This window comes from Podarcis erhardii (assembly GCF_964252035.2).
Source record: "Podarcis erhardii genome assembly, chromosome: 9".
In the NCBI taxonomy this organism is placed as follows: Eukaryota; Metazoa; Chordata; class Lepidosauria; order Squamata; family Lacertidae; genus Podarcis; species Podarcis erhardii.
This window is the reverse complement of record NC_138512.1, coordinates 42,355,586-42,643,943: the sequence shown is the minus strand read 5'-3', so window position 1 is coordinate 42,643,943 and position 288,358 is coordinate 42,355,586. Positions and strand designations below refer to the sequence as shown.

Below are 288,358 nucleotides of genomic sequence, written 5' to 3'. Positions count from 1 at the left end.
GTGCCTCTGGTCCAAGTACAGTGGTACCTTGGGTTAAGTACTTGATTTGTTCTCGAGGTCCGTTCTTAACCTGAAACTGTTCTTAACCTGAAGCACCACTTTAGCTAATGGGGCCTCCTGCTGCCGCTGCGCTGCTGGAGCATGATTTCTGTTCTCATCCTGAGGTAAAGTTCTTAACCTGAGGTTACTATTTCTGGGTTAGCGGAGTCTGTAACCTGAAGCGTATGTAACCTGAAGCATATGTAACCCGAGGTACCACTGTATCTATTTTATTTTTATTTATTTAAACATTTATAAACCACACTTTCACAGGAAAGATAACAAGACGGTATACAACTGAAAAAAACACACAATGGTTTGTCACAGAGAAACAATTCCCCAGCACATTTAACGGACTACAGTTCCCAGGATTCTTTGGGAAAGCCAAAGATGCTAAAGTGGAATAAGAGTGCTTTAACTGTATCGTGTGGATGTAACTGAAGCCTGAGTCCAACCTACTCCCTTTATAAAAGAAAACCTAGTTTGAGAAACAGAGCGTTGAAAACCCATCCAATGCTATGGCTCTTTTGAAGAAAACATTTCCGATTTCCCATACTATGTAACTTGGGATCACGTACTACTAAATTATTATACTAAACTATAATAAGTAACACTGCCAAGTGACCCAACTTTTGCCCTTGTCCCAGCACATTTACAAAATACAGTACCTACTGTAACTCACACTCCGTTGAAAAGGTTTAACCCATGGATTCCTTTCTTACCTACTTTCGGAAACTCACAACATTATTCTTGTTGCGTGTACTACCGACTTTTTTTATCCACTAGTATGGCACTTTGAATCCTAGTCTTTGGGGAGTGCTGGGAGATATTTTAGCATCTAATTCTTCAAGTCACTCATTAGGGTGATGAAAAGCGCATGATGAAGGGGCAGTGCGATGTTCGAAGAGCTGGGGGTTCCTGTTGCCTTGAATTATTCACGAGTCAATATTCCAGTGGCCTGCTCCTGCCTGCCTGCCTACAGCAGGTGGTACCTCGCCGCCTTTCACTTGGAAAAGCATCTGCTTGCTCGGAGCCTCCCAAGAGCCCGCTAGAGTCATTTGTTCGATTTAAGACAGACACTGTCATTATTCTGTGCAACACTTCACAGAAATAGTTCCTACTAAATGCCTGAACCATCTGAGCAGCACCAGGCGAGCTGCAGGCCTCATAAATAATGCATCCATGCTTATCAATAGATTTAGACAACTGGTATTTAGAAGCTTCTTCAGAAGGAGTGGTTTTTTCACACCAGTTAGCTTCATTCTGTCAGTTCCTTGATGTAGACATTACATCCAACTGAGTTCTGAAAGCCAGAGGTGCAAAAATTGTGTTTGAGCTACTCCTTTCCTTTGGAGCACTGTTTGACTGATGCAACTCTTAAGATCCTTCCTTCTGTTACACTTCTTTTTCTTCTATTTTCCTTTTTGTGTGTGTGTCGGGTAGGGTGTGCGTGGAATGATAGAGATTTTTTTCCTTCTGTTTATTCTTTAAAAAGGGGAACTTGGCTCTTCATTTACTCTGAAGCTGTTGCAAGTGGGTCTCCTTTCGTAAAGTTCCTGGACACATTTTAGAAGGTATACATTAAAAAGGAGGCTACGTTGCAGCTTCACTAAGTTCATCCACAGATGAGAATTCATGCCAACCCTGCCATGACAGTAAAAATAATAATGTAGAGGTACAATTATCTGGAGTAAAAACACAAGCCTCCATCCTGTGGCAATTATACATGGGTAGGCCTTGGCAGGCAATGGGCCTTCGATCTAAGGAGAAGGGCTTTCATTGGCTAGTGTGGTAATAGGACTAGCCAATGACAATGATCTCCCTATTCTCACAATTAGATGCCTGGGACATTTGGATAATTCCCACCTATGTATATAGGGTCAATATGAAGTTCTTGAAGAGAGAGCTTCCTGTAGCAGTTAGTGAAGGGAGGAAATCAGTGTGAGCCTTAGAGGCCTAGGAGTAAGCATGTCTGTTTGTGTTTGAGTTTACCTGAAATGCCTAGGAAAGACAGCCCTGCTGGGCAACAACAGCCCATCCTCAAAGCAAAACATACCTGTCTTGCTGAGGAGGTGAGAGCAGTTTCCCAGCAAGCAAAATGCAGTGGAATTGAAACCCTCCCATGATAGGCCTGACTGCAGAATAATAACTAACTGGATGTCACACAGCAACACAATGTCCTGCAGGAAAGCTATTATTTAGGGAAGACCCTTGAATGCTGCCTTGAATTCCATGGTGGAAGAAACGCATGTGCTATGAAACAATAATTGGCAAACTACACAGAAGGCTAGAAAGGGGCATGTATTCAGTGGGTGCACCGTGATATTTGTGTGCAATTGACCCCCAAAGATGCTGACATTTACCCCTCTTTTTAAAGTCTCATCCAATCCAAGACGCACACAACAACATGGCACCTGCTTCATCGATTCATTGTGCAGAATTTGGCCTCAGCGGATAGCTCAATCTTCAAACATCTTCTGTGAGAGTAAATACCTGTAGGTGGAGACTGGAGACATAGCTGCTACTATGTCTATGCACACAGTAGAGCTTTCCTTTTCAAGTATCTGCCAGAAGCACTACACTCAGAATAACTGCAATGCCCCAAGGACAGAATTCTAACATGGGAAAGACATCTATTATTTCTGATTTTGTTAGAAAGATAAAATATTCTCTCTCAATTGTTGTATGCAAATGTATGGCATAGGTGGAAATGGCATGAAATAGTTTCATCTATGGCTTTATCCATTTTATTTTATTTTATTTTTAAAAATAGAGAAATGAATGTTCTCACAATCAGAGTTGCAATATAAACAAAACGCTTTGCAAAGGCATGAATTGATGGTATTGGCCTTCTTTGTATTCTTAAGAAGTAGGCTCCAAAGCAAGTGTAGCACATCTCCTGTACTCAAAAGCATTTTATGGATGCATAAGCCAAGTATCTGACTTTAAAAGATCAGAGGGGTTAGAACAGTAGTCTTCAGCATTTTGAGACCCAGGACCCCAACCTACAGCCCCACTGTACTACATGGGACCCATTTAAAATTCCTTAAAATACATGTCACTCATCTTCTTCCCTCTGTTTATATCAGGGCAAACCTAATTCCTTCTCCTCAGGGAACCCTGGGAACTGCAGTCTGCAGGGAGGGAGAGCTTTCTTTAACAGAAAGTTATAACTGCATAATAATGCATACGTTACTGAAAATACCACATAAAATTGCATTACATCAGGAACAATTCTTGAATACATCTCTGCACAGAAAAATGTGTGTATATGGCCCCTAAAAGGCTGAGGAAGTTTCACAAGGATTTTCTTAAAAAAAGAAATCTCAAATTGATGCAGAAATGGTGTGAACGTAATATTGCGAAAATGAGAAACTGAGACAAACCAGAATTGACAGATTCATCTATCGCTATTTACAGATTGATCTGTGCAAATAAGTTCTCAGTAACCAAACACTGCTGTTCTGAGCCAAATAAGGAGATCTTCCCTTGCTAGATCAGAAATTGTAGGCAGAAACTAGATGCATGAAGGCATGTCCAAATGTTTCTGCTGTCTATGCACATGACATTACTTTCTTCTGTGGGTGCACACTGGAATAGACACCACCATCCACATTTGCTGCTACAAGTTGCAATATTTTTAAGCACAGTGGGGGGTGCATAGTTGGCAAAATAAAATCTACATGTAATACTACAGTGCACACAAATCATCTGGGGAATAACTTTTTCAGAAATGCTTTCCTTTATCCTCTTAGGTCCTGACTTGCTTGTCATAGCTCGTGAGTCTTCTACTTGATGTGCTTTTGCACATAAGGGTGGAAGTTTGCTGACCACAATAGGCCATGCATTAGTGGGAAGCAGCGTCTCTGACTTCACATTCCCCAGTGTGAAGAGCAAAGGTTAGAATCATCCGTATTGGCTAATAAGAAGCTAAGTATATCAGGTGGTTTGATTGGTAAGCTTTTCTCTCTTTTTTTTGGTCATGCTGCAGCTCACCATATCCTGGGCATTTCCCAGCTTTTAATTCTTTATTGGATGCAAAAGAGGAACAGGCTTGATCCCTTGGGGTAAAGACAGACGGAATCCTGGAAGTAGTTTGAACAGACATTCTCTGCTCTGAAAGGTCAGTGAATGTGTTTTCCTTCCAACCACTTTCAACACACATTATAATGCATATGTCTTTCTCCATGCTTAGAGTCTTACATCCGCCTTCACCCATAGTACAAGAAGCAGCTCCCATAAATACCTTCCAAACCTGGTTTCCTCTTGAGCTTGCCACTGAAATGTGTATCAGCAAATGTTGGTTCACATGTCAGTCTCATCACTCTACTATGCATCAGGCAGCCTGTCCTCCCTCTCTCCCCTCTCTCTTTAAAAATAAACAAGAAATGGTCCTGTGGCACCTTGATGGCTAGCATATTTTTAACATGATAAATCTGTTTCTTATGCCAGCTCCAGTTTTGAGGGGATCCTCAGCAAAGTAGCCTTATGTGAAGCCTCTCCAAGGTTGGTGAGCCCTGGCTGTAGGGTTACCTGTGTTGGAGACAGAGGTTTGGAAGAGAGATTCCTAGTCTTCAGTAGTAGAGTTAAGCACAATGGTGATTGCTCCAAGAACATTAAAACTCCGTTAAAATTCCATCTGTCCTCATCTATCTGTCCTCATCTACAAACGTTCATCTGTCCTCATCTACAAACATTCCCCACACAAATATTTAAGCTAGGATAAATCATAGACACTTAGTTTTCCAAATATGTGAAGATTTTGCTCACAGCGTTTCCAGGAGTTACAATTTACAAGTCTCCAGCTGCTGGCAGTAAAACAAAGACTGAAGAAAGGTCCCAAACAACTTAAAAGAAAAAGTACTTGGTTTCCTACCAAAGGCTGAAAAAGCTCTCTTTTTGAAAGATTCAGTCCACTTGAAGCATTTTTCTGAGCTGGGAGCCAAGCCGCATGGCTCCTTCTTCACTTGTTCCAGGAAGCACAAAAAGAAAAAGACTGAGAAGGGGGTGGGGCAGAGCCTGCTGAGAGTCTGCTAAGCCTCACCCACTTGCAGCCTGAGCTCTGGGCTCAGGTTAACTCTTTTTATGTACAAAAGTGTGAGTCAGTAACACACAATTACAACAACCTGGTAAGAGAAGCAGATAGCTATGGTGCAGGCACAACCTCAGTGTGGTGCAGGCACTGCAGATTGGCTCTGCTGCTGTACTCTGCAATGCGTTGACCTCCCAGCCAGCTCATCCCTTTCCTCTTAGTAAGTCAGTGACCCTGTGTGGCGTTTGCCCTCCTAGGTGGGTCATAAGGAAAGGGTTAAATGAGTGTGAAGTGATTGGTCAGTGGGAACCCAAGGGGAGGAGTTAGAGTTAGAGTTGGAGTTGTTGGGAAGTCAGTTGGGAGTTGGAGAAGAAAGAGGGAGGATAAGTCTGTGGGTTGGTCTGGTTTTGATGTGAGAGAGTGAGAGAATCTGTTAGGAGGAGTCAGATAGACAGTTGGGATAATCAGGTAGAAGTTATTAGGAAAGTAGAGGTCAGTAAAGAAACTAAGATTAAGAAACTGAGAAGAAAAATTATCCAAAACCATAAACTTGTTAATGCTTATAAAATAGACTTGCTTATTTGATTTAATGTTAACAACTGTCTGGACTCTGTGTGTACCCGAGAGAAACGTGTTGATGGCAGCGGGGAAGCAATCACAGTGGTGGCACAAGGATCAATAGACTGTCAAACATCCGGGGACCCTGTGTGATCGCCACACCCTGCCATTGAGAAACCTGTTAAGCAGTACCACCCTACCCTACCTTGATGACTGCAACTGTGTCAAAATACTACTTTTTGCATTTCCTCTAAAAGCTAGCCAGTCTTGGCCCTAACATGAGACACATAGAAGCACTTGTCTCAGGTGACAGATTGGGTTGAAGGGATGAAATGAGTAGATACACCTGTGACTACTTGATAATCTGTTAGAGAAGGAAGAAGGAAGGAGTAAAAGGGCAGAACTATATATGTGAAAAACTATTGTGGTATAACTGATAGCTAAGTGGGAGAATCCAACTGTGAGAGAAGACTGGATGCAAGAAGGAGCCAGAGATGGAGAGGAAGGGCTATAGCTCAGTGTTAAAGCATCTGCCGGCAGAAGGTCCCTAATTCAGTTCCCGGTTTCTCCAGGTAGGACTGGGAGAAAGCCCTGTTTGAAATCCTGGAAAGCTGCTGCCAGTCAGGGTGGACAATATTGAGGTAGATGGACCAATGGTTGACTTAATATAAGGCAGCTTCCTATGTTCCTAACAAAGCCAGATTTGGAGACTCTCTAGAGGAAAATTTGGAGAGTACTGGACAAAACAGAAGCAAAATATCATAATGATTTTCAGAAAGCTAGGATATTCACTGGCCCTGTGAGATTCACCTCTCCAGTCTAGATATAGTGTGAAGATTCTGTCTTGGTGAAATACTTTCTTTGAATACTTCATTTTACTTTCATTGTAGTCATTGCCATTCCATATTCCAAGTTTCCCTCCTTATTCAATGCAGAGCTGTGAAAACACTCTGACAAAATAAAACCAGGCTAATCATTTCAAATTATTTTACAGGACATACATCTAATCGTATCTGATTAAATTAGCAGTGGTGTCAGCGGCCAACACATTTGGTAATCAATGCAATAGTTTAGTAAAATATCATTCTCAGCAATGAAACGGGGTGGGGGTGGGGGATACACTCTCTTGGAAATAATACTAGCGTAATTCATTTCTGAAAACTATGGAGACCTCCTGGATGAGGAATGTAGTTATTAAAGGTAAAAGTGCACGATATGCTGTAATGAAATGTTTGTGCTGTACACTTCATTAAATGGTTTGCAGGCCACCTGGGAAATTCCATCTCTCACACACAAAGCAACAATGTTTATACATCGTTATCACTAGAGGGAGTGCATTGAGCAACCCTAAAAAAAGAGCACGGATTGCTTCATAAGTTAAATCTGAAGAGGAAAGAACAGCTGCAAGCAAAAATCTGTTTAAGGCTCCATTCCAGGAGAGAGGAAGCGGTGTTTATTCTGCCACAAGAGGTGTGGCTCTTTATTCATGACTGAGCAGTTAATGCAAACAGGAATAAGATAAATTAGGAGCTCTGAAGTTACTTTGGAATGATGGAAATTTAAAAAGCTGACATTCTGCCTGCAAGCTTATGTCCAGGTTTTTTTATTATTATTATAAAAAAGTGTCTGTCATACAAGATACCAAACAGGTTAAAAATTCAGAGAGCTCGGTAGGGGGTCTTCCTGAAGAATTCAAAGATCTGATCTGATGACTGTTTTGATTTACAATATTTAAAGGTAGAAAATATAGGGAATAAAACAAAACAGAATTTCACATGAACTTCAGAGGGGGGTCCTGGACTGTGGGCACGTTACCTAGAATAAATACTCGTGACATTTCCATGAACATTTCATGAGCTCATCATTTGCGTAAGGAAATCTGCTTTAATATTTGAGGAAGTATCTTGAAATGGTATTGCTTGCTGTACATGTTTTACAGTTTTAATTTGCTCTCAGCTATTCTTTATGTCAGAGTTTCAGCCCGTTGCACACACTACTTTGAAGACAAAAGAATTCACCAAAGACTCAGACTGTCTCACATCCTGAGAAGTTCTCTCCACACCTAATCCTTGATGTTTGCTAAGAAGCCATGCTTTCTCAAAACGAAGATGCTAGCAGGCTGTAGGTGTTATGCAGTAATGAGTATTTATAAGGGAAGATGAACATAGTTCTGTAGAAAATTAATATGTAAAATATATGAATTGCAGGAAATCTTTCATTCTGTAGAGAGAGAAAATATGTTTATCACACAATGGAGCTTATTAACTTTAATACTTTTTTCTCCAGGCACAATACTTTCAATGAACATTTATGAATAACATCGTATGAAATAAAGTTTTGAACTCAGTTATTATCTGCCAAATAACCACTTTACCTGTTCGTTTTTAAAAAATACAGTAAGAGGTAATTGTTTTAATCCAGTTCCTTAAAGCCTTATTCTAGATAGTTATTCATTCCTTAATAATAAAATTACTGATGTCAACAATCATTTGCTTAAGGAACACTCTCTTACGAGTGATGAACTTATACTGCAACATTATTTGTGCCTACTCAGAAATGTCTCACTGAGTTTAGAAGGGAAGGGCTTGCTTCAAGGAGAATAGGATTGTAGTCAAACAGTGGTCTTGGGATCTGTGTGGACATGAGACCTGTTTGGGTTGGTAGCAGGTCTGTGGAATTATTCCACTGACATTTTAAGAAGGCTTCGAACAACTATTTTTTCCACCAAAGGGAACTTTCTGTAGGAAGTGCAGTGTCAAGTGATATGGAGGAAAAATTTAATTCAATATACATTTAAAGCCAAATCTATCAAATCTACACTTTCCAACCAATGTTTATAAAAAATACATTATATTATGAGGAATTGCTTGCAAAGAGGTATACATTGGTCAAAACTGCATATATTTTGTTTATTAGCAGAAATTGATCATGAGTATTTTTATTTGATTGGCAGTTGCTGCAAAATGTGAACTAAATATTGAAAAAAAAACTAGAAACTGGGAGAACTGACATTGACAGATCTATATGCCCAGACTTTTGATATAAAAATGAATCAACGCTTCCAGTCAGGTCAGAAGCAGGTTTGAGATGAGTGTGCACATTGGAAGATAAAGTCACATTATGCTAGACCTTTTAAAAGGCCTCAAAAGCACTAAAAATCACCAATGACATCATTGGCAGAGAAGCCTCTGTGGTGAATGTGGTCTACGAGAGAGGGAGCAATCCTTCCAAGCACTGTTGGCTGCTCAGGTTCCATAATGACAACATGTAGGTATGGACTTGGCTGCTTCTACCTTATCCTAGCCTTTTCTTAGAGCAGGTTCACCATCTCAATTCAAGTGACTTTTTAAAACAACAAAACCAACCCCACATTCTTTTATTTCGTATCATTTAAAAGGGAGCTCAAGAGCTCTGGATGCTAAAAAATATTAATGGGCAATTGAGCTAGACCCAAAGTGAACATAAAGGGAAATTGATTTCATTGAGGTAATGTTTTATTTTTGCAATTAAAGGTGTGCATGAGGGGATAGGAAGAGAGAAAGGTCATTTTGGGCAATTTTGGAATTATCTTTTTCATTTTATTTTTATGGGTGTTGGCTTTCTCTGGAGATAAGCTTGCTTGAGTCATACTGGGGCACTGCATGGGTTCAAAGAGCTGGCTATATAAATCAGAACACACAACGACAGGCCTATCCTTAATGAAGATATGTCTTTATTTTCAGTTCCTATAAAGTTCCTCCATTTTGTGCACATTTAACATCTTTAGGCAAAGTATGCATGTCAGGTAACTTTCAGTAATACTAAGCCCATGGGTTGTATCTAATGTTAGTCCTACTCAAAGTAGACTAACTGAAAACAATGGACATAATTAAGCTAGGTCCATTAACTTCACTGAGTCTGTTCTGTTTATAGCTTAGTTGGATAAAACTCCATGAGACTATCCTCCACTGGGAAATGTGTAGCAGGAAGAGTCAACATAATGCCCTCTAGATATTGCTGGATTAAACTCCCATCATCCCTGATCATTGACCATGGTGGCTGGAGCTGATTGTAGTTGAAGTCCAACAACCTCTGGAAGGCTCCATGTTTGCAACCCTTGGAGTATAGCACCTTACCTAGTTTCAGCCATCCTTTTTGGTGCCAGAGAGGCACCATAAAATCAGCTTGCACAAATGCCCTTTTTGGCCCAAATAAATATATATTGTTGCACTTCAGTCTAATCTCTGAGCAGTGCAAGATTCCAGGGGTTCCAGGGTCTGTGCTCCTTTTGGGGAATGAAACATAGTGGAGACTGTGGTGTCTTTATGCTATCTGGTTTATTTACACTAATATAAACCCTGAGCCTATGGTAGAGAAGTCCATAGCATTAAAACCCCAAGAGGGTCTTGTTTCTCTCATAGCTACAGCCCTGGATTCAAACAGACATCAACCAATGTGCTTTGGCTCTGACCCTCTCATCACCCTGCAACTTTTTATCCCCCGGTTCACATCATAGCTAAACTCAACTCTAAACTCTGGCTTTGTCTTCTAACTTACTCAGAGATGGAAGAGGGGCCCCACCCAATTACTGTCTGGCACAGAGCCCCTTATCCTTGGCTTTCTTAATGCCCCATTCACTTTCCTTTGATATCTTAATGGCTCCTCTCCCAGGTGATTACCTCATCAGGAAACTGGTTTGGCTTATATTTGAACTCCTGGCATTTAGGGGAGTTTGGCACCCACAAACCTATAACAATATGTATATGATTAAAATGAGAAGCATGACTACTGCAGTGTGCGAAGAAAAAAGTTGGTCATTTTGGAAAGACAGTCCATAGAAATGTTGCTATGTGATTTGAAGAACTCATTGAAATCATGTTTTCTGTTCCTGTGAACAGCTTTGGTGTTTTAATATGTGAGCATTGCTGCTTGCTAATCATCATTCTTGTTTCATAGAAACTCATCTGGTCTCTCCTTTTGCAGACACATCTTCTCTCATGCCAAAAATAATAAAACATTAAAACCAGTGGATTAAAGTATTAACATTTTAACATGCATTAGAACACAGGTTGGTATGATGTCATCATGCAGAGACTGAAAATACATAAAATTAAGTGTTTCTCATGTAAGTGTTATTCTTGTACTATGATGCGCATACACTGCAATGATTTGTCCAATTTATTGCTGCTCAGCAGTGATCTAAGTACTCAGGAAGGGAACTTCTCCAAGAGAAATAAAGAAATCCTGCATGTATCTCACAGGCAGATTACCGTCTCAGACACAGATGTCTGCTGCTACTGTAGCCCATATGTATAATCAACAGGCCTCCTCACCAAGGGGCAGCCATGGGAAATGCTGAAAGCTATTGAAAATTGTAAGCTTTCAGATTGTATTAGGACTTCCATTCACCAAGGGCCTTGCTACACGTACCAGACATAATAGAAAATCCATTTTAATAGTCCTAAGGCTCACATTTCCACCTGTCAGATTAGACAATGCAATGCTGTTGGAAGAGACTGTCAAGTAATCCTATCATAATATACAAAATTTTTACAGAAATGGTAGGTTCTTTGTGATCCCACAATACTCTTTATTCAGAGTCCATAACAGAGATGCTGGTAGCAAAGCTGTTGTCTGAACACCCTTTACAACAGTCAGTTTGAGAGTGCTGTTCACAGAGAGCAGGGATGCCAAGAGCATCTCTCCCTGTCTCTCCCTCCCCCCTCCCAATTTACTGACAAGAACTGCTTCTTATGCACATATATTAACTTAACCTAGCCTACCACACTGGGCTGTTACCTTATAAACTCCAAGCCATGATCAGGGTTTCTGCCTCCATCGCCATCTTCTGGTATTTATCCACTGGGCTGTTGAAAATACGAAAGGGGGAAGGGTAGGAAAACATCCACAATCTTGAGCTCCTGGGTGGAGAATCAAAATACAAATCTATGCCACACAGTTAAACTGTGGGATACACTCCCACGGGAGGCAGTGATGACCACAGACTTGGATGACTTTAAAAGAGGATTAGACCAATTCATGGAGGAAAAGGCTATTAGCCACAATGGCTGTGCTCTGCCTCTGTGGTTGGAGGCAGTATGCTTCTGAATAATAGCTTCTTGAAACCAGGAGCGCCAACTATAGGGGGCTCTGGGTGCCTGAGCAGCCACAAAAAGTTTGTTGTGGGTGCTCAGCACCCATACTTCAGGGCCCCTGATGCAACTTCCGAAGTCTCACAAGGTCTCGCAGCCTGACTTCTGGTGCCACTGGAAGTCAGGTTCCAGCGAGGTGGGGACATGACATTGTCACGCTGCACATGACATCATGATGTCACACACACTGGGCACCCATAACCGGGGCCCGTTGGCTCCCCTGCTTGAAACCATAGGCAGGGAGAGTCCTGCTTTCAAGCTTATCATAGGCATTTGATTGGCCACTGTGAGAAACAGGATGCTGGACTAGATGGGCTACTGGCCTGATCCAACAAGGATATCCTTATGCTCTTATGCAATGTCATTCACTGAGCCTGTGGCAAAGGCCATAAAAAGTAGTCTTCTTGCTTTAATTGTAGTGTTTCAGCAAATACACAAACAAGCAAGCGAAAAGTTTGCCATCTGAGTCTCTGAGAGACTCTGAGAGAGTTCATGGGTTCCTCCGCTAACCCAGGTTTGATTTCCTTGGAATGAAGGTCAGCGAAGGGTGTAATGTCTTTAGGATATGTGGTTTTATTTACACATATGCAACCTGAGCATAGGATGGAGGGGTTCATAGCATTATCACCACACCTCAAAAAATTTTGTTTCTTCATTGGGTTCCAGAGGAGCCCCAAAGCCCTGCTTAGGTTCAGCACAGATGTGTCCCTCTGTCTGCAGCTTAGAGAATTCAGCATCCAGCTCTCTCACACAATAATGCTGGCCATTGTTCTTCTATCTACCAGCCAAGTGAGGGGAAAGGCCCAGCCATTTGTTCTATGGTACAGAGCAACTTGTTTGGATATGCTAAATCATGTTTTTTAACTAGCCACCCTAAGCCATTACCTTGACAAAGGAAATGGTTTGGCAAACTTCTCCTTACGCATTCTACCATTGGAAATAGACAATCACAGTTTTGGAAGGGGACCCAGGGTTTCATACAGACTGACACCCCCCCCCCATAACAGTATCTAGGGAAACTGTAACACTGAAAGACAGTTCTGTGTCACTTCCATGTACACAACTGGAAGTGTCTCGAAATAACTCTTTCAGGCACGAAGTTGCATGCCGTTCTACCTTTCATAATGATGCTTGCCTTATTAAACCATTGTCTTTCACAAAGCACAGTACCTAACGTTGTTTCCCGATGTCAACAATTCATGTGATGCAACTTGTAATATTTATTATCTGCATCATATATTGAACAGGCCTCCTTCAGTCATCGAGACAAAGAAGGAACTCTGCTTCCCAGGTGCTTCTCTCTTTTGCTCTCACAACACACAGCAAACACGTTCTACAGAGCTCATCTATTCAGCCACCTCCCCAATCCAAATTTATGTGATTCTACCCAGAGGCCAAAGGCCAGAGGAACCTACAGGGATAGAGACAAAATAAAAATCACAGAGGGAATCAAGAGCTAAATTGTTTGGCAATGTGACATCCCCGTATCATTGTTCATTGCACAGGCCCATGGTGGACAGAGGCATGCTATCTTGGCAAAGCATTAAAAGCCAAGAGAGTAAATTGATTTAATCACATGAACATGAGATGAAACTGAATGACTTGTGAGAGCCCCAGGACAGAGGAGAAATACACCTGGTGAATCACAATTTAGATTTCAATGAACATGAACTGCCAAGTTCTATATTTATATACTGTCTCTAGTATCTACAGTCTATTACAGGAACAGAGCTCACCGTATGCTTCTTTTAAAAATATATATCAAGTTCCTGTTGAAAGCTGAAATAGCAAATCAGGTCTATAAAACTACTGAAACAGATCTGATGGTGAACATGACTTGCTCTGCTTGAATACACTCATAGTGACCTTTGGAATTTGAAGCTTTACTTAAAAAGCAGCTCTCCATGCGACTGCCTGGTTCTAATTAGTCAGCATTTCCCACCATGATTCTGTTTTTCCCAGAGTCCATTATTCAAATATTTTAGTGTTAATTAATTTGAATCTTGGTTAACTGTATAATTTAATTTCTCTCCAGCTGACTGGGTTGCATAAATCAGTTATTTTCATTACTGCCAAAATGAAATGTGATATATTGAGTCAGGCTTTGAAATAGTTTGCAATCCTCTCAAGAAGAGAACAACAACTTTTAAGTTCATGCTAGTTGGGTTCTTTATCCACATCACTTTCTGCTTGCTTTAGGTGTTTCAACAACAAATTAATAGCTCTGCTTAAAAATATGTTGTATTCTAACTAAAGTAACCCACAGTGCAATCCTATACACGCACCCAGAAGTAATTGCTATCAAGTTCAAAGGTGTTTACTCCCATGTAAATGGCTATAGGACTGTAGTGCAACCAGATGAATGCATAGAAGAACTGACAGCGTCTACAGAGAAGTAAGTGCCTGAATTCAGTGGGTGACTGAAGTTTGCTGCCAACATTTCACATAAAAAATTCTAGCAGCACTAATCATATCAGATAACAATGTTTGTGCTGCTATTTCATCACCATGTGAGCACATGGCTGCTGAATGGATAGCAGTGCCCAGCATGGACCACTGCCATCATTGCCTGATCCTGCACCAGGTGTTGCGATGTGCTCAGCAGCTATGTGCTTGCAAGATTTGGAGGGAGCAGCCTCCATGTCTCTACCCACACAATAAAAGTGTTAGGATTTACCTCCCATTCAGCAAACATGCAGCAAACCCCTGTTAGCTCTGCTTCTGAAATCAAGGTTTGTGAGTGCATACATGATGGAGCTGTCAGGGTCAAAGTCATATCCAATCACTTTGCCTTGACATTTATCAGTTCCCCATTGCTCATTGCTACTCTCTGAAACTCTTCAGCTTGTTCCTATATATCTGGGATTATGAACAGGGCTTCTAGTTCAACTAGAACAGGCTTGGATTGCGGAACAAAAACCCAACCACTATGTACTATAGCCATATATATGTCTGTTCAAATTATCATGTGATCATTTGGACATGTTATATAATCCGGCTTCCCTCCAAATGGTACTTTATTTGGTTAGATTCAAAATATTGCTCAGGAACTGCAGAACAGCTGTATTTTGTTAATTCTTGCTATCTCGGTTGTAAAGAATGAATCTGTTAAATCAAAGTAATATTTGGAAAGTTCTGAAACCATTTTTGGAAGTGTGTGTGCATGTTTTGTTGTGTTTTCCTAACGAAAGCTAATCTTGTTACATGGTATAATGTCATTATAGAGGAAACGAGATTGGGAGTGGGCAGAAAGATAGAGAAAATAACATTGAGTTAACCAATTTGACATCACGGTTTGTGCTGTCCATTCCCTGACAACCAAACAAAGGAAAATGAAAGCTGATATGGCTGTTCTGGTAATGTCAAAAGTTGGCATTCTTTAGTGCTCTTTAACATGAAAGGAATACTTGTTAGAATAATGATGAAGGCATGGTGGGAATGATGTTTTTAATCTGCCTGACATTTAAATCAATGATCCATACAGATACAGATACAAATCATATAAGTGTTTTCAAATATGCACACCAAATGGGCCAGTCTATAATTTTATTCGCTCCTGACAGTCAGGTACAACCTTCTACATGCACCCAACTCAAAGCTGAAACTTCTCTCTCAGCTGCTACAACACTGACCCCACTGAAAGGGCAGAGCTGAAGATGTTGTACAAATAAAACTATGAAATTGGTAGCCTCTCTCGGAGTGTGAGCTGACATAATGGGCCAATTTTCTTTCCCTTGGGAGCAACCACTCAGTTTGCTAGCAGGACAAGTGACCTGTAGGAGAGGAATCCAAGGCTAGATATTCCGCTTTGCTATAAATGCCAGCTCAGGTCGTAACTTCCTACTGCAAGTCATCCTGTTAATGACCACATTTTTCAATTTGAAAGGGACGGAGCACTAAATGAAGTGATGTACAGCATGTTGACAAGCATAATCTATCCTGCATGCCGCTTACTGTGATGCATGGATTGGCTTTGTGTGTTTTGAAGAACTGTGTGCAAGATGGGATATATGCCTCAAAGAGCTATGCAAGAATGGCTATTGAACCATTCATGTTATTTCAAAATGCACCACGGTCTAATTCTGTTGTCCCCCTGCCACAACCTGCTCTTGGTAAAGGGAAGAGAACCAAACACGTTAAATACAACCACACATTACATCACTACATCACAAATTATATTTTGTTGACGAATTTCCCTCTCCTCATGTGCTTTAGCTAGTTCCAGGTAGCACGTACGTTTTCAGCTTCTGAAGAGAAACACATCTCCCCTAGTGTATGCCTTTCATGTGTTTGGAATACATGCAAGAAGAGTTCTTAAGATGTCACTATTGGGTAATACACAAGAATTGTGCTGCTCTTGCAAATGGCTTGAGACTAGGAATAACTCACCTTCAGTTCAGCACAGAGCACATGCTTTGAATTCCAAAGGGACCAGGCTCAGTCCCTGGCATCTCCAGGCAGGGGTAGAAAAGACCTTGTCTGTAGGGAGCCACTGTAAGTCAATATAGACTGGGAGTCACCAATGTAGTGCCCACAGGTGCTGGTGTGCTAGTCAGTACCTGCTATGGCACCTATGAGAGGTCTCAGTAAATATTCCCTCAAACATCTGTAGTACACGAGAAACTGTTAGCACTTCTACTCAGTTCCTGTTTGCACTGGGTCGCCATCTCCTGCATTGAAGCCATGCCCCACGGCAGCCATTTTGTGTTATGCCACACTCCCACAGCAGCCATGATCTGTTGTGCTCACTCCACAGCAGCCATTTTGTGTCCTTCCATGCCACTTCAGCAGTCATTTTGTGATGGGCACTCTCTCAAAATTCCAAATGGGTCCATAGACTCAATAAGGTTGGCAAGCTCTGATGTAGACAGTGCTTAGCTAGGCAGTCCAATATTCTTACCCAGTATTACAATGGATCCCTACATTCCTATGCATCATTTACCTCATGACCATGGAGCCAGCTGTACATGTTGCTCTGTGTACCACAACAGATTAATAGGGTGCAGGGCTATATTCGGTTGCTTTCACGGTAAAACAGTATTTGATAAAATCCAAATCACCTTAATTCCGTACTTGATGGGTGATTATTTTCCTTACCCAAAACATTTGTTCACCCTGATACAGCTTTTTAAAGCACAGAATTCTCTCATTTCTTCTTTTAATAGACTCCGTTATATTGCATGTACTCTGAGTTGGTTGGTGAAGTAAAGAGCTGCAAAGGCACTTGGCCAAGAAAACTGTCTGTCTCCTTCCTGTGCCAAGGATATTAGTCTCCTATTTACTGTGCTTTTATCTATGTTTATCCTGTGAACAGAATGGATTTAAATATCTCTATTTGTTAGTACTTAGACTTCCTTAATTCTGTTTCATCCTATATGGCTTCCTAGAGAGGCCCATTTTCTTTTCAACAGGAGTGTCATAAATAATTGCAGATGGACAAAAATGCAACACTTGAAGTAATGTGGGCAATGCCTAATACACTGGAGTGGGAAAGGCATGGTATTTCCCAGCATGAGCAGTTATAAATTAAAATGAATATTTGTTTTCAGAAATCACTGACAACATTTTCTCACCACTTTGCCCGGCTGCACTCTACACTGTTTTTGGCAAACCAACCAAATGATCAGTTTAAAGCAGACAGATTTATCTGCCATAAGGGTTTAGGGAGACTGGTCAACAAAACAGATATCAAATGCTCCCTAAATATGAACGATTGCAGCTAGGGGTGAAAGGATCTGACAATTTCAGGCCAGTCAGATTTTTATTTTCCCCATCTTAAGTTCTTTACATTTCTGCAGCCATTTGCAGTTGTTGTTTTTTTAAACCAACCAAATCCTCGTGAAAATTTGCCTAAGAAACACATTTTTGTACGCAGTTTTGATAAATGATTTTGCAAGTAGATTACCCTAATACTGTGTATTTTCTCTATGTCATTTTCAGTAATATATATTAATTTTATTCACACATTCCCCTATTATATGAATCTTTGGAAACATGGTTTACAAATAAGTACAAATAATCTGGTTCAGATAAGTGCAAGTTTTGAAGGCTGTCTGTGTGTTCAGTTCTCACATTGTTTTGGAAAGTTGATAAATTTTCCTTAAAATGCAAAATCCCTAATTGCAACATTAGGCTATGTTCAGTTTGTAGAGCTGTGACTCCAAACTGTTCTGCTTAAAGCTGTCCCTCCTTCAGGCATGAGAATGTCTTTAAAAAGGAAATAGGTTCACATAGTACTCTAGGTTAGTTACCTTTCATTTCCAAAATGTAGCTCCCCTGGTATAGAACTCTCATGAAAATGAGACAATATATGAACTTTTGAGGAAAAGATGCTGAGTTTTAAAAGGAATATGCCTCTGGCAAATTAACGTCAAAATCTTGAAACAGGAATAAACACAAACCTATATGATATCTTCATCCAATGCAATTTATCATTGCCAGTCATTTGTTTTGCCTAGAGTGATAGTTTATTTTTTAAATAATATTTATAGACCACTTAATTAAAAAAAATCTATGCAGTTTACATAAAATAGTGTAACAAAAAAATTGTTTAACAAAATGTAACAATCACTTAATCAAAAAAACCACACACAACTAAGTGCTTTACATGAAATAGTATAAAATATTTAAGTCAACAACCTTTAAAAACAATTATCAAAATATAGATCCCATCAACAGAATTTAAAAGCAACTATGCATAATAAAAATACATGTTTTAAAATTCTTACTTGTATTATTTGTGGTATGCTGTGCCTACCTACTAAAATTCATCTTATGTTTGTTCGTTTTTAAATACAGCAACTATTTAGCTGTGCTAGGGAAAAAAAAGTCAGAATTTGGTGAGTGTCAGCTATAGGAAAGCCAGGGTAGGGAAAATAAACCATCTTTTCTGTCTCTCCCTGAGTGATGCATTTATTTCTAAGGCAGCTATGTTTTTCTGATAAAAGTTTCTTTTATTATAGTTGGTGAGAAAGTCGGACAGCACCATACCAGTTCATATGGAGTACTGTGTTTTTTGCTCTATAAGACTCACTTTTTCCCTCCTAAAAAGTAAGGGGAAATGAGTGTGCATCTTATGGAGCGAATGCAGGCTGCGCAGCTATCACAGAAGCCAGAACAGCAAAAGAAATTGCTGCTTTCACTGCGCAGAGATCCCTCTTGCTGTTCTGGCTTCTGAGATTCAGAATTATTATTTTTTCTTGTTTTCCTCCTCCAAAAACTAGGTGCGTCTTGTGGTCTGGTGCGTCTTATAGAGCGAAAAATACGGTAATTGCACAATACAGGCCTCAACTGAGTGCTGGATCACACAGCTAGTGGGGCAGTATGGAAAATGTCTTTTTCTCATGCCATTCCAAGCTAAAAAAATACAAATAAAAGGGAACTTCAGTAGGTGTCATTTGAGTATATTGTAAGTGACACCTGCTGAAATTCCCTTTCTACACATGTATTAAAGGTGCAGGTGCCCTGCTCTCTGTGTTGGATCTGGCCACTCTATGTCCAGTTCATAGAATCACAGAACTGTAGAGTGGGAAGGAGCACTGAGGTCTAGTCTAGTCTAACCCCCTGCAGTGCAGTTGTCCAATACAGTGGTACCTTGGGTTAAGAACTTAATTCGTTCTGGAGGTCCGTTCTTAACCTGAAACTGTTCTTAACCTGAGGTACCACTTTAGCTAATGGGGCCTCCCGCTGCCACCGCCGTGCAATTTCTGTTCTCATCCTGAAGCAAAGTTCTTAACCCGAGGTACTATTTCTGGGTTAGCGGAGTCTGTAACCTGAAGCGTCTATAACCCGAGGTACCACTGTATGGGGATCGAACCTGCAACCTTGGTGTTATCAGCACAACACTCTTAAGCAACTGAGCTATCCAGTACATATATATGACCCTTAAGATTTGCTGTGCCAAATATATAAAACGATTGGAAGGGCGTATACATCTATGCCAGAACAATGTCACAAAATGCATATATTAGTGTTACAGCCAAGTTACACTGGAATTGTAACGGTGTGTTAAGGCATGGGAATGTGGAATATTAAATAATTGAGGGTGGGGGTAGATAGGCAACGGAAGCCTAATGGAAGGAAAATGTAAGGATTCTCTCTTTCTATTTCTCTCTCTCTCTCTCTCTCTCTCTCTCTCTCTCTCTCTCACACACACACACACACACACACACAACTGTTACTTTTAAAAAATCAGGTGTAGTGGAATCAAGCATCACTGTAATTGCTCTTCTCCAGAGTCAGCGGAAGAGAGAGTCGACTTCTTAAGCTCCATGGAATATGGATCAGTCCTTGTTAGCTGTGCATTTTGCATGAGGGCAGTGTTAGAGAAAATGTGGGTGTGTAAATTCTCCAAATGATACAGAATGCGATCACCTCTACAGTATTTCCCCCCCAAAGCTCCCTGGCATCTTCTTCCAAGCATTAGGATGAATCAGTAGGTGCCACAACTTTTCCGGTAAAGTGTTCAAATGCTTCAGGTCTACCCAAGGCCAGAGTTTAGAAGTCATTAGGATTTAGAAGTAATGCATGGATGCAACTTAATTGCACTTTATTATTATTATTATTTTAAAAAGTTCAATAAGTAGTAGTTATAACACACATGGCATTTCTCATTAAACATGGTTAAAATATAAAAATAATTTCTCATGAACAGAAGAATCTACATTTGGGCTGTCAGGCTAAGCAGACATTCTTTTACAAGTAATTTTGACATGGAGTTTTATTATATGTATTTATTTTAAACCTGCTAATTTTATTTCTACTTAAATAATTTTAAGTGAACTTGCTTTTAACATTTATCTGTATTTTAATGAATATTTTGTATTGCTTTATGTAAACTGTTTAGAGGGTTTTATCGATTAAGTTTTATAAAAGATTGTGTTTTACAGTGCTTTTTTTAAAAAAAAGTGGTGGCATTCACCATGAAGTTGTCACAGTAAGTGCCACACTTTTAACCACCCCTTTTTTAAATGCAAGTGCTGCTTGTGTACCCCCAAGGAAAAAAGCCCTGCTGTTTTTTATGGTTTTGTGCTATTTTTTGTGATAGTACTGCTTTCGTATTGACTCTTTTAGCAGCTTGTTGCTTGTATTTGAATTTTTTTTATTTTAATTTGTGACCTGCCTAGAGGACATGGTTAATTGTGTGGCATATAAATGCCAAAAATAAGTAAATAACATCTTCCCCAAGACACAGAATGAAAGTGAGGATAACACACACACACACACTGAATACAATTTTGCTTGAGTGTGATCGGAGGCTGACAACGCCTTACTTGTTGCGAGAAGTTGAAATCTTACCCATTTTCCACCAAGCCACTGATGTAAAACTTTGTATTAAAACATGGGAAGCAGCTAACCCAACCTTTAGGCCAAATATCTATGCAAGATATCCAAACCCTTTGCTTCTTTAGAGTTCTTTAGAATCATGGGCGAAAATTAATGGCGGGCAAAGAACTAATGTGTACCGGAAAATGATTCATCCTCTCATCCTTAATAATGAAATAATAATAAAAAAGGGTAGTCAGTGCTGCGGAGTTGTTCCAGCAAGCAGGTCTCCAGGAACTTGGGTTCCCTACAGAATTCCCCTTGATCTTAAAGCTTAACTTGAAACATTTATATGCACAGAGCACCTGACCAAAAGATGTGGTGGAAAAATACTTTTATCGCATTGGCTGTATATCTTTCTTAAATAATACATCCCTGCTTTCTTCCCTACTGAGAAAATTGATTCTATTCTCTATAATTTGTGTGTGTGCGCGCGTGCACTTTTATAAAAGTTTTTAAACAGCAATACAGTTTTGGCTATCTTCTCCTACTGTGCCCTAATTCCTGGAAAGATGCTCAATCAGAACATGATAACTTTAGCCAGGGCAAAACCTTTAAAAGAAAGAAACAAAAGAAAAAGTATTACGGCTAGGCAAATGGCAATTTGTTCTTAAGATCATTTTGCCATCTTGACAGCATATAAACAGAAGCTGCTGCTTGTATACTGAACTAAGGGGAATCCAAATTGTTCAAGGAATCCCAAAACTGTGCTAAGAAAACCCAAATTCTATGGGCTGGCTAATTTATGCTGATTCAAAATGTTTCTTTGTGTTTACTTCTTTCAATAATTTCACGTCCAATGACCATTTCCTCAAGTAAGTCAAATTAGATGGGTGTCCAGCTATATCACTGGGACTAGACACATCACATCATCCCTCAAGAATGTCCCCCATCGCTCAGGAATAAGGCATATCTGGGTATTACATTACCTGTGTTAAAATCAACTAGTGTAGGAAGCAGGGGTGGGGTGGGTGTCTGCAACTAGTGTCCAGGTCATAGTCCCTCTGATTGGTGATGCTGTAAAGATGGTTTCTAAGTGCAGCTGGAGCCTCCCCATGACCACGAACCAGGCTTCTTTCTTATTACTTGGAGACATTCATTTGAATGCATTTAGAAGCTCTCTTCAGCCCTTTGCTCCTGAGAAGGTTAGAAGTGAAGCCAGTGGGAACAGGGACACTGGGAGTGGGTGAGGCAGTACACATGCCCTCATCCCAGGGCATTGATTTTAAAACAAATGATGCAACATGTGACTAGAGCTCTTCTAGGAATCTTCTGGGGGAGAGATCAAGCTAGGGTAATAGGTTATGACTCTGCTACCTTCCAATTTCCCTGGAGTTGATTGTAACCAAGACCAACAAGGCATTTAGATGCATTGAGCAAAGCCCATCAGAATCTATGTTGACCAGTTTAATTAATCAGAAGTTAGGTTTGTCGACAAACACAAGGAACTGAATTCAAGGAAACAGAGGTGTTTTCTTAAAAATTACAATGTTATTAACATAATTACAGTTATGAAAATACATACAAAAACCTTCCTATTAAATCATCCTATATTTAAACCCAATATGTATAGGATAGAAAATATGCAATAGTTGAAAATTTCAACTGTAGCAATGAGTCAGACTTATATCAATAAAAATAATATATACAGTTTAAAATTACATTCATATTTCAGATTCCAGTGATTTATGAACAAGCCTATCTGCTGTACATTGTCTTTTAAATCTCTTACAATATGTAAGATTTCTTTACAACGTCGCAATCCAAACTTGCTCATATCAGGATGATTTTTCAAATATAGAAAAGCTTCTAATATTTGCCTGAGTTGATAAAGAAGTACAAAGATAACTCAGATCTTACACAGTACTGGAAGATCAATAATACCAAACAATTGATTTGTGTTTTGAAATGAAAATTCTCTACCCTCCAGAAGATGCAGAATAAAAGCCCAATTGAACCCAGTTGAAGAGCCTTAACATAATAGTTAATTGCACATTTATAGCTCACTTGTAAAATTTATGCAATGGTGTGACTGCTTCAGGTCACAAGGTGGGGTGAAACAAAGATTAACCAATCGTAGCAGGACACACTTTCCCCCCTTAAAATGGAAGATAGATTAGGGTTTGGGTGAAAGAAAGGTTAACCAATCATAGCAAAATGTATTGCATAAGAAGGAAGCAGGGTTGGAAGAAACAAAGGTAACACAGAGCACTACAAATTATATATAATTTCTACACTTTAACTTCTTGCATTCCTGACCCTCCATGATATGGTCGCAGGCAGGGAAAAACTCATCTGCAGAATGCCAATGGAGAAGGCTAAGATTCTCTAGAAACCTGGGAGTCTGTGTGGGGTTTAAAAACAAACCTGTTGTTTATTTTGAAAAGCACTCATCCACTCTTAACAGGATTAACAATTAATTTTTACATAGCATTTTACAAAAAAAATATATCACTGCATCAAAATTTTCATACTATAAATGCTGGAAACTATTATGGATTCCCGTTCCTTTCAGCTGGGATCTGCATTCATTTGCTGTCTCTAATGCCTTTACTCTTGACCTTTTTCACTGCAGAGCAAAGAGCAAATTGCAAAATGAGGACATGGGGAGAGAGACAAACTGTGTTCCATTAAAGAGAGAAAGTGGGGGGAAAGGTTAACATTGGTTTGCTAAAAAAAGATCTAAAGCCTTGACTCTGAAAAATAGGTTAGGATCTGAGAGTGGAATCCATTTCACTCTTCCTTGGACAAACTCTGGTGTAATTCCTTCAAGGTAGCCCAAAGATGGGACCCAACTCCACACCCTAAGTGGAACCGCTCAAAGTAACAGTTGCTGGAGAGGGTATGGAGAGTTAGGTATGCTTATTTTTCCATATGTGGTAGACATGTCTAGTGATCAAAAAATATTTGGGAAAATATATTTCGTGAAATCCAGCCGAACCTTGGACAGAATTTAATGCCTGACCAACTCATGGCATTGCTCTCTAGATTTGTTGACGAGGGTAAGATTGTTGTTGGTTTGTTGTTGTTTTTTTAAAAAAGACCTGTTAAGCTCTTTCTTTGCAGCAACATGCATTGTGGTGGCTCATAATTGGAAGCAGATTAATGGAAACTTGACTGAGCTATGCCCAAGTTTGGCATGGATGGAAAAATTGACAAAGTTAAAATCCAACAGAGATACATTCCGTGCAGAATGGTTGTGACCTCCAGGTATATATCAAATAAAAAGAATGATGGGAGCCCTCCCTTAGCACATGCTTCTACCATATTGTCCTTTTCTTGTCTGATTACATAACATGCCCTTAATACAGCTATTTTTTGTTTATTCACCATAGCATACTGAAACATTTTTACTGAAAAAACACCCCTTCTTCCATTTTCTTAAATGAAAAGATTTTCTTGGTTTCGTTTTTACAAGTATATGTAAGCTCCATTTTCCTTTATTTATACATTTTCTTGTTATACCTTATATATATGCTTTATCTTGTCTTGATGTACTTATTTAATTTTGATGGCATGTTGCTGTATATGCCATTTCTTTCTGTATTGAAAATTCCAGTAAAAATATATATATTAAAAAAAATTAAAAGCATGGCGTAGAAACCTGTTTAACATGGCAAGGAAAACAAAATGTTTCAGCTTTATTTGATTTTTGTACATGAAATATTAATATTGAGTTAATAGTTATGAGCATCCCTTTCCAGAAAGGATCTATTAGAATTGTTAAAAAGTGCAGTGATGGGTAACAAAACTGGAAAAACTATTGTCAGAGCACTGAGGGCAACTGTCTTTATAGATTAAAGTGGCCATGTAGCCGTCATTGACAATCTACTGAGGTCTGATCAACAGGTACTGTTTGTTGTTTCTTCCGTGTGTCAGTTTAGATTGTGGCTGCTATTACCAGGAATTCACTGCACAGCTTCCTTAGTAGGAATAGCCCTAACATTAGGCAGAGTGGGGCATCTGCCTCAGGCGGCAGCTGATACAAAACAGCAGCAGTCCAGCCACCATTCTACCTGAGTTATCAAAGAAAGATTCAACAGCCAGTTGGGTCAGATTCTGTACAAGGGGAGAGAGAGAGAGAGAGAGAGAGAGAGAGAGAGAGAGAGAGAGAGAGAGAATCGTCTTTTCCTTCGCTTCAGGCAGAAAAAAATGTACGGTGTTCTTCCTTAAGTTCCAAAATGTCCTGTCAGACGAGGTTGAGAAGTCAACATCTCTGGATTTCAAAAAGGATGTAAACATGTTTATTATGTCAATAATTAGTGCTGTGATTTGTTGTTAACTGCTGCAACCTGTTAGGAAAAAAAGTGTGGTGTTTAATTCGTTTATACAACAAAAATACCTCAGATTGCTGTTAACAGTTCAGAGTTGAAATGAACTTGATCCTAAAGATGCTTCTCAAAAATCTCCTTTGTCATTATTTAAAATAAAAATACTATCCACAAGTCCACTGGGTGCTCAAATATTATCTGAATATTAAATGTCACTATTTTAGGCATCCAATGGTTTTTTAATTTCAGTGTTTGATATATGGCAGCTGATATTTTCTCCATACCTGGGAGTTTATCTATAACAACATAACATTTCGTATTCGTCAATCTTGACAGCAGACATGCAATGGTGTACCACAGTGGTTTTCAAACTTCTCCATTTCAGGAAAATGTTCCACACTGAAGATTGTCAAAATCAAAATAGTCAAGAAATGTCCAAACGAGTCCAAAGCAATAGAATGTATAATCCTGAGCTGAAAGCATCACATTCAAAATCCGTATTTGGCACTGAAATTTCTAATTCAAAGTTGTGAATAGCAAAATGGGAAAATGGATGAACTTCAAGTATTTGTGGATTCTTGTGTCAGTTCCACGTGAAATGATTACTAGGATAATACCATTCCATAGTCATTTGAATTCTAGTAAGTAGATTTCCCAGTATCCAGGTTACTTAAAAGGCTCCTCAGATGTGCTGGAACCTTCTGTGGGATCCCAAACCTCTTCCTTAGATGCCATCATGGTCTCTGTTAGACTGACTCCTGACACCCACAGTGATACCCAGTAAAGAAATCAGAACATGTTCCACATTTTAAATGCCAGAGTTATTGCTGGCACTATGACAGGCCAGCAGGAGCAGGCTGAAAATACCTCTTCAAGTATCAATTAAGAATCATTTCCCATATCAGAATTGTTATCATTGCTTTAATTTTGTACTGATTGGTTCCACTTGTTTTGTAGGGTTTTTTTTGTGATGCATGAAGAATAATCAGTTTATTTTCAGGTTTCATTATGGGTTTCAGGCACTCTTATTGACAATTTAATCCCAAGAAGACAACATTACAGGAAATATTACTAGCCTGTTACCTATGTGCATGAAGTCATGTACAATCAGTGGCGTAGCGTGGGTTGTGAGCACCCGGGGCAAGGCAAGTAATTTGCGCCCCCTAACCCGTGGATTTGCACCCCCTAACCCGTGGATTTGCGCCCCCTAACCCGTGGATTTGCCCTAACCCCAGATGTTGCGCCCGGTGCGGCCGGCCCCCCCTGCACCCCCCACGCTACGCCACTGTGTACAATATTTTTCTCAATTGCTTCACTGTTACATTAAATATAATCTAATATACTATTGTGTATTTCTCCACAGTTATTTACAAATACACATTTCGGAATATAATAACGATACTCACCGTAGTCAGGAAACCAGGAATAATCTTTGTTCTTCTACCATATTAAGATCTTCTGAAACTTTTACAGAATTACTTAGCAAAGACCAATAGTGACATCCAGTGGCCATTAGGAGCACATCTACAAACTGCAAACAAATGTTGTGCATTGTATTATAACTTGAAACAAAATAATTGCAGTGCTCAGGTGCAGAAAAAAGGGATATGAACACAATACCCTGTGAAAAGAGAAGGACACCCACAGTTTTGTTGCATTTGGCACAATATTTTTAAATAATCCCCAAGACACGCAGAATGGGTGCCTAAATGCTGGAAAGCAACAAAGTCACAATGAGGTTAAGAATCTTGAAATCAAAGAAATCTCCATGGGATCATGGCTTACAAGCCTTTTTAGACCAAGCAGCCCACAGATTGGGAACATTGGTAAAACATGAGAAGGAAGACAATTTTATAGATGTGATGAGAGGCAAATACTTAGGGTTGTATACCAGCTGAGGAGAGAAGCACCTGAAAAATCATTGCCTTCTGTTAAAAAAGTTTTACCTTTTCCCCTATGTTTAATTTGCTCTTCCAGTTTCCAGAGCCAGAGTTGGTATAGTCACATAAGGGTGTGGGAGACTATACATGAGAATAACCTTATTAATGTTTTACATTTTGTTCATTTGTACATGACTGAGAACCATAATAAACAGTTCAAAACAAAACAACTTCTATGACCTTGCTTGCACTAATAGGACTTTTAATGTGTGCTGTACTTGTTCTTTTTAAGGAGATGCAAACCATCTTGACTTATTCTGTGTTCAGTGTATCTTTGGACCAAACTACACATTGCCTTAATGATGTGGTTTACCCTTTAAAACAAAGAGGAGCTGTTGTTCCCAAGGCAAGTATGCAGACATGGAGGCCCTGATCCAGATCAGGACCACAACATGGAGCGAGAGGTTAAAGCCCACAGTTTCTAAGCCAGGGTCCCAACCTGTTTGTAAAAAGAAAATATTGCACTTAAATGATTAACAGAATGTGTGGTTTGGCCCTGTGCTGTTGGAAGCTCTTCTGGGGATGTTACCTATGAATTGAATCTCTCCTTAGGAGGACCAATGCTTCTATTGCACAGAGTGAGGCAGAACTACATAGCAGATCTCACACTAATACTTGACTTTTTGTGTGTGACAGCACTCACAGGTATGAAGTACCACCCCTTCTTTCCCTGCTTCTTATGGCAGTCATTTTGCACTAGCACCTATGACACTTTCTGCATATAGGAGTTCAGCATCTCATTTTTTGTACCAATCCACCCAACTACATGCGCGCGCGCGCGCACACACACACACACACACGACACAAACAGATAGACAGACTTTAGCAAAGTTTCACAATATGTACTTGGAATCTATGCTATCACAAAACAAACTCCAATAAGCTAAGAAGTTTTTCCTAACTTTATTTTACCTCTATTCTATGAAACTGAAGGTGATCTGCGTTCTTGTTGGCACTGCATTAAACAATGCAATTATTTTGCAAGTGTTCAACATCAATTACATTCTCTGTTTTGCACACAGCTTCCCCATTTTATTTTAAAAACAAAAGTATTAATGGGGGGGGGAGGCATGGGGTGTGTATAGCAGAGAAAGTAGAAATGCTTCTGGCATAAGTCAAGGTTTTAGCCTGCAGGCAAAACATGAAATAGCTGTTAAATGTGAGGGGACCAAAAGGAAAAAGAGAGTAAAAACAACCATCCCAGGAACCTCTGCTAATGACCACCATTTGTCCTCCTGTGACATGTTTTGTAACTAATAGCACATGACAAAGTGTGTGTTATGGGCTTTAAAACCGGAAATTGAGGGACATCCTTGTTGGAAGGCTAAGTGATTTTACTATATGAGTGAATTCACGATGAAATCATACAAGGGTCTAAATCAGAGATGGGGAACCTGTTTCATCACACGCAGCTCCCTAGAATACCAGGGGCATCATGGGCCCCACAGCACCAGAGACTGCGCTCAGGAGCCCTCTTCACCTCACCATTCCACAGCGAGGCAAGAGGATCACTGAAAGGATCACCTGCTAACGTGCTATTGATGTCCAGCACTTGGACTAAAATAAAATTATATTTGTCTCTGTGTCTTTTAAAATTACTTCTAAAACAGAGCTAGCTGTTTTCTCACTGCCTGAAATTTGGGGAGTGGGGGGGGGGGTCTGATTCCTTGGCAGGATGTAGTAGAATGCTCAAAAAGGCCAATTCCCAGGAAAACAGTGAGTCACAGAAGCAGAAAAGCAACTGAGATTTTCATTGGAATCGGTGGACGACAACAGATTGGAACAGCAAAACAAATGAAAAGCTAATACATGAAGCAAAATGAACCTGGTTTTTAAGAGCTAAAATATGAAGCAACTGAGGCTTAAAACGAATGGAAGAAACAAGTGTACTTTTTCCAGCATATGTATATCATCAATTTTCTATTGCCTCTGGAGACCAAAACCTAACTTGTTTACTCACATATATTCTTAGATCTATAGATCCTATCAGCAGTACTGGCTATAATTGTTTCTAGCATCTCAGGTTTTTTTATTATCAGCGTGATCACCCCAAATCCCATTTTGTCCTCCAGCCCATGCATATGAAATGCCGGGGGGTGGGGGTGGGGAACAACTGAGAATTTTTGGGAGTTTTACTTTGGGGGAGTTAGTCTCACAAACTACAAAACCCACCCTTCTCTCGCTCCCCCCCCTATCTTATAGAGGGGGAGTCACAAAGTTGTAGTTTACTGTTCAGTGTGCTTCCTGGCTTTGCCATAATATTACTTCTGTTTGGCTCAAAGAAATTTCACAAGATCCTATTACAGTCCAGTGAAAAATATTCAGTATAGTACCACATTTATCCCGATAATCTAAAACAGAGGTTCCCAACTGTGACCACCAGTTTTCCATGAGCTTCATCCAGGTGGTCCACGATGTGTCTGTGAAGAACGGCAGGAGCAGTGGCTGTGAATGGCTGGAGTAGCACATTAAATATTCACCTTGATTATTAATTTTATATTGTAATTTTTATTATTATGATTTATATATAAATTCAAGTTGTAAGACAATAGAATACAATGCAAGAAAGAAAAGAAGCAATAAAAATACAACGAAAAACCATGAAGCATTTAGCACTAAGTGGTCCATCATGAACATCAGGAATTTTTCAATGGTCCATAGGGAAAGAAAGTTTGGGAAACTGCTGGTCTAATATACAGGCAGTGACCAAATTGTGTGGAGTGGGAGGGTTATGTTCTGGAGGTTCTCCATGCAATCAAAGGGGCAGGAGGGAAGAGCTACTGCAGTTGCCATTCCTGAAATCACATAGCTTCACCCTGGCCCACCCTGACATCCAGGTCTGCTAACCAAAAACCTACACGTAGGCTCTTCTCAGAGTAGGAACATTCACATATAATGCATAAAGGCAGCTACTGACTTCATGCTATAGTTCATTTTGAATTCACTTCCTGTTGCATCCTCTTTATCAAGAGCATTTTAGGCTGATTGAGTGAAAGTGTCTCCCTTTTTAAAATGATTTGTTTACTACCATTTGCCAGGCAAGAGTTTCCCACAATCTCTCACTTTCTCTTCATGCAATTTCGCCATCATTCCAGATATAATATAAGGGGTTGACAAAAACAAACAGCCATACAAAAACTAGGCGCTTAGCCAGACATTTTAAACTTTGAACTCTGCTAAAAGGGTAAATGTTTCACACAGCACAGCCTCTCCCTTCTTCCTCTTTTCCTCAAGCTACACAGAGTTTTGTCAAGAAACGGACTAATTAATGTCCTGGATGGAACAATTTCAGCAATAAATAGTATTCCTGGAAAGCTCGGGTTAGAATAACTCTGATTAGTATCTTACTTCTAATTAAAACAACAACAACCCAAAGTTTCTACTCCAGGAGTAGCCAACACAGGCCACACTGTGTGTGTGTGTGTGTGTGTGTGTGTGTGTGTGTGATCAGAGGCATCCATTAAATTCTGAACCAGCCCCACTGCTGTCATGTGATGGCATCAAGGCAGGACCAAGGATGTGTCAATGGAACCACCACTTTGTTAAAGTCTTGTTGGGCAGTGGCTGGGGTCAGGATTGCATCCTAAACCTTGCCCTGCATGGATATTCCAGTCAAAATTTTCAGCCCCATTTTTCTTACTTTTGACATTTTAAATCTTTAATGAGCTTGCTTACCCAACTGGGAAAATCTGTAAGTCAAGTAAGTATTTTTCAAATGTAAAGGTAAAGGGTAAAGGGTAAAGGGACCCTGACCATTAGGTCCAGTCGTGGCCGACTCTGGGGTTGCGACACTCATCTCGCATTATTGGCCAAGGGAGCCTGGTCATGTGGCCAGCATGACTAAGCCGCTTTTGGCGAACCAGAGCAGCACATGGAAACGCTGTTTACCTTCCCGCCGGAGCGGTACTATTTATCTACTTGCACTTTGACGTGCTTTCGAACTGCTAGGTTGGCAGGAGCAGGGACCGAGCAACAGGAGCTCACCCTGTCACTGGGATTCGAACTGCTGACCTTCTGATCAGCAAGTCCTAGGCTCTGTGGTTTAACCCACAGCACCACCCATGTCCCTCTTTTTTCAGATGTATACGCAGCTATTTATTTAATGAATTTCTACCTGGCCTTTTTGAGAAAGCTTCTCAACAAAGAAGCTTACAACAACATTTAAAGCCACAACAATATTAGAATATATAGTAATGAAATACTAATTCCATTACTACTCTAATACAAAAACCAGCAGCCAGCATGAAGCAATATAAACCTTCAGATGGCAATTGACTTAGAATGTCAGTTGATAATATTTTACGTTATAATGGACAATAATGGCAAATTCTGTATGTCTGAGCCTCTGAATACAGTGGTACCTCAGGTTACATATGCTTCAGGTTACGTACACTTCAGGTTACAGACTCCCCTAACCCAGAAATAGTACCTCGGGTTAAGAACTTTGCTTCAGGATGAGAACAGAAATCATGCTCCGGCGGTGTGGCGGCAGCAGGAGGCCCCATTAGCTTTCTAAAGTGGTGCTTCAGGTGAAGAACAGTTTCAGGTTAAGAATAGACCTCCAGAACGAATTAAGTACTTAACCCGAGGTACCACTGTACTCAGCAACTACACTGAGACAGGTTAAATACATTGTGTAAATAGATACAAAGGGCATGTAACTCTTTATTACTGTTGCAACGGCGAAGTGGATTTGTGTCACTTTTTCAAAAAAAAAGAAGCACTTGGAATTGTAGACACAGATTGTTTCTTTTAGGAAGCACAAAAGAAGAAGCTTGTTTCAACAACATTCCTCCAGTAACTGAACATTCTAATGCCACGTTTTTGTAAAAGAACAAAGACGTTTGCCCTGTGCAAAGACACATGCCCCGAAGTGCTTCATTCTGCATTGTTTGGGCTGCATAAATGCTTGCTGTTTTTTTTCTAAAAGGCTTTACTGCCTGTTTGAATCTCATATGCTTCAAATGGGTTGTGGTTACCCTACAAAAATGCTGGAAGGCTGAGCAGTGGTGCTAAGGAGTGTCATTCAGCCAACTGACACTTTCCCTTCCTGGGTTCTCTACGAGAGCAAAACTGAGATCATGGAGGAAAAAGCAGACAGCCTGGAGTCCTGGACCACCCCTTGAAGTTGTTTTAAGTAAGAAGACAGGAGGGCTTGACAGAATCAAGCCAGGTTGGTGTCCTATTTGCCCACTGGACCAGCCCCCATTGGTTCTAGGCACCCCACAATATTATGTGTGTTTCCATCAGTATCTCCACAATCAGAGCCAGGTGATACAGGGATCAAAATAGGCAACACCAAGAATCTGCTCCGATTGAGTGAATCACATTTACAAAGTAAACAGCAGCCACAAACATAGACTTTCCTTCTAATGCAAATAGAAGACGGGGGGGGGGGGGAGCAATCCAGATTTATACCACGGGGGCGAAGGGTTAAAGTGCCCCTTTCATGTATCACACCAGGTCCCAATCCAAAGCAGGGCCTCTTGAGCCTGCTTTTAACTTTAAAAGGAGCCACTCAAATCTAGTTCAATCCTAGCTTGAGTGTTCTAGTGGGTTTTGTTTTGATGTCCTTCCAAGAGATAAAGACTCATAACTTTCACAGCCTTTCCTTCTGAAATATCAAAAGAGCCATCCAAGCTCAAAGCAGATCAAAGTTGTCTTGTCTTCCGATATAATCCAAAGGCATTTTCAACAGGAGGGATTCATCAAGTTTCCTTTATGTTTAAGGAAGACTGAACACAGGAAAAACAGAAATGGCATGATTACATGCTGATAGATCATATCCACCAACAAACAGGAGACACAAGAGTTGTGAGCCAGCTTTGCAGAGTTACATAGCTGTAGTAAGTACATAGAGTGGTGACAGCAGAACAACATGTGCTTAAAATCAGTCACATATATTCTTTCAGCAGGACCAGCCTGAAATATTTTGCTGACTGAGGATGAAGGGCAGAATCCTGTCCCCCCCCCCCATTCCAGATGAATCTTATTTCACCACTGGCAACAGACCAGCATCTTCTGCTCTGCACGAGGGTAGCAGATCACAGAGAACACCGTCCCGCATCCCATCTCCCAGCATCTACCACCTGAGATAGCTGCCTCACTCTGTCAAACAGTAGGGGTGGCCCTGTCTAAGTTTATGCCTGGGCAAGCCGTTTTTCACTTGATTTATGCCACTTATGTGCTTCACACTTTGAACACAATGTACCTTGCTCCTCTCCTCTGCCACAGGACAGTCTAGATCTGAATCAGGGGAGAGCATAGCTATTTTTTTTTAAAAAAATGTAAAGAGAAACAACAAGGAAGGGAAGTCAGATGCTGATTAAAGTTGCATCTGGTTTGGCAAAAAAATAAGCTTCCAAGGGGACATGGGTGGTGAATGGGACACGGGTGGTGCTGTGGGTTAAACCACAGAGCCTAGGACTTGCCAATCAGAAGGTCTGCAGTTCGAATCCCCACGACGGGGTGAGCTCCCATTGCTCGGTCTCTGCTCCTGCCAACCTAGCAGTTCAAAAGCACCTCATAGTGCAAGTAGATAAATAGGTACCGCTCCGGCAGGAAGGTAAACGGCATTTCCATGCGCTGCTCTGGTTCGCCAGAAGCAGCTTAGTCATTTTGGCCACATGACCTGGAAACTGTACACTGGCTCCCTCGGCCAGTGGCGTAGCGTGGGTTGTCAGCACCCGGGGCAAGGCAAGTAATTTGCGCCCCCTAACCCGTGGATTTGCGCCCCCTAACCCTAACCCCCAGATGTTGCGGCCGGTGCGGCCGGCCCCCCCTGCACCCCCCACGCTACACCACTGCCACAAAGTAGTGCGAGGCTTAATCACATGGCGGGGAAGAAGGCAGCAACTGGGTCCCGGGGGCGTCTCTGATGTGACTTTACGGGCACCATTTGCAAGCGGGGAGCGGCACCCCATCCGCGCGAGCACGCCCCCAGACGCAGGAGCCGCGCAGGCAGGGCTGGGGGCTGAGGCGCCAATGGAGGGGAGATGAAGGGCCTGCGAAGCCCTCGAGCACCAGAGAGCTGCTCCTGGTTTCGCGGGGGGGGGGGGGCTCGGCCGGGGGCGGCAGCCCTTTTGTCCGCAGGATGGCAGCGGCGCCACCGGCCAGCCCCATTACCGGCCCGGCCAGCCTCCCGGGGCGCCAGGGCTCCGCCGCAACTAACACCTTCCCTCCAAAACTGGGCTGGTCGGATGTAGTTCTCTCCTGCGCTCAGCTCTGCGCTGGGCGGCCGCTGCATTTTCCCTCCCCCAGATAGTCCCTCCCTCGCTCTCTCTCCGCTCCGCAATGCACACCTGGCACCCTCCCCCTCCACAGTGGGCGGCGACCCGGCAGCTCGGATCAGATTCGCACAGCCAGCACTGTGAGAGAGAGAGTGAGCCAGGACCAGGTAGGGGCAGAGAGCTCCGAGTGCGCCCCCAAAAATGTTGCGCCCGGTGCGGCTGGCACCCCTTGCACCCCCCACGCTACGCCACTGCCCTCGGCCAATAAAGCGAGATGTGCGCCGCAACCCCAGAGTTGGTCACGACTGGATCTAATGGTCAGGGGTCCATTTACCTTTACCTTCCAAGAGACAGGCATTGCATTTATAGGCAACTTCCCATTTACACACGTTTCAGGCATGCACCACCGCACATGTGCTCATTGCCACAAACCAAATAGTGGCATGAAAGGGGCAAAAACAGCCCTAAAAAATGTGAAATTAGCAAAAATGGCACCAAAATAGTGTCTAGCAATCCCACAAGCCTTTGCAAGTGCAATCCCAGGAACTTTTGCACTGACCTTTGAGGCCTGTGGACAATTGGAGTTTGAGCAAGGAGGTTTGGAGGGAGAGATTGTGGTGGAATTTGGTGGTTTTTTTAAAAGGGTTTTCCAAGGGTTTCCAGAGGTTTAGAGGGTGCTTGCAAGCATTTTCAAAGGTGTTCCCAAGATACGCAGTTTCATTTAAATGCTTGGTGCCTTGAAACATAACCCCTGCATAAATGGGAAGTTGCCTGTAAACTGCTAAGGAGGAGAATGAATGTCTGTGGGAGAATGAAGAAAGCTATCTATCACACAAGGAGGCACGCAGTTAAAATTCCAGTAAAGAACTCTGCCATGGTGTAGGATACATATATAACCTGATATACATAATCAGATGAACTGGCTGGGGCTGATGGGAGTTGTAGTCCAAAATATGTGAAGGGCACCAGGTTGTCAAAGACTGTTAGAGAGTGAAGTTCTATATGAAATGTTGCCATTTGTGTGAAACTGGAGATTATGTATATTTCCCACAAATGACTCTACTTAATATAGAACAGACAGCCTTCACCACCCTGGTGCCTTCAACATGCTTTGGAATACAACTCCCATGAGCCCCAGCCAGCTGGAGGATGGTGAAGGCTGAAGTATAAATACCTCAGAAATGTTCATTGTTTCTGTGCTGGATGTCATCTATAAAGCTCTGGAAAGCTTCACAGATCTGACATAAACACTTTGCGGGATGCCTAAGGATTTATCATGTTCTTTAAATTTTTATATTCCAGCCTTAAGGAGCAAACCAGTGACGAGCCTTGGCTAGGCTACATCACACTTTCCAATTAATATGGACCAGGTATGTGAAAGGTGAGCCACTTGGGATGCTACGATCCCTGAATAGCCCCAGGAAGTCTAGAATATGCCAGAGGGGAAAGATACCTATATACGGATGACCTAAGGAAACCTGTAGAGATGTCTTACTGAGAAATAGGTATGTACATTTCTTTTGGATTATAATATCTGACTGTATAAATGCACTTAAATCATGTGTTGACTCTTTCCTGTGCATCTATAAAGACCTTGTTGTTTTTGACCAGCTCACCACAAATTTCGGTTCTCTTGATGGTTCCTCTGCTATGCAGTTTCCTGGACAGGGAAAGCTGAGTCCAGCTATTTAAAGCCTAACTTTCTGTTTAACGTTCCAAGCATTGATTAATTCTCACTTTTATTAGACCCTGTAATTTAAGGAGATCTGCCCCATCCCAAATTAATAACATCATCATGGCTGATGCAGCTCAGTGATATACAGAGGCAGAGCTGTCCCTCTTGGTGTAAGTTGAAGGCTGGAAAACCTGTCTCTGCATTTTTGGTCAGTGTTTTTCCTCTTTCATTGCAGCATGTCATAATCCAGCGATTAGGCCATGATGAAATTCAGCAGCCATCAGACAAAATGATTCTGTGGGTAGCAGATCCTTTGGGGAGAACTGATTTTGGCTGATAAATCTAAAGAACTCCAGCTCAGTCTCTGGGCAAAATGAGATTGATAAATGAAACGTCTGTAGTGCACAGTGCTCACTTCCTGTCAGAGAAACACCACACTCCCCATTGCTTGTATTGTGATATGTCTGACTATGTTTAGCAGCGTTTGCCAGCAGGCTGCCTATCAGAAGGACCAAATCTGCCATTTAACACATTGGGTGTTCTGTCAGCACAAAATGCTGAAGCCGTTAATTGGCCTAGCCCAGACTGCTAATGTTCAAATCAAACATAAATCTAAGTAACTTAAATGAATTCAGACTGTCATGTCTACTAGACTTGCAAAAAAAAGTGGTTATTTTTTAAAAAATAAAAAGGAGTTCAAATGACTCCAAACTAAACCACCACATGTATAACCCTCTTCTTAGAGTTTTCTTTCATGATGTGTATTTACCATATATTGAGTTTCATTTCTAAAACATATCAAACTGAAAGCAGATTTCATTATGATATAGTTATGAAGTCCACTGATGAACCAGATAAACCAAATTTTGCTCACATTTTGAAAATACTGCATTTTTACAAAAATTAGCAAAAGATGACCAGCTAATGATAATAGGATCCCCCTTTTGTCTTTTGTCTTATATAATTTGTTGATTTGAAGTCCTATTCTTTTTTAACCAATCTTTCATTTGGGAGATGACACTTTCTCCAATAGCATTGTTATTTTAAACCCTTTTGGGATTTGCAGACAGTATATGAATGTATGTCAAGGGTCTCCCTCCCCCCCACTCTGTTGTTTTTGGACTCAGAATCAGTTCAACAGGGTAAAACTAAGCAAAACAGAGCACCACATAACTTAATGAGCCTTTAAGATATATCCACATATACATACTACACCACATAATTTAGAATGTTGTACTAATTATCCATCCTGTTCAAGTCTTCTGAGGACAATCTACCCATTATCTAAGAGAAGGGAAACATTTCAATGAAAAGTTTCTACATCTAAGCTGACACAAATGATCTGGCATGGCACTGATCAGGATCACCAATAAATTATTTCAGTGGTTGAAAGGAACTCTTTAGTCATTGGTGAAGCTATAACAAATAGACAGACAATGTGGCACCATTTGTATAAAGGGCAGAAGTTAGGACTTCATTCATAGCTACAGTGATAAAACTCCCACAATCCTTTATAGTATCTTTCCCCTCCTGCTACAAAAATGTGTGTGTAGCTAATGCTAATTGAATCTTGGTGAATGCAAGCTAATTGAGAAGAATGAGCTTTTAACTATATTTGGACAGTACTTTTTTGAGTTATTATTTGCATGTGCTATTTATTAAGTTTGCATACCACCCTTCACCCAAAGATCACAGGGCACTTCACAGGGAAAAAAATGCAAAATGACAACACAAAATGCACAATAAAACAAAAATAAACTTATAACCTCACTCCTACAAACACATTTAAAGGGCCATAGAATGTTTAATCAGCCCAAGGCCTGGGAACAGAGAAACGTTTTTGCCTGGCACCTAAAGATATGTAATGAAGGTACTAGGCAGGCCTCCCTGGGCAAAGCATTCCACAAATGGGGAGCCACCACAGAAAAGGCCTAGTCTGGTGTTACCACCCTCCAGGTCTCTTGTGCAGAGGGCACACAAAGGACCTCAGATTATGAGAGCTGGATTCAGGTTGGTTCATATGGGGAGGGGCAGTCCTTGAGTTAAAAAGCAATGCATCTTTACTTGTGTAAAGTTCCTTCCCACTTAGAAGTCTTCTTTTGATCAGGAAGCCTGCCTTATCAAACTTCCTGATCCCAAGGAGGCTGAATGGCTTTAGAAGTCCTCTTCAGATCTTCCTTCTTAATGCAAAAGACTTTGCTTCAGACAGCCACACTTCTACTCACAGAGAATGATGGGCCCTTCTTAAAGCTTGCTTGCATGAGCAGCACCAAGTCCACCATAAGCTGCTGTGTAGAAGAATCCACAGACATGGCCACGGTGCATATAATATGCAGAATAATGATAGTGAATTGTGTTCTTAAGCCTCTAGTAATATTTCATTAAACTTCCTTTTTCAGAGGTCGTGCCGAGAATGCTATAGTGTAGTGCTGAAGAAGGGCCATAGCTCAGTGGTACAGAATCTGCACTGCATTCAAAAGGTTGCGGGTTCAATTCCCAGCATCTCCAGACTCCCACCTAAAGCCCCGGACAGCTGCAGCCAATCAGGGTACACAATACTGAGCTAGATGGATCAATGGTCTGACTCAGTATAAGGCCACTTCCTATGTCCATCCTAAAATTTACCTTACATTTCTTATATTAATAGGGAAAGAGAACACCACATTTCAGAGATTCTCTAAGACTACAAATGACCAGAAAATTATACCAGCAAATGGAACACTGAAGAGTACTTCTTCAAAGCATGCAGGGTCAACTAAATACATTTTGCTGTCTGAGGCAGCGCAACAAGTTATGCCCTGTCCCTTTTCCAAGTCAAGGGTGCATAAAACCTAAGGCTAGCCAAGTTTTTTTGCACCAAAGGCAGAAAATTCCACAAGTGTCTGTCCCCATTTCCTGGCAGTAGCAATATAACAACAACAAATTAAACCATTAGCAATTTTTTGCCCTTCCCTGATGCCCAAAATCTGTTGTCTGAGGCCACTGTTTCACTCTGTCTGATGGCAGGGCTGGCCCCGAAAAAGTGCATTCTTAGCTAGTTAGGGAAATCTGGGTGCATTTTTTCAGAAAGCGTCCGTTCACAATTTCTTTTGTTATTATTACTGTTTTCATTTAAACTGCAGTGGATTCATTTCCACAGTGTGATGATTGCAGAAGACAAATAGAAGTGGAACTGTAAGCAGGTTAAGTTACTGGCTTCAGATTACTGAAATAGCAAGCAAGTTTACTGCAAAAGAGACATCACCGCCTCATTTAAAAGGAAAAGAAGAAGAAAACCCAGATGGCTCCCTGTCCCATATTTAAAGTTTTGAAAGAGCTTGGCAGATGCTTCCTGAGGCTGTAGATTCCTTATTTGGAAATAAAATGGTTCACAGAAAGCAAAGGGGGGAAGGGGGAGGGAACATCTTCTGAGAAGACGCAGACCTTGATAAGTTTGAGTTGTCCAGTGTCCTAGCTAGAGGGGAACATGGTGATATGAGAGTTGATGCTACAGTGAAGAAGTCAGAAGTTATTGAATGTTTGGTACTGGGTGTTTGCTTCTTATGAAGTTAAGAGGACTTGCCATTTTATAAGTGCCTGCAGCTCCCCAGTCCCACTTACTGGCACTGCATGGAGCAGGTGAAAATTGTAACGGGAGCAATTTTTCATAGTTTTCTCAGTAACAAACTATTAAACAATGACCCTGTATTTTGTTCTTTCAAGGTAGTTTTTAGTTCTACAAAAATGGGGACTTGCAAGTTAAGTCATGGCAGCCAGGGAAGGTACGATCTGCGTTGGAGTGCTGATAAGGAAGAGCAATAAGCCACACAAACACGGCTCAGGCTGCTAGACATGCTTGTTCATTGAGATAATTCATGAAGATTCCATAGCTGGTGGATCATCCAGAAGACTTACTGCTGGCTTGCTGCAACTTTGGGGGTGTTTTTAAAATATAGGGCAAATACCAATTCTCAATAGCCTTATATCAAGCATAGCACATGCAACATTGCATCATAATTAACTTACTAATTTGCCTAGACCCACACAGATAATAGTGGCACGAAAGCTACATATTTAGAATTGTGTCCAGTTAGATTTGGAGGTGGCCAGGGACCCTTTCTTCCCATCCAGTTAGATGTTATGATAGGCATCCCTATAGGATGGCTGTGACTCCTGTTTTGGCAATAAAAGGGATTTGTAATGTTTGCGCATTAATCAAGGTACCACCTGCTCGTCCAAGTGCTTGCCCATTCAAACAAACACACTAGCCCTATTCAGATGACAGTTAGGTAAAACCAATGGGGGAAAGTGGCAAACGTGTCTTACAATTTGTATGCATGTAACACTCTTTACAATTTGTATGCATGTAACATCATCTTGCCAACAAAGGTCCGTATAGTTAAAGCCATGGTTTTCCCAGTAGTGATGTATGGAAGTGAGAGCTGGACCCACTGGCGTAGCATGGGTTGTCAGCACCCGGGGCAAGGCAAGTAATTTGCACCCCCTAACCCTAACCCCCAGATGTTGCGCCCGGTGCAGCCGGCCCCCCCTGCACTCCCCATGCTACGCCACTGGCTGGACCATAAAGAAGGCTGATTGCCAAAGAATTGATGCTTTTGAATTATGGTGCTGGAGGAGACTCTTGAGAGTCCCATGGACTGCAAGAAGATCAAACCTATCCATTCTTAAGGAAATCAGCCCTGAGTGCTCACTGGAAGGACAGATCGTGAAGCTGAGGTTCCAATACTTTGGCCACCTCCCTGGAAAAGACCCTGATGTTAGGAAAGATGGAGGGCACAAGGAGAAGGGGACGACAGAGGACGAGATGGTTGGACAGTGTTCTCGAAGCTACAAACATGAGTCTGACCAAACTGCAGGAGGCAGTGGAAGACAGGAGTGCCTGGTGTGCTCTGGTCCATGGGGTCACGAAGAGTCGGACACGACTAAACAACAACAACAACAATTTCAAGACTCTTTACAGACTGGGGACCAACACCTGAAGACCAAGGGACTGGAGCCAGTGGTGTAATCCCATATCCTTCCCCATACAGTGGTAGCTCGGGTTACAGACACTTCAGGTTACAGACTCCGCTAACCCAGAAATAGTACCTTGGGTTAAGAACTTTGCTTCAAGGTGAGTACAGAAATAGCAGCAGGAGGAGGAGGAGGCCCCATTAGCTAAAGTGGTACCTCAGGTTAAGAACAGTTTCAGGTTAAGAATGGACCTCCAGAACGAATTAAGTTCTTAACCAGAGGTACCACTGTACCCATCTTGCTTTTATCTGAACTGCTGTCTAAAATAAGACTAATAAGCAATCAGGAAGCTTCATGAACTTTGCTCAGTGTTTTTCATTAGACACTTTTGTTATACAGTAGTGTGATTTAGTGGAAGTAAAGACCAGTGAAGAAGCTAACATTATTACTAAACTAGCCTGGCAGTTGAGTCATACCCCAACACTGGTTGACACGGCAGCTTCCTCCACTGTATCTGAGGGAAACAGGTTAATCTAGGGGGCACAGGGCAGGCCATACTGCAGATATAGTCCTGTTCTCCAACACCAGGCTGCCATTCCTCAATACTCCAACATCTGCCACCCGAGGCAGCTGTCTCACTCTACCCAGTGGTAGGGCCAGCCCTGTTGAAATTTGAGTAAGGGCAAATCTAGAACCCCGGTAGTTGTTCATTGAGTTATTCTAAATAAACGATCTTTTGCAATGAGGCTATACAATGTTTTCTAGGATTGGGTCATTAAACCAAACAGGCGTTAATCCAAAATACTATGAAAGAATGCAATAAAAACAAACTAATTGCATCATATGTTGCTCGTTGTTGTTTGTGATCTCAAATGGTGTCTAAAAAAGGACAGCCTCTTTCCCATTCTGCCCAGGGTTATTCTGGGTTATTATTATTAATCACTGCATAGGATAAAATAGCAACTATAAAAGCAAAATAAATCACAAAAGACAAGTGCAAGGAGTCCACACAAGAAGATATGAGGCTCTAGTCCTCTCAAACTGCGGAGTTGTAATTAAATCCCTAGATACACCGAAAAGAGTAAGAAATGTGGACTTTAATTGCAGAGGCTTTTAAAGCAGAGTTTTTACTTTTAGAAAGTCACAGCATGGTACAGCTGAAGATCTTAATAGAAGGAAAGATGAAAGGTAGAGGAGTTTCAGTTTTATAACTTCTGCTTTATAAGATGCTGTGCATTAACTGTCAGCCTCCACAATTGTGCCTTTTTTTTGTTCTGTTTTTCTTTTTGGATTAGGGTTTTTTTTAAAAAAAGAAAGATGGACATACCACAGTTATGCTAATCATGAGTGGAAAATATGCAGTGAAATGACAGGATAGGATTAATTTCATTTCTTTATTATATTTCAGACCCTGCCCCATGTTATCGTCACCACAACCTGAGGTAGGTTAGGCTGAAAAATGGCACCTGACCTATAGTCACCCAGAGAGCATCATCATCATCATTAATTAAATTTATATACCGCTCTTCATCTGTAGATCTCTGGGTGGTTCACAACATAAAAGTACAAGATAAAAACACTACTGCAACTTGTAATCCATTGGCCCAACTGTGGCAACAAGAAATGGATGGAATGCTTTGTTGTTTGTAACAGATTCAGTTATAAAAAGGGAAAGTCTCCTCTTCGCAAATTAACACCACACAGAGCAGCTAACACAAGTTGTAAACTGTCTTACTTAAGTGGTCACAATGAAATATATCAGAAGTTTGTATGTTAGAAACATAAAGGGGGGGGGGAGCAATGACTAAATCGTTGAAGGAGTTAAGTATTCCAGCACTTTGCAGGAAAATGAACACCCATAAGAAACCCAGATCAAAATGTGCTGCCTGTCTGCTAAAAGTATTGTGTAAAAAAAGTCTCCCAAAATATAAGAGAACCATAGAAACATGGATCTCCAGTTCCACTAGGCATGACATCAGTTTCTTCCCGAAAACAACAGAATCCTTTCCATATTCTTTCTCATTGAAACAATATGCCAGCATAAAGGGGCCTCTTCTCACCAAAGCCATCGCTTGGAGCAAAATGCTAATTAAAAGCAAGCCTACCTTTCTTCTCCATCTGCCCAGCTTTGCTCTTGAAACAAACCACTTATATTTACTTGTTGTGTAAAGTGTTTTGTTTATACTGTTCAGTGTGGTTGTGTGGTGCTTTTTATCCTCTTTCTTTTACTTTGAAAGCTTAGGTAATGTTTTGGGGAAATATGTATCAAAATGGTTAAGACGCGAGTCCAAATGCCAAAAAGAAAAATATTTAGCTGCATATGAAAATCAGAAAGTTATGTTTTTCATCTCTTCCAGAGACAGGAAAAAAGAAGTCTGGCTTCACTCACTGACAGTAAGTGGGTGCAAATCCCAAAAAAAGTTAGACTCGCTTGAAATCCTACTAAGCAGAAATCTGGCATTGAGAAAGTCGTATGTGATTTCAAATATGAAATGGAAATGCACCTAACTTTCTATCCACAGGGGGCCCTGATCCAAAAGTTTCTTGGGTTCCATATTCCATATTCCAAGCCATGACTGTTACGAGTGCTTTAAATGTAGTGTCAATGAATACTCTCCATGCCTAACCCCATTGTGTAAGATAAGCATTCCTCACCTGTGAGGTTCAGGAGGAAGTTGCTGCTCAACATGGTGTCCGGATCAGGAAGGAATTCAGCCCACTTCATCAAAGGCATGAAATGTTCTCCTGAATTAGAGGTTTGCAATGCAGGATAACCCTTGAATGTTCTGATGAAGTAGACTGTAGTTCACAAAAGGTTTATGTCGTAATAAATTTGTTAGATTTTAAGGTCTACAAGACTGTTTGTCGTATTTCCTTGTCGAACCTCCTTCTTGATTACCCCCTGGAAATGGTTGTATATGGTTTTTATCATTTTTGAAAATGTAAAACATAACAAAATAGGTTCATTCTCTTTTCACATTATATAAAGTACCAGCAGCCTCATTCCTTGGGTTACTAAGAAGCCTCCAAATCAGTGCAGTTTTGAAATGTGGCTAAAATCAGTGCAATCTGAAATGTCCAATTTGACATCTGGATCCAAAATAGCATTCAATTGCATCTATACATAAATGAAAACCTGCTCCAAGCATAGATGAGAACCTGCTCCTTCATCTCAGGAGCCATCATACAAAATGGGAACAAACAACCAAGTTTCCAAAATATATAATAGATGGAGTTTTGGCTGGCTTTCTCTCTTTTATTTCCAGTTAAGAGAAATCTTATACAGCCAGGAGTGGAAATCCGAGTCACACCACGGAAACATTTTCTTTCTGTGGCCTAAATTACTTTGTCCTTCCTTCATTTTCCAAACAGATAAATTCTGACCACCAAAAAATTGGCAGCACAGCAAATTACGAACGGGAAACAATCCACTTTCACAGAGAAACGAAGGAAAACTGAACTGTTGCCCTTTTGCAGTATATTTAATCTTTACTAGATATTACAAATATTTAGTCAGAGAATCCTGGTGTTTAGCTGAACTGCCCATCCAAGAAAAATTAGGAGACAGTAATAGCTATGTGGTTTAATCCCACTCTATGTACTTAGCACTTAAAAAGAATTTAAAGTATTCATCATTGCACAGGAGGGGAAGGCAAGCAGGTGGGTATCTATCCATGTGTGTGTGTTTGTGTGTTCACAAAAAGGCATCTCCGAGCCATATAAAACTGCTTGTTTGATTGCAGTTACTCTGGAGTTGAAAAAGAAAGAGTGCTAGGACTGAGGGAAAGAAGTGGGGGACATACACATGCAACTTGCTGCAATGCCAGTTCCCAGGAAAGTTTTGCTGAGCTATTGGATTCCCAGGTGCTACCCTAAAACCAGACAGCATGAAGACTGATTGTTATGGACTTGTGTTGGCAAGCAGGCACCGCTCATTTATAAATAAGAACATGGTGGTCCCTCTGGCAGAACAAAACTAAAGGGAATGACAGGATGTTACTAAGGGAAAGTGGCTGGAAATAGCTACATTTTGTGAGGTTCTTGGAGCTGCTGTTTATATTTTGTAAGGGGCCTTTTTTTAAAAGCCAAAAGATAGGAAGCATGTACATCATATACACAGCATGGTGAAAACTCCTCCTGTCTAGAGTAAGAGATTAAGAGACACCCAACATCTAGCTTAGGTGTGGGCCACATTTGCACCATACATTTAAAGCGCTAATTCACCACTCTAGTCATGGCTGCCTGTATTCCCCTCACACCCTATTCACTTTCCCTGAGTGGTTTAACAACCAATCCCTCTTGGAATAGTAACTCTGTGAGGGGAATAGGGATCTGCTAACATTTCTCAGCATCCTTAGCCAACTCCGGTTCCCAGGATCCTTTGGGGGAAGTTATGACTAAAGTGATATCATAGTGCTTTAAATGTATAGTGCAGATGGGGACCACACCTAGTCTAGATGCTGGGTGAGATGGGGGTGGCTCCTATGTTTGAATGTTAAAATGATGTTGGATATAAAGATAATATGGCATCAGTGACATAGTTAAAAGGAATATGCAAAAATGTTTTAAAATGGAAAGGGTGAAAAGACCAGAGTAATATTATGTCAAATTCAAACAAAATGATACAAGGGATTAAGTTATAAAGAACATGTAAAAATGGATTTAAAAAGAAAGGAAAAACCGGAGACATAATAGGGTGAAATGTACAATATTGAATAAGATTTGAAAGAGGGTAAGGAATTGCTGTATTTGATTGTGTAAAGGGGAACACAGAAAAGGGAGATGTGAGGAAGTCAGGTAAGAGGGTTATGAAGATAAATAACTAAAAAACTAGATTTTGTTTTTTGTTTTTGCTCTTTCCTTACTTTTTTATGTTTTTTATTGTATCTTTCTGTTTTGTTTGATTGTGATGTTTTTTATTGTCTTTTTTTCCGTTTGATTGTGATCCTTGTTTTATTATACAAAATTTTAATAAATATCTTTAAAAATAAAAGAGATGGGGGTGGCTCCTCACCTCTAATACAGCCATGGGCTGTGTTGGAATTCACAGTGCCCTGAAGGCTGACAACATTGCGCAGGAAGTGGAACAGAAAGATTCAAGTGACACCATTTTCAGCTCCCCCCTCTGCAAATTGTGGTGACAAAGTGTGTCCATTGTATACTATAAGAAATGGGCTCACATCATCGGCTATTGCAACACCAACAAAAGCAATGGTGACTTTCATTTCTATCTTTTTTTCTTTTTCTTTTTTTAAAAACACCTTCACATTGTGATATCTTGAATCCCCTTTCCCTTGATAAACTGGTGGCAGGAACTTGGCCAGCCCAGATTCTTCAGAGATGCCAACAGAGCAGCCATTTCTCAGGAGTGGGTGCTTTCGAACCCTGAACTTTTGCGGATGGGGAGGAGGCATGGGAGGGTGGATGCTGATGTTCTGGCCCAAATTCAGACTTACGATACCAACATACTGTGTCTACAACACTGGCCTGAAACGGCATCTTGTAAAATAATTCAATAGCTTCTAAATCAGACCGATGCATATCCTGTACATATGTACCCTACAGACACTGTTCTTTAAAAGTGTGTTTGTGCTGGATGTTGTGGGAGCTCCAAAGTCCACTTCTAAGCCACCAGGCCTATTGCCAATCCCAATGGATTCTTCATCCATAAACAGCACTCTTGAGCTACTGGGATATTTTCTTCTTCATAAAAGTGTTCAAGTTTGTGAACAGATTGTGTCCTGCAATTCAGGCCTATGTAGCCTTGGGCTACATAGCGTGAGGTAATGGCTTTTTCTACCTGCCTTGCTCCACCGTCCAGCCCTAGGAGCCTTCATAAGGGAGCTGTTTCCAGAGGAAGAACTGTGAGGAGAGGGAGACTCTGTTTGCCATCAGCGGCTGGTTGGTTCCATCTTTGCTGCCGCACCTCCAGCCAGAGGTACCTTCAGAAGGGAGTTGCTGTCATTGGCATTATGTGGATGTGTATTTCAATAAGCTGAATAGAGTGAAGGTTATAAGGCATGGGGTGTGGAGAGAGTTTATGTATGAACTTAAAAGTGCTTAGTTTATTTTTGGGTTTCTATTTTGTTAATGTTGTTAATATTGTTTTATAGATTGCAAATTGATTTGTTAATCACATGATATGACTTTTGCTTTAACTGTGATGTTTAGCTTATTGTTTAGTTGCTGCTTTGTTAACAGTGTTTAAAGACTGTAATTGTTTCACTGATTGTTAATTATTCAATATGTTTTATGCTGTATTTGTGATGTTCTATTATGTTCTATCATGTTATTGTTTGTAAGCTGCTTTGGGAGTCATTTGAATGAAAAGCAGCATAGAAATATAAAAAACCAAATCAATAGTGAGCCTCACGGCTGAGGAGGAGATATAAATCTGGATCCCGCACTGGCAAATTACAGGGCCCTGGTCCCCAAGTACTGGACACACAGCAACAGTAATTTTGTACACATAGAGTTAGGCCATTTTTAAAAGCTGGATCATTGTAAACTAATTAGAATTCCTACAATTATTTTTAAAGGTAGTGTTTTTAAAGGACTTAAAAAAATTAAACTCAGCTACCTGGCATATAGTTATTTTTTGCTACCATTTCCTAAAGAGCCACGATATTTTATAAAGTTGTACATCAGTGCTATAGACAATTGTCCTTCATTGCTTTGAGAAAGGTCTGTGGTACTTTTAATCATCTAATATGCTCCACTGCAGGAGAACACCCTGGAAATGGGGAAATGCATATATATATATATATATATATATATATATATATATATATATGCCTTTCCCCATTTGCAGGGTGTGTGTGTGTGTGTGTGTGTATGTATGTATATATATATGTGTGTGTGTGTGTGTGTGTGTGTGTGTGTGTTGCTGCATGTGCTGTGTGGGTATGCATTGGGTGTCAACTGAGTTACATTTCTCCCCAAGGTGTCATGGGTACTTGTCTTACTAAATTTGATAGAACTGACAAGTGTTTTCATGTAAGAGTGGGAAAAGGGGAGGGCAATGTATAACTCCCCATCACCTTGTCAAGCTGAGTGAAGGCAAACTCCAGCGTATTCCTTCACAAGTGATGAGGTGTTCCGGAGTCATTAAAAGTCATAAAGTTAGACTGCAACTATGCGCCATGCATACGAGATGAAGTCAGCCAGGGCTGTCCTCCTTGTAACAGGTGAAGGCTCCTCTTCCATACCCTTTAAACTCTCAGACTGAACCACAGGATCCGGCTGAGTTGGAGCACTTTCTTTGCAATGCACTTAGGAGTTTTCATGAGAGCTGTAAGTGTAACTTTGGCCTGGCTTTCTGCCACCTGTCTCATTAGGCAGGTATCTAAGGGCCTTTTCACACACACACACACAGTCATTCCCCAAATATCTGACACTGCTAGCCTACTGTCATTTATTCCTGCTGCTTCTCCCTTCATAATAACATTAAGTTTCTAACTGGAGAAAAACTGGTTTCCTCTTGCTTGTGATGGCCTTCTCTTCTCATTTCTCCAAGGTAAGGAGCATAGTTTTATTTTTGCAGTGATGAAAGGGCCTAACAAAGGCAAAGCAAAACTTTCAGAGTGCTCAGGCATTAGTGGGCCATACTAATGTAGACTTATATGAAGAACAATGCAATCCTGCTCATGTCTGTTCAGAAGTAATAATAATAATAATAATAATAATAATAATAATAATAATAATAATAAAATTTATTATTTGTACCCCGCCCATCTGGCTGGGTTTCCCCAGCCACTCTGGGTGGCTTCCAACAAAGATTAAGAATACATCAAAATAAGTAAGTTCAGTGGGATTTCCTCTCAGTTAAGCAGGTGTAGGGTTGCAGTCAAAATGCATCTAGAGTTTGACTTCATTGACTTCACACTGCATGCTTAAAGGCTACGCCTATTTAACTGATAGCTTCCTATCCCGTATTGCTTGGGAATTCTAGGAAACAAACAAACAAAATCAGTGCAGTTTTGAAAAATCAGGGAAGTTTTGAAAGGTTTATTCTGCCATCTTGTTTTAAAACAGTGTCCGGTTGCATCCAAACACAGGAAAACCTGTTCCTTGATCTCAAGAACCATCATGAAAAGTCTAGTTACAGTATCTTAAAAGGTTTCCAAATGCCAAACAAACAGGTAAACAACTTTCCTAAAATATATATTAGATTTTTGTACAATGTATTTTTGGCCCTTTCTTCACAAACTGATTTAGCCACAGCAATGATGAAGGTGATATAGCCATGGATTCAAGAGTATGCAACCCACTGATGTACTAAGGGACATAAGAGGCGCGTCCTGTTTTCACTGCGTGAGGTGAGATAGGAAGTGGAACCCTGCTCTATTATGCCATCTGCTGTGCTGTCACCACCACTGGCACTGCTGCCACATCTCTTGCCATGCAACGTCCGCTGCTGGGGGAGAAGCAGCACAGGCATCAGTGTCAATTTATGATCTTGCTGAAATCGAGTGAAATCTCTTGCGCTCTGGGATGTTTCTCTGGAAATTGGTGGCAGAAGTGGCAAGGCACCCACAGGGGCACCACCTCGGGGGCTTCCACCAACTGAGATGGCTGCTTCACTCTGCTTCTTGAATGGGCTGGCCCTGCTAAGGACTGTTTCTCGTGACATTTGCAATTGCAAGAGACTAATGACTTCTAACTTGTGGCTACCAAGTCGCATGCGTTTAGAGCTGATGTAGAGAGAAAGCAGTGCACTGCTTTAGAAATCACAAATTGTTTATCTGTCTGCCTGCTTAATTTGCATTAGTAGGGTTTTTTAAGCCCTCTTTGTTTAGTTTTACAAATTATTACCATAGGACGCACCAGACCACAAGACGCACCTAGTTTTTGGAGGAGAAAAACAAGAAAAAAAAATATTCTGAATCTCAGAAGCCAGAACAGCAAGAGGGATCACTGCGCAGTGAAAGCAGCGATCCCTATTCCTGTTCTGGCTTCTGTGATAGCTGCGCAGCCTGCATTCACTCCATAAGACGCACACACATTTCCCCTTACTTTTTAGGAGGGGAAAAGTGAGTCTTATAGAGCAAAAACTACGGTAATTTTGTGTCATGTTAAGGCTGAAAGCAGCAATTCACTGAGTAGATTAAATCAGTGTGGTGGTATTTTGTGCAGCAGTCTTAACATTTGAAATCAATAAACCACACCATTTGGCACAGTCCTCGGGGCTTTTGGTGCCAGTGTGGAGATTTTCCCTGCATTTGGGAGCAACCATGCAATTCCAGCTGTTCTCCATCACCTCAGTCATATGGAAGTTATTTGTAGCAGGTTCCCTGTGGCTGCAGAATTGCATGGAGCCTTTAGTCCTTGGAACAAGAAGAAACCTGCTGGATCAAATAGAAGACAAATATAGCCCTACATCCTCTTCTCGGAGTGGCCAAGCAGATGCCCATGGGAAGGTTTCAAGCTGGACTTCAGCACAAACTGCATTCTCCCCCCTTCTGATTCCCAGGGTCTGGTATTCAGAAGCATACTTCTTTTGACAGTGGAGGTGTAACACAGCTACGTATATTATGGATAGTATCCACTGATAGCTTTCTCTTCCATGAATTTGTCTAATCCTCTTTTAAAGCCATCCAAGTTAGTGGTCATTATGCTATCCCAAGGGAGCAAATTATTCCGTAGTTTAACTACGTGCTATTTGAAGTACTTTCCTTTGTCTGTACTGAGTCATCCGACATTCAGCTTCATTGGACGACCCTGAGAATGAGAGCATAATGAATGATGGTTATTTAATTGAATGTCTGTCTCTTGTAGCTTATCCTGCATCATCATCATGCCTGGGTGAGTTTCCAACCTCTTGATGATATCTTAGATCACAGAAAAACATGCGACAAGCATTGACAAAAAAAACCTTGGCTATGATGGATTGAAAATGCTGTGTGAAAAATTGTGTGAAATGTGTGATAGACAACATTGGCACTCTTCTAGAAAAATAGCTTCATTCCCACTGCTGCCTTTTGAGGCATATGGCACATGTGCATGGTGTCATCATGCATCAACAGGAAATTAAAATAGTAATGCCAGCACAAGTTGTGAATAAGTCAGAACACATTTAAAAGAAAGTCCCATTTATTCCAGCATGTCTTCCTCCAGTAAGTGTGATTGGGATCATGGTTCGAATCCATTTGAAATCTTGATTCAAAATCAATAGCACGTATAGTTCCATTGGCAGGGGGACCAACATCACTGCAAGCTACTTTGTGTTTGCACAAAGTCGGTCCTTGGTCCCCATATCTAGCGTGAGGAGGGAGGTACATGTTGTGTTTCTTGGCAGTCCTCACTCCTGAGACAGAGCTGCTTTTATTTATAGGAGGTGCAAAGCCACGGCTTCCCTTGATGCTCTGTTGAAAAATCCAGCAGCCATTTATTTTAAGCCACATCCAAGATAACAAAGTGACATTATCAACAGTGCCACCACAGGGCAGCTGCATTTATTTATTTATTCAATGGGCGAAAGTGTTACAGAGATGCAGTGAACCCTCTTGAAAAGCTAGCAGTGCATAAGTGGCCCAATAATAGAATTACATGCAACTGTCTTCTTTGCACACTCTTGGCCCATGGAAGTGCTGTGGACAATACTTTAGTCTCACAGATCTTGACATAACTGCACCAGTGTATATGTCTCTGCTTACTATAGTTGGTGTTCTATCTGTTTATATAGTATCAACAGGGGACCGTAGTGCCATTGCAGAGCACATCCACCAAGTGCAGAAGATTCCTTCAGCTGAAGGTCAGAGACCTCCAGGTCCTGGACTACTGTTGCCCGTTAGACAGAAAAGTTCTGGGCCAGAAAAACCAAACATCTGATTCAGTCTAAGGCAATTTCACATACTCAATTTGCACATTTAGAAAGTCATTCCTTCATCAGTTCTGCTGCTGCCATGCTAAAGGTAAAGGTAAAGGTAAAGGTACCCCTGACCGTTACGTCCAGTCGCAAATGACTCTGGGTTGCACGCTCACCTCGCTCTATAGGCCGAGGGAGCTAGCATTTGTCCGCAAACAGCTTCTGGGTCATGTGGCCAGCATGACTAAGCTGCTTCTGGTGAACCAGAGCAGTGCACGAAACACTGTTTACCTTCCCGCCAGAGCGGTACCTATTTATCTACTTGCACTTGATGTGCTTTTGAACTGCTAGGTGGGCAGGAGCTGGGACCAAGCAACGGGAGCTCACTCCTTCGTGGGGATTCGAACTGCCGATCTTCCGATCGGCAAGTCCTAGGCTCTGTGGTAACGGGAGCTCACTCCGTTGTGGGGATTCAAACTGCCGACCTTCCGATTGGCAAGCCCTAGGCTCTGTGGTTTAGACCACAGCGCCACCCACGTCTCTGCCATGCTACCAGGGCCTAAATCAAGCTTTGACTAATTACATGTGAACCCAGGTTTGTGGTTTGTCTCACTCCAAACAAACCACAAACTCACTGTTACCAAGTTTTGCTTCCATTCGTGCTTTGTGCAAAATTTTACCCTTGTGCACTAGGCTAATTTCTACACCCTTGTGCGAATTAATTGAAACAAATCATGTTTTCTATCTTACTCGTAATTCTGCCCTCAAAGCAAACACAAAAAGTCAGTTTGATCATTTTTTATGTTTTAATGATGAAATCATTATGTCAGCAGCTACTGTATTGCATCAGATTGTAGAATACTGTCTGACCGCCGTAGTGTATGTTGCAATCATTACATCAGCAGTTACAGTATTTCATCAGCTTTTGATTCGACCGCCATTCGAGATGGATGTGACACCTAGGAAATGTACGAAGATTGTAACTCTGCACAAACACACAGCTAAGACGTATCGAGAGATTGCTTCAGTGGTTGGTGTGAGTTTAGCAACTGTCAGCCGTGTTACCAAGCTGAAGCAGGAAACTGGATCGGTTTCTCCTAAACGTAAAGGAAAATGTGGTCGTAAGAAGAAAACAACTCCCAGAGATGACGCTTTCTTGCTTTGACAAAGCAAAAAGGATCCCCACAAGATGAGTGATGCATTGAATACAGATTTGAAGGAGAAAGGAATCCAAATCAGTTCCTTTACAGTTTGCAGGCTCCTTACTGCGGTCAGACGAAAAGCCAGAAGACCTGTCAATAAACAGCTTTTAACCAAAAAAAGAAAGAAAAGTGGTATAAATGGGCAAAAAAGTACAAGGAATGGACAAAAGACCAGTGAAGAAAAGAAAGAAGAGTGGTATAAATGGGCAAAAAAGTACAAGGAATGGACAAAAGACCAGTGAAGAAAAGAATTTGTGGGCTACATGCAAAGGTTGCCTCTGTGCTGTAGACTATACAACTATGGAGAAGCTTATTCAGGCGCTGATTCAAGTGTGGTACAGGGATCCAAAAATCAACAGTGAATGTTTGAAACTAGTAGACTCCATGCCAAACCATGTTCAAATACTGCTTAAAAATAGTGGAGGTCATATCCGTTACTAATGTACGTATATGTGAGATTTGTACATGTCCATGTTAGTTTTGTACAATAAACTACTAAATTCATTGTTTGTTTCAATTAATTTGCACAAGGCTGTATATGCACCTCTTTCTGTCCTCCATCCAGACAAGCAGAGTTCAAGGACACATTCCAGCCAGGCAAAAATATTTGAGGTGTGAGGCAGGACCAGTGAAAAGTGTAGCTTGGGAACTCTACTGACCAGATACAGAGGCCTGGAAGGCCATATTTAGCCCCTGAGTTTGAGGTTACCTAGTCTCATTTTAAATAAATAATATTTAGACATACTGTGGTACCAATTTGGAATTTTAGGTCACTTTAAGCAGCAGTGATGTACTGCATATTTCCAAAGCTGTCTTCTACCATTCTGTGGGACATTGCAAGAGTTCCTAGTCTTACACCTAAAAAGAGATTGCATTCTACTCCTATAGCACCCCTAAAAATATTAGTACTCCATGAGGCAACTTCATTGATGTGTATTAGGCCACCCACATTGGTATTAATGCAAATATTTGCTTCTGGTGATTCACTTACCTTCATCCAATATTTACCCCTAAGGAATGTTTTCCAGCTTAGACTATGAGCCTTTGCTGTTGATTTAGGAACCAGATTCAATTAGGAGCCCTGCTTAAAAAGCAGTCAAGCGGCAGCAGCAAAGCAATAAAGGGGGGAAAGGCTGTAAAGAACGCTTCTCAGAAAAGTGTAAAAAAATACTGTAGAATCACAAGAACAGAATGTACGACATGTAGGCAAGTTGGATGTGAAAGTTTAAAAGCCACCCAAAGTCCTTTCTCTTCATGACACTTAAATTGCAAAAGCCATCTGGTCTTGAATTACACTGACCACATAAGGACAGAAGAACCACATAAGGACAGTTTATTTATTTTTGCTGCAGACTAATTGTACAACTGAGGGCTCATCCACACTTCTATTTGTTCCATGATTCTAAGCACAGGTCTGTGATTGCTAGGCATGGGTCTGAAAGTGGGGTGGGGGGTTTTTTGGTCCCACCACCTTCCCCAGGAAAAACTGCTGTATAATCCTGATCCAATTCATCAAAATGGGAAAGAAAATGGTATTTTAAACGGCTGTATCCATTTGTCTGTGGTGGCCCAGGATCTATATCCTACCAAGGAAAATTCATGGTTCTCATGAAAACATACCTCCAACATTTCTCCGATGAAAAAATAGGGATGTCCTACCATACCTTCCAACAGTTCTCTGATGAAAATAGAGACGGCCAAAGGAAAAGTGGGACATTCCATTTGAGAACCAGCCTCTCTTTACCTTTCAAACTTTTTTTGGATAATGTACATATTCTCGTCGCTCCCATCCAGGAATACCAGCAAGATTTCCTGGGCCCAGAACACTGTATGTGAGTTGACATCCAGCAGCATCAAGACAGCCTCAGGTCTCCCATCCATGGCTTACAGTGTCTGTAACTGTTGTGATTTCACCCAGTTTGAACACTAAAGAATATATGAACTGAAATGATTAAGTGGAGAGCTCATCTCTACTCTATTTCTTACTCATTTAAATAGAAGACTGTTTTCCTCCACCACCATTTCCCCATTTTCCAGAAGTTTGGTAAAAGGAGCCTGAAGAAGCATCATTTCGCGAGTTGCACTCTTCAACAGCGGTGAATGGCAAATTATATCTGAAAACAAAGTTTATCATAATTGGGGCACTTGCAAAGTCTTTTGCTGCTGCTGAATGCTATATGGGCCCAAGGGGTATTGCATGTAGTACAAGAGTAGCAACTCGTAGTCATTAGCAGTGTTGGAGGGGGCTGATAGCTATCCTGTCATTAAAAGAATTATTGTAATTTTAGCTGCGGCGTGACAGTCTTTTTAATTTTTTTAAAAAACCCTTGTCACTGAATGATGAGCAAATCCCATCATGTTTCATTACTGTAAGGGCTGGTGTTCAAAACACTGGACCTTACTGTAGTCTAGTTCATCCTTATCACAGAAGATAGCCAATCCAGGCAACCTATCAAACCCTGCCATAGATTATTGGATTGGTTCCTTTGTTCTTCAAGGTTTTCCTTTAATCCCTGCAATCTGAAGACTCTGTGGTTTTCTTTTCCTTTTTTTTTTTTTTTGGAACATGGTCTTTTGGAAACTTCACCTGTGTTCAGTAAGTAGCTTCCTAAAGACCTTGAGGCTATCTACCCTTTCCCTCTTTCAAGGATCTCTTCAGCCAACTAGCCCTCATGCAGGACCGACCCAAGACCTTTTGCTGCCTGTGGCAAACCAGAAAATGGCGTCTCCTGCCGTGCCCTGCCATGTCTCACTCCTACAAAAGAGCAACAACAGACATTTGCCTAGCTGGAAGCTGGGGAGGCCCTTTCATAGCTCTTTGCAGAAGCCTGAGAGGTTTTGGAAGATGGAGATGCTGAGCAACTTCCAAGAAGGTGGCTACTTCAATGCTCCCCTCTAGTTTTCCACAGAATCTGAACAAGGGGAACAGCATTGTACCCCCCTCCCCCTCCACAATAATAATAGATAAAGGGCTGGTAGGTGGCTGGACTTCACAGCTCAGATAAAAAATGTTCCACTCTATTACAAACTGAACAGTGCCTATGCCCGCAGGGAAGAAGGAGAAGCAGCCATGAGAGAGGTGGCTGATGGGTTTGCATGCCTGTTCAGTGGGCTGCAGCTCCCTCTTTGGTGCATCATGGGTGTTTTTTTAAACAATTTCATGTAATTGCTTAATAGATAATTTCACTTGAATGTTTTAACTTAAAACTTCTAGTGAATCTTATAGTCTTTTTAAAAAACAAAACAAAACAAAACCTTAAAGTTAAATAAGTATCAGCAGGAACGAATCTGGCATTTCCATCAAGCAAGGAAGCCAGCCAGCCAAATTCTTTTAAAAACACAGTGGCAAGAATAGATGTTGATACCTCTTTGAAGTGGGGATAGTCATTATTCTTCTTCCCCATTGTTCATCAGCGCTGACCAGATTTCAAGCTGTTTGGGATGTTAAATGGTTTCAATATATGGGTCTGTATCACCTGTAAAGTTGAACACAAGAAAAACGCTTGACAGATATTCATAATGATTGCAATTAAAAGGAAAGCAACCCAGTTTCTGATTAATTTGGAAACCAGGAAAAAGCTCGAAAAGATCTGCATATCATGATAAAAAGGTCATAGCAGGAAGGATTGCGGTGACTGGGTTGAAATGCTTAGTTTAATCTACAGTTGGTAGCAGATTTTAGAAAGAACAGAATGTCCCTTGAAAAGGTTTGTGTAGCAAATGGTGTTCTGTTCTGAAGTTCAAGGTACAGCAAACTAAAATGGCCTCTGTAAGAATAGTTTCCTTTGGAGGACAGAGAAAACATCAGAGATGTATTGTGTTTTTACAAAAGAAAAAGAAGAAGAAGAAGAAGAAGAAGAAGAAGAAGAAGAAGAAGAAGAAGGCTGTACATGAACTCAAGTTATCTTCATGTTGATCCCAACCTAAACAAGTATCTATGCATACAAGAATCCAATACTGCTCCAACAAATCTCTTACTTATCATTGCAGCTACTGAGTCAGAAGAACCAAATATCTTCACTTCCCATCCTTTCAGCTGAAGGCAGGTGTGAGTTTAAGCCTCCTAATTGATTTTCAGCATTTGTATGCCATCCCATAACACAAAGTTTTCTGGGTGGCTTCCAACACATGGATATATATGGCTCCAGACTGAAGAAATTCCATTGAATAGTCTGGGAGGAATCTTGGAGTTTCTGGGGATCCCAGCAACACCCCCCCCATACTTTTGCTTCCTCTCAGGACAATAATGCCTGAATACAACTGTTGGCCTGAATCCCCGGAGGTCTCCTACTGTATATCAATTTGAATTTCTTCAATCCTAGGTGCTCAAAAGTTCAACAAGAAAATGCTATCTACTTAAGCTCTCCCCCCCCCCTTTAAATAATTTTGAAATGATCAGCAAGTGTTGTATTCATGATTACAGAAAATAACACAGGGAATGCTTGCTATGTAACAAGCATGGCAGCATCTTATCTACCAGTCTTTTTACAACTAGTTAAAAGAAAAATGGACATTTCATCCATTTTCCTTATTCTATATTAGCTTTCTTCCCCTCCCCTCCAATGTCCTACTTCTCAGTCATCTGTGTCTCCTCTGTTGTTGTTGGGAGCAAGAAAAGCACAAGGTGGCCAATTTTCCAGTTCAGGAAGGATCATAATTGGTGTCTTGTGCAACTTGTTAGACAACCAGTGCTTTGACATAACAGCTGCTTCTATGGAAGACAATTCTCTGCTTGTGTGAGAGAGATGTTTGTAGTTGTTTTCCAGGAAACCAACCAGCAGTTTTCACAGCCTGTTTTAAAGTGTTCTATATTCACATTTCTTAATACTTTTTCTTTTCTACAAAGTTCTCGTAGAATCTTATTTTCATAGCAAGTTTCCAGCTTAACCAGTTCCTAAGTAGCAGAACAACTGACCCAGAGACTCCACTATACAATCCCATGGGCTGGAAACCGCCATCACAAACAAACAACAGCAGCAACAACAATTTCATTTACATGCCACTTAAATCCCAAAATAGGCTTTTTGACTTCCAGGAAATGAAATCATGTTACTGATGCACAGTTGTTAAATTCAAAAGCCTTTCAAGATGCTTCCATTCTGTTTGCTTGTACAATAATACTTTGCATCATCTTACACTGTATTTTAATTGTATGTATATGGTGAGCTACCCAGAGAACTTATATTATGGGGCAGCTATATAGATTCAGAAAATAAAGCAAGAATTGAAATGAACAAGAATCTCAGGCCCTTCTGCAAAAAGTGACATGTGTTAAGAAAGAATGAGAGGCAACTTAATATTAAGAAAGGTGAGCTGATACAGAAATTTCTAAAGCTGTTTAGGGTTTTATGTAGGATAAAAGATGACCTGGATAATTATATATTAGTAGTAACCTACTGTTATTTTCAGTTCACCTATATTGTGGCTATTTGAAACAACCTACATGTGATATTAAATGTTTTGTGTTATGCTAAATGCTGAAAGCTCTGCTTGCCCTTGTATACCTGTTTTACTTTTTAATTTTAGCTCTAAAATTGCACCACCCAAAGGTGCCAACGGCAACTTCCCTCTCATGCCTCACAGCCACATCCAGTTGAGGAATGTGGCAAGTGATTGACTTTTGTTGCAATACAATCAAATTGCAGCCTGTTCATCCTACTGTAGAATAAAATGGCCTTTGTGAAGGATCTTCTGGTTTAATTTTTGAAACGGTGGGGCATATTAGACGCACTCTTTCTTGGAATATTATACAACAAATATTGTACAGCAGAGCTGCTGTTGGAATATTTTTCAATACTGAAAGTTAATGATGGATTTCCTCCCCCTATTATTGGTACAGTATAATTAGTAACTGGAGTCAGAGAGAAGAAAAGGGATTTAATGTCAAGAATGCTGGTGCCAACTGATTTATAATAGTCCAGAGCCTGGCATGTTGCATTAGTTTCTACTTTTAATGATGCCCAGCAAAGTTTGTAGAACTATTGAGTAGGTTCTTATAAGCACCCAAAACAGGCTCCCCCCCCAACCCTTCCCCACCCTCAAAGAACAATTGAAATTGTTGCAACATGAGAAAAGCCATAACGGATTTAAATGATGTCTCGAGGCAATTGTACCATACAACTTTAAAAGAGGAATTGGCTAATTTGCCTATTAGTTCCAATGAAGAATGTCCTTTATGAGTACCTGTCTCTGTACGTCTTGTTCTTTCTCAAGCCCTTGCTGGCAAATTTGATCGGGTGTCTATGCCCACAGACTTTAAATTAAAGGACTTCTGGATCTGCCTCTGCAGCTGTTGCAGCGGTTCCTTTCATTGCCAATGGAAACTGCTGAATTCCTCGAAGGAGCACAGAGAGCAACCCCAGAGTGACCACACACATTTCTTGACCAAAAATGGTCACTGCAGGAATGTTCTTCGTTCATTGATTGTTTTCACTCTCTGTGTGTTGCAACAGGCATTCTGATAGGAACACCATGTGTAGGGTAAGTGGGATACAACATAATAAAATGCTGAGGTCCGATATACATATAGAGGTTCCTGCCATGTCAGTGGCACAGACATTTAGATCACTACAAAACAAATTCCTTCCAGTAGCACCTTAAAGACCAACTAAGTCAGTTCTTGGTATGAGCTTTCGTGTGCATGCACACTTCTTCAGATACACTGAAACAGAAGTTTCCAGACCATGGTCTGGAAACTTCTGTTTCAGTGTATCTGAAGAAGTGTGCATGCACACGAAAGCTCATACCAAGAACTGACTTAGTTGGTCTTTAAGGTGCTACTGGAAGGAATTTGTTTTGTTTTGACTATGGCAGACCAACACGGCTACCTATCTGTAATTTAGATCACTGTCAGCCTTGCAGATCTGCAATAGAAGTGGGGTACCCTTCTCAGCTTTAGGACAACATTTCCTTCTGGCCAACCTTCCAGGGTTCAGATGCCAGTGGTGGGAGCGGCCAGGAACAAAAGTGGGTGGAGCAATGAATGTCAAGTTTATCTTCGTACAGTAGGCTAGTTTCAACACAGACACACACACACCTCTGCATGCTCCATCCAGGGAAGTAAGATGCAACCTTGCCAGGTGAAATATACTCAGAGTCGAGTGTGGATTTCATGCTCTTTATTCAGCTCATAGTAGTGAGGAATGAAAGTTCCCCCAAAATATCTGCTTTATATACATTATTTACACAATGGGCCGCACGTGATTGGCTAATTCTGGGATTCTCCTGTAGGCCAATCAGGTTGCGGATTCACTTCCACCTGGAGCTGGAGTGGGTGGCTCCTGTGGATCAATCATACTGCTGCATTGTTCTAGGACCAATCAGACTGCTGTATTCTGAATCCTATTGTTCTAGGACCAATCAGACTGCTGCATTTTGGATCCTATTCAACTCAGTACATAACACCAGGCAAAAGTACCCAAGGTTATTGTGATGCAGGGCCAATACGGGGTTTGGCTGGGAAGGAGGTGTGACCAGGGGAAGGTCCCAAGGGCCAAAATGAGAGGCTTAGAAGGTCACCTTTGGCCCCTAATCCTGAGGTTCCCCACCCTTGGTCTATGAATCAATGCATGTTGAAGCACACCACATGTCTGGAATGTGGAGGGCAACACCATAATCACATTCAGTTGATCATATTGGCTTGAAAAGCCAAGATATGTGCAGGTCTTTTGACAATAGATGCAACTTTTCTTCTCTTCTCCATTCACATGAGCAAACCAAACCAAGAAATATCCCATTCAGTCCAGTTTCCTGTTTTGTCCAAACCAGGAAACTATTCTTAATGACTCCAGAACAAGCCAGAATATGAAGTCATGTTTTTGTACACATTTCATGGCTCGAGAACTGCATTGCAAAATTCAGAGACGTGCAAATTTCAAAGGATGGCTGTGTTTCGGTTTGTGTATTATTTCAGAAAGTGCAAAGTAAGTAGGTTTGCTTTCTAATATGAGCTGAATCGAATTTCTGCCCCATTCCTATGAGGCAGTGTAAGACTAATCTGCCACCAAATTTTTATTTATTTTTTAAAACACTCCACACAAACCCTTTGACAAGACTTAGTCCGTGATATTTATTGTTCTTTTTCTGCAGCACCATCCTTCCCTGACTGTTTGGAATAATATTAAAAGTTGTGTGATTCCTGCCCTAACACTTACAGGCACCAACAACTTAATTATTTAACAATTCCTGGATTGCTAATATTTCCAGCATGCGGACAGACATGGCTGCAAGTTCCAACCTGGGGAGTCGTATTACTGAGAACAGATTATTAAATAATGAAATACAAGCTCTGAAGAGCCTCCAAGATGTTTACCTTTAGGAATAAGACCAGCATTAAGAGATTTCTAATGAAATATTGAATGAATTAAGGGACTTCCTGTTTCTGTACACCGAGGTTACATTTAAATCCCCTTGCTGCATTGCAGCCTTAGGCAACACAACTTTCCTTGACGTTCTGTTGCCTTGAAAATATAAAGTGAGTTGGGCTCGCTTTTTTCTTTTTTACATGAAAGAAAAGCAGGTCTCTTCTTTCCCCTCCTAACTCTTTCTCTGGGCTCCCTTGTTGAGTTCAGCTGTGATGATTGAACTGAGAGCCCTGGGAAGGTATTTGCTTGACTTCTCTTGCTTTGTGTTCAGGCACTTGTTTCCCTCGATTGATGCTGAAGTGAACTTTTGTTTGTGTAGCCCACACCGGATGCAGCCCAAAGCAGAATCGGGTCAGGGAGAGCTTCGGGAATGCCAAAGGTCCTGACCACAAGGAAGCACAAAGAAAGCCTTGAAGCCTGGGAAGGATGATTGAGCAAGTCAGACAACATTGAGAAAAATCGGAGGCGGGTGGGAGAATATGCCATGGGACAGTATGGATGTGTGTACACACACACACACACACACACACACACACGGTTGGAATATGGGAAGAATTGTGAAATTTATTATCCCCCCAAAAACAACTGAAAACTTTCAAAAATATGAAAGCTTGCAGAGGTAAGGTCAACATGATAAAATGAGTGTTAAGTGGAAAATGACTATTCTGCTCATGTTACAGATATTCTGCTCATGTGTCTAAAAGAGTTCATCTGTAGTACTGCAGACTGGGTAATTTTTAATAACTGAAGAAAATACCCCACTGTGTAGTAGATGTTTACACAATTATTTGAATTGGTTTTGAGTGGAGCAGTTTGATTTCACAAACTTCTGGCACATTCATAAGGAACTGTGTTCTGTAGTGGTTAGAGCAGGGGTTTCCCAAAATGTGGCTTGCAGACCAGTGCTTCATTCAGTTCAAAATCGTATAGCATCTAACACAGCACATTGCAATTACTACAACAGTAATAATAATAATAATAATAATCCATCAGTATCTTTAGTAATTTTCAAATGGTCCATAAGGGGAAAGGTTTGGGAGCCACTGAGTTGAGAGTACTAGACAAGGACCTGGAAGATTTGGGTTCAAATCCCCCTTCAGCCACAAGGCTCTCTGGATTACCTTGGGCCAATCACTATCTCACATGGGTTATTATGAGGATCAAATTATGAGGATGATGGAAGACACTGCCTTGAGTTACTTGGAGAAACGGCAAAATATAAGTGGAAAATGGATAAAACCAGTAGCAGTTTATGCTTATAGCAACTCATTCATGCTATCCACCATACTATTTTCCAAGATGAGAAATAATGGGCAAATTCATTAATCAGAACAGAATGGCTTCATACATCCAAGATGTGCCCTCTTCTATCACCACTTTATGGCCACATCATTATTACATAAATCATTCTTACGGTTAAGAACAGCCCTGCTAGATCAGACCGAAGGCTTATCCAATTCCGTGTCACATTTCCCACAGTGGTTAATCAGATGCCTCTGGGAAGCCTGCAAGCAGGACATCAGGGCAATAACCCTCTTTTACTGTTGTTGCCTGGTTACTGCTTGGTATTCAGAGGCATGTTGCCTCTTATTCTGTAGGTAATATGAAGTCATCACAATTAGTTATCATTGTTTCCCCCTGGTTTGGGTTTCTTTTAGGGGAGTCACAAAATGTGATAACCCACTTAATCATATTATTTATCTATAACTCAGATACAGATTTTATTATACAATATATATGTGGGAAATCTGCATTTTGTCCTCATAATATATGTTTATTATTATGTTGCATTTTATTAATTAAAAAAATGCATGCCCTATTTTTCTTTCACATTTCCTAAGATGCCCTTTTCAGATAATTTGCGTGCGGATCAAACTCTCCATAGCCCCAATATGCAAGGCAACTTTTAAAGCAGTAAGACAGACATTGATTTATTAGGGATACTTTTAGTCTACCTACCAAGGGATTGCAGGGTAGTGTACATAATAATAATATACAGTGGTACCTCGGGTTAAGTACTTAATTCGTTCCGGAGGTCTGTACTTAACCTGAAACTGTTCTTAACCTGAAGCCCCACTTTAGCTAATGGGGCCTCCTGCTGCTGCCGCGCCGCTGAGGATGATTTCTGTTCTCATCCTGAAGCAAAGTTCTTAACCGGAAGCACTATTTCTGGGTTAGCGGAGTCTGTAGCCTGAAGCGTATGTAACCTGAAGCATATGTAACCCGAGGTACCACTGTATACAGTATTATAAAACCCCATTAAAACTATGAGAGGAATTCAAGGTTGTACTAAGGCAAAACATTCCATCTCTGGGCCCAGTGATTGGGAGTGCCTTTTACCAGCTTTGGTTGGTTGTGCAATTTTTTTTGTCGTTTTCTTTTTATCGTGAAACTGTTATGAGATATTTTATGGGAAGCAATTCATAAATGGAATTGAATGGATAGAAAGATTGATACGTTCTGTAAAATGAACACCGTTGCAGATAAGCCTGTCTCTCTCTCTCTCTCTCTCCTCTGGTCACCATTTAACTATTCTTCTCTTGAAAGTGGTACCCAGAAGCGAAGAGCCTCCTTGGAAGATCTCAGAGCACAGGCAGACTGTGACAATGAGAGAAGCTCTTCTTCAGGCATTTGGGTCACAAGCCCTTTCAGGCTTTAAAAGTTCAACACATTTTCAACAGTGTCCCCTTTAGAGTTCAGGAAATCCATTTTTTAATACAGTTCCATGCTTCTTAACATCACTTTCCCCCTACGAGTATAAAAATAATGTCACATTTCCTCCCTAATGATTGGTGGCTTAGGATTTATTAATATTTTATTCATTAAATAGGCGGCTGCTTTGTGAATTAGGTTTGAGTAATAGCTTCCATTTCATCCACACAAATGTTTTTTGATGTGAGCTTCCCTGCCCCTTTTCAAGTTCTTAAGGGTGACTAATGAATCATGCTTGGAAAACAGGAGTTGGAGCAGAATGATAATTTTCTGTAGCCAGCCTCCCTCTAATTTCATTCTGTGCAGTCCATTCATTCCCATCCCTACATACAAACCCGGGTTACAGCTCTTGGTTAATCTGGGGATAGCTAAACCATGAGCCCAGGTCCAGGCAGCCCCTCAAGCCAAGTCATGGGTCAACTCAGCGGAAGCATCCTCTTTCCAGGCCTCTGTGGGGCAGTGTGAGGAAGCATCTCTCTTTGGGGCAGTGGCGGCAGCTTAGAGACAACTCTGCAGGCAAGGGGTGACATAACTGGGTTCATGAGCCCCACAAGGGTGCCGCAGAAAGAATGTAGATGGTCAAGGGAGCCGTGGACTCAGAAAGGTTGAAAACCTCTGTATTAGGTGATTCACAGTGTTACCACAACCCCCCGAAGCCCTATCCTGATAGTCCTTTTCCTTCTCTTCTTCCAAACTTACCTGGTGTCAGGGCCAGGGTAGCAACTGTGGCAGCAAACTCTCTCATTATAGGCCTCTGTCTCTTTGTTGCTCTTTCCCTCTCTCTACAGTGCTTAGAATGCCACAACAGCAACGCTCCAAGGACAAGGAACCATGGGAAATGTAGTTTTTCAGGGTCATAAGACTTGGGCTGGATCTAGACACACCAAAGAAGTGGTTCAGTTAAACACTTTGCAAACTTTGTACGATAAATCGGGTTGGCAAAAATGGAACTCCACAGCACCATCTGGTGTCACAGTGTTAGAATGCATAAACTATGCATATAAAGTGCTTTTTCTTTGCCGATGTAGCCGAGTCCCTGGTGAATGGTATGTTAGGTTAGACCAGAACATCTATGTCCATGACTCCACCATACATGGCTAATTTCTGGAATGCATGATCTTCTCAAACATGAGGAAGCTGAATGCATTTTATAAGTGCTTCAAATGGAGCATGATTATGTGACTGCAACATAATGAATGCTCACTGATCAAGATCATTATCATTACACAATATGAAGAGCTGGTAACGTTATTCTGGGATCATCCAACACAAATGTCTACCCAGGATAAGATAAAGGCAGGACAGGAATGGCAATGAGAATCACTACCTGATCCTCACCAATCGCTACCTGAGAGTACATTAAGGCCCTGGAGTGTATGACACATGGCACAATCTGTTATAATTGCATTGAACCTGGCATGAAACATAGAAGGAAAAACTGGCACAATTTGCTAGAAATACGTTGATTTGTGCCCCCTTTGTATATCACTGAAACTATATAAATATTTAAGGACAAAGTGCCCTTAAATTATTTTTCTTATTAATTAAGCCAGGTAAATAGGACCCCCCCCCCCAAGTCTTTGCATGGATTTGGATGAATGCTATAGTATAGAATTTAGAAGTATAGCTCCTGCTAAAATGACAGGAATAAGGTCTCTTCCTTCTCTTTTTTCTATAGATATAGAGACGTGTTGATTTATCAGAATAATTGTCCCCATGCTTTCATAGTCAACAGTGGTCTAAGATGGCTCTTCTGTTCACTCATTACTGAAGTCAGAGCTCATGAGTGAATTTATTGGGGCTTGGAAGATAACTCATTTATCCATAGTTAATAATTTTTAAAAATATTCTGTGGGGAAAAAGAGCTTATGATTAAATGATTTGTAACCAAAGTTATTGAATAGGCATGCCAGTCAACACAAACAATTTATCTTCTATCATAAAACATGTTAGGTCTACTCAGGAGTCATCCCACTGAAATCCATAGTATGATGAAACCAGAGTCAAAATTCACTGGATATCTGTCAACACTTACTCATCATAGGCACGTAATGCAATTTTAATATTTTGCTGGAAGCCACCCTTAGTGGCTGGGGAAACCCAGCCAGATGGGAGGGGTATAAATAAATTATTATTATTATTATTATTATTATTATTATTATTATTATTAACACAAAGGAATACAATGCACACATTACTTTTTTATTCTTGATTGTGGTCTTACTTCTCACACTAGGTTAAAACTCAAGTAACAATAAGAGCTCCAGTTTCACTTCCATGATTTGATTTCTCAACCACCCTGTGGTTTGCCATAGTACAGATGGAGTAGTTATCTTCCACCTAGCCTGTCTAGTTCACAAATCACTGCAAAATAATCTTTTCACACACTATCGCTGACTCTGAGTCTTAACTATAAATGCAAAAGTTTTGGCAGAAAACCTAGCCTGGCCCTAAAGTCCTTGGTGAATTATGTTGTCAAAACAACCTCTAGTTTAGAGGAGATTTGTTCTTCCAATAAAACTATTTACTATTGGACAAAGTCCAGAAAATACAAAAAAAGGCCATCTATTTCCACAGAATAAAATAATGAACTGTTTCAATGAATTTATTGAAGTACTCCAGTCATAAAGACCTTTGCAAACATAGTCAAGGGCACTAGCTATAGGAGTTGTATATAGCCATAAAAACTATTGCCATGTTTTACTTACTTTACACCAGCGTATCTTTGGCTGGAACAGCGTTGGTGACTTAACACTATCTGAGCCTGCCTGAGCCTGGAATAAGCTGGCTGAGCCAGAGATCTGCTGCATACTGAACTGCTCATCACAGCAGATCTTGCCATAGGATTTCCCCCTTTATCATGTAAATAGCCTTGCATGACTTGGCAGAAAGATGGTGTACGAATGCAATAATCAGTCAAAGCAGACCATAGCCCAGACTCTTAATAACCAAGCTGTCCTCTGTCTACAAAACCAACAGGGACATTGGCAATGTTATTTTGACAACAATGGTCAATTCAGTTAGCAACTAACAGTTTCCCACATATTTAGGCATTAGACATCATTCGGAGAAGAACTGGGGTAAAATTAGACTGCATAAATGGACCTGATCAAAAGTCTTTTTAAAAGCAAACAAATATCCCAAATGCAAACTAAACTGAAATAAAGAACAACCACATAGGAAGCAGCTGTGTCAGCCACCTCAACAAGGCCCTGCTTTTTTGTGTGTTTTTGTCAATTATTTTCTTTGTGAGAAGCTGCCCTGGGAAACCAGCTCACAGAATGATGAACATCAGAACCCATACATCAGGTTCAGCCAAGTTGGAAGGGGAAGAGGTAGATCAGAGACAGACTAATTCTTTCTCTATTTTGAATGGGAAGAGGGATGGCCAAGGGGAAAGGGATACTTTTTGGATTGAAAGAGACCTCAAGTTCATGCCATTCAACTGACACCGAAGAGTCTGCCAAATGTAGGCAAGGACAAAAAAACCACAGCATCTACAGACGTATCTCTCACTAGCCCAAATTCTGGTCCCCAGCTATTACAGAATTGCCAGCCCAATTGTGGAGGATACCAACTTGGGGAGAAAATGTTAGGCAAGATGCTGGCGTAGATGAGACACTGCTGTCCCTCCTCACCACCTCCTGCAATGTAAAGTTGAGTGAATCTGTCAATTTCAGTTTCTCTCATTTTCACAATCTTAAGTTCAGTTTCTCCACATTTTTCTATCAGTTTGTGAATTCTTTTTGAAGTCCTCAGGAAAACTCACCAGCATTCTTAACTACATTTCTCCTAAAATACAGATTTTTAATGCAAATCTGGCTAATACACCTTTTTTTTTTTGCAAGTCAATTTCCCCTAATATAAAAATATTTTTTGTATGTCACTTCCACTAAAATATGCATTTTATGCACACTTCCCTGTGTATATTCATTTTTGTACAGAACACTGAGCTGGACAACTGCATTGCAAAATTCAAAGAAATTTCAAAAGATGGCTTTGTTTTGGTTTTGTGTCTTGTTTTAGGAAATGTGAATTAAGTAGATCCAATTTAAATGCAGACTGAATCTAATCTCCCCCCTCCCTGCAAGTGTAGTTTTCTGCTCTCCCCATTTCTTGGGAAGCAGAGGGGGGGTGCTTTGTTGCTTGTGAGGCTTCTTAAGGGGTGCAGTAACGCTGAAGTGTGTGTGTGTGTGTGTGTGTGTGTGTGTGTGTGTGTGTCTGTGTGTGTGTTGGGTTTTCCATCATGTGGAAAGGCACTTAATTGAGGAACAATATGAGACAAACCTTAGATGGATGCAGTAAATTGGCATATATAAGGAAGCACATATGGTTTTAATACACCAATGCAATGTAAGATTAAACTAGTGATAAAGAATCTAACATTCAGCAATTTTGTATCTGCCACAGACCTGCTTATAGAGAAATTTCTTCTGTTTCAGACATAACTATAAACAGATGCCTGGTGATGGATGGAGGGGAAGAAAGACTAGCCTTTAACCCTTCACTACTACATTTTTTTACAGGAGCTGAAGAAAGAGGCAGATGGGGGGGGGAGTGCAACAGAAGATAAAAGCAAGCAAAAAAAATGTATAGGTTTTTGAGGGGTTTGTGATTCAGGAAGAGAGTATAAGTACAAAGATACACATTGAAACTCTCTAACTGGAAATCCTGTATGATTCAATGAGAACATTGTTAGGTAAATTAGATTTCTACTGTATGTTATTCTGTGATCTTAGATGTGGGGTCTAAGAACATAAAGTCTGAAGCATAGAAGGTCTTTAAGGGGTGACAACTAGCGTTCTACCAATGATGGAATCAACTAAATAATCCAAGAAACAACCCAGACGGAACAAGTGTGATTTGTGTTAGGCCAGAAGAATAAATCCACAAAGGCAAAAAAATAAAAATAAAATCCTGATGGGAAGAGGATAAGGGCAGGAGTTGGGCTAGATCAGGTGTGGGGAACCTCTAGGGGTTGCTAAACTACAACTACCATCAGCCCAGCAAAGGTGGCCAATGACACATTCCTGCCAGGCCAAAACACTTGAGGGGATCTTGGAGCAAGACAGGTGAAGTGTGTGGCTTGAGAAGGCAGGGTATGACCTAGGGAGGGCCCGATGCAGCCCTTCAAGCCTCCCCATTTGGCCCATGGCATTGTCCCCACACTGCATCCCCTCCACAACCCCCCATCTCTCTCTAGGCCACACCCTTTACCGGCCATGTTTGCACTCACCTTGAGTCCAGGTTGTGATGTGTCCTTGAGCTCTGATAATGCTCACCTAGATGGAAGACAGAGGGAGAGAGAGAGAGAGAGAGAGAGAGAGAGAGAGAGAGAGAGAGAGAACTAGCCTATTGCATCAGGAGTGGAGGATCTCAATCCTGGGGGCCAAATGTGCCCACCCCAAACCTGTCTGCAGGCCATACCTCTCCCCAGTCACACACCTTGCTAGCCCTGCCTCACACTACCCTTGATTGATTGTCCCTGGCTGTCCTTGAACTCTGACAATGCTGCTTACTTCCCTGGATGGAGAAAACACAGATGGAGGTGTATGGCTACTAACCTGTGGTACAAAGGTAAACTTTACAGCCCACTTTTGCCTCTGGGCACACCCAAAGTGGGTCCTGAAAAAGATTCCTCGCCCCTTTAAAATAGCTGCCATCAATAACCAACCTGACTTTAAATATCCCCCACAACTGTCTATGAGTCAAGAATATCTATTTGTCTTGTGGTCAAGTTCTCAGAATCACCATTTGGCTTTTGTCTGCACTTTTCCTTCTCAGTTACTACCACAGAACAATATTCCATTGTTTTACTGACCAGGAATTCAGAGACCTGGACCTACCACCAACATTTGATTTCAACTACATTTATTGGGAAAGTTCTTTAATGAAAGCAATGCGAGGGGGGAGCAGGGAGGAAAAGTAAACAAGAATACGGCCTCTCACCAGATGATAGGCATAGAGTAAATTAAAACCAACCTTAACCCAAAAGGATCCAGTTACATCAGCAGTAACATTGAAAAACCAAAAGGCAGTATACATTTTCCTAGGTGTGTGCGTGTGTGTGTGTGTGTGTTTTCTAGGGGAAAGGTTATATCTGAAATGAACCTCAGATGAGGTTGCCTAAACTATAAATTATTTGCAGCAAAATAAATTTCTCAAAGTGGACTGTGATTTTTGTTGTAAGTAAATCAGATAGGAAAAGATTACTCTTTTGCTCCACCATGCAGCTCAAAATATGCTTATGTGCCATGCAGTAGGTCTGTGGCATCTTAAAGCAGAACAACATAGTACTTCTAGTTTCTTGATTCTTTCTGTTCCTTATACAAATTGCTGAACCTGCAATTTGAAGTGACAGATTAGGGGAAGAGGGACTTCTTGTCCACTTTCTTCTCATGCCACTTTTCTACTTCTAATCTAGCTCACAGAGGAAGAGATGTTAAGTAGCAACTTATTCTGATGACAACTTCTACAGTAAAGTGCTTCATTTCTGTACAGTCTACACTGCTCAACTTCCTTTGCTCTGAGTTTGCAGTGCCAAGAAAACAGTGATGGAGAACTTTGGTACAGTCATACCTTGGTTCTTGAATGCCCCAGAACTCATACGTTTCAGCTCCCGAACAATAAAAAACCGGAGTGTGTGTTCCGGTTTTCAAACGATTTTCGAAACCTGAACATCTGGTGCAGCTTCTGATTGGCTGCAGGATGTTCCTGCAGCCAATTGGAAGTCGTGTCTTGGTTTTCAAACAGTTCTGGAAGTCAAACAGACTCCTGGAACGCATTCTGTTCGAGAACCAAAGTGTGACTGTACTAGAAAAGACTACTGTTGTTTGATAGTGTATGTGCAAACATGAGGCTACCCCAAGTGTGGGAAAGTTTCAGATTGTAAAATGCAAGGTGAGACAAGCACGGGAGAGATATCTCAATCATATGGAGCAAAGCAAAATACACAAAGTGAATTTTTACTTAGGGAGATGTACATATTTGCTTTAAGGAGAAATGGTTATTGAGATGCTAGAATTATCACTTCCAGTGGGCTTCCACCATTATGCAATAGGCAAAGTGATAAGAGATTGTATATTCTTACTCATCACATGATAACTGATAGCTGCAACTATCATATGGACATTTTGGGAAGTCACTTTGGCCTCTTCATTACATCACTTTGTTTACATGAATTTTTACATAAATATTTATCTAGTCATTCTTATGCACTGGTCACAAAGTCAGAAAGCAATTTCCCCAAAGCCATATTTTGCTTCCCTGGAGCCCAGTTGTGTTCCTTAGTAGCAAGGACATGTTGGGGCAGGGGACGGCATATGTTGTTTAGTACCAAATCACAGAACCTTTGACAATCAACCAGAGTGTTTAAAAATTATCTATTTCAATTATTCTACTTTCAACTTTTATTTTACTTTCAGGCAGTTGCCAGAAATACAAAGATCAAGGTGTTCTCTCTCTCTCTCTCTCTCTCTCTCTCTCTCTCTCTCTCACACACACACACACACACACACCCGCGCGCACACACCCAAACCCACAGAAACTTCTCTTCTTCTTTTAGATCAACATCTTAGATGAACATACAGATTTTACTGTGCACTTTCCCCATGCACCCACCAAATATTCCTGAGTTCCAACAACAGACCTCATCTCAGTACCCAAATTCTGGATTTTGACAACTTTCTTTCAGCCTGGTAGGGATGGATGAATCTGTTCAATATTGGTTTCTCTTGGTTTCTCATTTTCCAAGTTTTCAATTCAGCATGCCACATTTCCACATTGCTTTCAAAAAGCAATTCCAGCATGTGCACACTTTGCACACTTTCCCCTTGTATTGCCACTTTTGCACTACTTGTTTTGGTCAGAAAACTGCATGACAAAGTTTGGAGAAGTGTGAATTTCAACTGGCAGGTGTGTATCTGTTCAAGAAGAATGAATGAGGCAGTTTCTTATTTAAATGCATATAAATTTAATTCTTCCCCTGTTCCTAGCTTCAGAGACTTACTGACTTTTAGCAATGCTAGAATTTCACATTCTGAGGTTGTGTTGTGTGAAATGCCAGCAAATCAGAGCAGCTAATGTTTTCACTCTCAACTACAACAGCAGCCTTTAAGGCTGAAATACAGTGTCTCAAGCCAATCCATACTGAGTTCAGCACATTTTCAGCTGTCACATGAATGGCTCAGTCTCTAACAATGAAGCAAAATATTACCCTGAGCTCATGAAAACAAACACCACAGAAGGTATAACTCAATGAGTTGTGAGTAGGCTCATGGGAGAATAACAGCCAATGCAAAATAATTAATGTTATTATTTCCAGGTTTATCTTGTTTTACAGGATTATTTTATTACTTCCATATTTCAGTAAGTGTATAAAAATTATTTGACCTTGTCTTATACCAAATTTGGCTTCAGGGAATGATTTATTTATTTTTTTAAATCCAGGAAATGAAGGTCCTCCGTAATGATGAGAGAGTGCAAGAAGCCATTGACGGTCAGTGATAGCTTTGGGTTAAATCCACATCTCACTGTGTCCAGATGTGATTTCAATTATGAATATTTATCTAAGCTCAGATAGAATGACCATGTGATAATGGATAGATAAATATGTTCCTAAATCAGTTCTGAGAAGAGTTCTGGGATGTTTACTAAAAAAGCAATTGTTCTGTGGCTTTACAACCCCAGATTCTTTTCTAAAGGGATTATTCCCCTGAACTCTGGTTTATTAAGAAAACTTATATAATTATTTAGCATCTAAATCTGTGATAATGCATTAGTGCATTGTACAAGTTTTCTTGGTTCCATATCTAGCATGTGAACTACAGGAGCATAATCTTACCTGTGCCTTCTAGAATTGGTGCTTAATGTCACTTCACCACAAGTGTACCGGCAGCCAACACTTTGGGCAAAGTTCTTTTGTCAAAAAGTCATTGCAGTGCACTGTGGAGAAGATCCTGTGGTTCCCAGAGTGCTGATAGGACAATGGTGGGCGTGGGAAGACAAGCACTAGCTTACGTGTGGATTCATGTTGTTGAAATATCTGAAAGCGGGATTTTGCAACCACAGTTTGTTTGTGTTTTCTTAAATCCTCTCTTGAGATGTATTGGTTAAGGAATGGTTATTGTACAGAGGTCACAGAGCTCTCTCTGTATTGCCTTTTAAATCACACTGAATCAGGCTGCCACCAGCGGCCCCCATAGCAGAGCTGGTCTGGGGATTCACAATGTTTCTGACTTGGGTAATAACCTCACTGGTTTAAGGGGCGGAAACAGTTTGGGGTCACAAGAGGGGTACAAGTGCATTACTGTGGCAAACAGGGCAGTGACTGAGAATCTGGGTGCCTCCATCTCTTTTTTTTAAGAGGCCCATTTTTCAGAATCCCATGACCCTTGACAGTGAGAGAGGCAAGCAAAATATATCAAATATAATTAGGACAACAGTTGATTAGTAAACATATTGCACGCTTCCTCTGTAGGCTTTATGCAAATACATACACAGAAACTTTATAGGGCCTACTGCAAGATTCTGTGAAATACAAAATTTCAGCATCAGCAAAAAAAAAAAAAATCCTTTGATATATTTGTGGCTATAGAATTTGTTATTGTATGCAATCTTACTTTGGGACTAGGTTCCATTGAACCAACTGGATCTTACTGGGTAGAGACATATTGTAGGGATTCCTAAAGATCCTTAGTCATGGCTGAAATGTTTTGTCTTGATAACGAATCTTGGAAGATGGGCATTACAAAATATTGCAGCAAAGACTATGTCTGTCTTTTGACATAAGTAATGAAAACCACAAAGTAGGAGTTTACACGCAACCCTGCTTATTGCAAAACTACAAAAGCCTGGGACTTTTGTTTCTGTGTTGAATTACGGTGCTTAACTAGCTCCAAATGTGTAGGAGTCATGACTCAGTTCTCACTAATGTTTCACACACACACAAACCAAAGGAAAACAGTATGAATCCTGAAAGCTAAAAAGTGAAGGAGAGGCTAGTGTAAAGCAGATGTATTTGACATTATACCTTGAGGTTCTATTCTTTATCAGTGATAAAAGAAGCATGAAGGTTTTACAGATCTCATCAAAGACTGTACTTTTGATTACTATGCATGGAAGTATGGCGAAGCATAGTGTAGTGTTATGTTGTTGGCGTCCGTCTGTCTCAAGAGACAATGGAGTATTAGAACACACTTTTTAAACATAGAAATCTCTGCAGGATGAATCCGTTCTTGGGAAGTCAGACTGGAACAAAGACTTAGGTCGTAACTAAAGTTCATGTAGCATTAAAGAACTGAAAGGAAGCCTGAGTCATCTATATAAAAATCCCATTGAAAGGAAGGATCATCTTACCATAGGCAGTCTCACAGATTAGGTTTCTCTATCTAGACCACAAGTGTGGCATATGTGGCAATCCAATGTGCGACAGACAGATATTGGCAGAGTAAGGAATTTGAGTTGACATGAGCATGAGGGTTATGAATGAAGATACACTCATTCAGGAAAGCAAACCATCTAAGTCCAATTCTACCTAAGGGGTGGTGGTGGTATTCCATCAAGCTATCTGTCAGGACCTCATAATGAGTAAAATCTGCCCTCCCCATCAATACAAGGAATATTATACTGCGTGCAACTGCATGCTTTCTAAAAGTCCCTTATGTTGTAGAAAGGAAGGGAGCGGAAATGGGAAAGTGTGTGTGTGTACTTTTGCATGCATACACAAGCAGCAGAGTCACGGTTGCTGAGAAGCTTGGTAGGTTTCTGGAGGAAACATCGGCTTTAGATCCATTTCAGTCTGGTTTCCGTCCTGGTTTTGGGACCAAAACGGCTCTGGTTGCCCTAATAGATGATCTCCATAGACAACTGGATCAAGGTGGGTCAGGACTGCTGATCCTTTTAGATTCGTCAGCAGCTTTTGATATGGTCGATCATGATCTTCTGGACCACCGCCTTGCAGACGTGGGGATACAGGGCATAGCCCGTAACTGGTTGTGCTCTTTTATCTCTGGTCGGGGACAGAGGGTGGCACTAGGGAGGGAAATGTCGTTGCATCACTCCTTGGTGTGTGGAGTGCCGCAGGGCACAATTCTCTCCCCGATGCTTTTTAACATCTTTATGCGCCCCCTTGCCCAGATTATCCAGAGCTTTGGGCTGGGCTGTCACTAATATGCTGATGACACTCAGCTCTATCTGCTGATGGATGGCCACACCGACTCGGCCCCGAACACACTGACCAGATGCTTGGAAGCTGTGGCTGGATGGTTTCATGGGAGTTGATTGAAACTAAATCCTTCGAAGACAGAGGTCCTATGGCTGGGTCGAGATGGCATGGGGATAAATGACCAACTCCCTTCTCTTGCGGGGGCCCAGTTAGTGCCATTGCCTTCCGTTAAGAGTTTGGGTGTAATCCTTGACGCCTCCCTTTCCATGGAGGCGCAGGTTACAGCAACAGCCAAAGCGACATTTTTCCACCTTCGCCGCATCAAGCAGTTGGTCCCTTACCTTTCCCGCCCTGACCTGGCTACAGTGATCCATGCAACAGTCACCTCCAGGCTTGACTACTGTAATTCGCTCTACATGGGGCTGCCCTTGAAGCTGTCCCAGAAACTCCAGCGGGTGCAGACTGCTGCAGCGAGGCTCCTCATGGGGTCTCTGCCATGGGAGCATATTCACCCAGTGCTTTTCAAGCTACACTGGCTTCCGGTGGAGTACAGGGTCAGATTTAAGGTGCTGCTTTTGACCTTTAAAGCCCTTCACAGCCTAGGACCCTCGTACCTACAGGACCGCCTCTCCCGGTATGTCCCACGGAGAGCCTCAAGGTCCATAAATAGCAACACCCTAGTGGTCCAGGCCCTAAGGAAGTTAGATTGGCTTCAACCAGAGCCAGGGCCTTTTCAACTCTGGCTCTGGCCTGGTGGAACGCTCTGCCTCATGAGACCAGGGCCCTGCAGGATCTGATTTCTTTCCACAGGGCCTGTAAGACAGAGTTGTTCCACCTGGCCTTTGGCTTGGAGCCAATTTGATTCCCTCCCTCTCTTTTTTCTTTTCCTTCTCCTGCGATGAGGCTACATTTTAATATTTTAATGTCTCAATATTTTAATGTTGTATTTTAATTTTGTTTTTAAGTTGTAATCATTCAACTTGTTTTTATTATTGCTTGTAAGCCGCCCTGAGCCCGGCCTTGGCTGGGTAGGGCGGGGTATAAATAAAAATTATTATTATTATTATTATTATTATTATTATTATTATTCCTGTAATCCAGATTCTACCAGAAGTACAAATCCTTCTGGAAGATTGTCACAAACCATGACCTTATACCTGCATTACAGGAGCATGATAACATTATTATAACTGGAAATACCAATGCAGCTGATTAGGATTAAGGTGCAAGGGTGAACTGGCCCTTCTTCACATTCATTTTAAGCACTGCTTATATAATAAGGTTTACTAAAAGGATCAGAATAGTTATAAACATTTGACATTTTATTAGATAAGCATCCTAATCAGGACGTTTTGTGCTCACCCTATTAACGTTCATTGAAAGTTTCCATTTCATCAGGACTTTGCTTTCTATTACCTTAGTTGATTTTTTTTTACTTTGCATTTTTATGTAGACTTTTAACCAATATCTAACTTTTCAACTAAAAATGATATTGAGGAAATGCATTTTGCCATTACGTGGTATGTTGAGAGGTAGTTTTCACATTTCAGTTAATTTCCATTAGAATGAATATGGCCAATTAATTCTCATGATCCCTGCTTAAATCAAATAACCATTGCACCTTATAAAATTAGTAACACATGACTTACCAATATTGGGGTTGTACTGGGGGGGGGGCTTTAGATAAAGTCCCAAATCCTGCAGTCTCCCTGAGAGAGCCTTGCTTAGTGAACAAAATCTTAGCATTGCAATATTGAGGGAAGGATCATTAACATCCAGAGATAAATCTCTCAAAGCTAAAGTCTGAAAGGAAATTAGGCAGGAAGCTCCTAAGGAAAGATCAAGAAATGAGGGTTGTATGTTCCCAGGACCTAGGGTGACTCTGAAATCAGACAGCTAAATTGTAAATAACTATGTTAAATGTGAACAGAGTGGCTATAGAAGAACAGGAGACAGATAGTGCAGTTACTCTGGCAAGAAAGAGAAAAGCACTGTTTCAGTGCCATTATAAAGAAGAGCTAAACTGGCTATCTTCAAGTTAAAAAGAAGACTGTTTATGAACACAGACAAGAAATTATGGTCTGAGATCCATATCAACAGTACTCCCCATTTTTCACTGATTGATGAGTTAATGTTACAGACTCCCATCATTTCTCTTCTCTATGGACTTTTAGATGTGTATTCCATCTTTCCAATCCCATCAGAAATATGGTATGCAAGTACAAAGGGTAGATCAAAAGGGATTTATGGAAGCTTTGCCATGCCTGGAAACCTCATTAGTGCCCTGTGTGAGAATCGTTTATAAATGGTCATAAACCTTTGAAGACACCTTCCATTCTTCATCAAGATGGGAAGATCAGACCACTGCCTGTCCATGTCACTTTTGCATGTGCCCATTCTTAAGATCTTACATCCTGTTCTGCATTAATCTGCAAAAATAAATCTATAACAGTTAATCTACACACAAAAATAGCATTTAAATACATATTAAGTGTATTTTATTCAAAAAGAGACATTTTAAAACACATTTTGATATGTTTTTTGAGCCAAGAAGTTCATTGCAAAGTTCAAAAGTAGTAAGAAATCAAAGGAATAACTACATTCCAATCTGCACATTGGTTTGGAAAATATAGCTTAGTACATATTGGAATACACAAATTCCAAATTCCTCAGGCATCCTAATAATGTTGAACTTATGTATCTGTGTGTGGAATTATGATGATGATGATGATGATGATGATGATGATGATGATGATGATGATGAAATGTGTTTTTTTACCTTCACAGAGTGCTCTCAGGTGTACTTTACATAAAATATTAACAGTATTTCCTGCTCTTCTTCCCATAAGAGCCTAGCACAGGCTTCCTCAACCTCAGCCCTCCAGATGTTTTGAGACTACAATTCCCATCATCCCTGACCACTGGTCCTGCTAGCTAGGGATCATGGGAATTGTAAGCCAAAAACATCTGGAGGGCCGAGGTTGAGGAAGCCTGGCCTAGGGCATCTAACAATAGCCAAATATAAAATCTACATAAGACAGTTATTAAAACCAATATAATAGTAAAAAATAATAATACAGGGACGCGGGTGGCACTGGGGGTAAAACCTCAGTGTCTAGGGCTTGCCGATCGCATGGTCGGCGGTTCGAATCCCCGCGGCGGGGTGAGCTCCCATCTTTCGGTCCCAGCTCCTGCCCACCTAGCAGTTCGAAAGCACCCCTAAGTGCAAGTAGATTAATAGGTACCGCTTTATAGCGGGAAGGTAAACGGCGTTTCCGTGTGTTGCGCTGGTGCTGGCTCGTCAGAGCAGCTTCGTCACGCTGGCCACGTGACCTGGAAGTGTCTCCGGACAGCACTGGCCCCCGGCCTCTAGAGTGAGATGGGTGCACAACCCTAGAGTCGGACACGACTGGCCCGTACGGGCAGGGGTACCTTTACCTTTTTTAATAGTAAAAATGTAGTTGAGCAGATAGCAGGAGAAGGATCTATTTTGCATGCATAAAGTTTTGAGAGAGAACTTCATGTGAAGGCAGCCCTGTTTAGGGAAGTTTTTAATGATTGATGTTTTAATGTATTTTAAATCTTTTATTGGAAGCTGTCCAGAATGGCTGGGGAAACCCAGCCAGATGGGCAGGGTAGAAATAATAAATTAGTAGTAGTAGTAGTGGTAGTAGTAGTAGTACAGTGGTACCTCAGGTTACATAGGCTTCAGGTTACATAGGCTTCAGGTTACATACGCTTCAGGTTACATACGCTTCAGGTTACATACTCTGCTAACCTAGAAATAGTACCTCGGGTTAAGAACTATGCTTCAGGATGAGAACAGAAATTGTAGAGCCTAAGATCAAGGTACTTTCAAGAATGTATAACTTGCTGTTAAAATGGAATACACAAGATGAAACGGTAAAATCAGCTATGATAAAGTGGGCTCAGGACATTGGGTATAATATCATGTTTGAGGACTGGGAAAGGTTGTGGACCAATGGGCTGAATTTCACTGCATGTAATGCTCTGAAAGAAAATGTTATGAAAATGATATATAGATGGTACATGACCCCAGTTAAACTTGCAAAAATATACCATTTGTCTGATAACAAATGTTGGAAATGTAAAGAAAATGAAGGAACATTCTTTCACCTCTGGTGGACCTGCCCTAGAGTGAAGGCTTTCTGGGAAATGATATATAATGAGCTGAAAAAGATATTTAAGTATACCTTCACCAAGAAACCAGAGGCCTTCCTTCTGGGTATTGTCGGCCAGAAGGTGTTAAAGAAGGACCGAACATTTTTTATGTATGCAACAACAGCAGCAAGGACACTCGTCGCTAAGCAATGGAAAACCCAAGATTTACCCACACTGGAAGAATGGCAGACGAAACTGATAGACTATATGGAACTGGCCGAGATGACTGGCAGAATCCGAGACCAGGGAGAGGAGACGGTAGAAGAAGACTGGAAGAAATTTAAGATTTATCTGCAAAAATATTGTAAATTGTATGAATGTTAAGCAGGATGCTAGATTATAAAGAATTCGGCACCATTAAAACAGATGAGGTGAATTATGAAGATAAGTTAAATTCAATTAGACAATGATTAGGCTAAACCAAATTTTTCAAGATATCAAACAAATTTATTTAAAATATGTGATGTAATATTGGAAAATTAGTTAGTAAGAATGTAAACAAGGTGATAAATTGCTGGATTAAATTTTTTATAACTAGGAACGCAGGAACGGGAGATGCGAGGAAGTCCAAAGATGATAAGAAAATGTGTTATGATATATATTATTGTGTTTTATTTATTTGTATTGTAATTAAAAACTCTTAATAAATATCTTTTTTTTAAAAAAAAAGAGAACAGAAATTGTGCTCCGTTGAAGTTTTGGTCTTCTTGGTTCCTGAGCCTTCAGGTCAGTTTTGTCATTTCAGCATAGTCCAACAGCTTGGTTTGTCATTCCTCTCTGGTAGGGACTTTGTCTTCTTTCCATCTCTGGGCTAGTAGCATGTGCATTGCTGTTGTCACATACATCAAAAGTCTTTTCTGTTCCTTTGGAATGTTGGTACCTACATCTCCTAATAAAAGGCTTCTGGTTTTGTTTGTTTTTACAAAAGTTATTTTAAACAGTTTTTCAATTCATTATACAGTAAACTTAAAGGGCTATCAGAATTGGGTAAGATCTCAATTTACACCTGATAGGGAACAGCTTTTGAGGCCCCTAGCCGTAGTAAAAATTAAACACAATGAGACATGAAAACAAAGCAAGGCACCACAAAAGGAGAGTCAGTAAGTGAGTGAATCTTTATTGGTAAATACAGAAAAAATGCTAACCTATGTAGATTACAGGATTATGGTAAGAATTACTGAGATGGTACCCACAGAATAGGGAGGGGGAGTAAGTTCTAGAAATGCTACACATTATTACACATGCTCAACCCTTTGAGGAAAATATTGGGAGAGCTAGTACATCTTTTGTTTATCTTTATGTTAGTCGTATATTTATATTAGAAAATGTCTTTCGTGAAGTTCTCAGACTAAAGTGCCAGTTGGAAACCTGAAAAGCAGTGAATGGGGGGAAATATAAATGGGCCATTTCCCACATAGCACTAGAATTTCCCAAAGGAGTCTTAAACATGTGTTGGCTATAGTAAATTATGTGTCAAGTTACAGGCCAGAGATTTTCACAAAGTGTTCCTATGGACCACCAGCTGCAAAAATTACTGTGTTCATCGGATTCACAATTAACTAATAAAAGCACTGGTCATTCCCAGAAATCCAATAAGAGAAAATTACTTTGGTTGTTGTTTTTAAAGTAAAAAACCTGAACATCAAAATCTAAGGAACCATTTGCAAAATGTGTTTTAAGGCACATAGCAAGCAGACTTGCACTGAGTCAAACCATTCTCCCCTCTAGCTCAGTCGTACCTGTCACTCTCAAGGATTTCAGATGGGACCCTTTCAGGGGCGCCGACTTATAAAAAATATTGGGGGGGCGGGGGCCCATACCGACTTATAAAAAATATTGGGGGGGCCCAAGACCTCCAAACCGCTGCTGCTGGGGGAACGAAAGGGGCGAGCCCCGGGCTGCCCCGACCTTAAGTGAACCTGTGAGGGCCCGCCCTTTGCGGCAGCCGATTGGCTGCCGCCATGGGCGGTGAATATTAATGAGCTAGGGGGAATCCCCGCTTCTCGCGGGGCTGACGCCAGCCCCGCGAGATTGTTGATGGGTCAAGAGCCCGCAACCCCACCCCCTCTCTAGATCGGGAGTGGCTTTGTTTTAACTCATTACTGAATGTATTTTAAAAGGTAACTATCGTCAAACAAGGAAAATAAAAAATACCAACATAATTTTGTGATTTTACAAAGCATAATATAACTAATAATTTTCTTAAATTATTGGGGGGCAGAGCCCCCCCAAACGAATTTTTGAGGGGGCTCGGGCCCCCTCAGGCCCCATGGAGTCGGCGCCTATGGACCCTTTCCCAGAGCTTCATGGCGATGCCAGATTGGGATCTTTTGCATGCAATGAGTTACAGCTCTTCCCACAGTGTTCTATGTGCTGTGTATTTACATTGAGGAATGGAGAAAATAGAATCTATCGTGCCTCATCAGCCCCCAAACCACCCTGCAAGCAGTCTGACTTTCTGAGATCGCCCCTCATGCCTTCCCAGAGGATGCAGGAGTCAGCAGAAAGGGAAGGGAAACTGTTGAGATGGAAATCTTCGTAATCTGCTTCCTTGCAAAATTGTGCAAAATTGTGCTTTGCACATGCTCTTATATCATGGAAGTTGTTTGTCACATAGTATAAAAAGTGGCTCTGCTCTGAAATGAGGGAAGGGATGCATATTATCTATCAGCCCCAACAACCCACCCACCCCAGAGAGCTGTGGAAAGTGCATCACAAGCCACCGATACCCATGACAGATAGACATCAGAAACGGACTGCATGACTTATCAGAAGTACAGAAGTCAGCCGTTTGGAGGGGGGGCAGTTGGAGGAAGGAGGAGCGAATTATCAGAAGAAGTGCAGAAGATAGCGGGGGTGGTGGTGGAGGATGCCTAAGAGGGAAGTTTTTGCTGGTGTAAATCACGTTTCTCCATATGCCTTTGCAATGTGAGGTTGTTTATCACGCATTATAAAAGTGAAGCCCCAAACGGCACTCAGGGCTCAGCCTTTGAGAGCTATCTCGCTGAGACACTGTGCAGTTTAAAAAAAAAACAAATTCTGACTTTCCTTGGAAGAACCCCTGTCTGCCAGTGGTGTTGCAATGGGGGGGCAGTGCACCCCATGTGCCATGTCTGGGGGGGTGACAAGAAGGATCCCTGCGGGGGTTCTCCCTGCTGCAGCAGCACAAGCAGCCATCGCGCCGCCGCAGCTGCATGTGGAGAATCCTCTGTTCACAGCTGCTGCTGTGAGTAGAGGATCCTGGCGCCGGCGGCAAACCACTATGTACAGCGCATGTGCGGCGTCGCTATGTACAGCACATGCATCATACATAGCAATGCTGGACATGTGCCCTACATAGTGACACTCCGCCCTGGGTGTCACGATGCCTTTGTTCACCCCTGTGTGTCATTATTGACTGGGGAAAATCTGCAACAACATAATCCTAATGCTATTGAGCACAAACTGAGGTAACTTTCAGGACTCAAAATATCCAGGAAGAGGCAGAACTTCCAGGTATCCGTGGAACCTTGGAAGAATATAGTATATAGGAAAAGGTCAGACTTCAGTGATGGCAGCAAAGCAGTGGCTTTTAGTCTGAAGATAGACAGTAGTTGTTCAAGAGGTGGCATGAGCCATCATTTCCTGGGGTGTACGCATTATATTAGAAGGATGCTGGTGGCGCTGTGGTCTAAACCACTGAGCCTAGGGTTTGCTGATCAGAAGGTCTTCGGTTTGAATCCCCGCAATGGGGTAAGCTCCCATTGCTTGGTCCCAGCTCCTGTCAACCTAGCAGTTTGAAAGCATACCAATACGAGTAGATAAATAGGTACCACTCATGCGGGAAGGTAAACAGTGTTTCCGTGTGCTGCTCTGGTTCGCCAGAAGCGGCTTAGTCATGCTGGCCACATGACCCGGAAGCTGTCTGCGGACAAAACGCAGGCTCCCTCTGCCAGTAAAGCAAGATGAGCGCCGCAATCCCAGAGTCACCCGCAACTGGACTTAACGGTCAGGGTCCCTTTGCCTTATACATTGTATTATAAACCTTCAGCCTGTAATATTTTTCTAGAAAAAGTGGTGCCTGAATTCACCATGAATATCTCCCTCGTTCTCTTAGAATGGCAATCTCTTAGAATCGCGCCCACTTGAGAGGTGCCAGAACTGAGTTCCAGAGAGTTCTGGCTGAAAAAAGCCCTGCCTTCAGCTCTCTGAAAAAAACATGCTCTCTCTCCAGCTGCAGTTATCCGTCTTCAGTGCTTATTTGCCCACTAGTCTTTCTTTACAATCAGTCAAATCACGCCCTGGTCCTATTTTAGCTTTTATGATAATTGCGTAAGTTTATTTTTAAATGGAATGGCACACTATCCCAACTCCATATATAAAAAGTTGTGGTTGTAATGTGTGACTGTACTTTAAGAAGACCACTCTCCCTCCTGAATCTTTCTGGCTTTGTTTCTCTCCTTGTTGACTTGTTGGCTTTCAACTTTCAACCATGTTCTGATATTGCCTCCAGACTGTCAGCATTTTGCAGCAGAGATTCAAGTGCATAGCAGAAATTCAGGCTTCTGTAATTAGGGTGGGTCAAATAACTCTCTTGTCCTGGTGGAACAAATCCACTTAAAAAGAAAAAGGACTTATGGTTAGGAAAGTGGAGGGGAAATGTGTGGGAAGAATGAATGATTAAGAGGAATATGAATAAACACCTCAGAAGAAATTAAAATGAATTAGGGATGAATTCTCATTGTTTTATAACTTCCCTGCAAACAAATCAGAAAAAATGTCCAGTAAAGACCACACAGAGTCAAACCTGTGATGTTATCAGAATCTGCTACTTCCACCCCAGTTCCTCCGATCTAACTCTCCAAGCTCTTCCCACTTCTCATCTGAGTCTAGCCTCCACCCATGACTCCTGTCAAAAACTCATAACAGGAGGTGATGATCGAGTGTGCACAAGATGTCGGATACCCCATCCATATGGATGAATGGGAAAAATTGTGGGGAAAGGATATAAGGTTCACAGCTTGCTACACAATAAGGGAAAACTTAATGAAGATGATGTATAGGTGGTACATGACCCCAAGTAAGCTATCTAAAATCTATAAATTAAAATCTAATACTTGCTGGAGATGCAACATAGGGGAAGGAACAATGTTTCACATGTGGTGGGGATGTGAGAAAATAAAAAAGATTTGGAACACCGTATATGACGAACTCAAAAAGATGCTTAAGATCACATTTGAGAAAAAACCAGAAACATTCTTATTAGGAATATTGTCAATTGATGTTCCTAATGATAAGAAAAAAGGTGTTACTTTATGCCACAGCTGCTGCCAGATCAGGAATTGGAAACAGGACATAGTCCCCTCTAAGGCAGGCTGGCAAAACAAGGTATGTGAGCACGCTGAACTGGCTAAGATGACAGCGGTAATTAGAAAACAATCAAACCAGAAACTTAGAAAAGAATGGGAAAATGTAGAATATATGATAAAACATTTTTCCAAATTTAAACCTTTGGTATGTATTGACTAAACTTCGCAAAGTAAGTTATTTATTTGGTACAAAAATGATAACAAGATCAGAAAAAGCTCAATATGGAGGCCAAATGGCCGAAATATTGGGAAATTCTGGAACAAGAGGGAGATAGATTAAAACTACAGAGTTTTGAAAAACTAAAAAATAGAGTGCGGGATTGGCTCCATTATTATCAAATAATGGAGGCATATAATCTGGACAAAAAAAATGGCTTCCAGGTGGAAAAATCAAAATTGGAAATAGAGCTGTTAGATCCTAAAAGTAAGAACTTGTCAAGAATGTATAACTTGCTGTTGAAATGGAACACTCAGGATGAAACGGTGAAATCAGCTATGATTAAATGGGCACAAGATGTTGGACATAATATTATGATGGCTGACTGGGAACAGTTATGGATCACAGATATGAAATTTACAGCATGTAATGCCTTAAGAGAGAATATAATGAAAATGATTTACAGGTGGTACATGACACCAGTCAAGCTTGCAAAAATTTACCATTTGCCCGATAATAAATGTTGGAAATGTAAAGAGACTGAAGGCACATTCTTTCACCTTTGGTGGACATGCCCAAGGATTAAGACTTTCTGGGAAATGATCTACAATGAAATGAAAAAGGTATTTAAATATACTTTTCTGAAGAAACCAGAGGCCTTTCTCCTGGGCATGGTCGGCCAATTGGTGCCATAGAAGGATAGAACTTTATGTATGCTACAACAGCAGCAAGAATACTTATTGCAAAGTACTGGAAGACACAAGATCTACCCACCTGGGAAGAATGGCAGATGAAGGTGATGGACTTCATGGAACTGGCGGAAATGACTGGCAGAATCCAAGACCAGGGAGAAGAGTCGGTGGAAGAAGATTGGAAGAAATTTAAAGTTTATTTACAGAAACATTGTAAAATTAAGGAATGTTAGAAGGAGGCTGGAATGAAGTTATGTGGTTTTAGCAGAAATATTATAAAGTAAAAATAGATTGTTAATGGATGAAAGGAGGAAAGGTAAAGTTACATTATATTAAGATAAATTATAGGATAAAAATTGGGAAAGATGGAAGGGTTTTGCTGAAATAGCTAACCGAACTAGAATACAAAAAAGGGAGGTGCGAGGAGGTCAAGGAAACAAGTAAATGAAATATAAGTTATGGGAAGGTTCGTTGTGTTTTTTAATTGTTTCTATTTTTCTGTTTTTCTGTTTTTTATAAAAAAAATTTCTTCTCTATTCTCTTCTTTCTTTATTGTGATGTGTTATTAAGTTTTTGTTTAACTTGGAATTATCTCTTTCTCTTTTTGTAACATTTGAAACTTTAATAAATATTATTTAAAAGGAAAAAAAGAAAAAACAACAAAAATGATAACAAGATATACAACACAATAGAAAACGAAATGTAAATACAAGAAGCTGCAATGTGGTGGTGGGAAGTCACTGGGGAAGAAAAGGTAAACAGGATATGGATTGTTATACATTAAATATAAGTGAAAATATGGATGTGAATTTGTAATTGTATAATGAAAGAAAACTTAGTTAAAAAATAAAATAAAATAAAACTCCTAACAGACAGTCCCATTTAAACTTTCTGTCTGCAGGTGTGTTTTGGATTCAATCTGTCGCTCTGCATCAATGAGGCCCTTACTGCTTTCATAATTTCCATAACATAGACCCCAAGGAACATTAGCTGTGGGGTCATCTGCTCCCAAGTGGGAGGTCTTCAACTTGCTGTAGCAATGGGCAAGCTGAAGTCCTCCTTCTCATTAATAGATCAGTGGGGGGGGGGGGATGTCTCTCAGCAACCATGTAGCAATACGGGGTCATAATTATTTTGACCCTAATGAGACAACAACAAAGGCCTCTTTAATGATAGACATGTTTGTTTTTTGTCTTTTAAAAAACCTCTTTGAAATAAGGGATACTCCCCTTCCAGCTGTGTAAAATTCTGTGTGCATCTGTACAGGAAACCTTTGAAATATTAAAATATTACCGCATGGACTAAATAATGCTTGTTTCTTTGCCAGTGTCTAAATATTTGTCTTCTATCTCTCAGAAAATTTAGGGAGGATTGTCTTCTGAATGCTTAGGTAATTCTAACAGTGTCTTACTTAATTCCATGTTTCCTTGATTCATCTTAATACAGCGACTACTACTACTAACAATAGTAGTAATATTAACCACATTTTAAACCCTCTAAACTGAAGAGGTTATCTGCATGGTTCAAGCCTCACAGTTCAATCAACTATTACAAATTATAAAAGTGGAGGAATTGCTATATAATTAAGATGGCTGTTTATGGTTGCTGCTGCTTGGTTTTTTGTTTGTTTTCTTCCATTATGAAGATTAAAAATTCAGATCTTCCTAAATCAAGAAGATCTGTATTGTTGGTATAAAATCTGGGCAGGAGACTGTGCTTCGTGCGAAGTATGATCTGGCCAAATTTCAGAAAAATCTGATAAAGAATGCTTGAGAACCATGAAGAAGCGATGTATGAATTTTTTGCTATGAGGTGCTGAAGTCTCTTATTGTAATCCACTGTGTGCCTACTTTTTAAGATTATGTTTAAAAATAAATAAATCAAGGATATTGCAGAAGTCTAAAAGCCAGCCAGCTAGCCAATCTTAATTGTTTCAACCATGAGTCACAAATGAGAGCAAGGAAATCAAATATTAAATGGCTAGTAATAATTGCAAAACAAAATATTCAAAATAGCAATACGATCTAATTAATTTTTCATACTACTACTGCTGAAATGGGTGGCTAAGAAATTAAGGGGGGGCACTTTAATTTTCATGCTTTTTTGTGCATGAGTGAACAAGCAAGCTGCTTCGGCCTTCACTTAACCCCAAGGGGTTTTGACCATTGAATATTTGTTTTAAGAGCTTTTACATGCACACCCCACCCCCACTCATGTTGTTCTCTCAGAGATTTATTTTCTGTTTGAAAGCCAGACAAATTAAATTGTACCGAGTCCAAAGCACAATAAATTGTGGGAGAGTACAGGATACACATGGGTGAGCACTGCACATTTACCCACCATTAATGGTCACTGTCAGGCCCATGCCCCTTCACAGGCCCTCTACAGCGCACTGACAGTGTGAGTTTTATTTTGCTTGACTGTCTGCCAGAATAACAAAAATAGCAGTGCGCAAAATGTTTTTACTGCTGTCAAGAAGACAGGGTTGGGGAGGTGATGAAGCCAAAGAATAAGCTTGTCCAAAACAGATATTTGTCCTGAATCTTGATCAGAGGATTGAAGGAACAAAGAGTCAACAGGCAAATACAATGGTACCTCTGGTTAAGAACTTAATTCGTTCTGGAGGTCCGTTCTTAACCTGAAACTGTTATTAACCTGAGGCACCACTTTAACTAATGGGGCCTCCTGCTGCTGCCGCGCCGTCATGGTGTGATTTCTGTTCTCATCCTGAAGCAAAGTTCTTAACCCGAGGTACTATTTCTGGGTTAGCGGAGTCTGTAACCTGAAGTGTCTTTAACCTGAAGCGTATGTAACCTGAGGTTAGGGTTGCCTGTATACAGTTGCCTCTTGATGGCTTTTCTTTCCCAGCTTCACCAAAGCATCTCTAGGAAACCTGGCATCATGTCAGGCCCCCTCAATCAACAAGAGAAGATGGTGCCTCTGGTTGCCAGTCAAAGCAGACCATGCTGAGCTGTATGGAGCAAGAGTGCAATTTAGCACAAAGCAATGTCATAATGAGGGATGCAGGTGGCACTGTGGGTTAAACCACAGAGCCTAGGACTTGCCGATCAGAAGGTCGGCGGTTCGAATCCCCACAACTGGGTGAGCTCCCGTTGTTCGGTCCCAGCTCCTGCCAACCTAGAAGTTCAAAAGCACAAAATGCAAGTAGATAAATAGGTACCGCTCCAGCGGGAAGGTAAACGGCGTTTCTGTGTGCTGCTCTGGTTCGCCAGAAGCGGCTTAGTCATGCTGGCCACATGACCCAGAAGCTGTCTGCAGACAAATGCCATCTCCCTCGGCCAATAAAGCGAGATGAGCGCCACAACCCCAGAGTCGGTCACGACTGGACCTAACGGTCAGGGGTCCCTTTACCTTTACCTAATGTCATAATGTGTCAGCTTCTGTTTCTCTCATGATTGGCGGTGGGGTGTGCTTCTTATATCAAACTACAGTATGGTCATACCCAGGTGGGTCACATTGGGCAGACAAGTATCTATAGTCAGGGCTTTTATCCCCAGCCAGAACCTCTCAGGTGGGCACCATTGCCATTATGAGAGAACAAGGGAGGCGTTTATGGTGAGTTCCAGCACTTCTTTTTCTAGAAAAACAGCACTGCAGCCAAGTATGTACAGTAAGGAGTTACCCCAGAGACAATTTCAGAGTTGGCTATCTTCTCCTTCTTTGGCGATCACTTGTAGCTGAGTAAGATTGTCTTCCACAAACATGGTTTTAACAATGAGTCCGTAAGTGACTGTGGAGGCCAATTCTGGATCCACATGTCCTTCCACATTGGGGACATTGGTTTCCGGGCAGGAATTGATCATGGTGTGGATTTGCCAAGCATGCCTTCCTCTTAGCATGTTTCTCCCTTGTGTCCTGAGTTAGAGTGTCTTCAAAGCCCATGACACCTTTGGTAAAGGCTGTTCTCCAGTTGGAGCGCTTGCAGGCAAGTGTTTCCCAATTGTTGGTGTTTATACTACATTTTTAAAAAATTGCCTTCAGACAGTCTTTAAATCTCTTTACGCTTTCCATTTTTAAGTTCAGAATAGAGTAGTTGCTTTGGAAGACAATAATCAGGCATCTGCACAACATGACCAGTCCAACAAAGTTGAAGTCGAGGAATCATTGCTTCAGCACTGGTGATCTTTGCTTCTCCCAGTACACTGCTATTAATTTGCCTCTCTTCCCAAGTGATGTATAAAATTTTTTTGGGAGACATTGTTGGTGAAATCTTTCGAGGAGTTGGAGATGGTGTTTATAAGTAGTCTCTGTTTCACAAGCATACAGTAAGGTTGGTAGTACAATAGCTTTGTAAACAAGCATTTTGGCTTCCCTGCAAACGTCCCGGTCCTCAAACACTCTGCACTTCAGTTGGGAGAAAGCTCCACTCGCAGAGCTCAGGCGGTGCTGGATTTCTGCATCAATGTCGGTCCTTATGCAAAGATAACTGCCACATCATAAGGACAGTGCATAAGGGACAAGATAAGATTTATAGCAGGCTGTGGTCAAGAATTCTTGGGACATCCTTTAAAGTACAAATGCTCTGTAAAAAAAGAGAAGATACTCTGTTAATGTCGAAGATGGCAGAACTTTTAGCCTCTCTGAACCAAAGCTGGACTTCCTCATCCTCCAACTGAGTCTGCATGTATGTCTGTTGGTGGGATATCGCAGGTGACTAATAACACAAAACCACAGACAACCTTCTTTATTTAAAGCAGCCTGACTAAGATTAAATGAGCCTGCTGAAGGATATCATAAGCCCCAACCACTTAGTCACTTTGGGTGGATTGTCTCAACATGTATGACAAAAAGCAGAGTATATCCATTGTAGTCAAAATTTAATGGGGACATTAACAGTAGTAATAATTTCTGGCCACTCAAAGCTATATACTTCCCAGAAGTGTGTTCACATCCTGAATGATAACATTATTTGTTGTTACTCTTTATTTGTCTTTTAAAAAATACTTGTCCTATTAAAGTCTAGCTCTCTTAATACAGGCACAAGGGAAAGGGTCATGAGCCAGTATAGAGGAGGGTAAAAGCATGTTTATTCTCATTCCAGACCATCATATGTACAGTTTACACGTGTAAAGGAGAGAAAGCTTCATTTGACATGAGTTTGAACTGCAGCCTGTAGCTGGGCAAAGCAAATCAAACTTCCTATTTTGAAATAAAGGTGGATTGTTCACACTGACACCAGTAGTCTGTTCATTATAGAACATTATTGAACCCATTTATGCATATGAGAGTTCATAAACTTATGATCAAGTTAATCCATGCAAACTATTCTGAATAAAATAACGCCCCCCCCGACCTATGCTTGGTTTTTAAAACTAAAGGAGCTGTGAAATGGCTAGGAAAGTGTCCAGGGTCGGGTCATGGTTGGGCTCAAAACAGTGTGGGAAAACACGTCTGGATTCAAATAAATATACAAATACAAATTGCAAAGCTTGAGAGCTTCCCCCATGAGAAGGAAATCCAGGTCAATGTCAAGTAAAATGAATGACTGAATGTGCTTAGGAGAAGTATCGAAATCCTGAAATGCATTTAAATCCATTCCAATGTTGTTCTACTGATCTAATGTAAGGAAACATGTAAAATAAGAATGAAGACAAGACATGGTGACAATAGAACGATTCTTCCCAAGCTTACTATGTGTATGTGTGTGAGGAGGTGAATTTTGGAGGGTTGAAGAGCATTATTATTACAGTATTATTATTCCACCTTTTTGCCAGATTGGGAATCAAGACTGCTTACAGATAAATATACAAAAGCACAGATAAAATAGAAAAAGCTAAAAACATAGGAAAGATAACCATTAAAAAGTAATTAAGCACCAATAGAATTTAAACAATATTTTTTAAAATTATTAAAAATACAGGTCATAACAATAAAACTTAACAATACCAGCCTTTTCCTTTAAAAAGTTAGTTTCTAAAGGCCTGTTGGAATAAAAAGGTCTTCACCTGCCAGCAGAAAGACACGAAGGACGGACCAGCCCAACTTCTCTAGGAAGGGAGTTCTGAAGTCTGGGAACAGCCACTTGAGAAGGCCATTTTCCACATCGCCACCAAGCGTACCTGTGAGGGATGGAGAACCAAGATCTTCCCCGAAGATCTCAAAGCCTGGTCAGGTTTGTATGAGTGAATGCAGTCTTTCATATAGCCTGGACCTAAGCCATATAGGGCTTTATAGATTATAACCAGCACTTTGAATTGTGCCTGGAAACAAAATGGTAGCCAATGGAGCTGTTGTAACAAGGAAGTTGTATGCTCCCTATAACCAGCCCCATTCAACAGTCTGGCTGCAGCTCTTTGAGCCAGTTGAATTTTCTGAGAACTTTTCATAGGCAGCCCCACGTAGAGTATGTTATCGTAATCCAAATAGCATTCGTCTCACAGAGACAAGCACCACCTGACTTACTGGAATATTTCATTCCAAGTAAACATAGATAGGTTTACGGAGCCTAGGATAAAAAACAGAACTAAAGGTGGCAGATTTTGCAATCGAAAAATGCAACTTATCTGGGATGTAAGTTTTGAATTCTGGGTACTATGACAGCTATGGCAAGTCTATCTAGGTAAGAAATTAACAAAATCAGTGAGAAATGCAAAGGTCTGTGTAGAGTTATGACTTTGTTCATTTAACACATATACGTGCCTGCTGGATGAAAAAGTAAAAAAAAGAATTAATCAGAGCACAATTCAGCCAAGAAGACTGGAACGCTTATGTTTTGTCTGAGAATTTAAGGATATAGATATTGCACTACTCATGCCATACATCTGTAGCAATAAGCAGACCCAAAGGTCAAACAACACAGCCAACTTTTAATATGTATTATATTCATCAGAGTTTGGTCTGTTTTGTATTTCTCTAGCACACCAATCCAAAATGTTGAACTATATATCACAATGCAGATACGTAAACACTTTTCTTTCATTTTAATTTACCCAATCAAAAAACAGTTAATGTAAGAGAGGACAATCAGGACTGAGATCACAGCAGAGGGATAGAGTTAACCTTTTTCTCTGTATCTTTATCCCAATAAAAATTGTGTATGTGTTGCTTTTATTTTTCCCAGCAAGAAAATGAACATTCATATACTTTTGCTGCGCTGGGGTGTGTGTGTTTGATTTTAACCAGGAAAATAGTGTGGGGGTGGCTGCTGCTCACTGTTCATTATGGTCCTGATCAGGGCTCCCAGTGGATATTGTATTTTTGAGAGAGAGATACGTTTAAACGTATTTGTTTTGTGTTATTTGGCTCTAAGGACAACTACTTTGAAATAAGTTCCATGAGAACTTCCTTCAACTAAATGTGTTTTGGATGAGGGCGTAAAATTGGAAGTCTGAAGACAGATACAGTTTCAGACCTGCTTAAGTGTTAATCTTAAAAGCAAGTTACATAACCCTTAAGACTGCGAGTCTTTCTTGAAACTTGGTTGGTCCTGTGGGACACGCTGCTTTTTACAAAAACCACAAGCTTGAACTGGTAACGAATGACAAGAAAATGCAATGATAATCTCCAGGGAGAGTGTGACTGTTATCCTCCTTCTCCAGGTTCCTGGAATATGCAATTCTCTCCACCAGTCCAGACACATGAAATCAGACAGAAATTGCACAATTAATGTGAAATTTAACAGGAAGAGGCAAACTTTTCTGATACAGGATTGGAAAGCTTGAATCAAAATGTAACACGCCTCTATTGCCATTGCTTTAAACCTTATAAAGTGAAACCACATAGGTAATTCAGGCTGGTTATATGACATCTGTTGTGTGCATTACTAAAAAGGCTACTCAGTCCTGGACAATGGAGTCCCAAACATAAGTTTTTATTCTCCAAGCTATATGGCCACTATCTTAAATCACATTATGAAGCCATGTGCTTCATATTGGTTTCTGTAGGGCTGTACAAATTTCATTTTCTCGATTTTCCAGTTTCCATTTACACATCAAATAATATACATGTTATACAATATCAGGAAAGCTGCTGATGAAAATTTAATGGAGCTAGAGTCCACTATCCCCACCACCTGAGGAAAGTCTGTTCCACTGTCTAACAGCTTGGTACCATCAGGAAGTTATTCCAACTGCGAAGTGGAAATCCCCTTTCTGGGAATTTGAGTCAATTTGTTTGGATTCTGCCATCTGGAGCAGTAGAAAACAATTTGTTCTGTTATCTGTTTTGAAATGTTTAAATTAATTTAAATGGCTGCAATTAATTTTTTAAAAATTAATTACACTGCCTGAAGAGCTTTAGGATTTAGTTTAAGAAAGCCTGTGCTGGTTGGGTCTTGGAGCTATGCTGCTGCCAAGATCTTGACACTGAGATCAGAGATACCCTGACGGAATGTTTTGTCAGTGAATTCCTGCTACTGTCCCATTTCACCAGCACAAGAGTGGTAGAAATGGGCATGATCAAGAGTGTATCAGGGGAAGAGCAGGGTTAGTCTGAATCCTGTACTCTCTTGGACTTGCCTCCTGACACTTCTGCTGATGTAACATTATTCTGGAAAAAGAGGTGGTGTAAGTTACACTCAATAGGGAGTCAAAACATGCTGTGAAGCAGGAAGAGTCTAGCTAACTCTGTACCCAACAACACCATTCCCCCCCCTCCACAGACTATAAACCCATGCCAGGAAGCCCTTTATGTATATGACAGGTAGGCCTGGATTTAGGTTTGATGAGGCCCACAGCTACTGAAGGTAATGGAGCCCTTTATATGTCCAGCTGTCCTTTGTCAACAACAAATTGTCACTGTTTTTTGTGTTGAATATATGCTATATGGTAATTTATGGACCTAATAGGTATCTAAAGTCATTTGCATATAAAAAAATATGTACACCATAGGAGCCTACACAACACAAAACACTCGCTGTATGGAGGTTTTATTTTGTTTATTTTTTATCTTATATTTTGGAAATGTACATCCAGTTGTTTTTTCCTTTAATTTTTGGGGGCCCCCAAGAAAGTGGGGTCCTAAGCTATAGCTTGTTTAGCTTATACGTAAATCCGGCACTAATGACAGGGTGCATGGCATGAGGCTATTTCTCTTTTGTCTCATGCCACAGAAAGTACTTACATGGTGCAAATTGTGGAGAAACGACACTTTGCATAAGAAGAGGGCACTTTGCATGGACAGCCCGGCCTCAAAACATGTTCATAACAGCCATCTTCTCAGAACTTTCCCAGTCACTCTTTCTCTGACTCCACATGCATGCTTGCGCACAAAGCTTTCTGCTTTTGCTTCTGTTGCAGCATGCCTCCCTGTAAAAACCAATGGAGGAGAGCACACAATCCAGGGGTTGCAGAGCAATGCATTTCCTACATGAGAAAATGCCTCATTTAAGGCAGCACCCACCAGGAGAGGGTCCTTCACTAATCTTAATGTGCAGGCAGGTTGATACTTTAAAAAGACTACTTCTGTTCACCCAACAGTCTTCAGTTATAGCCAGGCATGAGTTGATCAAGCTTGGAAGAAAGGAAGACAAGCTTTTATAGAGAAATTACTGGAGGATAAGACTAATGGTGACCATTAGTCATTCTAGTGTGCCCCTGAATACTAACTGCTGAGCATCCTGAGGAGGAGAATGTTATTTCATTCAGGTCCTGCTTGCCTCTGCCCTTTGGCATCTGGTTCACAGTGTGAGAACAGGATGCTGCAGGCCTTTGGTCTGGTACAGGAAGGCTCTTTTTATGCATCTTGAAAAACCCACATTGGAATAATTGGTTTGGAAAAGACCTTTTCTTCTCTTCAAATGTTTGCTTTTTCTCAAGACGACCAGCTCACTATTGAATAAAGAGGTTTTGACTTTTTCCATCAGTTCATGCCAGGAGCCAGTTGTAGAACATATCCTAATAATAGCAATCGTAAGGCTGTTGGTGTGTGTGTGTGTGTGTGTGTGTGTGTGTGGTCATTTTGCATTTCTGAGAAAACAAAGCTATTTTCCCAATGTTATAAATATTTGATGTCAATTCAGTATATCTATATTTTGGGCAATGTTCTGCGAAGCATGCCAACCCTGGTCATGAAAGATGAAAATCCTTATGATGAGGGGGAGGAGAAGAAGAGGAAAACCCATCAAGACAACATCGAGGAGAGAGGGGCCTGTTCCAGCATGTGATACAAAATGTTTCTTACCATTTTATAATTCATTTCCCCCAAGGTTTCTTTGTTTTTGTTTTTTTAAGAGATTCTTCCCATTCCCCACTTTTCATTTTAAAATGTGGTTGGTTAAAATAACTTTTTGTTTTGTAGACATCAGGGGTTGGCGTCTCCTGTTAATATTTGGTTTAGTTCATACTGTACTTCCTCCAAGGACTTCAGGATAGTATATACGATTCTCTTCTTCCCGCCCACAACCCTGTAGGATATGATAGGCTGAGAGATAATGGCTGAGTGGTTCAAGGTTACTAACTCATGGCTAGAGGAGATTATTTGCCTTGTGTGTGTATGGGACAACAGGAGGAAAGCAACCCTTGTAAACCCATATGATGGGTTCCACGTGACTTGGATTTCAGAATGTATTTGGAAGTGTGGGGGGCAGTTACTTCCCCTTGTGTGTCTGAAAGGGGACTCCTCTGCAAGGTGACAGACACACATAAGCAGCTTTGATTTTACTTTTCTTCGGCTTTATTTGAATCTATCAAACACACGTTTTCTGAAACAATAGGTGAACTAAAACTCCAGCTGTCCTTCAACTATTGCAGCTTATCTGAATTTTTGCAATGTAGTTCCCCAACCACCTTTGTTTGCAAAATGCACATATTAGGGGAAAGTGTGCATAAAAATGAAGATATTAGTGAAAATAGCATACCAAAATGCATTCTAAGGGGAAATTGCTTGCAACAATGCACATGTTGCTCAAAACTCCATATTAAAAAATTTGCTTAAGATAAATTTGAGTTAAAAATTGTAAATTGCTGTAAAATGAGGAGAACTGAATTTAAGTTTGCGAAAATAAGAAACCGAGAGAACCAAAATGGACAGGTCCTTTCTTGCCTAGTGACCACATATGCATGTCCAAAAGAGAGATTTGTAACTAGCATCTCACAGGTAGTAATGGGACAGTTCAACCTGGAGAGCTGCTACCAGTCAGTTTAAACAATACTGAGCTAGATGGACCATAGATTGTCTTATGTTAGCTCATAAGACAAAGAAGAGACTTTAAGATATAAGTACTTGTGTGGGTTACCTTAACAATTGGCTACATGGAAATGAGCGGTAACAAGAATCAGAATCAGATTTCTACACTCCAGTCTTTGATCGCTGAAAATAAAAAGTGTATACCACATGGAATTCACTTTAAAACCCATGCCAGAATATAAACCATGATCTGCCAACAAAAACTGAGTGGGGGGAAAAAATATGTAGAGGAAGCAATAAAAATAACAGCGTCTTCTGCCCAGATGGTTGCTCCCCCACCCCACCAACTCTTTGACACAAAGGAATTAAGATGTTATTAAATGAAGCAAATTTTATCTCCCTGTCTCATAGATAGTGAAAGCATGCTTTCAAGTTTCAACAAACCGTTATGGTCAGAGGCAGGGAACCTGTGGCCCTCCAGATGCTGTTAGACTACAACTCCCATCATCCCCAGCCATTAGCCATGGTGGCTGTGGTTGATGGCAGTTCTGGTCCAACAACACCTGAAGGGGCACAGGTTCCCCATCCCTTCTTTAGACGATATCCTGGGGCCTTCAGGTGAATGAGAAGTTTAAGGAAAATATATGTGGAGCTTCAGCACAACCAGCAGCAAAAATGACAGCAGTTAAAAAGTATCAGCAGCACTTATAGCACCATGTCAGCAACAGATGGTTGGAGCTGAAGCCAGATATGGCAACTGCTGGTCCATCTTAATGGTAATCAGACTAGTACCATCACTTGGCACATGTGAAATTCTGCGATGTATTTTGCCCAAGCTTCTGTTTGCTGCCCCCTCATATCAGTTAAAGTGAAGGCTAAAATATAGCCCCCTCTTTCCTTTCTCTCCTGCTGCAATCCACAAGCCACATGCTTCTAGGCAATTCGATTAAAGCCCCAATTAAATTCATAAGGCAATTGTAAAATGACTTTTGTGTGGTTCGTGACTCACTTCTTCTCTGACACAGCACAAACTATGAAAATGTTTTATAATATCCTTTTTTAAAAAAAAATCAGGCACAAACCATGGAAAATGTTTTACAATACCTTTTTTATTTCTTTATTTCAGGCTGCCTGTTTTTAACCAGTTGAAGGACAGTGCTAATGTGGAAAATTGCTTAACAAGCTATTCCATCCACATACTGCTATCCTCACTTTATATTTAATCACAACTGTCCTTTTGTTGCTGTGAAACAGTGTTTTAAGACCATACGATTAGCTGTGCAAGATCAAGCCAGTGATCCAGTCTAGCATCCAGTTCTCATAATGGCCAAGCGGATGCCTATGGGAAGCCTTGGAGAACCAGTCTATAAATATTTTGAATAAATGAATAGAATTTCAAAAGGCATTTATTGTGTGTGAAAACTATTAACATCAATCACTCGCAAATATTGTGTTGTTTACACAACTCTTGATGGGTGACATGTCTGGTCACATTTTAACAGCTCAGAATTAACGTATGTCACTAAATTGTTGGAAAATTCCAATTCATAGCTTGGAAAAAAGTCGCGTTTTGTTTTTGAACTAAACTACATTACTCATCTCTGAGCATTCCACGTGGACAAAAAGACAACATACATTTCAGGCACCACAGACAGGCCTTATGCAGAGAGGCTGTACACTTTCCCTTGCTTTCCTAATTCTACATTTAATATTTGCACTCTATAGAAGTTCCAAGATGATAGCATTAATGGCTCGGGGGAAATCTATCCCTTGGAAGAAAGAAGGACAGCTCAAATTTTATCGTGAGAAAAATATTAGAATACATCTATCCTTCAGCAGGTTTGTAACGTAATTTACACTGCAACCCCAACCAACAGAAACAGGGTCGTTAACTTTCCATGTTATGCATGACCTACTGAAGATTTATTTTCATTTAGAGATGGATTAAGGAAGTGGTTTATGAGAAACTTGAAATGTCCCCCCTCCCCCCATTTCTCTTTAAGGAAGTACAATGTGATGTATAAACCAAGTCCTTCAAAGAACATATACCCATTCTTATTTATGGAGCATCTAGTGCAGGCACCCCCAGACTCAGCCCTCCAGATGTTTTGGGACTACAACTCCCATCATCCCTAGCTAACAGGACCAGTGGTCAGGGATGATGGGAATTGTAGTCCCAAAACATCTGGAGGGCCGAGTCTGGGGGTGCCTGATCTAGTGCATACCCATCCTCAGTACTGCCTCAGAGAACAAATGGCCTCTGGACATTTCCTGAAAACGCTGAGGTTGCTGACTGAGCACCATCTGCCATTATGATGCCTGACAATGTAAGAAGTTGAAAGAAGTGAACAATCAACAGAGGTGGTGGTGGAGGGTGCCATTCCTCTCCCAACTCATTTTAGTGAAAACGTTTCTGAGAGCTCTTCAGATTAGAAAATGGATGCAGAAGATTCTGCAGGATCATTCTTACGAAGGGTGACTCAGGCACCAAAAACATGCAAACAAAACATCGTTCTACTTCCAGGGTCATCCTTCCAGTTTCTCAAGGTCTTGTATTGCTATTCCCCATCACTTGTTGTCCCTGTTAATGTGGTCTATCTCTTTTAGATCACAGTATTGCTTTTTGTATTCATAGGCAGTGCCTGGATCAGGTAAATTCATGTTGGCTGGTACGGATTCTGATTGGCTGGAGAGTCTAGTCACTGGGCAGTCAACTGTGTTAGAATAATGTCACTTGGGAAAACCGGTGATACAGGAGCCAACTAGGGACTTCACTCCCTCCCCCCCATAAAATACTTGAGGGGACCCCTGCCCGGTTGATGAGCATTGTCATTCAAATGGCGTACTTGCACTGTGTCATGTAATCAATTACATGGTGCAGGGCTTACCTGCCCCCTCCCAATATTTTATTCAAGTTGGTACCCCTGATCCTTGGTGTGACAACTTTAATTCCTGGTGAAGTCAGAAGAAGGAAGCTGGCGACTGTGTTCGGCGAGGAGGCTGCCCTATGTAAAAGTCTTACAGCAAGGTAACATGAGCAAGTTTTTAAAATCATCTTAGTACAACTGGGAGAGCTTTGGCATCAAAGGCAGATTCTACGGAGTAGCTGGACCACATTGTAGCGTGAATAAATTTGGTCGGGGTGGCAGTTTAGGGAATTTGGCCTGAGGTAAAAACCACTTAGTGGTTGGTGTCAGAGGCTCTTGAGTCCTTAGAAAGGGTTTGTCAAGCACATGTTGGACCCCAAAGTAAATTTCAGTGTTCCCTTAATCAACAAAACGTAACCGTTAATGAACAGTCTTTGTTAATAGTTCCTGCTGTCCCTCCGGTGTGGGTGTCAATCTGATACCTAAGTCTTATTACTGAAAGCTACAGTACTAGGCTTTAAAAGCATTCTTGGGGAATGGGGGGCTGCGAAGGAAGGTCACATTGCAGAACTGCTGTGGCAGGGAGCCCCACAGACCTTGAAACATAACTAAAGAAGTACAACTATGAACACTTGTATTTATAAAAAGTTGGTTGGAGGGAACCATTCCCCTCTATTTCCTGGTACTTATCCCTTTCCCACTCAGGATCCACTCCTTGCTTTTTATTTTTAGGCATTTGCGGCCCACTTTTGTTTCAGTGAAGCCCACCCTTGGGAGCATTCACAGCTCCCAAGCTTTCCTCATGGGCAGATCCCTAAAGTGGTGGGATGCCTCATCCTGGTTTCTCAAGAGAAGCAGCCCCAGCCCCTCCTCCTGTCCAGGGAGGAACTGCTTAAAAAAAACACCACCCTTCGCGTCCCCCCCCCTCATTTTTTTCCTTTTATTTTGCTGGGGGCGGAGGAGGCTGTCTTTGAGGTTGCATGCTCTTCTTCTGAACATTGCAAGCGTCTGGCTTGGGGGGGGGAGAGAGAGAGAGAGAGAGAGAGCGAGAGAGAGAGAGAGAGAGTGTGTCGTTCCCCCTCCTCGGAAACGGGGGGTTGGGTAAAGAAGGGGGCTGATCCGACTTCCCTCTGCCCGGAGGTGGAGAGTCGGAATCCCACCCAACCAGACGGAGCCTGGAGGATTTAGGAAGCCTTCGCTAGGAAAGGGATCCCAGAGAGGGAAAGCGGCCAGGGAGCAGCTTCCTTCCAACTTTCGCTGCGCGGCTCTTCCAAAGAGCTTCCCATGCGCCCCGCTGGACTCGCGGCGGCGGCGTCTTCCTCGCCTCGTCCTTCTTCTCCCGGGCGGGAGCCACGCCAGACGTCGCGGGCGCGCAGATTCCGCGGGACAAAACGGTGGGTGGACCGACGCCGCGTGGCTGATCGTCGGGGAAACTGTACTTTTTTGTTGTCTCTCTCTGCGAGGGAAGAAGGGAGTTTGGCAAACCCGGCGTCCGGGGACGGGGAGGAGGGATGAGAGTTGGCCTCTGGTTCTTGGGTGTAGGAAGCAAGCGGTGCTCGTCTATTCCGCTCCCTCCTTTCTCGTGTGCGCGCCCTCTCTCTTTCATTATTTGTAGGGGAAAGCTCCCCTACACAAGCAAGTGCTGGGTCTTTGCCCGAAATAAGGCAGGGAACCAGCCGTAATGTGAAGCTGCTGCTTTGCTGGAGGAACAGACACGGAAAAGGGGAGGGGGCTGCTGCTGCTGAACCCTTCTCCCTTCTCCCTCCTGCCGCTTTTCTTTTTTAAACATCGCTCCCTGCCAAGGGTGCCAACTGGAATAAAATAGGGGGGGGGGCAGGTAAGCCCCGCTCCGCATAGTCGATCACATGATCACACTATTTGAATGCTAGTGCTCATCAACTTCTTTGGGAGGGGATCCAGTTCCCTCAAATATTTGGGGGGGGGGCCCAAGGGACCTCAACCCCTAGGAGTTGGCTCCTACGCTCCCTGCTGCTTTCTCACCTGCAGGTGTGCGATCCCGGGTCCCGTCTGCTATCGGCGGACACCGCCATCGCTTGGAAGAATCTCCACGTAAATCCTTCCAAGTAAACCCAAGTTTAGCACGCGTAGATCATAAAATCTCGTGTGTGTGTGTGTGTGTGTATTCCATTCAGGGCACATGCTGTGGCAGAAACTTCCGTTCCTTTGAACTCAATGGCCCATGTTGGATGTGTTTAGGCTTGGTTGTATCACTGATGTCAGTGTTAGTCATGTCAAAAGTAAGGCTGTGATCCTAACACACTTAATAACAATAGCAATACTGAATTCTGTTAATAGGGTTTGTTGCTGATTTGCAGAAAGCTTACAAGGGGGTTATATAATGTCAGCTACTTGTTGAGCTTTAATTCTAATATGTTTGCTAGGAAGTTGGTGTTATTGTTATCTTACACGTTTCAGCACATTTTCCTATCACTTTCCTTATTGCAAAAGTTTTTTAAAAGAAGATAAAGGAATCAAGTTTGTTGTGCGAGAGCACCAAATCCAGTTTAATCGCACAACCTGCATTTGCTGATATGTGATTGAATCTCACCCTCAAAATAGCAACAATCTAAAGTGCTCTTTGCCATAATATACCCAGACCTGTAGTGCTATCCATTTTTACTTAGAAGTGAGTTTCATTCAGCTTACAGGTACAGTGGTACCTCGGGTTAAGTACTTAATTTGTTCCGGAGGTCTGCACTTAACCGGAAACTGTTCTTAACCTGAAGCACCACTTTAGCTAATGGGGCCTGCTGCCGCTGCCGCGCCGCCGGAGCACAATTTCTGTTGTCATCCTAAAGCAAAGTTCTTAACCCGAGGTAATATTTCTGGGTTAGCGGAGTCTGTAACCTGAAGCGTATGTAACCTGAAGTGTATGTACCGGTAACCCGAGGTACCACTGTCCTCCACCTCACTGCCTGCTTTGTGTACAGTCTGCCTGGTGAAGAGTTCTGCAGAACTTGAAAACTTGCCCGACTTTTGGGACGTTCCAGTTGGTCCCAATAAAAGTATTGCCTAACTGTAAATTTGGGGAAGTCTTTTTTTTAAAAAAATGAGTCAATAGATGTAGTTTCACCTTGAGCTAATTGAAATCCTAAAACTTTCATAAAATCACAGAATTGAAAGGGGCCTTGGAGGTATCCAGTCCCACCACCTGCTCTGTGTGAGTATGCAGTGCAGAATGCAACTACACGATCTCTGAGAAGCGGCTATCCAGACTCGTATCCATCAAGTGAATGAGAGATCATCACCTCCCAAGGCAGCCTTTTCCATTGCCAAACAGCTGTTAACAATTAGGAAGTTTATCTCCATGTTGAGATGAAATCTGCCTCCTCGCCATTTCCAGCAATTTCAGCTATGACCCTGGTCTGGATTGGGGTCCTACACTGGCTGTTTGTGAAAGAAAAACACAATTAGTGCAAAGTGTAGTCTTGAGCCACAGTCTAGCCGAAATTTAGCACTTAACGTCCCCCAGCTTCTTAATATTTTTTTTTTAAAGGTAATTAAAAGACTATTGAAATGAAGGCCAAGTGGAGAGTGAACCTATGCATGTTTACATGTTAGTAAGCCCTGCTAAATTCAGTGGGACTCAATTTCAACTAAATGTGGGTGACCTGGTTGGATTGTACACTGAGCTTCTCCTCTCCATATTATATTCTGTGTTAGTTACAGAGGCAGTTATAGTTCTACTGGTAGATCGTACGCACTGGTGGCAGTGGCAGCCATATTTGAAGTAGACTAGCAAAGATTTTGGTTCCCAGTTTTTTAACAATGGCAGCAAGAAATTGCCGCCACCACCCCGCTGAATATGTTGCCACTGCTGTTGTTATTCATACTCATACTCCCTTCCTTCATCATATAGTTTCTGGATGGGCTATAGAAGTATCAGAGTAATAATAAAAATCCATTAAAGTCATAAAATTAAAACCACAATGCCCATCAATAATAACATTAACAGAACAGCAGTACTGTACAGAGAAAATGAAGAAAGTGGGTGTGAATGTGAGGGGGTGGGTAAAACCAGGAGTGGTTTTTTTGTGTTGGAGGACTGTGAGTTCAGTTCAGTTCTGGTTCTCGGGGGCAGGGGGGAAATCCTGGGCTCCAAAGTCTTTAATTTGAAGACTATATCAATTGCACCATTCTCCAGCTGGTAGATCTTGGTGTTCTATTAACAAACAAAGTCATTCCTAGAAGCCTAAATTCCCAGAGGCTGGAGAGTCCTGTCACTACTTCCCCCAGATGAGGCATCATGACACATAGGATGGGAATTACTTGGTTTACGTGCTTCTGATCAGGACTTTGCAGCAGCCTTTATGGCTTGCAGTAGCTTTATTGCTTTGGTGATTGTTGACCCTGTAGAAAAGAGACTTGGGTATTTCTGATAATAATAAAAAAGTAGTAGTAGTAATTTAAAATTTTAAGGAAAGTAGTCTTGCTTATGTTCCAACAACCAAACATTTTTCAGCATCCAGTATGCACACTATTAATTTTATAGCTGTAAGTTCTCTTAGAATCTCTAATCATACATGTTTGGATTTTCCTTACTGATATCAAAGCAATTTATTTCCAAAGAAATATGCTTAGGGAAAGATGGGGCGGGTTTAACAAAAGCAAATGGAAGTTGTGTAAATAAACAGAGACTGATTTTAAAGGAACGGAATTTACCTTCACAAACATTTGTTTAAAATCAACCATTTAAATAATAAACAACCCCTTAGTTCTGAATGTATTGAGCTGGATCCAAAGGTGGTACGATTAAGATAGATCTGTCTGCTTCTGCTTTTTATTTTTTAATACCTTTCAATACTATTTTACATGATTGTATTTTATTGTACATTTGTTGCCCTTGCTCCTTCTTTGCTGCTTTGCTTATAGTTTTATAGAATGGCTGGATATAAGTTTACAAATGAATGAATGAATTTAAAAGTTTAATTTGGATTTCTGTCTAGAATTAAAAGTTCGTGAGGCTCTTAATCTCAGGGTTGTGGGTTTCGAGCCCCATCTTGGGCAAAAGATTCCTGCATTGCAAAAGGTTGGACTAGACGACGCTTGTGGTTTCTTCCAGCTCTGCAATTCTATGAAAATATACAAATAAATGTTTCAGTTTGCCAATATTGCAACATAAATATTACCTTCTTTTTTACTGTAGGTGAAATAAGTCCATCAGCTACTATTGAAATACAGAAGATTTCCCAATACAGAAGATTTGAAGATGGAAGCGTTTCATTTTGAGATGGTCTTGGTGCTTCTCATAACTGGATTTGTCATCATTGATGGTTCTGACATCTACCAGTCAAACCTGACTAACCCTGTCACAACTTCCTCTGAAACAGAATCTAAGCTGTTCTTCCCTACCCATAAACCCAACCGCACCTATATCTATTGTTCACAACGTCCTAAAATTATGGACACTTTCAAATACATCAATACAGCAATATCCTGTGCAGTGTTCATCATTGGGCTTGTTGGGAATGCAACCCTGCTGCGGATTATCTACCAGAACAAGTGTATGAGGAATGGCCCCAATGCACTGATAGCTAGCCTGGCCCTTGGAGACCTCATCTATATAATCATTGACATCCCTATCAACATATATAAGGTAAAGCACCACAATGTTTACAGTTTGTGCACTCATTTTACAGTATGCAGAAGCTGACTTGTGGAGGGCAGCTGAAACACTGATGCGAAGGAAGGGGTGGGCCAGACAGATGATGCCCCTCACTCCTTTCAGCATATAAATATGTTCTTCTTGTTGTTGTAATCCATTAACTGTAATGGCTTGGGGAGGACAGGTGAGCATTGACAGCTAAGCTCCAGGCATTCATAGATAATAAAAATTACCCAAAACTAGACAGTGCTAGACAGTGGAAGCATGTTTCTCCTGGATCTCTGTGGTTGATCATCTGTACACATTAGGGGATGGAGGCATTGTTTAATGGTCAGCCCATTCCCCCTGCCCCAACTTGGCAATCAGATTCTAGAAGGTGTTGCTGAGGGGCTGCTATTGTCATGCCATTTGTGTCACAGTATTCACTGGCTGTTGTATTTCTCCCTTGTGCTATTTAAAAGCCTTTGTGAGATGGCATCTATAGTGTTGAAGTTGAGTGCTGTCTTTATGTGGATGACTTTCAGCTCTATCTTACCAGATCCAGATGCAGTTGTGGACATCACAAACCAGTGCTTAAAATCAGTGATGGACTAGCTAAGGGAGGCCATGCTACTCTCTTTCTCTCACACAAGGCACACAACCCCTCTATTCAGCTGATCTTCCCAGAGTAGCTGAAGAGGGTTATTGCCCAGCTTTAATTTTGTTTTCCTCTTTGCTGTCACTGTCAAAGCTGGTCTTGGGCCAGAACAGTGCTGTTTTTCTAGAAAAAGAGGTGCCGGAGCTCACCATAAACACCTCCCTCTTTCTCTTAGAATGGCAATGGCGCCCACCTGAGAAGGGCTGGAACTCACCTGAGAGGTGCTGGACTGAGTTCTAGCAAGTTCCGGCTGAAAAAAAGGCCTGGGCCAGAACAAAATGGCTGCCAAACTGAAGGCTAGCTGCTTCTGCTCTACAGAATTTGAGGTGGAGGTCTTCCACATCAGATGTTCCCTGACCCTTTTAACTAGAGATGTTAAAATATCTAGAGATGTTTTAGCCAGAATCTGGGATCTTATGCTATTTGCCCTCACACTTCCCTTGCCATCTCTGCTGGCATTTAGGCACTTTGTGAATTCTGTCCTGTTCTCCTGAGTGTTTAATGGCTCTTTACTTCCGCATTTTATCTGCTATTTTTATGGGGGGGGGTTGCCTTTTTATCTTTTTGATTGGAATTGTATTTAGTATATTTAATTATTGTAAGCTGCCTCCTTGATCTTTTATGGTGAAAACCGGGGAAGAAATGCCACCAACAAATAAATAAAATTCCTGCATGGTGCCTATTTAAGAAACATCACATCTATGTGGAGAGCAAACCTGCTTTGTTTTCGATGCTGGGCTATTATGAGATCCCACACTAAATGAGAACATAGTGACTGCACCTTTATCATAACACAGGGGGAAAACCAGCATACTCCCACTTGTGTAAAGAGTATAAAAGCAATGTAAAAACTGGGATAAGGAGAAGATTTAGCCTCTCGCTATACTGGGCCAAATTTTCGAGATGGGGATCAATTGTATTTCTGCGGATAAGGGAGACTATATAGTGTTCCACTGAGGTTGAAAAGACCATGATGGTCAAAACAACAACAATAAATGAAGAGTGGTTTAGAAATAATAATAATAATAATAATAATAATAATAATAATAATAATACCACCACCACCACCACTGGGAGATTCATTTCATGGTATCTTTTTCAGAGACTTGGCCAAGTAAACTATAGTGATGCATGATGAGAATATTCTCTACAAGACAAAGTAACACTTCCAGACTGTCAGAATGAATGTGTTGGAGTTCTGATTTATGATGTGGTGTTGGCCATGACTCAAGTTTAAAACTGTAGGGAGTGCTGGGATCAGTCTTAGTCACTTTGGATTATGTGACAGAATAATAAACCCGAATAAACCACTTTCCCCGCTCCTTTTAGTCTTCACTGAAGTTCATGAGCCTAATGGTTTTCCTACCACCCTTCCTAGTATCGCAAAATGATGGTTATATCTGTGTGTAATATGGCGTCTGTTCTTGGTGAGCTTTTAGTTGTAATGAAACTACAGTTTCTATACATGGTGTGCAGATGCCTGGCAATAATCAATCTCTGGGCTTTTTTAACTTTGTTATGAGTGTGACATCTTGAACTGCTTTAAAGGCATGTTACAGTTATGGCACTGTATACCATTGTTTAAGTTTCTTTTGCCCCATATGCAGAACATCAGAGGTAGTAGCCTCAGGGCCCTGCTCATACACACATGCTGACAAGTAGATAATTGAATGTGTGAATTGACTCCACTGAAAAACAGTGTGCGCTTGGGTAATGTGTGATGCCACGTTCAAACATGCCAATTGTCTCTCGACAGTGTGGTCAGCATGCTTGTATGAACCAGCCTGTGGGACGAAAATAGATGTGATAGGGGGAGCCACATGTGCTTTATGCATGTGTCTGATCCATTCATATATGAGTGGGAGGGTGGCAATCTTTAAGAGAACAACACACACACACACACACACACACACACACACACTTTCCTTGCCTTATCTCACTGCACTCCATTGCTTTAAGCAATTTCCTCCCTGCCTGGCTTATGTCCAGTTATCAGAGATGGGCTGAGAGAAAGCTGCTGAAAGCAGCAGAGTGCAATAAAGTAAAGCAGGGGTGGAGGGGTGGAGTGGGGTTCAATTCTCTCCTACCCATGTTCCTGCCCATAGAAAAAGGAACCTTTCATACCCTTGCTCTAAATGTCCCATGTGTCATGCAGGGATGAGGGAACTGAAAATAAAACTGCCAGTATAATAATGCAATTATACAATGCTATTGTAGAGTTGGAAAAAAAGTTCAGAAAAGGGCAACCAAAATTATCAAAGGGATGGAGCAACTCCCCTGTGAAGAAAGATGCACGCAGAAGAGGCCCAGGTTCAGTTCTTGGCTTTCCTAGTAGGGCTTTGAAAGCCCCTGCCTGAATTCATGGAGCAGCCCCGCTGCTAAGTGCCATATTGAGCTTGATGAACCAATGGTCTGACTGGTACAGGCAACTTCCCCTGTTTCCCTAATTTACCACAGTATCATATACATGTTTATTTGGAAGTAAGTCTCACTGTGTTCAGTGAGACTTTCTCCCTAGCAAGTGTGTTTTGAAGCCTTTTCTCCTTAAAGCATTCAAGTTTTAGAGGCTGGTGTATGCATTTTATGAACTGCTTTGCAAGTTGTCCAGCAATAGAAAGATTGACACGTTAGCGAGGAACAACCAGCCCATGCGTGATGCTGCCTTATATATCTTCCCTATTTAGCCCAGTATTGACTACTCTCATCAGCAACACCTCTTGAAAGATTCAGATAAAAAAAATATTTCTAGCCCAGCAGACTTTTTTGTTTTTAAGTGGAGTTGTGAAGAATTAAATCTAGGAGCTTCAGCAGGAGAAGCATGTTCTCTATCACTGTCCTCTTGCCTCTTAAACGTAGGACTCTTTGGGTGGTGGAAGCATTTTTTAAAAAACAAAAAAACTATGAACTTTCACATTTTAGTTGAGATTTTATGTTGGAAAAACAGACTTGCCTTTCCTAAAAACTGAATTAAAATCTTTCTGTCATTATTCCAGAATTGTTTCTCTCTTCAGTCCAATGGATCTGGTTATAAAACCATTTTTTTGCTTAGCGTTCTTTGAAGATGAATTGAGTCCTAACAGACAGATGCTCTGGCATTAGTACAAAGTTTTGGTTTTGTTTTGAATAAAATTTAGCTGTAAATGGTTTGGGCCAGACTTCCTCCCACACGGTCTCAACCACAAGCCATGCCGATCGCTCACAGATCACTCCCTGTCACTTTCTCTCAAGTTGTGAGAGACAGAGATTGTCTGCATGTACATACACATAGTGCCCATGTATGTCCAAGCCTTAATTTTCTCTAGTTGTTGAGTTGAGTTGAGTATGTGTGTACATATACACATTTTAAAAAAAATAAATAAACAGGAATCTAAGAAAACAAATTGTGGGCCCTATTTACCGGTATCTTCTAAAGAAATAAGGCACAGAACAGAGCTCTGCAAGTGGAACCTGAGACAAAATTTTGTTCAGCCAATTTTGTTCATGCCCTTTTCCAGGATACTTCATTCTGTGTCCCACTTCTATGGTTTTCCATTTTTTCATACTCAGCATTCTACAACCACTGAGTATTCTTGTGCCTCAATGGGGTTTTTGGAGGTATTTTCTTTCCCCCCTCCATACAGTATTTTCCTCCTAAAGCTTGCTTGTACTTTTGCAAACCTTGGAGGTTCTCCAAGCTTACTGAAACCCCCTCTTTGGAAGTTGTATGTAGATGATGTTGTTTTGGCTACATAAAGATCAGCACTTGATTAATCTGCTATTAGTATATAGGAAGACCACTATCAGTCAAGCATCAGCCATTATGCATCACTATTAGTATACAGGGTTGCTGCTATCAATCAGCTTGTTCTTTCAATGTAACATTTGCACGTTCCTTTAATCCAGCCAGTATGTGAGCTACTATGAATGTATAATTCATTAATCAGCATTTCTGCTTCCATGCAAGGGTTATATAGCCCGTTCGTAGTTACACAGTGCTGTTCAACTGGGGTGGGATGGGAAACTGGATAAATGCAAGAATGTTTATTGCTTGGCCTCTACTACAAAATGCAGGTGGGGACAGAAGCTGTGCCAAGACAGCCATAGCTAGTAGAACTGCAGAGTCTGCAATATACACTTTTAGGATGTTTACATTTCCTGTTGAAACGTTCCTCTGATCACTTCCTCCAGCTCTCAAATTGTTGGTCAGCCAGAAATTCCACTTGGGAATATTTTAACTGATTCCAAGAACGAGATACAGTCCACCTTTTACACCAGCTGATAAGCATATCAGGAAGAAGGATGGATTTGCTATCATTCTAAATACGTGTGTGTGTGCGCGCGCGCAAGTGTAATGTTGCATGAACAGAATCATTAGTCAATGGGGTAGAGTAGACATATGGATCCCAGCCCAAAAACATTTACATGGAAACAATACAAATCCAGTTGAATTCCTTGGTTGAATGTGCCTGTTTCCATTGCCACATGGCTAGAAATGTGCTCCCTGGTCCACACCATGTACCGCCAATTTGGTTTGTGCATTCGAAATGTACACTGTTATTATGCCTTCCACGCAAATCACCCATGTTGGATCATTGCCAGTAACTACCTCATATAAAAGCCTCCTGAATGGGTCGGTGCATAGTTGTTACATTTTTTGTGATATATTCCAAGGGAATCGAGATTGCCATTATTGGGAACTGAATCCAGGACTAAGTGGTTCAGTCCAGAAAGAGAACTCCTATGTTCCTTAAATCCATACCATCTTAATACCAGCACAGTTTGGAAGGTGGCTGTGTTCCAAAGCCAGAAGCTTTAACTGACCATGTTCAAAAGTAGCATGCACCTTCCAAAGCATGGTTGGAAATTGATTTCCCTCCTCTGGATCTTACGGTCCATTTTTAATCAGCATGCTTGCGTAGATGTTAAAAGTATCTTCCACAGAAGCATCTTCTATACAGCAGTGCAAGAACGGTGCCAAAAAAAATTATAAATACCACCAAGTAAACTGAAGCCCACTTGGTGACATTTAGAAATCATCCAAATGGAATGTTCTGTCTTGTTTATTACGGCTTCACAGGATTGAGCATGGAAAACGCAAGATTAGAGGGAGGGGATATTCAGGAAGTTGTGGCTGTCTGGTTAGTTTTCTTGAATTACAGCAGCAGAGTATTGAAATCTTTCAAAAGTTTCTGACTTTAGCATACAAATATGTGGACAGAATTCCACTCTTGTCAGACATTGTGCTGCAGATTTGCCTTGAAAGACAATAGCTTTGAAATCACAGTAAGGCTGGACAGTACTGAACAGTAAACCTTCCTCCCTTGTGAAGCTTTTAAGAGACCAGGCCCCAAGGAGCTGTTCACAAGAGAACTCTGCATCCATTTGGCACACACATGGAGTGTACAGCTGAACTGGCCCTGTATCTGCCATCTGCACAAGGAATATTTGGGAAGAAGAAGAGCGTATACATGTACAGCTGTAAGCACAGAGCTCCTTGCCCTGTTGTGAATCCTACACATTCACAGAATCACAGAGTTGGAAGGGACCCTAAGGATCACCTAGTCCAGACCCCTGCAACGTTGGAATATTCAGCTGTCCCACATGGGGATCGAACCTACAACCTTGGCATTATCAGCACCACGCTCTAACCAACTGAGCTATCCAGTGAGCTCAGTTAAGGCTTCCCTTCCCAAGGTTCCACTCAGTGAGTGAACAAAGCAGGTTGAGCCAGAAGGTGCAGTCATATAAATAGCTGGGAGCCTGGCATAAATATACTGTACTGCCTCATACACATGGGCAATGTCTTCTATACCGGGGTTTAGGATTACTGAAACCACACAGACTGCGGAATGTATCATCTGTAAAATGTATTTGATACATCTAACCATTCAAATGTGACATCTGCATGGATCTAGAAAGCCAACAGAGTTTGAAGGCATAGGATCTGACATCTGTTTGCAGACTAAATCAGATGTTATCCTTGAATGAATGGAAAAGCAGACTACAGAAATGTATTTGCTCTCTGGTGTCAAAAAGGGCCAAATCAGATGTTTCTTTAATAGTGAGATTAGTAACCCTATCTGTATTTTATAAAAATTAAATTCCAGGACTGAGAGGGCCCATTTTTCATTAGAACTGCAGCCTACAAGCGTCTTTCAAATTACGGTATTTCTCTGTGCCAGTCGTGGTGCCCATATTGTTCCAGCAGGGGCCCCTTTGCGGCAGATCTATCTATGGTGGGATTGCAGTCAAATTTAAGATTGCCTCCCAGCATAGTATGTCACTCTGCAAATCAATGCAGTGTGTGTGTGTGTGTGTGTGTGTGTGTGATTTTTAACATTTTAGCCACAAATGTATGTTGCCCCACATTGGAGCGTTATATTGAGGCCAAGGTGCACTGTTTGAGCTTCATCCCAAAGTACTGGAAGTTCAAGAGAAAGAGGACATGTGCTGCCTTCTTTGTCACTGCTCTGTGTAATATGCCATCTCCGTTTTCTAATGATATTGGATCCTTTTAGCCTGCATAAGCATATCTATTGGCATCTGGGAGCAATTCTTCCCACCTTTTGATTAAGAAACTGATCATATCCTCCCCATCAACAGATTTTTTTCCAGACCTCTTATGCAAATATTCCTTCTTTGCCTGTCTTTCCAAATAATAAAACTTAAGCTCCTTTATTTTGTAAGCTTTGATCACTGTTTACACTTATCTCTAAGGATACAATAACTTTAGAATCCACTTCCCCCACTTCATTATTGAAGGTGCTGATGTGAGCTTCTATTTTTTTAAGCCCCCTGCCTTTTTTTAACAGCAGAGCCCTCGATGACTGTTTACGTGTGTGTGTGGGAGGGGGTCATTTCCTTCAGTTTGTCTATGGTGAAGCATGCAGCATCAAACCTGGCACCTTTGAGTGTGTTTGCGGAGGCCAGCTTTAAAACTGTTTCCTTGCTGACTGAAAGTAATCAGTGAGGTTGTGTTCCTTAGCTGGCTGCACTCCCTCCATCATTCCCTGTCTACCAACTCCTGAACACCTGATTGGTGGTACAGGGTTTCAGTAGCTAAGACTTAATAGAGTGAAAGACAGAGCAGCTAGATTATTCAACCGTTCTCTGTTGCACACACTTGTGTGTGCCCCAGTTTTACATGATTTTAGACTGTTTCTCTTAAAGCGGTTAAGCTGTTTTTAATGTCACTTTTTATATGATGAATTCTTAATGTTAAATAGAAAAGAAGTATATACACATTTCAAATCAATAAATGTAGGTGAATCCCCCTCTTCATTGGGACAACCTGGGATCACCTGATGATTTTGGAAAAACATACACTTTGATATGGAGAATGTTAATTGGTTGCGAGGACAGGCAAGGTGAGATTCAGGTATGTGTTCATTTTTTCTTACACTGCCATTTAACATTTCCCATTATTTTTCTTATCCATCCTTTAGCTTCATGGTCAGTGGCCCTTTGGGATGTCTCCTTTTGGGCAGTTTCTTTGCAGCTGTTTTCCTTTTCTTCAGAAAGCATCAGTGGGAATCACAGTCCTTAACCTCTGTGCTCTAAGCGTGGACAGGTAAATAGTTCTACAATTTCATTCTAGAACAATTTCTCCTAGAACAAGAATGAAGAGAGTCAAAAAGTAGTGTAATTACTCTGGATTTTGAAAGCTACAGAACTAATGGCTGTTTATGATATTAAGGCTGGATTGCTAATCCCATGTACCTGGGCGAAAGCTCCATTGAATTCAGTAGGACTTACTTCTGAGTAGACAGGATTGCACTGTGACTGCTTGGTTTTATTTTAAGGTTAAAGCTTTCATCCTGTGTTGTAATCCCATGTGATAATTTTCTTAATAGCTTCTAGACAAAGTAAAATTGTGGAAATGATCAGGTCCTCTTAATTGAGTGAAGCATTTTTAAGATGACATGATATCTAGACTTCTTAATCCAAGCGTCAAGGATGACCTGCCTGAAGGCAGCATGCACCAGAGGCTCAAATGCCCGTAACAATCCTATGTATGGTCTCTCCCTTGATTGGACCCCAATGGGCTGATTAACTCCAGCCTCTTGCCATATGATCTTTGGATGAAGGGCAGAGTATACATTTAATAAATAATAATGATGTTTGGCAAAGGAATGGAGCAAAGCCATTAGCCAAGGCCTGCACCAGCATGGTTGGGCACCTGTCAAGACCCCTGCCCCGTGAGGATGCCCCAATGGTTCTGCTCCTCCTTTTCTTCTTTTCATTGCTGCCTGCTTGCCTGGTGTCTCCCTTTTGCTTCTTTGGGGTCCCCCATACCTTCTGAAATTAGACATCTGAGGGAGATGTGGCACCTCAGCTGCAGAACACTCTCTACAGAACACTCTCATCTGATCTACTAACACTTCTGCCTTTTGTATCCCAGACACAAGCTCTTTAAAAAAAATCCTTAGGACTGAAAAACATCCTTTGAGTTATTTTCAAACAGCATTGATTTTTATTATTATTATTATTCTGATGCAGCTGCTGGTTTCTTGTTCTATCGTTTTATCGAATTGCTTAATTTTATTGTTAAATTGCTTTGTTTTGTTTTTAAAATGTTTGTAATTGCTCCCCTGGGAAAACTGTGCTATAAACAAACAAACAAATTAACCCACATTATGTGAATTAAGTCCTCTTGTTTATCTTGCTGTGGTGTGGGATTATGTCCACAATTGTCTGTATATTATAGAAAGTTGTTTGTCTATTCACTATGCATTTGGACACCTTAAGATATTGTAACCAAACATTGATTGCATAATGGTCATGAGATCAAGTAGCAGTTTTTTCAATATGATTGGATTCCATTTTGAATCAAGATGCACTGATTCAAAGCTGCACTGATTTTTATTATGAGACCCCAAATAATGCTGTTAAGCGAAGACCATTCAAATCTAATGATTAGATGGAGGCCCTTTCTTCCACACACTTGCATGGTGATAATACCAAGATTACAAAAGACGAATCCACTCATTTATTGCCAGATTATGGGTAATTAAGTATCTCATATTGTAAAGAATCATGAAATGCGCCAATCATGTTAAGCTTTCCTTTAAAACTCCACCTTTTAATGAAGAATTGAAGCTTGCAATTAATGCCTCTGTGTTTTATTTAGGTACCGGGCGGTTGCCTCCTGGAGTCGTGTTCAAGGAATTGGAGTCCCCTTGATCACCGCTATTGAAATCATTACAATTTGGATTCTTTCATTTGTCCTGGCTATCCCAGAAGCAATTGGTTTTACCACTGTTGAATTTGAATACAACGGCAACTTCTACGTTTCCTGTATGCTCCTAACTAATACCACATTTTTGTCCGTATGTATCAAAATACAGCCACAGTTGTTATCTTTCCATTTGCAGTGGGGCAGTCTGGAGTGGTGGGATAAAAGGACTAAGAATGGGAGAAGAGGCAAGAGCTGAGTGAGTGGAGAGAAAGGTTGGCTCATATGGAGATGGAAATATGGGAAAGGTTAGGACAACACCCCAGGTGCCCAAGCATAGCACAGTGGGAGAAATCCAAAATGTTCCCATCTTTTTTTTATAAAATTATTCAAAACCCTTTAAATATTAGCTGGTTTGTATCAGCATTGTTTAGCCACTAGAGATGTCCTTCCAGCTCATAGACAGCCATGAAAGGTTATAGCGGCCTCACTCTGTTTACCTCTTTCTACTAAAATCATGTTAATAACACCATTCTCTTTCCTGAACACTTTTCCCTGGTTCCTGAAAATGTTCACATCTAGGGACTGCAAGTTTCAGTGGAAGGAAGGGCTGTTTATAACTTTGTTTTCTTACCTTTCCCCTCCCTCAATCCTGTTTGTTTCTACAAGGATCCAGTATCTTTTTCCCTGCAGAAGGAAGAACATTGTGTGTGGCGGGGAGGGGGAAAGGTTTTGAGTGGGGGCAAATGTTGGTAGGGAAAGTGTTAAATAGCCTCTTCCTCTGTTATCCCTCTGCTGAAACTCATGGCCAGTGAAACTCAGAGGCTGCTATTGTTTAGCCCAATAAAACACTGTGCAAAAGACATGTGCAACTGCTTATAATCTGTTTTTATTAAATACATAAGGAAATCCCACCCCACCCCATTTCTCCCTAAGAAAAATAGTCTGCCATTCTGCCTTCCCAAAACATTATAAAAGCAAACTTTCAATTGCAACAGGGTTCCTCCCCCTTATATTTTGGTGACGTCCAATTCCAGAATGTTAATTTTTGTGTAGCTGAAGAAGAGAATGTAGAGCAGAGAGAAGACATAGTCACGTAAGCTCCAAATAAATGAATGGAGGATTAAAAGGGAAAGCCTCTCCTTAAGTCTAGTAGCAAATGTTACAATAAATCATGTCAGCTGACTTTAGTAGAACTTTATGGTTATCTCATTTTCAGTGGTCTTAGAAACCTCTTAGCTATTATTGTTTTTGATAGCCCTTCTTTCAAATATTTGTGCTAGGATGTAAATCCCAAAAGGCCAAGTGCTTTAGGGAACATGTGAAAGAGCACGTTTCCTGTAGAAGACTAGTTCCATGTGTACTCGTACGGCAAACAAAAGAATGCCTGTGTCACTTACATCAAAGTACAAAACTTGATGGAAGATCCGTGTAAGCTTAATTGCCATAATTAATCATTTGCAGACATCTTAGTTTAGCTTTTACAGCTTTAAAATGCCCAAAGTGTCACTCCTTTAAAATTCTAAATTGGTTGGATGCAGCCTTTGGTATTCTTTCAAGCATTGCTCCCCCCCCCCACAGCAATTTAGCATTAGTGGGAGAAGATAGATTTGTTGTATCTACATGTGGTGTACTGTTTTGATAGAACCAAGGAAAATTCCTTCTTCCTGTGAATTTTCATGTTTGTATGATGACGAAGGTCCCGGGTCCAATTCCCTGCTGGCTTCTCCTGTTTAGAGGGCTAGGAAAGTAAATGTAAGCAGTTGTGGTTTGGAAAGACCAATTGCCTGATTTATTGTAAAGCATTTTCATGTGTTCATATGAAGTCAAGTAGGAAAGGATCCAACAGCATAAAAATATGGAGGGTGGAGCTATTGATGGCTACTAGACAAAATGTCTGTGTTCTACTTCCATTGTTGGATGCAGTAAGCTTCTGAACACCAGTTTCTGGGAAGCCCATGTGAAGAGATTGCTGTTGCCCTCAGGTCCTGCTTGCTGGCTTCATGTTTTTCTTTTATTCACTGGAACACAGGAAGAAGCCGCCTTATATCCAGTTAGGCCACTGGTCCATCTAGCTCAGTATTGTCCACTTTGACTGGCAACAGCTCTCTAGAGTCCCTGACTTCTTCTCAGCTTGCAAGCTAGCATTGAATATGGCATGTACTAGGCACTTGCCAACAAAGGTCCGTATAGTTAAAGCTATGGTTTTCCCCAGTAGTAATGTATGGAAGTGAGAGCTGGACCATAAAGAAGGCTGATCGCCAAAGAATGGATGCTTTTGAATTATGGTGCTGGAGGAGACTCTTGAGAGTCCCATAGATTGCAGGAAGATCAAACCTATCCGTTCTTAAGGAAATCAGCCCTGAGTGCTCACTGAAAGGACAGATCATGAAGCTGAGGCTCTCATGAGGCTCATGAGAAGAGAAGAGTCCCTGGAAAAGACCCTGATGTTGGAAAAGATGGAGGGCACAAGGAGAAGGGGACGACAGAGGACGAGATGGTTGGACAGTGTTCTCGAAGCTACCAGCATGAGTTTCACCAAACTGCAGGAGGCAGTGGAAGACAGGAGTGCCTGGTGTGCTCTGGTCCATGGGGTCACGAAGAGTCGGACATGACTAAACGACTAAACAACAACAACAAAAGGCACTTGTAGATGATTGCATGGGCAGATGTTTTATACATGGTTGCTGTATTATCGGTGGCTGTGTGAAGAGGCCTTGAAACATGCAAAAGAGCCAGAAGGATTGAAGTTTTTTTGTTGCATAGAGAAATAGTGACCAAGCCAACAAACTCAGACCAGTTCCTAGAGCCCTCTCAAGAGTAATAAAAAGATCTGGTGTAGGAATCCACAAAAGCACAGTAGCCACTTTCCTGCTTTGTAGTGCAGAAATACATTTAATCCTGGCCCTGCAGGGTGCTTATCACCTCCAACTTCTTCAAGCACCTTATGACAGCATTCCATGAAACAACATGAAAGCAAGAGGAGGACAGTTGTAAGGAAGGAGTTGTCTGGACAATAGAGGTCTAAACTGAGGCAATTCCCTCTTCTCTGAGGCTAAATTTGACCTGACAATCTTTCGGTGTTATTGTTTCTAATATGCTATTTTTATTGTTTTGATTCCATCTAAATAGCTGAAAGAAGCAAACAGATAAGAATCCATTTTGGTCTAAACTTTGCCCTACTTTAACGTGAAATATCTCAAGGGAAGCATTTCCTTCAGTTCCATGGCTGCCAACAGTTAGCTAACTAGCACTTTCTCACAGCATTGCCATTGATTCAGTGGCATCATCTGTGAAAGATCTTTGAAATGAGAAAGTTTTACATTCAGGCCCCAGGCTAAAGGGCCTGAAGTAAATTGCTCTCCTGTGCAACTCCCTCCTTCCTTCACCCCCCCCTCTTTTTCTCTCCTCCCCTCTCCATATAGCCAAAGCCTGCAATTATAAAATGGCTAAAAATATTGCTTCATTAAGAATATATTAATTTGTGGTAAAAGCTTTAATCTTCCTCTTCCAAACCTAGCTCTGCTGTTGAAATATGCATAAACAGAACAGCAGACTTCTGACTCCTTTGAACAGTAGCAAAGAACCACATGTAATCCTCAGCTATTAACATCATCATATTCCAGTGTGGGAACAAGGAAAATGACATCTGCTAAGAATTAACAACCGATGGGAAAATATTGTGAGAAAACAAGGATTCCCCTTTATACACATACCTTCCAGTGACCAATAATCAAGAGATAGGATTATGTTTGTGCATGTGTGTTATCTCTAGAAATGGCAAAGAAATGTTTAAGGTTATTAGCAAAACTGTGAAGTGTTTTGTGAAAGATACTCGCCCCAAATCTCCAGCAGCCTTTAACTTTAATTGGGAAATGTACTGGGATATCCCAGCCACCTGCTGCTTCTTGTCACATAGTAAACATACCATGTAAAGGGTTACATTCTGGCCGGGGGGGGGGGGTTTAAAGAAACCATACATTGAAAGTCACTGGAAACAGCAATCTGGGCTCCACATTTTCCAGACTAGTGCATGCTTAAGTGGCCTCTTTCTGCCTGGTGCATGAGCAAGACAGTTAATCTTGCTACTGATAGCAGAGCACGATTACACTTACAAGACATTCTTAACCTGGACCTTTTGGAATCAAAGCCATTCACAAAAGCCTTAAAAGGTAACAAAGCAGAGTTTTCACTGGGACAAGCTATTTAGCAAGACTTCTATTGCCCTTTGATTTTAGCACAAATGTTAGTAACCATGTCACGGATCCCTGGGATTCGAAAGTTGAGATTTGGGTCAGTTTTGCCTGGTTGCTTTCTTTCTGCACATGCTTTCACGTCTACAAAGGGTCACAAGTCCCAAGCCAAAACAGATTGGAAGGTGCCTTGACCTGAGTAAACAAGGCTGCCTCTAGTCTTAGGCAGACCACTTCAGGGGACAGATGTTAGGGAGCAAAAGTAGCTTTCCTAAGCCCCCCTCTAGCTATTCTTTTCTGGGGCCACATGGCCTATTCTAGAGGACCTAATCTTGTCTGTTGCCTCAGGTAGGGTAGAAGACACTATCTTGTCACAACTGGCAGTTGTATTTGTGTGTACCCACATACATGCGAGTGTAAACAGGGCAGTCAAACGGTAATGAAACGGAACGTACTCCTACTGCTTGATTTCTGAATGTTGCCTGTGGCGGGTGTCAATGCAAGAAGGCATTGCATTGAACAATAAGTTGTTCCATTTTGGTTCTCTCCTCTGCAGTTTTATGCCAAAGCAAAGGACTGGTGGCTCTTTGGTTTCTACTTTTGCATGCCGCTTGCGTGCACCGCCTTCTTCTACACCCTCATGACCTGTGAAATGCTGAACAGGAGAAAAAGCAATCTGAGAATAGCTCTCAGTGAACATCTGAAGCAGGTAAGGAAGGGAGGGAAATGCCTAGGAAACATTTTCTGACGTGTATTTTCCGTGCGTTATCTTTCCGAACTTTTTAGAGCGAGCTGTAATCAAAGGCATTCCCAAAATAGAAGCTATGGCGAAAGATGAGTTTTGACCCAAAGGTATTCAGGCAAACTCAGAACATAAGGGTAATCTCAAGTGCAAGCAGCTGATGCAGACGCAATGCTTCAGAGGCCAGACAGGGTTGCTTGCTTTTTTATAACAAGTGTGACAGCTTTGCTCACTCACTTTCTAACCTTAAAATCCTACTTTCTGGATTCCTTGAACTCTAGTTAACAATGTGCCAAAGATACATTCCTACATTTTTGCTTCTCAACATATTATCATTTCTATTTTAGCCAAGTCTGAATAACAATATATTTCTAGCAGTGATAGGGGATGATTAATGTAGTTATGAACGTTTTGCAAATCCTGTTTGGAACTTTTTTTAATGTTCACCTGAGATTGATGTACCGTATTTTTTGCCCTATAGGATGCACTTTCTCCCCTCCAAAAATGAAGGGGAAATCTGTGTGCGTCCTATGTGGCGAATACAGGCTTTCACTGAAGCTTGGAGAGCGAGAGGGGTCGGTGCGCACCGACCCCTCTCGCTCTCCAGGCTTCTGGAAGCTATCCGCAGCCTGGGGAGCCCTGCGGGAGTTCCCGCAGGTCTCCCTAGGCTGCGGATAGCAGCCTGCTGCCCGGCGCGCGGGGCGCCCTGAAGCAGAGTGCCCCGCGCACCGAGCAGACATCGGGCAGCCCCACAAGCTCGGGGGACAGCGGGGAGGCGCAGCGCCACCATCCTGCTGTTCCTCGGCCTGGTTTGAAGGCTGGCGCTGGGGAGAAGTGCGCTTCTCCCCAGCGCCAGCCCCACAAGCTTGGGGGACAGCGGGGAGGCGCAGCGCTGCCATCCCGCTGTTCCCCGACCTGGTTTGGATTCCCCGACCTGGTTTTGGGGGGGATATAAAGGAAAAAAATATTTCCTTTATTTCCCCCCCCCCAAAAAAAAACTAGGTGCGTCCTATGGGCCGGTGCGTCCTATGGGACAAAAAATACGGTACATCAGAAATCCACTGATGACTGTTCTGCAGCTGTACATGATAAGAAGAGTTGGTGAGAAGGCTGCAGCAGCTGGCCATTAGAATGAGAGTGTTTCCAAACAGTTTATTGTGGACTCAGGTTTGGTCAAGAGTGCAAGATCACAATAACCCTGCAAGGCAGGTTAAGTTGAAAGACAGTCGCTGGCCCAATGTTGCTCAGGGAGTTTCATGACCTGAATGGGGATATGAACTTGGGTACTAAGCCCAGCTTGGATGAGGATGACATCCTACATGCATGAGCTGCACCAAGTCCACAGTAATCTGTGGCGTGGAAGGGCCCTGGGTGAAAACTCCCCATGAATATGGCTGCTTCCCCTAAGTAATCATTACGATATCATCAGTCACTAGCTGCATGCCTTCATAGCCATAAGCTTTTCTTACATTTGGACAGCTTCCATTTTATTCCCAGTAGTTTTGCACTTTGCTTGGCCCACATCTGCGAATTCATACATGTCCTTTCGTCCTCCAGAGACGAGAAGTTGCAAAGACGGTTTTCTGCTTAGTTGTCATCTTTGCCCTTTGCTGGTTTCCTCTCCATTTGAGCCGGATTTTGAAGCAAATGTTGTATTCCGAAAAAGACCCTAAAAGATGTGAATTGCTCAGGTATGGTTTTAAATTTGGGTTGTATATAATGTGCCGAGGGGGCAGGTGAACAGCGTAGCCAGAGAAGCCAATTGGCATCAGCGCATGCGCAACTGTGGAAATGGGTATTTGAAAGCTACTTGTTTTACATTTTATGCAAGATGGCTGGTGGGGCATTATTGGTTCTGCTCCATATTGCTTTGCCCAGTTGTCTCTACTTCTTTATTGCTTCTAGTCAAACAATTGAATTGATTCCTCCCTGATTAGCTATGTCAGCAGGATTTAGTGCAGACTGTAAAAAAGCAGACATCTCTTTTCCATAGATCATTATCCAGGTCACACAGAAGCATTTCTTATTATTCCTAGTATTATTTATAGAGCCATCAGTGTACATCGCGCTTCGTAATGTGGCACATTTGGATGTCGAAACGCCGCTGTGTGTAGCCGAACCTGAAGCTCATCATATCCAGGAAAAAATGTGGAAAGCGCTCCATCTATGAAGTGCTTGAAGACACGCACAATATTGTGGCTCTAGACACACATTTCGTGAAAGGAAACATAAAAGCACATAATAATATTACATCGCAATTGGCCTTCAACTACTTGCAGTCAGACACTGAAAAATAAAGGCACACCCAAGGGATCACTGTGTTCCTTTGCAGTCGCCAGCATGCTTGCATGAACTTGTCCTGTTCAAATAGTTTATTTTAAAATACCCTCTTTTTATCTTATAATAATGGCGATTAAAAGGCTAGGTCAGGTTTTCACATCCCAGAACATACTTTATCTGGCCCTGTTTTATTTCTTAATTATTTCACCTATTTATGTACAACTCGATATTCAGGATTTCTAAGTGGTGTACAGATTTATATTTTAAAAACCCAACCCCAAACTCTGAGCTCTTGCTGTTGCCGATGCTCTCCATCTTTCTCTTCTAACCCCTTACTGTGGTTAGCACAGGGTTATTTATCTAATGAGGGTTGTAGCCAATGGTTATGCACACAAAAGGCAACTTGCACAAGCTTTCCCTTCTCTTCCCCTCTTGTAGCCCTGAAAAGCCTCTCCAGGGTGTTGGGTTACCTGCTGAAGAGCATGGACTGTTTCGCATGGCGCTGTGGACCGGGGACATGCCTGAGTGGGCTCCACTAGCGCATGATCCCTATACTTGGTTTTGTACAAGACCTGCCTGTTTGTTTGTTTGTTTGTTTGTTTATTTATTTATTTATTTATTTATCTATCTGACTTATTTGTCACTTGCTACGAAAACATCTCTGAGTGACTTTTAAAAGATCATAACATAACATAACAACATAACATAACATAACAACATAACATAACATAACATAACATAACATAACATAACATAACGACATTACATAAGACATTAAGTACCCCATAACAGGCCCAGAAAAACTGCAAAAAAAACTTTCATAGCACATTGCATTTCACCAATACACAGCAACCTTTACAGTGGTACCTCAGCTTAAGTACTTAATTCGTTCCAGAGGTCCGTTCTTAACCTGAAACTGTTTTTAACCTGAAGCACCACTTTAGCTAATGTGGCCTCCTTCTGCCACCGCGCCACTAGAGCACAATTTCTGTTCTCATCCTGAAGCAAAGTTCTTAACCCGAGGTACTATTTCTGGGTTAGCGGAGTCTGTAACCTGAAGCGTATGTAACCTGAAGCATATGTAACCCAAAGTACCACTGTATTATAGTCCACCAAATGCCTGGTAAAAGAAATATGCTTTTACCTAGCACTGAAAGGTTTTAAATGCTGGCACCAAGCTCTGCAAGTTCTCCACAGCTGACAGACACTTCTTAATACTAATTTATGCATGTGTCACAGTCTAACTTCAAACAGGACACATATTCTGTATGATCATATTTTTTGCTAGGTAGGTACCCAAGAAGGGATTTCACAAAGCTATATGTAATACGCTCCCAGAATGAAAAAGGTTGTAATGTTTTGCTTTCTTTTTTAACCCTAGCTTTTTGTTGACACTCGATTATATCGGCATGAATTTAGCGACCATAAATTCCTGCATAAACCCTATAGCACTCTATTTTGTCAGCAAGAAGTTCAAAAACTGTTTCCAGGTAAGGATTGTGATGTATTATAAAGAAGGAAATTAAGCTGTCAAAATATGCGTCTAAGGGAGAAAATGTGAAAGAGTAGCATTATTTCTTCCCACCCACTGATTGGTCACATAACCAATGGGAGACCCATGAGAATCTTTTAGTCATAATGCATGAAATGATCCACTCATGCAACATTCAGCAACATTTGCCTGAACTTGTTATTGTTTGCCTATATGTTGTTCCTGAAAGGCATTTAGCAAAATTTAGAATACCGTGCCTCCCTTTTAGGCATTTGATTGGGGAGGGGAGTGTATTGAGGGATTTATTCCACAGGGCAATAGAATTCTGCAGTATTATGAATTCTGTGGTCACTTCATAGATTATTACTTCTGGTGCAGAAATTTATGGTAAAAAAAGTTGTAGCATGGCTCTCAGTTGGCTCTTCAGTAAATGAGCAGGTATTAAGAACTTGAGCTTCTTGATTCCACACTACAGATTTTGACCTCAACTTTACACTGGAGGGTTGTAAATTCACCCACATCCTTTCCTTTGTAAGATACAGCTTCCCATAGAGAAAACCCACTCCCAAGCTTTTCATAAAGAACTAAAGTGAAGGAGACCCCAGGAATGTTGCACTATCATGTCCAGACTGTGCCCAATTTAATCAAGTCAGTCTTTGCCTATTTCTTCTGCAATTTAGTCCGCCTGATTCCTTCTGCTGTCAGATTTCATAACAAAGAGGATAATCCTCTTTTCACCAACCACTTACTTCTGTTCAAATAAGCCAGCCTCCTCAATCTTGAGGAACCTGTTTCATTTGGTGGGGGAGAGAATTAGCTGAAATGCTAATCACATTTGTGCATGTTGTTGTTTGTGAAAGTATCCCTTGTGCTCACAAGGGCCATATTTTCAAATCTTCCCACTACAACAAAGCCATAGCTGTAAACTTTTCCCTTTTTTTTAAGGGAAATTCTCTTATTCCGAATAGGATTCCTCGCAAGAAAAGGGAAAAGTTGACAGCTATGAACAAAGCTCTCCAGGATGAACAGCAACAGGGGTTGATATAGAAGTATAGGAAGGATGAGTAAATAACAGCATGCATGTTTTATATTGTAATCTATATGAATATGGTGAAACAGATAAGATACAAAGTTAGGTGGACTAAAGCTCACTGAAACCAGTGAGCTTAAATGTGGCCCAATCTCTATTCATCTTATGGCATTAATTCTTTGGTATGCTTATTTGGAGATCTTTTAATAGTAATCCAATAAATATTGGTCCAGCTGGTATGCAGGAATGTCTTGAACAGCTTACTCAGGAAAAGCTAATATTGAATTCAATACTTTGACCAAATTGGGACTGTAGAATCCAGGCCCTGATGTACTTACAGACTGACTCAATTCAGACATTGCACCAAACCATGACTAAGAAAGCTTACTTATGATATGATGTGATGTTTGTACTGACATACCATGGTCTATGGTTGACTAGCAAACCAGAAACAGACACCATATTCTGAAGTAGTTTTGCCAAACCATGGTTTGTGCCAACTGTGATTTGGTGTAATGTCTAAATGGGCAAATGGCGATTGCAGCTGCTGCTTTGCCTCCAGAGAATGCAATGTCATTAAGACAAGGGTGACCTTCTGACATTGTCTTCTAAGAAGATATAAAATGGAGGTACTTAATTAGACTTTTCTAACCTGTTGTTTTTGACTACAACACCCTGATTGTAATCCTTAACCTCTGGTCCTGTTGGCTTGGGCTGGTGGAGCTTTTGTCTAAAACATCTACAGAGCATGAGATTGGGGAAGGTTTCTCTAAACCATGGTTTGCATGCTGTACATTTAGAAGTTGAAGCCATGGTTTAGGTTCCAAACTATGGTTGGTGCAAACCATGGTTTAGCATGTTGTCTGAAATAAGCCTATATTTAGTATCATAAGAAAAAACAATCCAGTATTTTAGAAATCTAATTCTGCCCCTGCCCCGGAAACTTCTGCTCTCCACTGAAGACAGGGGATGATCCTTCATAAAGGAATGGAGTATTAACATAGTTTGAAATCTTTCTCTTGCCAGTCATGCTTTGGCTGTAAGTGCTACCAGACAGGGAGTCAAGTATCATCTGTTCCTATGAATGGAACAAGTATTCAGTGGAAAAACAACGAACTGAACAATCATTACACAGAACGGAGCATCCACAAAGACAGCTTAAACTGACGTTTGGTGGAGACTGCACTTTGTGATGGGCGAAAGCAAAAACGGTATACTGCAGCTTTATAAACAGAAAAACGATCTGGGATTCAATAAGCACATTTCATTTGAAGGCTCAGTGCCCTAGCACTTAAGTCCAAAGATGACCAAAGCATCCACAAGTGAAGCTCTGTACAGATTTCTAAATGGTAGCAAGAAAGCTTTACAAAGAAATTCATATTTTGGTGAAAACAAGAAGAATCTGCACAGCATTCTGCAAACTATCTGCAGACTCCAGGTGGACATTCTCAGTAAGTGTATTGTGCATGCTGCCCGTTTTGAAGAATTTCGTAAGTCACTGTGAGTTATGATGGAATTGTTTTGAAAGACTGACAAAATGTAGGACCTATAGATGCCCTGTGTTCCCATTCTCTTGACATGAGATAGTTTAGTAAGTGTATTCCACATTTTAAAGCATGTTCAGCCAGAAGCCTTTTTAATAGCAGGGGCCAGTGAGGCAAGGCAGGTGGACTTCCATTGTCCTCCTGGCTTTCCAACACAGCAGGTCACTGATGTTAACAAGAGGGGAGGAATGAGGCAAAAAGAGCTTGGTCAGTACAGTGCCTGGCAATGGGGGCATCAGATTGGCCCCACTGCCCCACACAACACTGCAGCAATCTCCCCATGCCTTTCCCATTCCCTCTCAGTAAGCCGGAAGAAATGACGCATTAACGGGATAATTGTCTTTTGTGTACATTGCTAGATGCATAGGACACAAACTGAGAGCCAAAAGGTATGGAAATAAAAGAGATATGCAGACTCCTTATGAACCAGGTATATTTGTATATATCAATCAGCATAAATGTGAAATCACATTTCAAGACCCATTTGCTAGCCATGTTTTCATTTTTCTTATTTGACTATGAGCCTTATACTCTAATCATTCCCAAACTTGGGTTTCCAGCTGCTGTTGGACCCAGTGGTCAGGGATGAGGGAATTGTAGTTGAAAAACAGCTGGAGACTCACGTTTGGTAAGCCCTGCTCTAATCTGATAGAATCTGTTATGGGGGCAAATCAAAATGGGAATGCCACAGTACTTATAATTTCTATCATGAAACAAGTGGAAGCGAGAGACCTTTGCTGAACGATTGCAAATCACCTCAGTCTGCTTTCTGTCCACCCCACCTAAAGAGTTCCAGAAGATTGCCTTCTGAGGCTGTGCTCTCTAGACTCTCATTAAATCAAATGTGCTTTGCTAGTGCCAGAGAAGGAACTTTTATTGTGGCAGCACCAATATGTGCTTTTAAGGTTGCAATCCTATGCACATTTGTGTTAAGAGTAAGTCTCCGTGGGACACCTCTGAGTAGGTATGCATAGGACTGTGTAGTAACCATTTGAAAACATTTTAATTCTGTGAATAGCATTATGAAAACATTTATTCAGGAGTTATTGTGTATGCTGCCCTGCTTACTTGTTTGAAACTGCTTTTTATCTTAATCTTTTTTCTGCTTTTATGGTTGTATTTTTAAGTTGCCTTGTAATTATTTTTTTTAAGACAGGGAATTAAAGTTTAAATAACTATATACACATGCACTTTCCCTACACTGTTTTTCCTATTTAAATTAACTGCTTAAGGCTGATCAGGCTGCTCTGGGGTTCCTGTACATTTCCCCCCATGGGTCAAAGAGCAGCATTGGAGCGTCTATTTAGATAGGGAAAACAGCTCAGGCAGGAAAGTTAAACCTCCCTTCTCCAAGACTGTGCTCCTATTCTAGTTTGGTGCTGCCTATGCCTGCTCTGAACTTAAAAATCTGGAGGCCCTGATAGCAGCCCCCCCCCCCAATTTCATTTAGTTGCACCCTAATCCACCAGTTCAGCCCAGCTCATATGAGTATTGTAACATGAATGGGGAACATGCATCCAAGCATGCCTTGGCAAAATATTGTTTTTGTCACCAAATCCCTCATGGTGGAAAACCAGGGTGAGTGATGGTGGGGTTGATTTAGACTATATTGAAATTTGCACAAGGCTTCTTAATAAAAAAAAACAAGAAAAAATCCCTAACAAATACAAGGAACTCCTGAAAGTAAGTCCATTGTAAAAGCATTTTCTATATCCTTCTTTGCTCCTGTTGTTTGTGCATCAAAATCCCCTTTTGAGTACAACAGTGATAGAAAAAAAATTGCTATCTCCACATTGCTTTAGACCATGCAGTATTTCAGTTTTGCTACAAACCATTCTGCTCCCCTCGGTTTTGCAGTACGTATCCAGCTCACAATGGCTCCAGATCTTATTGTCTGATATGTGAGTCCTATTAGCTTTAGTGGGATATACAAATAAGTAATGAAGGTTGCAGCCAATATGTTCGGAATTGCACAGGGAAATCCTGAAATCAGTCCCAACTGTTATTACCTCTTCTGCACATGAGTTGGCGGGGGGGGGGCTGGGGGGTTGGTCACTTCAGGCATATTCCATTGTTCGGAATTCATTTGCAACAATTATAAATCAGCCAGACCACTGCTGTTGGCAATGTAGCATTTTAAAGGTGTTAAATTTTGATATCTTATCAGTTTCCCACTTTGAATTGATGTATGTTGCCCTGAGCATCTCCTGAAGGAACCGGCAACTCAGAAATACAATAACAACAAAAAAAGTGATATTTGAATCCATGTAACTGCATAATAACATCCTCATCATTGTCATAACCTCCACCATGTGGCAGGGGTTCTTTTTGGCTGCTATTGCCATACAGGTAGCATTTTATTAGCCATCAAAATGTATTACATCTAGCAGTGTAGTATACAATATGCATGCTACAGGAAAACTGCCAGGAGATTCATAGCACCTGTGATGCCTAGCTGAGGAAAATAGCCACGTGAATCTGAACATTTAGCTGTATTTCAAGTGGAAGACACAATTCTGTGCATAATTTACTAAGTCAGATGCAAATCAATGGCTGGCCTAACTTTGTGTTGGGTTTAGGCCAAAGTGCCTGCAGTTAAATCTGCTAAACAATTCCGAAAAGCTTTACAGATAGAGTGTAATATTGTAATATGTATGTATATATATATATATATTTAACTATCCTGTGTAAATGTCTATGTATTTTTATGAGTGCTTATTTTCATGGCTTCTGTCTGTTTGTATACATATGTATATGTTCATGATTTCAAGCAAAATAGTAATGTGTAATTTTTAATAGGAACAAAAGTTTTTAAAAATTGTATTCTAAACAGCCTACGCATAACACTGTAGGAATATAAATATCCTTATATAGTGACATAAATAACTTTTTCTGGTTCCGAGACAGTGGAGTCAACTTCAGTGTCAATATGACAAGACGTGCAATGTGCTAACAATTTGATTTCTCTAGAGAGCCATTTATACTCCTGATTTTACCACTTCACATTGCAGTGGTTTACTAGAGCCATGAGTAGAGTGAAATATTTGATTTTTCATTCCCCCCTCCTCCTTTCCTCAGCCCTTTGAAAGCCTGCATTTCCATTACAATTCAGGAAACCATATTTCTGTTACCACATTTCTAATTGTAATAAAAGGACTGTATATTCTTCGTGCTCCTTTCTCAGCAGCATAATTATTCTTATTATGAGCTGGCCCTGTCGCTGGGCAGAGAGAGGCAGCTGCCTCAATTGCGGAATGCTGGAGTGCTGTTCCTCCTAGCTGTTTGCTTGAGTTAGTCTACGCTGTGAGCCCTAAGCAAAGCAGATGCCCTCAGTGGAGGATCACCAGTGTTGAAGTAGGATTCAGCTGCTAGTCCGATTGTCTTCTGTGCTTGCAATGGGGATGGGACAACAACCCGTCCTTCAGTGGAAAACCGTCTTGGTTCTACCCTGTTAATATGCATTCCCTTTATTTCCAATATTCAAAGGTAAGTACTATCTAATATATAGCCAAAATGACAGTAGCCCCACACGAGAGTGGTAGCAGCAGGCTCAGGGAAACTTGAAGTACACAAAATATTTAATGAGCATGTTCATTAGCCATGGAATCTACTAGATACTTCCTAATCACGGTCTTGGGGCAGCAGCAGACAAAATGCAGGTTCATACAAGCACCATTGTAGTCTCCCACTAGCTTCTTCCCTGCCCTGCCCTGCCCTGCCCATTTTGCTGCACACATGGTACCTAGGAAGCAGGGCCACAAAAATCAAAGCTAAATGTGTCCAATTTGCAGCCACAGCTCAGCGGTAAATCACAAGTTCGGTATAGCATACACAAATAAACCTATATGAAGCCTTGACTCTGGTATCACAGTCGAAAGACACAAATCTCAGACAACACCACAATATATCCTTATTCAGATAACTGACACAATTATGCCCCAGAATGTTTACCATATTAGTTTGGCTTGATTGCCACCGCCTACTGGTTTTCTCCCACCTCATGGTACTACTGTTCTGCTTAATTTATCACATCAGAACCAATGAGGGATGAAGGGAAACAGAAAAACATTGACCTGTTAGGACCATCTTCCCTCACTTTTGTTTATGATCTTAGTTGCAGACTCTCCCCCATTATGAGCTATGTGGAGAACCCACTAGTCCCCTACACTGTGTGTGCTTGGCCCACCAGGAAAACAACTAAGGTGAGTAACAAAGTGTGGCTGTTCCATCTACCAACCATGAGAAGAAGACAGCTGAAAGAGTCAGAGCATTTACTGAACATGGACAGTGGAAGAGAGATTTCTGTAAGCAACAAAAACAAAAATGGGGTTGCCATTCTTTATGTATATGTAAGTACAGGTTCTGAAATGGCTTTATTTATATTAATATCCATTATTTATTGTAGTTATGTCCCACTTTTCAATCAAGGATGGGTCTCAAAGTGGCTTGCAAAAAGGTGCAAACATAAAGGAATGTGTGACACAGCCATACAATCTTCTCTAGTCCCTGGCAATGGAAGTCCAGCTTCCAGGCACCATATGCTGCTAGGCTTCAACTCCCATTAGCCTCAGCGAGCATGGCCAGTGGGCAGAGAAAAGGGAATTTTAATCCAAAAACATCTAGAGGGCCACAGATTCCCCATTCCTGCTTTGGAGGGAGAAGAAGAAGAAGAGTTTGGATTTGATATCCCGCTTTATCACTACCCGAAGGAGTCTCAAAGCAGCTAACATTCTCCTTTCCCTTCCTCCCCCACAACAAACACTCTGTAAGTCGAGTGGGGCTGAGAGACTTCAAAGAAGTGTGACTAGCCCAAGGTCACCCAGCAGCTGCATGTGGAGGAGCGGAGATGCAAACCCGGTTCCCCAGATTACGAGTCTATCGCTCTTAACCACTACACCACACTGGCTCTCAATGGAGGGAGAAGGCAGAAAGAATATGGGGCTGGCTGGTGGTAAAGGTACTATCCCATGGAAGCAAACCTTACATTGATCTATTTAGGCTATTTAGGATCTATTTAGGCTAAGATATCTTCAAAAATATATTTTAAACAGTTGGTCTTGTACAAAAGAAGACTCCTTCTACAATGTACTTTACCTAATGTACTTTGGGTAAGGACCATAGCTTAGTAATCCATGGGAAAGCTCCAAGTTCGGTCCCCGGCATCTCCAGTAGGGCTGGAGGGGACTCCAAAGCAAAACCTGGGAGAGCTACTGGCAGGCAGTGTGTATACAATACTGAGCTTGATGGTCCAATGGTCTGATTCAGCTTCCCTTTGTTCCTATGGTCTGACTCAGTAGTATAAGGCAGCTTCCCTTGTTCCTAACACTATTGGCATAAAAACAAAGACAGTCGAAGCATTAAAATCAAATATTATGGTATTATAGAAGTACAATTTTTTGTAAGGTCAAATAGAGTGATATCTCCCAAAATGACACCATCTGTTAAGTGTCTACTTGCATTGCCTCACATAATCCCACTAAGGAAACTGTACCATTGCAAACACAGATCAGCAGTTATCTCTTAATTTGCGCCTTTTGGGCCTATTAAAAAGGCTGGATATTTTTACAATTGGTGGGGCACACGTAAGACACCATAAAGAAGGGGCTTGACAAATCTTGATACAATACACAGACGCCATGTGTACCACTGAAGAAGCCGAAAGAGGGGGTGATCTAAAAATGTAGGTCAACTGCTTTTTCTCTAGAGAAAGATGAAAAGTGAACTGACCTCCGAAACCTCAGTCAACTGTCAGCAAGATTTCTCTCTCCCTCCATGTAGACATGATTGCTGTTGAAATCAATTGCTGCTTGATTCACACTTTCACAGCTTTATGCGTTGCAGCAGTCACTGTTAGTCTCCAGTGGCTGTTCTGTACAAAATATATCAAAATTCCACTTCCCACTGGAATTCTATGCACACTGCACAAATGCACTTGGCTATGCTGGAATTCCAAACCAACCTACTTTTTGAGGTTGCTGCTCCTTAAAGAGTTCATTAGCATTCTTTCAGGGGAAAAAATAGTTTCAGAAAATTGCTCCATTGGTTTTCCCGCCATTTTTGACTGTTTTCTGAAATCGTTTCAGAAAGTGCCTCAAACAGCTGGAAAAAGCATAACGTTTAACCAAAGTTTGGGAAATTGTTGAGAAGTGAGTCTTGAGAAGAATATATTAACTTATCCTCTTTCAAAAGAAATATATAATGGCCTCCAGTTTCATAGATAAAACATTTCTTGTCACTTATTTTACAATTTATACCCCCATGGTTGTAGACTGATACCTTTTCTTCTTATACCCTGTGTTGAGAAAGTAGTGAACTGTCCACACCCGGCTAGACATAACATCCTGCCAGCAAACATCTCACAATCACAAACATCTGTTATGTACCTATTTCACAATCCCCCTTCTTTTATGGTTTGCTTAACTACCAGAAGCAGTCTGCAGCTGCCCCTCATCTTTCCAAAGCAGGCCAAACAGACATTTACTAGCTAGATAAAGAAAAACTCACAACCCCCCCCCCCATGATGCATAATCCCTTCTTTTGCCTCAAATGAAAAGCAGTTCTATTCAGATATTTCTTTGTTTTAAGTCATTTTAAAAGCCCTACTCGATCTGCTTCCCTTTATTCACAATGGTGACTGTTCTGCAATAGATCAGCATGCACAATAATGCCTTAACAAAATGATGTAAAATAAGACAGAGAATACAACATGTAGCACATATATATCTAAAGTCAACATTTGACATCATTTTACTTTCTTTCCACTCTTCTCATACCACACCCTGTCCCTTAAAATGAAGGATCTAGTTTTTTGCCCTCTCTCTCAATCACATTACTCTCCTCTCAGTCACGCTGCTGAGAGATAATGGATACATCTGAAATAATCAGGTCTGTCTCCATTAAGCAGCTGCAGGCAGTTTCTTGACCTACAATCAACAGGACAGCACTTGTTATTGTCCTTCCCATAGAGTGAACACATGGGTTTGCATTCATTTGTTCTTCTTGCCTAGCATCATCTACAAAAGTTTTTTTTTCCTTTTAACTGCCTCAGTAATTTTATACTTGTTTATATTAATTCCCAGTTGGCATATTGCTGTCCCATTTATACAGCTAAGAGCAATCCTTTTGGAGTTCTGTGCTTGAACTTTTGCCATCCTGAATGTTTTGGTGTGGTGTCATCTGTAAACTTTGCCACCCCATTGCTCACCCCTGACTCCAGATCATTTAGGTCTGTTCTAGGGGACACTTGGCTGGCTGGCTGAAGTCATCTATTATGCTAATGGAGACAAAAGTAAATTGCACTATGCAAAGCAGGCAAGGATCAAGTTCCAAAAACAGAAACTGAAGATCAGAAGGGCCAGGAACAAGTTGTGTAGCCTAGACAGGCAAGTAGTGTGAGTAAAGGAAGCAACAGCAAGGCAAGCTACTAAGTGTGAAGGATGGATCTTAAGTTATTTTTTTATCTGTTTTCATGAACCAGGATTGGTTCTTTGGCTCAGCTGACTGCATGCAGCCTAGGTGGTCCCTTTTAAGAACATGGTTCAACCACCAGCTTGATAGCTCATACAGTAAAGCATTAGTGTTCCAGACACCCTAAATAGCATTGTTTCCACTACAGATCCTTGGAAAAACCTGTTGTTTACTTTTGTCCATTGTGAGAAATGACCATTTATTTTTCTCCATTGCTTCCTGTTCTTTAACCAGCTACTACTGCCCGTTAGCATATGTCCTTACTGTTTACCCAGGAGATTTTGGTAGTGGGACTTCATCAAAGGTTTTTGTGAAGTCCAAGAAGTTTGTTTTACTCTTGAATTTGTCTGCATTGATAACAATCCTGTACAGATCTTTCTGCTTTAAGCATAGCCATTAAAAAGAACCCCTTTTAAGAATTTTTACCTGAATCACACTACAGAAGAATTCTGGAAAGACAAGTTGTTGGAAAGACGGGGGAGAACAAAATGGCTAATGTGGACATGTATTTTATATTAGCTTTGCAAAGATGTGCAGATAATACCATGAAAACTTGTGCATTTGATTAACTGTAAGCACTCATTATGGAATAAAACGATGAAACAGACATTTTTTAACAGAAGCATAGGCAAACATGGAGCTATCTGATGGGGAAAATAGACTTTGATCCTTGTAAATGTAGAAACAGCACTGTGGCTGGAAGACATTCATCTTACTAAATATATCCCTAGAAGCTGCTTTTTCTGAGATTACTCACCGACTAAAAAATAGTTTTGAGCAATCAAGAAAAGAATTTTAAAAACCTTTCTCCAATAGCAGTGTTGATTCGCATACGAGGGTATTTGTGGGTGCCTGCATTGACTTATTTGCTTTTGTGCTGGAGACTAAAGACATCTATAAAAGACACTAAAACTGGGCCTCCGGAAAAATAAATGTCTTTAATATTTTAAAGTGGCCTGTTGGGCCTCCTGAGTCTTTCTGACACATCATTCTCAGACCAAATACTGACTGGAATGCTGCCAAATAGCTCTTTTCCCACAAAACTTTAATAAACTTTGAGTGAAAACTGGAATTCAGTCATGCCGTTCCCAGAAGAAATCCTGACCTTGTTTCTCACTGAGGTGGCAAGCTGTGCATGGCCTGTCCCATGTTAGGTATAGACTCCTATGACTGAATGTTGCTTCATACAAAAAGGTCCCTGTATGCAGGAAGCTGGCATGTTACAGAGCAGGCAAAGGGAGAACCCTTCGTTTTCCTGACATCTGGCTTTCTATGTGAAGGAGCATTCAGTTAAATGATAGGAGTCCCAACCTGTAATATGATATGGTGCACCCCAGACACAGATTAACATCTCAGTGAAAACTCTTCTGGAAGCCATTTTCTTGTGGGGACAAGAGATGGGGTAGAAGTTTTATAAAATAAAATCACAATAATAGTTGATATAGTTTTAAAACACCTCAGTTGAAAAAATTCCAGTTGAGCATCAGCATAAATAAGGAAGTATTCCAAGACACTTTAAGGTTTCCCATATCAGAAGAAAACCAAACTAGCAGCTTTCACTGATGCAGCATTTTACCATATTTTCTTTCTAATACTCAAAAAAAGTTCACTAGTTTTACATAATTGCTTTGCAAAGGTGTTAATGTAACTTCTATAGCTTCTTTATTTTAAAAGGTCATTAATCACATGAAAGACAGGATTTCCTTCAATACCTTTAGATTTTTATACGGCAAGCAAAAGACGTACTTTTCTTGTATTAAAACACTAGTAATGGCACTTGTATTAAAAATTGACCACAATTAAATATATCCAGCTTTAAAGTCTCACGGGCTTTTAAGTTTCTCTACAAGAGATAATTGAAGAACATTTTTTTCCTGAACTACTTTGATGTCAATTATTACAATCATCATTTACAGGTAATAAAAGTGAAAAAGGTATCATCCCCGTGTACCTGGTGACTCAGGACTAGCCCAAGACATTTTGCTGTCTGAGGTGGAGCGACAAATGGCGTGCTTCCCTTCCCCCCCTTACAAGCCAATGTCGTGTATGGTATCCAAAGCTAGTCCATTTATTTTGGCACCTGAAGTAGAACGTTCCACAAACACCTCTTCCACTCCCAAAGCAAGCCCAACTTCCTGAGCCAAACTGACAACCCTGTCATTTTATGTATAGAATGTTTCCAGACTGCTAGCTGAATATTGCTTCAACACCAGTGGTGGGATACTCCATGGCAAATGAGTGCAGCAAGCTAGCTTGGGGGTCTTAGAATAGGTCACGTGTAACACACACCTCTCATCCAAAACTGGGCTGCTGCAGCTGTACCTTCCACATCACCAGAGATGCCACCTTCTCTGGAGGACTGAGGGGGCCTGAAGCAATATCAAGATATCACGTGCATGACGTCAGTACATCTGAACATTGAGGGGGCCCCCACAGTGCCTCAGCCCCCAGGAGCTTGCGCCCTTGCACACCATCTAGCATCCACTGCCAGAGGTGGCTGCCTCACTGTCTAATACATGGGTACAAAAACAAAGGCCCGGGGGCTGGATCCGGCCCAATCACCTTCTAAATCTGGCCCACGGACGGTCTGGGAATCAGTGTGTTTTTACATGAGTAGAATGTGCCCTTTTATTTAAAATGCATCTCTGCGTTATTTATCTGGTGTTTTTACATGACACCTAATCCAGGATTAATAATTATGTAAAGCTTCCTTGGTTTCAATAGGCCATAAGTTGTCCCTGCAGATATTGTGGGACACCAGCTCCCATCAGTCCCAGCCAATAGCAATAGAGTTGGTGGTTCAACAACATCTGGGGGATCAGAGCTTATCCACTTAAGCTCTACTTGTATATTTGTAGTCTCTCATCCAAAGGAAACTTACCAACTCTATCTTGACCTAACATCAGTGTTTTCCACTACAAACATTAAGAGTAATCCCTGGAACTGGAACTGGAACTAATGCAATGAGAAATGTGACAATCAGAACTTGTTTTTAGAAAGAAGACGCTATAATTTTCTTTCATCTGTATACAATAATTTCAATGTAATGTTACTTTTTTATCTTGATCCTTTTGGATAAAGGACATGACATACATACTGTCTCATGGCAGAATAGGAATTACACAACATTTCAGTTCACATGCAATCTTTCAGTGGTGTAAGCTGCATTTCCCCAAAGCATCCAGGATACATCTTTTGAAAGTGCTAAACAGGTAATTGGTCAGAGGAGATGAAACTTCCCAATAGTGTTGTATGTGTTTACTAGAGAAACTGAAAAGATTGGTCCCAGAGGCTGGTTGGCTTCTGCTAGTGTGTAATAGCATTGAAAGAAATTTCACTTTCACCCAGCAAATTTTAAAAGTCCGTTAAACAGCATGCTCTCCACACCATTTAAACTAGAATTCTAGATTTACCCTAGAGGGTAAAATACAGAGAACATAAAGTACCAGTGGATGTGTTGAGTCATAAATTGGAGTTAAAAAAACAACATTCAGTTTATTTTACTAGTATACTTATTTAGATTTTGAGGCCACTCATCTCCAAATCCAATACAGGTGAAGGTGGAAACAGGGGTGAAAAGCAGGACTTGGGGTTGGGAAGGTGAAAAGCAAGCTTAGTGGTTGTACCGGGTAGGAAGAGGAGGGGTGGGGTTAATTACATAAGTAACACAAATGCCATCAATACAACAAAAGATAACAAGATCAAATATACTACATCCTTCAATATCAATGATACTTATCTGACCATATAAAACATTTTGTCCATAGAAGCAGCAACTGAGAAGCCTAGCCATCAAGAACATTAATCATGAATAGGCCACCTGAAAAAGAGGTGTTTTCAAGGCCTTCCAAAATGATTGTAGCATGGTAGCCTTCCTGAGACCAAGTGGCAGGGAGTTCCAAAGCCATGGGGTCACCATGGAAAAGGCCCTCTCCAGAAACATGGCTACCCATCTCAGCAATCTAGGTGACAGGCGCAATATCTTTTTGTTGTAGAGCTCAGCCTGTGGGCACATTGATATGCATGCATGCATTTTTTTCCCAGTAGCTTGGGCCCAAATTGTTTCAAGCTTTAAGGATCAAAATCAGCACCTTAAATTGGGTTCAGAAATACCCCCCACAACTTGTGCTGCTGGTACAATAATGATGTTACAGAGCCCAGCAGCTTAACCTCAATCAAAGACTCCGTTCTGAACCAGCTGAAGTTTCCAGGCCATCTTCAAAGGCAGCCCCACATAGAGCACATTACAGTAGTCAAGCCTGGATGTGACTAGATCAGGGATAGGCAACCTAAGGTCCGTGGGCCAAATCCGGCCCAATCGCCTTCTAAATCCAGCCTGCAGACGATCTGGGAATCAGTGTGTTTTTACATGAGTAGAATGTGTGCTTTTATTTAAAATGCATCTCTGGGTTATTTGTGGGGGATAGGAATTCGTTCCATTCCTCCCCCCCCCCCAAAAAAAAAATAGCCTGGCCCACCGCATGGTCTGAGGGATGGTGGCCCACGGCTGAAAAAGGTTGCTGACCCCTGGACTAGATCATGGATTACTGACATTTTCAGATAAGGCTGCAGTTGATACAGCAGCCCAAGCTGGTTAAACACACTCTTGCTATTAGCACCACCTATGCCTCCCCTGTTAGCATAGAGACCTGAAGAACTCCCAGACTGTGTCCTTGGCCTCTCAGGTAGAACTGCAGCCCATATAAGACCAGCTGTAAATCACCTTCTCTCAGACCACAGGACCTCAGTCATGTTTGGATTTAACCTCAGTTTGTTTTCCTCCGTCCATCTCCAAACCACCTCCAAGCACCAGTTACCACACAACGTATAGAGTGCTAGGGGATATCTGTGGAAACACAAATATACTTGGAGAGATAGGACTTGTTTATATATGCAAGCACTGTTCCCTACTAACATGTTTTGTGTGTGAGTTGGAGCTCTGATAGATGGGAGAATGGCGAGAGAGATGGCCAGAATTATCAGAGAGCAATGTCAAAGAAGGCCAAACACTGTTCCTCTATACTGTTGTGTTCCCAGTAATTTTCTCTTCTATTGTGACGTTATAACCGTGGAAAGCCTGAGCTTTGAGAATGCTTGAATTTGCAGCCTCCACTGAGGTTTACAGAATATCATGGTATCTGAAATGTTGTTATAAACATATGTACTTTCAGTTCTGATCTATCCCTAGATATAGTATAAACATAATGTATTTTGACTGCATGCATCGTTTGATATAAATATTTTTTTAAAAAAAAAATGCCCTCCTGCTAGTGATTTCCCATTTGTAAATTATTTTATTCAATGATGAATAAAACTATTCATGTAATTGAAACAGCCTATTTATCAAAGCTCAGAAACTGTTCTTTGTACAAAAAATAAAATGCACCCAGTGCTTCTTTTTAGGGAGAGCTGTAAAGGAACACAAGAATATTAATAGCTTGCTTGTATTCCTTGCTAATATGTTGAATAGTTTCTATTTTTAGAACTGTAGCACACCCTAGTGGTCAGTAGCAGCATTTATCTTACATACCACTGATAGAGGCCAGAGTTTGCAAATATAAATCGCTGCATTCTTTTATAGACCTACTTAAAGGTTCAAAAACATATGTATATAATAACAAGTGCTTAATATCTTGGAACAATCTCTTTAGGACAGTTTATATCAGTTATATCAGAAGACTGAGTTGGGTGGAATTAAGGAAGATACCACATGATTTAAGTCAGTAATATCAGATAGGTGCAGAGACCCTGAAAGCAGTGGCGTAGTGGGGGGGTACAGGGGGGCCCGGCCGCACCGGGCGCAACATCGGGGGGGCGCACTCGCACTCGCAGCACTCTGCCCCTACTAAAATCCACGGGTTAGGGGGCGCAAATTACTTGCCTTGCCCCGGGTGCTGAGAACCCATGCTACGCCACTGCCTGAAAGCAGCCATCAGCATGGGCGTAGCCATGATTTATGTTGGCGGGAGCCAGGGAGCAGGACCGAGCTACCTGTGACTGATCGGTCAGTTCATGGAATCCAGGTCTATCACTCAGTTGGGTTGTCAGTTGTGTCGCTAGAATGCGCCACAATATCATCCAAGTGACCTCAGTGAGCATTTCAGTTTCAAATATTATTTCTACTTTTAGTTAAGTATTTTTATTTATTTACTTGACTGGGGAGGCAACTGCCCCCCTGCCCCTCCTAGCCATCAGTCACAGCAAACTGTACTGAGTAAGATGGACCAGTAGTCTTGACTCAGTATACAGCAGCTTAATATCTTCACAAACACACACTATGGCGACTCTGGGGTTGTGGTGCTCATCTCTCTTTCAGGCCAAAGGAGCTGACGTTTGTCCACAGACAGCTTTCCAGGTCATGTGGCCAGCATGACTAAACCGCTTCTGGCGCAACAGAACACCGTGACGGAAACCAAAGCGCACAGAAATGTCGTTTACAAACACACACGACATAATGGAAAATCCTACACTGTTCACCTTTCCAAGCGAAAGACAGAACATGAATTCTACTGAGGCAGTGAGGTCACAGAGGCAACTCCACACCTCCCACTCCTCTGTCTGCATGTCTACATGTCATCTCTCACCTTGAGATGCCATAGGGGGCTTTCCACATAGTCAGATTACAAAGCAATCTAAAAGTTTACTAATCGTGACTGGCTATCTGCAACTTCCAGGAACAGTCAGATTATAAAGCCATCCAAAGGTTGACTAATCATGATTCACTATCTGCAATTTCCAGGATCAAAGGCAGCATGCCTCCGAATACCACTCATGGGGGGGGGGGACAAGAGCAGGTGGGAGCTTTTGCACTCATGTCCTGCTCTTGGGCTACCCAGAAGCCACTGTGGGGAACAGGATGCTGGACTAATAAGGTCTTTCATCAGATCCAGCAACAGAGCTCTTCATATGTTCTTAATATATAACTCCAGCATTTGTGAATTGGTTGTTGCAAGCAGTCCAGATGTCTTCACTCAAGGTTGCACTTCTGTTGCTGTGGTATTTTCTGAGCTATGATGAGCGCTGCCTTGGATGTGGTTGTGAAAGAGTTGCGGCTGTTTGTGCATATTTTCTGCAATGTGCAACATAACTCTTTAAACTCCACTCCGTATTTATGCTGCTTTGTATGTGTGTATGGGAGGGAATGACTTCAAAAAAGTATTGGACAAGTTAATGGAAGATTGGTTGGTCAGTAGGTAATTGCCATGATAGGTAAAAAGGGCTCCATGTGTGGAGGTAAATATACCTAGCAACAACAACAAAATGGAGTTATCATATCATCTGTGAGCATCCACAGGCCACTGTTAGGAACGTAATGCTAGACTGTATGGACTCTTCGTCTGATCCAAAGCTGGATGTGTTTATTATGGAACTAAATGAGAGTACTAGTGGTAGTGTGAGGGTGCAATCTCACCCCCTTCCCCTTGCATCAGTGCTAGTACCTAGATCTGAGAGTGGTACACCAGCACCCAATAGGAGCCAGAGAATTTGGAGCAACTTTGCTGAAAAAAAGTGGGAGGGATACAGGTTTATGGTTTCTTAGGAAGCAAAGCAGAGCCAAATGGCTCTCTTCTGTTCCACAGTCACCAGTGTGCATTTCAGAGTCAGTGTGGTATAGTGATTATTAGACTGTTGGACTTTGCCTCAGAGGTTCACTGGTTGACCTTGGGTAAGTCACAATCTTTCGTACTAACTTAACATGTCTGTTGTGAGGATAAAATGTGGGGCAAGGGGAGAATGAACCATGTATCCCACTTTGGGAGGAAATGTACTTCTAATGTAATTGTTGTTTCACTTTGCAAGCAATAGCCCAACACAGCTTCCCCCAGAAATATTTTCTTTGTCAGTTTAGAGGAGCACTGCGAGCATCTTCACAGAATCAAACAGAACAACTTTGACTGTAATTTAAATTCTGAAGGCTTTCAGAAAATGTCATTTCTCTTTGTGGTACATTTCCTAATGATGTTCTAAGTAACCACCTAGGTACCAGTAAACATTTACCTGTGTCACCGTGGGCAGGATTTCACTTTTTAAAAACATTACTTACAAACTTTTCCACAGTTCTTTCCAAAAAGAAAAGAACACACATATCCCGTCCAGCGTTCTATGAAGCAATCTGTGTCTCTCTCCACCCCCCGTTTAGTGAGCTACATGGCTCTTGAGACTGTAGCTGGGATTTATCACATTTTAGTGAACAGTTGGTGCAGTCATTTATCCTATACTGCCAGGCATATATGATGAAACTTTGGAGAGATTCATATTCCTGGACTCAACAAAACTAGGCCAATGCATCCTTGGAGCACCTTGTGGACAGACTTCAAAATCAGCTCGTTGCACAGCAGAGCAGTTGTGCTCATTCTCTGAACATTTTAACAAGTCAGAGTAATGACAGATGAGCCCTTTAAAGGACTTCTTGCTTGTGAGTTATTTATATTTGATTGTTTTATGGCCAGCATTTTTATGTTGCACAGCCTCTGGACTTCTGACTGCATAATACACTTTGTGTCCCCTGAACTTCAAATAAATAAACAAAATGGAGCCAGCACCATATCAAGAAAATAGAGACGATAATTTACTATGTCAGGAATTCATGATTAAAAGGCCACTCTGTTTAGAAACAGCAAGAGTAGAATGTCCCCAATTTCCCCCTAGTGACAGTTACGGAGATCAGAGTAATTCTATATACAACGGAGACATGACTCTGGAACAGTGAGTGGGTAGAGAAGCCACTACCCAATAAACAGACATGGAATAAACAAGCTTGAATGGCAGCCCAGCAACATGTCAAAGGAAACACTATGCCGTTCTGAACTGGTATCTGTATTCATGCCCTCAGATATGACACATACTGGAAGTAAGAAAAGAAGTTGTTGTACACCTTGTGTGAGAGAGCTTCAACCCTCCTGCTATAGATCCCAAGTGTCTTCAGAGCCCCAGGCATTCTCTTGTTTCAGAAAAACCCCGAGCTCTTCACTCTGAGCCCTTTGGAGAACTGTTCATTTACAGTCTTAAGGTAAAGGTAAAGGGACCCCTGACCATTAGGTCCAGTCGTGGCCGATTCTGGGGTTGTAGCGCTCATCTCACTTTATTGGTTGAGGGAGTCAGCGTACAGCTCTCCGGGTCATGTGGCCAGCATGACTAAGCTGCTTCTGGCGAACCAGAGCAGTGCACGGAAACACCGTTTACCTTCCCACCGGAGCGGTACCTATTTATCTACTTGCACTTTGAGGTGCTTTCGAACTGCTAGCTTGGCAGGAGCAGGGACCGAGCAACGGGAGCTCACCCCATTGCAGGGATTCGAACCGCCGACCTTCTGATCAGCAAGTCCTAGGCTATGTGGTTTAACCCACAGCGCCACCCGCATCACAGTCTTGCTTCCCCATTAATCCTTCTAACAACTGGTGTGCAAGAAGCCTCTCCCTTCAGATAACCCTTTCCCTCACAGAGTCACCACTGGGGTAACAAGGCTCCAGAAATGCTGCCTTCTTCCTCCCTCCTGGACTGCGTCCTAAGTCGCTGTGGCAAGGCTTGCCCACTGCCTAGCTCTTTCCTCTTTCTGTTACTTCTTCCCCCATCCCGGCTTGGAACCCCCTCTAAATGTGCTGCCCGCCACACCTTTATCCTCCAGCTGGTTAAGCATCTCTCCTTCTCCAATGGGGCCACCCTGCTCAGTCTCTTCTAGTCCATTTGACCCACCTCTGCACGTGACCATTGAAGTGACAGTGTGTGCAAAACTTTGATCCTAACGTCAGTATACTTTTCAAACAGTGTATGCATTTTTATTACTTCTAATACTTTTACATGTATTAATATAAAGCAGAGCTGGCACATCCGTGAGGCGGTTTGAGGCAGCCACCTTGGGCAACAGAAACCACGAGAGTAGCAGTGGTGGTGGTGGCTTCTAGGTTCCATCAAGATCTTACAGACCTCTCGCAAGATCTAGCCGGAACCCAGAAGCTGCCACTGCATGACCCAGGGGCTTTGGTGTGGGGCATTTTGCCTCAGGTGGCAAAATGGGACAGGCAGCCCATTATATACTGCCTAAATGCCAGTTTTCTAAGCAGTTTGCAAAGTATAAAAACCTGTTAGACAGACATTACAATATAAACTTTCATAATCACAATACACAATAAAACAACACAATAAAAAACAATGCAATTAAAACTGTTAGGTCCAGTCAAAAGATCAAGGGAATGACCTGTATAAACAGAAGCTGGTGGAATGCCACTATAGATGGGGCCTCTCATATTTCAGCAGGTAGTGGATTCCATAATACTGGTGCTACCAGTAAAAACAGTTGTTGTGCGGGTGTGGTACAGTGGCTGCTATGTCTAAAAAGAAGAGAAGACACAAAATGGGGCAGGCATGCCCTTAATTGGGGGCGGGGGGCGGACACACAGAGAGCAGCTCATTGTAGTTCTCCTGTGTTCAGAACAGATAGGAGGATGGGTGTCCAGTCCTGGCATACATTGAAATGATAGCATTGTTGCATACCACCCCAATCTCTGAGCGGTGTGATATCCCAGGTATCCCAAGGTCTGTGTTTCCTTTTGGAAATGAAGCACAGTGGAGACTGTGAAGTCTTTATGCTATATGGTTTATTTACACATATATACAACCTGAGCCTGCGATGGAGGGGTTCACAGCATTAACACCCCAAAAGGATCTTGTTTCTCCCATTTCTGCAGCCTTGGATTCAAGCAGAAAGCAACCATGCAGAGCTCTCTCTCTGCCTTTCCCAGCCTACAACCCGCCCCCCCCCTTTTTTAACCTCTCGGTCTCATCACATAAAGCTCTCAAGTCTAGCTTTGTCTTCTAAATAACTCTGAGTTGAGGGAGGGGCCAAAACCATTTGCCGTCTGGCCCAGAGCCTTTGCTTTCCCTGTGATTCATGTACTTCCACGGTTATATAACCCAAATGTACATGATTATGGATACATTACAAACAGGAATAAAAACATCGCTGTTATGACTCCAGCGTTAAGTCATGTTTGGGTAGATCAGTCTCGAGAGGACTGAAGCAAGCAGGGAAAAGGATGGTGTCATATTCATTTAACTCTGGTATCAGAAAGGCTTCATCTGGTTTAAGAATCTGGGTAAACAATTGCACAGAAATTGGAGCCAGAATGTTCTGAGCTATTGGATGGAAAGATGGGACAACACACGGAGGTGCCTCTAATCTGGCAGCTGGGAAAGAAAGTGGCAGCTGGCTGTTGGGGTAGGCAGCTGCTGGGACTGTATAAACAGAATTTCATAATATGTAAATGTAACCACTGTCACAGTCTATTTTGAGTTTCAACTATTCATAAGGTGTTTGTACTTCCTGCATAAGCAATGAGGCCATAACTTTTGTATATGAATATGAATTTTATATATATATTATGCAGCATTAAAATGAGCAAATGCAAAGGTTTTGATCCTGCAAACACTTAAGCGCAAGCAGAAGCTTTTTTTTAAAAAAAGTAGTGCAGTTCAAGACATTTGGGGAAATGGCCTCTCATATGTAACATATTATTAATTTTTCAATACACAACATTCTGGTGCTTAAAATTCATGAATTTATGTTAGAAGTGGATTAGTGTAGTACACAATCTATGCTTTATGGAAATGAACAAAAGGAAATTTGTGTCTACAATAATTATTATCAGGACTCGAATGCATATTTCTCCATATGTCTCTGGCCTTCTGCATAAACAACTACCTGGCATTTAGAAGACATCTGAAGACAGCTCTGTTCAGGGAAGTTTTTAATGTGTGACATTTTAATGTATTTTTGATCTTTGTTGGAAGCCGCCTACAGTGGCTGGGGAAGCCCAGCCAGATGGGCGGGGTACAAATAAATAATAGTAGTAGTAATAATAATAATAATATTTGTTCAACAGCACCTAAAGTGGGAGGGCAACTAGACTGACTTTGGTGCTAGATTCTAGAATGATGATAAAGAAGTTTGTTTGTAAGCATCTTGATAACATTGTAGTAATTGGTAGAACTCAGCATGGATTTGTCAATAATAAATTATGCCAGACTAATCTTATCAGTTTTCCAAGTTGTTATTATTATTGGGTTACTAATTTAGTGGATTGTGGGACCGTGAACAAATTTATCTTGAGTTCCACAAAACATCTGACAAAGTTCTCTGTAATATCTGGGCTAGGGAACTGATTAAATGAAGGTTAGATAATAATACTGGTGGATTTCCAGCTGGTTTGGAAAACTATCCTCAGAGCATGCTCTTCAAAAATTCCTCATCAAACAGGATAGAGGTTCTGAGTGGGGTGCTCAAGAGCAGTGTCCACTGACAAAAGCCCCCCTAGACTTGTTGCAGTGAGGAGGAAGACTCCAGAGAAGAGGGCCTCATGCAGTGTGTCTTGCACAAGAGCATTCCCAAACCTAGTACCGATAGCATACCCTCCAACATTTCTGATGAAAATAGGGACGTCCCATTCCATAATGATAATTCCACTATTTATACCCCACATTGGGTTGCCACTCTGGGCAGCTTCCAACATATTTAAATACACATATATAAAACATTAAACCATAAAAACTTCCCTATACAGGATTGCCTTCAGACGGCTCGGGGGTTGGATAACTCCATACCCTCCAATGTTTCTCCAGTGAAAACAGGGACATCCTAAGGAAAAGCGAGACATTCCGGGATTAAATCAGAAACTGGGACAGAAACTGGGAAACTTGGGATGTCCCTGTAAAATAGGGACACTTGGAGGGTCTGTGATACTGGTTGCCATGGAATGTACATCCAAGATTTTCTAGGAATGTCCTCTTACATTGCAATCAACAATACCTACTTCCAAGTATATGCTGAGATTGCAGATACAAGCCTGATGCTTGTAATGCTTGTAAATGCTTATAACATTTTGTCTATTACTAATCTGTTATATATTTATACATTTTGAGAAGTATTTTTGGGAAGTAGATTTAAGGCAGATGTATTTATACTTTTGGATTTGAGATACTTATAAACAATATATTAGAAATGTTATGTATAAGATAGATACTTGTTATTTATAAATAGTGTATATATGAAACTCAGTGCAAATAAAAGTGTTGTATGGGAACCCCTTTTGGCTAGAGAAAGGAGCCTTTGCTATGTCCAAGGCATAAGATTAAGCCTCTGCAGAATAGTGGGTGGGAGGAAAGAAACAACAAAATGCAGAAAATCAAGGTCTAATGAACATTATATATCTCATATAGGTATGCAAGAATTAAAATAGCTTACCAAACATAGGTCTATGCCAACTGAATGTAAATTGTTATATATTCTGTGAACAGAAAGTAAAATTTCACAGGGTGCAATGTACATGAAACATTATTTAACAGAAAGCAAAGGAAGTGGCTTTGGTCCATAAGGAAAGAAACACTCCAACATCCAACTAGGATGTTTACAGTATTTTACACTCCTTTAGGACTAACACACTAACCAACATGTCACAAAAGTGTGTAGAGCTTTGGAGGCTTCCAGAACTCTTCCTCAGGCAAAATGTTACACAAAGCAAGTGGTGGTGGTGGTGGTGGGGTCGAGGAAAAACTAAAAACAAAAAAGTGCGAAAACTGGGCTAATATTATAACCATCTGTTGAGTTTAAAAACGCAGTTCTAAGGTGGAGGTTGCAGGATTGAGGAAGCCCCCCCTTGTGCCACAGGTACCAGGGGGATCCTTGTGCACTGTCCTACTCATTGGCAACTCCCAAGGGGTTCACTGGGGCTTAGTCCTACGGACGTGGGGCGAGGACTTCAGCCTTGCACATCTAGAATGGGTGTAAAGAAGCAACGGCTGCTCCCCATTTATGAGGAGTTACAATTCCGGCTTGCAAGCCTGAAACGAAACACAAAAGCTCCTTCTTGTCCCAACTCTGGCGTTTATCATTCTCAGGTAGCGGGAAAGTAAAAAGTAAAGCCCGAGGCTTAAGAATCGTGTTTTTTTTATCGTGCTCAGCAACGTGTTTTTGTAAACCCCTTCTCTTGTGACTGCTTTCCTAGTGCAAACGCTGCTTAACTAAACCCCATATTTAAAAGCTTCTTCTCCAACGCTCAGCAATGCGCAGGCTTGCACCATTCGCACAGAGGAAAGGCATAGAGGCTCGCGGCTGCGATGCGAACGCCCAAAAGCCCCTCGCATCTACCTAACCTTCCCCTGTCGAGACGCACTTGCGTCGCCGTATAGGGCAAGAGAGAAGCGCTTGATTGCCACCTCGCGGTTTACCCAATCCGGCGTCGGTTCCGGCAAGGGGCGGGTTGTTTACTTTGAGGCGCCGGAAGCAGCGCTTGGTCTTATGCTGCGGCGGTGGGCGTGGCTCCGCTCACCCTGCGGCTTTGGGTAGGGGAAGAGGGGCGGGGCGGGGCCGGCGAGTCGGCTGCGGACGGGCGTCCTTCCTCCTGCCTCCCCCTCCTCTCTTGGCTTCGCCCGCCCGGGGTGGCTGCGGAGGGAGGGGCGGCAGCGATGCTCTGGGCTCCGCGGCGCCGGCGGTGTGGGGCGGGCCCGTCGGGTCCTTGAGGCGGCGCCGAGAGACACCTTCCGCAGCCCCGCCACCATGCCGTGCACCTGCGGGAACTGGCGGCGCTGGATCCGGCCTCTGGTGGCCACGGTCTACGTCGTGGGGCTGCTGCTGGCCGTGCCGCTCTGCGTGTGGGAGCTGCAGAAGCTGGAGGTGAGGGCGGAGCGGCGCCGGGGGGCGGAGAGAGGCGGGCCGGGGGCGCCTCCGGGGTGGGAATGGGGGGAAGAGGGGCAAACGCAGACCCCGCTCCCTCGGGTCTCCCACATGCGCTCGGCTTTGCTGACAGTCTTAACGCCGTCCTGAAACGCGCTTCTTCCGCGCACAACATGGAACGTGCGTCATGTGGGAATGCGCTTCGCGCTCTAGGCTTAGAGGGACACGCAAAAGAAACAACGGACGGTGCTGGAGGTGAATGTTTCACGTGTCCCCCCTGCTCTCCATCCCGATGGTTTCTGGCCTTGAGGGATGGTGATGATGAATCACCCGCCATTGTAGGCCCCAGCTGCCCTTCCAAGATAAAGCCAGACGTGTCACCGTGGGCATTATTCTAGGTACTGTTTGGCAAGCATCCTTTACCCCTTCAGAAAGGAAAAAGAGAACCTCCAGCACGTTTTGCCTGATTCAGAGGTGAGGTCAAGAAAGAGGGTTGTTGTAACCATTGTTTTCTTAAAAGTTATCTTCTGCACCATGAAAATAAATAACAGCAGTAATTAAAATGAGGGGAAAAAAGAGGATTTACACATCCTCTCAAAACTCTGCAGCCCAACTCACTTCTGGAAGGGCATATGTATCCTAGGGTCATCTTGGGTTGCGGAGCTCAAGTAAGAATGCTTAGCTTGCTTGACCCCAGATAACCTAAATGTGATGTTTGCTACATAGGGAGCAAGTAAGAGGAAGTCCAGAAATACAGATATCTACATAAATACTCCTCATCTGGAGCTGTTGCGAAGGCCAGCACCCTATAGTGAGACAGAAAGAGCATCAGTGGAGAGGACTAGAGTGTCAGCAGGTGAAGGGGATTTCTCTTGTCTCTACGATGTACTAAAGATTACAACAAATTCAGGTGTTCATGGGGGTAGGCGGTGCCACACAGAAAGATGCTATATTCATGTTTTTAGTTCATTACCATCCCACTCAGAGCAGTTCATACGAGGCTAAAGGAGTTTATGAAAACGCACAAACAGATGAACAGGATCCATCTTTCAAAAACAGGATTCGAAACCAGCAACCAAACAGTAGCTCCCACGCTTAAAGAACAATTTGTTCCATAGTGCATGGACAAGTTGGCTGGGGAGGGGAAGGTAGTTAGAAGGAGTAACTTAAAGCAAATCCAGAAGCCAGGGATGTGTATACTCCTGTCTTCCATTTCCAGAATCTCTCACAAGAGATACTTACTTGACATAAGATCATTACGACAGGGAAGGGTTTAATCCAAAGAGACAGGCAGGTAGATGGTGCATTTGCCTGTTAATGGACATCATTTGGTTGGTGTGGGTCTTACTCTGTGGTAGACAATGTAGTGCTCTCCAGATGTTTTGGACTAGATCTCTCATCATCCTTTGCCATTGGTCAAGCTGGCTGGGACTGATGGGAGTTGTAGTCTGGAAATCTGGAGGGCACCACATTGTCTAACTTGTGGCACTAAGTGATGGATGCAAAGTGATGCCTTCTGCAAATGAAAGAATACAGAATAATGAATCTCAACACCTTCAATCTACATGCGAGTTATGGTAATTTCTGTCTTCACATTTGCTAGTCCATGTGGACCGGCACTTAAGTAAAACACATCTGTGCTAGTACCCCTTCCCTGTACCTATTCCACAAGACATTCTTTGAATCTCTGTGTTCCCGCCTTCCCCTTTAGCATTTCCATATTTAAAGTAGGCAGCTACCAGGGAATCCCTGTTACTCTTATGTGAGGCTTGGAATTTGCAGTGTTTAATTAATCGTTTAGTGAACTATTGCAGATATTTCTGTGCCTTCAAATAACTAGGTTGCTCACAGGATTGATCTGTAATTATAAAGGTTTCTGGTGATGCTAACTATTCCCAATCATCTGTTGCTTAGACAGAAAGGTAGTTTATAAAGAAGAAACAGGCTCTAAGTGTCTTTATGCACCCTGTCCTTGTGGCTGCTTTACATGACTCCTCACACTTTAAATGTCTCCTCACACTTAAATGTTTACAGTAACGTTTAAGAAGATGCATACATAAAACACACACTAAAATAAGCACTCTAATGTTGCATATTAGAGCTGCCCATTGCAAATGATGGTATACATGCATTTTCCCTTAAACTACTAAGAAGTGTGTTATGGAAAGATCTGGACCAGGTTCTTGGCATTTAGCAGTATGTGTATTACTAGAAGTGAGCGAACCTCTTATGCTGCAAGTTGCTCTTCTTAGTGTTCCTAACTTGATTCTTGGTTAGAACTGTGTGTGTTAGATATTTGGATCTAAAGGAAGTTGTAGCAGCTGTTGTAGCTAACCACACTTTAAATTTTCAGTCTAATGATGGTTCAGTTGCAAAAATACTATATGTTTTAATTATTAACGTATGTTCTGCTCTTGGAAGAGAAGAGCCATTAAATATAGTACTGCTGCTTCAGAGAAAGCGATTTATAGACTGATTTATCGGTTTTACTGTCATTGTTTCTCAAATTTCCTACTGTAATTTCTTCTGCTTGTGCTCTTCCTTTTTGTGTTGTTCAAGGTTGGAATCCATACCAAGGCATGGTTTATTGCTGGGATATTTTTATTGATGACAATACCAATATCTCTTTGGGGAATATTGCAGCATTTAGTTCATTATACTCAACCTGAATTACAGAAACCAATAATAAGGTAACCTATCATATATGGTTCTGCTAGTTATTCCATTTTAGCAATTCAAACACTTGGTTAATTGCAAATGTGTTTTCTTATGACAGGATTCTATGGATGGTGCCAATTTACAGCCTAGACAGCGTGAGTATTTTTTCTTTCTTTTTGGGATTACCCGTATTTTTTGCTCTATAAGACGCACCAGACCACAAGATTTTTGGAGGAGGAAAACAAGAAAAAAAAAAATTCTGAATCTCAGAAGCCAGAACAGCAAGAGGGATCGCTGCGCAGTGAAAGCAGTGATCCCTCTTGTTGTTCTGGCTTCTGTGATAGCTGCTCAGCCTGCATTCGCTCCATAAGAGGCACACACATTTCCCCTTACTTTTTAGGAGGGAAAAAGTGAGTCTTATAGAGCAAAAAATACAGTATTGAATCCTTGCTCTAGAAACCAGTTGAATAATCTAATAATCTAATGAACCACTGCTGATTTTTCACACAATACAACCTTTTGTAAAATTGTAACCTCATTTCCATTAAGGTTTCCTGGCAGAAGCCCACGTGTGTGTGATTGAGGCATTTGTTAATACAGTGGTGCCCCGCAAGACGAACGTCTTGCAAGACGGAAAACCCGCTAGACGAAAGGGTTTTCGGTTTTGGAGGCGCTTTGCAAAACGAATTTCCCTATGGGCTTGCTTCGCAAGACGAAAATGTCTTGCGAGTTCCTGCGGGTTCCCCCCCGCCCTTTTTCTAAGCCGCTAAGCCGCTTATCAGCTGATCCGATAAGCCGCTAATAGCCCTAATCCGCTAAGCCGTCAATGGGCTTGCTTCGCAAGACGAAAAAACCGCTAGACGAAGAGAATCGCGGAACGGATTCTTTTCGTCTTGTGAGGCACCACTGTATGTTGCTTTTCTGGAGTTTCATCCAGTAAGTCATACTCTGTGTTGATGGTCTGAAGCACATTGATTTCAGTGGGTCTACTCTGAGAATGATTAAGTCAAGTACAGTGGTACCTCGGGTTACATACGCTTCAGGTTACATACGCTTCAGGTTACAGACTCCACTGACCCAGAAATAGTATCTCGGGTTAAGAACTTTGCTTCAGGATGAGAACAGAAATCGTGCTCTGGCGGCAGCAGGAGGCCCCATTAGCTAAAGTGGGGCTTCAGGTTAAGAACAGTTTCAGATTAAGAACGGACCTCCAGAACGAATTAAGTACTTAACCCGAGGTACCACTGTACAGTCATACCTCATGTTACGTTTGCTTCATGTTATGTTTTTTCAGGTTGCATCCTGTGGTGACCCGGAAGTACCAGAAAGGGTTACTTCTGGGTTTCGCTACTCTCGCATGCGCAGCAGTGCCAAATCGCGCTTCGCGCATGCGCACAATCACCAAATTGTGCCACGCACCTGCGCAGATATGGCGCTTCAGGTTGCGGGCTTTTCACGTTGCAAACGGGCCTACGGAACGGATCCTGTTTGCAACCAGAGGTACCACTGTACAACTCACTGAGCATTAATTCACTGGAAAATAAGACGTAATGCAACTGAAAGTAGACATGTACGTATTTGTATCTAATGTGAACCATAAGGCCTATATACAGAGCATGTTGCTTCTCTGTTTTGCAGAGTACTAGCTCATTGTTTGCTTTGTTTTGTAACACTGTTTGCCTTGTTTGCAACAGCAAATACAGGCTCTAAAGGATATCTTGGGAAGTACGTCCCATTTAGCTCAATTGGATTTAATTTAGTTAAACCATAGGACTGAGCTATAAGCCTTTCTTAATTATTGAATGTTTAACTGCAGCACAGAGTTCTGTATATTATTTATTTAATTTTTATACTGGCAAACAATAATATTTCGAAAGAAAATGCAATAGAAGGGAATCTCAGTGTAAACTGCAGTGCATGTGTGTCTAATCTAATGTATTTTTCTTTGATAGTGGATAGCATTGAAATATCCCAGTATTGCAATATATGTGGATACTTGTAGAGAATGCTATGAAGCCTATGTCATCTATAACTTCATGGTCTTCCTTTCAAATTACCTGACCAATCGGTATCCAAATCTAGTGTTAATCCTAGAAGCCAAAGATCAGCAAAGGCATCTACCACCATTGTGTTGCTGTCCACCATGGGCTATGGGAGAGTGAGTACATCATACCGTTCTTTTTTCAAAGCTTATCTTCATGTCATTGGATTCGTGTAAGATTTAACACACTTTTTTTTGCTATATGTGGCACTAGTTTCCATTGATGCTCCAAAGAGTTCTTGAAAAACACATTTTTAAAAAATACTTTGGGAAATTGTTTCCTGAAAATAGGACTTGTTAGTGAATCAAAAGGATTTGTTTTTCCCAGAAGCAGTTGGTAGCTTCATTGACTGCTCTAAAAGAACGAGTGAATGATGTAGGGTAGTACTGTACAGCAGTTAGATTTCAGGGATTGACGCTCACTTAGCTTCTCCCCCTGACTTGTAGTAGCTTTTGGTGGGGGCTGCTGCTTTCTCTATTCCAGAATGCAGCAGGATGGAGAATGCACCTTTGTAGTGCCATCATATGGCAGCCTGCCCTGGGAAGGAACAAAGTGACCCAAGTTTCCTTGTTGGTGCAGTCCCTCTCCCAGCAAGGTAGCCTTCCAATGATGATTCATGTCTGGGCTCTTTGATTGAAAGGACACAACAGGATATGAAGAAATAAGGCAGAATGTCTTGACTACAATTAAGATGAAGGTTTTGCCAAAGTTTCTATTCTAGTTTTAACCCTTCCAATGAAAGGTGTGCAGTTGAAATTCAAGACTTGTAACAAGTTTCTTTGAAACTATAAATGCCAAAAGTTAATGCGTATTATGCAGCTGTGTCTTTGAAAGGTGAGATACCATCAACATATTTTGATAAATAGCAGCATACAGCTCATTGAATATCTATGTGATGGTTAGAACCTAAAAGTAATAATTAGTTGGCCAGGGATGTAGCCATCCTGTTACCTTGCTGGATCTGTCTGCAAAACAGTATCTCTGCAATTTGTATAGGATCCTGTAGAACTCTACAGGTGCCCGTGTTTTTCCACATGGTAGAGCTGTAGAAGTGGGAAAATATATTGAAATAATGTAAGATAAAGTATTAGAAATATTCCCGTATGAAATGGTGATTCTTAAATCCATCAGTTATAGTTTAGTCTATAAAGATGCTGCAAGAAGAAAATGTCTAGGACACATTATTAACTATGACTTAACATTTTAAAAGTGTTTTGATTGAAAAGCATGATGGTATGTGAATGTTAGGGTATTCTTGCTAGCAGTTGTATTTAACTCTGTAAGTTCCCCCCCCCCGGAAGATATTACATAAAGGGTTTCAGCTATATTCTGAGTTAGTCTTTGTGATGTACAGGAACTTTGTTGTGTGAAATGATAGTTCTGGATGCTAATATTTACAGTAAAAGTAGAATATATGGTTGTCTGTGTTGCAGCTTTGAATGAACTGAACTCAGTCTGTGTCTTTTTCATAGGGTGCTGTTGTTCAGGTGCAAGCTCGGTGTTTTGCAGTATACAGTGGTCAGACCATTCACCACTATTATTGCTTTGTAAGTATGAAGAAATATTTTAGCCTCAGAATGCTATATATAGATGTATCACTTTGCTAGTGATGTGAAGTGAGAATATTCTCTGCTAGAAAATTCTCCGGAAAATATTTTCCACAAACTGTAAATTCTAATGTAAGAACCAGTTTTACAACCCACATTTAAAAAATCTAGTAAATAATAAGTCAAGCTGTGATATTGCCAGTGTAAGTAGTGAATAATGATTTTTTTGATCCAGTTACATTACTGGGCATTGTGTCGTTCACCATTGGCAGTTCTGAAATGTGAGCTACAGAAAACATTTTAAAAATTTTTTTTAGTTTTAAAAATGCTATACTTTTAATTTGATGAACATTTGAATTTGTATGTATTTCAACTATATGTAATAACCTTTTTTTCTATTTTGGTGTGACCTTATTCTTAGCAATTTTATACCTTTGGCCATACAGTGTGATTTTTTTTTATATACAGAAAGTAGCTTTAATGCTTTATACACTTAAAGTACCTAGGCCTATATAATTATGTGTAACAGCATGTGAGGTGACCTTGATTTAAACAGTTGACATTTCTATATTTTTATTTAGTGCCAGTAACTGGTTTTTGCAGGGCCATTCAGTGGTACACAGTGCCATTTACCAGAGATTGACATACGGAAATATATTATCATATAATGATAGTATATTTAATGTTAATGGCTTCTTTTTTATATGTATGCATATAATATCGTTTATCAAGCTGTGTTTTAGTCACATGCATATAGTTATTAAGTGTTAGAGCTATTCGAAGCACAAGATAGCCTATTACTGAATTTACTTGAATTTTCAATTTCAAGTTTGGTGCAAAAAATCACCAAAAAATTGGTGCCCCATTGAATAAAAGTATCTACAGTTTTTGATTGCCCATGAATAAACATCTATATTAATGTATATTAACTAATTATTATTAAATAATTATCCCAGATTGCAAGGTGATTAGATTGGTCTCAACTAGGGCCAGGGCCTTTTCAGTACTGGCCCCAACTTGGTGGAACACTCTGTCACAAGAGACTAGGGCCCTGTGGGACTTGACATTTTTCTGCAGGGCCTGCAAGACAGAGCTGTTCCGCCCAGCCTTTGGTTTGGACTCAATCTGACCCTTATGTTTTCCTCCCCTTATGGTCTTGATTTATTGGCTACTTTTAAAATGAGGCTGCATTTTAAATTGCATTTTAACCTGTATTTTAAATTGGTCCCTCCCCCCCATTATGTTTTTACTGTGATTTTATTGGTGTTAGCCGCCCTGAGCCCGGCTCTGGCTGGGGAGGGTGGGGTATAAATATATTTTATTATTTATTATATTTTAAATGAAAATTCTCTAATATATCAAGAATATTCTCCAAAAGATTATTCTTGAGAATTTAACATCACTACTTTGTTCTTCTTTTCACTCTTTTTTTGGTTTGGATAGCTGTGCTGTTACTCTGTCTTCTAACCTTAAAGACAATTGCTCATGTAGACAATCAACTATAAACTTTTTCTAAAGTGGAGCTTTATCTAAAAGATGGTGTTTCCTCCCATGCTTTACTATGCATAACCATCCCCAAAGTAATTTTTCTCTAATACAGTAATTTATATTAATCAGGTTTTAATTCTTTGAGTGATATCCAATTGTTGTGTCCCTCTAGTACAAAAATGACTTCTCTTCCTGTTGCATATCCATAAGGTCTACCAAAGTTTGTTCTTGGCTTACCACTCATGGTATGTTGGGCAGAAACAAACTGTTGTCCAGGTTCAGATAACATGCCCAACTCTGGCTTTTTAATCTGCATTGTAGCAGCAACGGGAGGATAACTGTGGGAGCTTCAGAGCGGCATGCACTAGTGCACTGCTTGTTCACATTAACCCATAGTTAGTTTTAAATGCTGGTTTAACATGACATTTGAACTGGACAATTGAATAGAATAGGACTCCTGTGCGGAGGATTGCAACCATAGCTCCTGAATTTTCTGAGCAATGTTTTGTATTAAACTCTTTCAGAATATGTGAATTGGTTGGTGTATACGATGAAGGAAACTTTAGCTTCAAAAATGCTTGGACCTATTTGGTTTTTTTCAACAATATCTCCCAGCTTGTGAGTCACAGAATTTGAGTTTTCTTTCTCTTTGGAGTGATATCTAAGTGTTTTATTTTTTTAAAATTAAAGATTTTAACAATTGTGGTATGCAGAACATATTTTTGATTAGGTGCTTTTATCTTTACATACATTACACATAGAAAATTAAGATTATATGAGAACTAATCCTTAACTTTGGTTCTAAATATGGTGCTATGGATTTTATTGTGTTATTGTACATCTATTTAATTGGTTTTAGAGGCTGCCCTGAGGACTCTGAAAGGTGGGATGATACTGCTTTATATTTATATCCCATGTATTTTCCACCATGAAACCCACAGTGATATACATGTGGTTCCCTAGTGGTCACCCATTCAGGCACTGATCAGACCAAGATGTGCTTAGCTTCAGCAAAGTGGTGGCTTCCTTCTCTTTGCAGAAAGAAACAGAGAAATATACTTGGGAATAAAGGAAGCTTATGGCAGCAGCATTCTGGGGTTTCAGACAGGTGTCCTTCCTAGGTCTAGATGGAGAAGTCAGTGATTATACCTGTGATCTTTCGCATGATATGCATGTGCTTTGGCACTGAGCTTTGACCGCCTAGCCATAGATGTTTTTAAATGTTTGGAACAAGAATTGAATTGGCTTGATGTGTTCCGGGGGATTATTGGTATGATGAAATGTAGGAGTTGTGTGTGTTCCCACTGCAAATTGCTAAACATTTCTATCCCTCTGTTCTAGTTTGCCATGTACTGCCTTGTGTTGTTCTATAAAGTACTGCGGGAAGAACTAAACCCAATCAAACCTGTAGGGAAATTTCTGTGTGTAAAGATGGTGGTTTTTGTTTCTTTTTGGTAAGTGGAGTGTTGTAAGCTTTTTTATGTAAAACCTGTTGTGCACATGTTTAAATGCATATGGATACTTAAGTGTTTGTCAGAAAACAAATAGTAATATAATAAGTCTGTTTTTATTTAAATTGCTTACCAGCACAATCCTGTTCATGTTTACTTGGAAGTAAATCTCTTTGGGGCATACTTCCAAATAAGTGTGTGCATTTATAGCCACCTTTATCATTCCCAGGGAGCTCAATATTATGTACGTGGTTCTCTCCCTCCCCATTTTATCCTTACAACAAACCAGTGAGGTAGCCTAGGCTGTGAGACACTGACTGGTCCAAGGGCACTCAGTGAGCTTCATAACTGAGCAGGGATTTGAACCCTGGGTTCCTGGATCCTAGTTTGACACTCTAAACACTGCACCATATTGGCTCTCTATAGCAAACTGGATTCACCTATGCAAGGTGTTGTACAATAGTGAAAAGACCAGCCTTCTTCTGTGCTTAAAATTGCCGTGGTGTTTTTTTAAAAAAAGTTTTGTGTTTAAAAACATTTTCATGCAACTTCAAAATAGCTAAGGGTACGACCAAAGTTTTAGCTCTCTTTTATCTAATTCATTTTAAAGTTTTAGCACAGATTTCCAGTTTATGCTGAAACCTTTCTCCATACTGACAGATCATCTTTGATCTCTTTCCAGAGACACCTCTTAGCCTAGCACAACAGTTTGCGTGGAAGTTCCTTTTTTTGTGGGTGATGCACATTCACTGTTCCTGTGTGAGCATAATGGCCACAGGGCTTGCAAGTTCATATTTCTAGCATTTTATTGATCTGCTTTGTGATCTTAGTATCTTTCACAGATTGTTTTTGTTTTTTCTAACCTTACAATAAAAGCTCCCTAGGACTTTAGACCAGAACCTGCCTCTCAGCTGTGTTAGCTTCTGTGTGGTGATAACCCAATCTCTTCTAAGAATGTCAATTTTGTATAGGCAAGCTGCACTTATTGCATTGTTGGTGAAAGTCGGTGTTATCTCTGAAACACACACATGGGAATGGAAAAGTGTTGAAGCAGTGGCAACTGGTCTACAGGTAAGTTGGAACTGCTGTTGTAAACATAAGCCTTCCAGCGCCCCACATCCTTTGGAATAGATAAAAGGGGCAGATTGGCCTTTGAAGCAAAAGCATTATGGATACATGTAGCTACTTTTTTCACTGAGAGTGAGCAATAGTTACCAGCTCTATTGATCAAACTGTCCTACAACACATATCTGTAAATATGCAGGTAAATTTAAGCGCTTAAAACTAGTTTTCTAATGGTGTGACTAGTATACTCTTAATAGCTATGCTACCTGCATTGGCCTGCATGAGCGCAGTCCTTTCAGTATCATGTTTTGCTTTTTGTCTTCTCTAGCAGGTGCGAGAAGGCAATATTTACTCTAAATTGAATATTTAGTTGGTTGCCTGGGGCTTGCTGTCCTAATTTAACCAAAGTACGAGAACAGACTTGGCTGATGGTCCCACTATATGTTTAAGCTGGTGTAAAACACAGGAAGTTTCTGGAATACTATTATTCCGTAAAAGGTAGTTTGTGGTTAATTGGCCTTCAAGTAAGTCTAAAGGAGCTGCCGTGAGAAATACATTACATGGTTGCATATGTGGGGCTGAATAGGACTGAATTTGGATTTTTTTTGTTTCAGGATTTTATTATCTGCGTGGAGATGTTCTTTGCTGCAATTGCTCATCACTACAGTTTTTCCTACAAACCTTATGTGCAGCAAGCTGAAGAAGGATCATGCTTTGATTCTTTTCTTGCAATGTGGGATATTTCTGATATCAGGGCAGATATAACTGAACAAGTTCGCAATGTTGGTAAGTGAGAAGGAAAAAAATGCACCCCTAGGAAAAACTGGTGTAAACATTTGAGTTTTCTGAAGATGCCACATGAGCCGTATTGCTAGGTCATTTTTCTATTAACTGCAGTGCCAGACCTATGAGAATAATTTGTTTTTAAATACCTTCCTTTTAGGAAGAACAGTTTTTGGTCAGCCAAGGAAAATGTTTTTTGGTGAAGATTATGAACAGAATGAACATACAAGTTTGCTGTCATCATCCACCCAGGATCCAATTTCTACTGCTTCTTCAATACCATCATCCCCTGTGGGCCACTATCAAGGGTTTGGGCATACGTTGACTCCAACAATGCCTCCTGAACCAATATCTGATGTCTTGTGTAAATCAGCAGAAGAGAGTGAGAATCCTCCAACAGAGAAGCCTCTGGATGAAAGTTAGACAACTCTTTTCTCAAATGTTTTGGGATTTGCCTGGATGATGCTCCTATGTTTGTTTGTTTTTGGCCTTGGGGACCTCATTCTTCCCAGAAGAATGTCAGCTGCACCAAGCGGCACATAAAACAAAACAGATAATGGAATTTAATTTTAAATGGGGAATTTATGAACTATCACTGAAAGAGCCTATTGGTGCCAGACATATAATTAAATTATTACAGTAAGTTGAGTAGCCAATGCTGCTTGGTTCAAAAACCTGCTTCTGTAATTGGAGTGAGGTAGATAGTTCGTGATGTTGACTCTCCTCTCAAAGTAATTGCGCCATCCCAGAATACCGTCTCATCAGCATGCCAGAATTGCTGCTGAGCTGCTGGAGACCTTAGCTGGAGCAGTAAATGAAATCATTCTTTTAACAATACTGGCATATATGTGCCACAGTCCAGTTAAGCAGAAGTACTTGGATTTGAGCATTATATGCTGCATTGGCTCTAAATTTCGTTGTTAACGTATTAAGTGTATCTTGGCCTTTCACATACTGGAAGTTGCTCTGGAGGGTAGTAATCTACTGCTGCTTCCTGTTAGCACAGAGATTACCACTAGAGCAACAGAACTCCTCCCCACACCCTCCCCAGATGTGTCACAGAGGATTGAAGAAACAGATTTAGGGGATGCACGGGGTGAGGTGGGGAATTCCTGTTGTTTGTGGTAGTTCTTGTGCTAATAGAACTACTTGATGCTAAACTGAACACAACTCGGAGTCTAAAGGCATTCTAATTAGAGAGTTAAAATGAAACAAGGCTTTTTACTGAAAAACTGATCAGTGTTCCTGTATTTTTGTCTCAAAAAACTCATAGGATTACCAATGGTTCGTCAATTAATCTGTGCTCCTCTTATCATGCGGATACCATTTTAATGCCTACTATTCTTGAATTTATAGTATATTTGCCTTCCAAAAATGTATCTAGAATCAAGTAAGCTTTGAAATACTAATACAGAATGTAACAACTTACTGTTTTAAGGACTTGCACATCTGGTCAACAAAAGGGACTTGTTACCCATTCTCACATTTGTATCTGCATTGCATGCTTGCTGTCTTACCTTCATATAAAATGCTGCAGCAAGGTTTACATTAAGTGGCATCTTCAGAGAGAACTCAAGCTATTTTTAGCATTCAGGTGCCCTTTACAGGAATTGAGTTTTTAACTGTTTTGTGGCTGCTACGGTGAACTCATCCTACAAGTGCTTTTGCAGTACTAGTGTGTTATGTAAATACTTGGCCTTATTCACTAGGCTGCATATTTTATGGATAAATTTGGTGTGTCCTTAAAGTGGTTAAAGGGCAAATCATTGCCTTTATTGTACATAATCAAATAAAATTTTATTAACTCTTACTTTGCACTCCTTCAATGTTGAGATGAATGAATAATACTCTTGAGCTGCTTTTCATGGTATTTTTTTTTAATGGTTAACTATTGACTCTGATGGGAGAAGCATCTCACCCCCCCCCCCCCAATTCCTATATCACACAAATCAAGGGAAGACCAAAAGATAATGCTCACCAATAGTTTAGTTCCTATGCTTAATTTCAAAGGGGCAAATTTTCTCTTGAGTGTAAACAATGCCTTCCTTGACCACAGGTGGGTTTACTCCAGGAAGAAAGGGCAAAGACTAGGCTATAGAGGTACATTGTCTTTTAGCAATTAGAATTTTCTGGTGCTTACCAGTCTTGCTTTTCATCCTGTGGTTTGTTGCCATCTGGGAATACTGCCTATAAGCTTGATTTAGGCATCTTCTTAACAATGAACATGGGCTTCAGCAAAAGGGTGGTGGGGTAATCTGTGGTGAGCTATTTTTGGCTCCTTCGAGGAGGTGGTATCTTCCCTCCATGTTTATTAATGGCAACTTAACCAACTCTGCATTGATGGCTGTCCCAGGAGTGGGGCAGGAACATTAAAAATAAACTGATTCATGCTGCTTGCCTCTTCCTAACGTTTGTTTATGGTGCCTTGTTTCTGGTTGACTAGCTACCGCAGCTCCAGCAGTTTGGAGCTGCAGGCTAGGGTTATTTTGTGCGCCTTTTCTTTCCCCGCTGCCCTTTTTTGGTCTGGTAATGTCCACTCTGGGGCTTTGTTCATTTTTCTCCATGTCTTCTTTGTTTTCCTCTTGTCCTTTTCTCCCTATCTCATTTCAGTCTTTCCAGGGCTGTTCCTTCTTTATACTCATTACTCGTCTTTCTGCTTTGTGTGACCGCTATTGGTTAGCCAGCTGCTTGTTAGATGGACACTGCTTTCATACTGCAGTCACTGCAAGTGATGCTACTTCAGTGCTCCCAGCACAGGGGAAAGGAAGTTCATGCTGGCCAAGATACTTCGGTAGACAGTAGTAACATCTCTGTGACTTTGGTATTTTACATGCAGAAACAGAACTACATCCCATGATTTAAAAAAAGTTGTTTGTCTTCTAGATCACAATTAGATACAGCCAAACCATACCTAAAATATTTTTCTTACCCATTAAGGATTTTTCATCCTTCCTGAAACTAGTGTTACTGGATCTGTTATCTGCTAGTTTTCACAAAAAAAATGTTTAGCATGTTGTAATTCATGTTTAGGCATTTATAACAAAAAGGTTCTCGCCACTACCACCTCTCAAGAAACTACTTGTTTCTGTAACGGAAGAATTTGTTTTTCCAGGGAAGTGTATGAGTAGTCAATCTGTACAACACTGTTGCTGCCCAGCAAATTCATTTTTACTCTATTAACCTTCAAAGTGAGATGTGAACAGGCATGTTGTGGCATTCAATTCCATTTTACTTTTTATACTCAAATTCATATAGTTCTCCAAAAGGCAAGTAAGAATACAAATATTAAGTTATTCAGCATTGTAGACATCTTACACAGACTTCTAGGCAGAAATGCATGCTTTCTCCACTCTTTATGGTCCATGGCTTTATTGCTAAACAAGTTGTGCTGAATTTCACAATAGTTCAGTCGATGTTTAGACCTTCAAATAGACTCAAAAGTGTGACCCTAAGACATGATTAACTTAAGCATAAATAACTAAGCTACTGTAGGCTTTTTAAAACAGTAAAAACACTGTAGCTGATGGCAGTTCACTGTTGTACTGTAATGCTAACGTTACTGTTGCGATACTGAACGTTGAGCACAAGTTCATCTCCTGCTTGAACTTGAATGGGCTTATCTAACACAATAGCAGCTTGTTTCCAGTGGGATGACTTGCTTGATGTATCTAAAACAGTGTCTTCATCGAGGTACACATGATACCAAAATGGAATACCAGTCACGTGACCTGCTTTACAAACTTCGACCTACAAAAGTAAGATTTTATGTTACTATATAGCAATCAACTTTCCCCCCACAATACAACAACAAAAAATTGTATTATTTAAATTCAAGCTTGCTTGAGGAAGATTTCTCTATTGCCAATTTGCATCTTGCTTTTTCAGACACCCAAGAGTTTATCTTCAGTGATTTTGTATATCAGTTTTTCAAGAGGGCTAGGGAAGATAGAGTTAGCCGCTGTGGTGTTCCAATATGTTTTGAATGACTACTCCCATCCCTGATTAGTGCCCATATTGTCTAGGAGTGATGGAAGGTGGAGGGCAAAATGTTAGCTCTCTCTGCATAGTACAATCCCAGTGTATCTCTAGGTTTCACATACACTGCCCCACCGTAATTTCTCTTGTGAAGATGAATGGCCCATGTTCATCTGGTAATTGGTATCCCAGCTAGAATGCAATGAGACTTAATTCTGACTGCAGGCAGTAAACTCCACACAAGCCAGAACCAAATGAACAAGAATAGAAATGGTGTGATTTTCTGCTTTAAAAGGGGGTAACGTTTTAGTGAAGTACTAGTACCAAAAGTATCAAGCACTGAACATGTCAGTTACTTGTGCAATTCCATAAATGCAACATTGATACTATAGAATGACAGAGTAATAAACTAAAGCATGCAATATCTACCATCTCCTAGATTTACCTTAACTTCTCTACTAGAGCAATTCAAGTACGGATTCATGAGATCCACTCGCAGAAGTTCCACTGATTTGCTCAAAGGTGTGTGTGGAAGTGTGGACATATCCAAAAAAACACGGACAGGAACCTGAAATGGAATATACCATGTTTTGAGATTAATTGTATCATTGTGACACCTTTTCAAAAAGCTGTGGTGTGTCTTTGGCAAGTGACCAGTTCTGTTGCCAGGGCATATATTTCTAGGTCTTGTCCCACTTTAGGCAAAAGGATGTCTGTACCACAGCATCAGGATAGCTCAAATAGCCCTACTTTCTTAACATATTCCTTGCAAATGTTGGTCATCAGTTTTGCTCTGCGCCAAACTATTGGAATTAACAGTTCCCCTGCTTTCAATAAATGCTGGTTCTTCCAAGTCTTAAATCAGATGTCCTTATTGTTACTGTAAAATAGTGAAAACTACTTGCAAAACATTACATGAAGAAATTAATTAGGCTTTGATAAAGATTTGACAGCTGCATATCCAGTGAGACAGATGTTTTTCTTTGATCAGCAGTTCACCGTGTCACACTGCAAACCTTCATTTTAATTTTTTTTAAGAAAAGGGAAAGGCCTTCCCCTGGGCATACAGGGTTGAAGCTGATGTTCTCTGGATTGTGGCCTTAATAAAACACTGAAGCTTTTTTTCTGGCACCCTAATCTTTGAGACAGCATGCTAAACTGGATATAGATGAATATAACACATTTCATACCTTAAACTGGTTGATAAAAGGTGCAATGTTGAAACCGAGGGTGGGATCTGTCCCTTGAACTGTGGTCTCAAGTAGCAATGACCTAGATTCCACAAGCATTCCATACATCTTCACATGCTGTGGGAATATCTTCCCTCCAGAGTGAAGCAAACATCTATAAAAAAAATATAAAGTATTAACATTCACAACCAGTGCTTTTTTTCTAAAAAAAAAGTTTAAGGGTACTCTCACTTTCCTACTCATATTGAAATACTGCCCCTCAATCAGGCCAAACTTAGATTTACAAAATGTTTAGGGGTATGCGTACCCCTGCATCCCCCCAGAAAAAAGCACTGTTCACAACTATTCTCTCCACGCTGTCCTCAGGCTTCCTTTAACAAATCAAGATTTAGACCATCAATCAGAAGCATTCTGTTTAAAATACTTTGGTGTGTTTATGCTTGTTTTTGTTTTTTGCAAAGAAGCATGACCAAACAGTAAGAGCCAACTCCATCTTCTTTTAATTTTATACGCTTAATTTTAAATAGGTTTATTCTCAGTCTTACACGAAACTACATTGCTATGACCCATAAAGCTACAACCGCCTCATTAATTTGAAAAGTTCTGTCCACATATGGATTCAATGTAGAACAAACTGTTTTCCAAGAGTCTTTTGGCTAAGTATCATTCCAAATTATATTATGTTGGCTAAGGTTTTATGCATGAATATAACAGTAAAATACAGTCCAGGAAAATTTCATGTCATACAATACCTGGATATTGCAGCCTTTTCCATCATGTCCTGCTGAATTAGACCAGAAGTCTCTATGACATCCAAAATTATAATACTCCATAACTTGTCAGATTTTGGTCTCTGTAATACCATGTTTTCATCCTGTAGGTGGTTGAGCCAAAACTCTAAAGTTTCCTTAGGAAATTTGTTAGCTTCTGAAATCAGGCTGAGAGCTACTTGGTGCTGTTCTTTTTCAACAGAGCTGTAGGCCTTAACTGGCCCAAATTTGCCTGCAATTACTGGCAAAATTGAAAAGCCCTCTGATACGTCCAAAACATACAAAGGATCAGGAGTCACTGAGTTCTTGCTTTGGTTCTTTTCAAGATTCAGTTCATTACTGTGGCTGTCCACATCCATGGAGTGCTCACAGAGGCTTAAGGATGAAAGCACTTTGCCTATTGCAGCTTTAAAACATTCGTGGTATCTCCTATTGTTCAGTAAAGCAATCTCAGTAGATTCCAGCATGCATTCTTGTCCCAGTGCATTTGTTGTTTGAAGGCTGGCCAGAGCACTGCAGAGCTCAGCCTCACTATTCTTCTCCTTGAAATTTCTTTCCACATCCATTCCATATTCTGAGGTCACAAGAGAAATCTTCTGGATCCTTAGATAGCAGTCCTGGCATGATATTTCCATTGTAACCGAGTCCCCAGATCTCAGAGAGTAATCTTCAAATCGCACAAGGATGAAGAATGAAATACATTATTCTCTGTGCCTTCGCTACTGTTCCAGTCTTCCTAAAACGTGCACTACTTTAACAGCTCCTCTGATCAGCCTCTGCTGCTGCAACACGTGCCAAGCAGATTTTATTAGAGTGGAGGCAAAAGAGGCCCAGTGGGTGTCTTAATGCAGAGCACAACTGACTACAGCTTTCACAAATTTATCAATGTTAGCGGCTTACACAGTAAAAACAAAGTTTCTATTTAAAAATGACTCAAACTATCTGTCAGTGATGCATGATAGAAAGGAAATATGAGAAAATGTTAGAAAGGAGGTGGTGGTGGGGAAAGTGGTTATCAACAGGAACATGGATTAACTGCTTAGCCAAGTTGATCCTGTAAAACTTCACAATTTTGTTTTCTATCCTGTGTCCAGAGTAATGATTAGCACACACTTGCCCTGATGAATGCAGACATAAACTTTAAAATACAATCATATTATCTGTCAAAATTCTGAGACTTTAGGCTGAAATAGTTGAAGATATATATATTAGAAATTAAATTGGAAATTAACCATGTGTTCCTAAGCATGTTTCCCACTGAGGTCAGTGGAAGTACTCCCTGAAATGCTGCTGAACTAAGTGGGATTAACTTTGAGTAAGCATTTGTTTTAAACTGAAAATATAGGAACTTGCTTAGGATAAATGAGGTTTGCCACTTTTACAGCTCCCTTTTTACATCCCCACTTACTCCTAATTCCTACTCCCAGCTGCCAAATTTTACTAGTCCTTGCTTTCAATTTATTCTGCCAAGCCTTTTTTGTTTGGGAATCCTGATGATGCATGACTGGTATCGTCTCAGTTGCCACTTCTATTTAAGGATTTCATTCAAGTAAATTTGACTAATTTATTAATCATGTAATACAATTGAAAGTGTGCTTCCACTTGTTTAATGTGGGGCTCATTGAGAGCAGCTGCACAAGAGACTGTCTCATAAGCAGAGGGAAGATGCCTATTTGCTGGCACAGTTTGAATCCCTCTGCAAACTAACTTCAAGGTCTAGTTGTTTGGCTATTACATCAAGCCCCTTTGACAATGCCCCTTGACATCAGGCATTTGACATCCACCCATCAAAGTTGACCTGTGCGGGAAGGTAAGGATTCCATCAGAATTCAGTTCCCCACCCCAAATATACTGAAATGACATTTCCATAAAGTGTAAGCTTTCAGTGTTGAGGACCTTCACTTTTCTCAGCATGATAAATAGTTCCTAAGAATGCTACCTGCAAACTCTTTTTGCTTATTAGAAATGCCACCTCTCATCTCAAACGTACAAAACAAGCCAGACAGATATCCTAGAAAGAAAATGCATTTTAATGTCATTGTAAAAATAAAACCCTGAAGACATACCAAGGAGGCCTTGTACGGGGTACACTGCTTGTTCCCAACAGGTGTCCTCACTTGGACTTGTAGAGAGTGTGTGCTCATCATCAAGCTGTAATGTAAACCAGACCACAATGGCATCTAGTATTCCTGCTTTAATAACAGGCATGTTGATCTTGGATGGCTTACGAGTTGCAAAGCTTTTCAGCTCCTAACCAAGAATGGTAAAAAAGAAGCAAAATATGTTGGAGAGCATTAGAAGAGCCCTTTTGAATAGGAACATAAGATCCCTGATGAATAACACTAAAAACTTATCTGATCCAGCATTCTGTTCCGCAATGGCCAACCAGAACTCTGAAGCAGGTCAAGGGCATAACAGTGCTTTCCTACTGAAGTTTCCTAGCACACTGCCTCCAATATTGGATGTAATATATAGCCATAATGATTATGAGCCATTGATGGCCATGAATTTAATTAACCCCTTTTTAAAGCCATCCAAATTGACGGGCATCATCATATCTTGCTCTTCAGTCAAGCCAAGTCTCCACTGCTGGCCGAGCACCTCCAATTGTCTTCCTGTCTGCCTTAACAGGGGTTGCAGCTTTCATCTCGCTTTACTGGCCAAGGGAGCCGGCGTTTGTCTGCAGACAGCTTCCGGATCATGTGTCCAGCATGACTAAGCCGCTTCTGGCGAAGCACACGGAAACACCAATTACCTTCCTGCCGGAGCAGTGCCTATTTATCTCCTTGCACTTTGACGTGCTTTCGAACTGCTAGGTTGGCAGGAGCTGGGACCGAACGAGAGCTCACCCCGTTGCGGGGATTCGAACTGCCTTATAATCCATCTTAAATCTAAAAATATACAGAATGTAAATGGTTTTAAGAAAATGGTAGCTAAAAATAACAGTCTTTTTTGAATGAAAGAAAAATATAAAAGTAATAATAATTATTATACAGTATCCCTGAAATTTGGCAGTAGATATATTATAATTACTTATTTTAGGACCCAATATGTAAATCTCACTGAATGGGGATGCCTTTCTTTCCAAAAGAATCAGAGCCTGCTGAGCCCAGACAAATGCTAGTCATAATTGGGTTGCAAGGAGTAAGGAAAACCAAAATAAAAAAGAATGCCATGCTCCAAAACTTTCCTTTCTTACATAAACCACCATTGATATTGTGTTTTTTTTTAAAAAAAAATCTTTATTTTCAAAGAGTGGTGGGTTTTCACCACCACCAATTAACAGCAAATATATATGCAGATGTCAAGTAGAGAACACTGATGAAGTCCAGAGTAAAGTTTCTTTGTTCAACAATGGAGTCCTCCTGCCCTTCCTGGTACCCAACCTTTTCTACATTTCCCAAGATGGCCTTTTTACACTTTATCTGCTTCTCCTTTGCAAGACACTGATATTTTAGGATTCAATGGCAGCTCAAGCTCAGCATACAACAGTTTTGCCCAGAAGTATTAAAAAATTAAACATATAATATTAAGTATTTAAATCCTGATGGAACATACCACAGATCACTGCATTATAGTTTCTCTTAAAGTACAGCTAAGTGCTTTGCTGTACTCTGCCTATTAATCTCAGATGCCAGATAAAGTGAAGGTGAAAACAGACTTATTGATTCAGAGCATGGCAATTACTGCCTGTATACAAGGGGGTGTATTTTAAGATCTTGCTTGCAAACATTTTCCTATGGGTCAAAAATCAAAGAGGCATCCTTGCATGACCGATGAAACACATTACCCTCTCAGGCTTAACTGGTACTAGCTCAGAGCCTATCTAGAAGGACTATAGCTGCTTGCAATATCCAATGCTGACTGCTCCTAAAAGAAATAGTTTATAGAACTGTATGGCAAACCTGTCTTCCTATTCCACTGATGGGAAACCTATTGCCTTTCAGATGTCAATATACTACAACTCTGAACATCCATGACCAATGGCTCTGCTAGATGGGGCTGATTAAAGTTCAACTACATTCTTAAGGGCCACAGGCTCCCCATCTCAGGTCTCAACTTTCTGTCCTTTCTTAATCCCACTCTGGGGTTGTAGAATACCCTCAGTCATCTTTTTATTGTCTGTGCACCTCCATCTCACCATACAGAATAAAATCCAGATGAACCACTCTTTTACCTCTGCATTAATCCTTTTGCAATTGATAAACGTTTCGTTCACCATGTGATCTAAAAGTTACCTGCAGGTTGTTAAAGTTGGCTGTCAAAATTTGGAAGTGTTCTGTGAGGGCCGTATAGCCACCAGGAACTCTGCTGAGTTTTTCAGTGGTGTAAGGTTCAAGACTTTCATCCGAGTTTACAGAAGCGTACACTGGACTGTGGAACTCCAATGTTTCTGGCAAGCACACACCAGCAATTTCTTTTGCACCCACCCTGAGAAAACAAAGGAACAGACAGAAATTAGGTTTGACAAGACAAAATCATGCAATTCATGAATAACAACAACAACAACAACAACAATTTATTTATACCCCACCCATCTGGTTGAATTTCCCCAGCCACTCTGGGTGGCTCTCAATCGAGTGTTAAAAACAATACAGCATTCAATATTAAAAACTTCCCTAAACAGGGCTGCCTTCAGATGTCTTTTAAAAAATAGGATAGCTGCTTATTTCCTTGACATCTGAAGGGAGGGCGTTCCACAGGGCGGGCCCTCTGCCTGGTTCCCTGTAACCTCACTTCTCGCAATGAGGGAACCGCCAGAAGGTCCTCAGTGCTGGATCTCAGTGTCCGGTCAGAACGATGTGGGTGGAGAGGCTCCTTCAGGTATACAGGACTGACGTCGTTTAGGGCTTTAAAGGTCAGCACCAACACTTTGAATGTGTTGAACTCAGCATTGGTTCTTGGCACATTAAGGAGAGGCTCACAAAAAAAGATTTGCTGAGCTTAAAGACATACGTAACGATTGTGTTCTATTTTAACATGTATATCCCTTTCTTTTCAACCATAAGAAGGGCAGGGTTGTTTTGTTAATAACATACAATGTAAAAACACAGTCAATCAAACAGCATAGAATAAACTGTATTAATCTAACAGCCTTCCCACATTCTAGTATTTATACCCTGAAAGTTTTACTCCCTTCCTTAAAAATTACGTTGGGCTCTTGCACATGAAGAGAGGATTCTATAAGAACAGAATGTAAGTGGAAATTGATGACCAAATTGAAGATGGGTTGACATCTTCCATGTGGGATGAGCTTCATTTTGGCGAAAGGCTGATTCGAGTTTTATGAATTTCAGTGCAGAAAACTCAAAGTTATTGTTACTTCCACTTATGTGGAATCCAACCTAACAAGCAGGATGAGCAAAATAAAAATCTTATCTTTAAAAGGGAGACATTTCCTCTTCCCTGTCTAAGTTTAAACATGCTTTCCCAACGTATGTCAGCAGCACAAACATACCTATGATGTCTGCGTATCTCTCCGCATTCCACTGCCATGCCCCACACAATAGCTCCTGCTGGTATAACTTTACCATAGTTTTCAGCATTAACTCTGCCATCATTGGGCTGATTGATAAATAGATAAAGTTACAAAGTTACAAAACTATACAACAAGACTACTATTCACAAAAACTTATTCCATTATCTTTAAATTTATATACTGCTTAATAGTACAGTATCTAAGTGGTTAACAATAAAAAAGTTACAAACCAATAAAAACACTTAAAACTGTTTAACATTAAGCTAAAAATAGATTAACATACAATTAAAACACAAAATTAATGTAAACTGTTCAGTCATTGTACACAGATTAAGTTAGGGTTTGGCTGCGTCAAGTTAAGTATAAATATTTGGATTTCAGCTGAGTGGAAAAAAGGTCTGTCTTAATTGTTTTTCAATCTGCTCTATTCACTGTGCAAAATGAGAGATTGTTGCCAAGCCAACCCTCAGTCTAGAACACATCTTGACTTGAATTAAAAATAAAGATATTATGGTATAACACATATGGCTATTTGAAAAGCACGTTAGATAACTTTCAGCACTAGTGATATCAGAAAATCTATATCAGTTGTTTAAAAGAGAAAATATTTCAGCCATTTATTATATTTATTGAATAATAATCTTCCACAACCGTAACTATTTTGTCTTCTAACTGTTGTAATATGTAACATCATCTCATAAATTCCTACAATGGAAGACCCTTAATGGGTTTTTTGAGATAAGGAATTAATCACTATGAGAAGGGAAAATCTTTCATTTTTTTAAAAATACAGTAAATAGTACTATGAACGGAGGGGTAAGAAACATGCCCTCATTGCTTTTGAATCTAGAACTTCAAGACACATTCAAAAAATTAAATTGTGGATACAATTCATTTTTATTTTGCATCAGCTGCACACTCTTAAGTCATGGCATTTTCCTTGCATTACATTCAATGCATGGAATTCAATGTAGTGCTAAGGAGACTGATTCGTTAGTGCAAGCATTTCTGCTTGCCTGATGGAACCATCTCCCATCTCCTCTCCCTGTGCACTGTTTTGGGCGTTCTCCTGACCCTCCATAGTGGATATGGGAGAGGTGGGGGGCGGGCAGCGCCAGGAGAAGGGGAAAGCCCCACAGCGCTAGTGGGAGTCTTTGCAGTGGCTTCCACTAGCAGAATGGGTTAGCTGAATCCATCCCAAAACTTTAAACATGTTCTATATATAGAGTTGGCCTGAGGCTAGTACTTCGTTAAAAACTCTCTCACACACTTGTCTAATCTCTCATTCTGTACTGAAAAGAATGGTACAGTCTACCGCTATTGACTTTCCCAGCCTTAAGGGTCCACTTAACTGTGAGGACACTTAAATGTTCTTTCCCATGTGCTCTTTCTGGATTGCATGGGAAGTCTTCATGCCAATGCTACTAGACTCTAGGGAGCTGCAGTGCTGGCAAGGAAACTTTCTTATGTGATCTGGAAGACCTGTGTAAGTAATGTTTACATTTCACGTTTCTAGTTCACTGTTTATGGGAACTAATAAAAGAAAAATGTTAAAACATTATTGCAAGGCTGCAGAGCCTTGATCTCATTGCTATCCGTAGCAGTCATAGTGCAAAATCATTTTTACAGTGGATCAGGCCTTAAGACACCCATAGATACTTGCCTTTGGCGGTAAAAGCAAATGTTCCCAAGCATGGATCAAGCTTTCCACAATTCCTTCTCCAAATAAACCAGAATCTACCGTTTCAGTGACAACCAGGGAAACTCTATTAAATATACAGTTATAAAAAGAAAGCAGTAGTTCAGAGCCACTGTAATCAGCAATTGAAGAAAATTATAAAACCTGAAGCAGGACTTAAAATTTACTAACGTGAAATCAGTAGTCTCTTCTTCTGTTGAGTAATCAAATTTTATTCTGGGGTTCTGGCCTCTGCTTAAGATAAGCCAGCATCCTTTCTGACCTCCTGGCCCTAAAACTACTTTTCACAGTTCTTAGTTATTCTAATATACCAGAAAAGTTTATGATCAGGTTTTTTTTGGGGGGGGGGTGAGTGGAATGGCAGAGAAGAGAGTGTCTGCAGTCATTTGGAATGTTGCACTGCAGGCCATAGGCAACTATTTCCCCATTACACCTCAGTTCTGGAAAAGCCCCTTGCAGGCATTTCTGTTCAGCTACTGTCTTGATAAAGGAAGTAGGATCAGCTTCCAGAGCAAGGAGATGACATTTTGATTGGTCCTGGAGATGCAGCATATGATTCTATGCTTTGCCACCACTGTTAGCTGTGCTAGAGTAGCCATCGCCAGTGTGATGCCTGAAGACTACCGCTCCAATCTGCTGTGGCTGGCATAGCCATGCTGGCTTGGGCTAAAGGGAATTGCAATTCAAAGGATGTGGAGAATACCAGGCTGGCAAAGTTTTTCCCCTAGATAGTAAGGTATTTACTGAAATTAATTCTGAAGAAGGTTTTGCCCTTCTAAAATAAAACAAAAACATTCTGGACAGATGTTCTGAGTTATTCAGGAAATAAATAAGTAACAGTATATAGGGAATATAAAGGAACAGTTTATAAATGCATTCAGCTGCACACTGTTTAATGGAAGCTTATTTGGATGGCTCAAAGATGAAAGAAATAAGATAAAAAAACCCAAAATGTTTAGCACCTGCTGTGTGGGAGGTCAATTCTCTTAGAAATAAGACAAGATTACAATAAGACAAAATTACAATTTGTCAGTGCAAATTGTCAATTCTGTTAGAAAAATAAGTAAGATGTCACAACAAAATATAAGAGTAACCTTTCAGGTATGTGCTTTGGGATTTCTATATCAAGAGATTTCATGTGAAGTAGTTTGATTTCTCCATCCAAATTGTTTGCAGCTAGCACTTCACAAGCCAATTCATACATGGTCTTCGATAACTCACACGCATAGACGGAAGGTGCACCAGCCTTTTTGGCAAACATGCTGAAACATCAGAGGACATTAAACAGAAATCATCAGAGATTCTTGTTTTGACAAAATATTAATATAACATTTTTCAAATCAAATATTAACTAAAACATTTTAATAACCTTAAATGGGCCCTCTGTATCAAATTGGGACTGAGGAGACTTTTAATTTATTTAACCTTTCAGACCACCCTTTGTTACATAGTAATTACAGGGCACTTTCAACATAATTTAGAAGAGCACATTAAATAAGTTAACACAACACACAGAAAACCCCCTAGCAAAGCAAATTTATTATCTGTTTCACAATATTCAGAAAAAAATATCAACACATTTACATTAACTGAATTCACAACAAACCTGAGAATTCCTGTTCCTGTTCCAATGTCAAGAACACTTCTGCACCCTGAACAGACAGCCTTTTCAATTGCTTTTTGATACAGCAAATTCCTATTGGCGTCATTAAGCATGATGAAGTGCCATCGTTCTACCACCCAGTTGGCAACACGATAAAAATTCTCTTTTGCATCTGGAAAGTCAGGGTTTAGCTTCACAGCTTTATGGAAATATGCAGCTGCTTCATCCCTAAAGCCCATTCTGTGAAGAAAGTGACACAATCAAAATGAAGCTTAAACTAGCAAGCCGATCGTTCAGCCATAAATATTATACAAAAACCTACACTTACATTTTGAGAACACGTCACCAATGACTGCAAAGAGCACAAATCTGGACTGCATTGTGTAAATGAAAAGGGCACCTACTGCAACTTGTCAAACTACTAATCAACTAACACTAAGATTTGCTGTGACCAAATCATAAGAACATAACAAGAATCATGATGGATCAGACCAAAGGTCTATGTAGTCCAGCATCATTCTCAAAGTGCCCAATGGGATATGGGAAACCTGGAAGGAGGACCAAAGTGCAACACTCTCCCACTCATGCATCCCAGCAAGTTATATTCAGAGGCATTACGCCTCTGATTCTGGACACAGTACACAGCCATCATGACTAGTAGCCAAGAATTTGCCTTATCTCCTTTTTAAAAACTATCCAAGTTTGTAGCCACTACTCATATTGTGGTAGTGAATTAAATAGTTTAACTATATGCTGTGTGGAGGACTTTCAGACCAAAAAATAAAGCACATTGTACATTAAACAGTACTGTGGACATGAAAAGTATTATAACGCATCTTAGTTGTGCAAGACTTTTCCTTTCTGAGCCCTACACTAAGAAGTAATCACAACACTGCTAGATACCTGTGCATTTAGGATTAAGTATTTAATGGAATGTGTGAGATTAATGGAAATTTAAGAAGCACTATGCTAGAATTCTTAGTCAAAATACAACACAACCAAGGGCAACTACAAACCTGAAAAGATGTTCCCCCATGCTGTTACATATAACTTCATCATTAGGAAATAATTCCAGGGCATGCTCATAGCAATCAAATAAATCTTGAAATCGTGTGAGAGAATTCAGCTCTTCTGCCCATTTACAAAGGGTATACTGAAATGTTTCCTAAAGGAAAGTGATAGTTTAGTCGCAAAAATTAATTTATTCATACTAATAACATGTTTTTATTGGTAAATAGATATATGGCATGCAATGGCCTATTTGCATGTTATTTTCTGTCTCTAAACTTGTACACAAATAAACCTATTTGTCAGAGAGAATGACTGAACAAAGAACAACTGCTTACCTTGACATCATTTTTAAGCTCAGGAGCTAGATTCAATACCAAGAGATAGTGGGCATATGCAGTTCCAAAGTCCTGATTTTCCAGACAGTGTTGAGCACTTTGCAAGGATCTAGACACTAATTCACGCCTCCCAGCTTCCTGACCAACATTGCGCCTATGCCGAGATCTCCTTTTAGAGTTAGGCATTCTGAACTGCCAAAACAAAAACATTTATTGCAGTGTTACAAAAAATTGCAAACAAAATGTTTGTATCAACATTTTTGCACTCATTATAGCCCAATTGCTACAAAAGTGAAAGTGCTTTAACATACGCAAGAGACATTTCTTGCAAATGCACTTACTATTTTTCATGTTAAGAGTTCCAGCAAAGTGCTTATGAATGCAACACCTATAGATTCATTTGCAGCGTTTTGCAAATTGGATGCATGCTGGTTCCCAAGTGTGGGAGTAGAGGACACCGTGTGATTGCTGTTGTGAGTGCAACACAAACTGCAGATTAGGACATTGATCTTCACTCTTTTCTAACCTGGAACCCGCCTTTAGCCCAAAGATAAATTATGGGACCCACTGCTTAATGTATATTTTTTTACCATATATATATGAATGATGGGACCCATGCTATGCCAGACCATGACAAAATTGCAGATCCTGATCTGTCAGTTCAAGCTAGGAATAGTGTTCAGTACCACATGGTTAATGTTTTTGTTTTTTTTAAGTTCTGTTCCTTGTGATCCTGCTGGAAGCAAAACATGGGAAGCTGCACTTTAAAACAACTTACTATAGATAATTGAATGTTGTGCGATTCCAAAATACACATATTATCAAGGGGCCTGGATAACATCTTTATAATGAGACATGATCAGGCAAGGCTCATTTATTTTGTGCCCTAGTGACTATTACTGGTCATAGGAGTTTGCTAATGAGAATTTTATATATCATGTGTTATTAAAACATTTTGTAATGCAGATGCCCATGTGATTGATAAATTCATTCTAAGAACAGAGGTGAACATTAACATATGGTGGAGGAATTCCACTCAGCTAAAAAAAACACTAAAGGAGTACGAAGGCAGTGACAGTAATATTTTAACTGATTAGTGTAAACCAAACAGATCATGGTAACAGTGAAGGGAAATGGGCAGGCATAAACAATTGTACACATGCAGCTTGTCTTTAACAAAATATGACATTAGTATGTGAGAGGTTGGTGAATCTATTCCTTCCAGACAAAGGGACATATATAGGGGGATATTTTTCTATTTGCTCTGGAGTGAGGACAAAGGGCAGTGGAGGCGAATCAAAGCTGTAATGGAACTAGTGCAGGAAGGAGCCATCAAAAACTATCCAACAAAAAACAACTGCAATCTTGCTTTACATTAACAGGCACACTTACTTGGGAGTAAGTCCTATTGGAGTGAGTGGGATTTACTTCTGAGTAAACATGAGTGGATCACGCCGTATGGTAACCACTGCTGCACGCCATCCAGGCAAGCAAACTAGGCATTTCCTCTAAAAACACAAGACATTTCGATGTTAAAAGGTTTTTGGACCTATTTTATTCATCGCCCAGCGTCCCAATCGCTCAGAACGATAATGAGGGCCCAGGGCAGGCGGAGATGCGCAGAAGGTCGGGATGGATGCGGCGTGGGAAGAGACGCCGTTGAGCTTGTTCGCAGGGCGTTGCAAAGCGAACCGGGGGAGGCCGAGACAGCCAGAAAGAATGGCGAGTCAGTCACCTCCGCAATTCATCCGAGCGGTCTGGGGCTACTAGCCCGGACAACTCCAGGCAAACTCTCACACGCTCCAGCAGAAGCCTAGGGACGCCATCTTAGAGTAGGGCGAAGGAAGTATCGCGAGAAAAGTAAACGGGATCAGGGCTCCGCGGCGCACACGGGATTAGCACCGATAGCGACGACTTTCCAGAGCCGTCTGCTGACCTGGAAACCTCTCCGCCGAGATTGTGCAAACGAGAGTAGTAGTATTTTACGCATGTGCAAAATACACCGCCGCGTTACGATATTTTGCGCATGAGCAGAAAGGAGGCGAAGCGGCTGCTGTACAGTACTTCAACTTCATGAGTTGCTTAAACAACAAAAACAAAACAATAGGAAGGAAGCGGGGGGTGGGGGCGAAAGAAACAATAGCGCTATAGTTTTATTAGGTCCACCTAAAACTTCATGAAGGAAACGAATTTATAAGTCCAGCAGAACTTTTTAGGCTGGATGCTAACAAAAAGGGAGCGAAAAGGGATGTTAGTGGGTGTGATTAGAAAAGCAATTTGTGACAGATTTTAGATGGAATGGATGCTGCGCTTTACAAAATGTTTGCAAGCAGCAGACGGGGCTTTTCCATCACACACATCTTTTTTTTCTTCTGGCAGGGAGCCAAAAAAAAAAAGAGAGAAAATTGGACAGTTAATGGAAACATACTAGCTCAGCCCTATTTCACAAAATGCAAGATAGTGAACAGCTCAAACCATTTCCCAAACAGAACGAAAAGTTGTGCAACTTTTAGCTGGGGAAAACAAAAAGGTAGATTTTAGATAAGCTTGCTCCTAGGAGGTGTTGGTACTTTGAATCTGTGGCCTGGGTTCAGGATAAATGAGGGGCACCCAGTCCTGCATGTGAGAACTAGCAGCAAGAGTTTACTGCAAGAATAGGCTTTTTCTGATGAAGTGGCCTCTCATCAATGAAAGCTGATACTACAAACAAATCTTTAAATCTTTAAGGTGCAACGAGACACTTTTTTTGTTTTAGTTCCAAAACTATGGAACAATCTCCCATCCATCAGGGAGCTTGGCTCATTTAAGGCAAGCCCGACTTGCAACATGCCTTTTATCCATTTAACAAAATGAATCCGAGCAATTACAGCCAAGAACCACACCCTTAACTAGACACATTATTTAAGGCAATATTGATATGGCAGAGTACAGTATCTTATTGTGGTTAGTTTCAGTTTCACCAACACCTTGGAGCTGGCTGCTAGTGCCAGAATGGTGGACCCAAGTCCCGTATTTGTCTCTTCACTGGAAACTGCAAATTTCAAACACCCAACTGGAAACAAATTCCCAAAAATTGTTAGGAGCGGAAAGGGACCTTTAAGGTAACCTTTGGGAGCGGAATATAAAGGCGCTAAAAGAGGAAAGGGTGGGCGGAATCCTCACCAATAAGAAATTATAAGCTGTTTCCTGCTCTGGGTAATCTTTATTGAAACGAAGGTTAAAAACGCCCCACTAAGTAAAGGCATGGCTTTAATGAGAGGATACGAATAGATTTGACAGGGCAAGAGTAAACAACGTGTTGGTCGTAAGGAGCGAGTTTGTGGCCTGAGGAGAGAATCCGCCCCCGCTTCGAGTGGGGCCTGCAAAGGAGCGTGAGAGAAGCAAGACCCTGGGCAGCTGCGAGGGGAGGAGTCGACAGGCAAGCGCCCGGCGCTGGAAGGAGCCCGAGCGGGAAGAAAGGAAGGTGGTGGAGGAGGAGGAGGAGGAGGAGGAGGAGGAGAAGGCCGGCGCTGGGTGGGAGCTTAGGGCTGTGGAAAAGGCGGCGCCGAGGCCACGCTGGGGCGGAGCCGCCTCTTTGGCCCAAGCGGGCTGGGATGCCGAGAGGAGCTGCTTGTTTTTCTTTTTCCCGCCGCAACCGGGCCGCGGCGAGAGGCTGCTTTCCCCCCTCAGGGAGCCTGCTACGTTGGCAACCCCGGTAGCGCCGTATCTTAGTCCCGGCCGCTCGACTCCTCCTTCCCCTCCCCGCGTCGCTTGGCTCTTTGCAGGGGCGCGTTTTGCCGGAGCCGCGCGGGTCCCATGCTGCGCCGGGAGAGGCTCTGCCGCGCCGCCCCGCCGCCGCCGCCTGCTGCTGCTGCTGCTTCGCCCTGCTGAGGAGGCGCTGCACGGAGAGCAGAAAGAGAAGAGCGGGGCTCGGCTTGCTGGTGGTGCTTAGCCTAGAGGGATTTGCAAGGAGGAGGAGTGGTGCCCGGGTGCCGCCGCCGCCGCCGCCGCCATGGGGCTGCAGCCCTTGGAGTTCAGCGACTGCTACCTGGACAGCCCCTGGTTCCGCGAGAGGATCCGAGCCCACGAAGCCGAGCTGGAGAAAACCAACAAGTTCATCAAGGAGCTGCTCAAGGATGGCAAGAGCCTCATCGCCGCCACCAAGAGTGAGTGGGGAGAAGTTGGGCGAGCGGGGGCAGGAGGGCTGCTTGGGGCGGCTGGAAGTTGCAAAGTCCGCTCTCCGGCAGGCCGCGAGACGGGAGCCGCTCCTTGCCCCTACAAGGTCTGCGGGCGCTGCTGCCGACGCCTCCCGAGGCTGCTGCTGCTGCTGCTCCGCCGAATCTGGTTCCTCGGGCGGCGAAGGCGGGTAGCGGCGCATCTTGCAGAGAGTTTCGGGTTTCCTGGCTCGGGGGCGGCGGAGTTGCAGAAATGCGAAAAGGAGCATCTGCAAACGCTGCCGAGGCGTGCCCGTCTGAGGACAAGGGGAAAGTCTCAAACTTCTCTAGCTTGTCCCTTCTTCAGGTCGATGATGAAACACTTCAAGCTTTTCTGATACCTGACACCTAAAACCGCCAAAAGGTCCACTATACTTGGAGAATACAAGTATACCCCCTCCCCCTTAGAGCTTCTCATAACTTTCAGGATGCAAACTGAATTTACTTGTGTGATTATAAATAATAATAGAAAAATCTGACACAGCACATATGCTAGCCGGATTATGAAACACAAGGTTTACAAACACTGGAAGGAATTCCCATACAAATAAATAACTTCCTGTTGACTGTGTATCATGCTTTTCTGTGACATAGCCTTCTGGCAGATGATATTTCAAGCTTCTCTTCCTTTTAGGACAGGAAGCATTAAAAACATATTTGATTTTTAAAAATAAAGCAAGCTTAAGGACAGCCAGTGACTTTCTAATATTAAATTTCTATGACCACCACAGTTCCTGGCTGTCATTCAGGCCTCTAATAACCAGAGTCTCAGGCTAGTATGTATGCAAAATGTGGTTTCATTATGGGTTTTGCGGCTTGTTTTATTTTTTGAGTACTTCTATTGTGCCACAAGTAGCCATGAAGCACTAGTTATTTAAATAAACTTTTGGGCATATACACATAATGTAACTTTTTGGAATTTAGTCTGCATTGTTCACAAATCTATCTGCATGTGCACATATGGATATTAATATACTCTAGAACTGGGAACATGATATACCTCAATCATGTTGTGGAGGAATTCAATTATATAATTGCAATAAGTCATTAGGCCAGAATTCTGGTTTTCATAGTGCAATCCTATAAATGTTTATTAAGAAGTAAGTCCCATTGTGTCCAGTGGGCCTTGCTTCCAGGTAAATGTGTTTATGAATGTTGGCCTCAGTTGCCTAAGGCTGCACATTCTACTTGGGAACAAGTTCCATTGATTCAGTGTGCAAAATTTTGTGTTTCATGTTCAAATTAGTGTTTGTTTTGAGACATATCTTTATACCATAGTAAATTTAACTTGCATTATGTCAGCATACTGATTACATGTTCCTGGCAGCTGGTGGAAATTGACTTGGCTTCTTTGAACTAGTCTGTTATTATGACAAACTATTACAAGGTTTCTATAGCAAGTGTGAAATGCCAGTATTAACTATTCTGAGTAACACTTCAGGTTTTCTGTTTGAGAGAGAGGAACATATTATACAGAAATGTATCTTGGAATACATTTGTACCCCATTTCAGGTTTCTGATAGTACCTTTGGTAACTCTTTCATATCTTGATAACTGGATTCACCTAACCAGCCCTATCAGTGAAAGCCCTGCACAAGGACTTATGTTCTGCAGCAGGGCTCTGCTCTCTCTCTCCTTCTCCCATGTGCCCCTGCACCTGTCTGAAATAGGCTCTGTGTTGGCAGGAGAACCCTACCACAATACAGAGGGAGAGGGAGCATTGGTCTATCTTGCAAGCTGGAATGCTTGTGAAGTTGGTGACTGGAACAGGGCCATGGGGTTGTAGTGGATAGCTTGATGAAAATGTCAACCAGTGTGTGGCAATTGTGAAAATGACAAGTTTCATGCTAGCAATCATTAGGAAAGTGATTGGGGAAAAAAGCCTGTGAATATCAGTGCTCTTGTATAAATCTATGGTGCAACCACACTTGGAATACTGTGCATAGTTCTGGTTACTGCACTTCATATACATTGTAGGGCTGGAAAAGTTTCAGAAAAAGGCAACTTAAATAATCAAGAGAGTGTGTATTATTATTACTATTCATTTCATTTCTATGCGGCTTTATATATTTTTTTAAAAAGTCTAAAAGTGGTTTACAACCTACATTAAAATGCCAGAAGAAAATCAAATGCAGGCGTCCCCTCACTTCCATGGGGGGTCACGCTCTGGGTCCCAACGTGCATAAGTGTGTAAAGTGGGGACCGCCCTCTAAAATGCCTCCAAATGCCTATTTTCCCCTGCTCTCCAGCTCTCTTCCGCTCTTTCCCCAATCCAGACCAACATATTTAGAGTTGAAGCTCTGGAGAATGCTAGAGAATGCGTAGGAAAGTGGTTGCTTCTGCTGCGCTACTCCACACACCAGCTGTTAGTGGCAAGGCTGAGCCACCTGAACAAAGCCCTGCTGCACCTCAGGTCTCTTCAGGGCTTCCTCTGCCCTCACTGATGTCCTCTTTGGGCTTCAGGAAGGGTCTCATCGCAAGCCGTGAGGACTCTCCGGCTCTCTCCTGCCATTTCCTGAGGTGATTCTATTTATTTATTTATTTCCAGCGCCACACATATACACGGTCACACGCAAGTAGGGGGTGGTGTACATTCAGAGCAACATAATTAACAGGAAACTGAAATATTATCTTATATTTCAAAATAAGACATTGCAAAGGAGGTCAAGTATAGAATGCACAACACAGCAAAGTTAAACATTTCAAAATAAAACACTAGTAAAGGATGTCAAATATAGAATAGTCATTTGAAACAGTATAATTATATGGCTCCAATTCAATTTCCTATGAGGATAGGTTGCAACATTTAGGGTGCTTTTAACTGCTTGAGGGGGCATGATAGATATGTATAAAATTATGCATAGTGTGGAGAAAGAAATGTCCCCCCCCCCCCCCGCCAATAATACTGGCACTCGGGCATCCATGAAAACAAACGTTGGAAGATTCAGGGCAGACAAAATAAAATACTTCTTCACACAATTCATAGTTACCGGTAAATTATAGAAATCACTCCTAAAAGAAGTAGTGATAGCCATCAAATTGCATGGTTTTAAAGGACAATTAGATTAATTCATGGAGGACAAGGTCTGCTAGCCACAATGATTATGTTCTAACTCCTTTGTCAGAGGTGGCAAACCTCTGAATACCATATCACAAGTCGGTGACTCCTGCTGCACTCAAGTCCTGCTTACTGGCTTCCCATAGGCAGCTGGATGGCTACTGTGAGAACAGAATGGTGGACTAGATGTGCCATAGTCCTGATCTAGCAGGGCTCTTCTTATGTCTTCTGGCAAGGCTCGTGGCATTCTTAAATAGCTGCTAATTAGAGCAAGCTTTTCATTTTTAGCAGTCATTAATATTCTCAAGAGAGCTGCATTGGCATCTGTATTTGCACCAGCCCAAGTTAAGCTTGTTGATATTGTATTCCTAGTTGTCATCTAGAGTTCCTTGGTGACATTGTATTTTATTTGTAGGTTCTTTGTGCAGTGTCCTTTCTCCTTGCTATTTTCCTCCTCTTCAATTTCTCTTTGTAGTCTGTGCATGTGTGGGCGTCTTGGGTCAGTATCAGTATGTGTATGACGAATGATTGTTTGTGTGTATGAGACAAAGAACTGGTACACTGTGAGATATCAAGTTTATGGTACTCTCGGATAATAATTATGTTCTGTGGTTACAACATTGCAACAATTTGACCCCTGCTGATGTGACCAGTGTTAGAAACTGAGATATGACAGCTAAGAGCTAAGTGGAACCTAGGTTATGGGTGTTGCAATTGAGTGTCCACGTGTGCTATTTATAACAAGAATACAAAGGTGAAAATGAATAAACTGCAGCTAAAATCTTACGTTCATTTTTCACATGGTCTTGTCCTCATCAGAAGACTGCAAAAAAACAAAGTCATACCCCCCCTGCCCACCCCCTAATATTCTTATGAGGGTCCCTTCTACAGTCTTTAGAGAGTGGCTGAAAGTGTGTGTGGGGGGGGGGAGCTCCTCCTTTTCTTCCAGCAGTGGCAGTTTTAATCTGAAATCTTAGGCTCAGTACTGTCCCCAGAACTCAGAAACTGCTGGCATTAATGAAGTTCCCTGTCCAAAACGCACTTAGAACAGTAGGAGTTTCGAGTGCTGGATGTGAGTAGGGCTGTGCTTTAGTGTTGTCTCTCCTCTGTCATGCCTTTCTACCACACCCCTTCCTGCCCACATCTGAGCTGTGTGAGGGCTTGTATGACACAACTGCAGTATTGCTGTTGCACTCGGTTGCTGCACTGGTTTAACATCCTGGGTGTTATGTTGAATTGATTCAGCACCAGAACTTGTGCTAGCATCCAAATCTCTTCATTTGCATGCACTGGCATTAAAATGAAAATATAATTTCACTGTATCATTACTCCAGTTGTTCTAAATACGTTGGGTGATATCTGAGCAGTGGACTCAATAATACAGTATTTTGAATATTGACAGTGTTTTCCACATTATCCTGTTTGCTGCACAATAATGAAGGAATGTGGTTTGTTGTTGTTTGAATTGGAGAACAAGAAGAGCCTATAACATGCCATTCCAGATTCCTTCTGTTTCTTACTCAATGTGTCCTGGACTCATGATTTCCTCCCCAGTAATACTTCCTTTTTAGTAGCATGGTAACTGCATGCTAATGTTCATAATAAGTCCTGGGAATGATAACATTACATTCTGTGGGCAATAAAAACTGATCCCTGGTGCCTTATTAGCAGACATAATCTCTTATTCCTCTTGGGGTTTTGACTTATTCTGTTTGGTCTTTTTTCACAATTATTCTTTGTTTCTGCGTTTATGAGCCATTGGAGTGGTGTGGTTGGCAAGTGGCACAGTAAAGCAGTATGCATTAGACCAAGGGTTTCCAAAGTGTGACCTGTGGACCGCCAGTGGTCCACGAGCTGCGGTCAGGTGGTCAGCAGTCTCTCTGTGAACTGCAGGTGCAGCAGCTCCTCCAGTGGTTTGTCCTGGATGGGGGTGGGGTGAGGAAGCAATGAACAGGGAAAAAGCAGCTGACAAGGCACTTGAAAGGAGTGCAGAACCAGTACTGTAGTATATGGGAATGAAAGAAGCAGCGGTTACATGCAAGAATAAGAGAGTGACTCAGAGTGGAAATGGTTGACTGAGAAATCTATCAAACATCAAAGAACTTCTTTAACACAATAGGCCCAGCTGTTGAGTTACAATAGTTGTATTACAGTGGTACCTACATACATACATACGCTTCAGGTTACAGATTCTGCTAACCCAGAAATAGTACCTCGGGTTAAGAACTTTGCTTCAGGATGAGAACAGAAATCGTGCTCCGGCTGCGTGGCAGCAGCAGGAGGCCCCATTAGCTAAAGTGGTGCTTCAGGTTAAGAACAGTTTCAGGTTAAGAACGGACCTCCGGAACGAATTAAGTACTTAACCCGAGGTACCACTGTACTTATTTTATTTCTTACTCTATATTTTGTTGTATTAAGATGTTGATTCCATACATTTTTTAAAAAACACCTTTTTATCATTTAGCACAGCACATTAAGTGGTGCACAAAGATCTTCAGCTATTTTCATAGGGTCTGGAAGAGGGGGTGAGCTTGGAACTCTCTCTGGTTGACTGAGAAGCTAGGACCAAATCTTGAGTATCCTTGACTGCTACAATATTGTGGCAGGCCCCTCTTTCATGTGGTGGCTGGGGTGGGGTGGGGTGGGGTGGGGGGGACAACTGTTTTTGGATACACTTCTGTTACTGTACCAGCATAATCTGATGTATGGAAACAGCTGGTTTTCAAAATGGTTTAGATGCAGGTAATAGGGTCCATTTTCATAAAGAAGGCTTTGTCTACAGCTAATATAGTCAAAGTGCCTAGGCTGAAGCAAAAAAAGAAAATAGTAACCAGAAATTTAAGTAGCAGCAGATAAAAAAAAATTTAAAATATTAATCTAACTGGTATGTCTGTATTTAAAAACCTGTCTCCTAGGAAGATCTCATTTTATTCTTGGGTTAGAGATTGTGAAGATACAGTAGCTGGAATTGTTCATCACGCTTTTAAATATTTTCAGATGTTCCTTAAATGTGTATTTTAAAAAATTGAATTGTTTTGCTGCTTTCTACCCTGGGTTCCTTTGTGAGGAAGGAAAGGATATAAATTTAATAAAAATAAAAAACCATTTCCTTTAGTGCATTCAGCTTGGAGTGGTGTTGCATCTGTGGTTAAGTGGCATGTATAACAGGAAGTAAAGCTATTGTTTTGGCTTTCGAAGACTTACCAAAGGAAGTAGTAAAGGAAACTATACTTGTTCCAATAGAACTTCTTTGCAAAATGCTGTGACATGAAATCTGCACATATCTTAGATTGCTGTACAGCATGATCCTAAGCATGTGTAGTTGGAAGCAAGCCCCTCTATGCTCCTTGAGGATTTGTTGGTTTCAACAGCTTATGGAACCTACTGAATCTTTGAATTCTGCAAATCACAGCCTAGTTTAGCAGGGTGACTGCTACTGAGCTTTACTCAGTAAGGCTGAAGAAAGTGTTCCACTTCAGATGTTACATATATAGTTGTTAATAATAAATCCAAATAAATTCTAGCAGAGAGAAGGGGGCAGGATCTTATTATTCAGTAAATCATTATATTTTTTTAAAAATAAAAAAACCACACTTTAGACTTTATGCTTTCTGGTAATTGAGCGTTGATATATAGTGCAGAAGAGCTTTTAAATAATAATAATAATAATAATAATAATAATAATAGTAGTAGTAGTAGTAGTAGTAGTGGTAATTGGAAATGCAAATGGATAGGCACTGAAGCTTTTTCACTTTCAAAACAACGAAATTGTCATTTAAAGAGTCCAAAGATAGGGAAAAAATTGCTTTGTTTTACTGTCGCTGTTTTATAATACCCCCTGTAACTCAAACAGAATTCATAAACCCTTCCAGACATTTGCCATTTGCCATTGCTATTACAAATACTAATGAAAGAGAACTGATATAAGGTGATGGGATGCATGAATTTGTTGTAATAGTAGTACTTTTTTTGAACAGGCAGCATTAGGTACTGTATATGATTATTGTCTCTCCAATTCTGTGATGCTATGTCCTTTCTTTTTCAAGATACTATGTATTGTGACTCTCATGCAGCTAAGGTTAATCATGACTAATGTGAGCTCCATACCTTCATTGGGACTTAGCCAAGACTGACTTTAATTGGCTTGAAGTCAGTATCTTTTCTTCCTATGTTCATTTGCTCATTTTTTAAATGGAAAATAACCCACAATTTCTGGCCATTAGCAGTGTTTCCCAACCTTTTCCCGGCTGTGGCCCCCTTCCAACCTTCTTTTCTTCCTATGGCCGTCCCATGAGCATAGCGGGGGGGGGGGGGCAGCTGCCCACCCAAATAAGTAAAAATCAGTACAAGTCTGAGGTTCTGCCCCGTCCACAAAAGCTTGCCCCCCACCCCAACAAGAATTCTGATTATGCCTATTCCCCTCTCTACTGGTAGAAAGGTAGCTATTTAAATGTTTTGTTTGTAAATAGAACTTTTTATAATTTCTACAAAATACAATTACGTAAAATGATTGGAACATAATGCAAAACATAGAATCATGGAGCAGAAAAACATAGGATCACGGAGCTGGAAAGGACCTCAAGGGTCATCTTTCTAGTTCAATCCACTAGTGCAACTTCTAGGAAACTCAGCCAAAGCATCCATGACAGATGGCCATCCAATCCCTGCTTAGAAACCTTCAAGGAAGGAAAGTCCAGAACCTCCCAAGGGAGATTCATCTTCCATGTACTATAAAAAGTAAACAACACTCATTTGACCCCACTTATTTGACACAGAGGGTGAAACCTACAGATAGAGTCCAAAAGGCGCACAGGGAGTTCCTGTACATGTGGGAGAAATTTAAAAAGCAAGTGGTCCTCACTGACCTGGTACAAAAAGGTCTTTTCTTTCGGAGGAGCCCTGGCTGCCTAGATAAAACACTACAGCCCCATACACCTGGGAGTAAGGCCCACTGAACTTAGTGCAGCTTTCTTCCGAGTAGATACTTAGTTTTTTACTAGATGCAAGTCTGCAGCACCAGACGACCCCACTTGGCTAGGCGCTGGGGTAGATTTCACCCCACACCTTGCAGAGCTGGGCAGATGCTGCTAACGGGCCCTGCGCCCCTTGGCAACATCCGAAGTCCATGATCCACTAGGCAAAAAGCAGCTCCGGCTCGCCCAGCCCTACTCATTGCAACCCCATCACCGCACTTACCTGACCTAGGGATTCTATTGGTCAAAACAGGAGCCTCAGCACTCACCCTACCCTGTTGGAAACAAACCAGGACTGCTCCAAGAAAACACACGTGGCAAAAAGGAGAGTTAGGCCCCCTTACCCACTTGTGATTGGCCAAGTGATAGCTGGCCAATCAGGATTTTTTTTCTTCACTTCTCACTTCCCTCTGTGGCCCCATATCCTTGTGCTTTTTCACCTGTGACCCTTTTTGAATATCCTGGGGCCTCCCAGGGGCCCTATGGTCCCTGGCTGGGAAACACTGCGTTATAAAATAACATTGTAGTTATCTAGAATATTCTCTAAGAGACAGACCTAATGTAAAGTCTATGGAATCGTATTATCTTGTAATAAGTTTAATATTAACAGCACACTTCTTACAAAATCGCTCTTGTTTTAAACAAATCAGTGAAAAATAATCATTGTAGAATTTAGGGATTGCCCTGTAGTGTTTGTTTCCTATCTTGTTTCCTTTCCTTGAGAGCCAGAATACAAGTGTCAAGAAATGATTAACAGGCAAAATTCAGTAAACACTAACAGTACTCACTTGCTTACGCCATTTTAATAAGATCTGGTACTCCTCTTGAATCAGAATCAGAAATGCTCAGGGGTCTAACCAATATTTGTGGTTGCTGAGACCACAGAACAATTGGGGCTTGCAGCTGATGACACACAGAGCACCTTTGAAGTTCAGCGCAGGTCCAGGATTTCTTTTCTGAAAGTGAATAGGGCTAGATTGTGCCACTTGGAGTATGACTGAAGTATCGGACAGTGTGGACTAGCTTCCCATCTTCCTCCCACAGCAGGTGGAATTTCCCCAAGTATTTTCAGCAGCTTACATCCATATTTCGGTATGCACCTTTTCCAAGGTTTCTCCTACGTTCTCATTTTGTAAGATTAATTGAAGGTATTAGGATTTACCATTTCACACTGGTTTGATTGCAGGTTGGAATGGTTTCTTCTTTCTATAGGGCAGTACATTATACTACTGCTGGTATCATAAATCATAATGACACTTATCAGCCTCCGTCTTTCTCCTGGGTTAGTAGGTGAGGAGGGTCAGAGCGAGAGGATCATCTTCCACTTTTGCTGTGCTTTCAAGTGTATTGTAACTAAATGATGCTCCCTTTATACAGCTCAAAAAATTACTTGGAGTCAGGATGCTTACCATGGTGGCCACCATGCAGGGGTAGGCATAAATAAATAAATGGACTCTTGGAAATACATTGTTTGTGAAATTCTGGCCCTTTTAACCAAGAATGCAGTTATTGAACAGGCAAAGAAGGCCCTGGCCAAGTGACAGGAGTGAGCAGCAGTAAATCACACCCAGCAAGATGGAGTTAACTATTTATTAGCAAAACAAGATCTGCGCAAGAGTGTCAGGTCTAGTGAGCACAGCAACTCAGGTCTTACCCCGAGGAACTAGTTGCTGAGACTAAAGGCTCATCCCGCTCCATGCCTTTCCTTGTTCTGAGAGACCAGGGGCGGGAAGCTTTTCACAGCAGAGGGGGACACCCCTGTGCCTCTTCACAAGCCTGACCCGTCTCTGCCCTCTGGCTTCCCTCTTCTGCTACTTCTGCTTCTACCTCTGCTTCTGCACTTCTCTCTGCCACAGTCTCTCCTTGCTAACTAAGCCCTGTTACCTCTTCAGCTTCCAAGACCTCTTTCCCCCAGTCTGCTCCCTTATCTCCTTCTGACCCCTCATTGTCATCCCACCACCAATCCCTGGGTTCTGAGCCTTCTTCCTTTGGGGGTTCCTCGGTGTCCAGCCAGTCTATGACACCTAGAGACAATGATTGTCATCATACGGCACTGTTTTTTTATTATGGTGGCACTGAAATAAAACATTACTTTATCTAAAGTGGTCCATGACCCACAGTAATTTCTATGTGGTCTACTGGGGATGGCAGGAGAGTATGAGAACCACTGTCTTAAGAGAGAACACAGCTTGGAGAAAAACATTGCTTCTAATTAGTATTTCTTGGATAAAACTTATGTTAACAGGTATTGAGGTTTGCAACTTGATGTTCAGTGTTTTATAGAAAGTTATTATCTGAGAGCGAGGAAAGAAAGCTTGTTCAAAACATGGGGTATGTCATAAATACTATGAGAGGTTTGTGTGTTGCATTTGAAGATGCATCCCGTGTGTGCAGAATCTGAATCTTCTCAACCTAATTTGTTTTCTTAGTTAGATTTCAGAAGAACTGGGTGGAAGTATGTGGGTCGTTTCTGGTGAAGTCTCATGGCCTAGAACAAGTTTGCTGTGAAAAATCACATATTTGTTGAAGTTCCTCTCTTGCTTTTCTTCTGAAGAAATACCTCTGGGAAAAGTAATCTAAATAGGAAGTGATATCGGAGTCAAGGAGATAAAGCACTGCTAGTGTTTAGTTTTGCTTAAAAATAAAATAAAAACCTGCAGCTTAACTTGTGGGGAATCCATGGAATTCATGGAATCAGTAAGGCTCCTGATTAGCAGGGGATGTATAACAGAGGTTTTACTGTGCATTTATATACTTGGGGAAATAGATAAAATGCCTTCCCTAAGAAAACGTTAACACTTCTGTTCTGATCAGCAATTCTATACAGCTAACTTGTACAGTGGTGCCTCGCAAGACGAAATTAATCCGTTCCGCGATTCTCTTCGTCTAGCGGTTTTTTCGTCTTGCAAAGCAAGCCCATTGACAGCTTAGCGGATTAGCGCTATTAGCGGTCTAGCGGCTTTTAGCGATCAGCTGAGAAGCGGCTTATCAGCGGAACAGCTGATAAGCGGCTTAGCACTTAGGGAAAGGGCGGAAAAAAGCGGGGGGGAAACCGCGGGAACTCGCAAGATTTTTTCGTCTTGCGAAGCAACCCCATAGGGAAATTCGTTTAGCGAAGCGCCTCCAAAACGGAAAACCCTTTCGTCTAGCGGGTTTTCCGTCTTGCGAGGCGTTCGTCTTGCGGGGCACCACTGTATTCCAGAACTTTTCTATTGGAGTTTCTCTTGCTCTAAAGAACAGCTGGTGATAAACAGACTTGCTTTTTTTGTACATCCTTTTTTTGCAGTTTATTATTGAAAATTTATAGATGCTGATACTAATGTGCACATACAGAGTTCTGAATTATTAAATATTACTTTTTTTAAAAAAAGATTGTTTTTGAAAAAAACATTTAACCTCCCTAAAGTGCAGAACGCACGGTCAGGATGCAAATAAGAATAAATTGTCAGGAAAATGACTCTGTTTAAATGATTGAACCTGTGAATAATAAACAGGGGCATTCTTTCCTTAGTCACAAGTTAATCACTAGGACATACATTTAAAATTCATGGGAGTGATTCTATATTTTGCATTCCTTTCATCAGAGAAGTGCGGTGGAAAAATGCTAATGAAAGAATTTCCATTTAAAAAATGCACTGATACATAAAATCAATCAGTAATGTAACTAATGAATACTAGTCAAATAAGGCAGTTTCAGAGTTGTAATTAACTATTTTACAGGTGACTACCCCTAAGAAGCACATGGATCCTGCTCTTTGGGTGTGCTAAAATTTGTACATCATCAGGTTCCAGTGCCTTTGTGATCTCCCCCAACCGAAATTAAAGCAGCAGAGGTATAAGCTATTTGTTTGCATCTTTAAAATATTTACAAATAGTCCAGTAAAAATAATTTCCAAGTAAATCTTAGAATTTGTCTGAGTACGCTAACCACTGTTTGGCTATTGGAAAATTTGACCACTGGAAAATCTTTTTGATTTACAGTATAGGCACTGGAAAATTTTCCAATTAATCCCTCCCCCCCCTTCCGAAAAGCCACATCTCTTCCCATGGAATTCTTCATATCTCTCTCATTGGTCTCCTTTATGTGCACCAAAGGCATGCAGCAGGGCTGGTTATGAATGTTGCTGTGCCTAGAGGACCAACTGGATTATTCCATTAGTGTTTTTTTGTCAAGCATGGACGACTTCACATTTTGTAACCCACAGATACTGCATATTGATATGGTATCTGTTCTGCTAGGTATTTTGTAATGTAGTTTGTTTAACAACTAAGCCTTGCATGTGTTGAAACAAAATACTGAAAACTATGAATTGCATATATACAACTGATTGGGAGGGGTGGAGTAGGTTACATTCAGAAAAGCAAGTTACAGAATCAAGTCTGAATCTCTGTCCCAGTATCCCCTCTCATACATTTTCAATGGTATATTGAGTTTCCAAGTTCACTGAAGGGGCAAATGCTATTTTAAGAACAAGAAATTCTCAAACACACTTGGTTTCACAGTGGTCGTTGGATAATAACTGATGCATATTATTGAGGAAACTACAGTATTCATAGATTCCACACTGGTTTTTGCTTGGTTTTTACCTATTGGTAAACACCAAGTGTTGTATAATATAAACAGATGGAAACATATTAGTTGGGTACTAAAATGTTTCTCAAACCGTTGCACATTCAACCTACTGAAAGTCATCTTCCTGTTTCATCTTCCGACCTTCATGTTTCCAGTTCTTTGTGTCCCAACCTTATAATCCAGGAATAGAGCTGCAAAGGAATCCTGATACATCAGGTATTTTTTCCTTGTTGTTGGCTGTCCTATTAGAAAAAACCCAGGCTTTAATATGTTCAGCTGAGAGGCGCATGGATTTAATTCTGAAGTTAGCTACAGATTTAAACATGTTAATTTGGGCTCCAAGGATACACCAAACCTTAGCTTAGTTCAGAAAAAAGCAGGAATACAAAAGATCTAGAATGAACAAGGTAGTTGTGAGCTTGGTTTACTATCACGTGTAAACAAGGCCTATAACTAAAATAAAAGAAACCACCCTCCCGAAAATAGATTTAAACACAGTGGAAAATGAACACCTAAAGCAGAGGCCATTTCATCCAGCTGGAAAAGCTTGACAAAGCAATTGTTTCCTGAAATAAATTGTTTCCTGAAAGAACTACAGATAGTGGGTGCCTGTCAAATCTCTTTGTTGTCTTTGATTATGTTTTGATTATGAGCTGCTTTTCTGGAAGACCTTTTTCTTTTGAAAAGTTGTCATGCAAGTTAAACTATAAATATAATTAATATGAAGAAGAAGAAACAGAAGTGGCCCCTCCAGTAATCTGCAGATTCTTCTGGTCTCTCAAACACCATGGAGACTAAGAAGCACAGAAGTCACATGACTAGACCTTCCTGTTTTCCCTACACCCTAAACTGGAAGCCTGTTACTCAGAAGTTTGTTCCACTCGGTTTAATGGGACTTACTTCCCCAGGGAATCTTGTGCAGGATTTCAGCCTGAGTCTCCAGAGGAAATGGGGAGGGGGAGCAGCTGTGTGTGTAGAAGCATAATAGTTCTTAAGTGGTAATTGAATGGCATTGTTTCTCTAAGAACATTTTTTTCAGTTGTGCATATCTGCATTTCTCTTTCTAGCAGGAGAGAAATGCTTCATAGTTATATTTAGAAATACCGCTTCTATTTAAAAAAAATGGGGAGAAAAGTCAAGCTTCAAATAAAAAAGAGAAGAAACAGTTCCCTCTAGATTTGTTTTCATTCTTGTTCTCAAAGTTGCATGCGTGAACTTCTTGGTTTTATGCTTTCTATCCTGATCCAACTGCTTTGACACCAAAACCAGTATTAAAAAATAACAACCTGCCAAAATCTAATATTCTCCTTAAAAAGGTATAATTTTAAGGAGAATATTAGAGTTTGGCAGGTTATTATTTTTTAATAATGGTTTTAGATTCTTCTAATACAGAAAGAAAATATGGGCTTTGTTACGCATTTGGTCTACCTAATAATTGATCTCCATGTCATGAGGTTATTAATCGCTGCTCTCGTTGGAATGCTGCTTCCTGAAAACTATTATTAGTGCCATGATTGAGAAAGATGTGAACAGCTGCTGAGTTTTCAGGCTGAGTTTTCTGACTGAGTCACTAGATGTGCGAGTCTGATTGGAATTTTAGAAGTGGAAGAGTAGGACCTTTGGTGGAACCATTCTTGAATTTACTTTGACCACAGTTGATGATAGTTAATACAGCCACACTTCTCTCTTTCTTCCCTTTCTATTGTTCACCAGATATTTTGAGGACATAGATACCATTCAGGCACTAATAATCAGAGTTTTAGCAGTTCGGATTACTTTTGTTTGAAAGTCTTTTGCATCATCTTTTGCATTCAGTAGGTGTTGCTAGTGTGTTGTCAAGACGGAGGGTGGAGGAAACTTTTCTTAATCATAAAAAGCTGATGATTTGACAGGCTTGAGCATGTGTAAAGACTACATCTATGTGAATTTTAGGAAATGGGTCTTTGCTCCATTGTTTTATTCCATAGGAAAGAATAGACTGTTGATGTACTGCTGGATAGAAGTTTTACAGTTCCTATAGAGCAGCATTTCCCAAACTTGGGTCTCCAACTGTTTTTGAACTACAGCTCCTGTTAAGTTGTGGGTGAACATATCAGACGACACAGCAATTCTTCAAACAGCTCTTGTTTATTCACAGGCCAGAACAGAACTGAACTGAAGGGTTCAGTCAGCCTGCTTATATAGAGCTCCAGTACAACGTAACTGTAACAATTTTCTAAAACTATCCAATCACTGAACGTCAGTTTCGATCCCTTATTTGCATAACTATCTACAGTATCCCCTTGTTGGCCCAGGGTGAGAACTTCAGTACATAACAGTTCCCATCATCCTTGACCACCTGTCCTGCTGGCTAGGGATGATGGGAGTTGTAGTCCAAAAACAGCTGGAGACCCAAGTTTTGGATATCCTGCTATAGAGCAATGGTTTTCTGTTGTTGTTTTTTTGTTTGTTTTTTTAAGCTGGACCTAATTTAACCCAAACCTGCAAAATGGGACCTTTTTCATATTGTACTATATAAGCCTGACTTCCACTTTCTCACCGTCTTTGTCACCATTTCCCCCCCCCCTTCTCTTTTTCTAAGAGGTTTGCCTACATCTCAGTTTTTAAAAATCCCAACATACTAGATCCCAACACACCCCTTAAGGAAAATAGAGAGAAGTATGCCGCTGGTAATGGTGAGGCCTTGCATCCAGGAGCTCATTTTCACTCAGCTATAAAATTTACTTTCATGGGGAGTGCTGACCATTCCTCCCCAGCTGAGCTCCATTACCAGAAGGGAGCCTATCTGGGGAGGTAGGAAGTGTCTCAGAAGAAAATGTCTAAGAAAAAAATCATGGGTGCACCTTTATACATATGCTCTTTTGGCCCTTTAAACAGCACCCTACCACCCCCTTGCAAATAATGAGTAAACCTGGAATAAAACCAGTTACTTTCTGCCATCACATGTAACCTGGGCTTGAGAGTCCCCATTGTAAAAAGTAGACAAGCCTTTAGAAACATAGATATGCATGCAGGGCATTCTGTGTTTTTCCTGTAGCAGAGACGCTGAAAACGAGAATTGGAGTGTTCTTTGTATTAAATCCTGAATTAATTTCAGCTCCCAGCAGGGTACAGTAGGGCTGGAAAATATGATTTTCTGTTCTAATGCCTTTGTATTGCTTCTGAGTAAGTCCAAATTATATGAATACTCAAGGGGAGGATTGAGATGTTTGTTGGAAGGGAAGGCGTGGGGCTTATGTCTCATATCTATTTTCTGTTTTGTGTCATGTCTGAAGTTCCTCCAAAGCCCTGTGTGTTTGTTTTGACACATAGGCATGTGAATATTAATCTCTCTTGACCTCCTTGTAGACTGCTTATATAAGTACAGGTTACAGCAGAGTTGTTTAGCTTAAAAAAAAGAACCAAATGTACTTCAGTTTGTTAGCATTCCAAAAATGTTTTTATATTTGCTGCAAGCCACTCAGAGTGGCTGGGGCAACCCAGTTAGATGGACAGGGTACAAATAAATTATTATTATTATTATTATTATTATTATTATAAATTTTAAAAAGTTGATGCCATGTTCGCATGTGTTATAGATGTCCAACCCCAGCTGATCCATAAATGTGGCATTCATAGTCGGTCTTTGTGTGCTGGGGGTGATATTCAGTGCTAGTCATACTCAGAGTGAATGTCCATTGAAGTTAATGAACATGAGTCTGACTAACTCACATTCATTAATTTCACTCTGAGTAGGACTTAGCTGAATTTAACTTAGAATAAAATGCAGAACAAAATAATGACCAACAATCACTAGCCATATTTATAGTATAAGTAACAGTTCCTTTTTATATATATAATTAGCTGGTAGCTGAGTGATTCATATTCAGTGCATAGTTCCAGTGAAGTAAATGGCATTTGTTGTAACATAGTGTTTTAGAACTAATAAGTTGCTTTTATAAATTTTTGCCCATTCATGAAGTGGCAAACAAATTTCATTTGTTGGGAAAGCAATTAATACTCTGAATAATACCCAGCTAACTCACGTGTAGAATAGATTTGTTGTCTGTTCGTATTACTTGCCATTGGTTTTTATGGGTCTACTCTTGAGTATGTAATGGTGCTTATCACCCTCTATCAAAAGAAGAAATAAAGTTATGAGCCATGTTATCTTGCTATTCAAAACTCAAGCTTTTCTCTAGCTTTGGCATGGTTTACTAACAAATGCTAATTCAATTCATCACACCAACTACCGGTATTTTAAATGGTCATTTCACATCTACCTACAGGGCCCTGTTAAAATTTGTCACATAATACAAGCAGCATTGAGTTCTTTGGGGATTGTATCTGCACCTGATATCTTATGATGCCAGCTAAATGACAGTAGGTGGCCTTACCCACCTGTCAGTGTGATCCCAGGATGGCTAGTTACTTTTGTATCCAGCCCTCACCATAGACCTTGAGTGTCTTTTGGGTTATTGGAAAATTTGGAAATTCAAAATAGTCCCAGAAAATCCAAATTACTACCACTAGCACAATTTCACGATCTTCAGGGAGAAGTCTTGAGGAAATTAATGGTATTGTTTTTTGGTTCCTTGCTGTTTCTATATCTATTTTTTTTTTCTTATTTTGTCTTTTTAAGTTTTAATACTTTTGGTGCATGTGTTAATTAAAAAAAATACCTCTTTTTGTATATCTGTAAGAAGCTAACGTACTGGTACCTTTGTTTTCTTTGCTTGTAAGCTGCCAGCCAGGTGGAAGCCTTATCTGTATAGATATAGTTATTCAATACTTTGCGAACAGTACACAAATCAACCCTCATAAAGTGGCAAAGTCATATTATACTGCGTGAATGTTGGTTGTTACGCATTCGGCAAACTATTTGTTCAGTACAGTAATCTCTTTTGAGTTTGTAAAAGAGAGTAGAAAAAGAGAGTAGAGAAATATGTCTCATTCCTATGGATACTTTCTCAGAAGTCTCAATGGATTTAACAGGATTTATTCCCAAGTAAATGTGCATAAGATAGAAGCCTAAATCAGAGTTATATCAAGCTGAGCTGGCTGCATGATGAATTGCTTGTGCATTTGTAAGCCCTGCATTCATGGAATCTTGCAAAGGATATTGTCAGGCTTGATGTGGTAATTAGTTCTGATGGAGCTAAGTCCTGAAAGTCAGATGGAGTCATGTGCCCGTGACTTAGATTAGTAACCGTGACTTGTTTGGCTCTTGAAAGTACAATGTACAACCATTCGCTTCAAGGAAGAAAGTTGCAGGAAGTCCACTATCCAAAGCCCTGCACGTATTGTGCAACAAATGCACATATTGAACAATAATAACTATATACTAGATCTACTTTGTGATGATTGGTTGTTTATGTTCTTGACTGAGAACTTGAACAGCCTGCAGCAAACCATTATTCAGCATGCAACTGAGCATGTGCACACAGGGATTACAGGGAAGTCTGATGCACAGATGAGTAGGTATGCTGTTCAGTTTCACAATAAGCAAAAAGACATGTAGGAAATAAAACAGATGTCAAAGCTGTTGCTCTGTTTGCTGAGCATAACTTGTTTTCTCTGCTGTAATCACTCTTGACAACTTTTCATCAGTCAAAATGAAGGGCAATCCATCATTAGGAGGAAGTTATTTGTGAATAAGATAAAATAGGATTGTCTCTCTTTGTCTTACAATCGTTTTTTGAGATGGGGAAGGGAGAAAGTGGAGGACTTCGTCCAAAGTTTAAAATAAATCCATTATTTATTTTCGCAATATTCAGTGTTAGGAACACAATGTATACAGTATTTGGGCCAATTGTAATGCTCTGCTGCATTGAAAGTGAAGCAAGAACTAGTTCCTCTTCTGTCTTAGCCATTGAAGGCCTCTTAGAGGTGGAGTCTGCTCTGAAACTGAATTCTGATAGTTTGCTTCATAGCGCCTCTTGTTTTCGCTGATGAGTGCAATGTGCAGATTGTACTTATGCCAAAGGTGAAATGAGTCAAGTAAACGTGATAATTGAGGCTATAATTTATTGGCAGTTTGCTTTCTGAGAGATGGAGCAGTGATTCTGGCTGGAAGGATTTCATAAACAGCTATGTAAGAAGACATGCTTACAAGGTGATACCAGCCTGGTTCACATGCCACATTAAACCGTAGTTTAGAACAAACTATGGTTTAATGTGAATGAACAGCATGCCGGTGGATGCTGCTCAGAAGTGCTGCTCCCGTCCTGCTGCTGCTGCTGCATTGCAGATGAAAGAAGCCAGACCCTAGGCTTGCTTCCTCCAGCTAAACCATGAGTGTTAACAAAGCTTTGTTTCTGGCTTATCCCACATTGCTTGTTTGGAGGGGAAAAAAACACAAGTCCAGTTTTCAGACACCTTGATGGGCCAGACTTGACTAGCTTTGTTTAAAGCGTGGCAAGAGCGGAAAGACGAGTGCTGGGGGAACCCCAAAGCAGCATGCACTAGCACTTTGCTTCTTCACATTAAACCATAGTTTGTTTCAAATTATGGTTTGATGTGATGTGCAAACTGGGCTACTGAGAGGTGAAATACTTTGGAGTAAATTAACACAAGTTATGAACAAAGTTTGGCAAGATCCAAGAACTTAAAACAGCTGCCAGTGTTGTTTCTTAACAGACATATCCTAGTTTGGAACTGTGCTCTCCCATGCTTCTACTCATCAAAGACACATTCAGCATTCTGAGGTCACTAATTATTGTGTTGTTTGACTTTCCCCCTTTTTGATCCCCCAAAAAGCTTTTTTTGCATTTATGTAAATTTGGGGTTATCCAGCCCTGCTGATAAACCTCTTGTTTCTCCATGTGCTGTTTTAGATACCATTCTGTTGGCTCTCAGCAAGTGAGTTTGCTAATGGAAGGAGTTTCAAAACCTCTTTTGTCACAACGTTGAATTCCAAATCCCTCCCCTTCATTTTTTCCTCACACTTCTTACCTCAGCAGTTGCAGAGTGCTGAATATACACAGAAAAATGAATATGGAATAGGAATAATCGCTTTCATTGTGTTTCTTATTTCTGAAGTTTATTTCCAAGCAAAGGCATTTTAGCAGGAATTCTGCAGCTCCTCTACCCAATCTTTAGGTGAATGGTGCTATTGTAGTCTTAAATGATTGCTTGCATAGCTATGGCCTGCTTTTGTAATCCCTGCATTCACATTGCTTTCTGTTCTCTGGGTGGTTTGAGAGCCAGGAGTTGTGCATGCAAAATTGCTTCATAACCTATTTATGAGAGTTGCAACGTAAGGGATTGGAAGAGGTCAAATGTTTTACCACTTGGCAATTGTTAAAGGGTTTGCTTTCTCTCTGACTCATTGCCTGAGGCTGGATTAATTTGTTCGGGCAAAACTCTTGCAAAAGTTACTCATATATTGTTTGACAGCATATGGATGTATTTGTGTCTATGTGTGCAACAGGAAATACTACTGCAATAAAGGTTTCTATCTAAGCAGTTGTTACTTCAGTTATGTGGCAGTGAGAGCTTCATAGGTGTGCTGGCAGATTTTACAACTGAGGAAGCTGACCATAAATATAAACATTAATATTCACAACTGGAGGTAAAATTAGAATAAACTCCCCCTTGGGGATGTCATTTATTTACTAATTTCCTTGGATCGTACCACTTTTTCATTTTGTGTAGTAGTGCCAGATTGCCTTTGGCTGTTGGATTGTCTGAATGGGGTTATCTTTCATCACATATCCATGCTACATGGAGGCATCTGTTGTATGCATTATGTTGGTTTCATATCTTACACTGTATTAAAAAAAAGGATATATTTTCTCTCAAGGGCCCTCTCCCTTTTCATATTCTGATAGTAACAATGGAAATTGGGAGATACTGAATGAGCATGGTGGTATTTTTTTCTTTTGGAATAAGAAAAAATATTTTAAAGACCAGCTTTATTTTCTCAAAATTCCGAACACTTTTATGTAAGATGATACACATGTCAAATAACTGGCCTGGTTCACACATTATGGTATACAGTGGTATCTCAGGTTAAGTACTTAATTCGTTCCGGAAGTCTGTACTTAACCTGAAACTGTTCTTAACCTGAAGCACCACTTTAGCTAATGGGGCCTCCTGCTGCTGCCGCACTGCCGGAGCCTGATTTCTGTTCTTATCCTGAAGCAAAGTTCTTAACCTGAACCACTATTTCTGGGTTAGTGGAGTGTGTAACCTGATGTGTATGTAACCTGAAGCGTATGTAACCCAAGGTACCACTGTAGCATGGTTAATGCTGAGGCATCTAGCTGATGATCACGTAAACCTTGGTTTATTATGTGACATATCAAATAGCTGAATGCACTAGCGAGAATATCTGGGCCTTGAGACAAGTTTGATTTTTTCCCTCACTCATAGCTTTGTGGCTTTCAGGTGGTGACAGAAGGAAGTTAAGGAAGAGGTCCAGTTTTTGCGTATAAAGCTGACTGGTTAGTGCAAGCTAAGGTTTATAAACCAACAATGAACTTTGGTTAACAAATGATCTTTAACCATAGTTAATAAACCATAGTTCAGCTCCTGGGCTTGGTAAACAGATAACACTAATCTATGGTTTAATAAGCAAAGGTTTGGTGTTACATGCAAATTAGGCCACAGACACATTTCTTCAAAACTAATAGTGCAGTTAGTTAGAAACAGGTCTCACTGTGTTCATTGTCTGTAGGGTAAGTGTATATAAGCTGCCTCACACATTTATACGTTTAAGCCTCAAATCAAAATTACTCCATGGCAAATGTAATGCAAAGAAGGATTGACTTTGGGAAACAGGAGTTCAGGTCTCTGCTTGTCTAACATGTTTCTGTTTAGCCTCAAACAAGTCATCTCAGCAGACTTCTGAAAGGAGATAAGAATGATAAATATTATTAAGTGTTCTCAGTTTTAGAGGCTGTAATTTCAGAGAAAGTTGCATACAAACCCTGTAGAATATCAATGTAATGTAAAAATATAAATGTGATGAATCGGGGTGTGAACTTGCAACTGCCTGGCTGTGAACTATTTTTAATCAGGATCTGCAGCATCATAACACTCCATTGAAAAAGGATAGATAAGGCAAATGTATTGTTTCCTGTTTGGAGAAAATATGTTTGTTTTCAAATAGATAAATGGGTCAGGTTTCTGTGAGTTCTCTATAAGATAATTAGCAGGATGGTTTACAATGACACATAAAATAGATAATTATTGTTATACAGAATAGACGTCTAAGTAGGTATGAATACAACAGGAAGGGAAAGGTAAATTTCTTTTGCAATACAAATGAACATTGGCTTATTTTTTATCACAGGTTAGAGCTGCAGGAGTAGAAATGTAAAGGCTGCAGAAGGATTGGGCAAGTTCTCTTCCAAAAGCTTAAAATGAGACTTCTAAAAATTAGTCAGTGCCTGATTTTCACAGATTTGCAATGCTGTACAGCACTGCCTCTTCAGCCACACCAGCTATATCTGGGATCCAGATGCCACAGTGTGCATAGCCTGTGAAGCAGGCACTGATGCTCCTTGGGACTAGTTAGTATCCCTGGTCCAGGATATGCCTGAGGTTTGCCAGCACTTGACTGCTGGCACTGGCAGCAGAGGAGGTCACCAGCCCTGTGCAGTGAAGTGGATCGCACATTGTATCTGTCATGAAATCATCTTTTAGTGAAAATGCTGATTAGTTATGGAAATACCAACCTGTTCAGCATGCTTGTGGTAACATCGGTCAATATAATAAAGCTGTGTTTGTATCCATAGTTCTCAAGCAGCAGCGTGGGGCAAGTACTGTATGGTAGGAAAAGACCTCTGTCTGAAGTTCACTTTGGCTGCCTGCAATTATTCCACATGTGGAATTTCAGAGGGACATTGCTGTTTTCATTCTTTTTGAGACATTAACACCTTTCCTATACACAGTGTGAACAGGGATGGGCCTTGGTCTTGCATGCCTTCCCCCCAGATTCAGAGTTAACATTTACAAGTAGTGAGGAAGGGGAGTTGGGCAGGACCAAGCCATGAAGGGTTCAAGGACTGCATCTGATTTCTCTGCAGATGGAGTTAGTGGTAATTGGGAAAATGCTTCAACATAAGCAAATGTACCCAAACATTATGTTTCTTCTTCTAGTTATTCCCTCCCCCAACTGATATGGAAAGTTGTTGAGTTGTTTGGAGCAACAATCTAGCATGAAATACCTCCTGTGTAAACTTTTGAAAACTTTGCAAATACAACTGAAGTTTTTGTTTTTAAAATATTGTTAGAGAAGTAAAATATTGTCCTTTGAAAAAGTGCAAGTCTGGGAAAAGCACTGTTATTGGGCTAGCTAAAACGTGATTTGAAGTAAGATAGCATTTGGCTAAAACTTGCAATGTGGGTAAGTTGAGTAAAATGTGGTTAACCACATTGAGAATTGGGCCAGCTGTTATGACCTGACGGACAACCTCCTACAATTACCCTTTGTTCTACTTAAGTGTGCATGCAGAACATTCTTTATTTAGCTCCTACTACAACATCAGCATAGCATATACTTCCCTCTTCTTTAAAGTAAGAAGCACTGACATCAGATCATCAGGGGAAAATGAAGCCAGTTTTTATTCTACTTGGCTAGGAATATGAAGCAGCTTGTATACAAATGTGATTATAACTGAAGAGTGGTGTGAGCTTGCAACCCCATTTCATTTGCAAGTTTTAACATAAAGACATTTATACAAATTTAACAAATAGTAAAATAAGTGTGACACAAGGACTATTAATATTTGAGTTTGAACATTGCAAGCAGAGCCCTAGGAAAAGCGGTCATAGAATCATAGAATGGTAGAGTTGGAAGGGACCATGAGGATCATCTACTCCAACCCCCTGCAAATCGGGGGGGGGGAGGGGGAGAATCAGAACAAGAGATGCAGAAAGATGAGTTCTGAACAGTGCAGGACAAAAATGAAGTCGAATGTGTCGAGTGTTTGTGTTTTTACACTTTTAGTCACAGAGTATTTAGAGTTTTACAAGTATAAATATACTTCGTATGACTAAGTGATAAAAGTCCGCAATGATGAAACAAAAAGATAGATCATACCTTTTAGACACACGCCGACAAAAATGTGGTTTGACAAAACTTGTTTACACCAACCTATTGTTGGCAGCAGATTCTCAGCTTCTGTGGTTGAAACTAATTATGACTTTTATATTGTCAGTTTTGGAAAAACTAATGTGGGGTGTGTGTGTATGACAGGCACTCATGTTAATAATAAACAAAATAAATTGATTGACAGGAGAAAAGTCTCTTAATGCAGACACTGAATCTGCTTATAAATAAGTCATCTTGTTACTATTGATGTTACCACAGGGCTATCCAGGTTCAAAGTAGTAAATGCAAATATATATATTCCAAGAGTGGGGTGCCCATTATATTGCGTAATCTTTGTTTCTCTCTCTATCGCCTGAAATATTTTCTTGTGTCCACTGCCTTGCCTATTTCATATTGTTTTAATTATGGGCTGCTACATTTTTATTTGTTGCTATCGCTTGTTGTCTTTCCAAAGTGTTTTCACAAAACCTTTATTAAAGTATCAGCCAGAGTTAGATCAGTGATCTCACTGTAGCTTATAGATGCCTGTTTGAATAAAGTTGTCTTAGTTTTAATCTCTTGTTGTTGTTTAGTGCTTGAAATGTTTTAGTAACAAAGTTTAAATTATACAGTCTGGATGAAGCCACCCATATCTCAGATCTTAGATATGAAGAAAAATATATACTTTTCTAAGCTCTGCTTTAATATTAAACAATAATGACTTCTGTGACTGGTAAATTCTCAGTGGAGTAAGCATTTCAAGTGGGATAACTTGCTCATTTTTTGTAATATGCCCCCCCCCCTAAATAGTAGCCTTTATAAGACACTTGCAAAGATGGATAAATCTCAATTTAATTACTAGGCCTAAAATCTGATCCAACCTTACCTGTGAGTAAGCCTAGTTGAACATAGTAGGACTTATTTCTGAGTAAACATGTGTACAATTGCACTGTAAGCCTCAGAATATTATTATTCTTATTATTTTAAATTGGGGGATCTGACAGTGGGCTCCAGCTTTCTGGCTCTCATGAGTGTATGCCACATTTGTTAGTCTTAAATGTGCCACTACAGTTTGAGGTTTGTGCATGACACAAAAGTACATGCCTATGCTGTGGAATGTGGTTTACGATGAGCATCTGTCACTTGCGCTCCTACTGGCACAAGGACATCGAACATCCTCTTGTAAATGTTCAGCAGCTGAGTCATAGGATTCTAACTGTGAATATGAAAAAAAATGAATACAGTATGTGTTCTGGCATGTGTATTTATCTAAATATCTTTACTGTGTGTTCCAAATTTTCTCTCTTTTTCTGCCCACCCCACCCCTCTTTCCATTGCATGCAATAGGTTAATTGCTAATGGCTCCATTTAAAGGAATAGGAATATATTCTTTAAAATATTTTAATTCATGTACAAACTTGAATATTCAAATTCACTGCTTTTTAGTACCTTTCATACCAGTTATATGGTACGGGGTAGATGGGTGGGGTATAAATAATAAAATTATTATTATTATTATTATTATTATTATTATTATTATTAAATACTATATTTATGTTGACATACATTTATGCTGCATGTATCAGAGTGATGTAATCATATACTTTGAACTCGACTTGTGGCACATTTGCCAAAAATGACCAACATGGTAATCACTGTCCCCATCAATTAGTCTAGGATCATTCTTTCATTCTCTAGAATTAAGCTTTGTTAGATAAAAGGAAATGAAAACAATTTAGAATGTGTTTCCTGGATGGATTCTTGCTGCTAGATGGAAGCTGACGTTCAGCAACATGTAAACTGTTTCACACCCATCTTTCAGCTTTATGAATGACAACTTAGCATAGCACAGGTTCATCTTGTTACAATATTATTCATAAGGTAGTGTAATCATGTCTTAATCTTCTGCTTGTATTCTGTTAAAATATAGGTTGTAAGTGGAACCCTGAGACCTACTTTCCTTTATAATGAGATGTTTGGGTACAAATCCAGGCATTTACCTTTAGGACCTAATCCAGCATTTATCTTTAGTTAACCTAAATTAAAGTTTTGGTTGCCTTAACTGCTTTGTGTAGCAGAAGCACATGGATCTAAAAGGACTGATTTTGTACCTCCAACCTAAGTAAAATTACTTTGATTCTTAGTTTGGCCAGCAAACTGACGATTACGTGGTACAATCTGCATTTTGGACTGGAGAGAAACTAATTTAGCTAGTAGAAAACTTGCAGCAAGGAAGGTGGATGCATTTATGTAGTTTCTTTTAATAGTTGCGGTCCCTTTGCCGAGTCCTTCTGCTACCAGGAGAAGGTTTTCAAAGGTGGTCAAGGGCCTAGCAGCTGCTGATTTTACTGCTGGATTGTTTAAGAAGGCATGTAGTTGATGGTGTGTTAGCCAAAGTATTTGGGCTGTACTGGCCCTTTGAGATGGATAGACACAAAATGAAATCCTGAAATAGTGAGCATGCTGTATTTTAATCTGCCACCTGCTTTGTTATTCTCATTGAAAGAACTACCCCATAAATCCATTTCCCCATAATAGATCAGTTATAGTGCTAGTTACGTACTTCAAAATGTCTGCAGTCTGCTTTTATAACCGGAGGAAAACTCAGTACTTCCAGCCAAACTCTTGAAAATACTTGTATATGTGAATATAAATAAACATTCCCATTTCCAGGAATGTTTTGCAGTGAGATGCCTACAGACTGCATACCGTGGTGCTATATTAAAAATACAAGAGTACCTAGGGTGGTTATTATATTTTTTGAAAAATATGATGTGATAAGATCAGAATAATTTATATGAAAATATGTTTTAAGATTATCCTCTTAATGTGATTTGGGTACAAATAAATAGGGGGTTCAGTGAACTAAACTAGGCCTTGTGTTGTTCTTAATGTGAATAGTTTTATATACTTGTCTGTCCTAAGCCCAGTTCATAATAAAGTCTATAACTATTTATTAGCTTAGTAATTACATGGTAATTAAAACAGTGTGTGCATACATATAATTATGAGGAAACTGGCAGAAATTAACTCTTTGAAGAAGTTGACTCAACTTAATTTGAAAGCAAACATGCTAGAAGGAAGAAGTAAACTAAGTTTGCATCCAGAATCTATTTCTTTATTATCGCCATATGACCCATCCAAGTTAAAGTGCAGAGCAAATAAAGGAGAGGAACTTATACATTCAACTAGTTAGCTTCTTACACACATATCATACTGTGTCTTGGCATAAAAGTGTATTTGGATACCCTGATCCTAAACATACTATATTAAGATATAGTAAACATTTATCTCTGCTGATTTAGCATTGGAGTGAAAGATTTCATGAATCACAGAATTGTAGAGTTGGAAGGCACTCCAAGGGTCATCTAGTTCAACCCCCTGTAATGCAGGAATTTCAATTAGATCATGCATGACAGAAGGCTATCCAACCTCTGCTTAAAAACCTCCAAGGAAAGAGAGTCTTGTGGGAGTCTGTTCCAACAGCTTTTACTGTCAGAACGTGCTTCCTGATGTTTTGTTGGAATCTCCTTTCTTCTTGGTTCAGGTCCTAGGCTCTGGGGCAAGAGAAAAGAAGCATGCTTCATCCTCCAGATGAAAGTCCTTTAAGATATTCGAAGATGGCTATCATACCTTTTCTCAGTCCTTTCTTTATCAGGCTAAAGCTACCCAGTTTCCTCAACCATTCCTCATAAGACTTGGTTTCCAGACCCTTGATCATCTTGGTCGCCCTCTCCTCTGCACACATTCCAGCTTGTCAATAACCTCCTCAAATTGTGGTGCCCAGACTGGGACACAGTACTCCAGGTATGGTCTGACCCAAGGCAGACTAGAGTGGAATTATTACCTTACTTCCCTTGATCTGGAAATTATACTTCTGTTGATGCAGCCTAGAATAGCTTTAGTTTGTTTTGCTGCTTGATGAACTGTTGATTCATATTAAGTTTGTGGTATACTAAGACTCCTAAATCCATTTCACATGTACTACTGGCAAGCCAGGTGTCCCCCAACTTATATTTGTGCAGCTGGTTCTTCCTGCCTAAGTGTAGAACCTTACATTTGTTGAAATTCATTTTGTTTGTTTGGGCCCAGTTCTGTTAAGGTCATATTGAATCCCGATTCTGCCTGCCGCAGCATTGGCTACCCCTCCCAGTTTGGTGTTATCTGCTAGTTACAAACAAATTTCTATGGGATAACCTTATGTGTAAAATTGACTCATGAGTCAAAGTTGTCAAGAAATGTGTACAGACGTGACAATTTTTATACAATGTACCATTCTCATCACTAGTGTGAATGATAAACTATGTATGCTTAGGCCACCTCAAGCTAGACAGATACTTTTAAGATAAAAATCCCATGGACATTTTGTCTGTGGAGATGCTGTGTGTTGTTTACACTCAGTTATATCTTCATTTGTATGTTGCTTTTGTTAACTGTCACCATTTCACAAATTGAATAAGTAACTCATATAACGCTTAAAGAGTGAAATGTTCACATGATATAGTATTTGTTTTCATACAGTTTTCTTACAGTTTTCTTACAGTTTTAAAATCATATTAGATCACATAAGGATGAAATTTTGACAGCTAAGAGCATATACAATTGAAGCTGAGATGATGACAATGAGGTACTTTCCCCCTTTGCCTTCACTGAAAGGAATGCAACAGCTCTGGGGTCAAGGAAATTTGTTGTTGTTTAGTTGTGTCCGACTCTTCGTCACCCCATGGACCAGAGCACGCCAGGCACTTCTGTCTTCCACTGCCTCCCGCAGTTTGTTCAGACTCATGTTGGTAGCTTCGAGAACACTGTCCAACCATCTTGTCCTCTGTCGTCCCCTTCTCCTTGTGCCCTCAATCTTTCCCAACATCAGGGTCTTTTCCAGGGAGTCTTCTCTTCTCATGAGGTGGCCAAAATATTGGAGCCTCAGCTTTACGATCTGTCCTTCCAGTGAGCACTCAAGGCTGATTTCATTAAGAATAGATAGGTTTGATCTTCCTGCAGTCCATGGGACTCTCAAGGACATTAGATCAGAAAAACACTGTAGAAGTCAGGGTTGAACACGCCCTACTCAAGTATCGCTGCTTCAGTTGAATTCAGAACATGTCATAGTTGCTTTTATATAGAAATAAAGACATTAAGGAATCTAATCATGGATCTCCTGTGAAGGGTCAAACTTCCATTGTGCAGAAGTGGCTTTATTTAGTATTTGTGTGGTGTGTGCATGTTAAGCATTGGAAACAGCTTCCTTCCTCCCGGTTTCATTGTTAGACTCAAGTGCTGTTTATTTTGTAAAAATATTTTTGTTGTAGTTCCATTATCATAGCAATTGCTTTTAGGATGCGTTGCCTCTGTTCTTATTGCTGGTTTCTTTTTTTCTCAGCAATCCACAATGAGAGAGCAGAATGAATACATTGTATTTTCCCCCCTCTTGCTAATGCACCATCAGTTGGCTGCTAAAATCTTAGCCTCTACCTGTTGCCCCTCCCCACAATATTATTTGCATTTCAGATGTTCTTTGTGGATGGCCTTTGTATTGGTAGGTGGTGAATTTAAGTGCACCAATTAATTATAAATGCCAACAGTCTTAAGTGGGTAGAAATCTATATGGGTGTAATTGGCATATCAGCATGGAATCTGAAACTGTACTTTGGAATATGATGGTTTGGCAGAATTGTTGCTTTTAGTGTGGGTGGGGGGAGCCAATGCAGTCCCTTTTTTCTTTCATTGTTGAGACAATACTCAGTTCTTACAGTTTTAAAATCATATTAGATCGCATAAGGATGTAATGGGATATCTGGTTTTTATAGGAATTACGGTAATATGTAGCTACACTTTGATAACTTTGTCGTTATTATAGCATCCATGTTTAAAAGGGAAGATAGTAATTCCAATTGCCTTCTAACTTTCAGACAGGATTAAAATTTTTGTGTCTGCATATCTGTAAAGCGTCTCCATTTCAGCCATGTCTGTTGAACTATAAATAACTTGAATATGAGATTCTGGGAGCCTAGCCTTTATCCTGGGCCTGTCTTTTCCATACTTCAGGTGAATATATCTCATTTCCATTATTCCAAAGGGAATCATTTTCCCTATGTCCACAACATTAAGAGTTTTTCTATCACTAGTTTTCACATTAGGTGTTTCTGTCTTGGGGAAAAGTTGATCTGTGGCTGCCATACTTTAGGAGAAGATGTTCTTGAAGGAAAATAGAAAATAAGCAATTGACTAATGCAATATCCTTTATCTGTCCAAATGAGAATGGATATTATGAATTATTAGGCCTATGCATAAGCACCACTGACAATTTATATTTATCTTACCTAGTTAGGTAAGCTGGTTGAAGGTTGTTGTGGATGTGGACTGTGAAGTGTTATGAGCAGGTCCATGTGAATGGTTCCATTGCTAGTTAAAGGATTTGAAAGTGTAGCTTTAAGAAGCATAAAATTACACAAACTTTTATTATAGTTTAATCTTTTGTGCATTTGTGGCATGATCTACAAGCCTCTTCATGGGAAAATTTCAATTTAAGTTGAATTAAACGTAAATATTGCACTCTGTTCCTTCTAGGTTCTTGATTTGAAATTTATGTTTTTTCTTTCTTTACAGATCTCTCAGCTGCCCAAAGAAAGTTTGCCCATTCACTGAGAGACTTTAAATTTGAGTTTATTGGTGATGCAGAAACAGATGATGAACGATGTATAGGTATGTTAATGAGGGGCAATGAGCATGTAATATTCTTTAGTTTTTCCTACTTTTCTGATAGTATACCATGTGTCTTGATGTTTTTATTCCTGTTGCAGATGCATCCCTCCATGAATTCTCTAACTTTCTGAAAAATCTAGAAGAACAAAGAGAAATACTGGTAAGTTGTTGGCGGCATTGAGAAGTGAGATCAGCACATGCTGTCCTTCTGGTCACTACTGAATATAGACAACATTGGGCTAGATGGGCTAGTGGTCTGACTCGGTACACAGCAGTTTCTTATCACTGAAGTGTTCTGTTTAGGGCAGTGGTAGAAGACTCCATTTGAAATTGTTTTTAGCAGGCACAAACTCTTGAATTCTTCAGAACACTAAGAATACACTTGGTTCTAGCTTTTGTTTTCTGTCACTGTATCTACCGGACTCCTCATTTTCATGGCACTTTCCACTGTTCTTCAAACCTTTCATACAAGGAAATTGCATGAACACACATGCAAAGGATCATCAACTCTTTGGAATTAAAGGACACCATTTTTTCAGTTTGAAAGTTGAAGGAATTAGTGCAGAAAATGAAATTCTTCATTATCTTTTTCACTGTGAGTTTCTGCTTTCAGGGTGCTATAGCAAATATTTTGACTTTTGTGTGTATGCCACCTTAGTGCTGGCAGATGGAATAAAATGAGACTATATTTCATCTTGTCTATGTTTTCAGCTCACTGTACATTTTAGCAGTGCCAACATTCCACAGATGTTCCATTGAAACCAATGGAATGTTAGGATATATAGCACCACACAAAATTTGGTTCCAGGCCAAAGCTATATAAAAGTCTCTCTCAGATGTTTTTTTTTTTTTTAAAGTCGAAATTACAAAGTCTTCCCAGAGGAACTCCTCCAACTCTGGCCACTCTTTAACAGCTCGTTCTTCTTGCAACCTTAAAAAAAAAAGGTTATGTAGTGTCTTGGGATTAGCTGCATCACTGACTTCTCTTTTTACAATCTGTTGAAGACACCGTAGGCTGATGTGAATTTTTATTGATTTTTCTGTGCCATAATGCATCTGTTCACAGAAATTCCTCTTCAGTGCAACATTCTGTGCATAGAATGCCTTGTAAAGCACCTGGTTTTGTGGTGTAAACTGGCCTTAAAACTATTACTGCCAAAATGTTTTGAAAACTTGAAGTATATGCCACAAATATGTCTTACTCTGAGTAGCTGCACAGAATTATGTTAATGGAATTTGCTGGTAGAGTTCCTCAACATATGGCAGCCCTTTCTTTATTTGCTGTCTTGCCATATAGAATTCCCAAAGTGGCTAACAACAATAAAAATTGTTTTGATATATAGCCCACCCTTCAACAGCTTTCCAGAATAGCTTATAAAAAGTTAAAATAACAATAAAACTAAGCAACTTTAAAAGAACAACTGCTTAGTGTTATCTGTGATCGAAAGAAGTATGAAGGAAGAAACTGGAAATAAGGTTAGGGCAGCAAGAGCAATACTGAGCTCAGCATTGCAGTGCACTGCAGAAACCGAACAAAAGATGGCAAGGAAAGTAAATGTTTGATTTTTTGACAGAAGTGGCAAAAAGCGGTGGGGCAAATTTGGTGGTAGCAAGACAGTGGTGGAAGAGTAAATTTGCTTGCAGATGTGCAAGGGCAACTAGTGGGCTTCACAGGACACGGGCATCTGAGGTTTACCACTGTATGACAGAGCCTAACCTCCTTCTGGGCTTGTGCAGTTGAGAGAAGGAGCTTGGAAGCTTTTGTTTTCCATTAATGTTGGCTTCTATAGTTTGAACCAGGGCGCGTGCAAACTCTGGTTAGTTTCAAAACAAGCCAGTTTCAAACCATGAGTTCTTCATGTTCCCATTCTCTTTTCTCTCCCTCTTTTCCCTGTTTGCCAGCAAAGGCACTCAGTGACCTATTCAACATAGTCCCTTCAGGCAAATGTATGAAAATATAGACTATTTTTTTAATTTAAAAGACCCATTTCCTTCCTTAAGACCTCATTACAATAATATTCACAAATTCAAAAGCAGGTTGCTGATTAGGAAATATATGCTTGTAGTGTTGACATCCTGCCTGTTCTCTTAGATCAGTGAATGTGGAACATTTTATCAGTAGCCCATTTACTTTTTTTTTTAATGTCGTTTTTTTCCATAGGGATGTGAAATAAATGAGTCATTTTTTGAAAGAAAACATGGGGCTTTAGAAAAATTCCCACAAGCTATTATTGGGTAGATCTGATAAAAACACACTCTTCTGTAACTTGGTTAAATTCCCCAAGGCTGAAATTGAGAGAGATTTTTCTTTTGGTCACTTGAGGATATTTTGGATGGTGTCCAAAAATACAAGTCCAGCTGGTTAGGCATTACAAGTGTATTTGGTGATACCCTTAAAGGAATGCAGTCATAAATAAGAATTACAATTTGGAAAAACCTTTTTCTTTGTAGCTGTGAAAATACTTCAGAAGATTTTCTTCCGTTAGATAACAATCATCAGTCTTTATTACGGTCCAGAGACCCAACAAATCATTACAAAGCAATACACAATACATACAGCTTACCTCCAGGTTAAACAAGCATTTTGTTCAGAATATATGGATTATTTGTTCTTGCAACCACCGATAAAAACTTTGCCACTGCTAATGTTCTAGCATTTGTCCGATAATAAACTCATTTACAACACTATTCCTGTTTGACAATGTTTGACAAACAGACAATGGTCAATAATTTAACATTCTACTTTCAGCTACTAGAAATAATTTATTTGAAACCGAATGTATTTGCAACCAATGAAAATTGTAAATACTCACCAGTCAAGCTCGCAAAAAATTATCATTTGCCCGATAATAAATGTTGGAAATGTAAAGAGATTGAAGGTACATTCTTTCACCTTTGGTGGACATGCCCAAAGATTAAGACCTTCTGGGAGATGATCTATAACGAAATGAAAAAGATATTTAAATATACCTTCCAGAAGAAACCAGAGGCCTTTCTCTTGGGCACAGTCGGCCAATTGGTGTGAAAGGAGGATAGAACTTTTTTTATGTACGCCACAACAGCAGCAAGAATACTCATCGCAAAGTATTGGAAAACACAAGATCTACCCACCCGGGTAAAAAGATGGGGAAGAAGATACTTCCCCTAGCTTTTGTGGGTGCATGTAGGAAAGGGGCTGTTACCAGTCATGTGGGATGGTGAAAGGCCTCATAGAAATAATATAAAGGCATATACCTAAACTTTAGCTCAGTCAGGTTAAGAAACTTTCCTGAGTTTGATCAGACCAACTCAAATTTTGCACAGTCCTTTCTACTAAGGAACTTACATGTGACGTGTCTTGTGCGGCTATATTGGAAAGAGGGATGGGAGCTGTCTAAACTGAAGACGTGGAAGTAAAAAAAAGATTATATTTTGATGGGGCGCTTGAAAATGCTTTAGGTATGTTTTGACAACAACAAAAGGGAAAATGAAAATGAATAAGACTTTTAAGTCCTGCTCTAAAAGGTTGCTTTATCTATGTATAAGTTACTATAGTTCTGTGTATTTCAAGTTGTAAGTAAATAAATAATTTTTTCAGCATCTGAGAAGCTTGTTTTCCTCTGCTACAATAAATCATATATTTTAAAAAAATGTGTTCCCTTTTTTAAAAAAGAAAAAAATGTGCTAACCAACTAAAGGTCAGCTGTTCCTTTGCCAATGGAATGAGTGCAAAATGTTCTTTCAGACTGGAACTCAGAGCAGTTAGTATGTGGGTCGTGGGAGACTCTTCGAAGAATGCCTTTAGAACAGACACCATGTTCTTAATATCTAGTCTGAGCCCAGAACAGTACTTTTTTCTTATATGGACAAATACTGAAGGTATTAATAATTTAGGCATCAAAGAACACATCCTTCTTCCACTGTAGCATATGAAAGCAAAGTTTAGGCTTTTCATTCACTCTTAAAGGGTATGCATAGAGTATTATCAACTTCCTGCATCCTATAGACTTTAAAATGTCAGTCATTAATTTAGTATAATTTTCTGACTGTATGATAATACAGAAGTTAATATTCTTTCAATTTATATAGTTGACGTTTTTTTTAAAAAAGGACATTATTGGCTTTTTGTTTCCATTAAATACTTTCTGTATCTGTCTAGCGTGCAACTTGCTTTGTATCTGGAGTTTCTGCTGAAGGAGGAAAGCAGAAATCCCCTATTAAAATGCATGCTAACTTTCAAACTTTGCTGGTGTAGTACATATACTATAGTTTGTGTGCATTGTGATGCAATGGGTCAGTGTGTGTGGCTGTTAACCAGAAGGTTGGTTGTTCAAGCCCACCTAGGAATGGCTGTGGGCAGGATTCCTGCATTGCAGAGGGTTGGGCAAGATGATATTCAGGGTCCTTTCCAATTCTACAATTCTATGATTCTATAAACAAGGAAAACAGAATTCTGAAAATGAGCCCGGTTGTGTATATGGGTCTAGTGCATGCATTCACCACCTTCATGCACCAGTACCCAAAATGACCTTGGCACAGAAGGTGTGTACTCTGGCAAGACTCTTCCAACCCCTTTAACAAATATTGATGACTGATAAAACAATGTACACGTACAATTGGAGCTTTTTCTCATGGCAAAGTAGCTGTTGGCCTGAGAGAAAGGTTGACTTCGGCTTTGAAATTATGGAAACAGATCTACAATAATTCTGCAAACTGAAATATTTGTAAGTACACGGTGTAAGCTTATAAGACTAATATTTGGTTTTCTTCTTCCTTGGAAGGCCCTTAGTGTTACTGAAACGCTGATCAAACCTCTGGAAAGATTCAGAAAAGAGCAACTTGGAGCTGTAAAGGTTTGTTGGTAGCTTTTTGCCTTTGTAGTTAAATTTTGTGTGTGTTAGTTTGGTAGGTAAAATTAGAGAACATTTAACTTTGAACAGATTGGGGAGTTTAAAAAAAACAATCCTTTTGCAGGCCTAGCTCATAAAGAAGTAAGGGCAAAAATGTACCAAAAGCATATAGAAACACGGGCCATTTCCAATCTACCAACACTAATTTTCAGTTCTTCTAGTTTCAGACAGGTATTGAATGCATTTAAGATGAATGACCCCATTCTACTATTCTAGGTTTATGTAACACAGAAGAAAGCACTTATAACCAACATTTAGCTGATCAGTCAATCAAGAATGCAGTCCTAAACACACTTACTCAGTGTAACCCCATTGAAAAAAGTGGGTTTTTATGTTTGACTAAACATGTTTAGGATTGCACTGCAAGAGTATGCTTGATTAAAACACGTATCCCTAGTTAAATAAAGCCTCAGATATTTTTCATGTAAGTTTCTACAGATATATGAGGGAGAAGATGCCTTCTTAAGAGGCATTTCTCATTTTCTCCCAAACAGGAGGGAATGTCTCTTCTGACAGGCCGTGAAATGGGTTCATCATCTAAAATTGGAAGGGCCTTTTTTCTTTTGAACTATTGTTTTGTTCACTTGCACATTCACGCGGTTTTTATTAAATAAATTAATTTAAACATGTTTCGTTTTCATTAATCAAGTGACTAGAACATATTGAGCGTAAGCTGCATTGTGGAGTTCATCTATGTATCAGCTTGCCTGGGCCCTGAGATCCACAGGTTAGACTGTCACTTGATTAAAGGAAATGAAACATGTTTAATTTTTTTCTGCTGATAGGTGTCATCTATTGGACAGTGACATGGAATAGGGTCTTCTCTGTGGTGGAATCGCATTTATTGAATTGTAGCCCTTTGGAGGTACATGTGGTACTTCATTGTTGGGTTTCTCCAGCATTGTTTAAACAAATCAATTTTCCCAGTTGTTAAATTCAACAACTGGGAAAATCAAATTCAACAACTGGGAAAACTGATTTACGGTATTTAAACAATGCTGGAGAAACCCAACAATAATTTACCACATGCACCTCCAAAGGGCTACAATCCAGCAGTAACTGATGAAGTCTACTTGATGCATTGCTATAGTGGTTTTACTTACTAATTTTAATGGATATATCATAAACAATCCTAGGATCTTAAGTGATGATGGGCATTTAAAAAATAGATTAAATAAATAAAAATACTCTTATCTTGTATGTTTAGGATCTTGGAACAGAATTACACATTTTTGATGTATAAATTAATAAATGATAGTGTAGCACTTAAGATTACAAGATTGAGTTCAGAAATGTTGAAGGGTGCACACACTTTGTTTTTGCTTTTCCTATTTTAAGCAGAGCAGCACTGGCCAAAATTGCAGAGGTTTCCCATGTAGAAAGCGAAAATGAATACGTTCCCTGTGCAAATGCAAGTTGCATGTAACCATGTATTCCATCTATAAGCATATTTGTGCATTTGTGATGTGAAAAACAACAATGGACATGTTGCAAAAATAAATGGTTAGCTTTGCTTAAAATAATGAAATAGTTGGATAACAAGATAAAAGCAAATGTGTTGTCGTATTTCACTGTTTAAATTTTCTTGTACTTTTAAAATTATACTTACAGGAAGAAAAGAAGAAATTTGATAAAGAAACAGAAAAGAACTACAGTTTACTAGACAAGCATTTAAATATGTCAGCTAAGAAGAAAGAAACTCAGTTATTGGAGGTAATGCCTGTATTAACTTGTCAAAGATGTTTCCCCTCTTAAGTGAGAAAGTAAATATAATTTTCCTATCTGCTTACCTATCCACTTATTAGTTTACATATATGGGTTTGTTTGTTTTTAAACTGCATGAGCACTTCAAACTGCAATACACAGGCTAATCTAATGAACACTGTGGAATGAATCCTGGGCCATGCGTAGAAGTTTGTCCTTTTTGTCATTTGAAATACTTGGGTCATAATCAGGTGTGCTTAAGTCCACTGAGCAGTTAACTTACATGCACTCAACTGTGTTGGATTGTGGTGGTCCGTGCAGAATATAGTTTGCATCAGTCTGAATAGGATGTGTGACTCTTTAAAGCACTGTTTCATTGTTTTTTATCCAGGCAGACTACCAAGTGGAGGTAAACCGAAAACATTTTTATGAACTGTCACTTGAATATGTGTGTAAGCTACAAGAGATACAAGAACGAAAGAAATTTGAATTTGTAGAACCTGTAAGTACTGTGGTGTAAAATATTCTTTGTGAAATAAATTTTAGGATGTAGTGAAGTGTAATGGGTGTAGCAGAGAGCAAAACACGAAATCTGATTAAACAGTGCAAGGCCCTGCACATGCTTTCTCTACATCAGTGTAGCTCATTTTCTTTTTCATTTGCATGCTGATCTGATACATCCAATATGTGGCCAAATAAGTTCTCCTTCACAGATTCACATAGTCATGTTTAAGGTGCTTCTGTCTGGCAATATTTCTCACTGTTGTAATCTCTGTGTGACTATCACAGCTTTGTGGACAGTGCTGGTTGTGTAATTATTAACATAAAGAAGTGAGTTAGTATGTATTTGATGGGTGCTAAGGCTTGGAAAAACCAGCTTAAGCTAAGGAGGCTGTCTTCCACAATTGTACTATTGTGTACTGTTTCCTTCTTGAGTTTTTTCTTGCTCAGGACATTTAGTTGTATTGAATATTAGTATTGAATATCTGTATGGATTTTGACATTAATTTTAAATATCTCTGTGCAATGCTGTGGAATTCTACTAATAATTAGTTATTCAACTTGTATTCATTGGGACTTACTCCCAGGAATTTGGGAATAATAATAATTATTATTTGTATTTCAGGTCCTGTCATTTTTTCAAGGAATGTTCACCTTCTACCATCAGGGTTATGAGCTTGCCAAAGATTTTAATCACTACAAAATGGCTCTGCAGATCAATATCCAGAATGTAAGTGAAGGTACTCTTTTAATTTAAGCTTTTTATATTTAGTTTAAATGTCCTTCCACACAAGTTGTCCATGCTATTGCTATTTTTTTTTTTTTTTTTTTGTATTTCTGAAAAGTGAGGCGAATAAGCTTTAGGGAATACAATGCCATCTTCAGGCTAAAAGGCTGAATGACTTGTTAAGCCTCCGTACAGTAACCTGATTCAGTGTTTCTTTCAGCTATTTTATGCTGAACTTGTGAAAAATAATTTCCTCTCTTGACTTACATGCTGTATACATGAAAATTGCTCATTTAGACACTATTTTTTTAAAAAAAAAATCATTCATTTTATTTGTACGCTGCTTTTCTCCCCAAAAATCATGCTCAAAGTGACTTACAGCAAAGAATGAATGATACATTTCAAACAAACACTACACAAACAATTTCATAGTAACATGTCAAAACAATAACACAGTAATAATTTCATAATAACATAGCAACGCAAAAATATAATAACATACAAAATGGTTCCTCTTCATCCTGGAGAAGAGTGACTAGTGGGGTGCCACAGGGTTCTGTCTTGGGCCCGGTCTTATTCAACATCTTTATCAACGACTTGGATGATGGACTCAAGGGCATCCTGATCAAATTTGCAGATGACACCAAACTGGGAGGGGTGGCTAACACCCCAGAGGACAGGATCACACTTCAAAACGACCTTGACAGATTAGAGAACTGGGCCAAAACAAACAAGATTAATTTTAACAGGGAGAAATGTAAAGTATTGCACTTGGGCAAAAAAATGAGAGGCACAAATACAAGATGGGTGACACCTGGCTTGAGAGCAGTACATGTGAAAAGGATCTAGGAGTCTTGGTTGACCACAAACTTGACATGAGCCAACAGTGTGACGCGGCAGCTAAAAAAGCCAATGCAATTCTGGGCTGCATCAATAGGAGTATAGCATCTAGATCAAGGGAAGTAATAGTGCCACTGTATTCTGCTCTGGTCAGACTGTCACGTATTCCACGCGGCGCTTTCAGCAGAAACGCTAAGAGTCCCAGGTTTTTCTCAGTGCAGTCTTTTAATGTGAGGCATATACAGGTATTTACAAAAGAAACAGTCCATACAGAGTACTTACAAACGAATACTCTCCACCACAGCACCACCACACTACAGCACAACCACCACAGCAACCACACCCACTGTTAAACAGGCTTTCCATTTTAAAACAGGTGATAGCCAATCACATTAATCACACTCCTGCTGAGTCACTCTGACTCAGCACTTCACAGAGTATTGCATCATCCTGTTGAAGCCTGCAGACTTATTCAGTATCCTGCAAATCCCAACACAGACCTCACCTGGAGTACTGTGTCCAGTTCTGGGCACCACAGTTCAAGAAGGACACTGACAAACTGGAACGTGTCCAGAGGAGGGCAACCAAAATGGTCAAAGGCCTGGAAACGATGCCTTATGAGGAACGGCTAAGGGAGCTGGGCATGTTTAGCCTGGAGAAGAGGAGGTTAAGGGGTGATATGATAGCCATGTTCAAATATATAAAAGGATGTCACATAGAGGAGGGAGAAAGGTTGTTTTCTGCTGCTCCAGAGAAGCGGACACGGAGCAATGGATCCAAACTACAAGAAAGAAGATTCCACCTAAACATTAGGAAGAACTTCCTGACAGTAAGAGCTGTTTGACAGTGGAATTTGCTGCCAAGGAGTGTGGTAGAGTCTCCTTCTTTGGAGGTCTTTAAGCAGAGGCTTGACAACCATATGTCAGGAGTGCTCTGATGGTGTTTCCTGCTTGGCAGGGGGTTGGACTCGATGGCCCTTGTGGTCTCTTCCAACTCTATGATTCTATTCTATGATTCTATGATTCTAAAAAGTCACTATAAATAGAACAAGATTACTTAAACAACATGCAGCATCCAATAGCAAAAATAACAAGGGAGTGTCACTGTTTCACTTCAGTCCTAGAAACAACCCTACCATGATGTTGCTCACAGTCCCCTCTTCCTGCAGAAGCTTCTTACAGGGCTTCCAAGTACAAAAGGTGGGGTGGCTGGAAACACCGTTCCTATGATGATATTATAACATGCATGCAGAATTATTTGAAATGTGAACTTTTGACAGTTCTCTGTATTGTATGGTTTGTGGTGACTTTGCTGAAGGTAGTAACCACAACTATAGGTTTCATCCTTTTCAAGGGCAATCCGTTCATTATGTACTATAATAAAACGTAACTTTATGTAATATAAATCCACTTGTTTGTACTTGTTTTTACCAACCCTAAATGTCTGTGTGCACTTAACAAAATTCCAATATAATGTTATTGGGATAAAGGGCTTGATCCAGTGGGACTTAGTAGTAGGTAAAGCTGCTACCAATTGTGCACACTGCCTTTCTCAACCGTGGGTCCCCAGATGTTGTTGTATTCCACCTCCTATCAGCCCCAGCCGTCGCATCCTAAATGGTCAGGGATGGCGAACATTAGGGGACCCAAGACCAGGAAAGCCTGGTCTACCATATATTATATGAACAACGAGGATCAGTTTCTGAAAGGGCTATTGATCATTCCATCATTTGTTCCCCCTGCCCCTTGAAACAAGCCAACAGAGTCTTTAGGCACCACCTGCTGTTTTGCCAGACTTTCTTCTTGAAGCTTTATGTAGCTTTGATTTTAAATCTTCTCTTGCTCATAAAAAACAATAGAAACCTTCAATTAGTTTTTAGGGATGTCAGACACCCAAGAGGCATGTTAATCATCCGGGCTCTTTTGGTTTTTTAAATAGGGATACTCCGTTTACCGTTTTCACTCGTTAAAACCTTTTCTAAAACCTTCTCTTATATAGACAAGAAATCGTTTTGAAGGGACAAGATCAGAAGTCGAAGATCTCATGAACAAAATCAAGCGAAATCCCCTGGAGCATAAAAGAGCAAACCAATTTGCAAAGGAAGGCTACCTTTATGTGCAGGAGAAAAGTAAGATATTTGCTTACTTTTGTGATGGGAGGTTTTGGAAACTAATTGTGAAGGTTGCTCAGGGTGACCATACATTTGATGCTCAGGGGAAAGGATTTGGAATTGCCTTTTGTTTTCTGTCAGTTGATAAGTATGTCTGGGCTTTGGGAGGGAAATCTCTGGTGTTTAGTAATTGTTGTAATTTTGCTTTTTAAAGTGTGCTGTGATTTTACATATGGATTAGATAAAATATGGTAAATATTAAATACATTGTAAGTCAGTTGAAGACCTTTTAGTGTTACAGGTGACTATAACTTATCAATAAATAATAATTTACTTTATTCACCCTGAGATCATCTGATGAAGGATAGCATGCAAATAACAAGTGATAACTATAGTACAGTGGTGCCCCGCAAGACGAATGCCTCGCAAGACGGAAAATCCGCTAGACGAAAGGGTTTTCCGTTTTAGAGGTGCAACACAAAACGAATTTCCTATGGGCTTGCTTCGCAAGATGAAAATGTCTTGCGAGTTCCTGCGGGGGTTTTTTCCTCCCCCCCCTTTTCTAAGCCGCTAAGCCGCTTATCTGCTTATCCGATAAGCCGCTAATAGCGCTAATCCGCTAAGCCGTCAATGGGCTTGCTTCGCAAGACGAAAAAACCGCTAGACGAAGAGACTCGCGGAACGGATTAATTTCATCTTGCGAGGCACCACTGTAATCATTTTGATGCTCAGCTCGCATTTGGGGATTTTACCTTAGGTTACTACTGATCCCCCCCCCCCCCAAGCTGTTCACCTATAGTTCCTTAGGATCCACAACAGTCAGGAGTAAAGTTAATATAGTTTTGTGCACACATTTCTTATTTTAATTCTGTAGGTTTTCCATGCTATCTCTTTGTCCTTTGTAATTTAAGAGCTGTAATATGCTATAAGAAGTTGCCATAAGTTTTGCTGTTGAGCACTTTGAACAAATACTGAAATAGTTAGATCAGTGCAGGTGACAATGCTTGGGTATAATATGATCATACAGTCCAGTTCCTGGTAGCAAACTTGCTGCCTTGTTTTGAACAATTGGCAGTTTCATACCATTTTCAAAGGTAGCCCCACATACAACATATTGTACTGATCCAACCGTATATACTACCACTGTGATTTTTTAAAAATCAAATTGCTGAATGCAAGTTTTTTAAAAAAATAAATAAGCAAATAGGAATCACAAAGGTGCAACAGGGAATGTATTTAAGAAAATTATGAATGTTAGTTTTAGGTTTAGGTTTCAGAACAATGGGTAGCCAGAGAACTGTGAGCAAAAAAATGAGCTCCTTGAGTTCTGCAGCTCATGCATTTTTGCATGCAATGCTTTATTGTAACATGTAGAACAGTGCCTGTTAAGTTGTGGGTGAACATATCAGACCGCACAGCGATTCTTCAAACAGCTCTTGTTTATTCACAGGCCAGAACAGAACTGAACTGAAGGGTTCAGCCTGCCTGTTTATATAGAGCGCCAGTACAACGTAACTGTAACAACTTTATGTAACTATCCAATCACTGAACGTCACTTTCGATCCCTTATTTGCATATGTGGACCTGAACTATCTACAGTATCCCCCTGCTGGCCCAGGGTGAGAACTTCAGTACATAACAGTGCCCTTTGGGAGTGGAAGATGCCTTCCATATGTGAAAGGGTACCCTTGGGATCCAACCAAACGATCACACAGAGTGTTTCCTTTTTACCACTGCAGCCCACTGCAATCCCTTTAGAAACACTCCCACATTTATAAGTCTCTGCCCACATTTCTCCAGATCTCCTATTCTTACTTCTCACTATTTTTCTTTGTTTTTATTCATTCCCTTCTCTAAAAGCAGATGGGTGAAGGATAACTCGTAAGATTTTGCAGAGATCTTTTCAGTACAAAAGTTTGTAAAATAGATTCAGAGCAGAAATGTATGTAAATGGAAAAAGTATGTATGTTTAAATACTTCTAAAGCTGAGCATTTCTGTTTTGTTGAAGGACCTGCACCATTTGGGTCCAGCTGGGTAAAACATTACTGCATGTACAAGAAGGACACTAAGAAGTTTACAATGATACCCTTTGAGCACAGGTCAGGAGGAAAGATTGTGAGTACATTTCATTGTACTTTGTGCCCTGTATCTAAATGAGAGTATGAGAGATAAGGCATGCTTTATAGTTCTTCTCTGTGTAGTTGACATTTTTTGTTTTAAGTATAGTAAGGTATAATAATGAAATGATAAGAATTCTGGAAAAGTTCTAGGGTTGGGTTGTAAAGAGCAGAGGAGATGCTATCCCAAAATGTTCTTATTTTATCTGCAATATTGCATTAATGCCAAAGGGATTAAAGTTTAGTTTGAGAATAACTAGCAAAAAAGTACATTCATCTGAAAAGTTTTTTAGTAGCTTCATGTTTACTTTATTTTGTACGCTTTCTGTGTCTAATATCTGGAACCTTTCAACAAATTCAAAAATTCAGATTAGGGCAATATGTTCATAGGCCAGCCAAAATATCATGAAATATTTTGAAAGCTTTTGAGTTCTACAGAACTCTTCATCAGGCTAGATAGTAAACAGGGTAGAGGGAAAGGAAAAAGTTGTCTTCTGGTGAAGCTATGGAGTCTGCATCTGGTCACAGTCTTAAGACACCATGTGTGGTAATGATAGGAGTAGCAGACAATCAAATCAGGGTCTGCAGGCATCAGGTTGTACTTAGGGCTGCTGGGAAGAAAGAACATACAGTGGTTGATTTCCCCCATATTTGAAACCGTAAACCAAGCACACCTGGCATATCACTTAGTAGAGCCTCATTTGAATGTCTACTACCTTGTGCCTTGTACCACCTTAAGACTGTGACCAGATGCAAACTCCATGGGTTGTATCCAATGAACTTGCAAAAATTATATAACAGAATTTTCCCTGCCTCTTCACTCTTCATGCCCCCTCCACGCCAGCTCTAAAGGATTAGGAGGATCCCCAGAAAAGATCTATCAGTGCATAAGGGAGGATAAGTCCTTTCATTAATGAAACAACTTTGTTGGGTACAACCATGTGACTCTCCATGGCCTTCTGACAGCAACAGTCTTTCTTTCTGTGCCTAGTATTCCAAAGGCTTACAGTACTTGTAAGAAACTTCTGAAGATGCCCCTCTCTCATTCTCATTCCATAGCTCAGGGTAGGGTGACAGATGTGTCAGCTAGATCACCCTCACATCTGCTCAGGGTAGGGGATCCCAGGCTGGGGGCCAATTGTGGCCCTCTAGGTAGGACTCTTATCTGATCCTCAAAACTGTCTCCAGGCCATACCCCTCGACAGTCCTATTCTGTACCCAAGTGTGTTTGCCTGATTGCAACTCTAATTGGCCCATCAACACTTGCATTTGCCTCTGGGTAAAACACTAAAAAGAGAATGCAGCCCTTGGCCTAAAAAGTGTTACCCAACTGTGATATACTTGCAGACAACCCAAGTTGGAGGTTCACCTGATAGTGCATTTTGTGTGTGTGTGTAAAGCATGTTTGAGTCCAAGAGGTCGTCGATACTGAAGAAGACTTACATGAGGAAACTGAATGACAAGAATAAGTAAATTTCTGTGCACATCAGAATCTAGAAATTGCAATATTAAATAAACACATGCTACCTGATTTATGATTTTTCTTTACATTTTTAATAATGCCTCCTATATTAAAGGTTTCATATAATGAAATGTTTTCAGGGTGAGCTGGAAGTCCTTCTCCTTAAGTACTGTACCAAAAGGAACACTGATACTATAGATAGGCGGTTCTGTTTTGACATGGAAGCACTAGATCGGTAAGTTGGTCAGGTAAATGTTAATATTATGTTCCCATATAATGCAATTAATCTCAAGTTTTTCAAATGCACAGAAGTAAAATAGGGAAGTTATGGCTACCAACTAGGAAAAAATGATAGCTGTCCTGTGAGCATTTCTAGCCTTCAAGCAATTTTTCACGGTCCATAAGATTGTCAGCAATTTGATGGCATATTTCTTTCTTTAATGACCTGGTGTTGATTCCCATTTTTCATGCTGAGCTGGGCAAAGGGGTTTCAACCTCTCTGCAAACCCCAGTGTGACTGGAGATAACGATATCACCCCTGTTCATGAACAAGACAAAGCTGAGGGAGTGGGATGGGAGGCACCTTTTGCGTATTTGTTTTTGTGTGAACAAGAGACACATGTGTCTTGTGTAGCAGTGAGCGCAAGGTGCCTATGGCAACTTTGGGTATACAGTCATACCTCAAAAAGAATCTGTTCCGGAAATCCATTCGACTTCCAAAGTGCAGCTTCTGATTGGCTGTAGAAAGCTCCCAATCAGAAGCCGCTGAAGCCCCGTTGGACGTTCGGTTTCCAAAAGAACATTCAAAAACTGGAACAGTCACTTCCAGTTTTCGGTCGTTCGGGAGCCAAAACGTTCGACCTACTTGCTTTGACCATACTTAGTGCTGGCATGAAGCCCTCAATGCCTCCCCACTCCCTAAATAGACATATCAGTTTTATGACAGTAAAGGACAGCCGAATTCATTTATTCCAGTTTTTGTGTATTTGTGTTTTGGGTTTGTGAATCCGAGCGAGGAATCTCTGTGAAAAAGACTTACTTGAACCATAACACCAAACAAGTTTAAATCATGCCACTCCTGGATGCCTGCTCACCTTTTCACCCGGTTCACCTTGTAGCAACTTACATATTTATTTAGAAAGTTTATAGGCTGCTCTTTAGCAAGTAAGCTATAAAATCACAATAAAACATGTAGCTGCATCACCCAGCCATAAAATAAAATGCCAGCACAAAACCATGTCACTACAACAAACACTGAAAAAGGCCTGGGCTAGTAAAAAACAACAACACCCAAAATGGTGCAATTCAAAAAATGGGGTACTCCAACAGAGGAGGCCCTTAAAGCAGTCACCATCCAGTTCATGGGCAAGATCTAAGAGCAAGGCCCAACAAGTCTGATCTTAATGTGCAGATTACATTTATGCAGGAAGAAGCAGTCCTTCAAGTAACTAGATCCTGAGCTGTTTAAAGATCAGAACCATAATTATGAACTGCATTCCAAAATGGTCAGGAAGCCTACTGTAACTCTCTAAGAACTAAAGTTGTGTTCTATGTCTAGTCCTACTTAATAACCAACTGTGTTGCAGTATTTTGCACTAACAGTTGTTTCCAGATAGCCTGTAAAGGCAGCCCTATGTTCGTTGTAGCAGCGTAAAAATGAAGTCCAGGATTTCGAATAAGTTTGTGTAAAATGTGATCAAAGGCTGCTCATTTGATCTTAAGCACTTTTGGGACTAAATTTAAACAAGTAAAACAGGTAGATTCTTTCTTGTGAACCTGATCCACATAGACCCTAACACTAATGCAACTAGAAATAATACTGCATAACAATTTTATGATCTATTGTCCTGCCTGTTCCCCCATCCTTTTTGGTTTGAATACTGTATCTTCTCTTTAATACTTCTTTTAAAGTAAGGGTTATAGTGGACTGTATTACATGCCAACTTCAAGGATATTTGTTGGTTTCAAACATGCCCATATTGATTTTGTAGAGTGCCTATGATAATAATTTGGGCAGGATTATTAATGTTCATTAGAGATTTAAAAAATTAATTATTTACCTTCATTTGTGCTTTGGTAGACCTGGTATGCCTGTTACCATGCAAGCATTCTCAGAAGAGGACAGAAACCAGTGGTTCGAAGCCTTAGATGGAAAAGAAGCTGTAAGAAGAAAACTATTATTTTGTTGTTGTTGTGATGGCAAAATATTACTACATAGACCAACCTCCTGTTTCTTTATGCTGTTAATGTAGGTTGAGCATTGTCACGGCAACCTGATTTGCACATCATGTTAAAATGAAGCTGTGGTTTAATGTGAATTCACAGACAAGACAGAATCTGGCTGATCATGATGTCCAAACCTGGATTTGTGCTTTGTTTCTCTGCAAACAAACCACAAGCTCAGGTTTGGAATCACAGCAAGCCAGACTTTGTCCTGTTCCCTGGTGAGGAAGTAGCAGCAGGACTGGGGAAGGAATGGAGTTTGAACTTCTCAGTGGTGTACTCCAGTAACCTTAAGCCATAGTTTGTTTGTTTTTTTAAACTATGGTTAATGCAGTGGTTCTTAAAGGGTGTGGCATGCCACACTGATGTCGCAGGAGAGGATGGCAACTGTGTCAGAAAGTTTCAAGGACAATTAGTATTAAATTTTTGGGAATGATTTATGTTTCTTATGTAGCTGCATTGTTTTATACACTCTTGATCGTATTAGAAAATAGTTATGTTCTATGTTTTAAATTAAGCACTGCTAGATGTTGTTTCTTTTTGTTTTCCAATGTATTTCTTATCGGGGGGGAAATAAGTGTCGTGTGAGCAAAATTTTATTCTGAAAGTATGAGAACCACTGGTTTAATTTGACATGTGAATCAGGCCAGCATGGACTACAAGTGCTGGGTTGTCTGATCCTTAACTTCCAGTACTGAAGCACCATAATCTTTTGTTGGCTATGATGGAACAGCCCACTTCCCCTGTTTAGCAGGGAAGATATTGATTATTTTTTCTCCCCTCCCCCCAAAAAGCTGCATTTGAGTGTACATATATTTCTTCTGTCTCTCTTTGCCAGGTGTTTCTCAATTTGAACAGGGCTAACATAAAAAGAGAAGGAAGTAAGTACTTGTCTTCAGTTGTAATTTTGTTAAAAATAACCTTGCTTTTGAAGAAGCAACAGTTGTAAGTTTGAGTAGGCTTAATTTTGCATTTCTTCCCATTGTTAGTCTTTATATTGTTGTAAGGGAAGTGTACTATAGACCTGAGATATTTTCAAACTGTTTCTCCTTCTAGGTGCACAGTTGGATAAGCTTGGCTTCACAATTCTGAGAAGATGCATAAGTGCTGTTGAAACAAGAGGTAATGACAAACTCAGTTCAAGGTTGCGTTTCATGAAGGTTTATTGGTTGAACTTAGAGGCAGAGAGTGGTCGTCAGAGCTTTAATAGGGATTTCGGTATTACGAGAGGGAAAGGACATTTCCGCGCAACAGTGCTAGAAGACAAATGACAATACATTTTGGGGGGAATGGGTGTGAGTTTTACAGCATTTGTCTTAATGGATCACAGTATACATATACCATGGAATAGTCCTTACAAGAACCATGCACTGGCTCCAAACTTAGAAACCTAAGGTTTTATTCCCAGATGTAGCAGCTTTGTTGTGATGGAATATAATGTGTGTGTGTGTGTGTGTGTGTGTGTGGTTGTGTCTGCATATATTCTGATTATGGTTGCCAGATTGCAACCTGGAGATTCACTCTTGAAATCCACTGGGAGGGGATGCAGATAGCGGTCTCTGTTACTTGGGATCATGCATCAGAAAACTTAATATTTATTTTGGGCTTAGTTAAACTAACATTTCATGTGGCTTTACTGTCATTCTACTTTGCCATAGCTCTTCTCAATGTACCACCAATTTACATTTGAAGATGGGATAGAAGCACTAAATAGGATTTCTACATACCTAATGGAATATTGAGTTGACAAGCCTAACCAGGCAGCTCTTTGGGCAACAGCAGGATAATTTTAAAGTGTTAATCCTGCATTTTTTAGATTATGTGGATCAGACCTTCTTACTTAAACATTTCTCTTAAACTGCAGAAGCAAGCATTAACTTGAATTCAATTATAAGAGCCAGGTATAATTAAAAAGTATTAAGTCAATTTGAGATCGGCATTAAATATTTCAGATACCTAGTCTTAACTTGGGGCCCAGTGAATCAATGTGAGATTCATTTATTTAACTTTACTTTTTGACATGCACTGTATATCTCATCACCTTCCCTTCATGAGGCTGCAGTATCTTCTGACCCTTTGAAATACTATAAGGGCATGAATAGTTAGACAGTTTAATTCCTCTTATTTGGATTTTCCAGTAACTTATCCAGGTCAATTTTCAAGGGGGCGGGGGGAGCTTCAGTAACCATTGATCTAGTATATAGCGTGATGTGGCTTAACATCTGTAGGACACAACTATCACTTGCCCTTAAGCATCTAACACAGAACAGCTTCATAAGAATTCTATACTGATTTCTGTTATGTTTTTACGTAGGGAATAATGGCAGTGGTAAAAGACACTGTTTATGCAGCTCAGTCTTACCTGTATCCACATTCATTATATATTTTATATGTTTGGTGTACATTTTTTCCTCCTCCTTTAGAATTAACTTTCTCTGAAAAACATCTAGTATGCATTTTGTGAAGATAGAGGGCAGCAGTAAGCTGTCGTTCTTTGTATTTCTGTAGCAAATGTATATCTGCTTCATTGGTGAGAAACTGGGGGGAAAGTTCCCGATGTAGAAAAAACGTGATTTATCCAGCAGATAGGTAATCTTTTATGCAATGAATCATAAAAACCTTAAAGAATAGTTTTGTAGGAGTACTGTGGATGCCAGTCACATAAACATTTTGATCTTCAAAATGTGCTTGTAGTATATTTAACTTTACTGTCACAAACTAATGCTCTTAAAAAAAATTAAATATACTACAGGTTTGCTGTGGTATCAGTGGAATGTTGTTTTTGATCCTCTAAATAAATATTAGAATATTCATATGTAAGCCTTTTGCCTCAAAGTTGCCAGTGGTGCTTGGGAGATACAAGATAATAAAAGACCTCAAGCATATCTGTTAGGGAGGAGAATTTACAGCGGAGTCCACCAAATAAATGGTAAGGATTGTCACATTTAACAGCAGTCTGAAACAGAAATTTATTAGGTGGAGGTTTTCATCATACGTAAAGACTGGATTAAAAAAGAAGAAAGTGATAACTCCTACAAGTTGCAAGTGTGGTCTTGAAGATGGAAAAAAGAGTGCTACTGACCCTACTCTGTATTATACAACCTTCAAGGAGACTTGTACAGTTGCATCAATGGCCATGGATTTGTTTTCTCAATGTTAGAAATACCCTGTTTCCAAATAATGCTACTAGTAGCTGAACAAAAAATGTGCTGTCTTTTATACTAAGTTTCCTACTAAGATTTCTGCCTGAGATAAAGTCAGCAATTGGTTCTTACAGCATCCCCAATTTTTTGAAAATAAGTTACCTTGTGATTAAGGTTCTTTTATTGCTGGAATAGATATGATAGATTCTCCCAATGCCTTTTCCTTTAGGTAAGTGGGTGGGAGTAGGGTGGGAAGGGACAGAATTTGACTCGGAGTGTGGTGCTTGTGGGGATTAATCCCCCCATACTGTTTCTCAATGGAAATCACCCCCCCCCAGCTGCTACAAGATATGTACACGTAGTGTACCTGCCTTCTATACCACCAGCCAATGATCTTGGGACCATTTCTATTGGGCTATAGTATGGTAAGAAAGGGTTTTAAAATCCCCCCACCCCACCAATTAACATGGCCCTTCATGCAGTTTTGGTGGATTTTTCAGCTGCTATAGTCAAAGAAAAATATGTTGGGAAAGTCCTTCATCTGTTCCTGTGTTTGGTTTTAATATTCAGCATATTAGGGAAGATATTTAATAGCTGCCATCAGATACTCTTAGAAAATGTATTGGGTTTTCAGACAGTACCAAATTATTGTGCCAGGTAATAAGGAAGAATTAAAGAACCTTTTAATGAGGGTGAAAGAGGGGAGCACAAAATATGGTCTGAAGCTCAAAAAAAATAAAAATAAAGATCATGGCCACTGGTTCCATCACCTCCGAACACATAGAAGGGGAAGAAATGGAGGCAGTGAGAGATTTTAATTTCTTGGGCTCCATGATCACTGCAGATGGTGACAGCAGTCACAGAATTAAAATACACTTGCTTCTTGGGAGAAAAGCAATGCCAAACCTAGACAGCATCTTAAAAAGCAGAGACATCACCTTGCTGACAAAGGTCCGTATAGTTAAAGCTATGGTTTTCCCAGTACTGATGTATGGAAGTGAGAGCTGGACCATAAAGAAGGCTGATCGCCGAAGAATTGATGCTTTTGAATTATGGTGCTGGAGGAGACTCTTGAGAGTCCCATGGACTGCAAGAAGATCAAACCTCTCCATTCTGAAGGAAATCAGCCCTGAGTGCTCACTGGAAGGACAGATCCTGAAGCTGAGGCTCCAATATTTTGGCCACCTCATGAGAAGAGAAGACTCCCTGGAAAAGACCCTGATGTTGGGAAAGATTGAGGGCACAAGGAGAAGAGGACAACAGAGGACGAGATGGTTGGACAGTGTTCTCGAAGCTACAAACATGAGTCTGACCAAACTGTGGGAGGCAGTGGAAGACAGGAGTGCGTGGCATGCTCTGGTCCATGGGGTCACGAAGAGTCGGACATGACTAAACAACTAAACAACAACAACAAAATCATGTATATTTTTTCAAAAAAATTTTTATCATTCGTTATTATGTCTTACCTATTGTAATTAATGGTTGAGGGGCAGCCATCTAACCAATTATATAGTTACCTATTTAGAGCATTCAGTATGACTGTTGTGATATGGTTCTATAGTAGTGTATGTTCATATCGTTCTTGAGGCTTGGCCTGGATCCTTATTGTGGTATCCACTGAAGTCACAAGTTTCTTGAGTCAGCATACTTTGTTCTTAATGTCTGTAATGTTAGCAACTCAGAAAATCAATACACAATCAGAGCTGCAACTTTTGAGACGTACACAAACAATAAGCTGAATTGGTTGTCAAGAATGTTTTCAGCTCTTTGAGATTCTTACTGTGCAGTTTTGTAGCATTAAACCTAGTGATGTAGCAAGCTCTGTATCAGCAGCTAACTTTCCCTTACGCATTAAAAAAAGTTTTGGGTTGCAAATGACATGAAAAAGTGAAATATCTTCCTTTATCTCATGGTTTCCATCCTTTATTTTATTAAATTCTAAACTGCCCTTGAGATCTTAGTTGAAGAATTACACTTTCCTAACTGTTTACACCAGGCGTGCAGAACCTATGGGCAACATGCTATTGCTGAGCTACAACTCCCATCATTCCTTTTTTTTTTTTTTTAAATAATTTTTATTAGGTTTTCTGACACATCACAACAAAAACAAAACAAACAGAACACAGAACAAAAACATATAAAACATGACTTCCCCTTACCTCCCTTTCCCTGCATCCTTATTTCACAATTCTTTAGCAACCCTTTGATCAATTTCCTTATTAATTCTCTTTAGATTTACTTAAAATTATTGTTTACAGCTGTAATTCTCTAATTCATACCCCTTGACATCTTAACGATCCTCAATTTTACAAGAGTCTTTGAGATATATTTTGAATTTCTTCCAGTCCTCTTCCACTGTCTCTCTCCCCTGGTCGCGGATTCTGCCGGTCATCTCTGCCAATCCCATGAATTCTGTCACCTTTGTCTGCCATTCTTCCAGAGTAGGTAGTTCTTGCATCTTCCAATACTTTGCCAAAAGAATTCTTGCTGCTGTAGTTGCATACATAAAGAATGTCCTATCCTTCCTTGGCACCAATTGGCCAACCATGCCCAAGAGAAAAGCCTCCGGTTTCTTTGAAAAAGTCCACTTAAGGACTTTCTTAATTTCATTATAGATCATTTCCCAAAAGGCTTTAATCTTTGGGCAGGTCCACCAAAGGTGGTAGAAGGTTCCTTCAGACAACTCCCATCATTCCTGGCCATTGGCCATGCTTGCTGGGCTGGCGGGAGTTGTAGTTCAGCAACATCTGGACAGTCAAAGATCCCTCACCCCTGATTTACACTATGTAATGCCATCAAAATTGTGATTAAATCTCAAGTTCTGCTTTGTGGTTTCATTATCACTTGGATTTATGACAGGAGCTGTATGCACACTACTGAGGGCTCATGAGCCAGTCATGGGCTTGGGGATCCTGTTTTATGAAGCTAATAGCACTAAGAGGAAGGAGAGCAAGCATTCTGCAATGTAACCAAAATTCTGTCCAGGTTTCTGGGCTATGACATCTTGTAGACTTTACTTTGGAAGTCATAGCTATGTGGATTTGGTGCATTTGACAAAGGTATGTTGATGAGCATATGTGTACCAAGTGACAAACAGTTTCAAGAGTTCATCTATAAAATGCAGCCTTAGGAATGGAGATGGTAGGGCTTGTATGATACTGCCCTGCACTGTGATAACTCCATTCCCCTAGATGGTGATGCTCAGATCTTTGCATAAGTAACATTGATTAACAAAATCAGAGTCTGACAGTGATCAAGAATACGTACAAAAACATCTTGAAAGTACAAATAGCCTAGATTTCCAGTTTCCGTCTCTGGACTACAGAGAAGGCTATTCACAATTGCTGCATAGAAATTGCAATTGTTCCATTACTCAGTCCTGCTTGGTTCTTTGGGCAGTTCATGCTGGATATACTAGGAAGAGGAATGTGATGATGTAAATTATACAGGTACTTGTACAAAGTATCGTGTGTGTGTGTGTGTGTGAGAGAGAGAGAGAGAGAGAGAGAGAGAAAGAGCGTGAGTGAGTGAGTGAGATTGATTGATTGATTGATTGATTGATTGATTTTCTACTGATTGAAAAGTGGTTATTGTGGTTTTGCTACACCCAATCATATCAGTGATAAAACAAGGTTTAATGGGGGAAAATGTGGTTTGATCCTACTTTGTCTTCAGAATGTATCCACATAGTTAAAAGTACTTCCAGTCAGATCCTTCTGGGCTTTGTGTTGCATAATAATTTTCACGAAGGCATCAGACGTACTTGTAGATGAATATTTACACATGCCTCAGGCTTTTTATTCATATATGGGTGGTCGGTTTGCCACTAGTTTTGTTAGTACTGAAGTGACAGGAAGACAAATCCCACAGAAATTACTATTTTCTGTTAAAGTAGGCACTTTATAGTTAAGAGATGCCTGTTTCCTTGCTACTGGTATCCTTCTCTTTCCTTCTCGAATCTTCCCCCATTTTCCTTTTGTCACCTGGTTTGTGGTTGAGAATTCCAACTCAGCTGGTGGCAGATTTGTTTTGGTTTTTTTTTCCACCTCTCTGTGTTTTCTTTTTTTAAAAAAAAAATTTTTTATTGGATTTTCACATTTTATAACAACACACACAGAGACATACAAATGATTTCATATCCTTACTTTCATAACCCTCTTTCCCTGACTCCCCCCCCATACATCCCAATTTCCATATTAAATTCAGCAAGTTCTTATTTCCTTCCCCAATCCTATTCTTATTATGTTTAGATTTAATTCTTTTTGTTAGGCCCAATTCAATAATCCTTTACTTATATACATTAGATCCTTATTCTAAGATCAATCAAGATTCTTATACCAAAAATTACCCTTTTTTTATATTAAAATATGAATCAACTTTATAAAGAAAAAAAAAACCCAAAAATCCTAAAATTTTAGATTCTACTTTTCCCCTTCCCTCCCTGCCCAGGTATCTGTCCCTTCCAAAATAACTGTCCTCTTCTAAGATCTCTAGCCCGGATTTCTCACGTCGGAGGCCTTTAAGTCTATTTCAGTCTCTCCCTGCCTGTTCTGTTGGTAATCCATTTTATTGGTCTTCAAGTCTCGGGAGGTCTCTTCATCCTTTCTCAGATCAATCCTAGTTAGAAGGACTTGGTGCCAAGGTTCTGCCAAAGGTCCCCAAAGTCCCAAGTCATCAAATCCAGAAAAGAGGAGGAAGCCCCAGTTATATTTCTTTATTTTTTTAACTTCCCATATTTTATTGTGTCCAGCGGCTTCCTCCCTTGCTTTTCTCTCTCCATGACTTGTAATCCAAAGGGCTTCTCTGTTCCTTGGCTGCAAGGAGTCCTGTAAGAAATTTAACATCTGTACTTTCTCCCCTTCGACCTGTTTTTCCTCCAACTCCAAAGATATCTTTTCTGGTTCAGCTGCAGAATCTTCCAGAGTCAATTCCTTCCTTCCATCAGCAGGATTACTTGTCTTAGAGATCAAGGTCATCAACTGTTTATCCATAATCATAGCTTGCTCTTGTAAAGTTCCCACGAGAAAGAAGGCTCTTTCTATTTCTGCTAGTAGTTTTCCTTCTGCAGTCATTGTAATGTCTCCAGTCCCCTCTAGAGGGATTGCCATTGTTAAAGTTCTAAACCAACAGTCTTTTTAGCTCGTTGTTTACTTTGTTTCCAACCACTTCTAGTTGAATATAACACTTTGTAAATCCAAGAGATATAAAATAATACAGTTCTCTTAGTCCTGCCGTTTGACAGCTCACTTGACAGCTGTCAAAACCCTGTTCTTTCGCGCTAGGCTGATACAGGGTACTCCCGGGTTCGGGGGGGGGGGTACGCAGAAATTTTCTGAAACTCTCCTCTTTCCTCCAGCACAGCTTAGGGAAAAAAACCGACTTATTCACGTAAATTGATAAAATCTCTGTCAATCTCCAAAAGACACGAGATTATTTCTCTCTGATCTTAGGCTTTCGCTCCTTGCTTTAAATTGTCTGTATGAGGGGGGGTGCGGACTTCCCTTTAGCACATCCCCCCCAGTCGCCAGATTAGGAATAAAATTTCTTTTAAAGTTCGAATTTCCTTTACTCACGGGGTGTTTACTTTCGGTCCAAATGTCAGGAAGAAAGTTGACGCTCTCCGGCAATGGCTTGCGGCTTCACTCCACTGAGGTAGCGGTCTACTCTCAGCACCACGCCACTCCTCGTACCTTCTCCGCAGCCTTTAAAAAGGCTCTCTGACTGTCGAGGAGGGCGCTTAAGGTGCCCACCGAGTCACCAAGTCCACAGGTATCCGCACCTGTGGTTTCTAAGGGTCCCCGCGTCGCCGGCGCGGCAAGACCCGTTCTCAGCAGAGCCGATTCCCCCCGGAGCTCGGAGGGAATCCGCCATTAATCCGATCGCGTCAACCCGGAAGTCCCTCTCAGCTGGTGGCAGATTTGGAATAGGTGTTGAGAGAGAGCTGGTATGTTATATCTTTAGCCATGTGATAGGAAACAATGTGGTGTTAGCAGTTGGTGAACAGTGAGCCAAATCTGACCCAAAGCCTGCCAATTGTTTACCACTGTCTTGTTCTTAGGAGCTTTCTCTGAATTGGTTATTTTGCTGTGTGCTGTAACTGAGGACAAATTACCCGTACATTATAGCCTAGACCATCCAGAGAGAAAGGTGTTGAACATATGAAAATGTTTTCAGTGATGCATGTGTATGAGTGATGTTCCTATTTAGAGACTCCAAAGCTGCCACAGTCCCTCAACTTACCATATCCATGAAATGAAATCTCAGTGTCTTTTCAGGACTTTTAAATTAAGGTGTGCATTCCTCTTACTCCAGATGAAAAAATTAATTCTCAATAGTTGTGTAAATAAATATAATAAGTCTAAAGCATGTTTCCCACTTACCTTATCTTTCCTAGGTGTCTTGCATCCTTTTTATAGACGTTATGATAATGAATGCAGTTTTGAGATTGATTGTTCAGGAGACGTTTCAAAGCTTACCTTTATAATGCCTTCGGGTTATGCTTTTGTATCCCCACCAGGTATAAATGACCAAGGACTGTACAGAGTTGTGGGGGTGAGTTCAAGGGTCCAGAGACTTCTGAATTTGTTGATGGGTATGCCTCTTATTTTTATATCCACTTTTTCTATCCTCTTCTACCATGCCATACTCAGCCCATTTGTACTGGATAAAAACTTACAGAAGGATTTAAGTGAATAGCATTTCGGTTTCTAGAATCTTGGTCCCTAATATGTTTAGGATACTGTTTTGGAGAAATCATAGATGGCACATAAACTAATTCTTAAAGTAGATCAAAGGAGCTTGTAGCTTCATATCCAGAGGAAAGGTGATATAAGGCTTGATAGAAGATTGACTATAGTTGAGAGTAAATGAATGAATTATTTCAGATTAAATTTCCTAGCTCAATATTGTTGCACATCTATTAAGTGCACACCTTATATGTTAATATCCTTTATTATTTTGATTGGTAGTGATCCTGTAAGAAGTTTTCTCCTAGTACCATTTTTTGTGAAGTTTTAACTTTCTCTTTATCCCAACCCACAATTCTGGCTGTACCTCATCACCTTCCCCAAGGTATGGGTATTTAGATAAAATTCTTCACCTGCCTATCATCTAACCCCACCACAGCAGTCAAAACTGCGTTATTTCCAGACTTCTTGTCCAGAGCGCTTGACAATACATGCAGTCAGATGAGACCACTGGTATTATTTCAGTTTTCTGAGTCTCCCAGACCTGTCACCTCACAGCAGCATGGGTCTGATCTCAAGGATTCATTGATATTCAGAGAAGCTAGTTTGCAACAGGCTCCTCTCCAGAACCATGCATGCTCCATCTGTGCTGATAACACAGTGTTCTTTGGCAGAGAAAACTAGAGGAAGCCAGCAAGTGAATTCATTTCATTACCCCAGACATTATGTGAATGGCAAAGCACTATTATATTATATGCTGCTGTCAAATCCTTGCCACCTGTATGGCTCTGTTTTAACAGGCTGTCTATTAGGAGTTACGATAGCATGTCAGGCTTGAGATCTTGTATCCCATGTCATGTCAGTTTGTCATAATGATGTTGCTAAATATTAATTTACTTGATATCTTTAATCACTGTTAGCAATTTTGTGGTGTTCAAAGACGGCATATAAACCTCCCTGAATCTTGAAGCATCGGGAAGTATTGGGAACTGAAAAAGAAGATTATCAAAAGCCACTGAAACAAAATAGATGTGGGTGGTTGCTCTGGAATTCAGAGTTTTCATAAGGAAGTTGTTTAGCTATTAACAATACACTTGGGATATTTAAAATAGCAAAGAAACAACTGAAGGCAGTTCCATGTTCATTTAGAATGAATAAAATAAAGTGAATTATTGCATTCACATGAAATGATAACTACCTTAAAAGGAGGTTTGCTGATCTAGGTCCGTGATATTATGAAAATAATTTTAGCTAAATAAATACTTTGAGAGTTTAGATAGTCACATATTCTTATGCAGTTGTGCTTTCTTTCTTTAGCTCTGCACCGCTGCATAAGTTGTTTGGAGGCAAAGGTGTTTTTCAGCCAAGCATGTACTGTCGTATAATTCCACAATATAATGCAATTAGAATGGAGCTTTCAACTTTGGGGGATCTTCAGACATATAATCCCTCACCTGTGGTCTAAAGTGATACTTGAGTTAATTCACTCAAGTATCACATTCTGTTTTATGAGTAGGCCAGGGGCTGCCAATCTCTTTGAACCAGCTGTCACATTTTGAGTTTTGAAAAAGTGCTATATGCACCAGTCACAAAACTGGTCTTGACTGTGGATATCACACAATATAGATTCACTTCCCCAACAAGCACACAATGGTGCTGTTGCTGTCTATTTATATCCCACTTGTCTTTCATCATTAACCAAGGTAGTTTACGTGTAGTTCCAAGCTGGTCATACATTCAAGCACAACCAGGTTAGCTTCAGCAAAGTAGTGGCTTCATGTTCCTTCAGATCATATCCTGAGCTTATAGATCTCTTAATGGAGGAATTCATTGTCAACAGTTGGAAGTCTGGACCCAACCCATGGTATGGTAACAGAACAAACAAAAATCTGATCCAGTTTGTTTTGTTCAAATACATTTTTTTCCCTTACCTGCAGAACATTAATGGGCATTGGGTAGAGATCTCTGTACTAATCCCTAAATAACAATCAACACATCATCTTCATATGTAACTATATAATATATCAACTAGCAAAATGCCCACCAAATTTGTTGGGTATGTGTATAGGGAAATGGAGGGCTCTAACTAACACTCAACTCTTTTCCCATTTGTCCCCCTTGCAGCTCACTTCCTGGGTTCAAGTTCTGGATCATTTTGGTTCAGAGCACCAGTTTTTGCTTAGTTCTTGGTGAGAAGGGTTGGATACAAAGCCCCATCAGCTTTCTGTCTTGAGAGAGCTTATCCAGATAGCTACAGAGGAGGGAGTTCTCTTCCTTTCACAGCCTTCACCCCCTCCCTTTCCTCAGGCTCTGCTCTGCTCAGACATTTCAAGATTTGGAAGAGGATAGCATGCTGAAAGACAAGAACAAAATTAGGCATGCCTTTTGAATAGTAGTTAATGCTTGCAAGTTGGTCAAAAATGTTACTTGATTTGTATTATTTAAATTAAATAATTGACATAATTAGACAGAATATTCAGTTATAAGAATTAATTGGTTGGCATAGCTATTAGAAGAGAATTACTTGGTTTCTGTTAGAAAGGACTACGCCTTTAATAAGGAGACCTAATTTGATTTGTTGTTGCTCTGGCAAGCCCAGTTATATGTGAAATCTAAAATGTATTAGTGTTCAGTTACTACTGCTTTAGTTTTTGTTAAATTTTCTATCACTCACCATAAGAAAAAACAAATTGACATGTATATATATTTTTAAATCACCAAGTTCCTCAGTCAATTTGTGATGTATTGGACTGTGACATGCTATCTTCAAGATAAAACAGGACTATATTTTAAAGAAATCGTAAATGCAGTTTCATTTTGCTTTCTTTGTCAAGAAGAATCTGTGGTGTTTGATCAGTCAGGCATTTTAGAGCTCAGTTTTACTGAGCCACTTCCTACTTACAGGAAATGAAATTGATATGGTGGCCAATGTATTGTGTAACATTGACTGAGTTGTTTGATGGTAAAAGAAGAAATGTGGAAGTATAACTCACTCATTCCCTGACAATTACTTCACTCCCTTTAATTATAGATTCATTCTGCAGCATACTCCCCCGTGTTCTGCTTAGATGCCAAAGCTTTAGTGAATATTTTCTAGCAATTTCTTGCACAGAAACTGGCATTACATGTGAATATGTTTTTTACTATATTGCTCTTCAGCAGCAAGGTTTATTATTACTATAAAAGAAAATACTTTCCCGCTCCAGCCTTAAGAAATTGTTTGTGCAGTGACACTTTTGGAAGGCTGGAGGGGGCGAGTATTCAAAGTGTCACTGCACAAACAATTTCTTAAGTTTCTTTTTAATGAGGCAATGAAATAAAATTAGCTTAAATTTCTTATTGCTTAAAAGTCTGTTTTCTATTAGTTGAGTATGTGATCTGTATGCTGGGATGGGCACTTCTTTATTCAAACATTTGGGTGTTGATTGGAAGTATTGACATCTGAAACATCACTTTCAAACAAAAGCTATTTTTATTTGATCACTGGACAATGATGTTGACCTTTTGCTCTCCTTCTTGATAGCACCTTGCACATTTTCTCTTGCAAGAAAGTCAGCTTAGCTTCCCACTGCTTGCCTAGATGTCCCTCCCTACCCTATTTCCTTTAACAACAAACAATTACACTTCATGGGAGCAACATGAAATAACATAATTTGGTCTAGTTTATTGTGGTGTTTTTTGTGGTGCACAGCCTATCAACAAGATATGCATTAAGTTGGGAAGAGGGGGTTGGCTGTTTGCATTGGAAGAGATGCCATGATTGAAAGAGTAATATTAGATTAGTGCCTGCTTGCTCCCAATGGGATCAATGAATGTTTCAACCCATGTACAAATCTAATCCCCCCCCCCACACTTTTTGTGGGTTATTTTCTAGATGCAAAAACAAGTAATGAAGTTGACTTGGAAAATTCCATGGAATGGGAAGTGAAGACAATAACAAGTGCAATGAAACTATACTTAAGGTAACATTAAGCGCTAAAGTTACTGTAATCTAACTTAGTTATGACATACTGAAGATCTAAATCAGGCACAAGCAAACGCAGCCCTTCAGATGTTTTGAGACTACAATTCCCATCATCCCTGACCACTAGGGATGATGGGAGTTGTAGTCCCAAAACATCTGGAGGGCTGAGTTTGCCTATGCCTGATTTAAACATTGTACTGTTCCACTGAAAAGTGCAAATTTATTATAGAGGGTTATGACTCTGCAGTTTGTGGAAATATTAAAAATAAAACTCTCATAGTCTGCACCTATGGACTGTCCTGCAGAACACATGGGCTGTGGGGTAAGGATCCTGATTTCTTTACCCTGGTAAGAATACCCAACGCTTCCCCCCACTTTTGTATACCAGGGGAATAATATCCAAGGGGATATCTGGTGAGATGGGGATTCCTCCCACTGTTATAAAAAGTGCACCAAATGCGGTGGGAGAAAGTATATGGATTTTATTCTTTGGACGTGTTTGTATTTGGAATAGTAATACATATTAATAGGCATTCTTAATAATTCCACACCGTTTGTCTTAACAGAAGCCTTCCAGAGCCCCTGATGACGTATGATTTACATGGAGAGTTCATCGTTCCTGCCAGTAAATATTTGACTTACAAAAACATCTTACTTCTTTTAAAACAGTAACGATGGAGATCAGGGAATAGTAGCCTCAATTAAATTTCTACTTTGAGTAAATTAACTCAAACATTATTTTACATGGAAATCATTTGAAAACTGTTTTTTCTTCCCTCCCCTCAATATATTATATACATAAAAATGATCTGCATATTAATAGCCTCATGCAGTGAAACATTGACATTCTTGGATATACTTAAAGTTTTAATATTACCTAAAACATTGTTTAACTTACTTTAAAACTAGTGCTAGCCTTACTGTGGAAGTACCTTTTCATGTCTCTGTTAATTCCTCCTCCCCCTGCAAAATAATATACCCCAGAAATGGTAGTGTTACATAAACCTTTACATCTCAAAATCTCCTATTGCCTGATATTTCTTTGCACTGAGATCCTTGTGAGGTCCATATCCCAAGCTTAGTTGGTTAGAGTGTGGTGCTGATAGCATGAGGGTCATAGGTTCGAACCCCGTATGGACCACTTGCATATTCTTTCATTGCAAGGTGCTGGACTAAATGACTCTTGAGGTCCCTTCCAACTCTACAATTCTGTGATTCTTATGTGTTCCTAAAAGTCATGAATGTACAGGTGGAGTTAAACTTTTATCAACTAAAACGAAGACTTGGAGAAGGCAGCACATCAGCTGCAGAAATATAATTCATTTTAAGGTGAAAAAGACATGATGGGCAGCAGATTTTGGCAAAATATCAATGAGATACCTAGGCAAGTGAAATTAAAATATTCTGTAAAGCAATGAAGTAGCTTTTATTTTAAAAAAGGTGTGCAACAGACAGTTTACCCTTTCATTGGTTAGCCTCGTTTATTCATAGTTTATATTAAGTAGGCTGAACACACAAGGCACAGTGGAGAACAGCCTGCAAAAGATTGGCTACCTAGTTCAAATCTGTGTACATGAGATAAAAGTTCTGCCTCAACCCACCTGTGCTGCCTCTTCATTCTCATTACCACCTGTGGTTACGATGCAGTGACATTAGATTCCACAACTGGCATAATTTCTCTTTTCCAATATGAAGATTATAGCAACTAGACTGTAGCTACTCAGCCTGAGCCTTTCTGGCCCATGTCTCCCCTTGCTATTCCATTAGCACCTTCTTTCCTTTGTTACCTGTTTCCTTACCCCATTTCTCTTACCCCTAAGTGGTTTCCCCCTGAATTCCTACTCCCTTCCCCTGCAACCCCCCTGCCTCATCTTCCACACTGTTCCTGTGGGTCCTGCAACCCTCTGGAACAGATATTCAGGAAGACACAGTAGCAGGAAGAGGGAATTGAAGAAAATTGCCTCGCCTTCTCTTACGTTAGCAGATGCCTCTGCTTGATTTGATTTCACTATGTCAAGAGAATAAAAAGGTCATTCTGCTACAGTAATATAATTTCTTACTCTGCAGTTTCTTTCTAGAGAAATGGAAGTGGCTAACCAAAATAATAGCATTGATCTAAAAAAAATATTGAGGGTAGAAAAGAAACGATAACTAAAATACCATACTCCTCCCCCCCCCAAAAAAGAGAGAAAGCCAGGAATAAGGAGAAATGGGGAAATACTTAGTTTTCTTTTTTTATCAATAATGTATGTTGTGCCAAACGTATGACTAATAATTACTCCTTCATTCTTTTATGTAGAAAGTGGCACCCCCGAGTCCCGTGTTAACGCTATCCATTTCTTGGTTCATAAACTTCCAGACAAGAACAAAGAAATGCTCGATATTTTGGTGAAACACTTAGCAAAGTAAGCATCTTGTCTTCTAATTTAGTTCTCAGATGTTTAAAAAAGTAGGCTTAATTATGTTCAGAGTTGGATTCTGTTCTATACAGGAACATAATTTACAACACAGATGTGAAGCTTGTCTTGTTCTATATGTTTCTTAGAAGAAATAAGCTGAAATGCAATCCATTGATGAAGTCATCCAAGTGTTTGCTTAACAGTGTTAGATGTTTATTGTGGGTTTGATCAAAGGTAAACAGAGGGGGTTTTTTTGTAGCTCTTTGGAGATTCATTGGTAAATTTAAATTGGCTTCACACTGCTTCCTTGTGATAGTCTAAATGTACTGGTGTATCTTCAGATTCATTTGGTTTTAGAGTGTAACTATCAGGTTTTGTTCTATTTCAAAACTTGGAAAGAAAAGTGGGGAAACCATTATACAAGTTCAGCTAGGGAAATCTCCCCCCGCCCACCTTGAAAGTTCTGCTTTATAACTTCATAATTTTGAATGCTCTTTTTCTTTTTGTTCTTCAAAAGCGTTTCAAAGCATGCCAAGAAGAATCTCATGACTGTAGCAAATTTAGGAGTAGTGTTTGGACCAACATTAATGCGACCACAGGAAGAAACTGTGGCTGCCCTCATGGACCTGAAGTTTCAGAATATTGTAGTGGAGATCCTAATTGAAAACCATGATAAGGTAAATGGGGAGAAACAGGGAGGATTTTGCTTTTATTCCACAATATGTAATGTAACGTGTTCCTATGTTCAGACTGATTGCTGTTTTTCTTGTCAAAATAATATCCACACAAAAGGTATCTGCTAGCTTGGGGAAAAGGTTTGCAGAAGTCCCCCCCAAAAACTTTAGGCGGTGGAATTGTTCAGTGAGCATTACAAATGATTAGTGGGCAAATTGTTTACAGACTGTTGGAGAGGAAACCCAGGAAACTGGTGGAAGAGTGAATGGAATGTCTTGCAAAAGGGTGTAATGGGCGTCTTGGACAGGTGCCGCACACTGATTGTATTCCATGTTCGTGATATTGTCTTATTTCTTGTGTTACTTGTGTAAGACAGTAATACTAGCTCTTCAAATAATATGAAAATTTGAAAGAAGTCCAACAGCTAAAGCTCTTCAGTTCTGCAACCTTTCATTTTCTCTAAACTGTTCACTTCCATTTTCTCCCTACCACACCCTCCCTACTACAATCTCCCATTTTACTCACATGTGACTTTATAGAATCTTGTTCATTTCCGGCTCATTGGTTCTCAGCATCCACTGCTTCAGCTTTTCTCCTATGCTGCCCAATTGGACCCAAGTGAATTTAGTGCCTCCTAGTGTTCAAGCGCGGGTGGCACTGTGGTCTAAACCACAGAGCCTAGGGCTTGCCGATCGGAAGGTCGGCAGTTTGAATCCCTGTGACGGAGTGAGTTCCTGTTGTTTGGTCCCAGCTCCTGCCCACCTAGCAGTTCAAAAGCACGTCAGGTGCAAGTAGATAAATAGGTACCGCTCTGGCGGGAAGGTAAACAGCGTTTCCGTGCGCTGCTCTGGTTCGCCAGAGTCATGGCTTAGTCATGCTGGCCATATGACCCGGAAGCTGTCTGCAGACGAACACCAACTCCCTTGGCCTATAGAGCGAGATGAGCCTGAAACTCCAGAGTTGTCCGCAACTGGACCTAACGGTCAGAGGTACCTTTACCTATAGTGCTCAAGGCAGGAACATGCTTGCTTCTTAGGAACTTTTAAACTGCCCCTTTCCCCAGTATGGGCTTTGGAGTACATTATGTCTGCCATTGCAATAAAACTCTTCTCAGTATTTCATATGTCAGAAGCTTTGAGGGCAAGCACTGAATTTCAGAAATATTCTCTATTATCAAATTGATGAGAAACTTTTTCCTCACGTTAAAGGCAAGGAAACTTGTTGCCCATATGGAAAGATGCCAGGGTATGGTCTGGAAGCCCTTGATGCAATAACCTCGTTGAAGCTAAGTCTGGTTCTGATCAATGCCTAGATAGGAGAACCCCAGAGAACTCTGTGCAGTGCTTTTAATTCCATGGACAAAAAGCAGCATATAAATGAAACAGGACTAAATAAAATAGTTGACTGAGGTGCCCAGGTTGATGCATGTTTACGTGCTTGAATTGGAGGTGTGTTTATTCAAAACACATACCAATCTATTCTAATCAATGCACAATAGAATAATGAATTGTGCAACAGCAAGTTTTACACCATTACTTAGTCCATTAAACATTTGTAAGCATTGCTTGAAAACTTTTGAGTGGCAGCTATAGCAAAGAAAGGACTCATAAGCCATCGCCATTGGTCTCTTCGTATCCGTATTGCTGTCCTACCTCACCATTTATGTAAATGGCACCAGACTAGAGAGGGTTTTCCCTCCCCAACTTCTTGCTTTTGCTTTAGGAAATTAATGTTGACTTTATGCTTAAGGTTGCAGTCTTAGTATTTTTATCTTCATTCCAAAAAATAAAAATCCAGGGAAATGAGAATGAAAAGTATTGACTTCTATTGCTCAGTCTTCATACTTTCCTCAGGGTTCTGAGAAATATAAGTTACATTTTACTTTAATATTTTTAATTGCTTTTATATTTCTGCCACCACTTCTGCACTTGCCAGAAAGTGTCTGCTTATTCGTCTGACTCTTCTCTCTCCCCCACACACTCCTGCTGCTTTCCAGACTGGCAAAAAGCTTGCTTTTGGTATGGTGGAGACTCAGCTAGATTCATTATAGGCAAACTGGCAGACAGATGTCTATAGAAGCACCACATCAATGCAGTCTAGAAATGTTTTCTTTTTAAAAATTAATTTTATTTTCCCAGACAGTAAAATCAGAGAGGTGGCAGTAGAGGCAAATGGATTTTTCAGAGGCTGCACTTTAGCTCCCATGCAAAAGGAACTCTACTTACTCTTGACATTCTAAGACAAGTCTCTTTTATTATTGGGAAAGATGCAAGAGACTAGCTAATAAATTCATGGTAGGAAAGAAATCTAGTTTATTATTAATCAACTTTCACATGCACCGTGTCACTAATACTTATGACATCTACATGAGTTCAACAATATTATCTTCATATTACAGATAGGAACTGTTGGTGAAGGGTTTAAGAAGTTATGGAGTGGGTTAACGGCCCAGTTAAAATTTTAACCAAAGAAATTTAACTTATCAGACATGTTGTTAACCACAGGGCTACACCGGTACTAAAGAGTGGCAAAAAGTATTTACGCCTGACTGAGTACGAATTGGTTGAAACGGAGATCATAATAGTTTATTCTGAAGTTTTCACCTTAAGATGATTTGTTAAATCCACAAATTCCATACCTCTTGTGTTAGATAGGAAAAAATAAGGGTGTGTGTATGCATTTATGTGTCAGGACTGGGCTATGGGCAGCAAATCTTGAGGCAAGCAAGAAGCCTTCAGACAAATCAGTTCTCAGCACTAAAGAAGGATCACCAAAGCTCATTAGAATTGAACGAAGTATATGTTTTAAGACTACTTTGTGTTCACACCAGTGCTCATGTAGTGCTCATCTGAAGCCTTTTATACTTCCCAGGTGGATCACTTAGGTGGGTAGAGTCAGCCCAGGCCCTGAAGGTATTTCAGAGAGAAGCTGCCACCTGCAGTTCAGTAATTCACCACATGGGGCAGCTTCCCATCCAGCAACTTCCAACACTATCCTAAATTCTTTTGAAATACGATAGCCTTTTACTTAATCTTAGTAGGTCTTTTCAGATATTTCCAAATTGTATAGATTATCCACATAACTTTGAATACTGAAGTAAATTAAAACTAAGACCACAAAAAAACCCCACACACCTTGTCTACACTTTCAGTTGCTTTTTGAATATTGAATACTGAATGTTAAAATCAGATCAAGGAAACATGGTCTTGGTTTTCAATCATGCTTAGTATATTAGGCCATCAGAGTCTGCAAAACCTGAGGGGACATTGGAAAGGGAGAAAGAGATGGCCTATCTTACTTTAAATATATGCATGCTACAGTATGTGGTGGTGATTATCTACAAAATGATCATGCACATAAAACACATTAACCAGGTTTTCCACATCCACTTTATGTTAGACATTGTTACTATAATAGTTCCTTCATAAGGAAAGGACTTTACAGTATAAAACATCAGTTTTCTTATATCTTCCTCATGTGGTTTCAGTATAATACTTTACAGCAGACATGCTGGGTCGAACCTGAAAGCTTAAAAGCGTGGTTAAGTAGTTTTAGAACGCTTTATCTGTTAAACCTTTTTTTTGTAATACAAAAGCCCATTTGCTTTTATAAGAATACTGACATATTCTCAAAATAACTATGCAGGAAAGAAGGAATAACCCCCCCTCCCTTTCCCACGTTTAAGGAAATTAGAGACAGGAAAGTCTCTCTCTCAATAGATCTGAAGACAGGTTCCTGTTTATTTATATTAAAATGTATACATAACTTTACCACCAGAAATGCCCCTGGAAGCAGGTTGCAACAATAAGTAGCATTTACAAAGCAGCAATTTATTCATTTATAAATAAATTATTTACATTCTCCTCTTAAAAAGACTGTCAGTATTAATAAAATCACAAATATTATATCAAAGTCAGTGTGGACATCAGTTCACATTTCTGAATGCTTATGCAAAAAGCCATGTTTTAAGCTCAGGGTGCCACCATGGAGAAGTCCTGCTCACCACCAGATGTGCTGCTCCCAATGGTGGGTTGCAAAGGAGTTCCCCTGGCTGATCTTAACTCTCAGGCAGGACTACACAGGGAGAGATACTTCTTAAAGTACTTGCGTCCCAAGGTGTTCAGGGCTTTGCAAGTCACCTGCAACATCTTTAATTCAGACCAAAAACACATTGACAGCCCGTGTAGATTGTTAAGGACAATTACAATATGGTTTGGGCTTGTGACTCCACTCAGAAGCCAAGCTGCTGCATTTTGCTGCAGTTTTCGAGTCACCTTCAAGGGCATCCTGCATAGCCTGCATTACAGTAATCTAACCAGAACATGAATTCCTTTGGCTATGGCTATCCCTGTCCAGGAACATCTGTATCTGGGAAAATGCACGCCATACCACTGCTGACACTTGGGTTTCCAAGAACAAGCTAGAGTCCACAAGTATCCACAGACATACAGACCTGTAATTTCAAGGGGAATTTAACAGTTTATAGTATCTTGGTCTCTTAATAGGATTTAGCTTCCATTTATTAGCCCTCATTCAGCCAATACAGTGGCCAGACACCAATCCAGAATCTGCATTGCCTCATCTAATTCAGATGACAAGAAAAGAGGTGTTGATGGCTGCCAACTCTCAAGTCTCCTGATGACTTCGCCCAGCAACTTAATATAAATGTTGGGGGTAGAATGCATATCTGCAGGACCGCTGCAACATCGTGTCTCCCAAGAGATCTAGCAGAATCAAAAGGGTTTTACTCATTGTCAGGGTTTTAGGGAGAGAGGAGACAGAGAGCGAGGGCGAGGAGGAAGAGGACGACAACGAGCCGAGGTTGTCCCAAAGTCCGTCTAGCGAATCAGAGGATTCCCAGAAGGGAGCCCCCCTGGTCAGGCCAAGGGGCAATAGAGAGGGAAGCAGTCAGAAAGAGGGGAACGAAGAGGGAATCCCCAGTGGGAGTGGCAAAGCGGGACCAGCTCCCCCGTCGGAAAGGAGTGGAGGGGGGGGAGTTGCCAGTGTGTCAGAAAGAGCAGGACAGGAAGGAGGAAGGGGGAGGAGTTCGGAGCAAGACGTCCTGCCTGAAAGGGAGGAGTGTAGTACCGAGAGCAGCGTAACTGTAGAAAGGAAGGTCAGAGGCAACGTACGCGCGCCAAGTTCAAATATAGAGGCGCGCGGAAATGAGGAGAGCTCTGAGGAGGAGCCTGGTGCCAAGCGACGAGCTTCGCGCAAAGGTTCTGCAGCAGTTGCACGACGCCCCCAGTGCGGGCCACTTCGGTAAGGAGAAGACAATAGAACTGGTGGCAAGAGACTTTTGGTGGCCCCGGATGCGTGGAGAGGTAGCGGATTACGTCGCCAGGTGTGACACTTGTCAGAGGTTCAAGCCAGTACACCAGAAGCCAGCGGGGCTGTTGGAACCGCTGGAAACGCCACAGCAACCGTGGGAGAGGGTAGCTCTGGACTTCGTTACTGACCTGCCCAGCTCCAGGGGGAAGACGGCGGTACTGGTGGTTGTGGACCTGTTCACCAAGATGGCGCACTTCATTCCATGCGCAAAGGTGGCGACGGCGGAACAGACTGCCAAACTCTTCATCGATCACGTGTTCAAGGTGCATGGGCTGCCGCAGTCCATCCTGTCCGACAGGGGGCGCCAGTTTGTTTCCAATTTTTGGCAGAAGCTTTTAGGTATCCTGAACGTCAAGATCAACCTCACGTCGGCGAGACACCCAGAAACCAACGGCCAAGCTGAGAGGGTCAACGCGATCATGCAGCAGTACCTGAGATGTTACGCCAACCAGCGACCAGCAGTTTGGGTGGACTACCTGCCGATGGCAGAGTTTGCCTATAACAACACGAAGCACGCGTCCACGGGGGTGACGCCGTTTTTCGCGAACAATGGTCGTCATCCCAGAACCTTCCCGGGGTTCGTGGCACCGGGAGAGGGGGTGCCGCAAGGAGCCGACCAGTTTGCAGCGGAGCTGCAGGAGGTGCACGAAGAGTTGCGGAGACATTTAGAGCTGGCCAAGCAAGCATATAAGGTGCAGGCTGACAAAAACAGGAGAGAGGGAGAGGAGATCCAGGTGGGGGACTGGGTGTGGTTAGCGGCCCAAGCGATGCCAGCCAAGTCGTTGGCCAAGAAGAAGCTGGGGCACAGGCAGTTAGGGCCGTACCAGGTGGAGGCTAAAATCAACCCTGTAGCCTTTCGACTAGCCCTCCCCGAAGGTTCCAGAGTGCACCCGGTCTTTCATAGATCGGTGCTCACTCCCTACAAGGCACCGCACAGGTTTCAGGAGTCTGACACAGTCACGCAACAACACACTAAGTCACAGGAGAGGGGGAGGGTGCCTAGGGCCGAACCACTCAACGAGGTCACAGAGATCCTGGACTCGAGATGGGGGCAAGAGGGAGTAGAATATTTTCTAGTCAGAGAGGGTGCCCCAGTCAGTGCCAATGGTTGGGTGCCGGGCTACGCCTTAGACGAACCTCTTTTAAAAGACGAGTTCCATGCCCTTTTCCCTCATAGACCCATGCCAGCCGAGTACTTTGATGACTGGCTCTTTACGCCCACATGTTCAGGCAGCACTTTCCACGGCTTTTCTTCAGCCGAAGAAAGGTCGCCGGACTCCAACTCGCCCAGGGGATCGTGTTCGGGGGTGGACACAGAACCCTCTTATTGGTGGGACGAGCAACCAGAGGAGGACTGGCGCAGGAAATGGCTGACGGGACCTTGGCAGGCAGCACCGGACCAGGTACCAATGGAGGAGGGAGAAGAGAACACCTTGGGTCAAGAACCCGAATTCGAACACTCGTACAACGAACTGCAAACAGAGGAGATGGAGGTGCAGAATCTGTATCCTGCGTCCGCCTCCGAAGAGCGGCAGCTTCCACAACCTGCACCCGATGAGCGGAAGGGGGGAAGGGGGGGCTTCGAGGGGGGGATGGATGTCAGGGTTTTAGGGAGAGAGGAGACAGAGAGCGAGGGCGAGGAGGAAGAGGACGACAACGAGCCGAGGTTGTCCCAAAGTCCGTCTAGCGAATCAGAGGATTCCCAGAAGGGAGCCCCCCTGGTCAGGCCAAGGGGCAATAGAGAGGGAAGCAGTCAGAAAGAGGGGAACGAAGAGGGAATCCCCAGTGGGAGTGGCAAAGCGGGACCAGCTCCCCCGTCGGAAAGGAGTGGAGGGGGGGGAGTTGCCAGTGTGTCAGAAAGAGCAGGACAGGAAGGAGGAAGGGGGAGGAGTTCGGAGCAAGACGTCCTGCCTGAAAGGGAGGAGTGTAGTACCGAGAGCAGCGTAACTGTAGAAAGGAAGGTCAGAGGCAACGTACGCGCGCCAAGTTCAAATATAGAGGCGCGCGGAAATGAGGAGAGCTCTGAGGAGGAGCCTGGTGCCAAAGCACGAAGGAGGGGGGAGCAGGCGGGAGAAGACTCAGCCTCTGGGGAGTCCCGGAAAGAGGGAAGACAGGGGGGCAGGAAGACCCTGCGGAAAAGGAAAGAGAGGAAAAGGTGGAGCAGTACAAGCCTCTTAAATTGGTGCAGGGGAGGGACGGACTCAGAGGGGACTTCTAACATCTAAGGGTAACAGATGCGGAGCCACGGAGTTGGGATGTAATGGCTACAATGATCTTCAATAAATCCTTTTGTACATAACTTGGACTGGACTTTGGTCTCTTGTGAGCTGGGACCTCGGGTGGCTCTGACACTCATCCTATAGAGAAAATCTGTCAGAGTAAAGACCGTTTTAGGACCTAAAATCAGACTGAAATTGATCAAGATAATGGGTCTCTTCTAAGTGTCTAATACCTAAACTAACCAGCCACCACTCTCAAGTACCTCATTCCAAAAAGGGAGATTCGTGACCAGCCAGAAGTTATCAGTACCATTGAATACAAAGAAGGCTTTTAAGGAGTGACTGCCACTGTCTTTATCACCTAGCTAGATCTCCATATTATATGCTGGGACAGCTTTATTCCAGATCTGTATTGTGAATGATAGATGTTTGTTTTGAACCGACATGACATTTCGAACGAGCAGAAGACAAATAAGCAGGAAGCTTTGTAAACAAAGAGCTAGGTGCAGAGGTGGAACAAGAGAAAGGTTACAGATATCTTAAGTCTACTTCCTCCAATACACCGTGCTACTCCCCAGTGCCATTTCTCCCCATATACTCCCTTACGCTACATCCATTTGAAATTAAGGGACAAAAAAAATCCTTGGCAATAAAACAGAATCTGGGAATAAAGTGTGGATTTCCACTAGAGGGTAGTACATGTCTAAGAACTCGGCCAACTATGTTAATATACCAACTAGCTACATAGCCAGCATACTGACCAACTCATTCTCACTGGGCCAAACCATTGCCTTAATTAGGTACATTCCCTGTGTGGGAGAAAATATTGTGCAAGACTGTTCTATAGCACCCCAGCACATCTCTAGCCAGTCTTCTTATTTAAAACTACAAAGAAGGTGATTCTTCAAATACATTTTAATTTTTTCTTAATTTAAGCCGCCTTGTAAAACCATTTCTATTTGTCCTTTCCACATATCCTGAGTAAGGTGAATTGTGCTCTGTTTCTTTCTTCTTCTAGTGAGTGGTATCATATACATTCTAAGATGGTCGTGCACTTACCTTGTGTTTGAGAGCATCTGCCTCTGGCATCATACAGAGTGATCTCAGATGTACATTTTTGAGAAACAGGAATAAATGTACGGTGTAAATCAACATAGTTTGTGAGAATCTTTCAGTTTCAAAACAAGCTGCCAAAACATTGCAATACAAATTGTAAATTCTAACATCCACAGCATGCTTTCTCAATTTTCATATACCATAGATCATTTTGGAATACATCTTCTGGATTCAAATATAAAATTTCCAAATGGAATAGACAGCTGTTCTCCTGCTGTTTAAAACAGAGAACGTCATAGACTTTTTATTAGACAAACGGAATTAAGAATAAGAAAGTGAATACAGATTATTACTACTCCCTTTAGTACTGGCTGCTAAGACTCACCATGGTACTTTTTTCTTTTTCTTTTTTGCCTATGTTTAGTCTTTGAAGATGGCACATGAAGACTGAGGAGAATTCTGTTACATACTTTTAAAAAGTATGAATTGGGATGCAAACAATGCAACAGTATTTTTGAGAAATCTTATTGCATAATTCTTGGTATGGGGGGCTATTCAGAACCCCTTTTCTGAACCTTCTGTATTTTGTAGCTTTTCTATGAACAAAAGAAAAGAAAAAATTGAACACATGGGCGGGGGACCCCAGTGTGAGTCCTCTGATGAAGACCTCCAAGGTAGATTAATTATTAGCTTCTGTTGCCTGCAGCAAACACCCCTGTTTTCCTGTCCCTAGTATCTGGTTTGCGGGGTGGGTTGTTGTCTCCACCTGCCAGTTGAAGGCAGGTAGCAACCTTTTGGGAGGTAGGACCTCTGTCATTCAGTTCCTGCCTTTGTCGAGTGCAGCCAGTCGCCATTTCGCATCAGCAAAGCCCTGTGTGCTCTAGATGGTTCCCCAAAATTTCCCTCTGCATACACATATGCGTCTTTACACACATTCTCATTAAAAAACAGGTATGTGACCCATTCCCAGTGTTTCCCAACCTTGTGCCTCCAGCTGTTTTTGGACTGCAATTCCCATCATCCCTTGCCACTGGTCTTCCTAGTCAGGGATGATGGGAGTTGTAGTTCAAAAACAGCTGGAGGCACAAGGTTGGGAAACACTGCCATTCCTATGGTGTTTCTTAGAATCTGTCAGTTGAGAGCTACATTATTAAATGTTTCAACCAAAGTTTTTATGTTCCATAGATTTAGGTCAAGCCATGTGCTTAGATCTGTCCTTAAATTCAGGGGTCAGTGAAAATGCTTAGCTTTGGCTGGATTGTGCCCTTTGTTCATAATAATAATATGATGATGGCACTTTTTAAAGTTTATAGTCTTGACTAGATGCATAAAGGAAATAATAAAGGAGATAATGTAATGACTAGGATGGATGTAACCGGGGGGGGGGGGGGGATTAGACTAAGCGCATGAGCTTGAATAGCCCTTTTGCAACTGACTACTTTTAAGTAACTAAGAGAACACAATTTGTTTTCAATTCTCATGTTTGATTTTCTACAAAATGAAATATGGGCATCTCGGCAATGTGTATTTTCCCCATTTCCAGGTAACAAAGATAAAGCAAGGGGGTTAAGCAAAATAATAGCTCATTTACGTCTGTGTTAGCTGTTCTTAGGTTTATCTGTACACAGCTAAAGGTTTGTTAAGCAGTATTTTTTCTTTTGCTGTCTTTGTAGGTAGAGGAAGAATGTAGCTACTACTAAAATATATGTTTACTCATCTCTGACTTAATATAACACTGAAAGTTTGTAGAATAGGATTGTGTACATTTCTTCATTAATTGCCAGGAAAAGCAGATTTGTTCTGTTCTGTCTGTGGCTTGACAGAACTGGCACTCTTTTTAATATTCTTGCTATTTAGCAGCAGTGGAGAAAACTGGATGACTCCATTGTATTTGCTCATGTCATTGACAGGTGTTTACATTTCAATCCCAGCATGCTTAACTCTTCCTCCTATTCTTCAAATGACAGCACTTACTGCTCATACTATCGGGAATGTTCGTGTCATGAATTGTTAAATGTGGGACATGATCGGGATACAGAGGAAGTTGCTGCCTTTTTGCTAAGAGTGCTATTTTTAGAAAAGGCTGAGTTAACAGATGTGTAAAATACGCATGATAAAAGAGCATACATTATGTTTTAACCTTGGTGTTGGTTTTTTTAAAATACAGTTTTATAACTGACCATCCTGCTTCTAATGTCTTTTTCTAATAATAATGGGGAAAGTTATAGTGTAAAGTTATAGTAGCTTTCCTGTACTTAAACCCATTCTGCACAAACATACACAGTGTAATGGCACACGATGAACTCCGCCTACATGTCATTCTACACATGCTTAGCACAGCATTCCTGAACCTCTTACTGTCCAGATGTTTTGGATTTCAACTCTCATCAGCCACAGCCAGTGCTGACAGAAGCTGTTGGGAGTTGTAGCCTAAAGCATCTGGAATGGACCAGATTGAGGAAAGCTTCTGTAATCTGTAGATTTTGGCAAGAGTTAAAATCAAAGGGTAGGAGACAGGGAAAAAATGCTAGGGAAGTATTTTGAAGAATTGCTGGGAGTAATACATACTTTCTGAACTCCTGACTTTCCTGTGAGACATCTCTCTGACAGCTGGGGAGAACTGCATTAGAGCTTGAATGGTGTGCACCAGTGAGCAGGATCTCTCTCCTGTTTCTATTTTTGCAATCTTCTTAGAGAGAAAAAAGTAATCTGAAGGAACCTGGCAGGTTTTTCCCCTTTTATTTTTAAATTAACTCTGTTGGTTTCTTAATAATAATAATAATAATAATATTCCTTTCTCTGTATAGATTATCATTCTATAACCAAGGGAAATACTCTCCAAAACTCAATTGCATGTTATGCAATCCTAACACACCATTTTATTTGTTTTGTCCAATCACTCATCCATCCTTCCTACAAAGACGTCAGGGTGGTATGCATGGTCCCCTCCTTTATCATCACAGCAACCCTCTGAGGTAGGTTTGCCTGAGAAAGAATAACTGGGCTAAGGTCACCTGGTAATTTTTGTGGCTGAGTGGGCATTTCAAGGTAGGTCTTCCTGGTGTTAATTCACCATTCTAACCACTATAATAATACATTGGCTCTCAGTTTACACGAGAAAATTAGAACAGATTTGGTATATAACAAAACTTCTGCAGAGTTGATGGGCCCATGAATGCAAAGCCTCTGTCAGTTCCATAGCACCCTGGCAGCAATCCTATGCACATTTATGTGGGAGATGTTCCATTGAACCCAGCAGCACTCACTGCTGGGTAAATGTGCATATGATTGTGTGTATAGGACTTAGACATGAAACTCTTTTTTTTTCTTTTCCTTAAACTTGGAACCATTAACTTCTGTTTCATTTTGTGGCCTTACTCACCTACTTACCACTGGAAGGCATAGAGAGGACAGCTGAGGATTCTAAGGAGGACTGGTTTGGATGACTGGCACAGCTGTGCGAGTGTGTGAATAAAAAGATGGGGTGGATTTCAAGCAATTGTGCAGGTGGGCAAGGTGAACTTTGGCTGAAGGGTCTGCAAGCACCAGGATTTTCAGGAAGATGAGCAGCAGATTCCTTTTATATATTATGTCTAGAATGCTAAAATATCTATAGTTTGGTACGCTAAGCATAAGCAACATAATTTTAAGAAATGTTGCGAGTCAGTTGTGTCTTAACATCTTACATAGCAATTTGATTGCATGCTAATAATAGTTATGCGGCATAAAATGTCACCTTGCAAGGGTTAAGAGACACTTCCATTGCTACATTTTATGCTGATCAAATACTCTAGGACAAAGTTGGGGGATCCCCTCTTCAAGATGTTGCTAGACTACAGTTCTCTCCATCCGTCACTATTGGTTGGGGCTGATAGGAGTTGGGAGTCCAACATTTGGAGGGCCACAGGCTCCCTACTCAAACTTCAAGTTTTTTGGGGGGAAATTTTTCATAATGTTTAAATTATTTCAGTTTGCCCTGATTTAATGAAACCTGGAATTTATGAGATATATTTAAATTACATTAGTGTCTAATGAAAGACAGTAGTAATGACTCCTTGAATAATTGAATTTTCAATTCAAGAGATCCTTGATGTACACAGGATGAGCAGTTTAAAGCACTGAACTGTAGGTAAAGCAACTTCACACATATCCCTGCTGGTAATTTTATGTAGAAACCAGTCTCTTGCATTTCTGTGGGCTAGCTCTTAATTTTTCATATTGATATCTCTTCTCCTGGTTCTCAAGGCAGCTAACAAAACTGTAAGAATAAAAATGAAACCATTTAAAGCAATAAGAGTCAGTAAAATGCTATATCGAACCCAGTCTAAAACCATACAGCACCGAGCAGCAGCAATATAAATTAGACAGAGTCAAAGCAACAATCTCCTTCACTGTTGAAAATGATGTTGGAAAATCATTTTTTCCTTTCAGTTCTGGAACGTGCGTGGGTTTTACTAACATGAGGGGCTTCCATAAGTTCCAAAGAGGCTTTTAAGATGACATGTGGAATGCATATTTTCTGTTTTGTTTCCTATGCTCCAGTGTGGATTGGACCTGGTTACAGTAGTACTCAACCAATACCTTTTGATTGAGTAGTACTCAATCAGTACCACCTCCCAGCCAAGGGCTATGAACCTTGTCAACACCAGCCTGTGCTGGCTGGAGCTGATGGTACTTGTAGTTAAAAATGTCAGGAGGCACCTGGTTGGCCTAGGCCCAAAGGAGGCTCTCACCTCTTCTATTAACATAGCATAGTCCTCATAAGGAAAGCTAGTGTTTTACAAATTTGTGTCGGTCACAGGATATTGCTGTTGCTGCATTTCAGGTTGAGCTGCTCAGGGACTGTGATTATACCAAAGTAGACCTGACGTGTGTTTATTTTTATCTTCTGTACTTTAAGGTCAAATATTGTGTGTTATTGCTATGATGCCTTTGGGAACCATGACGTGGCTCTTCACAGTAGCTAGGCTAGTGCTTTTCTTCCACTGTACAACATAGTGGCGCATCTGAGCTATTATTAGGACAGTCATTTTGGACTTGCAAAGTAGTTTCACTGCTTTCTGATTATTTCCCAAGTGTGGCATGTGGATTTTTATTGAACTATTTTTTTTTTTACGCAACAGTTTTTGATAAACTCATTTGTTGCACCTCGCCCTGCTGCCTTATTTGTTGTCCTTACATTTGTAATTCGTTGTGCTGTGGTATTTATATTTTATTATTCATGGACTGCTTGTTTCAATTGCTTTTTAAAAAGAAATTCCATTCACCAGTATGAGATGTAATGAAATATTTGTAAATGCCTGAAAATAGAAAAAAACACAGAAATCTAATCAAGTGTATGCAGAAACAAAAATGTATATGTAAGTTCTGTCTTCCTAGACTTGACAAAATGCCGTCTTTCCCCACTGATTTTATTGGAGAACAGTAACTTGATAATGTCATACATTTAATAGCTGCTTTGACCCTTTCCAGCAGACACTTACACACACAAACACCCCCCCCCCCCCGTGCAATAAAAAGAAATGTTGATCTGCCTGCGTGCTACAGAAGAGAGGGCTAATGGGGGCGTGAGGGACAGAATGGCCTAGCAAAACTACAACCCTTTAACTCATAACACAGATTAGCTGGACGCCCCTTGGCTGCAGGTGGATTTTGAAACCTGTATCTCATGCTTGTGTGAAGCATTTCCTTATTACGCTGTGGTTACAACGCATGGAGAACAAGGGAGAGAGAGTGCACGCTCCAATGTGTGTGAAAGGGCTCTGCATCACATGGCAAAAGGGCCAATTGAAATTAGGGTCATTGCTACTATGTTTGCTGGAAAACATGAGATGTCTCTTGCAAGAGCTTAGCCACCTGTACCTGCATGGCAAAAGCAAGCAGGTGCATTTATTGCTTTGCTGCAAATGGTAGGAAAGGCAAGTAGGTAAGGGTGGACAGAGTATCTGTAATTCAAAAAGGTTTAATTTTATTTATTTAAGAACATTTCTGTATTGCCCCTCAATTCAAAATTTCCAAGGCGGTTTACAGTAACTAATAAAAACACAGTAAAAGGCAGTGATAAACAATTGCAGCTGGGCAAAAATACAGGGATCTCCCCACTTGTGTGCAATCAGCACACACAAAAGGGGGCGGAATGGAAGTGGAGCGAAATGGGGCTATCCCCACTTGTGTGCAACTCAGTGATGTGTGCAGGGGCCGGGAACGGAACCCCCACATATGTGGAGATTTCCCTACACACCAGAGCTTGGAAGACTAAGAAAATAAGGAGGTCTTCGTGCGGTGCCTAAAATACGTTAGTGTCAGTGTGACTTTCTGCGGAGAGAGTCCCACGGGCAAGATACAACAGCTGAAAAAGATCCTCTCCTCCATTGCCATTAGCCAACTTCAGACAGTGGGGACATTTATTGAAAGTTTTAGCAGTCGTTACTGAAAATGAGCATAACCAAGGGTTATGTTCATGTACCAATAGTTAATATGTGCCTTGTATGATCCAGTTTGAGAAAGTTTAGTAACTTGGTAGGTGTGGGGAATCATATTAAAGACATGATCCCACAAATCATATTAAAGGCAAAATTATAAAGAAACTATTGTCTCATGTTTCTACCATCCGTTTTGATAATTATAATGAAAGACTTGGCTAAAATATATGGGCCAGTGAAATTTTTGAACCAGTGACCTTGCCTTTTGTGATTCATAAATAAATCTTATTTCTATGCGCCCTGCCAGCTGGCAAGAACAATTGCACATACTTAGGTTTGTGGATTAAATGATTTGCAGAACAGTTGATGTGTAGATGGTATTTATGCTTATTTATAAATTTGGTTTTGTTTTTAATTTTTAAAAAAGAATAATGGCACACTCTCCACGTTCAAAGAGTAGTTTTGGCTTCTTCATGCCTGAATAGCATCCAAGACAAATGTTAGTTGATAATAGTTTACAGTTGCATTTTTACAGGTTGCTGTTCATAGCAAATAATTAATGCCCTTTGTGCTCTTCTTTGCAGATTTTTCAAACTCTGCCTGATGCCACTTTCCCCGAGCCAATTCCTGTGTCGGTATCTCCTCCAAATGCCCCACCACGACAATCAAGAAGACAAGGGCAACGTAATAAGAGGCCCATTGCTGTGTATAATCTCTGTCTTGAGCTGGATGACAGTAAGATGTTAATTATATTTTCTATCTTGGCAGCAGAGTTGAGTTGCAGTATATCTTGTGTCATCAGGGCAATCTACAGTAGTTTTCCATTTCACAAATTCTATTATCTCTTTCTTTTTTTAAAATTGGAAAATGGAGAGAGGAGGCAGGGAGAGTAAAATTCTTATAACTTAGTACTGTATATATCTGGAACTTCAGGAGAACTTTCTCATTCCTCTTAACAAGGGATTCAGTTTTCTTTTAAGCTGAATCTCTTTGACCTCTGTCGACAATTATAAAATTGTAAGATAAATGGAAGATATGAACCAAAATGTTAAGCAGATTTGCTTGAATTAGGAGAATGAATGTACAGTACTTGAATGCTCAAATCTGGACCAGAAGCCAGTCTGGCAAATAGTAATATTGACAGCTACTAGCCATTAGGTAAACAGTTGACTACCAAGTGATAAAGCAGGATGTGTTGGATAATCTGTTGTGCAAGTCAGAAAGGATGGCATTTGTGTTGTTTTCATACAGTCTTACCCATTTTCGTTTCTTTGTGGGCATGAGCTGTTCTTGACAGGTGTTTGAATGTTTAAATTATTGCATCCTCTTTGTCTTGTTTCTCCCTATATCATTGTTGAATTATATCTGTATTTAGAGTAAAATGGGCTTGGTGTACATGGTATTGTTTCTAGCATGGAGATGAAACTAGAGGGTTTTTAATTTTAGGATTTATGTAGACAGATGGAGCATATTGATAAACTTATTAAAATCAACTGCATTTATTGATGAATAAAAGGTGCAAACAAAAGTTGTGAATACAAATTCTAAGCACATGCAGAACAACTCTGTCAAACTGCTAGCTTTAAAATATAGATGCACATGATATTGCTTGCCTCCTGTACTTTTTCACTCTGTCTTAAAATAGCTGATTTCACCCTAAAAAAAAAAATTATGCATGTTTGTGTGTGCTTAGTGTTGTTGTTTTTTTAAAAAAACACGATTGCCACATGCACACTGTAATATAAGATTGGGTGGGAAATTAGTATGTGCTTTGTTTATGTATATTGTAGTGACATAAGTTATTTTTAAAAATCATGTTCTGTGATTCTGTTAGAACTATCATTTTAAATTAATTTTAGACAGGTTAGATATGTTAGCCTGTTGCAGCAGCATCAACGTTGTTGTGGCACTTTAAAGGCTAACTGGTTCATTGTCTTTAAGTTGCTAGCTCATTTTGAATTAAGGTATTGGGCTTTACAGCTTATGTTTACCAAGAGTTTCAAAACAATGACCTATTTTTAGACCATGATGTTAAACTCCTGATATTTTGAGGATGCTATAAAAGCTCAGTAGTACCTTGAGAGCTGTAAATAGCCTACATGCTTGGCACCCCTGCTTATTAATATATTTAGGAATATTAAAACAGGAACAGGTTAAAGGTTCTCATTTGCCATTAAGAGAATAGTTAATAGCAGTTGCTGAAATTCTTGCTGAGTTCCACTAAGTTGAGTAGCGGATTGACACCTTCATACAGCTTTTTAAGGAAACTCCTCTCAGCCATCTTCTGTCCTTGCATGTCCCTACCCAGCTCACTGTGATAGCATTCATAGCCCTTCCTCTTGGTGAGTGAACCTTGCACCTCCCTACTGAAATAGAATTCTGGTCTCTACAGCTCTGAGGCAAAGTGGGGCATGTGCTTTGTTTCCCATTTAGGCAGTAGGTCAGACTAAAAGCTATTAGTAATACTGCATAATATTACAATAAATCGCGAAATACCTTTGTTTTAACAAGTCACTGTCATTTTCCTCTTGTCTGAGATAATCAGGATTGTGTGCTCACCCTTCTGTTTGATAGTGTGTGTGTGTGTGTGTGTTTCTAATTGATAACGCTTCTGTATGCCATTTTAATTTCAACTTAGCATGGCGTTCCTCTCCCTGCTCTGCTTGTATCTGATTTCTTTTTATACGGCAACCCTCGGATCTATCATATCTTGGCATTTTAATTATGAGGTCTAAATTAACACCCTGGCACAATATCTGTGACTCTGCTGTGAACTCTCTCCAACAACTTGATGAGATTGTGATTTCTTGATCCTTTTATTTTTAGCTGTCTCGATGAGAGGTTCACATAAGAGGAAGATGCACATCTGTAGGTTCTTTTTATTTGAAGATGCTAGGCGTGGCTAGGTCTTCTTCCAGCCAGCCAATTGCCTTGTAATGCAATTCCTTCCTAGTGAGCAAACATGCCTTAGAGGCTAACATTTCAGGAGATGAAGCAAGTGCCTTTGTGAAGCACCTAAGCAACAAAAACTGCTGAAGCACATGCAGAGCATTCTTCTTGTGGGAAATGAGTGGTTTTAGCACCCAAGCTTCCAGCCCCTGTCCAGTTACCATGTACTCCTGAGAAGTGGGCTGAGGCAAGTTTGGGGTAGAGATGGGAATATCAGGTAATAGATGGTTGGCTGCAGGAAGCTGATGTGTATATGAGGAACAAGCAGGAATGTGTATAAGCAGATACAAGTGGGCAACCTGAAGCTCTGCCATGGTTTTAAGGTGAGGTCTTTATCTTCACAGCTGAATGGGAATTTTTCTATCAAGAACAGGACTTTTACCTGGTCTTGTTCAGGCAGCAGGACTCATACAATGAGTACAATGGGGGGTTGCAATCTGCCCTCTCTGGATGGCTACCTGGTCACTTCACTGGAGTCAGGTGATTGCTTTGAGGATACTATGTTCCTTTGAGTCCCATGGATAAAGGCTGGGAGAAAAGTGCAACAGAACCTTCTTTTCATCCATGGCTTTGCATATCAAAGAAGTAAAACAGACATTGCTAATTAAGCTAAAATATGTACTGCAGATACTAAGCCCCTTAGTCCCATATTTGGAAAGAATTTTTTGTCTTGATAAAGGAATTAGATACCTTGTGCCCTCTTCAGCCCTGAGACTTGCAAGGGAAGTTCCCAACTCACCAAGGGTTTGAGACCCATTAGCTACCCTCAGCCGCTTAAGCCGGCCAATTGGAACCATTTCCCTGGGTTGTGGCTGCTGTCACTTGCTGACAGCTGCTAGGAGCTACAGGTGAGAGCTGAGTGCAGGATTGGGACTAAAGGTGGACAAACTACCCCAGAAGGAGCACCACATGTCCTTCCCCAGTGGTACTAACTCTCTCCTAACACTCCATGCACCCCTGAATCAATGTAGGGTTTTTATTCCTGCCATAATGACTATCCGAGTTACACATAGTTGCTTTCCGACAATCCTCTTTGGAAAAAAGGTAGCAAAGGAAATATTTACAAGAAGTTATCTGCTTTTGCTGTTGTTCATCTCCAGACCTGAATTGCAAGCTGGTTATTGAGTGAATGGTACAGCCCCTATGCAGTTTTTTTTCTTCCTTTTGAAGGATTTGAGAATGCTTTGCAAGAGAGAGGGACTTCCCTTTTGATGTCTCCCGCTGTTATGATATAACCATGCTGCTTCACACTGTAAATTAATTTGCTTTGACTTGTATCGACACTCTAACCTAATTTGTCTTTCTTGCTTCTCAATCTAATTCATGTTGTCTGTCTTCTGTTGACCTTTTGGAAGAGGTTTTTGTTCTTGGCATCATAATGTCACTTAATAAAGGGACATAAATTTCATACTCTGTGACTTCTTTTCTTAAGCTTATCCAGATATCTCAATGCAGCTGATTCTGACATTCACAGTTGTAACATATTATTATCAACCTGCACACTCTAAACCTGCAATTGTATCTCTTTTGCCACTGGTCTGGAAAATATTTGTAAAATTTTGCATTTTTTTTAAAAAAAAGAGCTTTTCACAAGTTCACGTTGTTATGACTACATTCCGTTTACATACTTCGCTTAATGAAAATTAGGGCTGAATGACAAGTGTCTGCCACCCCGTTTGAAGCCAAAACAACCAGGGTCTCAATCCTGCTCTACTCGTGTCAATACTACAGTCTGTTACTGTCTACTCTGAAGTCCTGTTAAGTTCATTGTTTCAACTAAGAGTGCTTGCAACCCTGGTCATATGCAATAGCTAGTAGCCTCAGGTAGGGTGAATGTCTCTATCTGCATCAGAAGATGTGGTGCTGGATTACTATCATAATGGCAGTGCATGTGGAAGACTGCTCTCCCTTGCTGGAATGGGGCCTTGGGTGCTAGTTTCATTGAGCTGAATCCAAGGGCGGACTTCGGTAATATGGCGCCCTGAGCAAGGACAAATTTTGGTGCCCCCCAAAAAATATTTCTTCTCTTCATAATGATTCCTTTTTGTCCTTCACTAGGTGCCCATATAAATATAGGTTTTATTGTTTTTGTTTTGTGCCCCCTCGCCTTGGCGCCCTGTGTGGGGGAACAGCCCACAGTTCCCTAAATCTGACGCTGCTGTGAGCAGAAGGAAGCTCACACAAGGAGGCTTTTGAGTCACCTCTCCCTTCACCCCCCCCCCATGAAAATCCTTTCAAGCATTAACAGTGTGGGGTGTGGCATGTGGCCTGCTGGACCAGGAGAGAAGGGAATCATATAAATTGCACTATGTGATAAATGGCACCACCAGATTTTAGGCCATTCTTCCTTTCTCAGCCGTCTGCACCCCACCTTACTTTGAGACTTTTCAAGGGGGCAGGATAAGACATTTAATAAACAGTTTCAGCCACTATATCCCCTTTTGGTGGCACTGAGTCTGAACTAAGGCAGCCACCTATGCTACTGTTTTAGATTTTTCTTGGAAATAAAGTGGTCTGTTACGCATCCATTTTTGGCCTGGTCTCTTTTCTGGCAGTTCTCTTCCACAAACTGTCTTCCACACGTGCTAGTTAGAATGCAGCTCTTTGTTTCCAGTATGCGTTTCCAGGATGAAAAAAAGCAATCTTGTGCTTCCATTTGCACATTAACATGATTTTAAGATATGAATATTAATCTCTGTGTTGGAAAAAATAATAATGAGCAAATTACTCTAAAAGATTACTGTATTGCCGCTTAATCTCCTAGAATATGTTTCGTATTGTGACATGTGTACCTGCAAATTAGATGTTGGAATATCACACAATCTAATTTACTACAAGAGCTCTTGTCATGCCATGCAAATTTGAACTGGAGCATCTAAAAATCAGCAGCTCAGAGCGTATGATGCACAAAAGCAAAGTAATGGATCTGATGTGCCATAGTGTGATTAGGCTGGAAATTGAATGCAGCATTTCAGAAACTATTGTTCTACTCCTCAAAGTTACCTTGAAGTACAAGCTAATTTTGCTTATCAGCTACTCTAGGGTGACATATTCAGATCATTCCCCCCCCCCCATCAGTGTGTTTGGTTTTGTGTTATTGTAAGTAGTCACATAGTTACTGTGTTTCTTGGAAATTACCAGGAAGATTGGTGCTGGTGTAAGGGATATATATATATATATATATATATATATATATATATATGGAACAAATAGAATGACCTCTTGATTGCCCTTAAATGCCTTCAGACACTGCCTCAAAATCCTGTCAGTGCAGCCAGTTCACTCAGTGTACTGAAATAATTGACCAAAGAATGATCAAGTAATGTACCTGCGTGTGTGCTGGCTTGTAGCTCCTATTTAATGTTGCATGTCTGATATTTGCTGGATTTGGATATTAAATATTAAATTTAAGTTGTTTAGTGACAGCCATTATGAACATTACTCATATTTCTCCGGATGATGCCACAGTTATGTCAGTGGCATATGCTATTTTTATGGGTGAAAAGCTGACACGTGATTTTCCTCCAGTTTTAGTGAGCAGGGGTTTCATGAATAGTTAAATTTACATTTAGCCTGAAGCCAATTCTAAGCCAGGGTCGTAAGTCATTCACTAGAATCTGTTTCAAAAAGAGTCCTAGGTTTCAGTGCAAGTATTATCTGTGTTGTGTTTTGCCTTCATTTAGTATCCTTTCTGTATATTTCAGTATCTATATTTCTCACTCATTCTTCAGGTGACAGTCTTAGCCCTCCAAAAGAATGCACACCCACTGGTAGCATGGATTCCTTGTCTTCTCAGTCTCCTACGACTGCTGCCCCCAGCAGCCCTCCAGAGGCAGAGAAAACTCAACTTGTAGCTGACAGTGGTGACATAGCAGATGGGACAACCAGTCTGTAAGTATTCGTCATTTCAAAATTTCCCGGCATACCGATTTCTTGTATTCACAAACCCTAAAGAAAGTGGAAAGCAATGTTTGCCTGTTTTTATTTTTTTTGGGGGGAAGCAGATTTTCTGTTCTTTCTAATGAAAATAAAAGGAAAAGCATGACAGTAGTGCAGCTGCTCCTGTTACGTTTGATTATTAAAGCTCATGTTGAAGACATACATAATTATATTTATACAGTGGTGCCCCGCAAGACGAATGCCTCGCTAAACGAAAAACCCGCAAGACGAAAGGGTTTTCCGATTTTTTAGCGGCTTCGCAAGACGAATTTCCCTATGGGCTTGCTTCGCAAGACGAAAGCCCATAGGGAAATCTTCGGGACAGCGGGGAACCCTCCTCCCACCGCAAGCCCCGGGAACAGAGGAGAAGCTGCGTGCCTTCCCCTCTGTTCCCAGACCTGTCCTGAAGGCTTGCTGCGGGAGGAGGGCTTTCCTCCCCACCGCCAACATTCAGAATGCTGTTCTGAATGTTGGCGGTGGGGAGGAAAAACCCTCCTCCCACCGCAAGCCCCGGGAACAGAGGAGAAGCTGCGCGCCTTCCCCTCTGTTCCCGGACCTGTCCTGAAGGCTTGCGGTGGGAGGTCCGGGAACAGAGGAGAAGGCACACGGCTTCTCCTCTCTTCCCGGGGCTTGCGGTGGGAGGAGGGTTTTTCCTCCCCACTGCCAACATTCAGAAGGCTGTTCTGAAGGCTGGCGGTGGGAAGAAAAGCCCTTCTCCCGCCTCCAGCCTTCAGAAGAGTTCCCCGCAGGGCTCCCCAAGCTGTGAATGTCTGCTGCGCGCGAGGGGCGCTCTGCTTAAGAGCGCCCCTCGTGCGGGGCAGCAGGCTGCTATCCGCAGCTTGGAGAGCCCTGCGGGGAAGTCCTGCAGGGCTCCCCAAGCTGCAGATGTCTGCCCCCCGTGAGGGGCGCTCTGCTTCAGAGCGTCCCTCGCATGGGGCAGCAGGCTGCTATTCGCAGCCTAGGCAGCCCTGCAGGAACTCTTCTGAAGGCTGGCGGCGGGAGAAGGGCTTTTCTTCCCACCGCCAGCCTTCAGAAGGCTGTTCTGAAGCCTGGCGGTGGGGAGAAAAGTCCTCCCCCCCCCACCAGCCTTCAGAAGAGGTCCGGGGACAGACTGTCCCCGGACCTGGTCTGAAGGCGGTCTCCCTAGGAACGCATTAATTGATTTTCAATGCATTCCTATGGGAAACCGTGCTTCGCAAGACGAAAAACTCGCAAGACGAAAAAACTTGCGAAACGAATTAATTTCGTCTTGCGAGGCACCACTGTATTCTGCCTTTCCATACTTAAAACCATGCTCAAAGTAGTTTACAACACGAAACGGCTTACAACATGAAAAAATACACAAGTACAAACATAGCGAAAGTAGTCATAAACAATAAATAAAACATCAAAAACTACACAACCAAATTAAACAGTTTCCACATAAATCACAACACAATTTAAAAGATACCAAAAGTTAATATGAAAAGCAGCAACAGCCCCCCCCCCCAAAAAAACCCCCTAAACAACATGCAAACCCAAGACAAACACTTGTACTACATGGTGTCTCCTGTAAGTTACACTTACAAATAATAAACGCTTATGGTGCAAGTTCTGATTGTTGTAAAGTATATCAGCCAACAGCATCTGAAATGAGGTTGGACCATTTTAGAGAACAATAGTGACCTTGTATGAAAGGAATCCCGGTAGAACTCACTATATCCCTGTTCCTCCCTGCCTGCCTGCCTTCTTGGCAAAACAGTTCAGGGATGCAAACAGTCTGTGCAATTTCCATCGGCACACACACACACACACACACACACACTCTCCAGCTTAGTAAAGTTCCTCCACTCCCCCCACTTTCCAGACTCCTTTTTCAGTTCTTTGTGCACATAAAGTAGGGAAACGCTTGGCCCTAGGTTTGTTTTGCATTTGGGAAAATGCATCAGTATCTTAGTATTTTGGAATAATAAGTGCAAAACATTTTTGTAATTAACCTAGAATTATTATAAAGGCAAGCAGTTGAAGCAGTGCAGCGTCTCCCTTGTCCCCCAATAATATGGCATCTAAAAGTTCAACCCTCTGTGCAATCATTTGGAAAAGAGAAATGTGGAATCACAGTGGCAGTCACAGTGGAAGATTGAAGACTGGTGCAGTCGCAATAGCATTTCTGTGCTTTGTAGCCCAGGGAAACATTCTATTCTGGGCTAAACCCTTTGTAGAAAGTGAATAATACTAAGCCTTTTTAAAGAAGTGAATCTTTTACTGCAATTCAAAGCACCCAGAAGGAAGCCTATATGGCTGATTGCTTGTTAAAAAGTTGCTGCTATGGCTTTTGCTCTTTCTTGTGTTACGACAAAGACTTTAGCTGATCACACAATCAGATTGGACTGGTTTTAATGCCTCTAAAAATTTCTATACAGCCAGTGGCCTCATTCACCATGGTAAAATGGCTTACCAAAAACATCAGTCTTGGCCACAGTATGTCACAATCCAAAGTCCCTCCATAAGGTCTTCACTCAAGGTGGAATTTTGAAGAAATTAGTAGGCAAGACCCCTTAAACTGTGTGACAATACTTTGAAAGTAGGGGCTGGATTTGAGAGCTCTTGCTTTCCTTGTGGGTAGATCTGGCACCAGTGTTAGAAACTGAGATATGAAAGCTAGGAGCTAAATGGCACCTTAAACCTAGGTTATGGGTGCAACAACGTAGTGTCTAGGCACACTTTAATAAGCTGAAAATGAATGAACTGCAGCTAAAATATCATGTTCATTTTTCACATGACCCAATCCTTCCCCTGCCCACCCCCTAATATTCTTGAGAGGGTCTATTCTCCAGTCTTCAGAGAGTAGGTGGAAGTGGGGAGGCAGAAAGTGGCGAGTCCTTTCCTTCCACTCTGTAGTTTTAATCTGAAATCTTAGGCACAGTACTGCATCTAGAGCTCAGAAACTACTTGCGTTGATGAAATTCCCTGTGGCAAAATGCGCCTAGAACAATGGGAGTTTCGAACACTGTCTGGCACTTAATAGTCTTCTTATGGGGTTGGTTTGTCTTGGTGGGCAGCAGAGCTATGCCATACTACAGCTCATCATTGATTGAATTTGAGAGATGCTTAGGGGATTAAATCTGTATTTTTAAAAACATGCATGACTCTTTGGGCAAGAGGGGGAATAGTAGAGAAATTAGGCCTTCCCATGGGTGCAAATAGGTTTGAGTTGCTGGCTCTTACAGGAACATAAGAAGTTGTCTTATACCAAGACACATCACTGCTCCATTTAGCTCAGTATGGTCTGTACTGACTGGCAATGACTCTCAGAATTTCAGAAAGGTGGAGGTGCCAGGCATTGAACTTGGGACCTTCTTCATTCAAAGAATGTGCTGTACCACAGCCTTTCCCCATAGCAAATATTTTTGTTTATCCTATAAGCTATCCTGTATTTTTATAGCCCTTGTATTTTTGAAACACCTTTATAAATCCATGTATGTTGTGCAGTTAATAAAGCTAACATTTAGTTCTTAAATTGTATATTACTGCGGAAACAATGGTATTTTTGTGGGGGCAGGCAATTCTGTCCAAGGGTGCCTAACGTATTAGTTTCCTTACAAAGTAGTTCTTTGGGAACTGAAAAACATATCCCCCTGATTCTCAAATAAAGCAACTCATTTAGTCAGTAGTCTGCTGGATTAAATAACTTCTACTTTTATTTCTTTACAGCTAAATTATAATTTTCAAGTGTTTTAGTTTGGACAACTGCAGCTTCAAATTTATCACTAGACTGGCATGAAAGATCATTGTGCTAATGTGCTAGCTGATTCACTGAGAGGTTTACAGTCTACATTTAAAGAAAGTATAGCAGCCTAGGCTGGCTATGCTTTTATCCACTACAGTATTTTGTGCATGTCTCAAGCACTTCATGTGGTGGGAAGCCCTGTCTAATCCTGCTCCCAAGGGGGATTTCTCCTTTTCATCCAAGTAAAGAACTTCTGCCCTTGAGTCATGGTCAACCTGCTGCAAAATTCTAACAAGAGATTTAAGGATACAGTTCTTCCCTATCCTTATCCCCAGTCAACAGCAGAAGTTCACATACAGCATGGAATATTTAATATGCAAGACGCATCAATTTCTTGGTGCCTGTATAGTTCTTTCTGCATTGCATATTGAATATAAAGTGCATTATCTGAGTTTTTATAGTAACAGCATTTTAAAATCACACGAAGTTCCATGCCCATTGCATGCCGACTTTGACAACTATGACAGTTCTGCTAAACAAGATGGATTTTTTTACCGAAGAGTTGGTGTAGATTCCTTCTATGGCCTCTCTCCCTTTTGCATCTTTGCTCACTGATTCTTGAGATAAGAGGTTTCTGTTTACCAGAGTTACCTTAGGAACGAGTCAGATAAATATCCAATAAAATCTTTTTTTCAGGAGTTGTTTCCTGAATATCAGCAAAGATCTGTAGCTTATTTTCTGCCAGGTTTCAAGCCCCCACCCCCAATGACTTTTCTTGTCAAGGAAAGATGATTGACAAGTGTGTGTGGTCCCCCCCCCTTTGAAGACAATGTTACTGCTATTTCGGCCACCCTCTGCATTCATCAGTGATAGTTTAAAAATGTACATATGTGCTCCCACATTTCTAATTAAGAACTTTTAATATGTTCTTAACTTACTGTAATATTGGTAATCAAAGGGATCTGACTTTTCAGGAATTGGTTTTACCATTGTGTATGCCAAATGTGTGTATTTAGAGAGTCAGCTTAGCTGCAAATGGTCCATGTTGCTATTTCACAGGCAGAGTCCTTTTCACTTGCATCCAAGAAGATTTCACTTCTTTCAGAAATAGAGCTTGTCTTTGCCGCATTGTAGTCTGTGAACCCTTCATATATATCCACAAGCTGTATCTGACAGGAGCACTGCAGTGATTTCTTCTACAGCAAGACTGAATTTCTCGTAAAGCTGGGGAGAAAGCAGCATGGAGCTCAAAGGTTTCTGCCCTTTTCAAGATTTATTTTGCCAGTTGGAAACTGTTCTAAATAATAATCAGTTTGTACTATACCCATTAGATAACATTTGGCATGCACTATGTCACATGGCATACTGAATGTATATGGCATGTGAATGTAAATACAACAAGCGGAATTCATCAAACACACCCTGTCAGAGAAGTCCCGCACAAAGACTTCTGCTTGTGCAACAGGGCTTGCCCCATCTCCTTCCATGTGTATCCCATGTGCCCCCTGAATTTGGCTTTTGGGGTTCAGAATAACCCCCAGAACAGCAGTGAGGAAAGAGGAAAGAGCAGCAATCACTGTCACGGCTCCTTCTCACTTCAAAGATCTGGGCTAAAGTCAGTCTAGGGCAAATAAAGTTTTAATTACATGAAATATTGCTCTATTTTGGGAGGAGGGGTTATATTTTAAAAAACCCAGTCTCTGGGAGGCTGTAAAGTCTTTAAAAGGACCTGGTAAACCAACTTGAAATATGAACTTCAGTTGAGCCTAAGAGACTAAATACTAGAATTTAGATGGCATCTCATCACTCTCATGGTTACTTTCTCCTCTCCTTGCCACTGCCCTGCAACTGAGTGTAGTTTCTTTAGAAAGAGAAGGGAATCTCCTTTTTAAAAGGAAAAAAAAAAGGTCAAAATAGGCTGATAGACTGTTATAGTTATTCATATCTCCTTGAGGGATATTAACCAGTGTTCATGGCACTATAACAGCCTGTAACTCCTTGTTAGACAAGCTATTAGCAATTGTTTGATGTTCTCAGGCTTTCATTAGAACACACTAGCTGCCAACTAACCCTGTTCAGTATAAATGTCAGTATTTAACTCAGCCTCTTTATTTTATTTTGTCTAAGAGCATTATATGGTTCACACAGCAATAAAGCTCAGTAAAGAGTAAAATCATATTTGCCTTCATGATACAAACAGAAATGTTTCCTTTATTAGGAGGGTTGCTATGATTACAAGCTTTTTGTACAGACCTGGTGGTATATAAGGGCAAAAAAAAAAAAATGTAGTGGGCAAATGATGTTAATGACTTCACGGGTCTAAAAACTTAAGCTTCCTATTCACAAAAGTCCACTACTGAATGGTATGAAGCTGAAGATACAAATGATTAATTTATTGCTTGAAAATGTCTTCCTTCAGCTCCAGTGACATTCATTCATCAATGGTCTCCTGGATGAAAGCGCAGGCGTGTACAGCATCTACCTTGGACACACCAGCATTATCAATGTTCTCTTTTCCTTCCCCTATAAGAGAGACTGACAGAACATCTGGAAGGTAATATTGTGCTACTTAGTTAATTTTCTGTTGCTAACTCTTATGCTATAATAAAGCAAAACATGGAGGTTTGTTTGTTCCCTTGTAAAGATGTCTGTACGGGAGTCAGGCAGCATGCTAAGCAACCAACTTTTAAATATTAAGTTCAGTAACTTACAGAGATAAACAAAAAATTTTACCATTCATGATACAAGAATGATTTCTATATTTTGGTGTGTGGGTTGTGCATCAAAGTGAAACAGGAGAAAGAGTCTAAATAAACCTAAATCCTAGACTAGACTGCCCCATTATGGGCCTTGACTGTGGCTCCCCCCATAATGAGGTAATTGAATCGAACTGGTAGTGGCGAGAGGGAAAGTAATCTCCACTCACTTAAACTAGCATTTTCAATTGTGTCATGCTATCTTGGGCAGAACCTGTTCATGTTGTGTGAAGCAGTTGCATTGTGCATCATCTCTTTGGGTGGAACAGGAGCTATCATGCAACAGTTGAAGCTGCCATTTTCATCAGATGCCTCTTTCCCTCTCCCTCAACATTAATTTTGAACAGAACCACTAGTAGTTGTACAGGGAATATGTAATTTCTCCAGTTTTAATAGCCAAATTACTTACTTTAATCTGTTAAGTACCAGTTTTGGTTTATGCCGATCAGCTGCTTTATGTGCAAACCAGAATGTAACTTCCTAACCTAAGGGTAGTAATATGTATTTGAACAGAGATGTAGTAGTTGTTATTGTCCAATAAAACATGTTGTGTTTTTGCATGATTGGAAACATAGACTTTTGCATGCCTTGCAGTATATTTTGTGTTAAATGCAAATTAGCACCATACATAACCTGCATTAGTCAAGTTGTTGATCAGATGACAGAGTAATATATTTCCCATAAAAGGTTTTTGCTGTCTTAGTACATTTGACTATTTGAGCACATAGAACTGCCCCCCATATAGCTGTATGCACAATGTTATGCAAAATTAAACAATTTTAAGCTTGCAAAAAATGTTTAATGCTGACAAAATCTTTGATATTCTTTCATTGTTGTCACCAGAAAAGCAAGAGCAGTGTATCCATGTGAGGCGGAGCATAGCTCTGAATTATCTTTTCAAATTGGGGCAGTTTTTGAAGATGGTAAGTATTATAGCTTTCGGGGCCAACTACAATCAAATCTGTTGAACTATGGCTTGCAAAGGAATGGTTTAAACATATATCTCCTGAGATACGGGGGGAAGTACCTGTGCCCTCTTTAAAAAATGGTGTCATAAGGAAGGCTACTGCCAAATCCAGGGCTGAGGTAGATTCTAGCAAAAACCAAGTCACTATTCATGGTGCGGCAGCAGGAGACAGCTCTGACAGTGACAGAAATATCCATTAGGTGTTCATTCCAACTTCAGTGTCTAAAGGCCAGAGCCTCAGGAGTTTAAAGGTAAAAACTACACAGAGGAATGCTTCACATACAATAGCCACAAGGAGCTGTGAACTGGCTCCTTGTTCATTTAATTCTGCTCTTCAGCTGCTGCTTGAAAGCTGCCACCTGCATGCTTTACAAGAGAACTCAGCTTTAACAGACAGCAGAATCTTCACTGATAAGTTATGACCCAGAACACCTCTGTTCAAAGCCATTGCAAAAATGCCTTCTACACCCTTGCCCTCTTGTATAGAAAAATACCAATTCATTCTTTATTAATAGCTGCCCTGCAAGTCCTGAGAAATGAGAAGGCAAACCATTCCTAGGTTGTTTTGCCTGTATCTTTCATTTGTTTATTTAAAATATTAATTACCTTCTCTTCGTTACCAGAGAGGTAATCCAAAAGAGGGTTATAAGCTTTAATAAGAGACAGTGCAATAAAACCTGGCTGAAAAGGAATATCAGTCCATTTAAACCACTAAGATAATTTCTTTAATACTAGAACAATAGGCTCCAGACTAGTGTCTTGCATATGCCCAGGTAGAAAGGTGTACGCTCAACTAGTGCCTAAAATACATGTGGGTTGGTTCTAGCTGGGTTTCAGAAGGGAAAGTGTTCTGAGTCATGCTCCCTCTCGTCTCCAATAGGAATATAGTTGATGTTGTTCTCAGCCAGCATGGATCCTCAGTAAGAGGGCAAATCAAAAGGGATAACTAACAATCCCTTCACTCATATTTTGAAAGAAAGCATTGAGCTCTCCATTTTAGGTCCATGGGAGCCAATAAAATGCGCTGTTGAAAAAAAGCTTTTTTTATTTTTAAAAAATCATTTTTTAAAGAAGTCATCTAAATATGGCCTGTTTCTCCCATAGTGCTCCCTACTGGCATTTATATATTATCCCAAAAATACACGTTGGGAAAGTTTCTCATGAACCTAATCTTTTCATCACCCCAAGGCTTGGCAATATATTCTTCTCATTTTTAAAACAGGCTGTGGCGTGTAAAGAATCCAGAAAAGGGGGCACAGAGGAAGGGAGGAAAGGAATAATTTAAACCAGAAATCTGCATCAAGTCCATTGTTTGAATTTGCAGATATGCATTTAGTTGAACAAGATGTCCCTGGATTCTGCTATTTTTGTTGCAGCGGATAGGGGGAAAATGGACTTTTCCTATCATCTCCTCTTATTTCCCCCCTTTATTCCTGTGCACCTGGCCTGAATATTTACTGTTAAGAAAACATGCCTGGTGTAGATGCTTCCTGTCAAAATCTACCTTGCAGCCAGATTGTGTTTGAGTCAAGTGTGATAAAAGAGGAATTAGATAAATATATAGTTCTTCAAAGCTTTCTCTTGAAAGCAAGTTTAAATTTATTGTAAGGGTGGGGATCCTTAGCATATCTGTGAAGAACTCTTCTAGTCAAATCTGAGGACAAGACAGTCTCCTGGAGCACGTGGTTCACAGCACAGGAATTTTCAGGCATGTCACACCTTGTGTTTATTCCTCAAAAGGGGGAAAGCACTAAGATCTTAGGTCCTGCTAAAAGAAATACTGTAGCAGCATGGGAGTTTCCATGTGTGTCTTTATTCCCAGAACACACTGAAACCTTCAAACCTGTGGCTCTGAACCACCACAGCAATGCCTTCCAGATCAGGTAGCTATCGTGGGAGTGCTTCAGAACCAGACAAGCTGCCCAAACTACATGTGCATGTGTCCATAGTAATGTAATGTGAGCACTGCTGTGTAATCTTCCATTACTCGAGCTGTGTCTCTGGGTGAAAGAGAAGGAGAAGGGAGACAGCTTTGCTCTCTTGGGCTTCTAAAGCCCGTTTTCTGGACAGGTTCATGGACAGGAGAAGATGACCTTCTTCTTATCTTAAAAAATGGCTTGTCCCAGGTTTTCCTCTCGGACATTCTACGTCAGCTCAACCCAGCAGCCAAGGCTACTAATGAAGCCTGTAATAAAAATCAGAGCATATATTGCAGCCCTTCTGCTTGTTCCGCTCAGGGTCTCCTTGAACCCATTCTGTGGTGAGAATTCTTTACTTACATCAAGCTGAAAGTCTAGCCCAGTCTTGGCTGGCTGGAAGCTGTGCTAAGAGCTGCTCTGCTTCTGGACACAGTGTTGATATTTCCATTATGGTAGCTTATAGCCACTGATGAACCAATCCTCTGTGAATTTGGCAAGTCTTTTTCGGAAGGTGTCTGAACTAGTAGCCACGTCTGGTGGCAATGAATTATTCTGTAGCTTAATTTTGCATTGCGTAAAGTACTGCATTTGGTTTCATACAGAACCCTGCAGCCAATCAAGTTTCCTTGTATGGCCCTGTTGTAAGAACTCAGATCATTGAGTATTGCAGGACCTGCACTTTGAAACTTCCCACCTATTCAGATCAAGCAGGCACCTTCACTGTACTCTTCAGCGCCTGCTAAAAACATTATTGCTTAGGCAAGCCTCCCCAGATGCTTAGAAAGGTGAGGTAATTTTAATCTGTTTTAGTTTTTAAACTTTTGTATGTTTTAAAGTAGGGTTGTAATCCCCCCCCCCCCGTTTTATTGTTTTATCTTTTTTTGTAAACCACTTTGAGGATTTTTACATTCAGTGTATATATTTGATGAAGTAATAAGATGGCCCTGGATGATGATGATGTTGATAATGTGTGTGTGTGTGTGTGAGAGAGAGAGAGAGAGAGAGAGAGAGACTGACTGTAAGAGAGAGAGAGAGAGAGAGAGAGAGAGAGAGAGAGGGAGGGAGGGAGAATGTTTCCATTTTTCCAAATACAGTACAAGCTACATGATACGGCACAAACCTATAAGAGCACAACAGCAACAAAACAAGAGAAGGGGTTGCTAAAAAAGGAGCAGTAAACAAAAGAAAAACCTAATAAATCACGTCCAAGAGTTTTAACGTTACTTTGATTCGCTGAATACGCATAAACTAGTATTTCACACCTCTTTTTATTCTGCTCACATCAGTTAATTTTTCTCTCAGGGCAATTTCCAAGACATTGGACCACCCATGCACCATTTATAAATTTTGTAAACCTCCTGCATGCCACTCTTTATTCTAGGAGAGGGGACCCTCCAGGTGATGTTAGACTGCAGTTCCCATCAGCCAGCATGATGGGAGTTGTACTCCAACAGCAACTAGAGGCTCCACCACCTCTCAGCTTCAGGGTTTGTCCTAAACTAAAATTTCTTAGGCATGGGGAAGATGCTCCCCAGTCAGTAAATGGACATGCCCTTTACATTTTTTTTCATATTCTTTTCCCCTCCTGCGTATGAGCTTCTGTGGCATGGCTTCTCTCCGCATTGCGAAGTTAAGATCAGAAAACTCAGAACCACATATAAGTTCAGGCTGCAGCTATTCCCATATGACCCAAGGCTTCTGATATTCCCTTCACACTATAGGAAAGGAGATGTGCTTGTAGGGTAATGCGAGAAAGATTCCCATGTGCTCTGTTCTGCGCTGTTGCCAGTTCAGCAACATCCTTTTCTTCTAAGATTTCTTTCCTGGGCGTCTTGGGGTGTGACTCTGGCTCATGGTAGGGCACCTGCTTTGCATGCAGAATTCCTGTGTTCCAATCCCTCATATCTGCAGTTTCAAAAATGAGTGACAAGTGATATGAAATACTTCTGCCAAAACCCTGGAAAGCCACTGCTGCTCAGGGTAGAAAATCTAGACTACATGGACAAATTATCTAACCCTGTTATAAAGTAGCTTACCATGATACCTACAGATTGAAGTTACTTACATTGAATGTTACCCTTTTTTTGCTGTTTTAAGCTCTTTACTTTTGCTCGAGATCTTAATATCCTGAATAATTTGGTGTTGTGTTCAAACTTGGCTGTCTTACAATTCTTCTGCCTCTAGTCTGGAACAAGTATGATCCTTTGCTCACTTCCCTCCATTGTGAAATCCCATTTATTGCAGGTGGTTTCAGCTTTAAAAAGCATGGTAATTCCAAACACAGTGTAACAGAAGTTTTCATTACTGGAGGGAATGATTAGTTAAGCTCCCATATTTACTAAATCTGTAAAACCATCTTGTTCTCGTTTGCCCTTCAACAGTCCTCTGAATAAGTCACATCTCCTCCATTCCTGATCTTCCTTCCTATCCCCTTGTGCACTTAGACTGCGTACCAGTTCCATGGAATCAATTCAAATTCATCACTCAGTTTAAATTCCCACATGCCTTAATAAGCCCTTAAATGAAGAATTAAGATAATAATACATCATTTCTGCTGCTCTACCAATAACTTTAACTATCAAAGTGACAGTGCATCAATCAAATTGACATACTGTTAGTATCAACCATTAAAATAACTGTTAAATTAGTGTCTGACATGAGGTGCCACTTCCATTAAGGGAAATTTTATATCTTTCTTACCCCTCCCTCCCTCCATTTTATTTTTCCTCTTGGCCCCCCCTCCATCTGTATTCCCCTCCCCTTTCTTTTTCATACTTTAAATTGAGGAACCCTTAAGGTGGCTGTGGAATTAAGAGAGTTTCCCCATTCTCTCCTAGCTTCTTTCCCCTCCTGCTTGAACAGGGGTGGGGATAGGGGTGTCGGATGTAGGCTGGACTTGGCTCAAAGTGAAAAAGTGAATGGCAGAGGCTGGATACAGCAGCAGATCCAGAATCTGCTGACTGGACCTCAGAGCTGTTGGTTCAGCCTGATGCTGCAGAAGGCAAATAGCAGGCCAGGGCACTGGACAGCCTTTCAGCAACTGATTAATGGTTTTTCCCAAGCAGTTTTTTCCCCAAGGACAAAACTGCTGATTCAAAGCTTACAGTAAAGAGATCGCTCTTGCTTCCTTCCTTCCTAACCTGTTTTTACCTGCTATTCTGCCTCTTTAAAGAAGAGGCTCCCATCTATGAATTCTTGTAGAGCAGGGGTGGGGAACATTTTTGTCCTCCTGAAAGCCACATTCCCTTCTGAGCAATGAGCAGTGTTCCGAGGGGCATATGCAAAAGTGGGCAGAACCCATCTCTGGGAAGCTCAAGCTCCTTACAGGGTCTCCCAGTGCCCATCTGCAATAGCTGGCACTCGGTTTTAATGCATTGTGCATACATATGCAATGTTTAAAACAGAACCATCCACAATAATGGTGGCACCACATATAAAGTGGAGTCTGTAGTGGTGAAGGGAATGCAAGAAAGATCATTGCTATCCTTTCTAGCTACAGACACTTCTAAACATTGTCAAAATACTTTTAAAAGCAGCTTCTCTTCATTCATGGGTTTCTGAAAGGGGTGGAAGAACTGAGACGTCTAAAAAAATATCTGCCATGATTATGTGACTCTGGCTATAGGTGCCCGTAGTCCTTAGCTTCTTGGTAATCTGAAACCAAATGAGGTGAAAATCTATTGGAACTCTCTCACACATGCTAGATATTGAAACTATAAGGATTGCTTTATTAGGATGCAAAATTACCTTTTGTGACGAGAACTGTTTTAGGGGGTGGAAACCACCGCTTGTTATTCAGACATACTCTACTTTCTGTGGCCTCTGTACCAGTGGAAGCTACAACAAAGACATGGCATATGTATCTTCAAATTTCCTAAAAAATGAATAGCATGCATTCCTTCTTACCTCAAGTAGCTACTGTCATCACTGCAGGGTACTACAAAAAAAAGAGGGAATTACCTCTTTGGTTGGCAGTCACTTTAAGATAGTTTCTGGGGAACAATTACCTGAGAGGATCTAATAAGAGTTGTTCTTAACACCTTTTCCACTTTTTGTCTGGGAGTAAGGGGAAAAAAGCCAATGTGACAATGAGGTAACAGATAACTTAGTGAGAGTCTGGGCATGTCATTAATTATCATGTGCATCTGCGAGCTAAGTTGCCCATGCAGTTTTAACCTGGGCAATGGAGGCAGAGGAGATTTAATCCAAGCACTACTGGCTATTGCTGTATTCCACACAGTGCCAAGAGCAAAGGATGCCCTCAAGATAGCTTCCCATTCATGTGCCATGAGGTGTCCACTTCATTGCAGCTACTGCTGTCATAACTCTTTCACCACCATACAAGTTGTACATGCATGTTGTCAGAGCCGCCCCTAGGTCCCAGCTCACAAAGGACCAATGCCCGGCTGTAGTTATGTACAAAAGTCTTTGTTGAAGTTCAGTTTCCATTTCAAAGCCGCAGCGTGCAACTCTACGTCTCAAAGCCTAGACCGGCGAAGTCCTGTCTGAGTCTCCGCCCCCCTGACACCAGTTTAAGACTCTAGCCTTGCTCCACCTCTTCCTTAGCTCCTTCCTCCTCTGGGCCCTCCTGCCCGCTGGGGTTTCATCCTTTCTGGACTCTTCTGACGCTGACCCCCCTGATTCTTGCCCCTCCTTCCGGCGGGCTTTAGGACCTGGTTCCCTATCCGGGCTACCTGCTGTGCCGCTCGCCTGTACATTTGAACTTGGCGCGCGCGCCCAGCCGGTAACCTTCCTCTCGACCGTTCCCTCGCTCTCCGACGGAGGCGTGGTCAACCCTGACTCATCTTCTCTCGCTGGTGGTGAATACGCTGGCCCTGATACCTGGGACCCTTCCCCCCCCCCACTATGCTCTGGTGGGGAAGCTGGTCCTGATTTCCAACTGCTGCTCTGGGAGTCCCCGCTGGCCCCTTGCTTCTGGGGTGTCCCCCTTGGGGCCCCCCTTGCCCTGGCCATCGGCGCCCCCTTCTGTGAATCTTCCGATTCGCTGGAGAGGCTCATGGAATCTCTCGGGCTACTGTCCTCTTCTCCTACGCTGCCCTCGGATTGCTCCCCCTCGCTCTCCATCTCCTCCCCTCCCTGCGCTCCCGCTGCGTCCCTGACACATGTGATGTGATGTGCTATGGTGCATTGTTAGCTAAAAGAAAGTCTCCGGTTGTATCGGTGTCACCCCCACTTAGAATAGCTTCAGAGTAACTTCCTTGAGAGACTAAAGGAAATGTGGCCCTCCAGACCCCTCTATCTGTTCCTTGGGACTCTACTCTAGCCACACACACCCAGATCTCACCCTGCCCTGCTCCACACTCTCCTCTAGTACTTTGGAAGGTGGGGTACGTGCAGCTTCTGATGGGAATGTTGCCTGCTGCACAGAGTTAAGAGAGACATTCGTAGCTCAGCCACTTTTGCTTCTGGCCTCACCCACTATTGGCATGTGGCCCCAAGTTGTCCATGAAGGAATGGATTTGGGAAAGGGTCCTCACCACTGGGGTCAAGAAAGTAGATACATGTCAGTCAGCTGGCTTACACACATGCTCCCTTATGAGACTTTTGGAGTGTGCAACATGGGAGAAGCAAATCTAAGGAATACTAGAATGGTGTGGGTAAGAGTGAGCATGGCAGGGGGAGAGAATGGGCATGTGTGGTGTGTATGAATGAAAGGTGACTTCGTCTCCCTGCACCACAACTGCTTTCTCTGTGATAAATATAGGGTTGATATTTATAGATTTAAAAATATACTGCCAGGAAATAGTACAGCTCACTGAAGTGAAAGGACATATTTATCTTCCCTCTGCAAATCAAAACTACACATGAAGGCAATTTGTATTTGTTTAAAAATATGTCAGTTTTGAGGGAAAGGCTATATGTCTTAGTGAGTAGATTTTCTTTATCATGGTTAGCTGAAGGAAGATTGTTAAAACTTATATAATTATAGCTACAGAGGAGCTGATTTGTCGTGTAAGCTAAAGTGGCGCAGTCCTAAAACCATGTATTCCAGAGAGATCCCACAGACATCAAGCAGGATTATACCCTGCTCGTTTTGAAATTACTCCTGTGCCACCAATTTTAGTGGGACTAAAATAGCTTAAGTGATTCAAATGGAAGCCTAATAGACTCTGTGCAGTGCAAAGACATTTCAGTTAATGCGGCAGAAATTATGCATATAATTTGTTGCATACAGGCAGCCCCAGTGCAGAAGTGTCCGCATAAGCTCATTGATTTCAGTCTGTACAACCACAGTCTCTCATGTTTTAGTCTTTATGTTGTATGAGTCCAATTCTATTGTCATTAGCCAGACATAGTGCAGAAGAGATGCCTCATATAGGTTTGGGGTAGAGACAGCTCTTTTGGGAGAACTGAGAACTGATTCTGAGAAAGTTATCATCCAAGTTGAATGTGCCATGTTCAGAATTGGCATCTTACCTAGAGATCTCTTTTTGATAGTCACTCTGTTAAGTACCATGCCCCTGGTGGTACTAGATTCAGGCAGGGAGCTGTGTTGGTCTGACGCAGTCGGAAAAAATTGTCCAGTAGCACCTTAGAGACCAGCTAAGTTTGTTCTGAGTATAAGCTTTCGTGTGCATGCACACTTCTTCAGAAAGCTTATACCCAGAACAAACCTGGTGGTACTGTTAAACATTGATAATAGGTTCAACAGGTATGAAATGATCTGGTATAGCTTTCTTGAGTTTAAATTTACTTCTGTGGACAAGAACTATTGAAGATGAGCAGATATTGTATCTTCCATGAAGTAGTATTTAAACTCTGAGCTTCAGATAATGGCTAATTCACAAGGCCTCTCTTTCGCATCTATGATGGCCTTTTCTTGGGGAACATGAGCATTCTTCTCTGCAGCTGAGGACCAGTAGGGACTGGGGTGGTGCTATGGTCTAAACCACTGAGCCTAGGGCTTGCCAATCAGAAGGTTGGCAGTTCAAATCCCCGCGACAGGCTGAGCTCCCGTTGTTCGGTCCCAGCTCCTGCCAACCTAGCAGTTTGAAAGCACGTCAAAGTGCAAGTAGATAAATAGGTACCACTCCGGCGGGAAGGTAAACAGCATTTCCATGTGCTGCTCTGGTTTCGCCAGAAGCAGTTTAGTCGTGCTGGCCACATGACCCGGAAAAACTGTCTGTGGACAAATGTCGGCTCCCTCGGCCAGTAAAACAAGATGAGCGCCGCAACCCCAGAGTCATTCGCGACTGGACTTAACTGTCAGGGGTCCTTTACCTTTACATGTCACCAGTGCAAGCATTTTCAGCCATGCAGTGAACCGGGACATGTTTCAATGGCTTCACCACCGCATACATTTTCCAATCTTAGTGCTAAGACAAAAGCACTACATGTGGGTAAAAAAAGCTGTTTCTTCTTCTTCTTTCTTTCAAAATTAAATGGCCAGTTGAACTGTAAACAATGTTGGTATATCCATTTCCATCAGTTTGATCCATCGCCCTGTCACTGACAAGACTCCTGTGAGCTTTATAATGCAAAATAAAGGCTGCTTAGTATGGATAAAATAGGGCCAATTATAATTTAACCTTTAAGATAATTGCTGGCAGAAGTAGTCTGTCTAATATGTTTGTATCCCGATTAATGTGTATTCACCTGTACTGACTCGGCAATCTTAATATGTATGTCGTCGTGTGTCAGCTGCTGTGAAGGAATTTTTTAGAGACCCAATTGCGGGGATGTGGAATCGGTCCATTTAAAACGTGTGCTTACCCTATGCAGTGAAAATTACAAAGGGTAAAAGTTATGCCAATTATAGTTTTTTTAATCTTCCATTTGAGAGTGCTATTTTTCTAGGTATTCCTTTTGATATTCAAAACTTTCCATTGAGTTATGTTGTCCTCCTCCCCCCACCCCACCTCCAAAGGCGCATCAGTGTAAATATCTATTTTGTGATTTTGAAGCTGTGCGCATCAAACATTTGTAAAGACTTTGGTGCACCTTGTCAAGTGGGAGTGATAATGGCTTCACTATCCTCCTACAAGCCATTTGTAGTAAATATCCAGCTACTGCAGTGTTTGCTGTGCTACCTATAGATTTGTGTTGGTATTGTTTGCAAAACTCTTAGTAACTTAATGTGTGGGATTAGAAAAAGTGGAGGCCACCCCCAAATATCTTTGGGAGAACCAGTGAGTTCCTGGGTGGACAAAGGGTTCCTGTTTGATTCAGTATTAAAAACAAGTCCATGTGAACATTCCTTTGGCATCCCCGGTATTACTGGGAATGAAGGGATATTTATTTATTTAGGTGCCTCCTGCATGAGGAAACGCTCCCCCAGTCAGTTCAAGCAATTTTGGAGCAATGTAGGGACAGGTTGGGCAAAAGATTCCTTACCTTGCAGGGGGCTGGACTAGATAGATGACCCTCATGGACCCTTCCAACTCTACAATTATGTGAAAAGATAATTAAAGAAAATCCATCCTGTGTGTGTGCTTAAATTTACTTTTCCCACATGTAGTATATTCAGGGCTCATGTGTTTCAGTATTCTGCACAAACGCAGAATTGAACAGCCTCAGAATATCATACTTAAAAAATACGAATCTCTCCCTTTTGCCTGCAAAAATAGACTTGAAAGTGGAGGTAAAATCTCCCTCCTACCTCGCTAACTTTTTAAAGATATCCGCAATCATTTCTTCTCCCAAATACTGAAATTTCTTTAAATTGCCTGTTACAAGGTTTCATTGTCAGACTGGCTATTCTTGTGATCTGTTAGAAAACAAAAGACAGTGCCAATCTTATGTGAAAAAGTTGGTGAAGCTTGGTTTGGGGGGAGCATTTTTGAGACCCACATTCCTACTTCTGTATCTCTAATAAGCCTTTAAAGGCAGTCTTACCTCTTTGCTCTGCTTAGAGTTTCATCTTCATATAGAATAGTATTAAATGGTACAAGTTCCTGTGTCTTTCCTTGCTGATGGTGGAGAAACATCAGAATGGGGTGGGGAACGCTGAGCAAATGATGGGTAGGGAAACATTAAAGCAGCCCTTTCGCTCCCACTGATCACCAGATCCTCTGCTCAAGATTCCACCCTCCTTAAAGTACTGTCGCTGAAGGGGGGGCGGGAATCTATCATGAAAAAGACTCATGCAAGAGTTTGGCCCTCATACAAATCTGTAATTAAATGAGCAGTAGTTCTGGGAAAAATAGAGACTCAAAAGACTCCCTCTGTCTGTTTGTGATTGTGAGTAAAAGAGTTTCATGGACTTAAGCTGTATCGTTGACTTCCAGCTGTACAATTCTGTGACTTCTGTCACAAATAGTGGATTAATAGGAGTGTGTCTGTTTTCTCTCCTCTTTCAACAGTGCAGTTTTCACGGGAACCCGGCTGGCTAGAAGGAACACTAAATGGGAAGAGAGGACTCATTCCCCAAAACTATGTCCAGTTTTTTTAGTTTTCTTCGTTGAATGCCTGGAAGGTGTACATGGTATCCATGGATTTTATGATTCAGTTGCTTCTCTTTGGCTTCACCTATTTTTAATCAGTTCAGGACCTGACAATGAGATGGAAGACCTTCATCTGTATAAAGACTTAATATTTTGCCAAATAGGAATTGAGCAGTAATTTTATATGGGGAGGGGAAAGGGTGGGTAATTTTAAAAATAGTACTTTAGGTTTGTAAAGAGTCATAATTATACATATGTATGTTTGTAAGATGAATGTTAAATCAAAAAAAGACTTGATTGTGCAGTATTTACTTTTACTCTTAACGATCTGAGACATTTGAATCTTTTCTGGTTCCAACGCAGTCCCCGGCCAGCCTGACCTACCCACCTTATTGAAAAAGTTGGGGAAATGTTGGTAGTTCAGTGTAAGCTGGTATCTTTGTGAGGGTTACAGCAGGCTACTACAGTGTTAACTGTCAATTTAGTTTTCCCTTATTTTGAAAGGGAGAAATTTAGCTGGTGGAAGCATCAATAATTTACACTCACAGGAAGGAAGAATAAAATACAGCTTTCAAATGTCCACAGTGGTGCAGATAAATTTATAACAAATTATATGGCTTCACTTATGATATATTTTAAAGGCACATATATGATCCTCTGAGTTCTGTAGGTTTCCTCCTACCGTCAACTTATTGGAATCAGGACATCTTGTTCTCTATTAATGCTGTGGAAAGTATGTTTACTGTTTTGATAATCTGTTGATGGAAGTTCACTTTTACATAGGCTCAAACTAGTAGTAGCATGCTGTTATTTTTTTCTTTCCCTTGAGACAAGTCCCAAAACTGACATGGAGGAATTGGAAGGAGAACTGCTTAACTCTTCTCCTACAACTATTTTCCTACCCCCCCACCCCCCCAGAAGCCCTCCAACCTTCATCTTCAAGCAGCTGGGTGGAGGGGATTTTTTTTACCAGGGGAAAAAAAAAACTGAAAGGGAAAGATTTAAGGAACCTGCTCCCCACAAGGCTGCTTTTGGATTTATTTATTTTTTTTAAGTTTGATACACTTGACTACGTATCACATCTACTTTGAGTCTTAGTTGTCCATGTAACTTTGTGTACAATCAGGGATAATTTATGCACTGCTTATTTCCAACAGAATAATGGAAAGGCTCTTCAACTGCCAGTTTCACATCACAGTTAATGTGAAAAGAAAGAAGCTTCACTTTACTGCAATATACTGTTCATTCATGATTGTAAGTTTTCACATGTATTATTAATTTGCTATGACCAGAGTTGTTTAAATACAACACTTTTTTTTATAAAAAGGATTTGTTTTCTTCTGCCTCCGGGTTTGATAGAGAGATGATGGAACTACTTAAACAGAAGTATTCACATTATGCTTCCTATATCCAAACACATCCCTTTGCTTGCCATGTAATTGATGACTCTCAGCCCAAAGTGCAAATTTGTGAAAAGTGTCAGGTCTGAATTGACTTTAAATTATATGACTAACAATTATATTCACCGATAATTGTCTAATAAATTTGTTAGCCTCTAGAGTGCCACAAGACTCTTTAAGTCTTTTGCAGCAAAAACAATAAATAGGTGATCCCTCTATTAACTGTTTTAATAGGGTGTCAGTTGAGGAACAGAAAGTGTCAGAAAGCCCAATCCCTGATTTCCCCCCTTAAAAATACTTGCATTAAGTGTTTTAAAGGCCTTGGTCCCAGTCAACAGATTCCTGATTATGCCAGGAAGCTGCCTGATGGCAGACCAGCCTAAGAAAGGGCCCCTGTCATCAGTTTTGACAAGGGTTTTCATGTGTTTGGGACAATTCACTTACCAACTTAAGCAGAGCAGCTATGGGTCCTAATTCAGCAACTGTTGCTATGTGTACATCCCAGAATGTTTTGGGTTTTTAGCATTTTGGTGGTATGCTTTTGCACACACATGACCTGATAGAGCAAAGAAAGCTACAAGTAGAAGAAACTTACAGCTGCTGAGGAAATCCTACTCACCCCAAATGACAATCATTTTTATTCTGAAAAACAACAGAGACAGAGCCCCATTAGATCTGTTTGGCCTTCCATATACCTTGCTTACCAGATACGTATTTGTGGGAATTTGGTTCACGTAGGCTGTATATCAGGCATCCCCAAACTCGGACCTCCAGATATTTTGGGACTACAACTCCCATCATACCTAGCTAACAGGACCAGTGGTCGGGCATGATGGGAATTGAAGTCCCAAAACAGCTGGAGGGCCGAGTTTGGGGGTGCCTGCTGTATATCTTACTGGCAGGGATTTTAATGAAATGACTTAATCAACTGTTAATCTGCTTTAAAAGTACACCTACTCCTAAACAAATAGACAGTAAATATTTTACCTGTGCAAACTCCCTAACTAATGGCAAAAAAATATAATCTTTTAAAAGAGCTTTGTCTACTTATACTTTCAGATTATTTTCTTTAATGAGCTTTAACTGACAATCATTGTCTGTTCTTTTGCCCAGAACTATAAGGCCCTCAGAGTGTTCACAAATCATTTCCAGATGGTGCAGTTGTGATCCAATGTACTTCTGCCTCCCTGGTCCAACTGGAACTCTCCCAGGCTGTGGGGCATTAATATACTTCTTTGTGTCTGAGGCTATAATCTTTGCCAGATAGCTTTAAGGTGATTCTACTTGGGAGATCATCAAGCAGTTAGGAAATGTGACCGAAAACAGTGCAGATGCTTGCGGAGTAATGTAATGGAAATCAGATTCTCTTCTTTTCCAACTGTTACAAGGGTACGGTGGGGGGAAGAGAGTGAGGCACACGTTATGGATGTAAGTCATTTCACTCTTTCTGCTGTAAAGAATGTGCATAGCATAAACAGACTTGTACCTTATGGCCTAGCCCTGAGTGTTCAGTGCAACCATGAAAGGTGCCGTTTGCAGAATTTCTGCATGTTGAGAGTGACCTCTGCATGGAGAAGAAGCCTGAACATCTTCCAGAGTCGCAGTGGGATTGGATGTGGGAAGCTGTCAGCAAGCATCCTGCTGCTCCATACAATCGTATGTATGTGGGGCAGAAGTCGGGTGCTGATTTGAAGGGGAACGTGGAAAGTCGAGATAATAGACAACATTTTGGTGCCAACTTACTGCTTGGTCATGCTACTTTGTGACTGTGCATAAACAACTAGGCTGAAATTATAGAGGGAGAGAGAGAGAGGGGGGGCAGGCATAGGTGATTCTTAAGTGTTTTAGGGAGGATATGTATATGTGCAGACGAAACAATCAGACTGGAACAGTTTTGGTTCCGACTTTTACTTTTGCCACCCAAAGACTGGTGGTTAACTTTGGTGGGGGGGATGTGCATTTTGCCAGCATGAATTAAAAAACCAACTGAGCCCTGTACTCTTGATTTGCGAAGTGAGGCTCTGGTATTACACGGAGAGGTTGCATGGTTATATTGCCACTTTCTGACAAGATGGTGGTCACATAGAAACTCTCCATGCCAGGTCAAAGAACATCACCCATTCAACCAATTAATGGCTGCTGTGCTGGGACTACACTGAAGTCTTTCTCCCGCTTTGTCCCCATGATAAAGATTGTGGGTAGCTTGACCTTCAGTATTATCTGCAAAGGCAGAATTGCTTCCTTAGTATTCCAGTGAATATTATTTTAGAAACATGGTCCAATTTTCTCTTAAACCAATGGGTGTGTAAATTATGATAATTACTTATATCAAGAAGGTCAAAAAAGTAGCAGCCAGCTTTGGAGAAGTCTATTCCCAGCAGTATATGTATAAAATGGTTCAGGTGTTCAGAGAAACGCTCATGGTGCTTTTTCTTTCAGCTTTGGGCTTTCGTTTGCACCGGGCATGGTTTAAACATCTTTGCCAAGTTGCCCCACACAAAGGTTCTGTGAAAGGCATCCCTTTCAGTGTTCCCCTACGTTTGTGTCATAAAACGTTCCTATCTCCAGCCCACACTGGCAATCGTGTCCTTTTCCAATGGGAAATCCAGCAATGGTCTCCCTTCAAAAGCCATCTGCCATGTGGTGCTAAATTAAGGATACAACCCTAAT

General features: G+C 40.8%; 4 protein-coding genes and 1 long non-coding RNA gene across 11 annotated transcripts; 3 read left to right on the top strand and 2 right to left on the bottom strand.

Annotated features, from left to right (window-relative positions):
• Nucleotides 1-25,159: 25,159 nt before the first annotated feature.
• Nucleotides 25,160-59,470, bottom strand: LOC309349498. 2 transcript variants are annotated; one of them, XR_014159974.1, is made up of 4 exons: nucleotides 59,345-59,470; nucleotides 56,527-56,637; nucleotides 26,762-26,886; nucleotides 25,160-25,376 (listed from the first exon to the last, which is right to left on the bottom strand). It is a non-coding gene; the product is annotated as an uncharacterized lncRNA (long non-coding RNA). The 2 variants fall into 2 exon arrangements; XR_014159975.1 differs by lacking the exons at nucleotides 25,160-25,376; nucleotides 26,762-26,886 and adding an exon at nucleotides 50,567-50,872.
• A 41,286-nt stretch (nucleotides 59,471-100,756) lies between these two features.
• EDNRA (endothelin receptor type A) lies at nucleotides 100,757-129,601 on the top strand. The gene is made up of 8 exons (XM_081875414.1): nucleotides 100,757-101,125; nucleotides 104,899-105,348; nucleotides 113,419-113,543; nucleotides 115,104-115,302; nucleotides 119,898-120,050; nucleotides 121,641-121,774; nucleotides 123,745-123,853; nucleotides 125,912-129,601. Exons 2-8 carry the CDS (start codon nucleotides 104,962-104,964, stop codon nucleotides 126,050-126,052), a joined length of 1,248 nt encoding a protein of 415 aa, XP_081731540.1. The 5' UTR covers nucleotides 100,757-101,125; nucleotides 104,899-104,961; the 3' UTR covers nucleotides 126,053-129,601.
• An 18,726-nt stretch (nucleotides 129,602-148,327) lies between these two features.
• Nucleotides 148,328-161,405, top strand: TMEM184C (transmembrane protein 184C). 2 transcript variants are annotated; one of them, XM_081875398.1, is made up of 10 exons: nucleotides 148,328-148,561; nucleotides 151,121-151,251; nucleotides 151,338-151,374; nucleotides 153,172-153,377; nucleotides 154,734-154,808; nucleotides 156,821-156,914; nucleotides 157,638-157,750; nucleotides 158,719-158,818; nucleotides 159,427-159,598; nucleotides 159,756-161,405. In XM_081875398.1, exons 1-10 carry the CDS (start codon nucleotides 148,445-148,447, stop codon nucleotides 160,016-160,018), a joined length of 1,308 nt encoding a protein of 435 aa, XP_081731524.1. In that variant the 5' UTR covers nucleotides 148,328-148,444; the 3' UTR covers nucleotides 160,019-161,405. The 2 variants fall into 2 exon arrangements, with proteins under 2 accessions (XP_081731524.1, XP_081731525.1); XM_081875399.1 differs by lacking the exon at nucleotides 148,328-148,561 and adding an exon at nucleotides 149,311-149,417.
• Nucleotides 161,406-162,803: 1,398 nt separating this feature from the next.
• On the bottom strand, nucleotides 162,804-179,703 carry PRMT9 (protein arginine methyltransferase 9). 4 transcript variants are annotated; one of them, XM_081875298.1, is made up of 14 exons: nucleotides 179,685-179,703; nucleotides 177,050-177,165; nucleotides 175,658-175,849; nucleotides 175,328-175,476; nucleotides 174,315-174,551; nucleotides 173,803-173,970; nucleotides 172,673-172,775; nucleotides 170,989-171,095; nucleotides 169,769-169,961; nucleotides 167,597-167,780; nucleotides 165,513-166,197; nucleotides 164,761-164,914; nucleotides 164,016-164,138; nucleotides 162,804-163,342 (listed from the first exon to the last, which is right to left on the bottom strand). In XM_081875298.1, the coding sequence occupies exons 3-14, from the start codon at nucleotides 175,841-175,843 to the stop codon at nucleotides 163,127-163,129; spliced, it is 2,505 nt and encodes an 834-aa protein (XP_081731424.1). In that variant the 5' UTR covers nucleotides 175,844-175,849; nucleotides 177,050-177,165; nucleotides 179,685-179,703; the 3' UTR covers nucleotides 162,804-163,126. The 4 variants fall into 4 exon arrangements, with proteins under 4 accessions (XP_081731424.1, XP_081731423.1, XP_081731425.1 ...); XM_081875297.1 differs by lacking the exon at nucleotides 179,685-179,703 and adding an exon at nucleotides 177,393-177,762; XM_081875299.1 differs by lacking the exon at nucleotides 179,685-179,703 and adding an exon at nucleotides 177,393-177,762 and having other exon boundaries at nucleotides 175,658-175,844.
• On the top strand, nucleotides 178,394-285,614 carry ARHGAP10 (Rho GTPase activating protein 10). Of its 2 annotated transcripts, none has more exons than XM_081875301.1 (23): nucleotides 178,394-179,802; nucleotides 210,081-210,176; nucleotides 210,275-210,336; nucleotides 214,937-215,008; nucleotides 216,677-216,778; nucleotides 217,161-217,271; nucleotides 217,896-218,000; nucleotides 220,836-220,965; nucleotides 222,957-223,063; nucleotides 224,668-224,762; nucleotides 226,608-226,689; nucleotides 227,589-227,631; nucleotides 227,807-227,872; nucleotides 236,411-236,485; nucleotides 240,454-240,541; nucleotides 241,110-241,168; nucleotides 242,843-242,948; nucleotides 243,460-243,619; nucleotides 259,230-259,380; nucleotides 265,326-265,485; nucleotides 271,662-271,796; nucleotides 272,842-272,921; nucleotides 284,213-285,614. In XM_081875301.1, exons 1-23 carry the CDS (start codon nucleotides 179,649-179,651, stop codon nucleotides 284,464-284,466), a joined length of 2,493 nt encoding a protein of 830 aa, XP_081731427.1. In that variant the 5' UTR covers nucleotides 178,394-179,648; the 3' UTR covers nucleotides 284,467-285,614. The 2 variants fall into 2 exon arrangements, with proteins under 2 accessions (XP_081731427.1, XP_081731428.1); XM_081875302.1 differs by having other exon boundaries at nucleotides 178,396-179,802; nucleotides 284,208-284,471.
• Nucleotides 285,615-288,358: the final 2,744 nt, after the last annotated feature.

Excerpts from the sequence above, each read along its gene's own strand:
- ARHGAP10 (XM_081875301.1), top strand. The coding sequence starts at position 179,649 with ATGGGGCTGCAGCCCTTGGAGTTCAGCGACTGCTACCTGGACAGCCCC. Across the intron at positions 227,632-227,806 it reads TAACATAAAAAGAGAAGGAA|GTGCACAGTTGGATAAGCTT; the intron begins GTAAGTACTTGT and ends TTCTCCTTCTAG. Across the intron at positions 265,486-271,661 it reads GCAGATGGGACAACCAGTCT|CTCCAGTGACATTCATTCAT; the intron begins GTAAGTATTCGT and ends GTCTTCCTTCAG.
- TMEM184C (XM_081875398.1), top strand. The coding sequence starts at position 148,445 with ATGCCGTGCACCTGCGGGAACTGGCGGCGCTGGATCCGGCCTCTGGTG. Across the intron at positions 148,562-151,120 it reads GGGAGCTGCAGAAGCTGGAG|GTTGGAATCCATACCAAGGC; the intron begins GTGAGGGCGGAG and ends GTGTTGTTCAAG. Across the intron at positions 156,915-157,637 it reads TCAACAATATCTCCCAGCTT|TTTGCCATGTACTGCCTTGT; the intron begins GTGAGTCACAGA and ends CCTCTGTTCTAG.
- EDNRA (XM_081875414.1), top strand. The coding sequence starts at position 104,962 with ATGGAAGCGTTTCATTTTGAGATGGTCTTGGTGCTTCTCATAACTGGA. Across the intron at positions 115,303-119,897 it reads CTAATACCACATTTTTGTCC|TTTTATGCCAAAGCAAAGGA; the intron begins GTATGTATCAAA and ends TCTCCTCTGCAG. Across the intron at positions 120,051-121,640 it reads TCAGTGAACATCTGAAGCAG|AGACGAGAAGTTGCAAAGAC; the intron begins GTAAGGAAGGGA and ends TTCGTCCTCCAG.
- PRMT9 (XM_081875298.1), bottom strand. The coding sequence starts at position 175,843 with ATGCCTAACTCTAAAAGGAGATCTCGGCATAGGCGCAATGTTGGTCAG. Across the intron at positions 175,477-175,657 it reads AGCTTAAAAATGATGTCAAG|GAAACATTTCAGTATACCCT; the intron begins GTAAGCAGTTGT and ends ACTTTCCTTTAG. Across the intron at positions 166,198-167,596 it reads CCCCGTACAAGGCCTCCTTG|ATTACTCTCTGAGATCTGGG; the intron begins GTATGTCTTCAG and ends TGCGATTTGAAG.